A 281781-nucleotide genomic window follows, 5' to 3' on the forward strand; every position below is an offset into this window, starting at 1 on the left:
CTGCGGCCCCTACTCAGTGTTCACTCCAGCCGGCCAATTAAGGCAAGCCGGAGAGAGGGGCCTGACCGACTCTCGGGGGTATGGGACCCAAGGGACGTCACTTCCCATTCAGCTCGCCACAAGCTGCCCTGGGGGCTAATTATTAATATTATTAATTAATCCCAAAAATTAGCATTGCCATTCGTTTTTACGAAAGCGACTGCCATCTAACCTGATCTCCAGACCAGAGGGGAAACTATAGGCAATAGGCTATATTGGATTAGTCCGGTTTCTTTAAGATGTTTTCCTTCACTAGAACTGGAAAGCGACTGGTAAATATAAAATGATATATCGTAGGTACCTACATAAGTTCTGAAAAACGCATTAGTAAGTAAGTACAAGCCGGGGTTAAAACCCGCGTCCTCGCGAGTATTCAAACCAAATCTTAAAAAAAAGAAATCTTAAGTTGTAAGTTCTAGGTAACAGCCGTTTCGTTCTTGATGAAGGTATAACTATAGGATACATACATAAACACAATTAACACAAGATTATTATCCACTTATATATGATCCTACGTATTTATATATTTAATTGTGTAATAAAACTAAGGTGTAATTACACATACGCGGTACTTATCTAGATATATTATCATCTCACGTTAAGGTAGCATAGGGGCTGTCCATAAATTACGTCATCGTTTTTAGACGTTTTTTGACCCCCCCCCCCCTAAAATCATCCAAAAATCATGCTTCGAATGACCCCGTTTCCTCCTACGTCATGCTACCATCATCCGATGGCCAGACCCCCCCCGTAATTTGAAATGACGTAATTTATGAATAGCCCCATATAAGTAGGTACTTGCTTTAGTATTACTTAGTACCTATACCTACTACGTACAGCTTATAAATTTAAAATGTAATAAGATAGGCAGGGTCGCTATAATATATACTTACCGACTCGGATACGGTGATCATTAAACATGTTTTTGAGTTTGTTAAAAACCGCGTATATCTGAGATTTCAGCCTACACGGCACTTCAAACAGGCGACTTGATTGGACAAAGACAGGACGACCAATTTGCAATTAGCAACTAATCAGAAACATTGCATCCATCCTGCCTTGTCTAGTTATGCAAACCATTACGCATGACAAAGTGTAGACTCCACCTCCAGTGTGGAGTCACCTTCGAACTGACTTTACTTTGTTAGTCTATACTCCAGTAGATTTCGCATTGCGAAGAGTTTACGTCGTGTCATGTATACAGGCGCCTGTCTTGACTGTCTTGTAGGTACTTCAATAAGGGCCCCCCCACATCTGGCGTCTTTCGAGCGTCGGCGTCTACAATTCTATGGCCGCTGCTCGACGCAGCGTCGACGCAACTGCGCAGCGACGTCATTTTCCATAGCGCTGACCAGACGCCGACGCTCGAAAGACGCTAGATGTGGGGGAGCCCTATTGAAGTGAAAACTTCTTTAGCAGCGCTGAGCACTTTTTAAGGTGGGGAAAAAATGATAAACTCGATTCAGCGTAACGCGTAACGTAACGCTGACGTCATGTGTCACGGACAATGTTATTCACCAAAGAACTTTAGTCATAACATAACGTATCATAATCAGGTTAATTATTTAAAACTCGACGTTTATATTAAGCAATAAAGCTCAATGTTCTAATCTTGTACGGGCTGAAATACGAAGATCTCACAGTTACATTCTAACTTTATATTACTCAAATATAAATTATAATTCAATAAAGCTACATCTTGATGAAATCGCTAATAAAATTTAACTCTAGTACTGGTGAATAAAACTCAAAATATCATGACCAAATATATTTAGATGCGAGGTCTGCAAGGTTACAATTTCTATTCGAATTTTAAACAATTAACGCTACAAATTTAAGCTCACTGGCCAGCAATTTCGGAACTAAAGTTTTTCAATAGAAAGGAGGATGGGTCAATTATACATAGTGCTGCAGACATTTTGGACTAGTCATTGAGTTTTGACTTCTGTCGGCACTCCCGGAGTGCAACCCGTTGGTTTTTAGGGTTCCGTACCTCAAAAGGAAAAAACGGAACCCTTATAGGATCACTCGTGCGTCTGTCTGTCCGTCCGTCTGTCACAGCCAATTTGCTCCGAAACTACTGGACCAATTAAGTTGAAATTCGGTACACGTATGTAAGTCTGTGACCCAAAGACGAATATGTAACGTCATGTAATGAATTGTAAACGTAAGGGCTACTTTTGGGGGGTAAAAGATAAAATTTAAAAACAAAGTTTTGCAAACTATATCGTGTTACATATCAAACGAAAGAGTTCATTGTGAGAATCTCAAATATATTTTTTTTATAAATTTACGATAAATAGTTTAGAAGTTATTCAAGAAAATAGACAAAAAATGACCATTCCCCCCCCCCCCCTCTATCTCCGAAACTACAGGGTCTAAAATTCTGAAAAAAATACACAAAATAGTCCTTTACCTAAAGATGACAGGAAAACCTATTAGAAATCTACAGTCAAGCGTGAGTCGGATTTAAGAACAAAAATGCGGTTTAGGTTTTTTAGGGACACAGTCGCAATGGTTTAAGTGAAACGTGATGTAGACAGCTATTGTGAAGGCCCTAGGCCGATATCCGCATAAGGCCGAAGGCCCGAAGCATCCCGAAGAGGCCTGCCTTTAGCTTCAAGCATGAGTCGGAATGACGACAAAAAATGCGACTATAGTTAAACCGTAACAAGTCTGCAGCGATTTTGATAGCCCACGCAGTGCAAGTGTCATATTAAACGTCAAACTTCTATGAAATTATGATGTATTAACAACACTTACAATGCGTGGCCTATCAAATCCGCTGCAGACTTTTATTGGTGTGACTATAGGCTGTATCTGGCACACAGCCGCATTGGTACAAGTGTAGTACTGATTGATTAGGTTACTACTGTTACGTGTTTTAAAAAGCACTATACAGGGTGGCCAATAAAATAACTAAGTGTATTCCCGTTGCCAACGTGCAACCCCGAAATTGCGAGGAAAAATTTGGCTGTTTCATACATTTTGGGTGGTTCGTTTTCTATGGAAGGATACATTTTTTTTCTCGATTTCGGGGTTGGTCCCATAGTAAAAGTTGTAAAGCTCAGTATAATCTGAAAACCTCCCCGGCTACGGGAATGCACTTATTTTTTGGCCACCCTGTAGGTATTATCTCTCTGCGGCCTTCGCTTTTAAAACACTTGCGGAAGTTGTAGGAAGCGCGACCCGTCGGACGCTCCGAGCTATTAGCCCTAGGCGGAGCTCGGTCTTCAGTCTTCGTATTTGGACACTTGTACTACTGTTCGACATTTAATCTTCCTATGTAAGCTACTTTGCATAGTTGCAGAGATACCTATAAGCCACCACGCCAGAAAACTTCATGTTACATCTGGTTTGTAATTGACCCAATCGGGTTTTTCAAGACGTTTCACTCACGTCACGTTACATGTACAAAAAAAATTTTTGAAAATTGTGTGATGTACGGAACCCTTGAAACGCGAGTCCGAACTCGCACTTGACCAGTTTTTTTCGTCGTTTACCTCCTCAAACAAGTATGTAATTAGGTATACAAAAATATTTCTTAAATTAAGACCTGTAGTTTTCTTATTGTATATTTATTGCAGTCTTTAAAAAAACAGCAGAAAACATAATGTAGGTAATTAGAGGTAGGTAACTTTTTGAAGGCATAGGCTCACGAGAGCCGGCTGCTATACCGAAAACTAACCGAAACTTTATTATCATATCATTTAGGGAGCGCTAGTACGTCGTGGTGACCGCGAGTCGAAAATGCTCCATCTAATGGGTAGGTAATGATATGTGACTCAATGATAAATCGCTAGATGGCGTGCGGTCATTGTAGCGCAAAATGGGTTAATCCACAGACAATAAATATGTCTTAATGACAGCCCGACAAAGTAGCAATAGTTATTACCTATGTTGCGAACTAAGGTTCCTAAAGCCCCCTCCAGACTATGCGCGTGAATCGCGGGCGAAGCCGCGAATGCGAGTGTGGAGTCGATTTTCGCAGACAGCGAAATCGACTCCACACTCGCGTTCGCGGCTTCGCCCGCGATTCACGCGCATAGTCTGGAGGGGGCTTAACAATTATGTTGTAAGGTACAGTCGCCATCACATATAATATTGGAACGGCCGATAGGTGCTCTCAAATATCTGAACACGCCTTTATTGTCCAGACGTTTAGCTGGTTTGTTAGTGCACGACACCTTGTGACTATGCGCTGAAACTTTGCACAGTTGATTCTTAGCTGGTCATGAGCAGATAGCCAGATACAGACCGGGAGCCGTCGAGAACCACCTCTCATTTAGTTCTAGTTCGACGCTGCCGCGCTTCACTTGGAGCTACATTTCTCTACTACTATACCAATTGGGGCATGTGATATATTATTTTCGGATAAATTAAGGACAAGGAACCTATTTTTAGAACAAAAATGCATTTTCTAACAAAAAAAGAGAATAAAGTAGAAAAGACTAAAAAACGTATTTTAGATTTTTTATAATTACTAATTTTTCAAAAAAAGTGTGGCAGGAATCTGAAAGCAAAAAATATAGTCGTAAAGGTACACTTATTACATTTGTAAAAATATATAGTTTATTATACAAATCTGTTGAGAAATGGGAGACAAAAAATAATATTAAGCGTGGGTCAGAGTGATCTCCTATTAAGGTGGGAAAGTTACTTATAACTTGTTCTAAAATCGTTTATTTTTTTTAGTTTTTCGTAAATAACTCCTAACTCGTAAACGGTAGCCCACAGCAAAAAAACTGAAGGGAGAAAATAAATTAATAGGTCCCCTTTTTTAGTAATTTGTAAATAACTCGTAAACGATGGCCAATAGCAAAAAATGTTTTATTACATGAATAATTTACACGAGTAATTAATTACGCCCAACACTGACAATTATGCACTACATCTGTATGATGTATATATGTCGTCTAGCACTCACAACACATGCCTTATTAAACTTACCGTCAATAAGTCAATTTGTCTAAGGTTGGCCCATAATATTATTTATATTTCATTTATATGTTAGGTTTAGTAAACTAGTCCATTCGGTTTGCCTACATTGCTGCGGTCCAGTTTAACTTAGGTACTCAAACTAATTACAGAATGTCTACAAACCGAACACACTATTCTTAGTAGTTGCGTAGTAAGTATAGACACAGATTAATAAATAGTTACTACGTAAGTATAGACATCTGATATCGATCACAACACCTGGAAAATGAGTAATCTAATTTATCTTTTTGCTTTATTCATTCGCTTCATTTCAGCTTGTCTCTTTCAATTACCTATTTTTTACACGACTGCCCAAAAAAAGAGTGTATTGTTTTTCTTATCGTTTATCATGGAGTATGACAAATCATTACGATAATCGATAACGATTTGTCATACACACGGTAGATAAAACTGCACAAATCGGACTGCACAGATTAATCGCTACGATTTATAGTTACGTGTGTAGCCGGCGCAGATATCGAAAATTGAAATTTCATTATCTGTCAAAATGCCGATGTTCGTCATTCTGATATGACGTAGCAAAGATAATTTATTGTCTTTGGCCGTAGCGTGGCCGATGGATGAGTAGGTAGAGGTAGGCACCTAGTTACCTACTCCTAAGTATAAAGATTCAGTGTAAATGTGGTCTAAGCGCAATTACTTTAGCTAGGCGGTAATTAACTGCAATTAAATTGTCCTAGGCATTTTAAACGTTCAATCTTAGGCGCCATTCATTTATTACGTAGGTGTATTCATTTATTCTTACAAGGGGGTAGGAGGGAGTCTTGATAGGTACCTAGAGTCATAAGTAAGATTACAAAAATGCACAAGTAAAAATTATACTTCGAAAAAGCGCGTGCAACCGTGCGAGCGCCAACAAAGAAAAACCTAAAATTAAACCAAACATGGTTATTGCAAAAAAAACTTTTTTGTACCTACTTTTGCAGGTACAAAATAGTCAAAATAAGTTCCTAAAATTGTTTCTTTGGATTTCAAAATAAAAACAAACCCGATGTATAATATTTTTTCTCCTTACGTAATAATTATTAAACATAATAATGAGGGGTGGGGGTCGGCCTATTTTTATTTTTTCTTACATAAGGGAGGAAGGGGGTCAAAATCTAGCAAAAATCGTCTTACGTAATAAATGAATGGCGCATTATGTAAAGCTACTAATCATAGCATTAGAAAAAAAGATAAACAATCTTGATGTCTTTAATTGAAAAACACGTTTTAAATTAAAGACAGAAGATTTTCGCACTCGTATCGTAATGTACATACTATTCTCACAAATATGTGACGTTCCACGGGAAAAGGTACCTTATGAGGGTTTCTAGTTTCGGAGATATGAAATGTTTTGTAAAGAGGTGAAAAATGCTCAAATTTTTTTTATTGTGTGATCTGAAACCTTAATGCGTAACGTTTGTTTACTTGTTTTTATTTTTGTTATAAGTTAGTTATAAGCCTAGTAATGTCGTCTCAGAGTTTAGTACAAAAGGTACCTTATGGAAAAAAGGTTGAAAATTCCCAAAAAAACTAGTCAATACGGGAAAAGAAGTTTGGTAGAGAACTGTATTAGCATTCCGCAAAACTAATTTGATAATTTCAGTTCTGGTTGGGGCGCCTAGCAAATATTATAACCGTACATCGACCGACATTACAAATCCAAGTAGCCTGCTATTATACCAAAGTTACTCTCGTCAAGTCTTTCTTAACTAGAATAATCTTCATTTGGTTTGGTCGCATGCAATAAATCAGCCATTGGTTTGCTGAAAAATGCCAATACCCGACGCATTACCTTATGGAATATCTGAGGTCATTGAACCTCAATGCCGCTTGTCTTCAATGGCAACCAAAATATATTATTGATAAGAAATAGACGATTTATACCATCTTTACCCCAAAATATTATTAGTTTATCCTAACTGTTCCATCATCATCATGCCTCATCATGTAACTTAACCACAAGGTACCTTTTCATTACATACAAATTATTGGTCTTTTTTAAGATTATTATGACGAAGAACTAATTAAATTTGTGGCAGTTTAATGTAAATTAATATTTTCTATTCATAAAAGATAAACTTCAATGTGATTGATGTTTTGTAGTGATGTATTATGAGATTTATTTCCATAAGGTACCTTTTCGTAAATGTATGGAGCAAATACTGTTATTGTTATGTAAGTTTAAAGTGGCATAAGGGGTTAAATATAGTATTTAGTTGGGGTTTTAGGATTTATTTCATTTGAATGACAGAATTTCTTTCATATGTGCTCAGAAAAATTGATTGTGTGTTACATTAAAAGTAAAAATATTCAATTTTCTGATTTTATATGAAAAAGTTAAAAAATAAATTTTTACCTCTAAATCGGTATTGTTTTTTGCTTAAACTGTCTCTCAGTGTCGTTTTCTAATAGATAAAATTTAAATCTTGAGAGCTCATTGCAATCAATCGTGAAAATGAAATAAAACTTTATTTTCAAGAGATTGGTTAGTATACATATAAATCAGTCGATATCAAAGGTTTATATTTGCATTACAGAACAAGTCGCAACATTTTTTTAATCTCAGATATATAAGGTATTATTATTTGTAGTCAACTATGTAACTTACTTCAGGAACATAGTTTTTTAGGCGGCTAAACTTAAAACTTCTCTATCGTAAAGTTGCTCAATTCACAACATTATTTTCAAAAAATCATATCTCTGTAACTACGCAACTTAGGAGGTTGATCTTTTGTGTTATCGATAGCTTATTTATTGTAGATTACTGGGGTATGCATAACTCCATACCCGCCATAAGGTACCTTTGACCGTGGGACGTCACATATAGCCTATTTTCTCCTAAAAATGGTAGTAACTAGTTGGAAAATTAGTTTATCTAAATTTCGTACTCGTTGATCGCAAATAAGTAATTTCCATTAGAAGGTATTTCTTACCTAAGCCTAAACAAAGTAAAGTATAAGCTTGGTAACTCAGACTCATGATTATTAAGTCATGATATAATGACAGAATCATGATATAATATTTTAGATTGATTGCAATTTACCTAATACCTATGCCTATAGATTAAATTAATACCTAGATAAAAATAGTGCAAATTTTGTGTTGTTCACGTTTATCAGTAAAACTTCTAATTAACTTATCTAACCTTGAGATAATGCTTGGTTTTGATTTAAATCCGTTTAGAATCCGTTAAAGCTAACTTTGCACCAAAGTTTGCAAGCTTTTTTGTTTTGCTTTGTTTTTAGCTTTCTTTAACTTGAATTGAGCAAAGTGATGGAGAGTCATTATTATAGTCATTGCAAATACCATGCTTCGATTTATAATTTATGTATCGATCATTATCTAATAATTTTTTTTGCGTCTGAATTTGTAAGGTAGGTGCCCGAATTTATAGTAGAAATAAAAGAAAGTTCCAAATTCAAAAGCGCAGAAATTGACTTGGGTTTTACGAGGATAGAAAAGTGGTTAGGTACTATTTATAATGTTAGGGAACCGACAACTAACAACCAAGCAAAATAAATAAAATTCAAAAGTCTACACGCAGACTTTCTTACGTCTAAAAAATCTTTATTAAATTTTATCTAATATCTTCACTGACGCAATCGTAAGATCGCAACTAATTCTTATTCTTGTTTCTAACCGGTGCACTTTCATATTATTGTTAGCATATTTTATTAACCTTTTGAACGAACAGAACAACTTTTTCTCTTTTATATTTAAGTAGGTACATATTTACCGAAGTAACTTGAAAGGAAAAAGTATCTCTACCACAAAGGAAAGGCTACCAGAACAATGTATTTTGCTATTCTACTAATTCTTATCCGCTCGTATGAAATATGCTCATAAAATGAGCATCCACCGGTAGTACTATTAGTTATTCTGTGCATCCGCTTAGGTACTTACCTACACATTTTTTCACGTTCCAGACAACGGAATAGGCACAAAATGATTCAATCGTTTAAGGATAATTTCCTTCTCAAGTCCCCCTCGCAAGACAGGGATCAAATGATACAGACATCGAGATAGACAAAACGTGTATTAAAACAGTTATAGTTCGTATTTTTAGCATTAGAAAGAAGGTAAGCGATCTTGACATATATTTTAATAGAAAAACGCTTTTTAAAAATCAGTAATTAGGTATTACTTGTGAAAGCAGAAGAATATAAATGATCGTATTAGATTCATAATTTTTACATATTTGCCGTGACTTATTTTTAAAACGTGTTTTTCAATTAAGAGACACATCAAGTTTGTTTACCTTATTTCTAATCCTAAAAAACCGGGCAAGTGCGAGTCGGACTCGCGCACGAAGGGTTCCGTACCATAATGCAAAAAAAAAACAAAAAAAAAAGCAAAAAATAACGGTCACCCATCCAAGTACTGACCACTCCCGACGTTGCTTAACTTTGGTCAAAAATGACGTTTGTTGTATGGGAGCCCCATTTAAATCTTTATTTTATTCTGTTTTTAGTATTTGTTGTTATAGCGGCAACAGAACTACATCATCTGTGAAAATTTCAACTGTCTAGCTATCACGGTTCGTGAGATACAGCCTGGTGACAGACGGACGGACGGACGGACAGCGAAGTCTTAGTAATAGGGTCCCGTTTTACCCTTTGGGTACGGAACCCTAAAAAACGAACTACAGGTACTTACATGGTACGTTTTATGACGTAAGTAGGTATTCATAAACGCTAATTTACAATATACCTATTCGTATTAATTTTTATTTTATTTGTGGGAAACTCCTGCGTGCTTACAGGTGACCCCATCAACTCTTTCCATAAGTTCAATACGAAATTAAGTATAAAACTAATGTTCTTTTCGGTTATGTTAGATTTTTCTTAAATTTATTAATTTATTTTGCCTCAGAACTATGGCATTTAAATATAAGTCACACCTGATATTTGAGTTTATAATGGACCATAGTTTCCCCATAATCTCAAATATTTGTATGGCTTTTGGACTATAGGTCCTCCATCATCCATTAATTACATCACACGTTTAGGGGGAGGGAGGGGGTCAAGAAAATGTGACATATTGTGACACGGGGGAGGGGGGCGACACAAACTTTGTGACGTCACTTTAACTTCATCAGTAACCGAAAATTTATTTAAATTATTTTATTGTTGTACTTTTTAAATAACAAGTTTTTAAAACGATAATCGTTTTTATTCGTTTAATTTTCTTTCCTAAGCAGTTTTGGGTTACAAAATTACTAATATTTATATCGTCAAAAATATTTTGATAAAATATTAATAATACTTAGGTACTTACTTAATTCGATTTGGCGATTTCGTAGAAAAAATGTGACGTCACACTAGGGGGAAGGGGTTTGCCAAATGTGACCAAGTGTGACAAGGAGGGCGGAGGGGTCAAAAAACCTAGAAATTCGCGTGACGTAATTAATGGATGACCCCTTGGGTGGTTTTACGGTATGATAAAATTAATATTCAGGGGTTACTTGCTTATTTTGCTAAGGTTATTACTATTGTACCTAATTAGATTAGATGCATAAAAAAGTTAAGTATATAGAAGTGCAGACTGCTCCATTTTTTTTCTGAAGGTACCTATTATGTCTCAGCATACTCATGTACTAATTTATGGTTTTAATCTTTGGATGAAACATAGACGTACCTGCCAAAATAAATTCAGAAGTTTTAACGAGGCTGATATTTTATCAAATTATCATAATGAAGTAATGATAAATAAATAATACAAAAACACGATTAATGAGATACAATGTTATTCATCGTTTTTAACACAAAATGAGTACAGACAGTTAGATAATGCTAAATATAAAAATATGCGAGGTACAGCTACGCTATACTTCGTTAATTTTAGCATTAGAAAGAAGGTAAGCAATCGATCTTGAACTGTAAACTTTAAAAAAAAGTCACAGTCAGTTAAAAATAAGTCACAGCATAGTTATTTACGAAACAAGTGCGAAAAAGTCGAGTTGCGAATTGCAAAAAAAACCGGGCAGGTGCGAGTCGGACTCGCGCACGAAGGGTTCCGTACCATAATGAAAAAAAAACAAAAACAAAAAAAAGCAAAAACAAACGGTCACCCATCCAAGTACTGACCCCTCCCGACGTTGCTTAACTTTGGTCAAATATCACGTTTGCTGTAGGGTTTCTGGTTTCTCGACCTTTTTAATTTCTCGAGGCACGGGAATTCTCGACCAAGATTTCTCGAGTTTCTCGAGTATCTCGAGAAATTTAGAAAGCTCCAAAAAACACCATGTTATTTAATTTTCTTTTGCTTTTTTACAAATCCGACTCGTAGGAATCGTAGGTGAGATCAATAATCAAACATATGGTACATTTTTAGTCACCATAAATTGCACTTAATAATCAAAAATACAACAAAAAAAACGGCTACAAATATAATGACCACCAAAAAATACTTTGGTACCCTAAATAAAAAAATCATGCTTACCAAAAAAAAATACTGAACACCAAAAAACTAAACCCTAAAAATATAAAAGTACCACCATTTTAATTACGACTGCACTTCAAATTGTATTCAAATACCAAATATATTGAATGATCACCAAAAATCATTAATGATCACCAAATCTTGAAGACCAAATTAATGCGATATTTTCACCTAAATAAACAACTATGATTACCAAAAAATGTATACATATTACCAAATAAAGTAAACTGATGCCAAAATTACTAGTCCCTCCCGCTCAACCCCCCGTAGCCCGCACCGCATACCTGAACCTAATCTACTTTTCTAGTAGCATTTCGTTATGCTGCTAGAAAAGTAAGTTAAATAGCTATCAGTTAAGTGGGTTAGGTTAGGTTAGCACTGCGACCCTTACAGAAACGAAATGGTACTAGAAAAGTAGGTTAGGTTAAGTTTCAACTTCTACCTATACAGATACGAAATGCTACTATAATAGTGGGTTAGGTTAGGTTTGAACTGCGACCTTTACAGAAACGAAATGCTACTAGAAAAGTGGGTTAGGTTAGGTTTGAACTGCGACCCTTGCAGAAAAGAAATGCTACTAGAAAAGTGGGTTAGGTTAGGTTTGAACTGCGACCCTTACAGAAAAGAAATGTTAATAGAAAAGTGGGTTAGGTTAGGTTTGAACTGTGACCTTTACAGAAACGAAATGCTACTAGAAAAGTGGGTTAGGTTAGGTTTGAACTGCGACCCTTACAGAAAAGAAATGCTACTAGAAAAGTGGGTTAGGTTAGGTTTGAACTGCGATCCTTACAGAAACGAAATGCTACTAGAAAAGTGGGTTAGGTTAGGTTAGAACTGCGAATGTTACAGAAATAAAATGCTACTAGAAAAAGGTGACGAAGTGGATTAATTTATTTAACAGGATAACAATATATTTGCACATTTTTAATTAAAATGTCGTTACAATTATGGTGGTCATTTACTATTTTTGGGTTACAGTGATTATTTTGGAGTCATTTGCTTTAATAGGATAGCAATATTTAAAAATTTGGTTATCATTTTACATTAAAATGGAGTTCTAATTTTGGTGGTCATTTACTATTTTTGGGTTTACAATAATTATGTTGGTGTCATTTTCTTTAATAGGATAGCAAGATGTAAAAATTTGGTTATCATTTCACATTAAAATGGGGTTTGAAATTTGGTAATCATTTACTATTTTTGGGTAAATAATGATTAGTTTGGTGTCATTTCCTTTAAAAGGATAGTAAAATGTAATAAAATTGGTAATCATTTCACATTAAAATGGTGTTATAATTTTGGTGATCATTCATTATTTTAGGGTGGTAAAATAGATTTTTTTGGTATTAAATTTTATTAAATCTGGTGATCAGTTAAATAGCAGCCAAAAAAAACTGTAGGTGCAGGCGTGCGCACCGGCGATGTGTTATGCTATAGTGTATTTCTTTAGGTATTCAACAAAATGTAAACAAACCACAATATGGTATTTTATTAGGCAGCAATATTAAATTTAACTCGATGTGACAAAACTTACAGAAGTATTACTACGTTATAGTAATTACTCGTACTTACTCAACGTAACAATAAAGCTGCTAAAATTGTAATATTTTGCTAATAGGAATATATCGGGATGATTTGATTTATCAATAGTAATCTAGTTTTGTAATACATATTTGTTATTTCACTTATTACATGATCCTATAAGTCGTTACAAATTTTTTAAAGCGTTTTTCAATAAAAAGACACTATTTGAATGTCATGAATCATGATAGTTCAAAAGTTTCAAAACATGAAAATCGGTTAAAGCTAGAACGATAGGGGACGGATCTAGGTAGTTTTTTATTTGGTTGGTAATAAGTGTTTTAAGTTAGTTCCTACCTGAAAATATAAAAAAAGAATATTGTTCATATTTATTTAACTACCTAAAGAAATACATTATAGACACGCCATGTGTTATAACGCGTGTTTTCTTTTTACTTATCACAAGAGATTTATTTCTCGAGTTCTCGAGGCATTGAATATTTTTTTCCCGTCTCGACTTAGGACAAATTTCTCGAGATTTCTCGCCTCGGGAATTCTCGAGCAGAAACCCTAGTTTGTTGTATGGGAATCCCATTTAAATCTTAATTTTATTCTGTTTTTAGTATTTGTTGTTATAGCGGCAACAGAAATACATCATCTGTGAAAATTTCAACTGTCTAGCTATCACGGTTCGTGAGATACAGCCTGGTGACAGACGGACGGACGGACGGACGGACGGACGGACGGACAGCGAAGTCTTAGTAATAGGGTCCCGTTTTACCCTTTGGGTACGGAACCCTAAAAACATGAGTTGCGAATTACCTATTCGCACGTGTATCGTACAACGTTTTATAGTATTAGAGTATTTACACTATTTACAGTACATATGGCCCTTTAACTTTTCGACGTGGTTACGTAGTGTGCTTATTATCGCACCGGCGTCATAATGGAACACCAGATGTACTGTAAAATTATATGTATTGTAATAATTTTAAATAATATACGATCTTTTACCCCGGCTACACACGTTATCTATAAATCGTAGCGATTAATCTAAGATGCAAATTTTCAGCTTCATTTCATCGGATATCAGAAAGTGGTTGAAAAATGGATGGCAAGATTCGAAAAAAAAGTTAGTTACATACGAACATGTCAAGTTAAATAAAAGCTTGTAAAAACGAAGTATAGTTACGCGACTCCTAGTACTATTAGGTAGGTACCTACTTACTTCTTTATATAAAGATAAAAAAATAACTTTTACACTTTGCCCTAGATGCGTACATCCATCCCGCTGATAACATAGGTACGTAGCATCGCCCACACTGTTAACTATATATCGGTGGACCTTATGCCTTTTGTAATAAGGTCCACCGATGTACAGTTATTAATTATTGTAACAGTGTACAAATCAATAAATAAATTGCTTACTGAGATAACATAACCCTATGGCAAGGACATGACAAACAAAGGAGAATTTATAAGTGGAAAACATTCAAGTGGCTACATTCCAGTGGCGGCGCGTCCATAAAAGCCGATTCCCACCGGCTTGCCTATTTTTGGACATTTGAGCGGAGTTGTAAAGGAAATATGTATGTCAAATTAGCCCCGGCTTGCCATGGATATGTTTGACGCGCTGCCACTGCTACATTCACATATCTTAAGGTGATTAAACAGAATAATTCGCAAAATATAATAAATTTGCCGTAAGAATAACGTGACTAGTGAACAACAAATATCATCATTAGTTGTTATTTACATTGTTGTGGATCATACATTTAATTAATAATCATAATCTAATCTGTCTCTATCATCGTATTTACTATCACACATTCTGAGCACGTGGTTGCCATGTTGCCATACTGAAGATCGGAAGAGCTGCAAGACGATTCATGAGAGCTGGCACAAGATTTGTACTAAATTACTAATCTATCAACACTTCCAGTCACGCCAGCTCTTACAAATCAATTTATAGGCATTGTCTTGAAAATTGCCGGTTTCCGCGATATCAATTATGTATTCTTCATTCTGTTTCTAGAGCATGTTGTTTTCCGTTCATTTCTACCTCTTCAGGCTCTTTTACATTTGATTTATGGCCTGCCGGTCCCATTAACGACAGCACCACTGGCAGAAACACTAACCCGTTGAATAAGCCGAAAATTATGACGAGAAGGAAAATTTTGGCAAATGTCTGGAAAGTGTAAGCTTGAGACATACTTAGAAGAGACAAGGAGAGTAAGGTCGCTCCTCCACCTAACAGCACCGCACCGCCTATTGCCGTGATTGTTTTGAAAGCCCTATCGGAGCGAGAGCCGTCAGGAATCGTGAGGAACGTGTGTCCGACGTGCGCTGCATAGTCCACGCACAAACCTATTGCAAGCTCGAGTCCGATACAGCAAACTATGTCCACAGTCATACCCCATCTTTGCATAAAACCTAAAACATTTACTATCGTTAATAGAACACACATGAATATCCAAAAACACATCTGCAGATTTGTTATCAAGACTGCCGTACAAACCATGACGCACAGCAGAGCCAACTCTACGTTCCTCTCGACTTCGACAGCTATGATTTCATCTGTGACCCAATTGGCGAAGACTTTAGACCATACGCTGCGATATCCGTCACCGGAAGATATGGACGCATTCTGAACTAAATCCTTTACTTGATTCATTGCCGGTATGTATTCGTCCGGTCCGTTGAATTTTGTAAATTTAAATGATAGATGAGATGCCTTTATCGTGGTTGCCGATTGACCACACTTAAATGGTTTTGAAAACTTTAAATTCATTTGGTATCTTCCACCGATTGGACTAAATAAGAACTTTGATAAATACAAGTTGAACTGTTCCTCTGAAACGGCGGTGGAGTTGTACACATCTAAATGGAAGTTACTTTGCACATATCCGTGAAAAGGATGGAGCCAAGTAACAACATCCTTAACATACGACTTATTTTCCAAAGATTTCGTTAAATCATGCAAATGCGACAGTTCTTGGCGGTAATCCATTTCTCCGAGGAAAACCATTGCCGTATGTCCTTCTTCCGGGTAATAGTAGTTGTGAGCGTTCAGGTACTGTTTGTAGTCAGAATATTCGGGAATAAACCATTTGGGATCAAACCTCTGTTCCAACTTAAGTATCGCTTCTATGCTAAACCCTGTTACAGCCAATGTAAATATAATGACTATTATTTTACCAGGTGTAGTCAAAACTACGTTTTTATAAAATTTTGCAAATAATTTTTGCATAGTAGTCTTATCCTTAGACAGCGAAACTGGAGATTTGTGGCGATAACAAAATAGGATACCATTTCTGTTCGCTTCTATTCTTTTTATATCCAGGGTAAACACAGCTACGTAGAAAGTAACAGAGTAACAAAAAATGAAAAACACCCCAAACGCCGCGTATATACAGAAAGATTTTAACGATGGTAAAATTGTAATGGCGCCAATCAGTAGGGCGACAATATCAGTGAAGGAAGTGATGACGATGGACACGCCTGCGTGTTTCAGCATCAGCCCCACTTTATAAGGGATGCTCTTTCGCGAGTCAGCTTCAGATAAATTTTCCCAACAGGCTTGCATTACAAACATGTCGTCCACACCTAAACCCATTAGGAGAAATGGAAGAGACGAATGGACGGGACCAAATGAGATACCAATGACGGAACACCAACCAACGGCCGAGATATATGCCATACCTACACACAGTAAACCTACGCTGCCTAAAGTCAACCGTACCTCTAACCAGTTAAATCTAGAAAGTCCAAACTGTATATACATAAACATTAAAAGAATACCAATGAACAGTTTACCAAGTTCTTGTATTATTGCATCTCCACTTACGTCAGCAAAACTTCGCCCAGCTTCATAATACAGTGTAATGTTGCTCAGATCATTTGATAATGTGACCATTAAATCGACATATTTCTGTTCCCACAAACCAAGAGGCACTGTAACCCAGTCTTCAGTCCCTACCAAATTACCCACTTCATTCAAGTCAACTGCAGACATATTGACTTCTGTATACCAAGTCAGTATTATAGACTTGGCTGCAACAATGTCTCCGCTTCCATCACGACTCACACCACCCAACAACTCTGTATAATCAAAATCATGACCCGAAACCGGGTTAGTCTTAACACTATTTACTTTACTAACAATGTCATGTTTACTTGCACCTTTAATTAAATCTAAGTCATTCTGAAACAAGTCCACAATATTGTGCTGCAGACAAGTCACCGGAAAGTTTTCAATAAATCCACAGTAAAAATCTTCACCGATCCAAGATGTTGGATCTGTAAATTCACTATCACTATTGTTTTTGTCTTTTGATAAGCTAGAATTATCATTCACTTGTTTCACAGATTTTGTGTTGAAATTAAAAAAGTTTGTAATGGCTGGGACCTTATAGCACAGTTCATTAATGGAGTAATCAGTGTGATTATATGTAATTCGGAGAGTATTTACTTGTTCTGTGATGTTGTATATGGCTTGTAGTACATCAGGCTGCAGGACATCATCGGCTTCCACCAGCACCCTCTGCAAGCGGAAGGCAGTTCCAAACTGGTTGACGTACCAATATGTGTCACGGTAAAAATCAGATTCAGTTGGAACCCACAATTTCATAGGGTTCTTTTCTATATGGAACTTCATCAACCCAACTCCACTTAGTATCACAAAGGTCCAACTTAATACGATAGTCCGCACTGGATGTCTTCCAATGTGCACTCCGAGGATGAAAAATATTTGTTCCACAAAGTGGACAAATCTTGATGAAACATTCTCCCATAGTTGTTGAGGGGTCTTAATTTTCTCTTTTGATGGCATGCCTTTAATGTAACAGGAAAAATTTCAATTTTTCCAATTTATATTGAGTATATAAAAAAAGGCGGCAATATCCAATTTCAAATTTAGTTTACTTAAAGTAGCCAAAAAGTTATAATGTGATTATTTGGTCTGTCTTGAAAATAATGCATAGTCCGGCATTGCTTTTTCTCGCCCACTGTACAGTTACTGATAAGGGACATCGCCAATACAATGTTATTTTTGTCACTAACACAGTCGCCGCCGCATCCCGTACAATAACATAAATTATCACTTTACTTTAACGGAATAATGAAGACTATCCGTCTACTATCGACCTCTCATGTTTAAAAAGTTCACTTCGTTAGTACTAAAAACTTTAACGAAGTTAATCCGTTGACGAATTAACAGCGCCCGCACTTCTCACTGATCACACAACAATGCAATGAAATGAATGAGCGTATTTCACGACTTTGTATCTGTAATGAATCAACACTGTGGTTTGTGTTCAACTGACTGACAGCAATGACATTGACAGATAAGTGTTTTTTTTTTTAAACAATTATGGCCTGGATGCGAGTCCTTTAAGCCAAACAGATAAGTGACGTTTACATTCGTGTGCGAGCCACGAGCCGAGCCGCGAGAGTAATCGATGAGCTCGTGGCTCATCTCACGGCTTGGCTCGCGCTCGCCTGACTCGCGTGGAGGAGCGGTTTTTTGGGCACGAGTCAAAGCGGCTCCCGATGGGCTCACGCCTCACACGAGACGCGCGCTTGCTGGTTACATTCGCGTTCGGCTGTCATTCGGTTACAAACCTTATACCGTGCCGTTTGTGTTTAAAATTAATGACCGTGACACGAGATGAGCCATGAGGCGAGAGCACAGAAGAAATAATAGTATTACCGTACAGATAGGACACTTCCTACAAACCCGAAGTTTCACAGCGGTTCACGGTAGAATAATGCTATCTCTTTCTAATACAAGGCACTATCCCTTTCGCCTATTTAGGTTTGTCAAAAATCAAGTGATTATCTTATCTGTGGTCGTGCACTCGGAAGTCACGTGGTGCCAACCCTAAAAATTGCTCGGAGCAATGCTGAGCCAAGCGGAGCCGAGTTTGACCCAGTTTGACCGAAGTCAGGAGTGTCTCCTCACTGGCGAGAGCAAGGCCTGTTCACTTCCTAAGAAAGTTATGTCCCCAAATAATTGCGCATGTGTGCGCCTGAAGCTTCTATGTGTGCGTTGGCCTCCGAGAAAAAGTTGCGAGTAATAAAAATAAAAACATTTTTCTACAGCAACATTGCTCCCAACTCTGATTTAAATTATCACGAATTTTATACATAATTAATCATAAAACGGGACTTAAAACGCTTAAAACTTAATTACACGCGATTAAGTTTTATAATGAATATTTGCTTCCAACTGTCTTTATCAATATTCATAAAATATATGGAGGGTAGGTACGTCTACCCACCATAATAAAAAATATATTTGTCAATGACTCTGTCCAACTGCTGTGGTTAAAGTTCATAACGAAAATTTTATTTATTAAATCTTTAAATAATAAATACAACGTAGCGGTACAACCACTTAAGACTGTAAGTCTTTACCTACATAGATTACAGCAATGCACATAGAAAATGTGCTAAATGCGGAGCAACGGCTGTTGAAGCAGCCAGAGTGAAATTTATACAGCTTTAGTGGGTTCAGAAGGAACCGAGTCATAACGTATCTGGAAAGCGTATTAATTAACGGTTACATATCAGAATACCGAAAATCGATTTACCTACTGTTGAATCACCTATGCTCGTTTCACCTATTTTTTTAAATACCTAATGATCAATTAACCTAAGCTCATAACACCTAATGAACGAATTACCTATTGCACGTTTCACCTACAATTGGTCTACCTAAGCTCAGAATACCTATGCTCGATTTACCTAAAGTTGAAACACCTAATACTCGAAATACCTAAAGCTAATATATAGTCCTCCTCATCGTTTTCGATGACGGCGACCCCAGATAAACATCATGGACGCTGTCTAGCGTGAGCCCTTATGTGACTGGCCAGGCCGAACTTGGTCTTAAACACTCTATTGCACGTGTGACAATACAGTTGGCCAGCTTCGTTGAGCGTGTACACGTAGGAGGGCTTAGGTCTCTCTTTCCGTAATTGGCGTTTGGTGTCTAAGCTTTTGAGACGGTTATCCTCAAACATTTTGACACCGTTATGGATGGTAGAACGCCAAGATGACCTTCTTCCAGCAAGCTCCTCCCAATGCTCAGGGTCGATGGCGCAAGCGCTCAGATGCCGTTTGAGCACGTCCTTGTAGCGCAGGTGCTGACCACCGTGCTTCCGCTTACCCACTGCCAACTCAGAGTAGAGGACAGCTTTAGGCAAGCGGTGATCATCCATTCGAAGGACGTGCCCACACCATCTGAGCTGCCGCTGCATTAGTATGGCCTCCGTGCCATACATTCCGGAACGACGCAGGACCTCGGAGTTGGGAACATGGTCCTGCCACTTAATCCTGAGTATAGACCGCAAACACCTCAGGTGGTAAGTGTCTAGTTTCTTTATGTCTGTTTTGTAGAGGCACCATGTCTCTGCTCCATATAAAAGGACAGGAATGATTAGCGCCCTGTAGACGCTAATTTTTGTCTCGAGCTTGAGATCATGGGACCTCCAGACGCGATCTGTGAGTCGTCCGAAATTAGCAGCGGCGTTGGCGATACGTGAAGGTATCTCCGAGGCTAGGGTGTTATCACGCCGGATAGTGCTTCCAAGATATTTAAAGTGTGATACTTCATCTAGAGGTCTCCCATCTAGATTCAGCACCGTTGGGTCAGCCTCACCTCCTCTTGACGGTTGTTTGAGAATTTGAGTCTTGGAAGCACTAATAACGAGACCAAACTGTTGACATGAGCGATGTAGTGCGTCAACGTAGCCTTGGAGATACGCCATGGTGTCGGACATGAGGCATATGTCGTCAGCATAAAGAATCTCCAAAATGGAGATCCTCTGAATCTTGGACTTCGCTCTAAACCTAGAAATGTCAAATACACCCTTTTCAGTTCTGACATTCAGCTGAATTTGGTCACCACAATACTGCAGAGCATCTCTCATGACCACTGAAAAATAAATTGCGAAGAGTGTAGGTGCTAGAACACATCCTTGTTTTACACCACTTGTAATTTGGATCTCCTCGGAGAGTTCGTTTTCGTGCCGAACCTGGGCTTTCATACCAATGTGGAATTGGCGAATCAGGTTGACGAACTTCTTCGGATAGCCAAATTTACAAAGAACGATCCAGAGAGCCTCGCGTGGAACTCTATCAAAAGCCTTTTCCAAATCCACAAAGCACATGTAGAGAGGCCGTACTCGGCATACCTAATGATCGAATTGCCTAAAGTTAATATACCTACTGCACGGATTACCTAAAGTCGGTATACCTAATGATCGAATTACCTAAAGTTAACATACCTAATGAACGAAATACCTAAATTCGATACACCTAATGCACGAAATACCTGAAGTCGATGCACTTAATGAATGAAATATGTACCTAAAATCAAAAATATACCTTTATTGTTTAGCCAAATCATTCAATTGGCTTACTATTTTTTATTATAATATAAGGTATAGTCATTTGCCAGAGTCGAAATAGGTGCGACGACGAGCAAAGCGAGGAGGAGCGTGTTAGGTTAACTGCGACCAAACAGTGCCAAAACCGACTTTTATTGTTGATGTTAACTTACAAAAATTAAGTTTTTGATAAGATAAGATAAGATAACTAATTTTGTATTAGTTTTACAAAATCATTCTACTTAAAAAGTAGCGTTTCAAAAAGTGTATTTTTAAGTTGTTATCCAAACAAACAGTTTCTACTGTAAGGTTGGGAAATCATACGATTTATTGGGTGGAGTTGCCACTTGATCATACGGCAAAATGATATGAATTTTGTACTAGGTATACAGACTTTAGGTATTCCGTGCATTAGGCATATCGACATTAGGTAATTCGTTCAGGAAGTATATCAACTTTAGGTATTTCGTGCGATAGGTTTAACAGTTTTAGGTATTTCGTCCATTAGGTAAATCAAGTTTAGGTACATCGTTCATTAGGTATATCAGCTTTAGGTGTATCGTCCATTAGGTATATCAGCTATAGGTGATTCGTGCATTAGGTATAATAGCTTTAGGCGAAACGTGCAGTAGGTAAAACGTGCATTAGGTATATCGTGCATTAGGTGTTTCGTCCATTAGGTTATTTGAGCTTAGGTATTATAAACTTAGGTTAGTCAATGTTTAGGTAAAATGATCGATAGGTAATTTAAAAATAGGTGAATCAAGCATAGGTGATTCAACATTAGGTAAATCAGTTTTCGGTATTCTGATATGTAACCTAATTAACCGTGAAGAAATGTATGAATGAATACAAGTTAGGAATTTGTGTAAAATGCCGTGTGTAAAGTGTAATAGGTAGGCATGCCTAATGTTATTTGTATAATACTGAAAACTTTGTGAATGCGCTTTATTAATGTCTATTTTTATTAAGTTGTCAGGGTTTAATTTTCAGTGTATATTTCTATATGTAAAACATAATACAATGTTATAAACATAAATATGCCTTTTATTTAAATCAATAGATAATACCACAAACAAGGGGTAATATTTGCATCTTTCATATATTTCGTGATATGAAGATAACAAATTTAATATGTTTATCAACATAATTACTATAGTGCGTCAAGCAAATCTTGTCAGTAGCAATGTAAAGCAAACTAAAGTAGGGCAACACTCAAAGAGTAGTATTGCGCTAAGAAAAGCAGCAATGTACAATGTACATCGAAACAAAACTTTTTTTTCCGCTGAGCGCGCCTTGTCACGTATGTCAATTCAAATTGTCACTCGCGGATTCTCTATTGAAAATGTTTGAAATTGTTATTAATACGTATGGACGGACAATTTAAAAGCGGTGTGTGATGTTGATAAAAATGATTAACTAATTTGAAGATCTCAAAATAAAATTGTAAGTGGACTATGCCGTTAAACAAGAATGTATGAATAAAATTATTGCTTCAGCAGGTAGATGTCATACTGGATTTTCATATTTTATTAGATTTTTCAGTTGGCACTGTAGGCATTGTAGGCACCTTTTAATATATTGGTATTTAATGGTGACACAGCAGAAATATCTCTTGAAATAGAATCGATTCAGACTGTAAACATTGTAAACCATTTGTAAACAAACAAGATGATGGCTGTCATTCGCGATCCACATTCCACAGATAAAACACAGATGACACGCGATTTTCGAATTATTAGAACACAGTGTTGCTAACCCGCGATTTTTCAAATTTGCCGCCGTTTGCTACTGACAAGATTTGCTTGACCCAGTATATATACCTATAATACCAATACCCGCCAGGCTAAACCGGTTGTCAACTTTAGTTCCATTGGTACACATCGAGGGCGCCAGTAGTATAAACGTATAAACGGTTGGGGACATTTTTTTGTATGGAGTTACCGTTCTTCTCCTAGTGAGTATTATATTCTTTGGGCGAGAGCCACGAGAGTGTAATCATCAGCTCGACGAGCTTACGAACTCGAGCCGAGATACAAGACGAGTCGCGAGCCGAGCCATGAGCCGCGAATGTAAACTAGTATAATAAATGTCAGTGTCAGTGCTACTCTGACGTACTGATTATATGCTCTTTGCTACTCTGCGTATTGTGATTTTTGTGGAATACGATAGTTGTTTTAATGCTTAAAAATAAATGTAACTGTTGTTTTATACGAAAAAATACTATTTAGCAACAGTACGGGATTCTTCTGCCCATTTTGGATCATCATGTGGACTACAAAAACATTTTTAACTAAAACTAAACGCGGCAACATTTTGAAGGTAAGGTTATGTTTTCATTTAATAAATTCTGATCTCCTTTTATTTAAACCAGGATTACAGTAAAGTTTGTTTCTAGATTGTGAGGGAGCATTATTTGCGAGACGATTTGCTGTGTGGATCCGAAGCCTGCGTGATTTGTCCGCACAAGGACGATGAAATAGTGTTGGAGTTGAAACCGAAATCTATTTGTGCACTATTCGAAGAACCCCACTACCTGGTCCTCGACACCAACGTGGTGCTGCACCAGATCGACGTCCTGGAGGAGGACGCGCTGACGAACGTGATTGTATTGCAAACAGTGTTGGATGAAGTCAAGCATCAGAATACAGCCATATTTCAAAGACTGCTTGAGATTATAGGCAACAAGAAAAGGAAATTTTATTCGTTTGTAAACGAACATCATAAGTGAGTGACTTGATTTAACTTTAAAAATATACTTTATATCAGTTTTTACTTATTTTGTTTCAATAAAAAATATATTTTTATTCAAAATGTTAATGCACTTCAAGTGTAAATTTTTTTTTTTATTGTGCCTAGTTTCGGGATCACTGTAACATTTATTTGTGTACAAATGGAATTTTGGCAAATAAATTATATTTATATTATGTTTTGATTTGATTTATGATATGTTACAGGCTAATGATGACACCATTATGTTCTTTGTATGTTTTCAGAATTGGATTATTTTTGAGTATGTTGTTACTATACATGTTATTATTGAGACAATAAACAACACCACTAGGTACTCACTGGGTTTATCAAGCTATTTATATGAAAAATATTTTTTATATCCCGAGTTCTATCTTTAACCTTTTAGAAAATAGTTCATCTAAAAAGGGAGTACTTATAATAGATTTGTATTAAATTTTACAGAGACACATATGTAGAAAGAAATCCCGGAGAGAAGCAAAATGACAGGAATGACAGAGCTATCCGGAAAGCAGTCTCTTGGTACGCTTCTCACCTCTCAACCAACAACACTGCTGGCTCATTCCCGCAGGTCGTTCTCCTTACTGATGATGAGAACAACAGGAAGGTAGCTCAGGAGGAAGGGATATTATGCTGTTCTGGTAAGCATAAAGTATTAGATTGTACAATGTGGCATAAAACAACTTTATACAATTATTTAATTCATATATATGAAAAAGAAATTGAAATGCTGGATTATGATTGTGAAAAATTATCATAAAGTCTGTTATACCGGGTGTGGCCTGTAACATGAGCAAATAATTAAAACATAGATTGCACTCCTCAAACGGTGACACTTTTGTTCAACAACTTTTAAAAATTATGAAGTATTTATAGACTACTTTTTTTTTATACAAAATAAGTATTATCTTCAATGGACGCCATCGCCACGCCATTTCATTGTGATCGACTTGTGATTGACGTTGCTTGTCATGCCTTAAACATAACAAAATTCGCAATACATTGCGTCTTAGAATAAACTTTAAAGTGTATTTAAAATCAAACCACAAGTTATTTTTAAAAGTCGCTGAACAAATGTTGGTCAGTATGAGGAGTACAGCCTACAGTTTACATTTTTGCTCATATTACAGGCCACACCCGGTATTGCGATAATCAGACCTGAAATTCTAGCGGGCATCATTGATTGACAAGTAGGGAGTTTCTATATCGATAAATTACATAAGAGCCACTATCTGTCAGTCACAATTAGAACCAATTTAACTATTTTTATGTTGATTTCAGTCAAAGACTACATTGAAAATGTAAACGGTTTTCCCGGACTTGTTGACAAGTTGTCCAAGAACGTGATACCAGAGAGCTGCACTAAGGATGCTTTGTACCCTGCTCACTTAACGTTGGGCCAGATACGCACTGACATCAAGCATGGGAAACTGTACCAGGGTACCTTCCATGCTTCCAGGGATAATTTCTTGGAGGGCACTGCATCTGTCAGCGGATTTGACAGACCGGTAATTATTTGTAATAGATTTTTAATAATTTTATTACATAGTAATTTGTACTTAGATTAAAAAGCTTGCAGAAACCTGAGGAATAATATATCCATTTCAGAATAATGTTTATTTTACAAGCTTTTATTTACTTTCACCTGACCATTGTCTGTAATCAAATTATTGTTGTGTAAGCAAGCAGGCAGTTGTGACAACTGATATTGCCTGTATCCAGTAATCATTAATAGTTATCGTTGACAAGTAGATGTATTGATGTGTTTGTCTAATTTATTTTTAAATTGGTTCACATTTTGTGCTGACACCACATCTTCGGGGAGTTTGTTCCAAGCCCTCACTACTTGCTTGCTCAAAAATCTTGCAAGTTAAATTTGATCCACTTCCCGGTTTCCGATTGAGCTGAAATTTTGCATACATACGTAAGTCGGTATACATATGTAATAAAACAACGAAACCTAATTGTGTTTGGGGTTATTAGAATTGTCTCGATGAGCATTAGTTGCCCGTGAAAAGAAAAGTACAGTCAGCGATAAAATCTTATACCAAAAATGAAATTTTTACCAAAAACTTATTTCAAGTACTGTTTATAACCAAAGTAACCCATAATGTATAATCAATTATACATATTTTTGCACAAGAAATGTATGTAAGAGATGTTGTGGACATGGATAGCACCTTTTCACAGAAAAAATCACGTCCTGTCAGTCAGTTGTCTAAATACTGAATCCCACGTTTGAATAATGCGGTTTTTTACATGTCAGTTGCCATTTAAAATTATAGGTAGGTACGTTATTTATTACGTTATATGAGCTGACTTTTAAAGGCTTTATGGACCTAGTTATTCCATTTTGAATTGATTCTTGTTTAAAAGTTCTAAAACTAGTTTTTTTTTATTAATTTGCTTTCAGATCCTCCTTCAAGGCCACATAGGCATCAACAGGGCTGTTGACGGTGACCTGGTGGCCATAGAAGTGTTTCCTAAAGAGGAATGGCGGAAACCTAGCGATATTGTGCTTGAGGACAAGGTAACATTAATTATTTAGTTATGCTTGTACATAATCATATATTGTATATATATATATATATATATAGTCTTATATATAACCCCGAAAACGCGGAAAAAAAATTGGATGTTTCATACATTTTGCTGGCCTGACGTTGAAATTTCCTATGGGAGAGTCATTTTTTTCCTTTTCGGGGTTGGTCCTATAGTAAAAGTTGCTCAATATGGCCTAACCATTAATGGGTCTCTTTCTTGGCCTTTCGTTCTGATACATACTGTATATTGATTGAGATTTCTTGATGTTATAGGCAGATGACCCCGGAGACCTATTAGAAGAGGAAGCTGTGTTATTGAAGAACGCACAACCGGCGGGCGACGATGAAATAACGCCCACCGGGAAAGTTGTTGGCATTATCAGGAGGAAGTGGAGACAGTACTGTGGAATTCTCATGCCTAGCAAATTCCCGGGTTTGTAACTTTATAATTTTTAATAGACAAAGAAACTGTAAGATGTGTACTTAATATTATATATGCATAAATAACATTGTCTATTATATGTTCGCGCTTAACGCATTCACTGCCAGGTGGCGTGACCTAGGAACTAACTTGTATGACGGTGAACGCACATGTGCGTTTAGGGCAGTGAATGTGTTAAATCTCTGGACCAATTTAGATGAAATTAGGTATGAATATTGTTTGAGATCCAGTTTTGATCACAGAAATCATCAGTTTGCGCAGACAAAGTCCCTAGTTTAATAACGAATTGGGGTCGGGATTCAATAGTGTAAAGTAAAATCATTTATTATAAACACTTTTTGATGTCACTTGCGCTACTTGCGCCTCAACAACGACTCAATTGCTCGATATTTTGAATTGAACTCTATTGCGTATGTAATAAGGGTGACAGCTGATAACTGAAGTGTTAACTTGTTCCCAGGTGCGACGCGTCATCTATTCACGCCGGCGGAGCGTCGCATCCCACGCGTACGGATTGAGACGCGACAGAGCGACGTACTAGCGTCACAGCGGATACTAGTCGCGCTGGACTCCTGGCCGAGGAACAGCCGGTACCCGCTCGGACACTTCGTGCGAGCCCTCGGACCTATCGGTGAGTCTCAGAGGCGCGTCTAGATTATTCGTAGGCAAGCGGTATCTGAGTTGCCCTTCCTTTTCTTCATATGTTTAAAGAAAATAGCCCAAGAGCCTGAATATCAGACATGCCGATGGGAATCGAGTTCTATGGACGCTACGCCACTGGTGAGTCTAGATCTTGCTAGGTGGTCCAGGTAAAGAACGTGCGACAGAGCGACGTGACGTGCCAGCGTCGCAACGGATACTAATCGTGTTCTCCTGGCCGAAGAACAGTCGTTCGGATCCTTCGTAATTGGTAACTCTTGTTACATGTGTGATAAGGTTCGCTTTCGTTTAGCATCGTTGTGATTTTTCTGTGTCATTTCAAGAATGATTGATAAGGCTAGTAATGGACCAGCCGCTCGTAACGGATCACACTGCACTAGTAACTGAGTTAGTGTCTACAAGTGAACTCCGATTTTAGTAAGTCTATAAGGAAAAAAACAAGTTTTTGAAAAGAGTCACACTAATTGATGAACTGAAATATCAGGAGTAGAATCATCCGAAAGAATATTACAAATTAAACTTTTGTGACACATATTTCAAACTGTTTAGACGACAACGGTTTCACTCACTTAAATTTTTACGTGTACTGCACGAAGTTCAGCTGCCGCGAGCACACGAGCCTGAGGAAGGTCCCCCGACGGGCCCGAAACATGTCGCCAATAGCGACTAAATATTCAAGTGAGTGAAACCGTTGTCGTCTTAACAGTCGAAAGAGTATTGTTTGTTGGATATTTATTGCTACAAGCAATTTATTGTTAATGTTACCAGGGGACAAGGATGCAGAGAATGAGGTGCTTCTCTTAGAACACGATGTACCGCACGCGCGCTTCAGTGAAGCTGTTCTCGCCTGCCTACCGCCTACTGACTGGACCATCACGGACGAGGTACAACCATTACAACCACAACAAGCGATAATAGACTCCGGCCACCCTACAACTAACTAAACAACAGCCTACACCGACTTGGCGGTGACAAATGGATATACAGGGCGTCCCAAGACTATGGGACACCAAGGGAAAGTACCTTAAATATCGTAGATAGGAAATTTTACTGAAAGAAGACATTATTTTAAATAAAGCCCTGTATATGCATTTGTACATATTTGTCGCCGTTAAGTATACGAGCGGTATACCTCACTGCATAAAAACTTGGCGTGTTCGGAGTCTACTCGTTTATTGTGGTCGTAATAGTGTGGCTAAAGAACAAAACTCATTTGAATTTAAATATCGTAATGTTGCTTTTTAAAAATTGAAAAAGAAATAGGGAATCTGCCTCGCAGGTCGAATATTAGCTCGAGTATTCTGTTACGATTTTTTTGTATGTTTTTTTAAGTGGCGGTTTATCGAATTGTACACTGACAAAATCGCGGATAAATGCTTGTCATTCATACGTATAAATATTCATCCGTTGACAGGAAGTGAAAAAGCGTGTGGATCTCCGCGGCATCACTATCTGCTCCGTGGATCCGCCCGGCTGCACGGATATCGACGACGCCCTACACGCGCGCTCCGTCCCCGGTCTGACTACCGACGGCCTGCAACGATATGAGGTGAACCTACATCACTTGCATAGGTGGACCATATATTGGGATCTTCATACTAATTTAGTATGAAAACACAATCCATTTCACTTGTTTTCACGTTAACGACTTTTACTTTTTAATATTAGCTGTCAAGCGGACCCCAGGCTCGCATGGGCCGTGGCAAAAATGCCGGGATAGTGCGAGGAACTTTTTAAAATTAGTGCTAGGGGTATTTAACCCTTTTCCGGGCATAGTACGATTTATCGACCACATACGCGTACAAATTAGATTGGACTTCGGGAAATGTGACTTGTCTTCAAATGCATCTTAAAGCTAACTGGAATATATATGGATTTTTTGGGTAGATCATGTAGATTGGTGCGGCCTGGAAAAGGGTTAAAGATAGATTATTTATTTATTGACAGTCATTTATTATACTTGATTTCTTTCATTTATTAAAGATAGATTGTTGTAGTATAAAACCGATTCCAGCGTATTTCACAGTAAAAATGGTATGTTTGTCACACTAATAAATAGCTAACTCTATGGTAGTATTATATATTATATGAACTACAGGTGGGCGTCCACATTGCTGACGTCACCCACTTCGTGAGGCCGAACACGGCGCTGGATAAGGAGGCCGCACTCAGGTCCACCACAGTGTACCTGGTCGATAAAAGAATCGACATGGTTCCAGGTTAGTTGGGAGTTGGGACTTGGGTTTAGTTGAATTATTCCATGTTCTAAATTAATTTAACTGTTTTGTTTTGAAATGTAATGAAACAAGCAAACCAATCAGGTATAAGTATGAATTATCTCAGATGATTTTTTCGAGTTCGGGTGCTAATCCGTTAAACAAAAGCCTTTGTTTCTTTTAAGAGCGGTCTACAGCTCGTGCCAAAGCAACCATGTCGTTTAAAAAGCAACTATAGTTGTCGTAAATAGCTATTAGGGTCATGCATGTGTTAGATTAGTCTTTACGTTTAGGTTACTATTTTTACTTTTTATATCATGTTTTACTTTGTGCTCACATATTATGTCAAATGAATTGCGTGGAATGTTTTATATCTAGTTATAAGTCTAGGATTCATGCTCCTTTCATACGTGCTTAATATTGTACCTATTTATAAGTCTAGGATTCGTGCTCCTTTCATACGTGCTTATAATTAACGAGATTGACAGAAATAAATAAAACTCACTCTGCATATAATGCCCACTAGTTCAGAGATACAAATCGCCCGGCCATTCCTATATAAACCCGCGCCATTTGTAGCATATTGAGAGAACTCAGAGAGCTTAACTCTATCACTTGCCTGAACACTCTCCAGTAAATAAACTCAGATATATGTGTTTTTATTTCACACAACACATATTCCGGTAAATGGAGGTATAGCGGACTTCGAGACAGCACGACGGCCAGCGCGTTCCAGCGGCGATTTTCTACGCTTCACCCAACGAACCCCTCATCACGAAAAGTTACAGTCTACACTCCACAGTTTGGTCCTTTTGAAGCCGGATGAAGATAGAAAAACGTACGCGCTGAGTTTCAAGCGACATAGCTTAATTCAGAATCAAGAAAGAAACACGTACGCGCTGAGTTTCAAGCGACATTGCTTAACTCAGACGGCAAAAAAGAAACAAGTACGCGCTGAGTTTTAAGCGACATTGCTTGACTCAGACGGCAAGACTGAATAAAGAACGCGCTGGGCCTAGAGGTTCGCTTCGGCTCAGACCCAACCCCAATACCTTTCCGTACCCATTTACCGGCTTGCCGGTCGGACCGTGCAGCGTGTAGGTCGTCCTCCGCTCACGTGTCCTGGCAACTTTCGTTGCATGTGTCACATGGTTGATACCCACACACTGCTTTCGAACGTTCTAGGCATTGCACTTTGCCATTGCGGGAGATTCAGTGCCACGAGGGATCCACGCTACGCCTAGGGCCTGACGTTACGCTCGGTAACGGTCAGTCATAGATATAGGCAGGTCAAGTTAGGGACCCCCGCGTGTGTTAAGTGAAGTGAAGTGGTTCCAGCCAGAAAGATGTCCGAAAAGGAAGCAAGGAGCCTACGACCACGCACCAAGGGCCCGCCTGCGCCCGCAGCCAGCATGGACACCCCTACCCCCTCGTCCGGTAAGACTACGTCCGGCGAGACAAATACGTGGAGCAAGGGCACCAGTGGCAACCCGAATACTACCGGTGGAAACGAGTCGGTACACTCGGAAACGTTAGATGCCACGGTAGTAAATCGTAGTAGGTCAGGTACGCTAGTGAATAAAGACGCCGATGCGCCGCCGTCGCCGTCGCGGGCGCCGTCTAATCGCGATTCACATAAAAGTCGCAAATCGGTTAGGGAACGCGATAAACAATTGGCCGTGCTAATGGCCGAGCTCGAGGTTCATAAAGCCCGTCTGGTCGTTGCTAAGACAGAGTCCGACACTGCAAATTTACGGCTGCAGGTTGCGCAACTGAAGGCGCAGTCTGTCGGCAGCAGTGACGCGACCGTCGAAGAACGTACCAGAAGTTGGGTAGAACGACAAGCGAGGTTACAGCACGAGATCGCACAGGAAAACGTTAAAATCCCGCCGCCGAAACAGACCGCGCCACCGCCGCCGCGGGCGGCCGTCGAACGTACTAGCAAACCAACCCCGCGCACTTTAGAGGTACCGCACGGTACCTACGCGCCAATGTACCATAAACCGCCGGAATTACCTGCATTCGGCGGAGATATCTCCGAATGGATATCATTTAGGGCAGAGTTCGAAGATACGTCGCCCATGTTTAGTGCCGTCAATAACGTCAGTCGGATTAGGCGCGCACTTAAGGGCGAAGCTCGGACGGCCGTAAAATCAATAATGTACACGGTTCAGGATCCGTACGAGATAATGGAAGCGTTGGAACGGCAGTTCGGCGACCCTGAGGAGATTGTTCTTACGGAAATTCATAACGTTAAACGCATGCCGCGTTTATCCGAAGACAATTCGAATATAACCTCATTCGCCGCGCATGTAGCGAATGCCGTCGCCACCATTAGATCCTTGCGTCAAGAGAAATACTTGCACGCGCCTGAGCTCGTGAATAAAATCGTGGATAAATTGAATCTGATAGTGCGCTATGAATGGGCCAAATACAGGCAGTCTAACGTAGAATCACCCGGGTTAGTAGCAATTTCCGAGTTTCTAAACGAAATTAGCACTGCGGCCAAGCGCATAAACCGACTTAAGCCGTCCAACCGATCACGGAATGCAGTGAACGCGGTTTCCTCTGCGCGCGAACCCGAAAGATCGAGCCAAGCTCTCTCTAGATCTCGCGACCCCGCGTTCTACCGTGATACGTATGATAGTTCGCGAAATGAACGAAATGCGGTTTCCTCTGTGCGCGAGCCCAGACGATCGAGCCACGCTCTCGCTGGCCCCCGCGCCCCCGCGTCCCTTCGCGACTATAGTTCGGAATCGGAATCAGATTACCACGAGTCATACACACGTGATACGGGAAATAGATCGCGTTCTAATAAATCGATCGTAGCTCAAGTAAAGCACCGCGATGGCAATTTAAAGAAAAAGCCAGCGTCCACCGGAGCTAAGCCCAAGCGACAGATATCGTCTGTCTCTTTCTCGCGCGAAGCGTGCGCCATATGCAACAACGGCAAAGAACACGAAGTTAAGGAGTGTTCGAAATTTCTAGCCGCGACTGTATCTGAGCGCTGGGACTTGGCAAAGGGAGCTAAATTGTGCTTTAGGTGTCTAGGCGCGAATCACCGTAAATTTTTTGGATGTAAATATGTCGCGTGTGGCATGAATCAGTGCGAAGCCGGGCATAATAGGCTATTACACGGTTTAAGCGCGGCCGGGTCCGCGAACGGTAATAGTGCGCCGGCAGCTCGCAAAGCAATACTCAATGTTAAACTGCCGCAGACGTATCTCAAAATCATGCCAGTAGAGGTATCGGGACCGTTAGGTACCGTCCAAACCCTCGCGCTACTCGATGAGGGCGCGGCAATGACGTTGATGTTACATGAAACTGCGGATAGAATCGCACCTCGTGTGCGCGGTGAAACATTAGAGATAGAAGGCATAGGCGGTGTAGTACGGGACCCAGATTCGTATGCGTTACGAGTCGCAATACGGGGTTTTTGTAGCCGACATATGGAATTGATGGAGACTTACACGGTTTGCGATATAGGTTTAGGAGCGCAGGGCGTACCGCGAGACTTGGTAGATAAATGCGATCATTTATCTAAAATCGCGGACGAATTAAGTTACCCCCCCGCAGTACCTACTATCGTGATAGGCCAAGATAACTGGCATCTCATCATTAGTCGGCAAATTATAGACGGTCCGCCCAACCTCCCAGTCGCGAGTTTAACCAGGCTAGGATGGGTTTTGCATGGACCAGACCGTACGCGTCGCGCCGCGGTACAATTTGTTGGGCACGCAAGGCCTAATACCGCGGATGACGAGGCCTTACAATTGATGAAACGGCATTTTGATATAGAGTCATTAGGCGTTTCGCAAAAATTACCTCGGGCCGATCCCGACCAACGTGCGCTAGATTTGTTAGAAGCCACCTGCGAAAAGATACCGGGGGAGCAAAGGTATCGCTCGGGCTTACTTTGGCGGTCAGATGACGAGAAACTCCCCGATAACCGAGAGCAAGCATTGAAACGGCTGTACAGTCTAGAACGAAAGCTAGACCGCGATGCGAAACTTAAGGCCGAATATGCGAAGCATATGAACAACTTGCTCGACAAAGGTTACGCGGAGAAAATGGACTCGCGACCGCCCCCTGAGGCACCCCGGACTTGGTATCTAGCCCACTTCCCAACTTTCCACCCGCAACGCGGGAAAATGCGATTAGTTTGGGACGCGGCCGCCACAGCTTACGGACGTTCGCTCAATAGCGCGCTGTTGGCTGGCCCCGACCTGTTAGAATCACTTTTCGGCGTGCTAGTGCGTTTCCGCGAGGGTAAAATCGCGGTAATAGCGGACGTCAAAGAGATGTTTTTACAGATCGAAATAATTGAGCAAGACCGCGATGCGTTACGTTTCGTTTGGAGGGGAGAGGACCGTACCTCCCAACCGCAAGAATATAGGATGAAGCGGCTAATATTTGGTTCGGCAGCGTCGCCGACAACCGCGCTATACGTCAAAAACGAAAACGCAAAATCGCATAGTAAAGAATTTCCGATCGCAGCGGAAAAAACGATAAAGAATACGTACATGGACGACATGTTGATCGCCCTCGATACGTCTGAAGAGGACGCGAGACGCGTAATAAACGAAGTTTACGAGCTAAATATGCGCGCGTCATTCGAACTTCGCGGGTTCGCATCGAACCATCCTGCGGTAATTGCTGACGTAGTTAATAGCAATCAGGAAACGTCGCTGTTAGGCGCGAACGAGAGCGAGCGTACCTTAGGTTTGAAATGGAATCACAAACGTGACACCTTAGGTTTTAACGTAAACTTTCGTAATACGCCCGAAGACGTACTTAACGGTCAGAAATTACCTACGAAACGACAGGTAACAAGTAGCGCGATGTCGATATTTGATCCGATCGGTTATGTGAGCCCCATATCCGTCTTAGGTAAGGCGTTAATGCAAGAGATATGGAGGACAGGAATCGATTGGGACTCGCCTATACCCGTCTCACTCGCACCCGCGTGGCGATCGTTCATTGATAACGTACAACAATTACGAGACTTGGAAATTCCGCGACACGTGCCCGCATTTAATAGGGAGGCATATATGCATGTTTTTTGCGACGCGAGCGAAAAAATATATGCCGCGGCCGTGTATTTAGTTAGCATCAACCCCGAGGGGACTAGAACCTCCGCGTTAGTGGCCGCTAAGGCCCGCGTTTCGCCTCTCCGGGTAGTTAGCATTCCGAGAATGGAATTACAGAGCTGCGTACTAGCTACTAGATTAGCGGAAACCATCGTCAAGGAGTCAGATTACGTAATAAAGGAAAGGTTTTTTTGGTCTGACTCTAAAACGGCGCTCACGTGGATACGTGCGGACCCACGTAGGTATAAAACGTTCGTAGCACATAGGTTAGCAGAAATCGAGAACACTACCACCCCCGCCAACTGGCGCTGGGTGCCTAGTGCGGCTAACGTGGCGGACGACGCGACCCGCGGAATACCTGCGCAATTTGGAGTGAACCACCGATGGTTCGTAGGGCCCGATTTTATACGTAAATCCAGTGAGCACTGGCCGATCGAAAAAGTGCCTACGCCCGTCGCCGATACGGGCGAGGAACGCGTCAATAAACTTGTATGTTCGGTAGGCGTTGCGGAGAATAGGTTTGAGTACCTGCCGGAGGTCTGTAGGTTCTCAAAATTCGTGCGATTAGTTCGCGCCACCGCTAGTATTCTAGTTGCCGCCGAGGTTTTCAAAGCCGCATTGTTCGCTAAGAAAACAGATACAGAGATTAACAAGGGGCATGTAGATTTAGCCGAGATGTTGCTAATCCGAAGGAGCCAACAGGCTGCATTTCCGGAAGAAATGAAGCTTCTGGAAGCTGGGCGGCCACTCCTGAAGAAATCTCCGCTATACAAAATCGCTGTACAACTTGACAAAAACGGAATCATCGTACTGAACACGAGAATCGATAAAAACACGCACATGCCTGTTTTACATGCGAAAGAAGATTTCGTCAAGTTGTTGATACAGCATTTTCATGCACTCTACAATCACGGCAACCACGCGACCGTCATCAACGAGTTGAAACAAAGGTACTACATTATCGGGCTGCGCGGTAGCATTCGCTACATAACGAATAAATGCCAATGGTGCAGAACCTATAGGGGAATGCCAATCAAAGTTCCCATAGGTGACTTGCCGCCAGAAAGGCTAAAAGCGAATCAGCCGCCGTTTACCGCTGCAGCCGTAGACCTGTTTGGCCCCATGCAGATAACTATAGGCCGCCGCCGCGAGAAAAGGTGGGGTGTACTATACACATGCCTCACGACTCGCGCTGTACATCTGGAGCTTGCCGCCTCACTTTCGGCATCCTCCATGATACTGTCGCTACGCCGAATGATAGCGCGACGCGGCACGCCTACAGTTCTCTATTCAGACAACGCCACCAACTTCTGCGGCGCTGAAAGAGAACTGGCAGAGGCCAAAAACACGCTGCCCGACAGTCTCAAGCCCTTCTTGACTGAGCGAGCCATAAAATGGAAAAAAATTCCACCCGGCAACCCCTCCGCTGGCGGTGCCTGGGAACGGCTCGTAGGCAGCGTTTAAAACGGCATTAAAAGTAGTACTGAAAGAAAGAGCACCCCACGAAGAGGTTCTACATACTTTACTGCTAGAATCAGAGCACATAGTCAATTCCAGACCGCTGACACCAGTGAATCCAGATTTAGACATCGAAGCCTTGACGCCGAACCACTTTTTAATCGGTCGATCAAGTGCTATGTCGCCACTGGGTGTCTTCACAGACGCAACTATGTCGCTCTCCTCGTGGAGAACAGCGCAAACGCTAGCCGACCAATTTTGGAGGCGCTGGCAGCGGGAATACCGACCCAGCCTCCTCCCCAGGCCCGGTGCTCATCAAAACGTGAAGAGACTGCATGAAGGTGACATAGTCATTATTGCGGATAGCTCCATGCCACGAGGAACGTGGCCCAGAGGCGTAATCGCCCAGCTATTTCCTGGCCCAGATGGTCATGTGAGAGTGGCCATTGTTCGCACACGCGCAGGTGACGTCCGCCGCCCAGTTTCCAGACTCATCCTCATTTACTCCGCGCATGAAGACGGTGTTAACACACGTGGGGGAGACTGTCGTAAATAGCTATTAGGGTCATGCATGTGTTAGATTAGTCTTTACGTTTAGGTTACTATTTTTACTTTTTATATCATGTTTTACTTTGTGCTCACATATTATGTCAAATGAATTGCGTGGAATGTTTTATATCTAGTTATAAGTCTAGGATTCATGCTCCTTTCATACGTGCTTAATATTGTACCTATTTATAAGTCTAGGATTCGTGCTCCTTTCATACGTGCTTATAATTAACGAGATTGACAGAAATAAATAAAACTCACTCTGCATATAATGCCCACTAGTTCAGAGATACAAATCGCCCGGCCATTCCTATATAAACCCGCGCCATTTGTAGCATATTGAGAGAACTCAGAGAGCTTAACTCTATCACTTGCCTGAACACTCTCCAGTAAATAAACTCAGATATATGTGTTTTTATTTCACACAACACATATTCCGGTAAATGGAGGTATAGCGGACTTCGAGACAGCACGACGGCCAGCGCGTTCCAGCGGCGATTTTCTACGCTTCACCCAACGAACCCCTCATCACGAAAAGTTACAGTCTACACTCCACAATAGTTATAGTATTAAGGTGTTAATTCATATGACAGCTTGTTCAGAGAACAATTAGGGTGGTCTTGTTTTTTGAGATAACAAAAGCGTGTTATCTCCGAATGGGCTGATTGAAGAATTTGAACCATATAATTAGAATGGTAAATTTGCTTTTTAAATGGATTTGTTCCCGTTACTTACGTCGGGGCTATTAGCAGTAAGCATTGTAATTGTAACCACTGCATAAAGGAAACAATATCTTTTGTTTAACAGATTAGGGCCCGAACCCGAAAAAATCACCTGAGATTATTCATACTATAATGTGTCCGGAGTAATCGATTCATTAATCGTGGATAATCTTCATTATTCAAATCGTGTCTTTATCAAATAATTGTGATGTGATGTCCAACATAGTGTGCAATCAATAGATACAGTGAAGGTCTTTGATTTATTTGTACCTTTTCTTAGGACTTATTTTCGTTGATTAGCGTTTAGTGCGAGTTCATACATTTGCTACTTGCGTTTACTAAAGAGGTCCAGTGACAATAATATGAGATCCCTTGTGGCTTTCAAATTGGATGTACGAGGAGCTGCAAAATTGCATGGACACGTGAATGAAATTAATTCATAAAGTGACCCTGCACTTGTGTAGGGTGACCCATTAGAAAAAGTTTCAAGTTATATCTATAAATCTCGGCATAGGCGTACCCAGCATTTTTTAAAGGGTGGGGCAGAAGTATGGTTACGTGCCTTAATTGTTCCTACAAATTTTTAGCTTCTCGTCAGACCACAGACCAGGGTGGGGCAAGTTGCCCCACTTGCCCCACCGTGCGTACGCCTATGAATCTCGGTTTTTTGTTGCAGATCTACTGAGTTCGAACCTGTGCTCTCTGCGCGGCGGCGAGGAGCGTTTGGCGTTTTCCTGCGTCTGGGAGATCGATGAGAACGCCAACGTCCTCTCCACTAAGTTCCACAAGAGTGTTATCAAGGTGATCACTGATCATTGTTAGACCTTATTACGTTGCAGTAAGGTTTACGAAAAGCCAGAACACATCTTGTCTTCACCGGTACATTCATCATTTTTATAAACATACCCGGATAACACCGGACTGTCGCATAATCCGTTTCACGTCACGGAAAAATCACGATAGATCACGTTGGGGGAGGGGGGTATAAGGAAACCTCACGTGTATTTTTCTACAGTGAACGAAACTAAGAAAAAAAACCTACCACATGAGTAGAGACTTTTTCTCGGTTTCAAAAAGTAGCCGAAAACACCTCGTGCACAACCCCTAATAGTGTACGTTGTATGGCCCGTAGGATGTTTTAGGTTGTTTTCAACAAAACTAATAGAGGAGGTATCTCGACGATGCATTTTGGTTTGGCCCAGAAAATCAGATCTGCGAAAAAAGTGTAAGTTGAGTTATATTTCTGTCTTTTTAGGGTTCCATAATAAAATAAAAATTTAAGTGGTGCTCCCATACATCAAACATGATTTTTGCCGTTTTTTGCGTAACGGTACGGAACCCTTCGTGCGCGAGTCCGACTCGCACTTGGCCGGTTTTTTTAAATACTTTGTTTGTTTCAGTCGTCAGCCGCGATGACGTACGAGGAAGCGCAGCTGGCGATCGACGACGCGAACCGACACGACGCCGTGGCGACGTCGCTACGGATACTCAACGCGCTCGCTAAGAAGCTCAAGAAAAAGCGGATGGACAACGGCGCGCTGCTGCTCGCCTCGCCCGAGATACGCTTCCAGGTCAGTACCCTCCCACTCCACCAAAAACAGAGCCACATGGCGACGGATCGCCAGAGCTGCGGTGGCCTAGAAATCGACCGCGACATGACCACGACCACTCTGTCAAGAGTGCACGACTAAGGGCCAGTTGCACCAACTACATTTGACAGACTGATCAACGTCAGCCGGCGCGCCCCGGCGCTTTACCATGAAACTTTCCATACATAAAAACTTAGCGAACTCTTTAACGATACGAACAGTTTGGTGCAACCGACCCTAAAAAGAAGAAGAAGTCAGTATACTCTAGCTTCTAGACCTTATATGGTTTAGATTTGCAATAAGGTTTACATTTAATTAATAGTGTGGACGATGGTGCCCGGCCAATTGTACTTAAAGGGATAGCATGATTCGTGACCATCCGTTGTCAAACATCAATTTAATTAGATAAGTGGTGAGAATTACGTATAAATACTGTTATTTATTCGTTCAAAAATGACTCAAAATCTCAAACTATACACAGTGTACAATGACGGCCCAATGATTTTGTATAAAATTCTTGAAATATAGTAAATAAGTTCCTGGTGATAGGTAGTTTGCATTTTAGCTCTCTGCGTATAGAGACTAAGGGCTCATTTAGACGATGTGAGAACTCGCATGCGAGTTTCATTACATTGCGCGTTTGATCGGTCAGTTGAATTGGACGTAACAGTCCGCAATGTAACTAAAATCGCATGCGAGTTCACGAGCCGTCTAAATCAGCCGTAATTGTCCTGATTTTCCTTTCCTGAGCTTCAATTCGTTAAATTGGCTGACCGCTCTCGCAGGTGAAAAACTACTACGACAGTAATAATAAACATGAAATTAAAGTCGCAGTCTAGTCAAATATGTTTGAGAGGGTAAAATATATTAGAACATCTCAATCGCTCTAAAAAATGAATAGACGATATCAATACCAGATACTTAATTACTTTAATTGAATTGCAGGTGGATTCAGAAACGCACGACCCAATAGAAGTGCAAGCGAAGAAGATAGTCGACACCAACTCCATGGTAGAAGAGTTCATGTTGCTGGCGAACGTGAGCGTCGCAGAGAAGTTGGCCGCCGAGTTCCCACAGTGTGCACTGCTACGGCGGCATCCTTCGCCGCCACCGGCCAACTTTACATCATTCCTTAAGGCTGCAAGGCAGCAGGTATTAATAATTTAATTGCCCTTTAGTGGACCTTATCTCGTTGCATTAAGGTTGCGATAGTGGTATGCGGTTTTGCTAACGTGAGCGTCGCAGAGAAGTTGGCCGTTGAGTTCCCACAGTGTGCACTGCTACGGCGGCATCCTTCGCCGCCACCGGGCAACTTCACATCATTCCTTAAGGCTGCGAGGCAGCAGGTACCTAGTAATAGCAACTGAAGGGCCCCCCCCACATCTGGCGTCTTTCGAGCGTCGGCGTCTACAATTCTATGGCCGACGTCGACGCAACGTCGACGCAGCGTCGACGCAACTGCGCAGCGACGTCATTTTCCATAGCGCTGGACCGACGCCGATAGACGCCGACGCTCGAAAGACGCCAGATGTGGGGGGGGGCCCGAATTGAACTTTAGTGGACCTTAACTCGTTGCAATAAGGTTGTGATAGTGGTGTGTAGTTTTGCAAACGTGAACGTCGCAGAGAAGTTGGCGGCTGCGAGGCAGCAGGTACTAATAATTTAATTGCCCTTTAGTGGACCTTATCTCGTTGCATTAAGGTTGTGATAGTGGTATGCGGTTTTGCTAACGTGAGCGTCGCAGAGAAGTTGGCCGCCGAGTTCCCACAGTGTGCACTGCTACGGCGGCATCCTTCGCCGCCACCGGCCAACTTCACATCATTCCTTAAGACTGCGAGGCAGCAGGTACTAATAATTTAATTGCCCTTTAGTGGACGTTATCTCGTTGCATTAAGGTTGCGATAGTGGTATGTGGTTTTGCTAACGTGAGCGTCGCAGAGAAGTTGGCCGCCGAGTTCCCACAGTGTGCACTGCTACGGCGGTATCCTTTGCCGCCACCGGGCAACTTCACATCATTCCTTAAGGCTGCGAGGCAGCAGGTACTAATAGCAACTGAATTGAACTTTAGTGGACCTTAACCCGTTGCAATAAGGTTGTGATAGTGGTGTGTAGTTTTGCCAAGTTGAGCGTCGCAGAGAAGTTGGCCGCCGAGTTCCCACAGTGTGCACTGCTACGGCGGCATCCTTCGCCGCCATCGGCCAACTTCACATCATTCCTTAAGGCTGCGAGGCAGCAGGTACCTACTAATAGCAACTGAATTGAACTTTAGTGGACATTAACTCGTTGCAATAAGGTTGTGATAGTGGTATGCGGTTTTGCTAACGTGAGCGTCGCAGAGAAGTTGGCCGCCGAGTTCCCACAGTGTGCACTGCTACATCCTTCGCCGCCACCGGCCAACTTCACATCATTCCTTAAGGCTGCGAGGCAGCAGGGACCTAGTAACAGCAACTGAATTGAACTTTAGGGGACCTTAACTCGTTGCAATAAGGTTGTGATAGTGGTATGCGGTTTTGCTAACGTGAGCGTCGCAGAGAAGTTGGCCGCCGAGTTCCCATAGTGTGCACTGCTACGGCGTCATTTTTCGCCGCCACTGGGCAACTTCACATCATTCCTTAAGGCTGCGAAGCAGCAGGTTTGGTGGAACTTATATATGTACCCTATTTATGCATATTTACTTTTGAACGGCCTCCTAGCCTAGTCGGTAGTGACCCTGCCTAAGAACCAGGAGGTCCCGGGTTCGAATCCTGGTAAGGCCATTTATTTGTGTGTTCATCGCAAATATTTGTTCCTGAGTTATGGATGTTTTCTATGTATGTAAGTATTTGTATATATGTGTATATTATATATATCGTCGTCTAGTACCCACAACACAAGCCTTATTGAGCTTACTGTGGAACTAGGCTGATGTGTGTAAAAATTGTCCTATAATATTTATTTATTATTGCCTGGTTGTCCTCTTTAAGAGAAAAACGCTTGAGGCGCCACGAGCAGGCCTCCAACCCCCACCCATCTGGGGGAGCATACACCTGCCGCGTGTGTGGACAAGGGATCCTCTCCCGCATAGGACTATACAGCCACGAACGCAAGTGTGGTTACCGGGATGCTGCTTAAAACATCTGACACAGATTAAAAGGCCTATTATTATTGTATGCTGATTCCGACATTTTTAAAACAAGGCCTTGCACAAACTTGCTCTAATCCCCTAGGGCTTCGAAATCGACGTAGCAACAAACAAGGCCTTCTCCGCGTCACTGGACGCGGCGCGCATCCCCGACCGGCCTTTCTTCAACACGCTGCTCCGAATCATGGCCACGCGGTGTATGCAGCAGGCCGTCTACTTCTCCAGCGGGTCTCTGGCGCAAGAGGAGTTCTACCATTACGGCTTGGCTTGTCCGATTTACACGCATTTCACGTCGCCCATTCGAAGGTAAGTTTTGAAATATAAGCATTAGTTTAACTCAGCCTCGCTGTGCAGAGGGGGAACGCGGCCAGCGTCCTAGGATAGCAGGCTAATTTAGGGCTAGATCTATGATTTATTTATTTTGTTATTTAATATCTGTTTTAATATTATGAAATAAATGTATATATTTAGTTTATATTCTAATTGTAATAACAGGGAATGAATAGATTACTCGTTTATTTATAGTTTACATTTCAGTAACATGCAATTCAATAATTTAAAAAAATATATTGAAAAACATGTTATGTCACATGTTTCGATCAGTAGATTAAGCGACATCAAAAGGCAGCATAAAATACATTTTCACCTCAGCAGCTCGAACAAGGGTACTTTGCTTCTTAAAAACAGTGAGCAAAATGCGATTTTGCTCACTGTGTCATTTTGTCTCACTCAGTGACCAAAATCGCATTTTGATCACTCACTGAGTCATTTTGTCTCACTCAGTGAGCAAAATCGCATTTTGCTCACTGATTGAGACAAAATGACATTCAAGTGACCTTTATAGTCAAATGTCATTTCAACATGCGGGGTCTAATACAAGTTCGATATACTTGGGTTCCATTATCTCTGTCCCTCTAATAGGTATGTTCTCACTGCTTAGGGTGAAAAATTTTGTGTACTACACGAGATCAAAGTTATTTACATCTCGTGCGCTTTTGAATCCCTTACTACGCTCAAGATTCTAAATTAGATTCACTCGCTACGCTCGTGAATCTATTATAAAATCTTTCGCTTGCACGGGACTCAAAATAAGCACTCGAAGAAATATCAAACTTTGATCTCTTGTTGTACAAATAACTATTCCGCGCAGCTGTACTTTTTGTACGGATCGTTTCTATTCGCGGTGCACGCGCGACATTTATTTTCGCAATTAGGAAGTTTTTGGGGTACAATAGAAACAGTTATTAGAAAAAATTTGTATTTCACGGGAAGTCGAATCGAATGACATCTTCCTAAAATTCATGCGTATTGCTAATTCCAGATACGCTGATGTCATAGTCCACCGTCTGCTAGCGGCCTGCATAGGCGCCGATGTGACACACGCGACCCTTCTCGATACAAAAGAAGCTGGCGCCATATGTGACAACCTCAACTACAGGCACAGACAGGCGCAGTATGCCGGCCGCGCGTCCGTGGCATTGAATACACACGTAAGTGGACCTTATAGCCTTGTCATTATAGCTCATAGTCCATTGGTGACTAGACAACTTGTTTCCGCTATCCACCGACTGCTATAACTCGTTTTTTTAGCTTTAGAAAAACGTGTCTTTTTATCGATAGACGGTTTTTGGACCGTATTGCTTTATCATTTCGTCTCATAGACTATGATACTATCACCATCACATTATTAAAAAAATCATGACTGAAATAAAAAATCATACATACATACTTATAACAATACAAATACAGTCATTCGACGAGGCCGTTTAGACCGGGCAATCGTGCGGGTTACGAGGGGTGGGTTGCGCGCACCCGAGCTGCAGACATCGCCATTGTTAGTAGCTCGGTACTACTTACAGGGCTAGCGTGTCTTATCAATTGTCACATATAATTTTGGGCAGTTGTGTAAAAGCCTGTGACAACCCTACTGTGTTCTTGTGCTGCATTTACGCAAACATCAAAGACGTCGGTCCACTGTTACTTTTTACACTGTGCTTATAACGTATATTTAGAACTATAGTTCGTTTTTTTAGCATTAGAAATAAGGTAAACAATCTTGATGTGTCTTTTTATTGAAAAACACATTTAAAAATAAGCCACGGCAAATATGTAACAATTATGAATCATGTACGATCATTTATATCCTTCTGCTTTCATAAGTAATAGTTACTGATTTTTTAAAAGCGCTTTTCAATTAAAAGACATGTCAAGATCGCTTACCTTCTTTCTAATGCTACAAAAACGAACTATAAATCGATCTCGTTTTCCATAGATCCTGTTCAAGAACCGCGTAGAGACAGAGTCGGCGGTGGTGCTCGCTGTGAAGAGGAACGCGATACAAGTGCTCATCCCCAAGTATGGGCTGGAGGGGCCCATCTACCTTCCCGAGGACAAGTTCACCTACAACGAGGAGGTAAAGAACAATTCACGTGACAGAATTAAAAAACCGGGCAAGTGCGAGTCGGACTTGCGCACGAAGGGTTCCGTACCATAATGCAAAAAAAAGCAAAAAAACTAAAAACGGTCACCCATCCAAGTACTGACCCCGCCCGACGTTGCTTAACTTCGGTCAAAAATCACGTTTGTTGTATGGGAGCCCCACTTAAATCTTTATTTTATTCTGTTTTTAGTATTTGTTGTTATAGTGGCAACAGAAATACATCATCTGTGAAAATTTCAACTGTCTAGCTATCACGGTACGTGAGATACAGCCTGGTGACAGACAGACGGACGGACGGACGGACAGCAGAGTCTTAGTAATAGGGTCCCGTTTTACCCTTTGGGTACGGAACCCTAAAAACTTACGTACATTGATACAGTATAGGGCAGCGGTCGGGGCCGCAAGTGAGGGGTATTTATACTATTTATGATTCTCTCCCACATAATGTTGAAGGATATGTGCGACAGGCTGAGATATGAATATTAAGATTAATGTAAGAAATTCCTCGTTCAGCTCGTACTCAGCGAGCGCTATTCGAAAATATGTTATTTTAATTATACACATTTGAAAATTCCTCAAAATTTATGAGCTGTTATGGCTTTATGTATTCTTTAGTGTTTCTTAAGGTGGTATTCCACCTGTCCAATTTCTTTTTCCAGTCAGTGCGTCTCACTCTCTCATAAAGCAACATGTGAGACGCAATACACATTGGACCAATATATTGGACAGATGGAATACCACCCAGATAGTTTGTTAAACCGCTGATATTTGGAGCTGCCAAAATGCTGTCTCAAATCTCTTGCATGTCTGTTAATTTGTTTGATAGTCCTTGACTAATAATTAAACCGATTCACAGGAGAACATCCAAATCTGCGGCAGCACAACGCTAAAAACATTCGACGAGCTAACAGTCCGCCTGAGCCTCGACAGCACCAACCCTCAACACAGGAAGCTGGCCTTCCAACTAGTCCAGCCCCACATCCCAGGGTTCAGCTACGAGCCACCCGGCGAGGCCATGGACGTAGAGGTTGTGGAAGTTGTGGAAGGGAAGGGGGATAAGAGGAAGGACAGATCGGAACCTAAGAGTAAGAAGAAATCTAAGAGGAAATAATGTATGTATAAATATACGTTTATATAAAGCTTCTGTTTTGTACTTAATTTGAATTCACTCACCTACACACTAACCCATTCATAAACGTCTAGGGCCCACTTGCACCATTCCACTAACCCGGGTTTAACCGATTAAACCTGGAGTTACCAGTACAATTTGACACAGAGTTAATGGTTTAACCGCTTAACCCTGGGTTAGTGGGATGGTGCAAGTGGGCCTTATTTTACAACTATGTCGAACTGAAGGTCAGAAAATATCTGTTCGGCTCTGACGATCGTTTGTCGTGGGCCTAGGAAAGTTGACAAGCCGCTAATAATCGTTTGTCCTTATCCATCATACCTATACATCGGAAAGGGACAATCGATTATTATCTTCTTGTCAAGTTTAGTAACGTTTATGAATAAGGGGTAACACGTTTATGGACTGAGGCTTGAGCGTTTTTGCAGCGTTCTACTTTGAAGGTATGAAACACAAAGTTTACATTTGAAACTTACGCGTAGACAGGCAGATATTTGAATTTGCTCATACCTAGCCATTAATAATGATTACCTAACCTAGGGGTTGACAGTGAAGAGTATTAGTAAAAAATGACTTTTTATTATACTTAGTTGTATTTTAATAGTCGAAATGAAAACATAATAAGGCACCTTGAGTTATAATTCGTAACCAACACATACGAGTTGGATAATTATTGACCTAGTTACACAGTTCCTTAATGTATTCATGTAAATCTCACTAATAATTTACATTCATATTACTTAAAATTAGGTATTTGGTGTAAAAAAAACTTACAAACTAAACCTTGACTTAAATCCGCTGTCATGATCGCTCCCTGGATTACATTCGACTTTATTTTCATGCATAAATATTCGAGGAATATACTAGATAAGTATTTCTATCTCGAATATGACTCCACAAGGAGTTTACCTAGGTTTCTTCGATGCCAACCGAAGAGTTCCTTTGACCTATATGTAGATTAATCGCATATAAATCTATCTAATGATGCGTCGTACGCCTGCGGATAGGCGGCGGGCTGGCCACTTGAGTCGCAGGCGGTCTTAAAGAGCTAGTACTAGAAGAAGCTTCGAGAACAGAATCAGTACTTTCCTCGACTTCTTCCGTTTCCGGGGGCGTCACTATTCGCGGTATGTCCTGCGACTGCGCGGAGATGCGCGCGATTTCGGCGTCGATCTTGGCGACCAGGTGGTCGACGACGGCGGGCCAGCGGCTGGCCGGGATGGTGTGCGAGGGGGACAGCCGCGCGTCCGCCATCACGGACAGCCGGACGGTGTCCGCGTACTGGATCACGGTGAGAGACATGCCTGGAAATATTACAAGTTTAATTGAACCAATTTTTTTAGGGTAGATGTCGCTTGACCCATAATATGGTGGAAAGATTGGCTGGCTATGGATGAGGTCTCGGTGGCTCAGATGGCAGAGCGCTGGAGTGTCGATCTAGAGACCGTGAGTTCAAGTCTCGCCAAGCTTAATAGCATCGTTCGCAGACGTTTCTGCTTGTTAAAAATTAAAAATATTAATTGAACCAACATATGTTTAGCTTGTGGTCGGTAAGTAGAAATAAGTATACCTATCTAAGAGTGATCTAAGATAGAAAATTTGTGCCGTGTTCAGGGAAAAGGGACGTTACACCGGAAGGGAGTCGGAAAGTGATCATTAATGTTGTCTTGAGATCTGTCACAGCGAGGTGCTTTTACTTGTGAACAAATCTTAAGTCCTTATCCTTTGTAATAAATGTAGGGCTAGCCAAAGACGTCTCATAACACAAATATACTGCAGAGTAGTAGTCTTTTATGCTTACGTGACATATTTAGTAGGCAATGAACTTACTAATGTTAGCTTGCGGCGGTCGCCAATACACCACGGCGTCGACAGTGTGTCCCCACAGAGTGGTTCTAGGGCGTGCGTCGACCGGCGCACTAATCTCCGCATAAGACACGGCATATTTCCTCGACAGTAGATTCAAAGTCAGTCGTGCAAGGGGGGAAGGCACGGCGCGGGTGAGGGCGCCGTAGCGCGCCTGCGCCGCCCACGCGCCCGCCAGCGCGCCCTGCCGTTGACATGCCTGTTCGACCACTGACGCTATGCGACGCGGTGTTGCGCCCACGGGGAGGGATAGGCAGATCATTCCTGGAAAAACATATGGTTGCGTTAGGTCTGGTAATGGACAGACGACCTTGTTAAGGTCGCCGGAAGACGCTGGATGCGGGTCGCTTCCAACCGGCACGTATGGAGAGGCCTATGTTCAGCAGTGGATGTCTTATGGCTGAGATGATGATCATGAGGTCTAGTAATATTACATCATAAAAATAAGACAAAGCAGCTGTTTTTTTTTAACTTCAAGCCTTTTCGAGAGCTGGCGTGTCAAAGGTTGAATTGAAAAGTTAGGATGATTATTGATTGCCAAACTGCGATAGCAGACGGCACCCGAAGAAGTTTATATCTAGTGGTAAGTACTCGTATAACCAAGGGATGCCTTATTAAGACGATCGAAGGTCTGAAGAATACTCTACCTAAAAAGGTTTTTATTGTTGTTAGCTGGTACTGTTTACCTGTTTAAAAAATTGGAGCTATAAAAAACTTAAATAGTTTAAGCAACAGACAGGTAAAAACTACTCGGAGCGCTCTTAGTTTGATATCAGGAGCAAACTTGTTTCTCTTTTCCACTCACCTCCCGTTTGCGACTTCTTATACTTCTTCCCGTCTCCCTCGGCAAAAGTGAATAGGAAATCTTCTGGCGCGGCTCGCGCTGTTGCGAGCACCGTATCGGGCGCCCTGTTCTGCGAGAGGTCGAAGAAGGACCGCAGGGCTTCGGTGGCGGCGAAGAGCGCCACGTCGGTGGAGGATACTCCTAGCGCGCGCGCGGCGCGTTCCACGGCTGTCCGGGAGACTGGTCGCGACCAGGCTGCCACCTAAAATAATAATAATGCCATGAGCGCTCTTGAATTTTGCTACGCTTGCGAATGATTTGATCAATTTATTGGTAGTGGTGGTGTTCGCCGCTTTTTATGAACTTGTTTGTATAAAACTGCAAAACTGAGTGTGACTCAGTTTTCTGATTGTCATGCAAGTCTCATTTATGGGCATTTAATTTTGATACCTGCTCACCTTTCTTCCGCACAAATTAACAGTCTGCAGTTGATGCCGTTGGCCATCATCAGCCCCAACAGTATCGCTCCATAGCGTAGCCGGGGCCTTATAGATCTCCGCCATGGTCTGCCACGCCTCTCCCATAGCGCGCAAAGACAGCTGCGCAAGCCCAGCGTACTTCCACGTCAACGTATTGGGGTATATCACTTGACCAGTCTTCTTCAGCTCGTTCAGAGCTCGGATTTCATCGCGGATGCGAATGGGCAGTCTCAGCACAGCGCGAGTCACTGATATGAAGGTTCCAAAAGCACGCCTCGGCCATTTCCGAGGATCTGCGGTTACGAGAGGAGACAGTATGACCTGCAATAGGTAAGTAAATATTAAATTTAGATTTCAATTCCTGCAAACATTTCAAATTCCGTGATTAAAAAATGTAATGTACTCTGCGAAACGTTTATCTATGTAAGCAAAAGTTTAGCGTAAGAACAAGATTCTAGATGTAGCATACTCACCTTTGGTATTGTCAAATTCCGACGTTTGCACTCTCGTTGAACTGCAGCTATAAGCGTTGTAGCAGTTAGAGGCGCAACATTTCTAAACTCATCAGTCGACCTCCTCTTAGTGAGTTCTCTCAAAGCACTGGCGCCAGATATCAATACTAACCCGGCTACGTGGAACGCACCGGGCAACGTTTTGTGGGCGCGTGGACTTTCTACAGGATCGTACTCTGAGATGAATTCGTTCCAAGCGTTGGATAAGTTATCGCTCAGCTTCTCTATCAGTTCTGGTATAGCTGAAGGGGTTGGCATGAGTTTGTTTAAAGGGCTTTGTTGCGTGTATTCGGTGTGTGCGGGCATTCTGCCGGTGGCGTTGAGCGGTTCCACCATAAGCAAGTCGCCGATGTTGAGAGACTTCTTGCCGGAGAGCAGCAGGTGGTGTACGCGGACTAGGATGTGGTACTTGGGCTCTGGTGATGTGGTGGGGATGATTATGTACTGCCACGGTGGCTGTTCGCTTGGGAAGTATTTGGAGACTATTTCGCTGACAAATTCCTGAAAAAAAAACACGATGAGAATTTTCCTTCAGACGTATTCCGAAACTAAACGAGTTGGTAATTATCAAAAGGAAATTCACAAAAAATTTCGTTTGCTTGTCGTCTCTATAGTTGGACCAAGTTTAGGTACATACGTAATTTTGTTTCTCAGCAGTGAACTAAAGGGTAACCCTGTATGTTACTGCCAGTGTCCGACGTTCCCCGATATACGTCACTGGCACAATGCTATACCTACCTACCTACTACCTACCTCCTTGTACCAGGCGTAGTTTCCCCAGCAGCAGCGAACTAACGGGACTAACCTGAATATTACTGTCAGTGACCGGCCTGCCCCGATGCACGCCACTGGCCACAATGATATGGTTCTCCGGCCTGAAGGCCACGTCCTTGTTCCACGCATAGTTTCCCCAACAGGACACCAGCTGGTGCCGTAGCCGTGGAAACGTCAGCTCGCCGTTCTTATCGCGCCGCTCAATCACGTGGTGGCTGAGCTGCTGCTTGATTTTCTCGGCATCTAATGTAGCTGAAAAGAGGAAAAAATGTTTTAAGTAGAGGGCTACAGCTCTGGTAATAAACCTTATGTTAACAGCTAAAGGTGCGTCAAAATCTAGCGAATGCGATGCGAGTGCAAACGCGAGTTTGCTGTAAATTACGCGCTTTAATGCAAACTTTGCATATAATATAGCGTAATAAGGCGCGATCACAGAAGCAAACATGCATGCGCACTTGCGCAGCCGCTAGATCTGGATACACGTACACCTTAAGAATTGACAGATGATTGTGCGGTGGTGTAATACCACTGCAACAACTCCGATAGTTTTAAATATTGATTAGGTATGTAAGGATGAATATGCGCCGAGGGTAGTTACCGTTAACCGTGAGTAGCACGTTGATGATGCCTTGGTTACGGTGTGTGTCGAGGAGAGACCGCACAGTGTCGATGCGGATGAACTCCAGCCCTGGATACCGGCTGGACAGCAGTTTCAGCCATAGGTGCTGGCTGATGCTCACCACTGTAATTACAAAATAACCAGTTAAAATATTTTTTAACAGTCCTTAGTATTGGGTTTGTATTCACGCGCAGCATGCACGGTGAACAAAACGGCAAATCCGTAAAGAGAGAGTTGTGAGTATACCTACATTAGGAAATAGGTATTCCATTATTTGTAACTCCTAATGACTTCTCATTAGTTAAATATCAATTCTTCATCTCACCATGTGGATAGGAGATAGACAGTACGGGCAGTAATGTGTAGGTGTCATCAGCTCCTGTCTCCCGTGTCATCAGCTCTAAGCAGCCTCGCCGCGCCTTCCAAGAGTTCGTCTCACCTACACTTATAGGAGATTGCCAGTGCCGCCCCGGCCAGCCAAAACGCCCAGCACGTGTGGGCCTCCCGCACTAGCAAAGAGCTCAATTCACATATGTAGGAGATAGCCAGCGCAGGCAGAGCCGACACGGCCAGCCAGAACGCAAAGCATGTGTAGGCCTCCTGCACTAGTCATCAAAAGTTCAACTCACATATGTAGGAGATAGCCAGCGCGGGTAGAGCCGACACGGCCACCCAGAACGCAAAGCATGTGTAGGCCTCCTGCACTAGTCATCCAAAGTTCAACTCACATATGTAGGAGATAGTTAGCCAGCGCGGTTAGAGCCGACACGACCACCCAGAACGCAAAGCATGTGTAGGCCTAGGCCTCCTGCACTAGTCATCAAAAGTTCAACTCACATATATAGGAGATAGCCAGCGCGGGTAGAGCCGACACGGCCAGCCAGAACGCGAAGCATGTGTAGGCCTCCTGCACGAGCCGCGCGCGCAGAGACAGCTGCGAGCCCCGCGGCGACGCCATCGCGTCTACTTGTCAAATGGTAATGGTTAGCCCCGTCTATAAATGTAAGTTAATATATGGTAAGATTCTATTTAGAACAACGTATTTAAGTATTATACAGGATTATACCGTGTTGCGGGCAAATGTATAAAATTGGCTAGGTTGGCTTAGGATCTGAATAACCATATATTTAAATTATTAAAGTGTTGGACAGATACCGATGTCGTAAATATTTATAAGTAAATATCTAAGTGAAAGAAAGTTAAGAAAGATTACGTGTAAGTATTTAGTTACTAAGTCGAAATACAAAGTCGGCAATCTATATTTTAACGAAAATACGGATTTGATATGTGCTTGAAGTGAAGTGCATCAAGTTTATATTAACATATCGCTGTTAATTATCTAGTTGGTTGACATGAATACCTTTGAACCGGTAAAGATTTTGATAAGTATCAGACGCTGCATGAGTAATATACACGTCTGAAGTAGACGCTGAAATAAAAAATATCTAAAGGTGCTAAGGTTGCCGTCTATATGTGTGTAGGTTCGATTATTGTAGTAATTTTCATTTCCTAATAGTTATAGTAATTTCAATTAGGGATAAATAGTAATAGCTTGATACCTTTGATAATGAATGTGGGTATATTTTATTTTGCAGCTGTTTTTTGTGTTAATTATAAAATAAAACACGAAAACGAAATAAAGAACGAAAACACATTAAATTTGGCAAATAAAAGAGCGCAGTGGATTGGCTAGGCCCATAACCTAACACACAGTTGTACCTACATTAAAAAAGCTCCTAATATGAGTACAAAAATTATACTTATTTAGCTAAAGTCCCTACAAAGTTTGTTTTTAAACTAAATCTTTTCTTGTATATATTATGAAATCGAGCCAGTGACAACACTGAATCGATACAGTGAGTGAATGTATAGTAAAATATTTAAAAATATAATTTTATCCCCCCACATACCTTTGACGGTAAGTAACTTAGTTGGAAATTGTTTGTTTTATATCACAGAAAATATTAATCGGTACGCACCGCAAGCTGTTTCCCAAACTTGATCAAATGGAAATCCACCTGTGCTAGTGCCGATTTATTGCTACAACGGCAACACTATGTGATGTGATCCTACGCGCGCTCCGAGCGAATCACTTTCACTGCCGAGAGTGAAAGGCCCCCACTTAGGCATATGCTTCTTCGCATATTTATTTTATAAATAATTAGGTGCAAGTTTTTATAAGATGTTGCAGTTGCACACAGAGGACCAATTTGACACGTTCATGACTTGGCCATTTGTTAGATTAGATTTGGCATGACATTGAAGTGATTGAAGGAAATTGCAAAGGGTATGTATGGCAAGACTGGCCAGTAGTTAGGTATGATGTAGGTACGTGGTATGACCAACCAGTCCAACCACAAGATTTCCTGTAAGTACCTATTTGGAAAGATTTCCTGTAAGTACCCTTTGGAAGTCCCTTGCTACAGAAAATCAGTTAACTACTTATCAAAAGCCACCTGGCTTTGCAATAGCAATAAGGAAGAGTTCAGGAGGGTTTCTAGATGAAACATACTACCTATAATATCTCGCAAGCCGCCAGTACGATTGAATCATTCATGTGATGGTGGAATGACTTGCTCGTCTAAACTTAAATTATGATATTTATTGACGACACAAACTGTTTATCATGGTTATAAGTAGGTTAAGTTATCAATAAAAGTAAGATAAGTAGGAAGATTTACGTTATAAAAGAGATGTATCTTGTTATCCACACGAGAAGACAGTTGCAACCAACGTCATCGCTTACGAAGAAAGTGCGTCATTTCTGACTGTCTGAACTGTGAACTTTTGAGTTCGAAACCCTAGTGTTTCCTTGGTGTAAATAATATATATGCTAAGCACAGTTAAAGTATTGTATGCAGTTCATTGTGTTCAAACATGTAGGTATTTGTAGTTATGAACGGAAATGAAAATCGCTAGATCTACTTACCTACATTTACGTAATTGTGTAATTTGAATTTATATGACATGCCCTCTTCTTAACCTCATGCTCTTGCTCTTGTCTGTGTATGATAAGAACGTTGTCCGAATTTCGAGTTATCTTTTTGCATTTTTTTCGAGAACGCCTTTTTATGCTATGTACAACAGAAGTTGTTAAGTCTTCTCTTCGTATACAAAATTAGCGAAATTACTTGTTAGTTTCAGATAAAGAGAAAACCCTTATCTTGGTCGACCTTCTGAGGCAGGGCAGTAACAACTCAAAGACAGACACTCTGTGAAAGATGGCTACTCGTATTGTTGCCAAACGGGCGATATTCCATCAATATAATAATACTTACTACCAGTTACTCGTGAGTAACTTACTCCGTGAGCAGTAACTACATTAGCTATGGCTGTGTATGTTTATATTTTTACTACCGTATCACGTCTAGATACTGTCATCACTTGTACTGTTCGACTTGTTCGAATGACGGCACACTAAAGCGGACGTCCAGTGGTACATCTTGACTCCGCCTATCGGCTCTGACCCGCTGATAGCCCTTATCGGCACTCTCTCATGCCCGTAACAGTTGACAATCGTGAAACAAATAAACAAACAAAATTAAGCTTGGCGGTCAATGTTAGCACACGTTAATTAAAATTTACATTTAGCATCCGGTTGTAGGTACGTTTTTTTTAAATCTGTAGTTGAAAGCATTAGCTGATCTATACTTGCTAAGAGAAGCTATTGATTGTTGCTGAAGCTCGCTTATTGTGAGAGTGAATGAATAGATGATGAATGGAAAACTTGTAATGTGAGTATTTATTGTTATAATTGTATACTTAATTTTTAATGATGTTATAATGTGGTTAAGTTTTTTTAAATTCTATTGATATAATTGTATAACTTGTATAAGTAGTAGCAAGTGTAATTGGTATAAGTATTACTGTAACCGTTCTTGTGATATTAATAATAAATAAATAAATTGTGATTATTCAAACTATATCTTGACATTTCTAGATTAGGTAAGTATAGTCTGTAAGTAATATCCCACCAAAAACATTCTGTAAAAAACTAGCCAAGTCTCGATGGAGCTGCTTGTTTATCTCTAAAAAGTAATGAAATCTAGACAAAGTCGTGCCAAGTCTAAGGTTCCTTACTGCGATTTCTTTATTATTATAGTTAATGTTGTGTGACTTGGCCGTTGAAGGGTACACAAGGGTACAAAACCAGGTGCTCCATGACACCATTGCACCAATCTGTCGCCAGAACCGCTACCCATTGACGATGGAAAATTGCCACTTGGAAAACGTTGATTCAATAACCAGTCAATTGTAGGCTTGATAAAGCTGCGTATTTCAATAATACTTATGTATGGGCGAGCCTGAAACAAACACTTCTTTTTGGTGCAATGGCAGATTGGTGCAATGGTGTCATGGAGCACCTGGTTTTGTACCCTTGTGTACCCTTCAACGGCCAAGTCACACAACATTAACTATAATAATAAAGAAATCGCAGTAAGGAACCTTAGACTTGGCACGACTTTGTCTAGATTTCATTACTTTTTAGAGATAAACAAGCAGCTCCATCGAGACTTGGCTAGTTTTTTACAGAATGTTTTTGGTGGGATTTCACTTCTTTTTGTAGAAACGTGGGCATATTGATTTATTTTATTAGATTTTCTTATTTAACACATTTTTTTTCTTTTTAGGAGTAGTTTTTTTATTTATTACAAATCTTTCTTTTCTTTTTTTCCGGTTCTGATTCTTGTACAGTAGCAACAGTTTTTCGTATTGCCCATTCATTAAATCTAATAATTAAATAATAATCAGTAATCCGTCACTAATCATCATATTAATGACTTGGCAATCGTACATAATACTTTACTCGTACCGTACTCGTAAATATGTGTAATGCTCAAACTGCAATTAGCGCTAGCGTTATGTTCAATTAGAATTATTTTTAATAGGTGACGATGATCCTTTTGTCATTATGCAGCCGTTCGATGGCCAAGTCATTATACGTATTACAAATTAAAGATATCTTATTGATACGGTTTTAACACCCCCTGGCACTGATTAAAATAACCGACTTGGTTTCACATTACATCTCAAAACTTTTTTGTAGTAAAAGCGTTGCGAGACTTGCACCTTTTTACATGTAATGTTTTTGATGGGATCTCATCTCTTTTTGTAGGCAGTCCTTCTTTTCGGGTACTCATACCCATACTATGTATACACATATCATAACTAAACATATCTTCATTCATACTCACATCGTACATCGTAGTGTACCTTTACTTTACCTACTATTTGTAGGAACTGCAACAGTAACTTTGTAATATCATATATTTATATGGGATTACAAACTTACTTATGCAGTTCTTAGATCTTTAAAACGTGACTGATATTGCAATATTTTTAGGTTTTCCCTTTATGTGGCCATTAAACCCTAACTCTGTACCAAATTTCAGCTCTCTGAGTTTACGGGAAGTACTAGTTCTATTCTGATGATCATGAGTGAGTTTCATAAATGCGAAACTTTGCTTTCGCTTAACTTCGGAACTAAATGACCTACAGACTTGAAATTTTGGATTTTAAGTATGTGATTATAGCTTACTGGATGACCAAAATTTCTGCGTTCTGGTCTTATCCAAAGGTTCTCAAATAGGGGCCTGAAAATGCGGCGAAATGGTTCCAGTAAAGGATGGTACGGCAGTGTTTGCTTCGCGCTCGACTTGGCGGGGGCACTACCGTGCCCCCCGATAGTCGGGATCATACAACCGACGATGCGAGATAACGCTTCATAGATACACGCTTGAAAAAATATAGATTATTTATTTTGGTCCGTTGATTTAAAGTAGGTACATTTTAGTCTTATAATTACACACGTGATATTAGCGGGCTTCTTATTATTAATAATTATTGTCTTGCTTTTAACTTCGTAAAGTAGGTTACTTGATTGGGCTCGCTAACAATCAGTTTTCAAGAAATCTTTATACTCCCAACTCTCCTCTGTCTAAACCCTCCTAGGTATCCTTTATAGTGCAAGCGAGTTTCGCCTTACTGGTAATTACTAATTAGTATACTGGTAATGAGGTATTAATACTAGATTGTAATGTAAACTGATGAAATAATTGAACTTTGATCTTAGTGATAATTTGTATGCCTATTTAAATACATTCATTAATGTGAACTCGATATAGGTACTGATGCATTTTGGGATCACGGTGTGTCAAGGATTTTACCTTCAGACGGTCTGCTTCTGATAAATCGACGGCTACGTTAACTTTAATTGCAAAGATTATTAATGAGAATTCCTTTTAGATTCGAGTGCGCTAAACCGGAATGAGGCCATGAGTTTTTAAATAATTATTGTAAATGAAACAGGAATAATTGGAGACAGTTGAAGGAGGTCCACGCCCAAAAACCGGCCATGTATACATTTAAAAAAATGTTTATTGTTTAATTTTTATGTAAATAAATATTACAGGTACTCCGGCACAGCCTCTTTGTAAAAAAGGCGGCACATATTGAGTTGATCTCCCATAGAAAATTTTAATTTCGCGCCTTTTTATACTGAGAAGTTGGATGTGTTTCAGTATATTATTAGGTACCTATGATATATGTATTTACCTAATAGGCTACATTCCTACTAGTCAAATCAGCTTCTTTTTTAGAAATGTCAAAACGATTTGCTAATATGGAATGTATATGAAAACGAATGTAGTGACGTCACGGTAAACTCACCTACTTTTTATATTTTAATCCGATTTATTAAATACAAATTGTGTTTAAAAATAGCTGCTATCTATGTTTCTGTAGTAATTATCTGGTGTTTTATTTCGTGTACGGTTTGAAATAATTTATTTTAAGTACAGGAAACATCCCTATAGGTACACTCTAGTCTATTATTATTTTATCGTCTTTGTCTTAATTTTAACTGTTATCATCTCTATCATGGTTTAGACACTAAAACATTAGTTCATTATCTACTTAGGTAGTTACTAATTTACACTCATTGTCAACCTATCTATAAATAATAGTTTTGACGAATACTTAATAGATACACAGTTAACGTTAACGGTTTATATTTGGCCAACCGGATTTCAATAAGTATGTAATTGGTATATATTAATAACATCTATAATCCCAATTAATTCGGCAGAATAACATTGCAATGGAAATAATACATTTTCATCAATAAAAATATCACCTACCTTTACCTACTTATTTAAGTAAAAACAATATTTTCCAAACTCCATGTTTCTATTTAAAATTCAATTCTCTAAGGCCCTATTTACGACACTAGACACATACTTGTCAAATACCACATAAGATCACAAACTACCCACACACGAACATACTTAAATAAACAAACCTACCTTTTAAATATCCTTTTAATATTTTTGTCCAACGGCGGGTATTTTATTCAAATTTTGAAATTCGAGTTCTGTTATTGTTCCGCGGTCCGTTTCGTCACACGTCGCGCTTGGCGTTGGCTGACCGCTGGCCGGGTTGCTACTGCCGGCCGTCCGAATCGTGATGCCACCGCTGTTATCTAACCTCGACCAACGTTTGCTCGAACGTTGGCTCCAACTCCGAAAGCCACACAATTCACACAAACAAATATCCAAACTAATAGCGGTTCTAATGTAAACATTAATTGTGCGTGTTTGCATGCGGGTGCTTGTTTTATGGATGCAACTTCAAGGTTCATGTAGGAAAATTGTTACTCCTGTAGCTGAAAGTAGGTAGGTATATAGGGTATCTAGGTAATCTTAAATAGAAAATAATATTTAAAATTACTAGCACGCCACACTTTACAGACGCTCATATAAGCTTTTTCTGTTCCAAGTAAAAAACATATTTTAATTAGTTTGAGTACCGTACCTTGATACACCGACTTACAATTTTATTGTTAAATTGCCTGCTAGCTTATTTCACTCGGTTACCGAGGAAAGATGACGGTTTCAGTCAAGTAGGTAACCTCAGCATTTAATATATATTTTTTCCTTGTTTTTAAAATAAATAAATCGAAAATGAACACGCTCATGCTAACATAAAGCATGTCAACTTTATACTGGAATTAAGTAGGAATAAATTTAATGGTTTTGACATCAGCGAACTATTTACGGCCAGTAGGTAAGTACTAGGTACGCACGAGTGAACGGGGAGTCACGCACGATATGAGCAACTACTTGCACTGAAATGCATGGCCACACCGTGCTTGGGCTTCAGGTCAAAGTACTAAGTGTACGTTTACAGGAAAACTTTTGTTCATCATTATAACACGAGTTAACTATGAATATTTTTAATCTGCCCAGACGAGTTATATCTGATTGTTTATATTCCCAGGGCAGGCGAATTGAGCGCTCTAGGTTTAACTGAGGTCTAACGAATGTAGGACCTTGAGATCCGTTGCGTGTTACGTATTGCTAAGCGCAGTTTTACTGGTTTGGCTGGGTGTTCGACTTACTTTTTTCGGTAATCTAGAGGAATATTTCCCTTATTATTCACAACAGTCATAACATATGACTACTCTCTTTTTCACAGGCAATCTAATATAATCTGACATTCGATTACGTAATATAAATAATAAAACTAACCTCGGAGTCACGTTAATCTCGGTGCGGACAGGGTGCGAACAACACTCGAATGTCTTATGGTCAATGGAAACTATTGGGCAAATGTGCATTCTTCTACAATCTGGCATGATTATTTTACGCTTTGATTTTAGATATCGTCTCTAGGCGTTAAACAATTAAGGGCGACCTTACTTACGAGACAATCTTGTTTCCTGTTTGGCAAAAATAATAATATTTAAGCCGTAAGAAACAAAACACTTAGGCAGGTACTCGTACATGAATTTGTTAGCAATTGGTAAATTTTATTTCGGTAATTATATTTTACCAAGTAGCTGGGTACTACGATAATGAAACGCTTGGTGTCTCTCTATCACTTTTCCATATCCATATAGTGGGGGGCTTTAGTGCGACAGTGCCTTTAGTTAATGCTGCTGGATTAAAATTGTTATTTAAAACTGTTTCTGACTAGCAGCTTCTCGTGACTCCGTCCGCGTAGAACTCTTTCATGGCATTTTCTTTTGAATAAAGATTTAGGAAAAAACATTTATAGATCCACACTCTTCCATATTAAATATTTGAATATTTCTATTAATATTATGTACTTGAATATTGCTTTCATATTCAGCATTTTTTACGTGATTAATTGATTATCAAGATGCTCTACTAAATAATTGTTAGTGGTCCAATCTATCCGTAATTAAATACTCAGACATAAACACTGATACTCAGACACACCTTACATGATCGAACGGATTGTCTGCAGGGCAAAGTACTAGCGATAACATGAAAACGTTCGATGTAAAGATATCGTAAATATCAATGTTATTGTACCGATGTCGAGGATGACTCAGTTCCTGGGTAATGACTACGATTTATGTACTTATTGTAATCTGACTGGAGGTTAATGAAATAAAAACCAATACAAAATTAAAACTATTTATTGAAACAATTTCAAAATAATATTTTGTTTTACTAAAGCTAGTGGGCTTAAGACTCACTTAACTAACGTAGGAAAGCACTGAGAACGAATAAGATAAGTAGCCATAAGTACGTTGAGTAACGCGAAGATGTTATTACACTTTAATTATACTAGGTATCAATATAGGATATTTATAATTAGGCTTCGTGGAAGATTAAACAACTTGACTATGTATGGCTAATTACATTAAATTACGTTAACACTGAACAATACAAAATGCTTTAAAATGACTTCCGGATAACACAAATGCCTGGTCTCACTGTTATAAAGATACAAATTACTGTACGGACAAAAACTGGCAACATTGGTTTAGGCAAATGAATGAGATCTGTCATCCGAGTTACCAGAGATTATCTTCTAAATAATAATTTGTAGCTTCATAATATTGGGACCTATAGAGGACATGTTTGTACCTATATGATACCTACTGACGCTACTAAATAACTCTAAGGAGCAAATAAATTATGAAACTTTCAATAATAGTTACAATGGTTAACAGGAAGATATAACGTGGAAACGAATCAAGTTCTTACAGCCACTCTTATCACATATTACAGCTTTATATCTACTAGTTTGTTTACTACCATAGAAAATCTAAGATAACCACTTTATCGCCTGTATACAAATTTGTAAATTAACCCTACAAAATTAGTTCCTGTTGTTTTTGCTAACTGTATGATACAGAGGTCAAATTTTAGCCTTAAAATTAGGAGAATAAAAAAAATATGCTCTATGCAATTGAAAATTACGAAACGAAACATCGACTGTTTACATCTCAGGTCAATACAGTTATTTATACTTCGAATACATCGAGATACATAATTTAATCGAAATGATTACACCGTTATAATTTGGCATCCAATAACTATGCGTTCATATAGTAGCTTATTATTAGCCTCGCGATTGGAATCAATAAATGCGAACAAGCGTTGCCCCAACACCCGTGACACGGACTGATGGCACAATTCCTCCACACACATCTTAGCCAGCCGCGAATTTGTACCTAAATATTTTAAGTATGTGATTCAGTATGTATTTAAGTATCATGCAGTATGGGGAACTTATGTAAAATGGTAATAGATATGTGCTTAAAGCACTGTTGGCAAGTTCATGGGCCTATATTGTACATTTAGGTGCTGTCAAAATAAATCTACAAGTATTTAACGAGATGCACCAGCGTATTGCACAAATATAGGTACACAAAAGGCCCGTTTATTACAGATGATTCAATACTAGTGGATACGACATCAAAATGAGAAATGTAGAATATAAAATCAAAAAACCTACACTTTCATGTACAAACATTGATGATGATGATATTTGAATCCGAAACTGGCTCTCAAGACGAACGGACGCGGTTCAAACAGCGCTCGCTTTGACAGTCTTGGCGGAAAGAAACCTCTGCTCGATAGACCTCCGGGGGATACCACTGATCTTCTTCGGCGAATAACCATTACAGTTGATGGAGGACGGCAGGGACTTGTACCCGCCGTCAGAGCTGTAGTCCGTGTCGGTGGACTGTCCGTTTAAACTAGGACTGTGCCTGTTGCCGTTTACACTCTCCTTGCTGCTGATGCGACCATTATACAGGTCCCCGTACGATGTGTGGTGTTTGATCTCTTCGATCACTGCGTTTTTAAGGAGCAACGGCTCAGCACTGGAATACGCTTGGTTGTGGAAGTTCTCAATGGAACGAGACCTGGTCGAGTACAGGCTCTTGCGTACCGTCTTCTCCCCTACGGAGGAATCCCGCTTGACGTATCGGTTGGAGTCGCTGTTGGCCAAGGCCTGGAGGTACTTGGAGCCGACCCGGCTGTTGGTCTTGAGCTGGACCGCGTCCGCCCGCCGCTCCTCGTCCTTGCGCACACCACACTGGCACTTCACGGTCCCGTTGACTACAGGCCTCTTAATAGTCTTTTGTGCTTCACTGTACACCGGCAGCTTCCTCCCGCTAGCTTGCTCATTCCAACTGAGAAAAATAAATTAATATTAGTGGGTGTAATAACTTGTTTATTTCACCGGTAGATAACAAGTTAAGGTTCGATCGATTTAAAAAGTAGGTAGAAGAGTAGTAAGAGAACATTTTAAGTAAAGCATAATCGGGTTTAGGAGCTTGAAAGATAACAATACTTCTTGCTTATTTACTATTAATCGTATGTAATACAATTTTTCGAAAGTTAATTTAATCTGTAGGTACTTTGAAACAAATCCTAAACATAGGTTGTGCCTTTGAATCTCACCTTTACGTTCTACTGGGCAGCGTGTAACAGAGAGCGATTTCATAATCAAAGTAAATTACAAATTAGTACTAAAAAATAAAAAAAACCAGAAGGACAAATCACACGACTACCTACAATACAAAAATTATGCAACGTTCCTACATTCTGGAAACCACGCTTGTGAAAAATCAAGTGCCAAATCGTGCTGTTAAATCAATCGTTATGTAGCGTTCATACCCTTCAACACATCCAGCACAGGCTTAAAGACAATAATAATCTCATTACGTAATGCTTTAAAATAACTAGTAGTTACAGGCGATATATACATAGGCACAGTATTACTTTGTTATACGATGTCATCGAGACTAACTCTCATGCATCACTTGATGTATTTATAGCAACAATCTTCAATATCCCTATCGGACGTTCTGAAGAGGTCGCCCGGTTGGTAGGCGAGATGCAGCAAGCACAACACATTGACGGAACACAAGAGGCAAACAGCGAGAAAGCAGTCGAGCCACGCTACCTGCTGCGACGGACGAACGCCCCCCAAGTGGAAACTGCACCGGTATCCAAAGACAACATTTGCCCAAAATCCAATTTGAATTAAAAGCAGCATGTGAGGAAATTAGAACATGATAGTATTAAAATCGATGTCGATACAGTAGTACCACTACCAAATGATCAAAACATGGATTTTAACATGTTAGATAGGAGCAATGAAGCTACAATGGCTTGACCTATTGTAGTCTCTCTATAAGTTGGTTGTATTGAAGAAGCCAATTACTAATGTCCAAATAGTGGTAACACTATAATGATTAAGATAGTAAAATCTAGATGAATTAGATGAGGTAGTATTTACAAAAATGAAATAGAGATCAGATGAAAATGCCTGCGAAATATGGAGTGACTATGAGAGTGACTCTACACATCGAAGTGGGTGCAAAGGTCATCTTCATGTTCATATAGTCTCTCAAGGCTAGAATCCATCTAGAGTTCCTGATCTCAGAAGCAAAGTTCTGGGTTTTTGAAACGGTGTTGTGTAATATAATGCTGCTATGTTGTTGACATAATGAGAAATAATAACAAGGGATTATAGGCGGCATGTAAAGGACGGTGAAAAATGAGTGCAGTGTATGTAATATTGACTGCAACGAATTTATCGAAGTGATGATAAACCTAAAACAATAAATAATAAAATATTTAAATACATACAATAGTTATGTTTACGTGAGAAAACTGCTGCTTTTAAAACACGTGTAACAAATATACGTAGATAATAGTGGTGTGTCACAAGGTAGCATCTTAGGCCCGTAACTATTGGTGTAAAATGTGTGTTAACAATATAAATGAAGTCAAATTACCTCACTAAACCGGAATTTTCAGAACTCGTTAGCGCCGAGCTCATCGGCGGCCGCAACTGAAACGAAAACACGCGAATGTTAGATTAAACTCATAATTAATGTAATAAATGAGGTGTGATCCTCAAATACTTCAACGCATTGTTTGTCGAACACCTGACTCATCGTATAATTTTCAAGTTTAGTAAATAATAAGTGTTTCTTCACTCTTGCTCATAATGCGTGGGCACGCAGGTTAAAAAATAAATTAGATTTTTTTATAGTATTTTATGCAACCGTTGTTTAAGAGAGGTCAAAAAAGGCGAGTGGCGTGAGTAACAATTTGAGGCGAAGCCGAAAATTGTTAATAAAGACGCCACGAGTATTTTTTGACTCAGTTAAACAACGTTACCTACATACAATACTTTTTCTACGACGCACTTACTTTGAAATAAAATTGAAAATTTAACAAACCTTTTTAATTCAAGAAGTAGCTAAAATGGAGGGTACGGGCGGGAACAGAATGAATGAATGAATGAAATTAAAAAAAAAACATGTCTATGGTTCATTTATTTGTCAGAGATGACATTTAAAATAAGGTTGGCAACACTGTATTTCATTCAATATTTTTTAAATGGTCATTACACGAAGTATCGTAAAATCGCCAAAAAGATACTTCGTGTATGCACAAATTCTTTTTTGGGGAATAGACTAAAGACTTGTCTTGCCAACTGTAAGGTAGGGTTTTAAGTTTTAAAGGTGTGTGCACGACCCTTTAAATGACAAATAAAAGTAGAAAAAAGTTCTTTATAAAACTTTTTTTATTCACATCATGCAAGTTCAATCGTGGCTGTATGTCACGGATCTCTGCTTTTCATGCCATCATGTCAAACAATATTTATAATTTAACCTTTATATAGTTTAAATCGATTCGTTTTCGTTTAAAAAAATCTTTTATTTCGTTTTTTTTTTTTTTCGCAAACTGACTCTGTAGTGGACTAACTTGAGCAGATGCTCACCCGATCAGTCTGCGTGGCCACGTTGCAGGTGTCGTCGGCGCGCGGTTCGTGCCCCTCCGACATGCGCAGCATCTGCGCCTGCAGCACGCGCACCAGCCGGTCCCGCTCTTCCAGCTGACTCTGTAGTGGACTAACTTGAGCAGAGGCTCACCCGATCAGTCTGCGTGGCCACGTTGCAGGTGTCGTCGGCGCGCGGCTCGTGCTCCGTGATATGTGCAGCATCTGCGCCTGCAGCACGCGCACCAGCCGGTCACGCTCTTCCAGCTGACTCTGTAGTGGACTAACTTGAGCAGAGGCTCACCCGATCAGTCTGCGTGGCCACGTTGCAGGTGTCGTCGGCGCGCGGCTCGTGCCCCTCCGACATGCGCAGCATCTGCGCCTGCAGCACGCGCACCAGCCGGTCGCGCTCTTCCAGCTGACTCTGTAGTGGACTAACTTGAGCAGATGCTCACCCGATCAGTCTGCGTGGCCACGTTGCAGGTGTCGTCGGCGCGCGGCTCGTGCCCCTCCGACATGCGCAGCATCTGCGCCTGCAGCACGCGCACCAGCCGGTCGCGCTCTTCCAGCTGACTCTGTAGTGGACTAACTTGAGCAGATACTCACCCGATCAGTCTGCGTGGCCACGTTGCAGGTGTCGTCGGCGCGCGGCTCGTGCCCCTCCGACATGCGCAGCATCTGCGCCTGCAGCACGCGCACCAGCCGGTCGCGCTCTTCCAGCTGACTCTGCAAATGGCAAGGTTATAAGATGAAAATCCGATTGATTTCAAAAGATTAGTAACATTTTTCGATCTTTGGGAAGACCATTATGCAGTCGAACGTTTATAGAGCGATATTCCCGCGATCACCTGATACATACCTATTTAAAAATAGGTAATTAATACTTCAATCTCATTTCATTATGCTCGATGTTTATCAATAATAATTTCTGGCGCTGTCTGTAAGATAGATGTACTTATAGCTGACCTTGCTTACCGCAATCAAAAAAATTATGTACTCGTAGATAATTAAAGCACTGGTGGCCTAGCGGTGAGAGCGCGCGACTTGCAATCTGGAGGCCGCGGGTTCAAACCCCGGCTCGTACCAATGAGTTTTTCGGAACTTACGTACGAAATATCATTTGATATTTACCAGTCGCTTTTCGGTGAAGGAAAACAGCGTGAGGAAACCGGACTAATCCCAATAAGGCCTAGTTTACCCTCTGGGTTGGAAGGTCAGACGGCAGTCGCTTTCGTAAAAGCTAGTGCCTACGTCTAATCATGGGATTAGTTGTCAAGCGGACCCCAGGCTCTCATGAGCCGTGGCGAAATGCCGGGATAACGCGAGGAAGAAGAGATAATTAAATATGCATGCATGACGAAATCTGCAAAAATCAAAATTTGCACAGAGTACAAAATTTGCATTTTAAGTGAAAAGTTTTCAAGTGTACATTATCCTTGGATTGCAGCTAGCAATTAAGACGAAACAGGAGCTGAGTTTTAAATATTTTAGGAAAATATACCCGTCTCGCTAACGGAAGCGGCACCTAAAAGTACCTAGTGCGATAAGGTAAAGGCGAAAAATCTTGCGTAAAAATCTCAAAAATCGAGGTTTCGTACTCCTCTGTTTCCTCCTCCAAAACTTAACCAATCGTAACCAAATTTGGAAATCTAAATGATTATGAAATTATCTGTGTCGGACCGTTTTGCTTTTTTGGCTAATTGATATCAGTTTTGAATGCCACGCCTCTCATTGCGGCAAAGTCAATTAGGCCATTTTGGCCATTTTTGAAGGGCTTTAGAGCCTTAAAAAACAAAAATATCAAAAAAAGCAAAACGGTCCGACACAGATATTGACAATATTAATCTGTGTTGAAAAAATCATTGCTCTAGCTTCAAAAACCACGGAGGAAAACGAGGAGTACGTTTGTATGGAGAAATGACCACTCCTGTTGGCTCTTAATGGGAGTACATACCTGCAGGTAGAGGATTTGCCGTCGCATCTCGGCGCAAGCGTCCGGGTGCAGCGGCGAGGCGGGGGGCCGGCGCCCGTTGACGCGCGCGGGGCTCTCCGCGCACGCGGCCAGCAACGGGTCGAGAGTTTCGCTCTGTAACGCCATAACACAAAGGTTAGTGGTGGGTTCTAGCCTTTTTATCTCGTCTTCCCATCACCTGCGGGCGCAGCATGGTTTCATTTTTATCGCCTGTCACTATGCGCGTCCCTTCGCACTTACATACTTGTCAAAACGTGACAGGCATGGATGGTGACAAGCGATAAAAATGCGACCGCGCTACGCCGCCTGCGGGCGCAGCACGGTTCCATTTTTATCGACTATCACTATGCGCGTCCCTTTCGCACTAATATACTTGTTAGAACGTGACAGGCATGGTGACAAGGGATAAAAACGCGACCGTGCTACGCCGCCTGCAAGTCAAAATGCTCTCGTTTGTCGCGCATGACATGATAAGAAATTAAAGCAGTGAATAAATATGTCAGGGTAGTCCATATAACTTTCCTTCTTTCCCATGCGAGGCGGTTGCGTGTGCCGCGACCTTGAAAAATATGGAAACTGATGAAACTCTTATAAAACGGCTTTCAATGAAACTAACTTATAAACTTATTAAGGGCTCAACTTTAATCTTGTATCCATGTGAAAACAATAAAAAAAGCAATGCCAAGTATGTAGGTTTATCCTCACACGCACGTTTATTTATTGTGGCGGTATTAGGTTTTTGTTTTAGCGAGATTTGAGTCGCTTTATGTTTGTAGTGCATTGCATGCTGTTATTAAAACTAGTTTATATTATCTAGTGATATGATTAGATAATTTAGATAGATGATATAAAATCGAAGGTTTTTAGTGTCATGTAAATAAAATAGTACCATGTTAATAAATACATATATGAAATATGAAACAGTAGAGCGTCGATCACTGAAGTGACATTAAGAGTCACTAATTAGAACATCATAAATTATGTATGGAAATTAGTCAGCCTTCATTATTTCCTCTTTTCTAAGCCTACCTATGTAAAAAATACCTGTAAAGTGACACTAAACGCCCCAGTGCTGTAAGCTAGTAAAGTAACATGAGCTATAAGATCGGAAAGAAGGAAATTATAAGCAAGTCATCTAAGTTACAGTATGGTGAAAGTTTATGCCGTAAAAAGAAAGGCAGAAGCATTAACAGTGGTATTGAAGACTGGCAGGGCTTCATTTAATACAAATGTTATTGACATTTAATCATATTAATACACAATTCGTAAATCCAAAAATCTGATCAGATCATGGAGCATATCATGACCCCGTTTTTGGCACGATAAAACAAGATAAAGAAAGTTTAAGTTAAGTTTTTATTAAAGTACTCATCTCCTCCATTCAAATAATAATATAAGTATTTTTCGTATACACTGAAATAGGCTTAACAGATTATATATTAAGTATACATATTTTGTATTTAACGAGTCCTCAGCATAAACTGGAAGCAAATCGACTTTTTAATAACATCTTGACATGGCGGGCGACTGATCACTATTTAGAAAATGTTACGATCTCACCAGGGAACTGGCAACACTTATATATGCTGTACAAAATGCATAATCAAAGTTATAGAAAATTTAAGTGACCAGTGACCATAGCGGTGTCATGTTACGAGCTGTCAAAAACAAGGTGGAATTGCGCTCCATTAGGTATTTATTAATTTATTATTGCAAATGGCAGAGGCGCGTTACTTACACTCATCGAATGATGCTCATCCCCCGGCTGCGTGCGGCAAACAAGGCGATGCAACCAAACAGACAAACGTTACAACAAACACGCAAACAAACAAAAATGTGCCAACTAGCATATACATTAGCAAAACATTGATGCCTCGTCCTAAGTGGAGCGATAAACGACAACTGTCACTATCGTGGTGATATGACGCTTCGAGTTGTCGCTTGATCGCGTCAGTTAGGAGTGTTAAGGACAATTAAATAGCGTTCAAATTGACCAAACAGGAATAAGAAGCCTTTATTAGCTAATATAGTTCGTCTTACCTACTGGAGGTTTGACTTATGTTTTTGTAAGAAAGGGATAAAATAGAAATCACTTAACTAATTGAGACTTGTAATATTTTACGAAGATTAATTTGTTTTGTTTTAGTTATCAAAATAAAAAAAGAGTCTCTTAAAGTTAAAAAAACATATTACTATTTGGTCAAATTTACATTAAGAACATAGACGGACTGTTAGAATCAGACTAACTGAAAAAAAAACATTTGTTTTCCAATATACTCTAGCATAAATATGCATAATACTTTGCATTGAAACTGCAGATTGACATCTTATTAGCCTTTAGCAGTTGGTCTATGGCCTTTCTAGTCGAGACAATGTAAGTCCCTGTTATTATATAATATTTTGAGTTCTGGGGAAAATTTGCTTGAGGGTTGCAGGGCATAATATACATTAAGTAAATGATAAAGACATATAATATAACTGTTAGACGTTTATCACGTTCATGACGTTAGACATACTCGTGAGATATTTATGTCAATTACGGCGACTATTTTCGTATGTACCTTTGACTCCTTGAAACATAAAGTAACGGGCAAATAAACACCTTCCTTTCTGAGCCCGCGTGCCCTGCCCTAATACGAACCCGACCTTCCTTTACTTAAGGCAAATGAACTTGTTAAACTGTAAACCGATACCGCGACATACGTATCGGTTGCACAACACTGGTTTACTCCAAACATAGCAAATGCCTTCTATTTTTCCTTTCCTGTAACTTTATACGTTTGTTTTCGCCCCATTCATATCCTTACAAATGGTAGTGCCAACAGAGAACAAAAAAGTAGAAATTTGATAGCAAGCCTCGTGGGGAACGTGGTCTATCTGACATGTTCATTGTTTCATTTTAATTATACATTAGCTGCAAAAACATCTAAGTAATAAAGATCTAAAGAACGCAGTTTCAATTAGGCATTGTGCTATAAAGGCGGATTAGAGTCATTAGCTATCTGAAATTTCCCAAACACTGCTTTACGAGGGAACAATGAGTGTAGATTTGGATCTATGGGACCTATAGAATAAATTGTTGAACCGCACATGGGAAACGTTCTTAAAGGGAGTCACCACACGTATCAACACAGATATCGTTTGAGCTGATCGCTCACACTTAACATAGACACAAATCCACGTTAGACCATTGACTGTAAGTTCTTTCTTCGGCATACATATATGCGCGATTATAGTTGTATGAGTGTCACCAAGTGCGCCTATCAATTGTCAATCAATACGCGTGAAGAGAACTTAATCAAGACACGGTGAGTGGTAACATTTTATGTTGGTTTTGATTCGCTCGTTTCGGAAAACGAAGAAAAAGAGAAAAGATGTTTTGCTTCAATAAAGGTAAAGACGTTATGAAGCGAGCATGACACGAAGTACATTCTATGCTGGATTGCAGCCGCGTGGTCCAAACCGAAGGAGAGACCATTTATGCATCAGCAATTTTTGACTATTTACTTAAAAATATGAAACGCGCGTAGTTGAATGTGGTGATGCCATAATGTTAACTCGCGGCCACACATGATTGGTCGGGAGGTAACGGCAAACGCGTGCTATTAGAGTAGGTACTTAACTAGGGGGAAATTACAAATGAGCGCTACTTCCTACGTGTACGCCCTTACTTGCACACGTCAACATAATAATCATGCTTTCTCGTTATGCATACCAAACACGTAAATGTTACCTCCATGTATTTACACAACAGTAAGGCACAATCAGAACAGTAAATCGCATTTCTACATTGAAACATGTTTCTAATGGAAAGAAAGGTCTGTAAATGCAGTTATTGCGTTTTATTAAACTACCAAGCTATTCAAACTGAAGGATAAGTTTAACAAGTAAGGAAATTGAGTTTAGACTGGTAATGGAAGACCCGATTTTGATTATTATAACTGACGTAAAAAAAGGTGGATGTTCTCAATTATCCGCCATAAAGTAGAGAGTGAGTGTTTAGCTGTGTATTATTTATAATTTTACCTAGGTACTTATTATTTTGTGTTGCGCCGTTAGTTACTCTTGTTACATAGAAGGCCCATTTAAGTCCGGAAGTTAAATGAAAGTACAAGGTTTCGTATAAGCTTTATTCTAACCCAGTAAGTATATACTATGTGGGTTGATATTCGCCTTGAACAATGTCACACAGTCAAATTACACGATTAATGACTTGTATTGTATAGGTAGTTAGATTAGGTGGGTGGATCTAAGTAGGTATTAGGTATTTGGATCAAAAAATTTTTTGCTGTGGCTCTGTGGACATATTAAAATAAATGAACTTTAAAGTCTTAATTTTCTTGCTGGATCCTTTCAGGCATGTTCCAACCTTCTAAAACAAATGCACCCAAATCGTTAAACTTTCGTATTGCCAACAGGAAAATCGCCAGTTTTCCCGAACGTATTTGACCAATTTGCAATTCCTCTTGCTATTTATTTTTTATTGAGATTATTATCTGAGGTTCTAATAGTTTACTTTTTTAATAACAACTTTCTAATAGTAAATTATATGTGTAACCAAAAAATATTATTCTAAAATTTTTCGTTACGATTCATTTCACACTGCTCTGCCGTATGTGATGTGCAACCTACTAAATAATGGCTATTATCCGCTATAAATGTAGATAGTTAATACCTACAAAAAGTAACAAGGAAGCTAATTATTATAGGTTAACAGACAGCTACCTGTAAAACCTTAATAAATGTAATGTGAGCACTGATGAAATCTAAGACTATTTCACATTTAATAAGCTCAATTATAAGGCTGTAAAGTTGCTGATAATTACAAAACTAAATCTTGCAAAGAAAAAAAAACAGTTCTTGCAGTCACTACATGCATGCATTTACAATACCGACCAATATTATCCATATTTCAATATCAGGTGCCATAAAATATGTAAGTATGTACCTAATGTTTATTTGATGAGATCTAGTTAAATAAAGTTGTTCTTGCTATGATATTTCAGTGATATTCTATTGGCCGGCAGTGTAAGTATGCTAGTAACATAAAAAGACATAGGCTAGAGCCTATGTGTGACTAAGGCACTAGATAAGGCAGACATCCTAGGGAAAAAACAAATGCTGGTATTGTGAAAATTAAGGCCATCCCTGACTTAACGGTAAGGAATCAGCACGAAGATTCGAGTTACTAAGGCAAAACTGTGATTTCATAATACGTCGATTTCCTCGTATTTACGCACGATACGCATAAATTCGCCACTTGTGGGCTGAGGGGTGAATGACTCAAAGCCGATAAATGAGTAGGTAATGTGTGCGTGCATATTCGGCTGGTCATGAACTCAGTTTTGTCTCGAGCGACCCTGCCTTTTGACTGGTAACTATACCGATTCCGCACTGCAAAGTCAGAAAATTATCTATAGTCGGAACAAACCAACTCTGCACCGATTTCGTCGCGACAGTGTTAAAGTGCCTTAATAAACGTCTTAAAAAAATTAGGTTTATGCTGACACCTCCGCACTTTTTCAATGCAAAGTTTATAAATGCAGAGTTAGCTTAATCCAGCTTTATGTATAGGAGCACAGGGGTCCTAATGCATTGCACTATACAAGGACCAATCATGCTATACGTGCCTCCTGCAAGACTCGCTTAAGCTGTAGCAGCAGCGTCTTGATGTCCACGACATCCTGGAGCAGAGACGCCGGCGCGGGCGCAGGCGCGGGCGACGCGGTGCCTTCGCTGGCGGCGTCGGACGGCGTCTGCGCGCGCGAGCGCTGCAGAAGACGCGCCGTGCGCACAGGCAGGCTGGCCCTGGGGACAACAATATCAACTTTAGTAAAAGAAGATACTTCCTGTAACTACCTACATTCCTACAATACAATTCAGCAAACGCGTTTAAGGAGGCAGAAGGTTCGGTCATCCAAACATTAAGGATGAGTCACGTTAGACCGGGCCGTGTCTGGGCCGGAGCTTCAGGAGCTTACTCTTCTAATGACAGGACGGGCGATCACATGATGCTTTCCATAGAAAACGATGAGCTGGAATCTCCGGCCCGGACACGGTCGTGTTTAACGTGAGTCGTCTTTTACAGTCAGTCAGTTTCACCAAACCATCTGTCACCGTTAAAACGTGCGCTAAATTGTACCTATTTTAGGGAAAAATTCATAATTAATTGCCGATTGTCATTGACCAGTCTGTCAAATGTGATTTTTGCAACTGACCCTTAGGGTCGGTTAGATTACCTTTAGGTACCTATTCTTCTTGCTTTTAAGTAATTTAAAGCGTGAAATATTACTGATGAACGTCAACTTTCTCTATTGTTAACATTGGATGGTGTAATGTGCCCTTAACTGAGCGTGGTTTATAGCTTGGGCATAAAATTGTAGTTGGGTTAGTAAATACTTCTCTTCCACAACACCGTAACAGCCGTTGGAAAGCTCAATCAATTGTTATACCATATTCTCACGCGGCAAATTCTAAACTCAAACTAGATTTTCCAAAGAAAAAACATATGTGTTTTCATTGGCCGTTATGACTTTTATGCGCGCATCGTCACCCTCAGTCAATCGGATTTTATGAAATCATTCAGACTTCATAAAATCGATACTATTAATCGTAATAAAGAAAAGAATAAAAAAGAAAGTAGTGTAACATAAATTTGTCGATCTCACACCATCCTTATCCATCGTAGGCCACGTCTACGCCTCGGCTAGTCTGTGGCCATGAGTAAGCCCATTCATAATAATAAAAATAAAAAAATTCTTCAAGCAATACTCATCATTAATAACTGTCAAATATACACTATATTAGGTACAGTATATCAGTATAGGTATCGATCTCACACCATCCTTATCCATCGTAGGCCACGTCTACGCCTCGGCTAGTCTGTGGCCATGAGTAAGCCCATTCATAATTTAAAAAAAAATCCTTCCATCAATACTCATCATTAATAACTGTCAAATATACCCTATAATAGGTACAGTCAGCAGCAGAAAGTTACTACAGCGGGCGAGGTGTTCAAAATAACTTTGACACGCTCTAATTCTCTTAACAATAAAGTCGCGTCATATAATTTTGAACACCTGGCACGCTTAGCAACTTCTACTGCTGACTGTACTTAACATTAACTCGTATAACAGATTGCCAATTCCATAAGTCATCGGGGCGGGTGCGACGCGCCCTGTCAAATTAATTAGCGAAAATAGGGCGACACCCTATAGCTGTATCTAATTATATGTCACCTGTAGCCTAACACGCCTCAGTCTATATGTAGAAGCTGATAGTGTTTTGCGATTTGTTTTTGACATAAATAATAGAGACCCACTTCAACAGATTTACACAAAACTTTATCGAGATACCTACATCTAGTAAACCATCCTCTTGAATCACTATAGATATATTTGATGAAAACCGCGTTAAAATCCGTTGTATAGTTCAGAAGATTACAGAAGCGTACAGAGAGACTGAAGGTGCGACTTTGTTTAGCGCAGATTATTTTGAATTTCAATTCCATAGTCACCCAGACAAAATACAAAATATTTTTTTAATCAGTTCATCGGTTAGATAAGCATAGAAACCCATACTATAAAAATATTAGATAGGTACACATATTTATAAATACCCCATCGTCATTGTGCGGTGTGTGTCGGGAGACTCGAGGGTTGAAACTAGGCTGAACATGACAATTCCATTTGATTTTAAATACTATTAAAAGATAGGTATGTCCTTGTAGCCGGACAGCATTTTTAGATGCGTCTTGGAAAGACTACCCTGCTTGCGAAAAGCTAGGTTGTCTCATATAATTGAACGCTATAAGATTGTTGAAAATAAATAATGGAGTAAGTAATCTTGATGAACACAGTTTTTAATTTTGATCAGGAAAAGTAACTAGGGGGACAGTGTCACGAAGGAACCAATGAATAACTAGACGATTAAATAATAAATGGTATAACAACACTATTGGTTATTCTGTGTAACAACTAAGGTGTGAATTATTTAGGCATTTCTAGTTATTTATTAATTTTGTAATGCCATTTAAAGTAAGGAGTTTTTTTTATTTAAATGTGTACTAACAACACTATTTACTCTTAACGTAGCATGGTGAACCCATTAGCAAGTTAGTTAACAGTGTGGAGTGGGCTGTGATACCTAATATTGACCAATTTACTTAATAGTAGGTACTCTACTGCAAATAAAAGGGATCTTTCTTTAAATTTTTTTATCAAAGATTTTTTATCAATAACAATACGTGGTAAAAGTCAGCACCGATTAAAGTAACGAGTGGAGATTAAGTTGTTCAGTAGGTAAATTGACCGGACTTTGATTAATGACTTATCATTTACTCGTATCATAACAAAATAAGGCTAATTATTGAGTTATTTTATTGATAATATTTCTTTTGTTATATTAACTATGTGGGGCCTATCAGAGAGGAAGATGGCACTATGGAAGAAGGAAAAATAGGGAGCTAGAGGAGCTGGTTGCGATGCCTAATATAATTGGCGAGATCAAAGCCACACGACTCCGCTGGCTTGGTCACCTGGAGAGGATGGGGGAGGATCGTGCTGTGAGAAGAGCGTATGTGAGGCACCCGGGCGGAAAACGTCCGTCCGGGCGTCCCAGATACCGCTGGAGTGACGAAGTCCAAAAAGACCTGTCCGCCCTCGGAATACCCAACTGGCGTGAAGTGGCGCAGAATAGGGCAGAATGGCGCTCTCTTGTGTCAGAGGCCAAGATCCTCTTTGGGTCACTGAGCCAATGATGTATGTATGTATGTATATTAACTATGTGTTGATTGACAAATAAAAGACGTATTCAACGTGCACCATTTATTCCGAGACAAAGATCCCTAGCTACCCACATATGGGTTATTATTAATGTACCCTACATATACAACACCTCCACCTTTATTACTAGCCATACACTCCTACAACATATGGTAGATAACTTAACTAGGTACTTAAATATATGTAATCACGAATAAGATAATCGTGAATTAACTTTCACTCCGGTTACACAAAACTGAACCTTGTTTCAGCTACACAAGGCTCGATCATGTGAAAATTAGTTCACTCACTCTGGTTACAACCAAAAACACATATGACATCTTAGCAACTATAGGTAACATATTTATGTAAGTATATAAGAATATAAGCAGTATAGGCAACATAAGTAGCACAGTAGTATAGGTAAGTTACAATAACAACTGTTTCTTTTTTTAAATTCTTAATTTATGAAAAAGTTATACAGAGCTAATTTAACTTAGGTAGTCTTATAGGTACGTCAAAAGTAGTCATCAAAACCGAATCTAACGGGAGGTTTCACAACTCTTTTCGATTGCACGACAGTTGGTACATTAGGTAATGGTGCTTCTGCGATTTCGACATTCCCTGCTGCACCCTTAGCATGAACACTGTTCTTTGGCACCCCGGCCCGGGTCGGCTCGGCCGGCCCCGGAGCTACTGGCAATTGCGCCGCCGAGCCGGTTGACGGCCCCGGGCGCGGCGACATCGAGCCCTCACCGCTATCTAGCTCCGGCTCAGGCACCTCCTCGGGCAACACAAACGAGCTACTGGAACGACGTTTATTATTACACTTTTGTCCATTTCTTTGTTATGCAATACAGGTTGACTGTTTATTGTTGACTTTACTTTAGGAACTGTAATATCTAGCTCGCATAGCCATTGTCGACCTAGTAAATTAGTGCTATCACCCCCTTCTAAAATATACAGATCTAATACTTTTGTAATATTGTTGTGACTGACTTTCACCTCTAAATATCCCCGAAGTTTTACTACAGACTTGTCATAAAACGTAATATTTACGCGACAAGGTTTTATAGGTAAATCATTAAAACATCGCCTATAGGTATCTTCATTAATACAAGATAGCGCTGACCCCGTATCAACCTCCATTAGAAAGGGCTTATTCTGTACTAAAAGTGACATACACACCGGTTTATAGTTTGCCAAGGACATCTGGTACATAGGTTGTTCATCATCGTAATCACCATCACTATCAGCAACAGTCACGCCCGACTGCTCCGAAGTGGTCGTCTCGTCGACTGGCTCCTGCATCCAGTAGGCACCAGTAACCCTGCGCCCGCGCGCGCCGCCTCGTCCGCGCCGCCCGCCGCCGGTCACGCTCGCTCCGCGTGATGTGCGTAAGGGATCCTCCTCCATTTCTTTTCGTCGTCTCAGAGTCGGCTCTTGACCCGTAACATGATTTTCAGGACACATCCTCCGCAAGTGACCCACCCTTTTACATAAACTACAATCATAGTTGCGGAATTTACAGTTTTCCGTTTTATGTTGAGTATCACCACAAGCCATGCATTTAAACATTATGTTTATTTTGTTCATATCGATGGGGGTGGTTGGGTTTTGGTCTACTGCGCTGGCATCCCGCTCGGCCGCCTCCAAAGTGCACGCTAGTGTCACCGCCTTGCCGTAGGTTAATTTATCGTCCTCCGCGAAAAGTCGTTGTCGCGTATTTTCACTTCTTATGCCGCACACTAGCTGGTCACGTAAATTGTCTTCTAAAGTTGTCTTAAAGTCACAATGTAAAGATAACTTTTTAAGTTCTGCCACGTAATCCGCTACTAGTTCGCCCTCCATTTGCCGTCGCTGCCGGAATTTATATCGTTCGGCCAAAATAGAAGGTTTAGGTTGGAGATGTTTTTTAAGTAAGTCGACAGCGTCCGCGTACGTTAATTCTGAGGGCTTCTTCGGACTCGCTAAGGTTGATAATAACTCGTAGGCCTCCTCTCCCATGACCGCAATCAACGTGGCCAACTTAACGGTACTGTCCACTTTGTTTGCAAGGAAGTACATCTCCACTCGCTCGCAATACGCAGTCCAATTGCCACTTTTCATATCAAATTCACGCAACTTTCCCACTGACATTGTTTTAAACTTGATGAAAGACAATTACACTGTCTTTTTCGAATAATTTTTACCTCGATCGCCACTGACAAATAAAAGACGTATTCAACGTGCACCATTTATTCCGAGACAAAGATCCCTAGCTACCCACATATGGGTTATTATTAATGTACCCTACATATACAACAACGTCAACATATACACCATCACTACCATCCATTCAGGCCGAACGGATCACAATCAGCGAGCAGTTTATTCGTAGAGTAGTTTGTTTACCAGCAGTTGAATACAAAAGTACTATGTTTTCTTTAGGATTAGAAAGAACTTGTAAAAAAAAGCGAAACATTGAAGTAAATATAAGTACAGTAAGAAATTAATCATTGTGTTTAGTAAGGACCGCCCCCCGTAATACTAATAGCACATATGTAAATTACCTCATAAATGTCCTCATGCTTAATTTTGCGAAAGATATATCTAATGCTAACAAAAACACTAACTATAGAATAACAAAAACTATAGAATATCGTATTGTAGATATCGTCAGACTCTCGAGTGGATGACAATGCTATGACATTTTTGCAACGGAACGTGTCAGATTGTGTCGCTATTGATACCTATCGCAGTGAATAGGTCGCACTCGCACCTTATACAGAAGAATGCTAAGAATTGACACAATTATCTTTTCAGAGCGGTTGTGGAGGGAATATAAGCAAAACAAATGCATGTCGATGCTATTGGAAAGCCAAAACATCCGGCTACGATGCATTGAGTAATGTTGCGTTTTGCGTTAAGGGTAAACTAAACATCCAGACAATGAAACAATAAGTCCCATTGACACATGCAAATAGCATTGGTAAATAAATAATACCCACCTAACTGGACATTTACTTATTTTGCGGTTAACTGACACAGTTTGCCGATACGTACATAAAACATTTACCTCGTTGGCGACTTCGCCGTAATCCAATTGAGACGTTGTATTCTATTAAGAACTAAGTACTTATATTACATTACGTAGGATTAGGCCCCAGGAAAAGCCTTGATCAATATTTTGGTAAACTTAATTCTTAATGACGAAAACGCATAGAGTGAATCTAAATTGCAGCACACGTTTGCCTCTCGGTTGGCCTTGCATTAGTTAGTTGCTTGGCCGTGTGTGTTTTTGGCCTTTCTGTGCACACGAATTGAAACAATAGTTACATTTATTTGCTTAAGATACTATTGTGTTTGATTCTTTGTTCCAGCCAATATTCGTGGAGCAACGATCCAATAAAGAATACAACCAATAATGCTTTATAACTGGCATTGAATTGCCACAAAAAGTTGTGGAAACATTCTTACCTAAGCGAAATATTGATATCTGATAATACACGCTAGCCTAAGATATCGTTATCATTATGAATGATTCTTAAGTTTGTTATTACAAACCAAACTAGCAATATGGCACAAAACAACAGTTAACATTAACACTAGATGCACTGAACCGTGTCGAATAGTTAATATGGACCTGTATTGCTTGGCGCGCTGGCTGCGGAGGCTCGGGGCCGGGCTGCAGGAGCGCGCCGTGCTGGGCTCGGCCACGTGCAGGTCGGTCTTCAGGCGCCGCGCGCTCGGCGCGGCCGCCACGGGCGATGCGGCCGGACGCATGCCGAGGAGACTTTCACGCCGCGCACGCACGCGGCCGACTGAAGACCGCGCGCGAGCGCTATCGCGCCCGCCACCGCCGACGCAGCTCGCCCGGAAAAATCAGATCTCGTGGCGACGACCCTATCCATTCAGGCCGAACGGATCACAATCAGCGAGCAGTTTTCTTTTTACACTCTGTTTGCAATCAACCCGATTACGCTCCATGATTCCTCGTTATCGGAACCGAGTCATCACGAATCAAAAACGTCCAACTGTCAATTTAGTTTGGCAACAGTGGCACTGGCATGTCGAATGCCGGGCAGGTGTGCCTGAAAGGTAGAACAGAGCGAGCGACAATAATGCCGCGTAGCACGGCGTCACGCTAACTGGGCGCACTGGCTTCACAACACTTTCTTTTGTACGTGATTTTTGTTTATTTTAGGTCGTTTCTCAAAAAGTTGGCACCGCCACCTGTAAATAGGTTTATGTTAGAACTTTTTTTTCGTTATGTACTATTTTTATATATAAAAAATTAATACATATTTAGAGAGACTTTTTACACAGAGGCCTAATACTTTGAAAAAATTTTAATAAATATTGATTACAAAAAAAAATATTGTAACTACGTTTATCCGTTAACCTGCCGTGTCCCAACGCGAGGTACTGATGTTCCGAGCTATGAAAACCACACAAAATATTAACTTAATTTAACGGCATTACCGTATTTTATTAACATATATCCTTAACTTTTAAAGTATTACTATCGCATAACAATATTATACTTATATTTTAAGTTATTCGGCTTCAAAGTTTGTCCAAGGCAATTCTTAACAGTCACCTGGCGCGTCACATTCACGACGATTGTATAACCCCCACCGCACCTTTCCCGTCTCACTCCGCACGAGCTGAAGCCGTCACTCATCAGCTATCACCTGGTAGGACGAAGACGTGGTTATTGTGCTTCGCAAATAAAACACAAACGACAAAGTATCGGAAATTGGAGTTTGTAATGGGTAAGTACTCTTTATCCTGGAGTCGATATCTTGCTAATTATGTAACCTATCGCATTACTATCAAGATATGTAACGTAAACAATAGTTTAGTTTTATATGCCTAAGTATGGAGTTCATCAAGCTAATACATTTTGTGTATTCGCGATATAACTGCCATTTTCCCCATCACCTGCATATCGTCCACCTGGCTAAAACTGCCAGGTGGATGAGATTTTGCGGCAGGTTAATGTCACTGATACCACAACTAATACTCGTAACTATATAATTATATAGCGGTTATATCGCTTTTGTGTGTTAATTTAGGAATAAAAACTATCCTGTCTGTTAAAACTGCATATTATTGAAATTTTTGTACTTTTGTCTTAAGTCTCGTTAACCTGTCCAAAAAAGTCAGGTGAATGATGCAATGGCAGGTGAACGAAGCGTCCTTCACCTGCCATATGACAGGTGATCGATAATTATTTAAAATCCACGTTACATATACTGAAACTAGATTTGTGACGTCCCACGGGAAAAGGTACCTTATGAGGGTTTTTAGTTTAAGACATATATTAAAATGTTTTGTAAAAAGTATAAGTATATGCAGATTAGTCCCGTTCTTGTCAAAACCCAGTTCTGATTATGGGATCTATGAAGAATCGAGGGAACTCCTCAAATCTTAAAGGCATACATATAGTGATTTTTGTGTTTTTATTTACAAATCAAGCATATACATTCACAAAAGTGACATTGGATGAAGTGGAACTGCTGATGAAGATCAGAACGAAACTCTTCAACGACGCATAGTTCACGTTTGGCGATTTGTCCTCTTCGTTATGTTTGTTAAGCAAGATAAGTTTATAAGCTGCATTTTTGTCAATCTCCAGTTCTGATGATGGGATCCATGAGGAATCGAGGGAACTCCTCAAATCTTAAAGGCATACATATAGTGATTTTTGTGTTTTTATTTACAAATCAAGCATATACATTCACAAAAGTGACATTGGATGAAGTGGAACTGCTGATGAAGATCAGAACGGAACTCTTCAACGATGCATAGTTCACGTTTGGCGATTTGTCCTCTTCGTTATGTTTGTTAAGCAAGATAAGTTTATAAGCTGCATTTTTGTCAATCTCGAGTTCTGATGATGGGATCCATGAGGAATCGAGGGAACTCCTCAAACCTTAAAGGCATGCGTATAGTGACTTTTGGATTTACATCAGAAAATCAAGCATTTTCATTAAAAACTGTCGCATTTGATGAAGTGGAACTGCTGATGATGATTAGAACAGAACTCTTCAACGATGCATAGTACACGTTTGGCGATTTAGATTTTGACTTGGATTGGGAAGGGGCTGGGACCCGGACCCAGACTCGGGCCCGGACTCGGACCCGGACTGTGACTCGGACCCGGACCTAGACTCAAACCCGGAGTCGGACCTGGACCTGGATCCCGGCTCTTATCTGAACCTGAACCCGGACCTAACCTGACCTGACCTTGCACCAAACCTGAGTTCCACTAGGTACTGCGAGGGTTCAACATCAGCTCTATCTTGGGTACTGCGCTCCCAAGTGCTCATCAAGACGTGTCGAATGACCAAAACAGCATGTGTCTATGTTGCATCAAACCTGAGTTCCAGTAGGTACTTCGAGGGTTCAGCATCAGCTCTATCTTGGGTACTGCTTTCCCAAGTGCTCATCAAGACGTGTCGAATGACCAAAACAGCGTGTGTCTATGTTGCACCAAACCTGAGTTCCACTAGGTACTGCGAGGGTTCAGCATCAACTCTATCTTAGTAACCACTTTTCCAAGTGTTCATCAAGACGTGTTGGATGACCAAAACAGCGTGTGTCTATGTTGCACCAAACCTGAGTTCCACTAGGTACTGCGAGGGTTCAGCATCGGCTGTATCTTGGGTACTGCCCTCCCAAGTCCTCATCAAGACGTGTCGGATGACCAGAACAGCGTGTGTCTATGTTGCACCAAAACTGAGTTCCACTAGGTACTGCGAGGGTTCAGCATCAGCTCTATCTGGGGTACTGCTCTCTCAAGTGCTCATCAAGACGTGTTGGATGACCAAAACAGTGTGTGTCTATGTTGCACCAAACCTGAGTTCCACTAGGTGCTGCGAGGGTTCAGCATCAGCTCTATCTTGGGTACTGCTCTTCCAAGTGCTCATCAAGACGTGTTGGATGACCAAAACAGCATGTGTCTATGTTGCACCAAACCTGAGTTCCACTAGGTGCTGCGAGGGTTCAGCATCAGCTCTATCTTGGGTACTGCCCTCCCAAGTCCTCATCAAAACGTGTCGAATGACCAAAACAGCGTGTGTCTATGTTGCACCAAACCTGAGTTCCACTAGTTACTGCGAGGGTTCAGCATCAGCTCTATCTTGGGTACTGCTCTTCCAAGTGCTCATCAAGACGTGTTGGATGACCAAAACAGCGTGTGTCTATGTTGCACCAAACCTGAGTTCCACTAGGTGCTGCGAGGGTTCAGCATCAGCTCGATCTTGGGTACTGCCCTCCCAAGTCCTCATCAAAACGTGTCGAATGACCAAAACAGCGTGTGTCTATGTTGCACCAAACCTGAGTTCCACTACGTGCTGCGAGGGTTCAGCATCAGCTGTATCTTGGGTACTGCCCTCCCAAGTCCTCATCAAGACGTGTCGAATGACCAAAACAGCGTGTGTCTATGTTGCACCAAACCTGAGTTCCACTAGGTACTGCGAGGGTTCAGCATCAGCTCTATCTTGGGTACTGCCCTCCCAAGTCCTCATGAAGACGTGTCGAATGACCAAAACAGCGTGTGTCTATGTTGCATCAAACCTGAGTTCCACTAGGTACTGCGATGGTCCAGCATCAGCTCTATCTTGAGTTCTGCTCTCCCAAGTGCTCACCAAGACGAGTTGGATGACCAAAACTGCATGTGCCTATGTTGCACCAAACCTGAGTTCCACTAGGTACTGCCAGGGTGAATAGACAGTAAGATTGAATGTTTACTTATTCACAGAAACTTGTTGTTAAATTGGGAATCGAATCGAAGGTGAGGTGGGTCAGAATCCAAAATTTTAATCATCGTGGTGGACAATAAGGTCCCTTTTTACAGAAGATGACACATTTTTCGATTATTTTTAGAGGGCATTGAAAATGATGTGGTGGACAGGTGGATGACACTCATTACAGGTGAACGATGACAAGAAACCAGGTTAACGGCAACGGACACAGGTTAATGACGCCTCTCGATAACCTGTCAATATTTTCATTGGAATTTGTACTTATTTCTCGATAACCTGCTTCTACTATCGATAACCTGGAGACAAAATATCTTTCACCTGTCCTTGATATCATTAACCTGAATTTCAAACGCCTATATCTCCTAAACTAATTGAAGGAATTGCTTCCCTTCCACATTTTCTAATAGTTAAAGTTGCCTTTTAACGATCCCAATAAAAAAAAATGCGAAAATGCAAAATTTTTGAAAAACGTTAACGTTAACCTGGCGGTGCCAACTTTTTGAGAAACGACCTTTACGCGGTTGCTCACTAGATAAATTCTCTTTCACTTTTCTTGCAGTCCCTCTAATAATAGCACTTGAAGTCGTCACATTATGTTTTCACTCCAAATAATAATTGTCGGTAGTACAAAAAGTGGAACGATGCGAGCGGTGTGGGTCAGTGTCACTGTCTGGCTCGTTTGTTTGTTTGGTGCGAAACGCCGGGCCATATGTCCTTCGTCTGGGTGCAGGGCGCATGCGCTGCACCGCTCAATACCATCCCCCTCGCTCAGCTGATTTATTTTGCGGTGATTCAAGCTTTAAGTAGGCGTCAGGGTTAATTCTATAAATAAGAAACGCCTTGGACTGTTTATCTATAGAATCTCCTCTTATACTCTCGTTTATCTAAACTGAGTCTCAAAACCAAATAGTTTTTAATAAATTCCGATATCACAAAACTGTCATAGTCATAGTCATTCATATCACTCTATCGTAGCAAATCGAATTAAAGTAAAATTGCCAGCTCGGCTCGGTCATCGCCTCTTCTCCAACCACCCTACTGGCCAACTTGGCTAACTGGCCACATCGCGGACTCAATGAGCATAATTTCACTCTATTCTGTTAAGAATTGTTTTATTAAAGGTAGGTTTTATATTTACAGTCATTAATTAGTAGGTAGGTAGGTAGGTAGGTTTTATGGGCACTTTTGCACCGGAAGCGTCTGGGAGCGGCAGCAATGTTTAGTTAGTAACTTGTGTGTGTTTAGTTTGTAAGTATGACTAACTGTATGTATGTTTTGATATAAATAAATTCTAAATTGATTAGTAGGTAAGTATTAAGTACCTATATGTTTGCAGAACATCATTTGCGTGCAATACTGGCATCTAACCGAGCCACGACTTAATTAGCTGAGCCTGCGTGCATAATGTGATTCAACTCGAGACTAAATGCCAGTAATGATCGTGGATGCTGATGAACCCGCCTGTCACGGCAGTGTACACCCAAACCTGAGATTGTTCTTCCCATCTTTTATAGAGTATTCGCCTCATTGGACCCGTCACAAGCCGTAACAACTGTGAGTAATCGGTGTACACACTATACTGGTTTCCACGCGGCGATAACTCTTTTAGGTTATGGGAGTAAAAGGCCAGTGAGGTGAATCCGACCGCGACGTTTGTTCAAAAAACGAAACACTACGGGACAATACCAGAGAATAGATAACAGTTACCTACTACACCTATACGTAATGAAAGTTTATATAATTCGGTGACAAACCCAACAAAAACACGGTACTGCCTCTGTATCTTGCATAGCACTTGCATTGCATAACTCGTGCACATTAGCTACATGCGCCTGGATGCCCTGGACGCACCCAGCCAACGTGCTAATCGTTAACGATCCTCAGCGAACGAAACTGTCACTGTCGCACTAAATATGGAACAGAGGGAACGATTGCCATCTTGGCTACGCACCCTGAGCATCCTAAAAGCGAAACATCGCAAAAAGTTTGGAACTCTTGGCAGTGCTCAGGTGCTCACACTCAATACACTTATTTCTGCAACTACCTTGGCTTTTAAAAACCGGGCAAGTGCGAGTCGGACTCGCGCACGAAGGGTTCCGTACCATAGGTAATGCAAAAAAAAAGCAAAAAAAAGCAAAAAGAAAACGGTCACCCATCCAAGTACTGACCCCTCCCGACGTTGCTTAACTTTGGTAAAAAATCACGTTTGTTGTATGGGAGCCCCATTTAAATCTTTATTTTATTCTGTTTTTAGTATTTGTTGTTATAGCGGCAACAGAAATACATCATCTGTGAAAATTTCAACTGTCTAGCTATCACGGTTCATGAGATACAGCCTGGTGACAGACGGACGGACGGACGGACGGACGGACGGACGGACAGCGAAGTCTTAGTAATAGGGTCCCGTTTTACCCTATGGGTACGGAACCCTAAAAAAACGGATAGAAAGGCTCTGCTACGAAGAGGACTAGCAAATGAGGGTAGCTTTTAGTAGGTAAGTTTTATAAACGACTATTAAATGCAATTCTCGGCTTACCCTTCGGTCGTTTCAAATCCCTGCTGCTATTAAAATACTCAACATTGATGAGAAGTAGCTAATGCGTCGCGACGTAGCGCCTGACCATATTATTCTATTAAATGTTTGCGATACAACGCACGTTGTAGAATAAATGATAAGGAACTTGTTTCTTATGTACTCGTTATGAACAATAATCAAATTATTAATTCAATTTAAAATATGTTTAAAATAACAGTGAAAGGTATACATCGTTTTCAGCGATCTAACCTGGCCCCGTAGACAACATGCCAATCGCTAACGCTCCGTAGCGAACGAAACGCAACTGTCACTATCACACCAATATGGAAGAGTGATAGAGAGACACAAAGCGATTCGATGGCGAAACGATAGCGATTGTCACCTTGGCTAGGGCGGCTGTTAAATACCTCTCGGCGTCGAATGATGGATTGATTAATACCGTTTAATTTTATATGGAGTAGGTAGCTGTCACGTAAAATGTTTGTGGTATTTTTTTTTAATTTAGCACATATATTTATTTAGAAATGTAACATTTACATAGGTAGGTACTTAATAAATAACAATGCGGTATAAACATATTTTATCAGTATTTTTTTAAATTAAGCCCAACAAAAAGACACTTGAAGGAACTGTAATAGCAGATCTAAAGTACGAATATTGACAGTTGCCTGCGACGTGGCCTTCTCTACCTTCTTCTCCGCGTCACGCTTAACATAATCGTGTGCTGGGTAGATCACAGATGGGGTAGATCCAGCAGCGTATAGCTGAATGAAATCAGGACCTACCTATGTACGAGTGGGACTCACATTATATCGGTTTGCCGTGGCTCCTGCAAGGGCCCCCATGAGGCGCACTCGCTGACTGTTGCCCCAGCACGAGGGCTGTGTAAAGGATGTTGTGAAACAATGACAAAACACTCGACTTATCGGGACGCGATCTGACCGTTATTCAGAATATCGACCACTATGCCACTAGAAAACCAGCCTTATTTTGTGTCATTTGAAAAAGCTGGCTGTTACAGATTTTGGGGTCAAGTTACATTGGCAACGGACGAGAAAACGAGAAAACCTTTTTGTGAATAGCACGCCAGTGTTCTGATGAAAATGATTTGAGGTACAATGGGAAAGGAAATTGGTTTTTAGCGCATGGGATGTAGTGTTAATTGTTACTATTTTCTTGGCAGTATTTCTACAACCGCATAAAACAAGTAACCCGCACAATGATTAATAAAAACAACTATTAAAATGCCAAAGGGGCCCAATTACTTAGATATATTTTAATTTTATCTTATTTTATTTAGTATTAGTTTTTAGTTTTAATTTAGTTTTATTTTATAGATAAGTTAGTTTATTTTCATTTTTAATATTTGTATCTACCTTATCAATAAACTTTTAGTACAAAGTAAAACAACTATCAATATTGAATTATTAGTCTGCTGGCCTCATTGCTACTTATTTATTTCACCTCACCTATCTTAAGTTTCTTCTTTGGTAGAACATAAGACGCTTTTAAAAATGTTATCACCTTATATGTACATAATTCAACTATGTTCTCGCAATAAAAAATATTGATTGATTGATTGATTAAGCTAGTAGTATTGTAATTCCAAATAACTTTAAACCAAATAGATCCGATTTGCCTATATTTAGGCTACTTGAAAAACAGACCGAAGGCTCGAATCCATTACGTAATATAATTAGGGTCAATAACATTTTTGAACACATCAATAATTATACTCGTATTTGGTCACACCAGCGTTGTTATTCTCACCGGTGATCTAGAGCTTTGCCTCGAGAGCCGAACCGAGCCGAGAGAACCAGTATACAACAGATATGATCTTAATCTTTTTAATTATTAAAGGTCGACCAGTAATCACCACATTTTCACACCTAGTCGTGTAAAATAAAATAAAATTTTGAAGCCATTAGGCAACGATAAGACAGTACAAAGCGTCTGGCGAGTATTTTCTTTGCGGGAAGTATTTTCATTTAGAAAAAAATCACTCCTAAGGCTAGAAAATATACCCAATCGGCCGAATGGTTGAATGGAGACGATGTAAGTAATGCATTTTTCAAAACTGAAATAAACTGAATATTTCCTGGAAAATAATTTAATTTGTTCAAATACTTCATTGTAATGCATTTCTCGTTTAAATATTATCCAAAAAGTATGTATGCTATAGTTCTGTGCAAAGCTTCGCTCAAAGAGCATATAATCACTACGTTTTAAGAGTCGGCACTCTCGAACAATCCTCGAACCGAATTATGAACGTACATATCCCAACACACCAAATACAGGCTTAAAGATCTCGCATCCAGGCCATGATTGTTAAAAAAAGAAAAACCACACAACCTCTACTACCAACACAAAAAAAACAACGCTAGGGCTCGACACTTCCAGTACCTACTGTTTATCGATATCGATAAATGTGCGATACGTGCTGCTGTATTTACCTACTGTACTACCTATTAATAAAATAAAAGAACATTATACAGGGCGTCCCACGGCGATGCCACATGGAGGGAAAGTACCTTAAATATCATAGATAGCATATTTTGCTGAAAGAAGACTTCATTTTATTTTTAAAACTTAGTAAAGTTGCATTCATACTTTTTTAATTTTTTTTGAAAAAAAATGTAGTATGGAAAAAAATTATCGCGTCATTGGAGGAAAAGTACCTTAATTATTGTAAATGAACATCTTACTGAAAGAAGACATTATTTCGATTTAAAAAAACAAGTTGAATTGCATTTTAAATAATTTCATGGTTAAACCGGGAATCGAACCCGCTACACGAGAAAAATTTGGCAAAAAAATAATTCTCACATTGAAGCCTTTCGATCGGTATGACAAAGCTACAAGGTATTTTTTTTTCTCGTGTAGCGGGTTCGATTCCCGGTTTAACCATGAAATTATTTAAAATGCAATTCAACTTGTTTTTTTAAATCGAAATAATGTCTTCTTTCAGTAAGATGTTCATTTACAATAATTAAGGTACTTTTCCTCCAATGACGCGATAATTTTTTTCCATACATTTTTATCAAAAAAAAATTTAAAAAGTATGAATGCAACTTTACTAAGTTTAAAAAATAAAATGAAGTCTTCTTTCAGCAAAATATGCTATCTATGATATTTAAGGTACTTTCCCTCCATGTGGCATCGCCGTGGGACGCCCTGTATATATATATATAAACAATTTTATTTTACATGATAAAAATAACATAGTTTATTATTCAAGTAGGCATATTACAATATGCTGAATTCGCGCGCATTCTTTTTTAATCTGGTCCCTTTTTATTGAAGGCACTGGATGGAGAATGATTTCCACAAATGAACTTGTTTCCATTCAGCTTTTGAATAGGTAAATAAATACGCCAAATCCTCATTTCCTTTTCCTCAGCTTTGCCCATAATCGACATCTGAAATAAAGAGATTATCGATAAAATTGGTCGTACACTATTCGTGTCATAGGTTACTTAGTTTTTTACTTAAAAATACTTTATTCACAAAATATTTTCGTTTTAATCATGGATTGTACACGACTAAAACTAATTAAATAAGTAACTGTTAACGACTCAAAGTAAAAAATTAAAATATTGCATACAAACATCAGTTTACCGACCTGTTCGGATCAAGTTGGAAATTTGGCCAAAAATGCGTCAGTAGTTAGTCTTCTTACACACCCACTACAAACTTCACATTTCCTTAAAGATTTGGCCCCCATTTAAATAACAGCTAAAGTTATTTTACCAATTACAATAAAAAATAACCACGTATTTCCACGTTCACGACAATTCAAATGACGTTTGACGTTTTACTACCAATCATACCAACCTAAAGAAAAGTAAGTATAATACGTCTATGTTAAAAGCAAGTATGGTATGTGCCACCAAAATGCAACAGCAGTCATTTTAATTCGATAAGATTATTTCTATGCCTCAATGTTGGTAACAAGGGCTTTCATAATTTATCAAAGTATGGGGTGTCGATGGGCTGGCTTCGCTTTACTGTATGCAATATTATTTGCGTTATTTGACACATTGTGACTGACGTATATAGAGATGTAACTAACCCAAATCGATTGTCACAGCAAGCGATTACGATTGGATGGCACGTAGACTGAGGTATCGAATTGTGACGTATAATGAATTTTTATTTGTGATTTAAATAAAGCTAGAATTATATGGTTTTCCCGCAAGGTAAATGCATTTAATACACCGACCGAGTAGGTCGCACCCATCGTCAAAATCTAAACTAACTGGGGATCTATTTTAAAGTTTATTTATGTTATTTCTGTGTCATATTTGTTGTCTGTTAGGTGACGATAAATATATCTGTCGCAGTAAGATAGATATAGCCGTTATATAGTTATAACCCTAGGGATATAATTATATGACGTAACATAGTTATACGAAAGCGATTCATTACTATCTTACTAGGTATATAACTATAATACGGCTTTAGTTTAGTGATATAGTTATATTACTGGATTAAGTTTAGTGAAATAATTGTAAGTAGGAGTGCAGCGGTGCGGCGGAGGTATAGTTATATCCCTAGGGATATAGTTATATGCCGTATAGTACGTAACTACGTATTATAATCATATTCCTAGTAAGATAGTAATTGTAGGTATTAGGAGTGCGGCAGTGCGGCGGAGGTTTAGTTATATCCCTAGGGATATAGTTATATGTCGTATTATAATCATATTCCTAGTAAGATAACTATTATATATATTTTCATGCTGCTCTTTTTAAGGGTTTATAAGGCATTGCGATCGATTCACGAAAGCTGGCGCGAGATTTCACAGAATTTCAATGAAAATAGCTGTCACTCAGTAGAAATCTCGCGCCAGCTTTCGTGAATCGACCTGTAATTTTACGTAATATTGCTAAAAAGTATTATACGGCATATAACTATATCCCTAGGGATATAACTATACCTCCGCCGCACCGCTGCACTCCTACCTACAATTATTTCACTAAACTTAATCCAGTAATATAACTATATCACTAAACTTAATCCAGTAATATAACTATATCACTAAACTAAAGCCGTATTATAGTTATATACCTAGTAAGATAGTAATGAAACGCTTGCATATAACTATGTTACGTCATATAATTATATCCCTAGGGTTATAACTATATAACGGCTTATCCATATCCATATTTACAGTTAATTATCCACCTTTTCCTTACTTTTATTAAAAGAAAAATGAAAAATTCATATCGATTTACTTAGACGACTACCGATTCATAACGATGGTGACCGGCCAACCCTAAAATAAAAAAAAAAGACGTAGAACGTAAACGTTTGCAGTGCAGTTGTTTTCCTTTGTGATTTCGATGTGCAAGACATTTTACGTAGTAAGTATTGCTGTTGTGAGTGACAGACGTCAAATACCGCAAATAATGTTGTATACACTATAGTACCGACTTCGGATCTTTATGTCATCTATACCTACTGCAAAACGTAATTCAAGACCAAAAAAAGTAAGACAATGTTGCCACTGCAATAATTTGTTTGTAAAATAGTAAATTCCTTTTGATAAATAATCACGCCAAGATAATTTATTCATTAGTAATTTTACTCCTACTATTTAAAAAAGTACTTTTATTTACTTATTTGTACATAAATACAAGACGCGCTAGTAAAAAAGTGGCAACATTTCTTACTTTTTTTGGTCTTGAATTACGTTTTGCAGTTTAAGTATTAATAACCAGTCAAGTTCACCCGAAAACTCCAATCGGCCCGGGCTCGCGAGCCAAAGGTAATACATCCCCATGAATGCAGCAGTGTACTCTCCGATAAGGCTTAAGTGGCCTCTTAATTCCAGTCTGCTGGTATGATTCACTATAGCCGGCTAAGTGCCGGTATCAGTTTAAGTTTAAAAATAATTAATGAGCCGTTGTGCTTTTTAAAAATAAAATATTTACCGGTAACTTTCTATGTTCAATTTCCATTCCTTAATGTTAAAATAGCTTTGGCGGAGTACTCTTGCGACCCTTGCAGGGGTATTTAAATTGATAATTTCACTGGTTTATTTTTTATAGGACTTAGTTACATTTTAAACTAACGGAATGATTTTTTTTAGAAAGAGGACACACACAGAGGAAAGATTATAGTATTCTAGGTCCTCCTCCTCCTCCGCCCTCCTCTCGTGTGATTATGAAGAACTGATTGTGATTATGATTACCGACCATATGCGATTTGTTAAAGTGACAGGTTGTTACGGAAGACTTATCACATGTACCTATACTTTCATGAATATAGCAATTATAGCATGCAAACGAGCAGACGAATCGCCTGATTAGTGGCGAATTTACAGTCTTTGGTGCCATACGCTTAGTAAGAACTAGCCGACCATTTGTCAGCACCCATCCAGCCGCCTTTAATAAGTGACTGGCCAAGGCCCAGGTCTACTGGGCCTTAGAGCAAATCCGCCTGATGGTTAGCAATTACAGACGCTCATAGACACCTGCAACATCAGAGGGGTGGCAAGTGCGTCACCGGCCTTATAGTTGGGAGTACGCTCTTATCACGAAGGTGTAAAGGTCGTATAGGTCCGGAAATACCACATCTCTAAACCCAACTCGAAGTGGATTTGTAATATCTACTTATTATTCATCTTATAAACTCGGATATTATGCAACGATTAACTATTACAATTACATAATTATCAGATCATTAATCTGTCATTACACCATACATGTACAAACAAATATCAAATATAAAGTTTATATAATATTCCAGTTTTATACTAATACAAAGCAAGATTCGGAGCATCCGGCCATCCCATTAAATAACGGTCTCTTTGAGCATTCACGTTTTGCTTGAGATATAAAGAATGGCTGCTGTATTGTATTACAATTGATTACTGAGCACAGGGTAGTCGCAAACTTAATCTAACCATTTTAACTGAGAACTTCGTAGCCTTTTAGGCCCACTTGCACCATTCCACTAACCCGGGGTTAACCGGTTAAACCTGGAGTTACCACGGTTACCAGTACAATTTGACACTGGGTTAACGGTTTAACCGCTTAACCCCGGGTTAGTGGGATGGTGCAAGTGGGCCTTATTTTACAACTATGTCGAACTGGAGGTCAGAAATACCTGTTCGGCTCTGACGATCGTTTGTCGGTATAGGCACGCGATGAGAATAATATATTCTTTAGAAGTATTATTCAAAGTTATCCCTTACAAATGCTCCTTTCAACGAACACTGTTTGTTATACGTGTAAGGGCAATGGGGTAATATTTATCAATCTCCTAAGGGGCTATTCATAAATTACGTCATTTCAAATTGGGGGGGGGGGGGTCTGAACATCGGATGACGGTAGCATGAAGTAGGAGGAAATGGGGTCATTTGAAGCATGATTTTTGGATGATTATAGGGGGGGGGGGTCGAAAATCGTCAAAAATCGATGACGTAATTTATGGACAGCCCCTAAGACTTTACGAAGTACATGAAACTTTTTAAACTTTGTCAATAAAAAAATATTTTTTTAGTACCTAAAAGTAGATACATACCAAGTTTATTAAGAAAACATGTTAATACCTATACACTTAAAAGTATTCATGTTATGTAGTAATTACTATTCTGGTTTATAACACATAGCTTTTATTTACGACGGAATTTTATGCACAACTTTCGGCTGTAAAAGGTTTAACGTTTTGACAGTGAAAGCTCATCCCGGTTTCGAAAACGTTACGATGTCGTAAAGCGATATTTAATTCTGTGGTTTACTCGTTTTTGTACGTAACCGCCGACATACTGCACTTAAAAATAAATTCGTTTTCAATTCTAAACGCACGCATTATGGATCGAAAAAAGAAATAGAAAATTTTGAGCACTGCATCGAGGCAGAGTTTCTAGCGATGGAAATACACAATTCAAAAATTATAACAAAAGAAGTGATCAAATATCAAATCTCGTTTTAAACTAATGAATCCAATTTACCAACAAATGGTAGATTCAATAAATGGTATATCCATCAGATCCAATATGGGACCAACAGGAAAAACTATTACGGTTGCCTTTATAGAAAAATCTAAAACAGTACCTAAAATTACCTACCTATTTAGCTAGGGAACAGAAGCAAATGGGATTAACGCTAACATGAAATCTAGATGTAAAGCTACGTCTAGTAGGAAACTGCCAGTGGCTGGTTGTGAAAAATCTCAGCAGGCAAGCCGAAGCGTATTTATGAATAAAAAGCTAATCATCATCATCATCTCAGCCATAAAACGTCCACTGCTGAACATAGGCCTCCCCCTTGGACCTCCATACGTGCCGGATGGGGGTTGAATGCCATAATCGCCACGCTTGGCTGGCGGGTTGGCGATCGCAGTCGAGTACACCGAATTTGAGGAACGCTGCTGCCCGTCCACCGGTGGGTTTGGACGTAGTTTAAGGACATACCCGGGTCCAATAATATAATAACTTAAGACGAAAAATAAATAAAGAGATATTAAAAAGCTAAATCCCAATCCGCATTGGGCTAGCGTGGGGATTATAGCCCAAGCCCTCTCGCGCATGAGAGGAGGCCTGTGCTCAGCAGTGGGACGTATATAGGCTGAAATGATGATGATGATGAAAAAGCTAAATCATCTCAAATAAATAAGACACCCCGCTCACACTCATTAATTAATCTTAAAAATATTCAAAATACGTACCTCTGCGCTTGGCCATTGAATATGGTAACCACCTGCGCCACGATGCCTTTGACGGGTGCCTCCTTCTCCAACATCCCCCCCTTTTCCATCCTCATCACAACGCGATAATTTTCACTGCACTTTTATAACATATTCAGTTCCACGGCACGCCACCACTTTTCTAACACATTCGTTACCAAGTTTATGAGTGCAACGAGTAAGAGCTAATGTTCTACTGGCCCGAGAAATAACGTTTTACCGCAAATACCCGGAAAATTTCAACGAGCATTAATAAAAAGTTTTACTTCCTAACCTCCCCGGGGCGTATAGGAACAGGTTTAAGACTTAATTAATATTAAGCAATTATACACGCGAACAAATACCCCATATTGAAATAGATCAAAAAATTCTTACGACTGTCGGATAGCCATGAAAGAATTCGGCAACATAATAACATGTCAATCATTGCTTTCATTGCCGTTATGGAAGAGTGCATAGCAATCATCTTTTTGGAAATTACAGTAGCCAGATTCAATCATTGAAACCGAACAGGTCCGGTTCGCGTCGATGTACCTATGTCCGATTTGGCCTGAATTACTGATTACTACTCGTTTGCTGATGATATTTCCGCATGTCTTATTTGCATCCTCTTGGTACAAACAACAATAGATAATTGAATTTCCCTTGAGTTTTTATGTAAAGGATTGTATCTTCCTATATGAGTAGAGAATTAGTACATATACCTATATATCTAGCATTTACTTTATGGATATGTTCGATCTTATGCGTTTACCGTTCGGCGGATGATGAATTGGTATATGGTATTGGTATGGTAAAGTAGTGTTTTGTTTCTAATTTAATATAATTTGCTGACGCTTTGAGAAACGAAATGCTACGCTACAAGAAAACAAAAAACTTGCAGCTTTGAACTACTTAAATAAACGAGCAAAAATCCTATTTAGCTTTAAACATTTTGAAAGACATATTATTATTTTTTAAATTTGATTTTCCCCGATTTTTAGTAAATTTGCAAACAGGGGTATATAAACTCTTTGGGTCCGCAACTACCTACTGGTGACAATTGAGTACAATGACCAAGATCATTAGGTACTGCAGCGTGAAAGGAACTGCTTGCAATTCTTGCAAAATAAATGACGTACTTTTTTAACCGCTAAACGTTATGTTCGGTAGACGTTTTTGGGGTCCCGTGAAAAAAAAGATTAAATCCCCTCAGAAAGATTAAATCCCCCCTAAAAGAGATTGAACCTTTAATTAAGTTTTGTACTGTATAAAAAACATTTTTTATCATGTTATTAAAGAATTACCTACTTATTGTATCATTAGGTAATGTTAGGTTTGTATGTATGTAAAGATAATTGTATCATTTTTTTAAAGTACTATGTTATTATTAGTTTGGCTATATTTTTATACATCTTTGATTTTCGTCCAAAGTAAATAGGTACATTATAAGCATTTGATAAAGTTATGATTTTTTTAAATCAAGTTATGGTTTTTTATTTAACATACAGAATTTTTATTACAAGTTAAATTTTTTACTTAATCAAGTGTAAATTAAAACAAAATTAATAAAAAAATGTTTTTTTAGGAAGTTTTTTACTAAGATTGTTGCCATTCAAGAAGAACCATCTTAAATATAGCTTCGGTTCGTACGTAAACAAATCACACTTGACCATTTTTTGTTCCGAAACGGAAAATGCGCAAAAATAAAGTTAATTTAACAGAACATTAGTTACGTAAAGCCAGGTCAAGACACTGCCAATTTGATGTCTTCTTGCTATTGCAAAGCCTTTTATTAGGATGTTACCTAATCCTGATCGTACTTCTCCATAATGTAGCTATGGAAACGGCACTAATGATGAGTTATTTAAGATAATATTTTGATTATTTTTGATATTTCACTCATGCCTGTACTATTTCTACCGCTATGCACGTTAAAAGTTGATTGTCCTTCCTATTCGTACTCTGTGTTTTCGACGTGTTTAATGAAAAATACCGCAACTGGTTTCAACATAATTAACAAATTAAAACTACGTTTTTTTTTTCTCCAGTCACGGGTGGTGTGACACCATTTCTGTTAAAGCAGAAAGAAATTAATGAAACGTGTTGATTGGATAAGTTATATGTACTGTTTATTGATTATTTTACAGGATTTGCGGATTGGCTGGCACGTCCATTATAGGGGTGTTCACTATAGTCGAATCTTTATTCGTAGTCGCATTAACTTTTTAATTACGACCTTTATGTTAAATTTAATGGGTTTTCCAGTATTTGTTTTTGGATCGATAAATAAGCTTGTTTTAACTTTTTTCTTCTTCTTTATGAACTATTATTTTAGGTAGGTTAATTATAATATATGTAGTGAGTAGTTATACTAGTTATGAAATGTTATAGTAAGTTTTTTTTAATAACTCGGCCTATGTGCTCTGCAATGATGCGAATTTAAAAATGTTAACATGTCATACTTATAATATTACTTTTCCATTTATTTACTGACATAACACGTACGTTAATGAAGCATTACGTTACTAATATATAAAGTATTGTTACGGCTTTCTAATGAAATACAAATTCCACCTCTTACGTATCTATCTATAATATTTGCAGCAGTTTGATGAACACATAAAAATACTATTAAACGTGTATGTATGTCTATCTACAGTTACGTAAGCGCTTGCTAATTACCAACTAAGCTCAAAAGAAACGGTAACTTGCAATTAGGCGACTAACTGGGACCAGTTTTTTTGCTACAAGTAAGTATTAAAATATTCACTCGGGTTTATGAAAGCGCAACATAAGGATCTAATTCACTAATTAGTTAATTAACTCACGAGTCTCCGATACTGTTAGAGTCATCATCAATATCACAGACCGACATTTAGGTGGATATTCTGATCTGAAATAGGTACTTATTTAGGTATTACACGCACTCAGATATTACAATAAATACGGTACGCTTAATGTTACATTATTTGCTACACTCACTTTTATTCGGACTTGAACATTTTGTATAACAGAATGAACGAATAATTTGAATACTGTATTTTTAATAACATTAGCATTAGCACTCGGGTCGTTTAGATACCGCACTGCACAGTAAATGCCGAAAGCTAGACCGGTAAAAGCAATTCAATGTTGCCACGGCAACGGAATTTGGACAAACAGTACTAGCACGCACGCTTATAAGATATCGCCCTACTCCATTTTCACAACCACCCCTAAAGTAATAAAAACAGTGCTAAGGGACACCAAGTTAATCTAATATTTAATCAAATCAAATTACAGGTTCTTCCGAAAAAGTGTCCAACAGCACCTTGCAGAGCGAATATTATTTTATTAGTCACTCTCGTCACTGATTGCTATGACAGGCAGGCTATATTTGTATAATAGAAAATAGAAGCTAACAATAAGATCACTTGCTTGCACCCGTATACAAACGATCTAAACAATATACGATTGATTTTACATCGAGCTGATTCAACTGTGCGCATTCATTCGGATCATGTCAATTATTGTCGATGCCGTTCGGTGATTGACAACGATTAACTACGGATGTCATGCGCCACAACACATGATATTTATTGGTGTCGAGCACGAATGATGAACATGAGAATTACGAAGTGTTATGTCATACATTGCAGAGTTCAGTTGCCCAGCATCAATGGCTAACGGTGTTAACATGTGCAGTTATTTTATGATCATGCAAATCTCAATCAGATACATCGGTGCTTTAAAAATGTTGACGCAGCGTTCACGCATCGAAATGTTATAACAAAATCGGCCTATTATACTTCGTTTTTTTTAGCATTAGAAATTAGGTAAACAATCTTGATGTGTCTTTTAATTGAAAAACACATTTTAAAAATAAGTTACGGCAAATACGTAACAATTATGAATCTAATACGATTACTTATATTCTCCTGCTTTCATAAGTAATAGTTATTGATTTTTAAAAAGCGTTTTTCAATTAAAAGACATGCCAAGATCGCTTACCTTCTTTCAAGTTCTTTCTAATGCTAAAAAAAACGAACTATAGTGCGTGTCAGGCTATTCACAATTTTGAATTCGAAGCAAACGTAAAATAAACCAAAGACATACTTATTTAATAAAATAAGCGCTTTATAATTAGTTGGTTAGTTATGCGATAAAAAAGTCTCAAATTATTTTAACTAAGTAAGTAAGTAGGTATGAAATACATATTTTAGCCAAGCTTGAATGTAGTTCGTACCGACTTGTCAATCGATATGAGATTATTTCTGGAGCCGATAGAAGCTGTAGTGGAGAGGTAAATATTTGTCCTGCGATAGCCATTAGGCGTCATATCTAAAAGATAACAGGGTATTGGATTGCTAACGTACGACAACTTACATTCCAATAAATATGACACACAACAAAATGCATTTTATTTTAAGTATTATATATATCTATTTTTTATAATCATAAAGATGTATTGGTTGATAGAATTGCGCCATTTTTGCGATACTTACAATTTAAATTCAATCCGATAGGTACCTGCTGATACCGAATTTAGTAAATCGATCGTACAGTCAGCAGCAGAAGTTGCTAAGCGGGCCAAGTGTTCAAAATGATCTTGACGTGATTTTAGCGTACAAGGCGTAACAGCGTGTCAAGGTAATTTTGAACACCTCGCCCGCTTAGCAACTTCTGCTGCTGACTGTAACTATTGATTGATTTAAATTGAGAATTGGGGAATAAACATATACAATGATTTTAAGTAACAGTAATAAGTGTTATAACTATTTATGTTTAAGAAACGAAAGGAAAAGAAAAGTGTTAATAAGTTTCCCGAAATGTGTGTACCTATGGGGCCAAATTCGACATGTGCAACTGTCAGATTTCGCATCCACGTCAAATCAACAGTTGATTTTATCGCATACTGAGTGTTGATTCCATCAACGGTGGATAATATCATTAGGTACAACCAAAACTCAACTCTAAACTAAGGGTGGTTCGGTTTGGTTTGCTTGTCACCCTAACTGTGGATTGTTAATGTCAAATTTTGACATTGTACGTATTCGAGAACTTATGATTTTTCCCACATCAACGGGAGATCAACACGATACGTCAAACGACGCTTGTCGAATAGGGGTCCTGGCCGCGTAGCCAAGATGCCGATCGCTTATGCTCCGTAGCGATCGAAACGCAACTGTCACTGTCCCACTAATATGGAAGAGTGATAGAGAGACATAATGGTTTTCGTTGTCGAAGCGATAGCGATTGTAACCTTGGCTAGGTCGGCTGCTGTGTCACCGTCTAGCGCTAGTTCTTTATTAGAAATATTTTATCAAATTCAGTCCTTCCGTTTAATTGCGTTGGGACTTTTTAAGATGAATTAACATGAAGTTCCTTATTAAGTTTTTATGTACATAGTTGCACGTGTTGAAACCTAAGTCTTCATGGTCAATACTAGGGTGGTTGACTGTTGCATAATCGCGGTTTGAAACAGCCGGCAGCTCGAGTTACGGATGGATAGGTATTCAATACATAACAATACCTAGTCAATAACGTAATTGGTAGGTATGGTATCAGACTAGCTAATGCTCCACGCTAGGTAATGAAGTATGAATATTTTGCATTTATGTTCGATATGAAGTCCCTTCATAACAATTACTAAGTATTAATGTGCATATTTTGTGATCATAACAAATAAATGTATTTTATCTTATCTTATCTTAAATCATGTTGTAGGTACTGTTTTCTTATGTCTGAATACAATCCATTGAGGATACTGGTTACTTACTGGTGCTGAAATTTTCCAGCCTGAAATTGTTGATTAGAAATGTGAAAAAGTACCTGCCAATAATCATCCTTTTGTTTTTTTTATCCTGATTTTAATGGATGTTACTCTTCAATATAATAAAGTTTTTAACCGACAAAACAGTGTACAGATATAATGCATTGAAAAACTACAAAAAATATATATTGTAGATGTTTTGTCATTTAGAGTAGGTAACTAATTACTTACATATTTATTAAAAAAACTTTTTCTTATAAATTCTCCACCTTCTACCTTACTTTCTTTGAATTTTTTTTACCATCGCAGACAACGATTTTCATATTTAAGTTAGTTGTTATAAATGTTATTAATATTTAAATGATGACGGTGCGGCGGTAGGTCAACATTTTATGTTTGGCAAGCAATTACAGCGTACATATTTATAGAAAGGTGTTAAAAAGTTGTGTTAATAGAAAATGAACATATATGAATAGGTACGATAAATGGTGTTTCAAGCGTACCTACCTATCTAATAAATATTTACAAATAAATTACAACTTCAAACGTGCTTAATCAAAGGAAACATATTGTCATGAAATTGTTATCTTTGCTAGTGCAATTACGACAAACTTTATCTTTGCGCCCTTACATAGAAAGTCAATGACCAGACACTGCAGTCAATTTGAGTAATGATCCTCGTCCTGAATGATAACAAAGTGTCAACTGTTTGTATTGTACCCTGCCCTGCCACAATAAATCATTAGTTTTAAAACGAAAGAACCATATTTGCTGCACGTGCAAAGCTAAAAATAAGTGCAGTTTTTACATTTCATTGAACACGACCGTTCAAGGGACTGTTGCCATTTCCAAGACCAAGGAACGTAGGAGTTGAGAACGTTGATTCTTAGGCAAATGTAAATAAACCACCGTTTTACCCGCTCTACAAGAAGTCTCATTATTATGATTTTAATTATTAGGTACTTAGTTATTGTAATGTTTATGGGCTTTTAAGATGCTGCTTTAGCCAGCAGGTTACCTAAATTTAGAGCCTTAGCTTTTCTTAATCCTTAGTTACAAAGGTATTGTAATGTTACATTATTAAGTAGTTTGCGATTGTTGGCGTTTAAAAGGCCGCCGCTGAAACGGCCGTTCAGAATGACCCAGGATCATTGACATAGATATCTCAGGACTGGCCTTACGGACAATAATAATGAGGCATGACAGGGGCCAGTACAGCGGTGTGACACCGGTACAACGCGATTGGTTGATGAGTTCGCATGACGCGCGCGATTGGTTGACGAGTTCGCATCAAGCGCGCTATTGGTCGCAACTAGTTGCGTTAGACTGCACGATTGGCTGGAATTCGTGCGTCACACCGCTAAACTAGTACCATTTTTAGTGCCCGTAAGGCCAGTCCATAGATATATACGTTAATGCCCAGGATTTGTTTACGCACCGTCTAATTGAATTAACGACCTGCAAGCAGTAATCTCTGCCAAGTTTATTTGTGTCAACAGGATTTCTTCCACTTGGACGATCACAATTACCCTGATATTTTCAAAACAAATGACATCTTACAATCGTGCACTCATAAACATCATAATTTAGAATCACTCCGACTTGTGGTAAACTAGCACTTTTCGATTAGGTACAGTTCGATCAACGACCCGCGATCAGATTTTTTGATTAACAACTCGATCGGTTAGCACGTGTGTCGTGCCGGCGTGCAGTGCGCGTCGTGCTCGTGCCGCGTTCGTTCTCGCGCGCGACCATTGGCAGACTAGCTGCAACCCACCGCACTCGAGATGGACCGCGAAGCCCCATGCCAGAGTTAATCTAATCGCCTAACAAGCCAAAGAGCGTTGAACGTGCAGGCAACCTGTGTAAGTTAACTCTCTGATTACGTTTGGTTAGGGATGTTGAGGCCATAGTTATACTGGTTTGCCTTGATGTTTGAGTTGCCTGCGCTCAGTAAGCATTTGAATGTATCGCCAGCTGCGCCACGCTTTATCTGATTACCTCATGGAGCAAGGACCTTTCGTCACAAAGCTCTCCGTAAAATCCACCTTGAAAATTCGTGCCCGCGCGGCCAAATTATATTGCGTAATGCTTTTTTTATGCAGATGGTTTGAAACCCGATATTTTGCAATTATTGATTAGTTTTCTGAAATCCAATTAGGACTTTGCAACAGTTTAAGCAAAAAAGGGTTTTACTATTGTGGAATACTTTATTAGTGCTTTAATTAAAACTTACCGTACGGCTAAGAAGCGGTATTAGGTATTTTCTTTTTTTTCTTTTGGTGCGGTAGTAAAGTAACTTACATGAGCTCTGTAAAGCATTTTCATTTGGACAGAAGCGATGTGGACTTTTTTAATGAATTCTTTAATATTCGAATAATAAATCAGCAGGGAATTGTGTTAAAAATAGATCTTATAATGACTATGTAATGAACGGACAATAACAAAATGGAATTGCCCCCAACATAGAGATAGACAAGCTAAAGGTAATATCTAAATAATGGCAATTGAGACGTGACGATCCCTGCCAAAACAAAGGCAGCAAACAAGGCAAAGCTTTCGTATATCGTTTACCGCGTTAAAAACCGCCACTGGAAGGTAGCGTGGCTCTACTCTATTGTTGTGGAGCCGCTATTGTCGCACCGTGCGCACATGGAGGTCAAACTAACACCCACAATTAATACCATCGGAACCGAAACGGCTGCCTTTGTTCTAAATACGACACCTTCCATTATAATATAATTGTGCCAACATAACACAACGTAGCTTTACATTGAATTCTTCGATTAAATGCATTCGGCAATTTTACTTTGGTATCCGGCACGCTCATACACGGATATTTTCCGATTGAGCATGGCAATGTAAAAATGAATTTAAATTAAAATAACATTCTTGACCTTAAACTTTACGTTAACATTAACCTTTCCAATTTAAAATGTGCGGACTGTCTCGGTAACTCGGTATAGGTATAATATCGGAAACGTGGCCCTTGAATTCTTTCCATAATTGCAGTAAAATTGGCCCATTTAAAATAATTGCAACTTTTCTTTCCGCATGGCATTTCTTCATCTTGCTATATGACTCGCTGACTATTATGTCCGCTAAATGCTTTAGTCTGGCTGGTCCTATTGAAAATGTTAAATTATCTTTTAAATACTTTAGCCTGAATTATTAGACTCTACTGTCGGCCGCTGTAATTACCGTTTAGAAAGCTTTTGAGGGCTTAAAATGAGTTTTTACTAAGTTAGCTGTACATATAACATCTTATTTTGGTCCAATACTAGTCCAATAATGACAATTGGCACTTATTTGGAAATTAATGGTAAGTGTTTCGTTTTGAATTCGGCCTAATAATTAAGTGAATTGAATTATAATAACACAGTTTGGAGCTTAAAAGCTACTTTTTTTGGATAAACAAACAATCTTTCGCTGCCCACGTACGATTGTTTCTTATCCTGACACCAATCTGGGTTGGCAATTTAAAAAAATCTGACAAGAAAAAAGGACGACGCATTTTAAAAGCAGTAAGCTCTTTCGCGTTGTCACGAAGCGATTGTTTATCGCGAAGCATGACGGCGTAGGAAGTCGTTAACGGGTTCAAACCGAGAAGCGCATAATTGATATAGAGGCCCAGACGGTTAAATTGTGCATGGAACGGCTTGGTGCATTGTTTACAGTTACAGAAGTTGACGAGACCTGATTGCCGGAAAGAGGGATATGCGTGCAATATGGTGGGATCATGACCCGCATTCAGCATTATTTCAGCATAATAAGTTCGTTTCTTAAAAACTACCTACCTAGCTAAAGTACCTACGTACTGTAAATCGAGATTACTTATATACTTAATAGTGTAGGACTATCATTATCAAAAAGTTTTTTGAAAATCGTCGCTCTTTAGCGATAAGGCGTTAAGCTTATTGTGATATTTATATAGGTATACCTAATAGAAGATACAAAATATATCTTTATTATAAGGCCCAACAGGCGGTGCATGAGCTTATAGGTACATTTTACTGTACATACATATATGATCTTTTATCTGTGGTTTGGACCGTAAACAATCAAGTTGATGGAATCTAAAGAAGTGTTCAGGGCTGAATATATGTAAGCTTTTAAACTTGTTGTTGGGCTTGTAGAAGATGTGTCCCAAAATGTAAATAAATGTATAATAAGTACCTAACAATTTATGCCGACTTTTACAAGCGATAATACTTTTATTACACTTTCTCAATTACATTTGGTCTGAGTGCAATGTTGCGTAAGAAATTACTGTTAAAGTTTACTTGAAATTCCCAAAACATTTGCGGTTACGTCAATAACAACTTTCATACAGTCAGCAGTAGAAATTGCTAAGCGGGCGAGGTGTTCAAAATGACCTTGACACGCTCTTATTCTCTTAACAATAACGTCGCGTCAAGATCATTTTAAACACCTCGCCCTCGCTTAGCAACTTCTGCTGCTGACTGTACTATGTTAATTTATTAGTTAATTTTGCACTGAATTAGTTTGTCTGTATACTTAGTAGGTACAATAACGTGAACGTCGCAATCATTTATTGTTCTCCTTTATTTGTTTTTGTGTGAATTCCAATACTAATCAATTGTTTTCTAGTCTAGTTCAAATAGCAATAGCATTACCATGTTGTTTATTGTTTATATTGATTGATATGTATGACAGTGAGTAGCCGTCATCTTAACACACAATCATCATACAATATAAAGGAATTGTTTATGCTTAACTACATACCTATATTCCATAATGGCTAATAACAGGAGTGTGTACTGTCTCTTCCGAAAATCGTTATTTCCAGATTGCGATTTTTACCATTCGCAATTTTTACCATTTTATTTTTTCTCAATAGCTTCTTTTCCCGAAAACATTTCTAACCATTCGCATATTTTCCCATTAATTTTATTTTCCAGTAACTTATTTTCCTAATAGGTTTTCTAACCATTCGCATAATTTGGATATGTACCTATTCTTATTATAACATACGAAACACTAACTAAAAAAACTGGTCAAGTGCGAGTCGGACTCGCCTTTCAAGGGTTCCGTACATCACATAATTTTCAACATTTTTTTGTACGTGAAACGTCTTGAAAAACCCAAATGGGTCAATCAAAAACCAGATGTAACATGAAGTTTTCTGGCGTGGTGGCTTATATCTTTACATCTCTGAAGATTAAATGCCGAACAATAGTACAAGTGTCCAAATGCGTAGAGCTGAAAACAGTGAAAACTCGAGCGTCCGACGGGTCGCGCTTCCTACAACTTCCGAAAGTGTTTTAAAAGCGAAGGCCGAAGAGAGATAATACCTACAGGATGGCCAAAAATAAAAAAGTATTTCCGTAGCCAGGGAGGTTTTGGGATTATACTGAGCAACTTTTAGTATGGGACCAACCCCGAAATCGCGTAAAAAGTAGTATCCTCCCATAGAAAACGGACCAGCCTAAATGTATAAAACAGCCAAATTTTTCCTCGCGATTTCAGGGTTGCCGGTTGGCAACGGGAATACACTTAGTTTATTTTTTAGCCACCCTGTATACCTAGTGTTTTTTAAAACACGTAACAATAATAACCTAATCAATCAGTACAGTCAGCAACAGAAGTTGCTAAGCGGGTGAGTGGTTTAAAATGATCTGGACGCTACATTATAGTTAAGACAATAAGAGCATGTCAAGGTAATTTTGAACACCTCGCCCGCTTAGCAACTTCTGCTGTTGACTGTACTACAAGTACCATTGCGGCTATGTGCCAGTTACAGCCTAGTCGCATTTTTTGTCTTCAGTCCGACTCACGCTTGAAGTTAAAGGAACGCCACTTTGGGACGCTTCGGGCCTTCGGCCTTATGCAGATATCGGCCTATGGCCTTCGCAATAGCTGTCTACATCACGTTTCACTTAAACCATTGCGGCTGTGTCCCTAAAAAAACGTTAACCGCATTTATGTTCTTAAATCCGACTCACGCTTGACTCTAGATTTCTAATAGGTTTTCCTGTCATCTTTAGGTAAAGGAATATTTTGTGTATTTTTTTCAGAATTTTAGACCCAGTAGTTTCGGAGATAGAGGGGGGGGAATGGTCATTTTTTGTCTATTTTCTTGAATAACTTCTAAAATTTTTATCCTAAATTTATAACAAAAATATATTTGAGATTCTCAAAATGAGCTCTTTCGTTTGACATGTAACACGATATAGTTTTCAAAACTTTGTTTTTTAATTTTATCGTTTACCCCCCAAAAGTAGCCCCTATGTTTAAAATTCATTTGTTGACGTTACATATCCGTCTTTGGGTCACAGACTTACATATGTGTACCAAATTTCAACTTAATTGGTCCGGTAGTTTCGGAGCAAATTGGCTGTGACAGACGGACAGACGGACAGACAGACGCACGAGTGATCCTATAAGGGTTCCGTTTTTTCCTTTTGAGGTACGGAACCCTAAAAATAACTTCTTTTTGTAAATCAATATCGTACAATAAAATAAGTCGGTTCTGGTGCACTGTTTTGCTCGCAGTTCACCTAACACACTCCTCCTCGCTTCGCTCGTCGTCGCACTTATCTATTTTCTGTCTTCCGTGATTGTAAACAAATTAAATATAGTGGGAAATTATGCGAATTGTTAGAAAACCTATTAGAAAATTAAGCTATTGGAAAATTAAAATAATGGGAAAAACGATTTTCGGACGAGACAGCTAGTACACACTCATACGTAAGTGCATATGTACATAGACGTAAAAGTATTAAGTATGGCTTAATCATCTGCACGATCAGTTTATTTATTGCATCGCTTTGTAAGTGATTACAAGAGTGAGTTTATACAAACAATTATAGGCTAATAATGACCAATATACGAGTATCTCTAAATGTTTCATAACATTGCTCTGTCATCCTTGTACTGTAAGCTTTACCTTTTAATTTCCTAAGAGTTCAGCTAGAAACAATGTACTTTTAATGCACTATTTTGTTTTGTTACCAAAAGCAAATATTCAATGACTGTTTCTTGTATATGTGTTTCTGTGTTAACTCCGAAATATCACACGTAATACTCACCCGATGTTAGACAGGCTGGTGCTGCTGGCCGTGAGCGAGTCCGTGGTGCTCTTGCACTGCGCCATGGCGGCCAGCTGTCGGTCCAGGAAGTTGTTCTGCTCGAGCAGCTGACTCCACTGGCGCACGGCGGTCTTGGACGAGGAGAGCTCCTGGCTAATTACCTATATAGCCAATGTAATTATACTACACTCACCCGATGTTAGACAGGCTGGTGTTGCTGGCCGTGAGCGACTCCGTGGTGCTCTTGCCCTGCGCCATGGCGGCCAGCTGTCGGTCCAGGAAGTTGTTCTGCTCGAGCAGCTGACTCCACTGGCGCACGGCGGTCTTGGACGAGGAGAGCTCCTGGCGGAGCTGACGCTCATCCAGCGAGTTGAGCCCGCTGCGTAGAGAGCTGTCTAGCCTGGTGGGTATAAGGATACGGTTAGATTCAGTCATCTACGTGTACCTACTGTGAAAGTATGGCGAATAGAAAAGGCAAAAGTCATTTACGTATATCTCAGGACTGGCCTTACGGGCAATAAAATAGGTGCATGTATGGGGCCAATACATCGCTACAATACGCTTTAGACTTCACTGTTTGCTTGAATTCGTGAGTGAGACGGCTGATTTTTATTACCATTTGTACCGTACCTATATAAGGCCCATCCTTAGAGATACCTATACCTACGATAGTACGTCAGTGGCAAAAGTGTAATTTTGTTCGATTTACAATTTGGTTTCATTTGCTCGAATCGTTATGAGTTTTTTTAGACCAAACTAGTGTCCTAAGATACATTAGCTTTTCCTGGAAAAACTTGCTTTAAATACCTTGCTTGATACTAGTTCGGGCCGAAAACCCGAATTTCCCTTTCTTAATATTGCAATATTTATACCAGATCTCGTCCATATATCGTCCAAATGGGTAATTAAAGGACGACATAAATTAACCGTTTATGAGGTGCTGATAAATATAAGGAAGAGCTGTGTTAATTGGCGGAAACGAGCTTCCTTGTTTCCGCCATTAAGAAGCGGCATCTGTCGTGTCGTGAAGTAAAATGGAGCCACCACTTCAAAGACAACACGCGAGGAAAAATTTTTACTGTCTCCGAAGTTAATATAAATTAATGGCTTTTATGTTTATATACGCGTCTACGTTACATTAAAATAAACAAATAAAATGCAATAATACACAATGATTAAATACATTAAAGTTATCTTCCATCTACGTTACATACTTTTCTATAGAATATTTTTATTCATTATCATTCAAATTTGAATCACCATCACCAGATGAAATTATACATTAGAAATGGTGGTATAGTGGTAGAAAACCCGGATTTACCTAACATTTAAGTATTATCTATAGCCATGTAGTATTTTAATAGGACAACTAGCATTCTATGGTCACTGGTTCGTAACGACATTACATTGACATTTTATAATGTCAACATCTCCCACTGATATCCATTTCTAGACAGTCATCCCACGGATTTCTACTTAATGACTCTATTTTGAACAAGGTCGCAGTTGCAATATTTGTTTGGACGTATTATAATTGAAATTATAAAATTAAGTTCTCGTTTAAGTTATCATTCTACAGTTTCCGCACGAACTCTCATTCGCCCGCTGTTTCGAAGCCCGGTCACTATTATTTTTCAAACAGGATGGGACTGGTGTCATCTCAATACAATTTTGTAACCGCATAATTCGTAAGGTTATAAAATGTATGATGATGCATCTGTTACCAATGCTGTTTTTGACAAATACGTTAGTAAACAATAATGCAGGCGTTATTCATAAAATCGCTAGGCCTCGATTAGCAATTAATCGTTTGTTTTATTCTGTAATTTTGAAGTATGTATTTGCAAGAAAGGGATAAAACATAAATTAACTAATTGAGGCTTGTGATTCTTGTATAATACCTTTCGATGTAATCGTCGACGCTCTGCAGGCTGGTGACGGATCGCGCGAGGTCATTGTCCATCATCAGGTCATCGGAGGCCAGGCTGGATAACGTGTCCAGAGAAGGTGTCCGTTCTGCGCCGCCATTCCGCAGCCCGTTTACTAATTAAAAAATAATATCATACCAAACATTACGGGAATTATATTGTCTTTTCAAGATATTTTAAGATCCATAGGCAAAGAAATCTGTAAGTACATAAGTATAACTTATCGAGAAGTATTTTTATACTGAATGACCTAGGCAAGATCTCGTGCATATTTCGTCTAGTAGGGTATAAATATGAAATAAATATAATTTGCCTACCTTTACGATTTCTTTGGGCTAACGGACTAGCGGGGATGCGTTCCCTGGACCTCCTCAGCTGTTTGCTGTTCTCAGATTCCTGCTTGCTTGGTGGGCTCCCCTCGTTGTTTTCTGTAAAAACGATTTATAATCACAATTTTGCAATCAGCGACCAATACACCATCCTGAGGTAAGTAAGATTTATTTGATAAACGTCCTAATTTCTCACTGGTTATAATACCAATAGTTGTGGTCATGTCTATCATATCAAGGAATTAAGACAAAAGGGGACGACCGCTTTACCATACAAACGTAATCCTCATTTTGCTCCCTGGATATATTGACATTTTATGGAAAATATTTTTACATCTGGTCGAAGAAATCCGAACCGTCCGAAAGCGATAAGGACCTCAAGATGTAGATAGGCGTGCCCGGTGACTACGATTCGTATCGACAAGTTACAGGGGACTCTTGTTACTTACTCCTGAACAGCAGGGCTGGCTGCTCGGCGATCTCGTCGTCGAAGAAATCCCGGCCGTCCGAGAGCGACAGGGACCCTGAGGCGTGCGTGGGTGTGCCCGGTGACTCTGGCGACACTTTCTTGCTGTCCTCGCCGTTCCGCGTCTCTAGATACTCACTCCTGAACAGCAGGGCTGGCTGGTCGGCGATCTCGTCGTCGAAGAAATCCCGGCCGTCCGAGAGCGACAGGGACCCTGAGGCGTGCGTGGGCGTGCCCGGTGACTCTGGCGACACTTTCTTGCTGTCCTCGCCGTTCCGCGTCTCTAGATACTCACTCCTGAACAGCAGGGGCTGGCTGGTCGGCGATCTCGTCGTCGAAGAAATCCCGGCCGTCTGAGAGCGACAGGGACCCTGAGGCGTGCGTGGGCGTGCCCGGTGACTCTGGCGACACTTTCTTGCTGTCCTCGCCGTTCCGCGTCTCTAGATACTCACTCCTGAACAGCAGGGCTGGCTGGTCGGCGATCTCGTCGTCGAAGAAATCCCGGCCGTCCGAGAGCGACAGGGACCCTGAGGCGTGCGTGGGCGTGCCCGGTGACTCTGGCGACACTTTCTTGCTGTCCTCGCCGTTCCGCGTCTCTAGATACTCACTCCTGAACAGCAGGGCTGGCTGGTCGGCGATCTCGTCGTCGAAGAAATCCCGGCCGTCCGAGAGCGACAGGGACCCTGAGGCGTGCGTGGGCGTGCCCGGTGACTCTGGCGACACGTTCTTGCTGTCCTCGCCGTTCCGCGTCTCTTCGCTGGTGAAAAATAAGAAAATTAAAGTAACAATTTATAACGGAGATATCATCATCAGACATCAAAAGGCTTCGGACGTAAATGCCTAAGGATGATACATAATATGTGGAATTTGGACTCCTAAGAGAGAAATTTTAAGCTTTTGTATAAGAAACACCAATGTTTTGGATTTTTTAACTAGTGTTTTGGGGGCAGCGGGTGAGCGGGGCGCGCCGCTTTCACGTATGAAACGCTCACGCCCCGCCCGGAAAACGAGCCTGTGTGACGGAACCTTTAATCTAACATTCAAGTTTTTTACTAACTTGACCAACCTTAAATCAATATTTCCGACTAGGTTCAGTGTTTTACACTACGCCTTTCAAAAACACGCCAGACTTTGAATTACATTGATGTTTAAGGAACTAGAAGACTTACACAACTTCATTGGCAGTCTGCAACAGTTCCCCATCCACACCATCCTCATCAGCAGGTTCCGGCGACTTGGTCTTAGTATTAGCGGTCTGATACGCCGACGAGATCGACGGCGGGTCTCTCTCAACCACCAGCTCGTTCACCGAGTCGCTAGTACTGGTGGAAGAGATGAGGCTGTCCGCTGGAGAGGTCTCGTCGTCCAATAGGCTCTGGGTGGAAATCTCTAGAGCTGATATGTCGAATTTGGAGTCTTCTAAAGTGAGCGTTAGGTGGTGGTCAGCGCTTTGGTTTGTGCAAGTGCTTGTTGTGCTGTAATTGGAGCTTGTCATTGAACCTGTAAACAAAATTATTATGTATAGCTAGTTAGGCCAAGCAATAAAAAGGTATAGAGGGAAATGCTTGGAACACAATTTTTGACTCCGTAACTTGGACTAGTTAGGAGGTGAACTTATCAAAAGTCCCCGGTCGTAGCCTTTGAGCTGGGGGGAGAGGGGGTAAGAAGTCCCATTTTTTGGTTTCTAACTTAATTATATCTTGGAAACTTTGCGTCTTAGCGACATGACTATTTAGAGAAACCGAAAAGTTTTCGGGATATTCTCTCTTCAAAGTTTATAGGGGGCTCTTAATTTTATCTTGACTTGTAAATCAGTACAATAATATGGCGATGACTTATTTATATATTTATTTATTGTTCCATAAAAAAATTGTACAGCATTACAGTGAAAACTAGGGCACAATACAAATGGATAAATAAAAGTATAAATAACAGGAACATATCATAATTATTAATAATTTCAAGTGACATCCAGAGTTTCACAATACAACTGACATGTACGACATATGCCCAGGGGCCAAATTCGACACGTACAACTGTCAGATTTCGCATCCATGTCAAATCAACAGTTGATTTTATTGCATACTGAGTGTTGATTCCATCAACGGTGGATAATATCATTTGGTACAACCAAAACCATCCAAAACTCAACTCTAAACTAAGGGTGGTTCGGTTTGGTTTGCTTGTCACCCTAACTGTGGATTGTTAATGTCAAATTTTGACATTGTACGTATTCGAGGACTTATGATTTTTCCCCCATCAACGGGAGATCAACACGATACGTCAAACGTCGCTTGTCGAATACCAACCCTGGGCAGTTGCAAAAATATCACTTTCTGGTGCCCATTACAGAAGCCAGTTCGAAAGTCTTAGTACTCGCACGGCACGGCCGGAGACCGGAGAGTTTATGTATGGCAATGAAAATATAAATATCAATATAAAATAAAACTCATCGCGCAGATGGTTTTTAGGGTTCCGTACCCAAAGGGTAAAACGGGACCCTATTACTAAGACTTCGCTGTCCGTCCGTCCGTCCGTCTGTCACCAGGCTGTATCTCACGAACCGTGATAGCTAGACAGTTGAAATTTTCACAGATGATGTATTTTTGTTGCCGCTATAACAACAAATACTAAAAACAGAATAAAATAAAGATTTAAATGGGGCTCCCATACAGCAAACGTGATTTTTGACCAAAGTTAAGCAACGTCGGGAGTGGTCAGTACTTGGATGGGTGACCGTTTTTTTTTTGCTTTTTTTTGTTTCTATTTTTTTGCATTGTGGTACGGAACCCTTCGTGCGCGAGTCCGACTCGCACTTGCCCGGTTTTTTAACGACTCAAACGTTGGCAGTGGAAAAATTTTGGTTCATAAAACGCCGCATTTAATCTGGTACAACGGCTAATATATGTACATAATATGTAGAGCTATTACTTATATTATTCCTTTATTTATCTTGGGTCTTATATCAGTATTAAATATGTATTAAGTATTGATAACTTATTAATGCCAATATTTCTCTGTGTGATTAGATATTTATTAAGGGGGTCCCCCACGCCAATGACCTTCGATCTGAATCCCTTAGTTTTCTAATGTTTTTTGTAGCTAGCTTATCATATTAACAGCAACGGCTTTAAGCAATATAGTATCCCATATTTACTTTAAAGTTCATTGTCTTCGAGATATTTGGCATCAAAGTTGAACAATTTTAGGCTAAAAAACTGGTTTTCTGGCCATAACTTTTGTGTTAATTAGTTTTAAATTAAAACCTTGGACACGATTTTCGAGACTTCAAAGACGAACCCAAATATGTGGATTTCGTACATGTAAGATCCTACACTGCAAACTAGATACGAAAAAAGTGTTTTTTAAGACTATGTTTAAAAAATTCATAAAAAAATAAGTATTAATTTTTTTCAAAATACGGTGGACAAAACCGGAGATAAAAGATTGAAGAACCGATAACCGTTTGCCTTATAATTGTATCTGTAGTGCAAAAAAAGAAGATACGATTCAAAACTTGTCAAAAATCGTTGAAAACGTCGGGTAGCCCCCTTATGGAAAAATATTAAAACCAATTTCAAAACTGCTTTCCTGATTACATTTTGATTACTTGATCGGGTTGGGTGGGTGCTACTTGTTTGTTGGTTAAGGTTACATTCAAATAGAAGCGTTGACGCAGATACTTATTGTCACCATCAACTCCCTTGATAAATCGCTGCCGCATTGCTGTCGCATTTAGAACATAGAAGCTAGAACGTCCAATCTGTCACTCATTTATCAAGGAGATTTGAAGGAGAGACATTGGCATCGCTCGTCGTCCATGGTATAATAATATACTCCGCCTGGTACTCTCTTCCCGTCTTTTCGTGGTCACGTGACTGACACAAGCCTACGTCATCATGTGACAGCGCTATATGATAATATGCGACAGCGCTATATAAAGTGGCAATGTTATTGTGACGTAGGCTTGTGTCACTCTGGGAAGGGAAGACCATGTTTTATTAGACTATGCTCACGTCCATAGTTTGCAGCTAACACTATAACAGCAATGCTTCTGCATCCGACATCCGAATTTGACCTTTAAGAGTATGCTCGTGTAATCGTTTACTCGCTCGTGTAATCTTTTACAGTAATTACTTAGGTAATGTTTCATACGACCTTTTGCTGCAATTTATCATAATTTTACTATTATTAAGTATGTTTATCAAAACTGATGGATTTTTAAATAATCAAATTCATCATAGTCATTAATTTTTATTGTAACTTCAATCGTAGCAACATCACCATGTTTCAAAAATTAAATATGTATGTGTTTATAACTTTATTTTACTCTTATAACAACATTATAATGGCAGAACAATATTTTAACATTCTAAGCTATAAAAATTGTACCGATCCAGACTTGCCTTATGTGGATAATTTGCCTTTCATTGTAAACGTCGAACTATATAACAACAGCAACGGTTACAACATGGGAAGAGGAAATGTAACAGTCAAAGAAGATTTGAAAGCAGAAGGCAAGAGCGGCACTTGACGATTTGGCCTCGAAATAGGAAACCAAATCATTTGGAAATACAGAATGAGAAATTTGAGATGCAATAACTTCATCGGAAAGAAGTTGTTTAGTCTCTATCGGATTAAACACCAGAAAAACTGCGACGTTAAGAAAGGATTCTACAGCTTTAATAATGTAAATTACTCATATTTACTATTTAATGAGGTTAAAGGTATGGAGCTATTGACTTGTGGTAAAGCGGCGATCTGGATGGATATCCGAACTAAAACACACACTCTTGGCTGCTGGATCATTCGTTACTCACTTGGCGTTTGTACGAAAAACAAACGGGAATAAGATTTTTTGTTGTTAATGTGTTACCTACAATAAAAGGTTATTCGATCGTTTGTGTATTTCTATAAAAAAAAAACAACAGGACAAGTGCAGGTCGGACTTGCCCACTAAGGGTTCCATACATTTTTTTTTACAAATTTATGTATTTCAAGTTTTTCCCTGTACCTGTAGTAAGTATAAGACGATATATTATTACTTGCCAAGCTTCAGAGCCAACGATAGTAGGTAGTAGTAGAACAACGGAAAGTATTCTATTACATAATTTTGATTCTCTAGCGAGAGTGTCGAACTACACGTTTTTTGCGGCATAAACGGCTGTGTCTTTTTTTTATGTTAACTTAGAAGTTTGATTATTTCACAGCTTCAAGAAACTGTAGACCTCAGTAAAACTATGGTTTTACTTTTACCTCGATACCTCCACGCGCTCCCGAGATCACCCATACTTTATTGACAGACATACGCACGAACGGACAACGAAGTGATCCTATAAGAGTTCCGTTTTTTCGTTTTGAGGTATGTACGGAAGCCTCAAAATGATTATAATTTAACTTTCTCATTCCACGCCGAAAATAATTGATGCTGTAGTTGGGTCAATTTCTGAACACGATTTTTTTTCTGTCCGTGATGAAAATCGCGGGTTAGCATCAAATAATACTTACCATTTTTTTTTTACATAAAGAAGCCACACTTTCACACCGGGTTCCGTATGAATTCACTGATTAATTGGTTTTTAGAGTACACTTAAAAATACCTAAAGGCTCAAATTACTACTCCCGTGCCCTGTCCGGAATCTACTTTTGAGCATAATGAAAAATCCTACGAAAAATTCTACATTAGTATCACTAATTTAGTGTCAAATACTTAAACTAGATGATATTTACTATCACTGAGCACATACACTATTAACTTCATTGTGGTAAATAACTCGTGATCGAAGTTTAAATTTTGTCCGAGCGCGCGAGTAAAATTTCGTCGGCAAAACTCAAAGGGCTGTCACAGCCGACGTCTGTATCTGAACCGCCTCGTGTCCCGCCTCACCTGTACTGGCAGTATTCGGCTAATTCTCAAATCAAGCGGATATACGTCAAGCCGCGGCGTGTTCGAGCAAATCGCATAAATATTTCGGAATCCGGGTGGGCGACAATTTTTTTCTAATTTCGATGCCCCTTATAAATTTTATTTCCCACATAGCTTTTCAAAAATAATTGTCATATTTAGGAGCCCTTTATGTATCTTTATGTAAGCGATAACATAACAGTTTGGTTAAACACGATTTAAATTTTTGGCGAATTTTTTTATTACGAATTCTAATTTCCGTGCCCTAATTCCCATAGAATATTTACCTAAAACAGCTGATTAAGTGGCACGGGAATTAGAAAGTATTACATTTATTGTCAACAAATTTTTAATTGGGGGCACTGTAAGTTAATTGGCAATGTTTACGTCATATTATTATTACATATATATATATTGGCATTGAATATATATTATATGTAATAATAATATAACGTATACCTTTCTATTTTATATTTAAGGAAATCTCAGAGAATGCACAAAAATCTATGAACGGTTTTTTAGTATAAGTACTATAGTACATACTTACAGGGTGGACCCGAATAACCCGGGCAATTTTAATACGTAAGGTAAGATGGGGTAAGACGACACTAGGGTAAGACTATCACTTGTATGGAATCCTCGTACTGTTAGTCTTGCGCCACCTTACCTTATTCAATTATCATATTAAAATATTATATAAACATAAAACTATTTTTGGAATTATTACATATTATAATACCCGTACCAAAGGTTACATGAAACAAAATGAATCAAATTTACAATGGTTTTATTTTGTAAATTTGACAGCTGACAGCGTAAGCCGTATAAAGTTTAAATATCTGGGATACCGAGCTTTGCTCGGAAAACATATACCTACCTAAAAACTCAAAAATGCGCGTTTTCCCAGAGACACCTAGCTAGATCGATTTTTCATCCCAGAAAACGCCCATATATGATCAAATTTCATCGAAATCGTTAGAGCTGTTTCCGAGATCCCCGAAATATATACAAGAATTGCTCGTTTAATAGATTAGTTGTTATAAATTAGCTTTTCTAATAGGTACAAGAAAAATTAAATATATCCTATTCTTACTATATTATAAATGCGAAAGTATCTCTGTCTGTCTGTCTGTTATCTCGTCACGCTTAAGCCGCTGAAACAATATCATCTTGATAATACATATTTGGCATGGAGATAGTTTGAGGCCTGAAGAAGGACAAAGGATCTGGGGGCACGGCTGTGCCACCGCCAAGTCGAGCAAAACAAAGTGGCACGGCCGTACCATCAAATCTCAATAACATTCTATCTAAATAACATTTAATTTGAGCATGTAGTCTAAGAATTAATACACTTTAAAATCCCTTAGTTTTGTCACTGGCACAATCACTCTCAATCAATATTATTTTAAGGTACTTCTAGCATACCCACAAGTTCCAAATTTGAAACGTAATTAGGTTTTAGCTTTTTAAGACAATAAAAATCTAATAATACTCCAATATTAGTCACGTTCTAAAGATAACTGCATAATTAAGTTTGTAATCCTATAGAAATATATGCGATAACAACGTTACCTTTTAGTTCTTACAATTAGTAGGGAAAGTAAAGGTACACTACGATAGACGATGTGAGTATGAATAAAGATAGTAGATAGTGAGTATTATGATATGTGTATACATAGTATCAGTATGTTATGGGTATGTTTACCCGAAAAGAAGGACAGCCTACAAAAAGAGATGGGATCATTCCAATTCATGTAAAAAGATGCAAATCTCGCAACGCAGTTCTTCTACTCTACTACAAAAAAGTTTTGGGATGTAATGTGAAACCAAGTCGGTTATTTTAGTCAGTGCCAGGGGGTATTTTGTAAGCAAGTTTTTTTTATGAAGATTATGATATTTTTGAGAAATTACTTAACCAACCTACACTTTGAAGATTTTCCCGCAGGGCAGGGACACCCCGTATACCTATATGTAAAGTAAGGCGGGGTAAGACTAACTTAGTTTATTTTGATCGGGGCAAGACTAACAGTATGAGGAATCCATACAAGTGATAGTCTTACCCCGATGATAGTCTTACCCCACCTTACCTCATATGTGTTCAAACAATTTTTTGGGTTATTAATTTATGAAGGCAGCATATTCGATTTCTTCAGATTAACTTACACAATAACTTCTCCTCACTGTGCCCCTATTTATTTCTTAGTATCATTTGCTATAAGACCATATACCAGATCATACACCTTGTACCTATCTACATGCAGATACATAATGACACTTTTTGATGAATAGTTTTGTATGTAAAGGCGGACAAGTTTACGAAACTACTCAAAGTATTGTTTTGAAATATGTACATTTTACTAAGAAAGAGAGATTAGTTGCCATTAAGATAAAGGAAAGGATTAGTCAAATACGTAGTTTTTAGTGTAACATACTTTCGTAGATTTGTCGTTCGAAACTAAAATTAAAGAAGGTAAATATGTCCGATGCCACTTCAGTATGGTTGCAGTATATTATTGCAGATTAAAATATACATAAATAATAGTTTTAAGTACCAAAATAAGTTAAGAAAACAATTCCCGTGCCGTGTTCTAATTTCCGTCCTAGTAAAATCTAATTTCCATGGACACACTAATTCCCGTGCCCTGACCAAAATTTTAAATTTAATTAACTTTTATAGTTTTATGAATATTTTTATCCCATAAGAAAATTAATATTTATTATATTTTTTATCAAATTCTCAGCATATTTTTTTTTGTGTAATGTTGGTATTTCAAAATTCCATGGAAATTAGACAAAAATGCTCGTTTGGTGAAATTGACCCAGTTAGTGAATGGATCCTGAACTAACCCATCATGGTCCCGCGCAGCGAGTCGTGCTGGCTCAGTGTCAGCGACTTCATGAGCAGTGGATGCGGCACGGGCGGGTCGTCGATCACGATGGTCTTCTTTGGTGGATCGTCGACTTTCGGGAGATCGCCGAGCTTGGACTTGTCATCTTCGCAGCTCGACACGCTCAGCGCGATGGACACGTCGTCCTGAGATCTGAAAGAACATACGAATTATTTATTGGCACTCTTATTGCGATGTCATAATTTCTTTATACTCTTATACATACAATAATACAATAAAGTGTTTACTACTACTACTACTACATACTTATACGCTTCACACTAGTATGATGAGCTTGTCTCCTTCCTCGATACCAAGTATTATCCATTGATCTGCTGCTGTATGAATTATGTATTGTTTTTCACAAACTTCTGGTGCTGGATCTTACGTCAAGTGTTATTTCATTTATACATCTCTAATTAGTCTTTAGATAGACTGCAGGTTCAGCTCAATGCTTTGCAGCTGTCAATTTAAACTTCTGTTATCGACTAACCTGGTAGCCATAGCTTCACCGGCGGCATGGCTCTGCCAAGCGCTGCTGTTGCCGAAGTGACTCTCCTCACTCTTGCATGACGGGCTCGATTCCTTGCTCGATACAGTCGTCGGGGACACCACGCCGCTTGACGATTTGATGAATGAGTTCTGGAATATCAATAACGAGCTTCAATTCAGATTCTATAAGCAACATCAAAGAAATTATATATAATCAAATTAGTCAAACCAATTTGTCAGTCAGTAACAGGAAAACTATACTCATCCTCTTCTTTTGGGTGCTATAATCAAATATGTATAATATCAAATCATTTACATAATTAACAAAGAATACGGGGCCAAGAATTGAGCCTTGCGGTACTTCTTTCGGTATCTTAGTGAAGCTAGATCTGTGTATGTCCTCGTCTATTACTTTTATTTCTACAAACTGTCTCCTATTAGACAAATATGACTTGAACAAGTTTAAGACTTGTCTCCTGATTCCGTGCAATTCTAGCTTTTCAAGCTTTTGAATCAATATATATGATCTATAGCGTCAAAAGCCGCTTTTAAATCGAGGAAGACTTTATAGTCTCAACAGTTTGGTATAGGTTACCTGCTTGTTCAATCTTTCAGGCTGAGCTTTATCCAACACAAACTTCTCTTCATTCTTATAATCCACGGTTTGTATCCGGCTTGGCCTAGTCCTGGTCCGATACCGTTCCAGGGTCGACATGGGGGACTGGCGCGAGCTGTCTGCTACGGGCGATGGCTTGGGCACCACGGGGGAGGGCACGGTGTAGGGGGGAGGGGACGGGGCTTGGTAGATGGGGGAGAGATCTTCATCGAACGTGCTGGGAAGTTTGGGAAGGGGGATCACAGTGTGGCCGGTTATTACTGCGTCATCTGAAACAAGGCATTCAAATTAGGGAATGTACACGGGCGAGGCGGAGGGGTCGCCGCGCACCCGGCGCCGCCCGCGCAACCTGGAGATGGTGATGCGAGGCGCGCACAGCTTCCACCTGCGCGAGCTGCAGGACGACCTCGACATCATGGGTCAGTGAGCCCTTACTATAAGGAGTTGTTCACGTTGTCATGGTATAAGCTCGGCCGTGTCGTATTGGACTCGTGAGTATTGGACTGAATTTGTATGGTGAGAACCGGAAATTCTTGGTTCCAGGACTGATTTTACATATAATAAAGCTTGTACTGGGAGGACACTCTAATTTACATAAAGGTGGCCACTGACGAGCCTTCCCACAGTCCAAATAGCGTGGCTGCAATCCAAAATCAGTCCGTGAATGTCAAAAACGTACAATGTTTAATATTAGGATGCCGTCCATTTGGATGAATCCATTGTAACGGCATCCATTTGGGAGGCTCGTCAGTGGCCTGCTTAAGTATACTTACCTCACTTCAAGTATCGACAATGATATATATATACCTAAAGATCTTCACATATATGCACTTAAATAATTACATTGTCTTGTCATGTGTTGACTTCTACGACAATTAGATATAATTTAATAATTTTTATAACTAAAAGTAGTAGTCGAGTAAAAATGCGATTGGAGTCAGTGTCGCACTGGAATGTTCAAATGTCGAAGTCGAGATTTGAGAGCTGTTAGTGGTCTTGGTCTTCGTTTAACATCGTACCCTGCAGCATCATATGTTAGCATCAGCGTGAACAACTCCTTATAGCAAGGGCTCACTGACCCATGATGTCGAGGTCGTCCTGCAGCTCGCGCAGGTGGAAGCTGTGCGCGCCTCGCATCACCATCTCCAGGTTGCGCGGGCGGCGCCGGGTGCGCGGCGACCCCTCCGCCTCGCCCGTGTACACACCCGAGTCCGACGACACGGCCGAGCTTATACCATGACAACGTGAACAACTCCTTATAGCAAGGGCTCACTGACCCATGATGTTGAGGTCGTCCTGCAGCTCGCGCAGGTGGAAGCTGTGCGCGCCTCGCATCACCATCTCCAGGTTGCGCGGGCGGCGCCGGGTGCGCGGCGACCCCTCCGCCTCGCCCGTGTACACGCCCGAGTCCGACGACACGGCCGAGCTAGCACCATGACAACGTGAACAACTCCTTATAGCAAGCGCTCACTGACCCATGATGTCGAGGTCGTCCTGCAGCTCGCGCAGGTGGAAGCTGTGCGCGCCTCGCATCACCATCTCCAGGTTGCGCGGGCGGCGCCGGGTGCGCGGCGACCCCTCGGCCTCGCCCATGTACACGCCCGAGTCCGACGACACGGCCGAGCTAGCACCATGACAACGTGAACAACTCCTTATAGCAAGCGCTCACTGACCCATGATGTCGAGGTCGTCCTGCAGCTCGCGCAGGTGGAAGCTGTGCGCGCCTCGCATCACCATCTCCAGGTTGCGCGGGCGGCGCCGGGTGCGCGGCGACCCCTCCGCCTTGCCCATGTACACGCCCGAGTCCGACGACACGGCCGAGCTAGCACCACGACAACGTGAACAACTCCTTATAGCAAGCGCTCACTGACCCATGATGTCGAGGTCATCCTGCAGCTCGCGCAGGTGGAAGCTGTGCGCGCCTCGCATCACCATCTCCAGGTTGCGCGGGCGGCGCCGGGTGCGCGGCGACCCCTCCGCCTCGCCCGTGTACACGCCCGAGTCCGACGACACGGCCGAGCTAGCACCTGAATACCATTTCTTTCCATTAGGATGGTATTTCACTAGAAATAGAAGCTATAAGCTATTGGTTAGGGAAGGGGAATGCTCCCGGTACTGGTTTTTTATACAAATACAGTACCGGAACCGGGAATTCCCGGTTCTCGCCATACAAACTCAGTACCGGCAGCATTCCCTAGTTAGGGAAGGTTAGCTTAGAATTTATAATATTTGATTTAAAATTAAAGGGCTAAAAAATAATTATAAAACGCAACTGATCAGTATAACTCTCTTCGGCAGTAGAGAATGTTGAATAAGTATAATTCCACCTGGATAAAATATGATAGAAAAACGTTCGCTTAGCCAATGACATCGAGGCCAGACGGTTTTGTGGAATACCACCGAAAAGATAGCACAAACAGAATCTTAGTCGTCAAGGTTTATTGCCTGAAAAGTGGGACGGTTGTCAAGTACCTACTTATATTCAGATTCTGCTGTCTCTCTTTGAAAATCAGCCACAATTTTTTACTCGAACAAAATTCACTATTACAGTTACATATTAACTGTACAGCCACCAGCAATAATATGTTACTCTTCGAAGGTCGCAAAAATATGTGATACGCTCTTATTTGTAAAGCCATAAGAGCGTGTCACATATTTTTTTGGCCTTCGAAAAGTAACATATTATTGCAGGTGACTGTACACGCATGTACCTCCTACCCGTTTAGGAAAAATGCGCTCACAGAAGTAGAGCCTCTGGTTGTAACTAGATGGCTACTTTTTTTTATTCAGATTAGGTACCTGCACATGTAATATTCATATTGTTTAGATAATATAAATTACAATACCTATCTACACAAAATAATCACATTATGTTAATTTGCTGTATTTAATCATGTTTTAATCGTGCACAACAAAGAATATTATTAAAATTATTACGTAATAATAATTAAATAAATATCGCAACAGTATTACCTTCCCTCCATCCTTCCACGGAAGCAGCGGCTTTTCTATTATTATTCACGACCTGAAAAAGAAAATTCAAATCAAACCCACTTCACTAAACTTCCACTTCACTTAACTGAACCTATACCATGTTACGTTTTTAATTACACAGTTTACAATTCACATATAAATGGCAAAATTAATTATTTATTTAATTAACAAAAGTAAATAAATATTGACCATTGCGACGTGTCATCCAGAGAGCATAGTTCTGAATGAACCCTCGCGCCCTATTCGACACTATGCCCTGTCTGACCTGTGTCGAAATGACCGCTCACTTTAGACATGTTGGTTAACAGGTTCAAAAATAACTGAAAAACTATTCCTACACGCTCATACTACTGGCAACGTATCCGACGATAAATCTACTCACGTATATCTGATGTTATTTCCAATTCTTGTAAATATTGTTTCCAGAAAATTAAACCAGACGTGCATATAGAAAGCCGTCGTGTTACGGTCTAAAACAAATGAGAAATGGTTGCGTAACACTCATGAATTTAAGTTTTAATTGGATTCGTTACAAAATGTGTAATGTACAAGGCAACAGTAATCACAACTCATTTTAGATTGCATCTAGGTATGTAAAGTAGTTACAGTTATAATTGAAAATCTGAACTACCTATGATACCTATCTGCCTGGAGTTTTTTATTTCGATAACCAACGACTAACATTCATTTAAAAATTGTATCTTAAGTTAATTAATCAATACTTATACGAAATAGTTATTTACGATACAAGTGCGAAATCTTTTTCGCACTCCCTTCGGTCGTGTTTTAATTTATCGCCACTCGTTTCGAGTTACCTATTCGCACGTGTATCGTACAACGTTTTACAATACATATGGCACTTTAAACTTTTGACATACTTACGCACGAAAAGTGCTATTTTACGCACTAGGGCGGGAAAATAGGACCATATGTACTGTAAAATGTATTTTGAGTTCAATTAAAACTCTGTGTATCTAATATCGTAATAACTATCTCCGGGTCTTAAATCTCATGTGTATCCCGCTGATGCACTCTGCAACGGTGATATTTTCAGCAGTCGCCGACTCGCTACACAAATAGATGACTGATGACCCACTTCCTAGACCAACCTAAATACTACGTTGTCCAAACTAAAATACGGTTCATTTTCGTTTGTACTGTTAAGTGTCGCGCAACACCAGAAATTCTTTTGTGCGAAGTAAACAAGTAGATGGGCCATTAAAAGAGGGAAGTGTATAAAAATTTATAGCAAGCCAGTGGCTGAAGTAATGGTCGTGTGTATGGACCTACCACGAAGATGCCGTCGTAAACTGAAGCTAAATTGTCTTCGAAATGGCCGAAATAGGTTTTGAAATCAGAAGACTTTTTTTCATACTTAAATATGTCACCAAACTTACGATACGCAGTGAAGGAATATATAAACCACTGAAAACGCAATGAATTTACCTTGTTAAGAAACTTAATTTACTTATACCTAGTACAAATGTTATTTTATTTCTAAGTGGACAACGACTTGTGGCTTCTTCGGGTCTAGGTTGATTTTTCCTGATTTCACATGATAATTTAGACAGTTCAGTATGAACCCTGCGCCAGCTCTTATAAATCAACCTACACCTACTTCTTGTTGCATATGCTTGCCTACTTACTCGTAGTATACGGATTTATATATTCATTAAAATTCCCAAGGGTGCCTTTTTATCTGTTAAATTAATTAAAACACAAAACAAACAACAATACTTGCTTGAATGCAAAATGGCGCAAACAAGTCATTAAATTAATATTAAACTAATGGTTAATTACCTACACTTGCTTCTTACGCGTTGCTGTTTTCGCCATTAAAATATCTTACGGTCTTAGTAATTTAGTATCAAGATCATTGCACCTAACCACTTAGGGGTACCGAGATCAGTGTGGCAATAAGTTTGTGGCGATACCATTCGGTTTACTTACTTGTTTAGCATTCTTGGTATTGTCGATGTGCTTGACAGCAGGATACTGCGGGCGCGGCAGCTGGTTGGTTTGCAGGGTGTACTTCCCCGCCAGCTTGTCGCAGGGAGTCTGGGAGCGCGTGGCGGAAGGCGCTCTTGGACATTCGAACCGCGTCTGTTTGGGACGACCTTCCTGCAAAAAGAGTTATACAAACATGCAATAAATCAGCGGTATTAATTAACCTACTTACTAGCCTATATAAAAAAACCGGACAAGTGCGAGTCGGACTCGCCCACCGAGGGTTCCGTACTTATTAGTATTTGTTGTTATAGCGGCAACAGAAATATATACATCATCTGTGAAAATTTCAACTGTCTAGCTATCACGGTTCCTGAGATACAGCCTGGTGACAGACGGACGGACGCACAGCGGAGTCTTAGTAATAGGGTCCCGTTTTACCCTTTGAGTACGGAACTCTAAAAAGGAGGCAGTCTATACTTCCCAGGAGATTATGTAATGAAACAAACTACGGTACCAATTACCATCGCATAATCTGTGTCATCTGTGTCAGATGTTTTAAGCAGCACCCCGGTTACGGTCGACACTTGCGTTCGTGGCTGTAAAGCCCTATTACGAGAGAGGATCCCTCGGCCACAAACGTAGCAGGCGGGCGGGGGATGGAGGCCTGCTCGTAGCGGCTCATGCGTTTGTCTTTTAACGAGAAAAACCAGAACCATCGCATAAGTACTACATTAACTGACAATTTGCAAACTTTATTACAACGACATAAGACTGGAAAGAAATGGGCACTTGGGCAGTCGACTGTTATTGTGAGAAACTAGAACGCATTCTCCATTTATTTATTCTTTAGAAAAAGCTATATCCCGCTATATTTTACGTATCTGGTTACAATTATGAAAATACACTATTTGTTTTATGTTTATTACACGATCATGACTGGCTCGATTCCCAGTTGCTGTGAATTATCGATCGAACAAAGCGAAATCTTTAGGTCAACTTGTTGCTTTATAGAGGTGAAAAAAAACATACAAGAAAAAAAGATTGCAGGAAACTGGATCCATACGAGCGTTTCATTTATTGTGCCCTTTTTGCCACTTTTGTGTTATTGCTACTCAGAATCACGTCGAGCTCTTTCGATCCTTATGGGATAAAAAAAAATCCCAGAGATTTTTTCCTATTGTGTTACCATTTTCCCATACACTTTGTATGGCGGTAACGAAAAGGAAACTTTCAAAAATGTATGGAAATTTTAGGACACTTTTTTTCTATTATAAGGATGAAAAGAGCTCGCTAGAAATAACACAAAAGTGGCAAAAAAGGTCGCATTATACAAAATGGCAAAAAAATTAAGAAACGCTCATACGAGATAATCTCTTAGAGCATGTATTTTAAAAATATGAACATACCTGCACAGGATACTGCTGCGTCTGATAGGTGAGGATAACGGTTTGCTTGGTGACCATCTTGGGCTGGCCACCGGCTCCCACTATGGTGGTCACCCCGCTCGTAGTCACTTGCGATAGGGGTGGGTAATTTGTACTTTTCTTATCTGCGGATATACAAACTCATGCTTTAGTACAGAATAAATAATAGTACTAGGTACAGAAGTCTCATGCACTCTCTAACAAAACTCGTTACGATCAGGACAGATATTGCCGCTAGGTGGCGACAGCGCCACGCGCGGCTTATGGCTAGCCACCAAAATTGGTATGAAACGGATGTACTTGTAGCTACCGGTTGCAAAGCGACGAAATCGCGGAATGAGCCACGCCTGGCTTTAGTAAAATTCGTTTACATTGATAATTGTTACTTTGAATCAAGAGTAGTTCCACCCTACAAATAAGTTACATTCCTTCTTTAATAATGGATGACTTTTTATAGTAACTCGATAACATCGAGGTCAATTCTAAGACCTTGCTTTCGTTTTTAAAATAATTTAATGAATAAGCAAAGTGTAAGTAGACCTCATTTGGTCCAAATAAGTACACAAAAGTAAGTAAGTAGCTAAATATTATTTAAATAACAGTAGAAACGGGGATGACTTAACTCAAACTGATATTCAATAAGCAATAACATTTCAAAGTACTTATGTGAAATATGTGACCTTTCCCAATACAAGCGGAAATGTCAATCGCATACTCTCTATCTAGATTGATATATTAATTGCTCGAGATACTGCTGCATTTTTCTGTGCTTATCTCTCTTTTCATTAATTCATTATTTCACGTTAGATCAGATTTCTTACAGTCTTAAGTCTTTCAATTCCAAGTCTTTCAGTTGGCCTTGTACCCTTGGTGTATTTTTAAGAAATTCGGTAACATTTATTATTTTACGAACATTTTAGTACTAACTATAGATAGATAAGGTGTTCAAAGTAAATATACTCCGCGAGAGACTGTAAGGTATTTATTTTTTAAGTCGATGTTTAAATTATTGCTGTTTCACAGAATAGGTACTTCGAGGTCTAATCAACCAAAACGTATGAACTTTTTTGGCGGGGTTGGTGGTGGAAAAGTCTCACTAGAGAACAATAGAAAATTGCGGTGGTCTCTTAGCCTACTATAAGTTTAAAGGCCGAAAGTTACACTGGCAAGTTGCCGCGCCCCTCATATCGCTCTAAACCTTTGCGCCGGGGCTTATAGCTCATGGCTAAGAGCAATTCTATCTGAAAGCCTTTTTGCTATCGAGGCGGACGACCTATTTTCTGGCACGTGCATGGTTAGTTCCATATATCCCACATATACAGCGTCATATATCCCTTTCCGTTATAAGTACCTACGCTCCATTATTAACAATAGAAATATATTTTTTATATATTTTTAAAGTAGTTAATAGTAATGAGTTTCAGCCTGGGCCCCTATTCGACATGTACAACTGTCAGATTTCGCGCCCACTTCAATTCAACAGTTGAATGAATCGCATGTTCATCAAGTGCGGATAATATCCTTTGGTACAATCAACAAATATCAACTTTGTTTTATTACTACTTTAAGGTTTATAATGGTTTGGTCTGGTTGTCACCTAACTGTGGAGTGCTAATGTCAAAATTTGACACAGGATTGTTCAGTTCAGATAGTTCATTCAACGGAAGTTCAACACGAGACTTCAAACGTCGCTTGTCGAATAAGGCCCCTTACCCCAAAAAATCTGTAATCACTGAATATTTATATTGGTTTTAGAAATAACTGGTTAAACAACGTTTACTAGGTATGAGGTAAGCCTCGAACACACGAAATAATGGACGAACCTATTATACCTACATATTTCGAAATCGGGCCAAAATTAAAAACTGGCATTTTTTCTACGTGATTTTGGAGTTTGTCCCACACTAAAAATATTATAATCTGTATTCGCCTAATGACCACGGGTTGAAAGAACAGTTTATAGTTTTATCCTCTAGCCGCCCAGAGACCTATAAAATGGCACAGGACCATTCTAATTTGAATCTTTGTTTTGAAAATTAAATTTTTCTTGGCAAGGTTTGACGTCTGGGCGGCTAGAGGATATATGGGGCCTCCCACGTACTTACCAAGTGCATTGTTGTTGATGGATTCCTTGTGCGTCACGAAGGCCGGCTCGGCGGTAGGACCGACGTCGCCGACGCGCGCCGTCTTGCACGGCTGCTGCCGCAAACCGAACCTAGCAATCAGACAGTCCGTGTCAATCAGACAGTCCGTGTCAATTATACAGTCTGGCTAGTGAAAGTTGAACCTGAACATTAATAGCATCAACTACCCTTATTTCTTTCTTTCTCGCACTCGGCCAATTTAAACATTTAACTTCTTCTTTACGAGTACTCTTAACTTTGTCTTGTTTTTTGTTATGTTTTTGTTATATTTTATGGCGGTAGGCCTCTACACATTTGTTATCTTTCAGTTCAGTTATATTTATTTTATCCTATATGTGTTGTCAATTCAATTTTCTCCTTATTAGTTTACGTGACGTTAGTCATACTTTATAGTGACTCGTTTATTAGTTAATTCAAAATCGTTATTTTTATGTAAATTTATCTTTATTTAAAAGTTTCTTAGGTCTGTACCTAAAGCAATTTTTAATTTAGATGTCTATAGAAATATCCTGGTTTCAACATAGACATAAACGTTCCTAAAAGTTACGGCTCATTAACTAAGTGGATCAAACTAAGCCGTATTTAACACTAAACTGTATTCGGTAGTGTGAATAATAATAATAAGCTTCGGGGCGTCACACCTGCTTTGTAAACAAAAGTTAAGTTAATTATAGACTGCGGCAATGTTAGCTAAAACCCGGCGGCGCCGTTTAACATTGTTTTAACGCATGACATGATATCGTTTTTTGTCATAGTCGTCATTTATTATCATTAAACTGAGTTTAATTACCTGTAAGAAAGTGTTAAGGTTCGAAAAGTAATGCTATTTCAATCGAGACCTACCAAGAGAATCTAGTGTTGCAGGTAATACTATTTCTATTTCCTATCCAATTCCTCATTTAGCCGCCGAAAGACATTCTTATCGTAATGTTGCTACACTGAGAACGGCAATGGCAGCGATGTATACGTAAAGAACGCCTACGATAATGCCGCAGGCAATATCGTAGGAACATCTTTTATGCTTTTGTCTTAGGCATTTACTGTTTATATTACAGCTCGTATACTTATCAATTTATTGAAATAGGGAATTGAGAATAGCACGAGGATAGTATAAAATAATAGGTCTCTGATAAATGAGACATTATGTGGATCCATAAGAGATACTTTATAAATTATTTACAAACGCTTAATCATAAATCATGAAGGCGATTAGTCATGCATGCTAACTTCTCTAGACTATACATAAAGTCTGAGACTTATTTTTACTATTAGGGCATTTTGACCTAAGATGACATTCAGATAACGCCTAGAGCAGTGTGTCCAATAGATTATACTGCTCTTTGGAGCAGGGTTATTTTGCAGCATTGTTTCTGCTTCGACGTTGCTGGTACAGCGTTACAGTAGCAAGAAATTCGTATGTCCCTGTCAATTTCCGCCCGCCCGTAGGAACTCCTTCCGATTGTAACCTAATTAGGGAATCATCCGACAGTTTTTGACATTCGGAATTACCCGAGTAAACCCTATGTGTTTGTTTACATCGATCGATAGTTAATGAATGTACCTGTTGCTCCGTAGTGGCTGGCCGGCGGTCTCCTTGCGGGGCCGCGCGAGGGGTGTCGAGCGCCCGGACAACACTTCCTCAGCCCGCAGGTCCTCCGTGGAACCTGCTGAAATGACGTCCATTAGCTAAGTTAACAAGCGGTGTACCTAATGTGACCTTCCACGGGAAAAGGTACCTTATGGCGGCTGGCGCTTACGTCACATAGCACCGCATTAGTATTGGAGCGGCGTTAATAATAGCGTAAGCGCCAACCGCCATAAGGTGTACCTTTACCCGTGGGATGTCAAATATAGGTAACTATCTTTTTAGTCGGATAACAATAGTTTTTAGTAAACGCTTATAGATATTTAAACATACATGTATCTACCTACCCCAAGAAAAAAACACGTGACAATCATTCACATTTGTCGTTCTATAGGTACCTATATATTTTTACTTTTCGATTGTGGTTGGTCGTAAACGATTGTCATTTTGTCTACGGCCCCTGTTAAAAATAAGAAAGGATTTATCAATTAGGATCTATCAGCATTAAATTAATAGACTTTAAGGAACTGTCCTTACAAAATGTATTTAGTACTTGGAAGATCATGTTACGCAAAAACGTCGTCAGTGCCAGATCGTAAGTACAGGCTCGTATTTACTTAAAGTTGAGGAAAGCCAAGTTTAAATACTTTACATCCTATGTTATTCAAATCCATTAGCAATTCCACTTTGCGTTGTGTGTCCTTTTGTTATAGCTCCTCTACACGATGGGCCAGCGCCGGCCACTCCAAGGGACGCAGCCATGCGGTAGAATGAGATAGCAATATCACTTGCTCCCTCTAACGCATATATGCGGCCCTTGGAGTGGCCGGCGTTGGCCCATCGTGTAGAGGAGCCATTATAGGTACATACTCGTATTAGCGCATTTATCGCGGTAGGTATATATACAGTCACCTGCAATAATATGTTACACAACGAAGGCTGCAAAAATATCTGACACAATCTTATTTGTAGAGCCATAAGGGTGTGTCACATATTTTTGCGGCCTTCATAGAGTAACATATTTATGCAGGTGACTGTAGGTACATACCTTACCGGTCCGGTATTCAACAATCGAATATGCGTTATTAGTATGTATTTTATTGCCTTTTTTGAAATGCATGAAAGATTCAAAAGATATCTAGTAGGTACTATGAGTTATTGCTTTACGGTTAAGAAACAATACACAATGTAAGATAAAAATGGCCCTATTAAACTTTTAATGAAACATTCCAATCCAAGGTATATTTTAATGTGAATTTGTGAGATATACTTACATACCTGAGTATAATTAGTGCTAGCTTGTCTAGCTTACCGATGTGCTAAATAGTTGGAAAAGATCTCAGAGATTTCAGGAAAACTTACAGGAAATAAAGGAAATTTTCATTTTGGAAATGGATAGTGGATCTAAGTTCATCATAATTTTCGACTATGGGTTATTTTCCGGTCATATGGGTACCTAATACGGCCTCTGTACCAAGCTGCGAATTTTTCAGCCCCCGATGTTAACAGACGTCCAGTTTGAATATTGTTGGGTGCTGGGTACCTTTGAAACCGTTACGACTCCACTCACTTCACGACTACTGGTCTTGTCGTTATCTACACTCGCATCAGTACCTCACACTGTGCCTCACACTTTTCAACCCTGCCCACAGAATAAATAATAGTACTATATGTACAGAAGATTCACTCTCTAACAAAACGCGTCTGTTACGATTAGGACAGATAGGACCGCTAGGTGGCAACAGCGCCACGCGCGTCTTACGCTACGTCTTACGTAGGCGAACAACGCGCGAACGCGGCGCGGCGCGGCGCGGCGAAAGCGGCCGCCGCCGCGCCGCGCCGCGCCGCGCCGCCTGACATTCGCGTGCAAATCGCGCCGCACCGCGTTCGCAACGAGATCGCTTACGTAGGACACTTCTATGGGCATCAAAGGATTGATTTCGCCGCGCCGCGCCGCGCCGCGTTCGCGCGTTGTTCGCCTACGTAAGACGTAGCGTTATGGCTAGCCACCAAAATTGGTGTGAGAGGGATGTACTTGTAGCGCCTGTGTACCTGTTGCAAAGCGACGAAATCGCGGAGTGAGCCACGCCTGCCCTGACTAAAACTGTTGGAGAGATCATACCTCCATTTCCATTCTTGTCCTGCGCCTTCTTGCGCCTAGCGTTGTCGTCGGCGCGAGATGTGCTGGCAGGCCGCCTCCGAAACCCGAACGACGTGGCTACCCCACGGCTCAGCTTCCCGTTGCCGTTGCCTACGCTCTTATCGCGCTTCTTCGCACCCTTGGACTCTGAGTGACCCTGTGGAAGAAAAATAAACGAGTATAGTTTTTATTCGAGTACTTACGGTGATCGGAGGTTTCATTTAGTCTGGGTGTGTATGGTGACGGAAGTTCATCATAATGAAACTTTCGTTAATGATGAACGCTCCTGACCGGTGATTTGCAACGGAAAACCGAAAATGCGGCAATGGTTAGTGTATTAAACCAAAATAGCGGAAATAAGCCCTCAACATTTGCTGTAGAATCTAAAACCTAATAATTAATTAATATCCAACCGCTAGCGTTAGCTTGTAGGTATATACCTGATATATACATTTCCTTTTCCTGTTTAAGTACTACTTTTTGATCGAAGTAGGCGAAGTAGCTCTGAGTTTCCGTGATAAAAAGTACATGCCGTCATAGAATGAAGATCTAGATTAGATCGCCAGCCAATTATGTATTTACGACATTCTCTACAGATATAATCATGGCATTAAGTGCGCCTTTTGTTACTTTTGTACATTAAGTTTTTGCAATAAAGTTTAAATAAATAAATAAGACTAGATCACTAAAACCATCTTCGCATTAAGTACCTACCAAATAACAATAATAATTTGAGTAATTTTATTTTCCATAGCGTTCTAAAGTATGCCGTGAGATAATAAAACCCTTGCGTGTCGCCAGCCATTTGGACTTTCTTTCGGTTTCGGTTTTCCGTCGGTCAAGGTTAGGTTAGGACTTAGCATGTTATTACCATCACTTTTCTAGCATTTTGCTACATCTGAAATACTTCACATAGAACCTTTACACCAATTTCACCCATAGAAGAGAAACACAGCTTACATTATAATGTTTTATTTGTTTGAGGCGAACACATGGCAAGTGATGTGAATACCCGTCCTAAGCCTATTTGGATCGTCAACATAACATTGGAACTAAAATTACTAAACAAAATATTGTTTTTTAGGTGACATTGAACTAGCCTTAAAATTAAGTAACAATGTAGGTAAATAAATTCACGTTATAAGTAGCGTCATTATGTAGTCATATGGTTGTTCGTGTTTATTTGATTCGGTAGGCTTAATTTTTTTTTTTTTTTTATTGCTAATAAACAAAAAACACTTAAAACTATTACAAAACTTCGCCAAACTGCGAAACAGTTTGTTGGCGAATGAAATACACCCAATTATACCTAAATGTTTATACCTTCATGCTTAATACTATGCTAATTACTAAACTAAATATGACTAACTTGCATTAGCGTAACTATTTAATAACAGACTTCTAATTTTTTTCTTAAATATTGTTTTTGTTGAAAAATTTTGCTCGGGGGGTATGACATTAAAAATACGCGGTATTAGGTACTGCCTTGTTCTTCGGCCGTAATAATTGGAGGCTTGTGGCTCGACATATCGTTTTCGTGTAGATTCTCTTAGACTTCTGTTGTATATTTTTACTATCTTAAATTTAGGACACATATACTGTTCGACAGCTAACAGATATTTAAGTTTTTCGTGAACAGGTAATATGTTACAGCTCTGAAAAAGTTGGTTATAGTGCTTGTTACATTTTTCTTTAGTTTTCTTATCTACTAATATCTTAACAAGTCTAAGTTGTAAGTTAAGGATCTTATCAAGTTGAGTTTTAAATGTGCGACCGTATGCCACTAATCCATAACTTATCACAGAATCTGCTAATGCGTGGTACAGTGTAAATAGAACCGCCTTATTTACTATAGGTTTTAAATTGATAAATTTGCATAATATAGACCTTAACTTTTTACACACCGACTCCACATGGAGGTTCCAGTTAAAACAACTATCGACATTTAAACCCAAGTACTTATAGTTAGTGACCATTTCAAGGCGACTGCACTTACACGACACCATGTCATTGTGCAAACATTCATATGTGTGCCCTACTATTCCGAATTGTTCACAGGGAATTTTGAGGTACGGAGACTTTATCAACATACACTTGGTCTTTGCTACATTCAGTATAATACCGTTATCGTGTGCCCACCTCAGAATGTTGTTAAAGTCTGCCTGCAGCCTGTCCCGCATGAGCGCGACGTCCCGGTCGGCGTACACCAGGCACGTGTCGTCCGCGTACATGTAGGTGGAGCAGTGCTCCACGACGTTGCTAATGCTGTTCACGTGCATGATGTACCCGACCGGGCCGTACACTGACCCAGTCGGTACGCCGTATTTTATATTGGCTTCTTCTCCCGTTTCATCTATTATCTTCGTGCGAAGCGACCGGTTATGTAAGTAGCTCTGAAACCACAGACTAATTGGACCACAGATGCCGCACTCTTGACATTTTTCGAATTGAACGACTATTTGAATAAATACTACGATCTAGGTATGACTAAAGTCAGAGAAGAATAACCTTAACTGTTGTATCAAATACCTATGCAGAATCTTATAAAGTGGACTCCAAGGCACTGGTCCCACCGCGAGCTAGTAAGCTATGAGCTATCGGCTATAAACACGAACAAAAGATAAGCACTCCCGTGTAAATAAAAGAGACACGGCGATATTTATAGTTACTCGCCCAGCGGTGAGCTATAAATATCGCCGTGTCTCTTTTATTTACACGGGAGTGCTTATCTTTTGTTCGTGTTTATAGCCGATAGTTCATAGCTTACTAGCTCGCGGTGGGACCAGTGCCCAATGATTTAAAAAATTGTAACAGTCCACTCCAGTCCAGAGTGGCCTATTTAACTGACCATCTCAACAAGAGGTTGTTTTCTCTCTGTAGGTATGCATGGGTCATAATTATGTCAGTCACCTGCATAAAACTATACCTATAGAGTATAGGTTCATATTCATCGCAATGTTCGCAATCTTGCCTATTATTTATTTGCCTCTTGATATGTCACTCTTTAGCACGAGGGGACACGTGCAGAGCTGCTCAGAGGGAGGTAGCTCCTGCGAACGCGAGTAACATTTTGTCCCCTACTCTACCGAGACTATGCCAAAGTCCTTACTTAACCTTATAAGGAACAGGCGGATGGCCAAGCTAAACAATAGCTTTGTCGATGACGCCATTCTATAAGTACTCATACAGTAGGTATTTGTCCTTCTGCTGTGTGTCAACTGTAATTATCATCAAGCTATGACATGACTGTATACATGATATTTAAAGAGACGATTTGATCTAGACCTTGGGTATCAATCACGGATACGCCCATTGGGTTCAATGGTGCAGATAGTGTTACTACTATAGCCATAAGCATAATTAATACCAAATGGTACAATATACACAGTAGTCTCGAGAGCGAGGCATACGATAGACATATGTACTTAGGTACTTCTACATAAATACACAGTGGTTGCTGAAGAACTACCTACATAATTAGGTAATATAAAAATTATGTAGATAATGTCGAAAAATTCTGAATTATAAATTTAAAAAAAAATATTAAGTCTGCCTCAATAACACGGCATTGTATACTAAACAATAGCAGTAATTAACCTCCTTAGACATAGGAATATTAAGTACTTAAGTACTATATTACCTTCATCCTAATGAGCCTAGGTAACCTATACAAGAATCATCAAGTCTAACATATCTCAACATGCAATCTAGACGACTGTAATGACTTTAACATAGATTTTCAGATAAATTGTTTCAGCAACATGAAGGTTACCTATTCTTTTAGTTTCATAGCAAGCTTTTATCATGCAGTATCTGAATAGGTATTTGGCCTTCTTTACAACCTACTTACAAGTAATTCAGTAAATGAAAACTTAGTAGTAATTATCCTGGGGGAAATACGACCGTATTTAAAATTCAACCCCAAACCCCTTATGGAAGCCCCTCGGTTGTTAGATATTAATACGCAATTTTACCCCCGTTATCATGTCGCGCGGTGTGAAATATTCATGTCTATTTAATGTCAGTGATATGTCAGGGGCTCTTTTTCCAAACGCGCTTACAGCTGTATTGGGATTAGATTTGTCGGTACCTACTGTACTGCGTCTTTTCTTGAGGACATTTACGGCAAAAAAATGCTGTATACCTACTATTTGTAGGTACCTACTCCCTACATGTCATTGCCGTCTTTTTGGTCCAATACAATGAAATTACGTTAGACTTCAGTTCATTACAGACATCGGTCAGGTGAAACTAAATAAAAGCTTGTAATTAAGCAAAAAAATACGTCGCGAAATAAACTATGAATGAAGTTACATCTAAATGTAATCTTTCAGTCAGATCTATGTCATCCCATGAATGTATGTATGAGTAAAAACACGCAATGGACAGGCTGTGAAGCGATTCTATGTTAATGATGTTGCAAGTCTCACCATACATACATAATGGTGAGTATCATCTTATAACAAATTCTCACCAAGAGTATTCTCAATGATCATTTAAAAGCATTGTAACAAGTTGTTGGACTGTGTTTTTAATATCTTAAAAACATTATTTGCAAACAATAACTATTCCAAAATCATGCCTATCATGAGATAACTAACTTAGATTTCGTTATAGGCTATCTAGAGTTTTACCATCATATTTGTGGTATTATCTATGAAAAGGGACCTTATTGTCGATGGCGCTTACGACAAAGACTTCGATGAATAAAATACGTAGTAGGTTGAAATTGGACATTCTGGCCCATTTCGGTTCGCTCGGTCCCAATTTAGCAATTCAGATTTTGTGAATACTGGAACATTAAATTTAGCTGTCTATCCACTGCGCAGGTCAATTTATGTTATGTGACGCTGATGAACTGGTCAGTCATGTTGTGTTTGAAAACAAATCGGGTTCAAAGGTCCCTTTTTATAGTTTTTTATAAATAACTCGTAAACCGTGGCCTGTAGCAAAAAATGTTCTTATACATAAGTAATCTACATAAAATTCTCTACATTAAATATTCTATACACTTTTTCGCTAGGATCAATATTTAAAAAAATATTTAAGGGAGAAAGTTAATTACTAATATTTTTAATTGTTAATATTTATATTATAAAAATATTTTACATAAGTAATCTACATAAAGTTTTCTTCATTAAATATTGTATACAGTTTTTCACTAGGATCAATATTTAAAGGAGAAAGTAAATCAATTGTTAATATTTTTTGTAAATAACTCGTAAATGATGGCTTGTACAAAAAAATCTTATACATAAGTAATCTACATAAAATTTACTACATTAAATATTCTATATACTTTTTTGCTAGGATCAATATTTAAAAAAATATTTAAGGGAAAATGTAAATGGAGAAGTGCACTGAGTTGGCCGTTTTATCCCAGGCGATGCCGCTTGGCACGATTGTTCCTTGGATCATACTTTATTGATATAATGTCTTAAGGATATTAACTCTTTGCTTCCACCCAAAAAGGGAGAGGGGAAATGCGATTCCGGCGGTACAATGCGGTCTGTTTGTACCTACCTGTAGCTGTCAGGTCAAGTTTGGTATCATTTTCGTATAAACCAAGGACAAGGAATTCATTTTGAAATAATCGTTTTACTTTTTCATACCCATAAATACTCAAATACCTATTTCAAATACATTGAAAAAGTGTCACTTTAAACTAGTCGATCATACATTCGCACGGCGGTAGTAGATCCCATACAAATGGGACTATGGCCAAGGTTAAAGAAAACACCAGGCAAGTGCGAGTCGGACTCGCGTACGAAGGGTTCCGTACCATAATGTAAAAAAAAAAGCAAAAGCAACCTTCTTTTGTTTCTAACAGCAGCCGCGGCCCACGATTACTCGTACGCGCCCCGGCCGCTGGGGCCCGGCGGGTTGGTCAACGATACCTCGTAACTCATGAGGCCCTGGTACTTGCTCCTTTCTAAATTAAATTTTTAGACAATTTTTTCTCAATTTTGGTCACTTCACCGTAGCTTATAGATATTTCATTGCAAGTTTGAGAAATGCACTATACAAATATCGGCGAGAAACGGTGTTTTCGGTGTATATCTACATGACCTACAACCCTTCGTTTCCAGGCCTATATAGTAATGTACTATGTATTACGATACATTACGTTTTACAGTACATATGGCCCTTTAAATTTTTGACGTAGTTATCTAGTTTGTTATTATTATCATCACCCAATGTGCTTATTATATCCGGGTGTCGTAATGTAGCACCTGATGTACTGTTAACAGTTTTTCACTATTACGTCTATGACATTTATTCATAAAGGCTGTTTGTTTACAGAGAGCCTACCTCGATACGCGAAAATTTAAATTTTGTTATTTGTTCAAATATGAAAGAGTGATAAAGAGGCAGGTAACAAATATTGTAGTGTTTCGGGCTAAGCGCTCAGTTTGTGGTAGTGGTGCTTATTTAAATTAAATTAGCTAACCCAAGAGTTCCCATTACATTGTCATTGACCTTCACTTGCTCAGATTTTTTCCTCTATATACATTTGCCACCAAATATAAAGTTTATAGGTCATCTGGAAGTGGGTCCCTTTTATAAAAAAACTTCCGTGAGACACTGACATATTTATTTATTATTATTATTACAACAAAACAAATTGCACCTTATAGTTAATGCCAAAGCGGCACAAATTGGAACACATTAACATCATAATGCATTAACACTATAAAGCAATAACACAATATACAGCTAAAACACAGGTATTCATTATGGCATGGTACTCTTAGGCATCTCTCTTTCTAATATCCTCTTGCATTCCATTGTCAATTTGTCACTCGCCCCATCGCAATCACAAAATCGCACTGTGGCTGCGACTTGAGCAGGGAATTGAGTAGCGCGTGCGTGCGCGTGACCGGCGCCTGCGCATGCGCCTGCGTGCGCGCTCGGCCTCCCGCTAGCAGCGTATAAAGTATAAAAAGGCGCACGCAGACTTCGACACAGAATAATTAATAGTACTACCGTACATAAAGGAAACTTCCTACAAAAACGAAGTTTGACAGCGGTTCAGGGTCGAATGATGCTGTCTCTTTCTAATATATGGCACTATCTGTTTCGGCTATTTAGGGTTGTCAAAAATCAAGTGATTATCTTATCTGTGGTTGTACACGCAAAAGGAAGTCAAGTGGTGCCAACCCTAATAATTGCTCGGAGCAATTCTAAGCCAAGCGGAGCCGAGTTTGACCGAAGTCAAGATTTCGCACCCCTGACTTCGACAAGTTTTATACTATCAATTTTATTTCTAAAATTGCCAATTAAAATTTGGATAAAGAGAGTGACCTTTGTAACTGTAAGGAGTTATTCCCAAGTTGACCCTGTAAGAATAAGGTAGGGTACATGTAGGCAATCAAATAATTATATATATTTTAAAAGAAGTATTGAGTACAATGACACCAACATCTATAATTTTTAAGTAATGACATTTGATTAATGACTTTAAAAATTTCTGGAAGCAAACTATTAAATTGAGACCGAGGGCGGGCCTCCCTGTGAGTGTAGAGGGTGTTAGCGAGCATAAGGAGATAGCTGATTTGTTTCAGAAGCATTTCAAGGTTGAGTCTCCCTTGGGGCCCTGCGGGGGCCCACCTCCAACGAGGTGTGTGCCTTCGGGGCCTCTGGTGAGAATTACAGCTAAGGAGGTGGCATCGGTGGTGAAGAACATGACACGAGGGAAGTCGCCAGGACACCACTCCCTTAGCATTGAGCACCTGCAGCATGCAGGGGTACACTTACCTAGAGTACTCGCCATGTTCTTCAGCTTCTGTGTCAGCCATACTTATATACCGAGCGACATGATGAGAACCGAACCGTGGTAGTACCAATTATTAAAAACCGTACAGGAGACACCTCGGACATTAAAAATTATAGCCCCATTTCGTTGGCTACGATTGTAGCAAAGGTGTTGGACAGTGTGCTTGACAAACAGTTGGAAAAACACACGGTGCTTTATGACGCACAATTTGGATTTCGGCCGGGCTTATCCACCGAGACGGCAGTCCTTTGTCTTAAGCACACTGTCCGATACTACTCAGACAGGAAAAAACCAGTTTTGGCGTGTTTTTTTGATCTCTCGAAAGCCTTCGATCTGGTGTCCTATAACAGACTTTGGCAAAAACTGTACGAGGAGACGTCTTTACCCGGGGAATTGGTGGAATTGTTCAGGTTTTGGTACGGCCACCAAACCAATGTCATTAAGTGGGCGGGTTCGCTATCCGATGAGTATAGGTTGGATTGCGGGGTCAGGCAGGGGGGCTTGCGTCACCCAGACTCTTCAGCCTATATGTCAATCGGCTGATCGAGGAGCTTAGCAACACTATGGTCGGATGTTCAATAGATGGAACGTTCGTAAATAACATCAGTTACGCGGACGACATGGTGTTGCTAAGCCCATCGATCGACGCCCTTAGGACGCTAGTAGGTGTTTGTGAGCGGTATGCGGAGGCCCCGGGTCTCAAGTACAATGTCTCTAAAATCGAGCTGCTAGTTTTCAGAGGAAGAATAGTCCAATTAAACGACCAAATGTTACCTCCAGTGAGACTGAATGACACTCCTCTTAAAGTAGTAAGAGAATTTAAGTACTTGGGACACTGGGTAACCGCATCGCTAAAAGATGACGTAGATGGGAAAGGGAGCGTAGGGTGCTGACAGTAAGAAGTAATATGTTGATTCGTAGGTTCGCAAGGTGCACTAGCAATAAAATCACCCTTTTTAAGGCGTACTGCCAGTCATTTTACACCTGCAGCATATGGATCAACTATACTCAAAAAACTTACAGCGCCCTACGCGTCCAATATAATAACGCTTTTAGGATGCTGTTGGGGCTGCCGCGCTATTGCAGCGCTAGCGGTATGTTCGCGGAGACGCGCACCGACGGCTTCCACGCCATCATGCGCAAGCGGGTGGCGTCGCTGGTGCGGCGCGTACGCGGCAGCGCCAACAGTCTCCTAGCCACTGTAGCAGACAGGATAGATGGCGCTTTCTGGGAGTACTGGAGTAGCCTACATGTCTATTAAATCTATTTAAAATACATAACATAGGTAGTCACTAACATAGGTTAAGAGTAATAATAAGCTACTAATATATTACGGAAATTTAATTTCTGATATAAATAATTTAATTTAATTTAATTAAGCGGTTCAATAATTCAAATGAATTCACAAAAAGGCTAAAATGTTATTTATTAAACAGACCTTATTACTCCTTGCAGGAATATTTAGTAGTCAATTTATGTTAAAATGTCCTATAATATTTATTTATGTATTGAGTATAATTTACTTTCTCCCTTAAATATTGAAGGTAGCGAAAAAGTTTATAGAATGTTTCATGTAGAAAATTGTATGTAGATTACTTATGTATCAGTACATTTTTTGCTACAGGCTACCGTTTACGAGTTATTAAAAAAAAACAATAAAAAGGGACCTTTAAACTCGATGACTGATCAGTTCATCAGCGTTACATAACATAAATTGACCTCCACAATGGATAGACAAGAAAATTGAATGTTCCAGTATTCACAGAAACTTAATTGCTAAATTGGGACCGAGCGAACCGAAATGAGCCAGAATGTTCAATTTAAACCTACTACGTATTTTATTCATCGAAGTTATAGTCGTAAGCGCCATCGACAATAAGGTCCCTTTTCATAGATAATACCACATTTAAGCGTCTAAGAACAAAATGATTTTGGTAGGTCGAATACTGAATAAGTACATATTTTTAGGGTTCCGTACCCAAAGGGTAAAACGGGACCCTATTACTAAGACTTCGCTGTCCGTCCGTCCGTCCGTCTGTCACCAGGCTGTATCTCACGAACCGTGATAGCTAGACAGTTGAAATTTTCACAGATGATGTATTTCTGTTGCCGCTATAACAACAAATACTAAAAATAGAATAAAATAAAGATTTAAGTGGGGCTCCCATACAGCAAACGTGATTTTTGACCAAAATTAAGCAACATCGGGCGTGGTCAGTACTTGGATGGGTGACCGTTTTTTTGCCTTTTTTTGCATTATGGTACGGAACCCTTCGTGCGCGTCCGACTCGCACTTGCCCGGTTTTTAGTATAGGCAGTATTACTACCTAGTTACGCCTTACGTCTCATTATAGTCATTATTCATTTCATAATCATGATTTTTGTTTGCTCTGAACCTTCACTGTGCACTGCGATGTGCGTTCTTCCGTGATTTATATGAGAATTAAGCATAATTTATGTATTTAAAATGTCTTAATGGTTCTGTTTTTTCCTCCATCAAAAGAACATTAATGTTATTTAGACGTATTGTACAAAGGGCGTCTTAAAATTCTTCAAAGATGCTTTAAAAATCTTCTCTTAGTCTGACATAAACGAATATCTGAAATGGCAGGATTATAATCTCCAAACTTATGAAGCATCATCATTATATTACCATATCAGAGACACTTGAATGGGTACTAAACTTTCGACTCTTAATAAGTTTAAAGTAACATCTTAATTGATTTTCTCACGATAGGCTCAGCGTTTTGACACTGAACACAATGGAACTCATGGCGTCCAATAGCTTTTTTAATATTACAGATAAATTATCGTAAGCAGTATATTAACAATCAAAAATAATCAGTATAGGGTGTATGTGAATATATTGTTTATTAGCCAAGACAGTATTATCGCTAGTAACAATACTTAATAGCTCATCAGGATATTGTAGCAAAATGGCTATGATGTAGGTACATGTACGTACTTACGTTGTTGCAAGAGCGAGAATAAGCAGTGAGAGAAATGTCAAATTAAAAGGACAGATCGTTGCAGCTCGAGTATAATTGTATACTAGATTTTCTGCCAGATCTGCTAAATAGTCTGCCAGATTTTCATCTTTTTTATTATTTGGTTAGACGCATATACCTAAACGAGTACATACACAATGAAACAAGCAAGGAATAAGCACAGCTAAGCGTTTAAAATGTAAGTTTACCTAAAATTTTAAATTCTAATTGAACCAACCAAACTTCCTTAGAAATTCAGTAGGTACACAAATATATAAGTTAAAGTACTGTTTATTGTTTCCACTATAGTATGTATAATCAATGATATAAAATGCCGTCATTGTCGATCGAAGTTAGCACAAAACAAACGCTCCAAACGAAATTAGATTTGTACCAAGTTGTAAAACGCTCACTCAATTTGTCAGCTCTTTTATAAATCGTGACTCTCCAACCAAAAAGAGCACGATGCGAATCACGGTTACTAACAACGCCAATATTTATTGTGATTCAATGAAGGCGATTTGCTAATGAAATAAGTTTCAATAAAGATATTGCGGTCACGTAACACAAAGCGTCTATAGTTTTATTTATTTCTGTTTTCGGTTGACCAAATACGGCTTAGCCCTTATAACTTGGTCGAAAATGAATACCAATTCGACATGGCTACTCCTGATTTGACAAGCGAGTGAGCGCGCACGAAATCAATTCATATCAGTCAAATGCAATTTTTAAACGAATCTGTGTAGTTATATAGCAAGGCTCACCTAGCAATTGTTTTCGCCTAAAATCAATATTATTGTTTGTGTCAGGGTTATTGCACTTTGGGTGCCGCCAGCCGGAGTTATAGCTTTATTATGCTGCATTTTTAAAGCAATCGCCAATCCGAATCCAAAGACGCGCTAGACAGGAAATTATATAACTTTATTTTTTGTCACTAAACTATCTCCTGATTGAGTTAAACCTTTAAAAAATCTGTCAGGTATTACGAAGCTTTAACTGATAAAATTTTCAGTTAGCTTTGCAGTAGGTAAAATTACACCCCAATAACATTTACTCAACCATTCAACGCATTTAAGTACCGACTCCTACTTCTATGTATAGGTTTCACAAACATCACGTTGACACTTTTATAAGTTATTTGACCGGTATATCAAATTATCAATCAGACACATAGTACCAGAAAACAAGATAAACATTACCTTGATATAATCGGAGAATAAAATTATAGTTATTGGTTCTCCTGAAACTACTTTTTACAGCCTGCCGTTCGCACTCTAGTATTAAATTATAGTAACGCTTTTCCAGCAGAACACCTCAGGCACCTGTAGTGCTATAAGTTAAGTCAGAAATTATGTGATTATGATCGCCTTGCTGCACGTTGTGTGCATGCAATGCAGACCACAAACCGCAGCCGCGACCGGCATCCGGGGGTGCCGAGTACACGCCCGCTAAACACAGGTTAGATTAGATAATTTTTTTAAAGCCGGTAATACACTGTCCTTCCTAGTTTGTATAGAAGTATTGATGTCTTTATTTTGCAAAATTGGAAGGACAGTTATATCTCCTATATTTATATAAAGATATTTTACCATCCTGAATCCTATTTAGGTACAGCCTGCGGAATATTTAGAGGCCAGAGAAAATTGGCTCCATTTTGTGTGCCTAGGTGCCTACACAACAAAGAAATACATACTTATATAAAAGTTAAGCATTTGAAAATAGGGAGTCTACTTTTGAGTTGATGTAGTAGTCAAATAGAACAATACGTGCATGAAATGGTTTTCTACACACGAACCAGGTGTAACATTTTGTTTAGAATTATAAAGTGATCGAAATGGTTTCCAATACAGAACTAGGGTTTCTGGTTTCTCGACCTTTTTAATTTCTCGAGACACGGGAATTCTCGACCAAGATTTCTCGAGTTTCTCGAGTATCTCGAGAAATTTTGAAAGCTCCTAAAAACGCCATGTTATTTCATTTTTTTTTGCTTTTTTACAAATCAGACTCGTAGGAATCGTAGGTGAGATCAATAATCAAACATATGGTACATTTTTAGTCACCATAAATTGCACTTTTTAATCAAAAATACAACAGCAAAAAAAACTATAGGTGCAGGCGTGCGCACCGGCGATGTGTTATGCTATAGTGTATTTCTTTAGGTATTCAACAAAATGTAAACAAACCACAATATGGTATTTTATTAGGCAGCAATATTCAAGTCAATAAAAACTCGTGACAAAACTTACAAAAGTTTTACTATTATCAATTACTCGTACTTACTCAACGTAACAGTAAAGCTGCTAAAATTGTTAATAGGAATATATCGGGATGATTTGATTTATCAATAGTAATTTAGTTTTGTAATATATGTTATTACACTTATTACATGATCCTATAATTCGTTACAAAATCTTATAAAGCGTTTTTCAATAAAAAGACACTACATGAATGCCATGAATCATGATAGTTCAAAAGTTTCAAAATATGAAAATCGGTTAAAGCTAGAACGATAGGGGACGGATCAAGGTAGTTTTTTGTTTGGTTGGTAATAAATGTTTTAAGTTCCTGCCTGGAAATGTAAAAAAAAACCGGCCAAGTGCGAGTCGGACTCGCGTTCCAAGGGTTCCGTACATTACCTACACAATTGTTAACAATGTATTTTTTTATGAGAAACGTGAGTGAAACGTCTTAAAAAATCCGTAGGGGTCGGATCAAAAACTAAGTAATTAAGTCCGACTCACGCTTGACTGTAGATTTCTAATAGGTTTTCCTGTTATCTATAGGTATAGGCCTATTTTATGTATTTTTTTCAAAAATGTATACCCAGTAGTTTCGGAGATAAAGTGGGGGAGGGAATGGTCATTTTTGGCCTATTTTCTTGAATTACTTCTAAACTGTTTATATACGAAAATTATAAAAAATATATATTTGAGATCCTTACAATCAGCTCTTTTTTTGATATTTAAGACGATATAGTTTGAACATCTTTATTTATGAATTTTCTCATTTACCCCCAAAAGTGGCCCCCATGTTTAAAATTTATGTGTTTACGTTGCATGTCCGTCTTTGGGTAACAAAATTACATATATGTACCAAATATCAACTTAATTGGTCTGGACCATCTAGTTCCGGAGAAAATCGGCTGTGACAGACGGACAGACAGACAGACAGACGCATGAGTGATCCTATAAGGGTTCCGTTTTTTTCCTTTTGAGGTACGGAACCCTAAAAAACATTGTTCATATTTATTTAACTACCTAAAGAAATACATTATAGACATGTTATACGGCTATACGCGTGTTTTCTTTTTACTTATCACAAGAGATTTATTTCTCGAGTTCTCGAGGCATTGAATATTTTTTTCCCGTCTCGACTTAGGACAAATTTCTCGAGATTTCTCGCCTCGAGAATTCTCGAGCAGAAACCCTATACAGAACAGGTATGAAAATGGCTGTTAGCAAGACAAAATCATTAGTTTAAATACTTATTCCTCCAAACCTGTAAAATAAAATAAAGCGCTCATCGGGTATGAATAGAATTTTATGAAACCCTGGCCAGGTGCACTATAAAGTAGCTACGTCACGGTTGAGCCTGCAGGCACCGTGTACCGTCTCGGCCAGTTGCGTGTGTAGGTGTTACTCAACTATAAGATTAGATGATAACAAATAATGGATGACTTGCATGTGTTGTTTGGAGCAAGTTTTGTTTCAATATTTTGATTTAACTCGAAACAATTCGTTGCGTAATAAAATAAAATACGCATGCCGCCGTTCAATTTAAGCATTATTGTTTTTAGTAAAATATAGGTAGTTATACAATGTAGAGTCTTCTATCCCTAAAATCCATTTTTAAACCAAATCTAAATATTCTTCTTTGCTCGTAGGTAAGTTTTAGGGTGGGTAAGTATCTATGTATTTCGTTGTTATTGTCTAAATCAGCATTGCAATTTCTGTGTTGTTTTAATTGGATCTATGTTGGAGCATTGCGCTGCAGTAAAACCAATTAAAAACTGCCGTCGTACAAAAGAATTGGATGAAATAAAACCAACATTTAAATTGGATGTAACCGAGCCTTAATTTATGGGCAAGAGTTGCCAAAATATTACACCATCGGTTTTTGTATTGCTGGCATACACACAACTCCCCAGTAAATTTTAATTCTTCAGTCACATTGTTGGGAGAAAACTTGGTTTGAACTTGTAAAACCTTCTTAATAGTTGACTAAGCTTATTCTCGTAATTTTCGTTAGTAAAATAATTAGAAGTATGTTTTTATGATTCTGGAAAAAGTTATAAAATAAAGGAATTTCGTAACAAACTGAACCATCATCATCATGGTTATGAGAAATGCTCTACCGCGAGTCCTACTCGCACATATTATCATGATTATCCCACCGTCAAACACGCGTATTCGGGAAACGAGATAATCACAAGATCTAGAGACGATTATAGAGATCAACTAGATTTACATTAGATATCGACTAGATGTGACATGGATATCTAAGTCATAACTTGTCGAAATCGTTCAAGAGGACCTCCAGAATCGCGGAAACGTCAAATTTGACATACGAGTATCTATCTTACAAATATCTTTAAATTATCCATATCGTAACTTGTTGAGGTCTAGTAGAGATATAATTCATTTTCAGAATCGAGCCGAAAGAGTTCCCTTCCGAGCAGTGACCGAGCACCCTCTATAACGACTAAAGATGCCTTACGTCATTCTAGATCGTAGCGGGCGTGGTAAATTGGTGCTGTTAGCGATTCGCAGGCGATGTAAAATAAATTGTTCCCGATGTACCGTTTAAACGGCCTGGCGAAGCTCTGGAATGGACTGTACCGTAACGTCGAACCGACAATAACGACGACGTGGACCGTCGTTGATCTGTCGCAATTAGTTGTGAACATGAGACATGTCGTGTAGAGCCAGCTTCTATCGAGATACGCTGAAAGTTGTACGCCTGCGCTTAAAATTGCTTAAAAACTTCAGAGTCTTTTGAATAGTAAGTGACTCGAAATCGTGCCTTAGGTACCTACCTGGGTGCTTAGCTAAGGCCCTCTGTAGTAGGTACTACTGGCAAGAATTAGTTAGTACTTACTCTATCTTACTCTGTATAATTAAAAGTTTAATTAATGGAATACGATCACTTCGGTACTCAATGTATGCATGTGACCGGCTATTATGTACCGGGTACCTATAGGTATTTTAATTTTAATGGTCATACTGATGTGTTTATGAGTATTGTTTAGAAATTTCAGCCTAGTAGATCGATGGATAGGTACTTGCTCATATTTCCAGTTAGCGTATGGTAAATTACCAGGAAAATTAAGGATTTAAATCTCTGCATTGAAAAAGCAACAATCAACCAAATAATGTATAGGTATTCCAAAATCCCTAAGCCCTAATCAGACTCCAGCAATGAGACGACTTGAACTGAATAGATGGGTAGATTTATAGGATCAATAAATTACCTTTGTACAAAGATCGGTAAGCAATTAATTACCCGTTAATTCAAAGGCAATAGAAAGTTAATTTCTCTTCTATTATATTGCGTAGGCAAGTACTTACGATAAAGTAATAAATTGTATTACTAAGGAGCATATCGTGCCGGGGCCATTCATCAGAGGGCCTACCGCGAACCACGTTCGACGTGTTGCCTCTCTGTCGCACTTGTAAATTCGTACGTAAATGTGACAGCAAGGCAACACATCGGACGTGGTTCGCGGTAGGCCCTCAGGTACGCCGGCAAGCTAGGATCGGTCCGTTTAAAGTGCATCGATTCCCTTTAGATGATAATTTTATAATAGCTAACACTAGGTAGATATAAACTTTATTGCCAAACATATCATGAGAAATGAGATCAGAATAGTAAAGTTTTTGGAAAGAGAGAAGAATTTTGGAATCTTCAGCTTGCTCAGGTATCTACACGGTGTAACATGATGAAACCGAATAATTTTAACCACGCATTTCTGAGGTCAAAAGAAGTAAAAAATGTAATATGAGCTTAGGTCAATTTCGCCAAAAAAAAAATTTTTTTTTGTTTTGTTGTTTCAATTTTTTGAATGTATTTGTACATAAAAATAAAGGTTATTAGTAAACTTGTCACTTAAAATTGATTTTGAAATTTTTTTTTCTAGAGAACCTGCTTTTTGCAAAGTGTTACTTGTCACTTTTTGACATCTATCAATAAGAATATTTAGACTACGTCCCATAGCAGCAACATCACCATCAAAAAGGCCTTTTACACTATGTAACAATAAAAACTTGTTTTTTTTTTAATTAATAATATCTCTGAAACTAGGCGAATTTCAAAAAAGTTTATAGGAAATTTTTGTCTCTAAATATGATCAGGAATACGCTGTTAAAATTATTCGGTTTACTCATGTTACACCGTGTATATTAGCACGAGGAGACGTAGACGTAGTAATTACTTAAGTAGGAACGTGAAAATGAAAGTTGTATGATATAACAGTGTTAACCTAGGCAGGCACATGCAGAATATGTGCTAGAAAACTGATTAACATCCAAATGAGCGTAGGTACTTCGTCTTAGACCAGCCTATAAAATCGAGGATGAAATACCTTTCTACTTAATATTTAAGATGTGTTAAGTACATGAAAGTTTTCTCGCCCTTAATACATTTATGACGTTTTCTACTGTTAGAAAATACATAAATAGAAAGTAAATCGTAAAAATCGTTGGAAATGGTAACAAGTCACATATTTAAACAAGAAAAACATCACTATTTACTTGCATGTCTGTACGATCTGGAAAAGTACATCTATAGGTACAGTCAAGGAATTTAAATTCCGACCCATTTCGTACTTTGTCACAGTGACAATCAATATGAAAGCCGCTAGAGACCTCATACGGTTGTCACTGTGACAAAGTACGAAATGGGTCGGAATTTAAATTCCTTGACTGTACATAAATTAATTCTGAATATAATACATTTTTCGTTGAGATAAAATGTTGCATTTTTGTAGGTGACTCTATTCTAGGTACCTTACGACATTCCCATCACGGTTATAAGTATATAATAGGATTTTAGCCCAGCGATAAAAAGTTATAATGATCGCATTAGTTCAGGAAATATAATATTTCCTCAATTTTATTACTCCCAAGTGCATGAAACTGAACTAGAAACATTCATACAATACTTCAGCAATGCGGAAGAAACTGCATAGTTTCACCCGAGTAGAGATTGTGTTGTACCTTTATTGCTCCGCACCGTATTATGTTATGCAGGTAGTGGATTAGATTTTTAATTACCTACACTTCCGTCATCCCGCAGGTTCATTATGAGCTTTTGTTCTCTAGCGGCCTTTTCCAGTCATGTCCATACCGCAGTGTAATATACCTACTAACAAACTGATCATTCGTGAGTTCGTGACGCTATCTTCTCAACGTCTGTGCTTTCTGTCTTTGATTTGTCGTTTTAACCAGTCTTACAAGACTCCATTTTAATGGGTGTTTGATATAGTTAGAGATAGAGATAATACCATACTTAGATGTATTAATGCAATCGCTTTATTTTAACCATCTGAAAAATATTTTGCTATATTTAAGTACGTTTCGTTGAAGTTCAATCGCAAAGTTTTTCAGAAATAATCGGTGCTCCTGATAATATCCAAATGCATCTGTCGACAATTACTTAGACAGTACTGCCAGCAGACATTTAATTTACCCTAGCTAACCTTTAAAATACCTATTAATAAATCGTTCCATTTTGAATATTGGTGCTTAAAGCTTTGTAAGCTTTAGCAAGACTAAATATCAGTAAATTGATCGTGTTTAGGTGTGAAGAGTTAATTGCACCTCACGTCTTACAATACTGTAGACCGGTACTGTGATTTGTTTGACTCTGAAGCTTATAGTATAATTACATGGTGTTAGAAACATAACCTTAATTTTGTAGGTAAGTAGATACCCATAATTTAAGTGTTCATAAAAACAAACGCGGCAATTAACTGCATCGGGTCAAACTCGGACTCCGATCACTCAAATCAATGGAGTAACATCAACTTGAAAATATAAAATATCTCATGCAATTGCTTTTGACATTAGTTTTGTAGATTTTTAATAGATATAAAATAATTATGTTTACTTACTCGTAATACAGGGCGTCCCAAGACTATGGGACATCAAGGGAAAGTACCTACCTTAAATATCGTAGATAGGATATTTTGTTAAAAGAAGACATTATTTTAATTTAAAAAACAATTTAAACTGAATTCATTTAAATAATTACATGGTTGAACCGGAAATCGAACCCGCTACACAAGAAAAAAAATTACAGGTAGCTTTATTAATTTAATAAAGCTACAGGTAGCTTTATTAATTTATCATACCGATCGAAAGGCTTCATCATAAGGATTCTTTTTTGCTAAAGAACATAGTGTCAGAAATAAAAGGAAGACCAATGAATTTTAACATTCGATGTGTTTAGCGAAATCGAAATCAATGGAACATTTTCATAATGTCTCTGTGTAGAGCTTCTAATTTTTGACCTTACTACTGGTTCTGTTCTCTGATCTTGCCTCCGCTCTGCATTAGACTGGAATAACATCATCATAGGGCGCTTGTTTCTCACAATTCGAAAGGTCCCATTCTACAGGCACTGGTCCCACCGCGAGCTAGTAAGCTATGAGCTATCGGCTACAAACACGAACAAAAGATAAGCACTCCCGTGTAAATAAAAGAGACACGGCGATATTTATAGCTCACCGCTGGGCGAGTAACTATAAATATCGCCGTGTCTCTTTTATTTACACGGGAGTGCTTATCTTTTGTTCGTGTTTATAGCCGATAGCTCATAGCTTACTAGCTCGCGGTGGGACCAGTGCCACACTCTGCTACTATCGGTAGTACCGCAGACCTTGACTAGTAAGAGTAAGTTCACGACATTTCGGTTGAAGTCTTCAATTACAGTGATATTTACTAACGCAACTTTTTTAATTTGTGAGGTTGTTGTACTGCAATGTTACTTCCCATCCCATGGGGCAAAACTTACAGATTTTGATCATCAGAAAAATTTGTATAATGTAAATTTATTTCTAAAAATAATGCAATTAAGAGTCGTACCTACAGTCAACTATCAAATAGATAATTGAAGATATCAAACAGCCAATTGAAGTGGCGAAATAAATATTTATCTCAACACACTTTTGTTACCATTATCCATAATTAAATGCTGACTGTACCGTGTTCATTGGTCAAGTCCGTCTAACTAAGCTAACGTTGAGATTGTCGTGTCAAAGTGTTATAACGTTTTTCAAATTATGACAGATTAAGAGTTATGGTAATATTCCATTTCTGACCGCAGCTGCACGACTGGTACTGAACGCGTCGCTGTTATTGTCAATTTCCATAGTAAAATGAACAGTATTGCAGCTGTCGTTGGAAATGGACTGTCACCTTTAGATTGGTCCGACTCTATCTACTTACAACGCGTGAGTTTTACAACACAATAAGCTGAATAGATAGTGTAATAACAGTCTCATACAATTGTTGGAAGCTAAAGCAATTATTTTTGTATTACCAAGGCTGCCATTGCCAATTACAAGCCTCTTCAATCCTACATTTCGTAATTCTTCACGTGTGCTCTATGAACTTGAGACGTCGATGCTGAACGGTCGAATTCGGGGGCAATAGCATCACCAGAGATGAGTTAATAGTACCTACACACTATTTGAAGATGTCAACTATACAATAATTTTATTATGTACGAGTATATAATGCGTCTCTGTTGAGCACGCAGCGTCGTAGTTTAGCAAGGTAGACGGTTGACTATCTAGCAACAGCTAGAATGATACTCGTCTAGATACGAGATACTACTAGATTAGCTGTGAGTAGTCTTCAAAATAAGAATAAACAATAAATAACAATGGGAATGTAATATTTATTGATGTTTAACGATAAAGAGCGCATCGTTTAAAAAAAGTGCACAGTCAGTTTTTATTTTTGTCTCGTCTATGGCATTACTAATGATTCCCATTCACCTCACCAATCGGTTCTCATGCTCAATTACTCATAAACGGCACGACGGTTTTGTTCTGCCGCTCCAGTTGCTGTACTGTCGATTGCACAAGTGACGATGTGATGACATGCAGGCTTACGGTACTTCGTAAGATTTATCAGAACGAATAAGTTGCTATTAAATATCTGAACGCGGAGGAAACGCGAATAATCAATGAGAATTCACTCTTGCAGCCGCGCAACCCATTCACTAACTTTTTGGATTAAGTATTTACCTACCAATATTTAATCCAAAAAGTTTTCAAAACTTACTTGTTACACAAACTTATATCTGTGTAACACTAATTTCCCTAATAAATACGAGAAAATACCTACGCTTCTAAATTCTCAGTTCATCATATTCAGAAAAAAAACCTTAATTCCCTTCCACGCATTTAGTTCTATAATTAGGTCTGTACCTATATTAAGTACCTGTACCTATTAAAGGTTATAGAAGTAATTTCATTCCATACCGCTCATCCGTTCCGTTTGTTATAAACCTGCTCATCAAGACGTCAAGTGATATAGCCTGATATAGCACTTAACTGTACGAACAATAACCCAGAGGTCGGTCCCACAAAAAAGACGGTATTGTTCGAATCGGACTCGTGGGTGCGCTGTGACATGATGGAGATTAATATTCCACCTTGCGATCGTAGCTTTCACTCACAGATCACCTCAATTACAAGATGGAGCATGTAAGACATGTCGCGGTCGCTACAAAGGCGTTCCCAATCCCATGGCCGGCCCGCTCCGAGGCAGCTTATTTCAGTTGCGCCTACTGTTGCGCCATCTGAATTTCAAAATTGTGATACTTCCACATGAAAAATGATCGGAAACCTCTCATATTTGTGTATCTTCTCTCTTCTTTCCATCCTGTTACCCCTGCTGGGGTATAAGGCTCGAATCTTTTTCTTCCATTGACTCCGGTCCTGGGCAGCTTGGGTAGCCTCAGCCTCCTCCCACCCCATCCCCGATACACCAAGCTCTTGCTCCACAGAACGGCGCCAAGTAGATTTGTTGCGACCATGTTTCCGTTCTTATTTCATATTTGTGTATGGGAAACGAAATTGTCCATTTCCAAAATTAAAGTTTTCTTTGTTCCCTGTGAAATTTGCCTGAAATTTCCGAGGACTTTTTGTATAATTTCCGAAACTTCCGCATCGGTAGTTGCGACATTGTACGATAATTACTATTTCAATTTAGCCAGTAAACAAACGACTAAACATCTATCTCGCCACGGCATCGGCACGGTGCTGTAATAATTTTAAGCAACCATTTCACATACTTACGTTACGCACAATACTTTACGTAACCCCTAATTAATATAGCTTCTGGATTATGTAGCATGGAGAGTAATTAATTCTTTCTCAGTTAAATTTAACCGTATTGCAATCTACTTTTGTAACTATGTAAGTAGTTTGCGATACCGCAGTTTCATTATCGTGCTATTAAAATAATCGTTTAACGAGAGTGTTTGAAAGTGATATGCTCCTCAGTAGTGGCATTACTAATAAAAAATGTCATTTACCGATATTTAACGTTCAAACTGTTCAAAGTAGTTTTCTCGCAATTTTTGTTTACTTATCTACTATGCGCTAATAACCTATAATGTGTATTTTTTACCAGATTTTTCTCGTAAAATACATATTATGTAGAAGGTATAATAGGCAACTTGTTTTTATACAACATTGTGGTGACTTATAAGCATGTTGTATTAAGCTAAGACAATATATAGTTTTAGGAACACAACATTGTTCCGTGCCTTTTTCCGCAAGTCATGACCACGTGCCGGTAAGCCTATACAATAGTACCTATAGGTACATAAATGTACCTATTAATATTACTTACAAGTACGAGTGCACATATTCTTGGATAAACGCACTTAGTGTGCTGATTAAAAATATTCGCAATAAGGAAGAACAGAATACCTTGAATTTTGTTTGATGACATTGACTTATGCAATGCGAATGTTGGTGTCCATTTTGTCAACCTACACTTTTTACAAGTTTGGTCATTTCATGAAAGCGATACAATCGCCGTTCATTCGTTCAATGCTGTTCTCCATTGTTTGGTACAGACCATATGACCCTGCGGCTGAGGAGATTAATGAAGATTAATCAAGTTTAACGATGCCGGATGCTGGTTGACGAGTAGAATTATGACGATTGCTCTCAGAGACTATTATTATCCACTTGTGTATACATATATATATAATTGTATCAATTAACAATTTAAAAAACACTGGCAAAAAATATGTCATTTGCTTTCCATTTTATACGCAAACGAGATTTCTCTGGAAAGTTTTTCGCTTGTAACAATAGGATATTAGACTATAAAAATCAATGACGACGAAATGCAGTTTCACGTACCATATCGCACTGCGCGTCAGTATCGTCGTCATAGAAGATGTCTGTACAGTCGTCCATCCTGCGGCTTGACTTCACTGCTCCGCCAGGCGCCGCGGCCCCTCGCCAGCCCGCTGGGCCACCTGCATCCGAGCAGTCCAAGCACACACAGATACCACCACCACAACCACAAAATGCTATAACAACGAATTCGCGAAATTCGGGAGAATCCGATGAGTCACGCGATCAGACTGCCGAGATGCAACACTCCAACCTCGCGGCGGTATACCGTGTGGGTGTCCTTAACAAGACGCGACCAGCCGCGTAGTCAGATTGAATGGCTTAGACTTTGATAATGAATTTTTTGTAGATCGCGGATGAGTGCAGCCAGGTTTTCCAGACGGTGTTTTTGTGATGTACTGCGTAGAATGCCGAGGCCGGGGGCGCGCGCACCACAGGGGTGCATTGATCGCACTTCCACTGCGCATGTGCCCGTGAATTTCTCGACGGTTTTGACATTTGCTACGCCGACGCAACCGAACCTTTTATTTGGTCTATTAGTATAGCACCGGCGCTGCTGTGTAGGTGATTGTTTGCATTACAATTCTTTGAAAGTAATCATACTTGTTTGCTACAACAATGCCTTGCTTCGCAAACAAGTAGTTTCTATTACCTTCGCATTTGTAACCGCATTATACAATTTTTATCTTGTAGAGAATTCTATTATATTCCACGTCTCACGCTCTTTCTGTTTAAAAGTAAAACGCTTTTGTGTAGGTACTCGTTATGCATCTGATAACTTTTTTTAATAAATAAATTAATGATTAAGATCTGCTGGGGTATATAAAAAGTATGTGAATGCTGCTGCGCCCTGTATGGGAAGTTTCTCTGGCCATGAATAGAACCCTGTTTAACTGGGTTCACTTTTATTCTCTAGCCAGTTGGCAGCCTGAGGAACTTGGTCATTATAGATAATCATACTAGTACATACTTATTAAAATAAGTATATACTTACAGAATCCAATACTAGTTAGGTATCCTCTATCGTGGAAATGAAATGTGAATAAGCTCGAACATGCCAGTAAAGTTGTGCGTGGTCGCAATCTCGAGAGAATTTATTTGATTAAGTATTTACTCACATAATACTTAACATTAATAGCTAATATCCTGTTCAAGCTCATCATTAACCAGCCAATCATTAGCCAGCCTTAGAGTCGTCGAGATCGGATCGAGGGCTGAGTCCAGACACCCGACATCCAATGATATTTTACTTTTACATCTAAAGGGGCCTATCGGTATCGGCCTGTCAGTTGTTCGGAACTGTCAAAATATTGACATAACTGACAGGCCGATACCGTCCGGCAGACTGTTAATCAGTGGGCCCCTTAATACCGATGACATTCGTCGGATATCCATAAGTACATCGGCAAATTGAAGCACAATATAACTTTAACAAAGGACCGAGTAGGTACTCGTACCGAGGTGGACAGTGCCCATACAACCATTTCCAGTCGCCGTTACGACGCGGTGTAGACACATCTTGTGTCGACACCGTCTGTTTCGGTCACAATTCCAGTCGCAGAGTCGTCGCCGTGTCGACACAGTTACCAGAAATGGGGAAGGGTCGACACATGACACAAAGTGACATAAAGTGTGGTCGCCGTGTGCACACATTGTTACTAGTTTGCGACTACTTTATGCCAAAATCATTCGTTCATTCGTTCATTTTGTTCCTGTCAAATGGAAACTGTCAGATGGAAAAATAGTTAAATAAAAATAAGTGACATTAATACGCCATCTCTAAAACGGATTACAAGACGTAATTATATATTGTTTGCATTTATATTACAATAGGACTTAAATTATTATGGGGAATTAAACTGCTCGAGTGATTTGATAAACTAAGTGTAATATAATCAACGCGCCACCAAATTGTTTTAGTTTAGCCGGAAATTAAATTGTTTACTTCTCAGTGCCTGTGTTCATAAATATATTATTTGATGCATTTTTAGTACTTCGATGCGTATACTATACTTAAATAACAGAAATAACGCTTTACATACTACGAAACTTGTTAAATATGATGTATAAATATGGTTTAAGGCTGAGAAATATTGCAGTCACAAAGTAGTCGCAAATGTTTCGACTTTGTGTCGACTCTGTGTAGACACATGACACGCGCTGTCAAAAGTAATAACAAAGTTACTGGATTTGCAAAATGGCTCCTTGTTTTCATTTGTTTTCAGATATTCTCAAAGTGTAAAAATGCCGTGGTCAGAGATGGGACTTAATAGATTAACTGTTTATTCGACTAATTAATGGAATAAAAAAAGTTAATCCTCAAATTTTAATCACGATTAGTTTAGTCGACCTAACATAGATTGAAATTGAATTAATCTGAACATTAATCGAATAAATCATCGATTAAATCTCGGTTGGATATTGACAGGGGGCCATTTTTGTACGTAAAAATAATAGAAATGTCTTGCATGCAGATGGTAGCCAAACACTTTGTCATAAAAGTCGAAATGGGTGTCGATTTATAGGTTTTAGGGAGTGCCGATTTCGAAAATGATGACCATTTTAGAATCCAAAATGGCGGCCATGCACTGTGTCATAAAAGTCGTCATGGATGTCGTTTTATACGTTTTAGGGGGCCCCAATTTTGAAAATGATGACCATTTTGGAATCCAAAATGGCGGCCATGCACTATGCCATAAAAGTCGTCATGGGTGTCGTTTTATAGGTTTTAGGAGGCGCAGATTTCAAAAATGATGACCATTTTGGATTCCAAGATAGCGGCCATGCACTATGTCATAAAAGTCGTCATGGATGTCGTTTTATAGGTTTTAGGGGGCCCCGATTTCGAAAATGATGACCATTTTGAAATCCAAAATGGCGGCCATGCACTATGTCATAAAAGTGGTCATGGGTGTCGTTTTATAGGTTTTGGGGGGCACAGATTTAGAAAATGATGACCATTTTGGATTTCGAAATGGTGGCCATGCACTATGTCATAAAAGTCGTCATGGGTGTCGTTTTATAGGTTTTAGGGGGCGCAGATTTCGAAAACGATGACCATTTTGGATTCCAAGATGGCGGCCATGCACTATGTCATAAAAGTCGTCATGGTTGTCGTTTTATAGGTTTTAGGGGGCCCCGCTTTCGAAAATGATGACCATTTTGGAATCCAGAATGGCGGCCATGCACTATGTCATAAAAGTCGTCATGGGTGTCGTTTTATAGGTTTTGGGGGGCGCAGATTTCGAAAATGATAACCATTATCGATTCCAAAATGGCGGCCATGCACTATGTCATAAAAGTCGTCATGGATGTCGTTTTATGGGTTTTAGGGGGCCCCGATTTAGAAAATGATGACCATTTTGTAATCCAGAATGGCGGCCATGCACTATGTCATAAAAGTCTTCATGGGTGTCGTTTTATAGGTTTTGGGGGGCGCAGATTTCGAAAATGATGACCATTTTGGAATCCAAAATGGCGGCCATGCACTATGTCATAAAAGTTGTCATGGATGTCGTTTTGTAGGTTTTAGGGGACGCAGATTTCGAAAATGATGGCCATTTTGGAATCCAAAATGGCGGCCATGCACTATGTCAATGGGTGTCGTTTTATAGGTTTTAGGGGGCCCTGATTTCGAAAATGATGACCATTTTGGAATCCAAAATGGCAGCCATGCAGTATGTCATAAAAGTCGTCATGGCTGTCGTTTTGTTGGTCATGGTCATCATTTACTCACGGCTTATATGACAAAGTGCACGGCAGACATCTTGGAATCCAAAATGGTCGTCATTTTCGAACTCTGCACTCCCTAAAACCTATAAAACGATATCCATGACGACTTTTATGAGAAAGTGCACGGCACACATCTTGGATTCCAAACTGGTCATCATTTTCGAAATCGGCACTTCCTAAAACCTATAAAACGATATTCATGACGACTTTTATGACAAAATACGTAGCCGCCATCTTGGATTATAAAATGATCATCGTTTTCGAATTCTGCACTCCCTAAAACCTATAAATCGACATCCGTGACGACGCAAGTTATCTTTATTTTCAGATCTAACAAATTGCTACAGAATACAAAGGACAAAAAAAGAAGCGAGGAGGTAATGAAACAAGCAAAAATACAGATGATTCCTCGACGCAATTGGATGCTTCTTAAATTGTGTCCAGATTTTTTTGTCATAAAAGTTTTTATTTTTCACATATTACTCTCACAAGTTCCGTGACATTTCGACCTTGTAATTTTTTAAGTAAATGTTTTTGTTTATCTATGAGGATCTCACTAGAATAACATAATCAAGGTATGTTTAAATATTTGATGATTGAAATAGTAACGCAAAAAAATATATATATATATTTGTGTCTTATATTCCTGCCGAAGACTTTTATTTTTCCTTTTCCTTCTACACAAGTTTGGTCAAGTAATAAGAATTTAGGGCTCTCAATTTTATTTTGACTTCTACAACAGTAAAGCTACGAGGCCATGTTTGGTATCGTTTTCGTATAAATGCGCAGTACCAAATTTAGTTATGGTATCACATTGACACCATTCCAAAGTAAAAACATATAAACTTACTTTCTTTTAAACTCCTCTTCACGCTTAAACTGCTGAACAGTTTTAATTTAAATTTAGTACACATATATTTTGAGTCCCGAGACAGGACATAATAAGTTATCTCAAAAATCATCCTTTGAAGGTGTGAAATGAGGTGTAGAGGGGAATTCAGAATTGACTTCTTGAAGTTAATACTGTTTAAGTTTAGGTTGGAAGTCATGTTTTTTTATCATTTTTAACTAAATCAAAGATGTCGACCATCCCAAATTTAATGTAAATCGGTTCAGCGGTTATTGATTTCCCGTACAAATTTCCACGCCACTTTTCACACCTTCAAAAGATGATTTTGGTTATAAGATCTATCCTATGTCCTGTTCCGGGACGCAAACTATTTCTATACCAAATTTCAACCAAATCGGTTCAGCGGTTAAGCGTCAAGAGGAGTTTAAAAAAAACCGGCCAAGTGCGAGTCGGACTCGCGTATTAAGGGTTCCGTACATTAAGTCCGACTCGCGCTTGACTGCACATTTCTAATAGGTTTTCCTGTCATCTATAGGTAAAGAACTATTTTGTGTATTCAGACGCACGAGTGATCCCATAAGAATTCCGTTTTTGCTTTTGAGGTACGAAACCCTAAAAAGATTTTTTTAATTTTGTGGAATGGTGTCAATGTGATACCTTAAATGGATTCAGCAACCCAGATTTATACGAAAACGATACCATACACGGCCTAGCACCTTCACTGATGTAATATATCAAGATAACATTGAGAGCCCTAAATAAACTTTCAAGAGCGGATATCTCAAAAACTATTCAACATATCGAAAAAATTGACTGAAGAAACTTGTAACAAATTAAATTAACTTTCATTTTGTATAAGTGGCCATGTCGCTAAGATGCATAGTTTCCGAGATATAATCGAAAAACCGGAAAATGGGACCTTCAAAGCCCCCTCTCTCCCCCCCGCTCAAGGGCTACGGCCGAGGACTTTTGATATGTTCACCTCCTAACTTGTCCAAACCAAGTTAAGGAGTCAAAAATTGTGTTCCGAGCATTTCTCTACAACTTTATTGAGCATTCGTTGCCTGACCTAGTAGCGTATTGCATTTCTTTAAAAACTTTTCTGTAAAAGGTTGACGGGTGTTGGGTGTTTATATGGTTTTGGTCGATTTTTAGGGTTCCGTACCCAAAGGGTAAAACGGGACCCTATTACTAAGACTTCGCTGTCCGTCCGTCCGTCCGTCCGTCTGTCACCAGGCTGTATCTCACGAACCGTGATAGCTAGACAGTTGAAATTTTCACAGATGATGTATTTCTGTTGCCGTTATAACAACAAATACTAAAAACAGAATAAAATAAAGATTTAAATGGGGCTCCCATACAACAAACGTGATTTTTTACCAAAGTTAAGCAACGTCGGGAGTGGTCAGTACTTGGATGGGTGACCGCTTTTTTTTTGCTTTTTTTTTTTTTTTGCATTATGGTACGGAACCCTTCGTGCGCGAGTCCGACTCGCACTTGCCCGGTTTTTATCATTCGCATCGCCCATGATGACTTACTAGAATTACAAGCACACGAGACACTAATAGTAGTTTGACAAACCTTGGTTTTCAAGAGGTATTTTATATTGACATTTGCTGTCACAAATTTGCTGTCAGATTTAGTCGCAAACCGCACGCAAAGTGCACACAAATGTGTCGACACCTTGTTACGGAAAAGTGTACACACGGCGACGACACTTTGTTTCGAAACAATTCTAGACACATTGTGTGGACTCTGTTACGACACATCTGACATTTAGTTACCACTTTGATGATTCTGCGACTGGAATGGTTATATGGGTGGACTCTTTGGGCATGTAGAATAGTGGTGGCACAATCAAATAAGTAGACCTTAAGTCGGACAATACTAACTTTGCATCTCACAATATTACAGGGTTCTATAATATGTTTAAACTATCTTGAAAATCTAACATAGAACCCTGTAATATTGGGCCAGCGAAATTATGGAACTGTTATCAAATTTCTATGAAAATATGACGTTTATAATGACACCCCCGCAATTCGTTCTATTGAAGTCTGTGCATAGTTAGCTTACGGACTACGGACGGACTCTATCGTCCGATGTCGCCGATAGCAGACGAATTCAGTATTGTCATGGTTATGTTAGGGACATTTGTCATGTCGTCGGATAATGTAAAATGTGTTGCATTTTATACACTTACTCTGAACTCCGATGTAAGTCTCCGACATAACGGTATCGGGTAACGTGATAGAGCTTTTATCGATTAAGCAATATCTCTATCCGTCATTTCATGCCTTAATCTCAACCAATCTCAACGCTCTATATTTTATATTTACAAACCTTAATTGGTGCACTTTCAGACAAGTTGTCAAAACGTTAGACGACAGGTGCAAAGTTGAACGTTGAACTATGTCAAGGCACTCGGGACTCGGGCGTTTACTTGGCTAGGCAGGTTGTTTCCCGCTTTAACCTTTTAATCTCGGCGGGCACGTTTATAGTAAAACTTAGTACTATTACTCCATTCTTATCCAAGCCAACTTTAAACATAGACTAACCCCCTTATTCATAAACAGCCGATTATAATCGTTTGTCCCTTTCCAACGTATTGGTATGATGGAAAGGGACAAACGATTATTATCGGCTTGTCAACTTTAGTAAACGTTTATGAATGTTCGCGATGCAAATACTATCTCATTAACAGCGTCAATGAATGTGTAAGAGCTGAGAGAGGTGCGGGGAGCCGGGGGATGCACCTATGCATTTCCGAACAAACCCGAGTTGGTTCCGAATTAGATTCTGCGCCAGCCGCACGTCTCTTGCGCTCATTTTTTATATGTGTACCTACTTTCCGTTTTTAAATTCGATTAATATAGTTTTGTGCATTTTTCGGACTTTCACTTGGTGTTTTAACTCCCAGCCGTTACAAAAGCTGGTCTTCGAGCCGGATCGTGAATGTTCCATACGCCTAAAATAAAGATGTCAAATGTTTCAAATGTTAAAACACGGAGTGTTGCTAAGCGGGAACAGTTGCAATTGGAGGGTACCGCCAACAAAGAAGCGACCCGTACCGATATGCCGCAGGATACCGAAGCTAAAGAAGAACAAAATGAACCTTCAACATCACAGAAACGGATATTGGATACGACATCAGTGATCGCGAGTACCGTCAAGACAGAAAAGACTCGCAAATCTGAGCGCGCCGTTAGTGTGCCGAAAACAAAGCGATCTTCTGTATCTTCTGTAGAAGCGCGCAGAAAGAAGCTGGAGTTAGAAGCGGCGGAACAGAAAGCACGAATTAGGATGGAGTTAATTGACAAGCGGTTGGAAGCCGAGATAGCGGAATTAAATAACGATTACAGTCCACATTCATCGGAGGCCGAAAGTTTAGTTTCTAATCGCAGTGAGGTTGCTAAATGGGTGGAGCGAAGTCAGCAAGAATTGGAGTCACGGCCAGTCACTGAACGGAACGAGGGTCCCCAGGGGCCAGGCTTGCCGTGCCCGCCAGCGTTACAGAACGACGCTAGCACCGACGGTCCAATTCACCAGCTCGCTAACGTACTAAAAGATTTCCTCTCAACTAGCATCACTGAAAAACAAAACTCCAAGCTTCTAAGCCGTATCAGTACACCCAAGGATCTACCACTATTCACTGGTGATGCAATGGAATGGCTACAGTTCAAGATGGCATATGAAGAATCAACTCGATTGTGTCAATTTAGTGATTCCGAGAACTTGTGGCGTCTACGAAAATGTCTCCGTGGCGCAGCTAAAGATGCAGTCCAGGCGTTACTCATCACGGCTACTTCTCCCGACGTACTTATGTCTACGCTCGAGCTGCAGTTCGGCAACCCAGATACTATCTTGTCGCGTATAAGACAAGAAATAAAAAAATTAAATTCAGTGGCTCCAGAATACCATAAAGACATTCTCATGTTTTCAAATAAAATTAAAAATTATGTTGCCGCTGTACTCGCACTTAACCGTGAAAACCACCTCGAAGACTCGAGTCTAATCACAGTTGTGTTATCTAAACTGCCTACTATTCTTTTGTCTAAATGGGCGGACTACCGGTACTCACACAACACGGCAAGTACCACGACTAGACTCGATCAACTATCGGATTTTCTCAACGAAGAAGCTATTAAAATATCAAAGTGCAGTGTTACGTTAATTAATGCTCCAAAGGACAATTTTAAACGTAAATACACGGACAATAATATCAACACTAAAACTATACTACTACAAAGTGAACAAAGTTATACTAAGTGTCGTTATTGTCACGGATCTAATCACAATCTCACAGACTGTAAGAAATTTAAGAAATCATTAAGAAAAGATCGCTGGAGCTATGTGAAACGGTCTGGACTCTGTTACAAGTGCCTATTACGTCATCACGATAAACAGCTGTGCCCGGCGCCGGTATGCGATATTGATAACTGCGGCGAAGCGCATCACCGCTTATTACATTTTGTTCCGAATAATCGTGGGACATCAAGCAGCAACCCCGTCGTAGAGGAGCCGCCCGAGACTGAAAATACGGAAACTCAAGTCGTTACTCATGTTGACTGTACCTCCGAAAGTGTTGTGTTAATAAAAGTCGTGCCAATAAATGTACACGGATCTAATGGAACAATTATAAACACGACCGCGGTTCTTGATGACGGTACTAGTGTGTCGATGATAACAGCTGGTCTGGCCGCCCGGGCCGGCCTGCAGGGACGTCGCAAGTACCTGCGCGCGCGCGGTGCATGGCACAATGCTGAGTTAGCGTGCGAATCGGAGCAGATTGATAACATTACGTTGTCCAATACTTATGACAAAAAACTGTTTACGTTGAGTGCGCGCAGTGTGAATGAACTTGATTTACCTAAACAAAATATGAACTTAGTTAATTGTGAAAAGTTCGCGCATGTGCAGAAGTATAAAAAATATTTCAGTAACGGACAATATAAAAAACCTGAAATACTAATCGGCCAAGATAATTATCATTTGATATTTCCATTAGAAGTCATAGGTGGAAGTACATACGACGAGCCTTATGTGACTCGTACTCCGCTGGGCTACTGTGTACACGGCAGGGTTCCCACTGGTGTGACGTCATCACACCGCGCACTGTTTACAACCCTGCATTTAACTACTTATGACGACGACGCTGACGTCACCGAGAACAACCGGTTGCTTAATGATCTACACGAGGAGGTTCGCCGTAACTTTACAGTGGATTCTATGGGAATTTCTACTAAACCGCGGCTGAATAGCGAAGATGAACGCGCTCGTGAACTGCTGGAGCAAACTTCTACTCTCGTTGACGGCAAATGGCACGTCGGCTTACCCTGGAAAGACGTGAACTTTGCTCTGCCCGACTCATTTCCCCTTGCGATGTCACGCTTAAGAAACGTCGAACAAAAGATGTCAAAGAATAGCGCATTCAAACAGAGATATATGGAACGTTTTCAACACTTATTCGAAAATGATTATGCGCACGAATTACTCGACACTCAAGTTACGCCAAAAACTTGGTACTTAGGACATTTTGGAGTAGACAATCCAAATAAGTCAAAACTTCGTCTTGTTTTTGACGGGGCAGCTACTACGAACGGATTTTGTCTAAACGACTATTTACTAAAAGGACCCGACCTACTCATGTCTCTCTTCGGTATAATGCTCAGATTCCGCGAGCACCCTATCGCCATATCTGGTGACATAAAGGACATGTTTCTACGCATAAAAATAAGACCCGAAGATCAGAATGCTTTTCGATTCTTATACAGAAAAGAACCCGAAGAACCCGTGAGAACGTATGTGATGTCGTCCTTAGTATTTGGAGCCTGCTGTTCGCCATTTATTGCTCAATTTGTCAAAAACAAGAACGCTCAACGCTACGAGTCATCATATCCATCAGCCACGGAAGCTATATATAAGCAACATTACATGGATGACTGGATTGACAGCGTGCCAGATGAAGAGACCGCTATCAAGTTGATACGCGAGGTAAAAATGATTCATAAACGAGGAAACTCTGACACCTAACCACTTTCTTGTGGGTACCTCATCTAATCTACCACACATTGGAGTCTTTGACGGATCAGAGTTTTTTCTACGAAAACAATGGCGCATAGCTCAGCTCCTTGCTGACCAATACTGGAAGCGTTGGGTGAGAGAGGTTCTGCCTGACCTGGTGCCGCGAAAGAAATGGCAAGCAGAGCAGAGGCCATTGCAAGTTGGAGACCTCGTGCTCATTGTAGAGCCAGACGGGCCTCGCAATGTGTGGCCCAGGGGCATAATACAAGAAGTTATACCTGGAAAAGACGGGCGGATCCGAATGGTGAGGATTAAGACCAGAACGGGAATACTTACCAGATCTGCCACACGCGTCGCTCACCTTCCGATAGGGGATGAGTGCTGCTAGTGCAGCACTAGGGGGGGGTATGTTCGCGATGCAAATACTATCTCATTAACAGCGTCAATGAATGTGTAAGAGCTGAGAGAGGTGCGGGGAGCCGGGGGATGCACCTATGCATTTCCGAACAAACCCGAGTTGGTTCCGAATTAGATTCTGCGCCAGCCGCACGTCTCTTGCGCTCATTTTTTATATGTGTACCTACTTTCCGTTTTTAAATTCGATTAATATAGTTTTGTGCATTTTTCGGACTTTCACTTGGTGTTTTAACTCCCAGCCGTTACAATGAATAAGAGGCTAACAGTACGTAACTGAACGAAAAGCAATTACTCAAACTCGTTAATATTTAGGTCATACTGAGCTGAGAAACTTTTACTATGAGACCAACCCCGTAAACGCGGAAAAAAATTGGATGTTTCATACATTTTGCTGGTCTGATGTTGAAATTTCCTACTATAATACATACTCAAAAATCTCAGAAATGTTAAATTTGTTACAACATAATAACATTTACGGTCAAACGGAAGTTTTTTTCCCGAGTTCATTGACTTTGCCATTACATTGATAACAGGTTAGGGTGGGAAAATCGCGTTTCCTGCTCTTGTGCGGCATGTGAGAACTTACGCGATTATAAAAACATGTGTGCAACTGTGCAAGAAGTGATTTAAACATTTTAAACCAATTGACGCGCAGGATACGAGAGCGATGAGATTGGCGAGATGATAATGATATGTTGCCTGATGACGTTTCGCAAGAAAATATTTTGCTAGAGCAAAAGGTAATATTATTGCAATGCTAGTGAACTATAATAATATTGAAGGAACACAGGAAATGAACTGCAGCTTAGAAGAAAAAAAAACGTAATAAACGTACTTACAAAAGTATTTACGGTTAGATATATTCGGAAAATGTGAATGACTGAATACTTATTCAGTCATTCACATTTTAATAATAAAGAATATTGACTCTTTTATACAAATTTACTTCGCGTACAATACGAGTCTAATAATGGGGGGGAAATAAAATTGCAATTTTTTTGTTAGGCAAACCAGACGTACCTAGTTATGATGAAAACTAGTATTTTATGCATATCTTCTATAATAACCACAGTGAGGGAACTTACAAAAACTGAAAATTACGCTTCTCATTTTGCGCACGCTCTTTAGATTATTGATACGTTGCCAAATAGGTTTTTTGTTTCGTATGCAGTCTCCCACTAGCACCTATTTTGTTCTACCTATTTAGATTGTGGCATTGGTATAGCATTTATCATTCCTCAGATTCCCTGCAGGTACCTTTTGAAGGTATAATTTCTTAAAACTTAGCTCCAAATCATGTAGAAAACGTAAAAAGTTCAAAGCATTGAAATGTAACGCTTGGTTACTTGTTTATGGCAGGCGTGGCTCACTCTGCGATTTCGTCGCTTTGCTACAGGTGGCTAAAAGTCCATCCGTTCGACCCCAATTTTGGGGTTTGCCATAAGCCGCGCGTGGCGCTGTCGCCACCTAGCGGCCATATCTGTGCTGATCGTGACAGACGCGTTTTGTTAGAGAGTGAGTCTTCTGTACCTAGTACTATTATTTATTCTGTGTTTATGGTTAGATGCTTTGTAGAATGCTGGTAACTAGGTAGGTACCTATCAGATAACTATGAGAAGTACTTTTTAAAATCGCAAGTTAAAAGCAATTATTTTTCCTTTAAATTTTACATCTCGACATGCGTAGGTACAATAAACAAAGAGTAATAATGATAATGACACACCGGAGGATCGTAGGTTTGCGAAAGATGAAGTTGCATCAGTGCAATGACATGCAGTCGGCTGCGACTCTAATCGCTGCAATTTCCGACCGGCACATTGTCCGCAAACAATATAAGGAGGCCGATTCTAGTTAACTATTTCGTACGATTTAATTTCATTTTTATACGAGCTTGAGTTGTGTCATAAGGCACCTCACGCGCACCAATAAGTGAGAGCGAGATGTCTTATCCTCCTTAGGCCCATGGTCCTACCTATAGTAGGTACTTATTCAGTTCGATGAAATTTACACCATATTGCAAAACACACACAATTGAACAAAATTGCATTTCTTTTGTGTCGTTAAATTTTCAAACAAATAAAATGAACTATATTCCCTGCACTATAGGTTTAAATTTCAGTTGCAAACGTAGGTCTTAGGAGGTTTATGATACGCCTCACGGTCGTATCAAAACAAGATGAAAATCTTATCAAATTGTGAAAACATAATTGGCTTCGGGTGCCTTTCTATAAAAACAACCTGAATCCTCTCAACCGTGTAATATACGAGTGCTAAATCAACACACACTTCCAAAAAACGCCTATAATTTAAATGTTATCGATTGTTAATAGCATTTCATGTACGTGTAGATTTAACAAAATTAGTCTTTAATATTAACAGGTCAAGAGCCTCTATAATATGAAGATAACTTGTTCATTCATGTAATAACTTGCGATTACTTAACAGTAAGGTTTCATTTACTCGTATGCCGTGAAATTAGTAGGTACATGGTTAAAGGCCGTTACCGAATTTTTCAATACAATACTATTTAATTATTTATTGACAACTTGAAGTTCAAAACTAAACTCCACATCAAATTGCTGTATTACTATTAGGACATTATTATTCCCCCAATTAGCGTGAGAGTAGCTTAAATATAAACAATAGTTTAATCAGGTCATAAAAAACACATTTGCTAGCATTTTAGAAGTAGGTAAGTTACCTACGGTTGATTATTATAACAGGCATCAGGTATAATATTCTAACTACACACCTTAATTTAAGTCTGCGATCAAAACGATTTTTTTTGTTTCAAATAGCATCACCACATAATATATCATTAACATTCATTACCATCTAAAATGGAGGTGGGATAAAAGATAATGTGCTTTTTCAAATGTTTATGTCGTGATAATGAAAAGCGCATGCACATCATTTGCACATTTACACGGGGTCATATACTAGGGTTCGAATGGGACTAACCGGTGAATGATAATTTGTAAATGACGCTCTTCTCGATTCCATATGATGAAAGAGGGACACGACACAAAAGTTGGATCGTCCTTAAATTAATCCACACTCAGAAGGTTACTTATTTTTGCGCAAAAAAATCCATTTACCATGCTGTACTTATGTACTGTATTTAAACTTAAAACTAGGGATGTACCGACTAGTCGCCGACTAGTCGGGAAAGCCGGCTATCCGGCCACATTTGTAGTCGGCGATTAGTCGGCGACTAGTCGGCAAAAATGGCCGATTAGTCGGCACTTTATTAGTGAAAGAAAAACAGAAAAAAAAGAAATCAACCGTCAATATTTGCCATATGTTCTATGTTTATTTTACTAAAATAACTATTCAGGGTGCATTGGCCGTTTGATCGTTATCATATGTTGGTGGGATGGTGTTTTCCTCCTCCGATTTTTGAATTTCGACCGCTAGATTTCGTGTATTTCGTTCAATAATATGTCCACTACTATGTAGGCATTCAAATTCTACGAATAGAATTGAAAACGAGTGGTTAATACCACTCGATTCCAAATTTCTATCGCTCGTATTTAAAAAATTAGCATTTCGCCGTTTTCCACCGATTTTCGAGAAACGAAGTCGAGCAATCGAAATTCAAAAATCGCTTCCCTGGTCGACCTCAACTGATTCTCGTCTAATTTCATGTGCAAGTTCGATGGTATTTTTTTATTATTATTATTCTGTTTTTGTTTTTTTTTTATGGTGAAGCCAGGAGGAACTAATAATGTTATTGCAAAATTTAGAGACTTAGTCAGGGCACGTTGCTCGTAAAGACGCTGACCACAGGGGATAGGTTCTTTACTGGCGACTACGTACGGGAAATAGAGCCTTGGAAATACCTCCTACAAGCTGTACTGACGGTCTGCTCAGGATCGCAAAATAAAAGAACTAAAAACAGAAATTGAACGAGGATTCTTATGATAGGTCTTTGAACCTGTAGAGAACACCTTTTACCCAAGCTAAATTATGATGAATAGCGCAACAAAAGGAGCAAAGTTATTGTTTTTCACCTGATCTTATACGAAACTAATGATCTGGCCGACTAGCCGACTAGTCGGCCGACTAATCGGCCATTCGAGCGCCGATTAGTCGGCTAGTCGGCTAGTCGGCCAAATCAATAGTCGGTACATCACTACTTAAAACATCTGTAATACCATGGATTGGACGAATAAATAATTATGATATTTATGATTACCTTTAATTCACAATCTTCTAATTTTAGAGTTTTTCCGAAAACTTGATGCCCGGCCATTATTATATTGAGTCACGAAAAAAAGCAAACTACCTCACGCCCTACGAATTTACCCATTTCAAAATTTAAAGATCATGGTAAAGTGTCATTCTATGGCACTTGCTAACTACCTATGTAAACAAAAGTCACTAGTAAATTCATAATTCAGAGTCAGTTTCAATATGGCGATTTGTTTACATAGTTAGCAAGTTCCATAGAATGACACTTTATGTGTTGTAATTTTGACAGTCGCCTCCCTCCACAACTCCCCATTGACATCGGCAGCCTGTCAGCCGTATTCGAACAATGAGATACGTCAAATACTAGATATTGAAACGATATGGATCGTATATGTCAATGTTCAAATGCGGCTGTCAGCTGTATTCGAACAATGAGATACGTCAAATACTAGATATTTAAACGATATGGATCGTATATGTCAATGTTCAAATGCGGCTGTCAGCTGTATTCGAACAATGAGATACGTCAAACACTAGATATTGAAACGATATGGATTAGATATGTCAGTGTCAAACAAGTGTCAAAATTGACATTTCTTCAAACAAAAACGTCACTTTTGACACTTGTTTGACACTGACATATCTAATCCATATCGTTTCAATATCTAGTATTTGACGTATCTCATTGTTCGAATACAGCTGTATGTCCTTCTACAAACACAAATGTTATTTATTCCAGCGAGGGTATTAGATGCAGTTGTCGGCAGCCGCAGATGGCGGTCATTCCCCTGCTTCCTGCTCGACCGCATTCCTGCCCTGCGTGCGTACAAAACTCCCGAGGGATTCCAATGCCATTATGCTGCATTGTGCTGTTACTTAACGCCTGATTTAATTAATGTGGTAATTGTGGAGAGGTTTGCTAAATGAACATACCTACCATTACCGACAAGTCACAAACCCGACTAACTATACCAGTGTGTGTTGCTTGTGAAAATTATCTCGGTTACCTACTACTTGTAACCCAAACTTAATTAAAATGTAATTCCGTTGAATAATGTTCCTCAAGCGTTAGATGTCTAGAAATTATTATTTTATATTAGCTTTCATACACCATAATTTCACTCGAGTTGTGTAATTTTCACTTGATTACTATTCAAATACTGTAGGTAATCAGAATAACTATTAATACTTATACATATTTAGCACTTATATCATCGTCATTGTAAACTTATGTCATTGCCGGTTGCTTTTTATATGCCACCACAAATGTCAAATCAACAATCAATTGAATAGAGTATAAGTGAAATCATTGAACAGATTTTCTTCCATTGATGTAAGTGTCCGTTTGTTAAAACGTCGTTAGCCGTAGGCCGTAGGTACGGTCGAGTACACAACCATCTTTACAAGTCAACGCTCTGAAAATAGATTTACACGACCTTATTGTCAGGCCGCGTAGCCAAGATGCAAATCGCTCACGCTCTGTAGCGATCGAAACGCAACTGTCACTGTCGTGCTAATATGGAAGAGTGATAGAGAGACATAATGCTTTTCGTTGTCGAAGCGATAGCGATTGTAACCTTGGCTAGGCCGGCAGTGTCTTGTCTTAGACCTTAGAGGCGTGCTTACCGCGTGTAAATATATTTTTGGAACGTTAGCTTGTAAAAATATTTGTGAACTCGACTGTACAAGATTGCGGTCACGATAAACTCTATGATTCAATATTTATTTAAGCTATCGATTTTCGATCTTTTACGTGTACGTAACGAATGTTTCCAAATATTTTGAAGGTATCTTTTGTTCAAGAACTATTTCCCAGCGTTCATCCGGTGCGGTAATGGCCTGAAATTTTCAATTTATTGGATCGGATTTTTCGACATTCTAAATCTCATTTGTTTACGTTAAGGTGGTTCGCTTTTCATACAAAATTCAATCAAAGCTCATTAAGTAACTACACACTATTAGTACACAAATATTTTCGCATTTATCTTCTTTCGAATATTCGTTTGCGCGAAATTAACAGGAAAACAATGTTTCATACAGAAATCATGCAAAAATCATAGTTAACTTTTCATCAATTTTACGTATGTGTGTGTCACAAATGTCGTGTACAGATACATTTGCGACGTTGCCATTCCATTTCCGACGTTGCCGGGCTGACCACGGCTCGAATTTGGAGTGCCGTCATGTTTAGTGCAATTTTGTTGACACTGATATTTGACAGGTAGTTAATTGACCTAAGCGAGAAGTTCGTCAGCTTAGCTAAGAACTATCATGGCGTGTTATGCAAACAGTCGCTTTTTTACTTGCAAACGGAAGATTCCCGGTTCGATCCCCAGTCATTGTATGCTGGAACATAACTTTTTGTATTTTTGTTACACCTAAATTTCGTATTGTTTTTTTATTTTTATTTAATTTTTCTTATTATCATAAATCGATTATTAAGTATGGGCTACACGTATTGTTTTATTTTTACAAAGATAATTAGTAATTATACTCTACCTAATCTCTCTGATTTTTACAATCAGGACATCTTCACTGCAATAAAAACCGGGCAAGTGCGAGTCGGACTCGCGCACGAAAGGTTCCGTGCCATAATGCAAAAAAAAAAAAACAAAAAAAAGCAAAAAAAAACGGTCACCCATCCAAGTACTGACCACTCCCGACGTTGCTTAACTTTGGTCAAAAATCACGTTTGTTGTATGGGAGCCCCATTCAAATCTTTATTTTATTCTGTTTTTAGTATTTGTTGTTATAGCGGCAACAGAAATACATCATCTGTGAAAATTTCAACTGTCTATTACGGACTATTACGGTTCGTGAGATACAGCCTGGTGACAGACGGACGGACGGACGGACGGACGGACGGACGGACGGACGGACAGCGAAGTCTTAGTAATAGGGTCCCGTTTTACCCTTTGGGTACGGAACCCTAAAAAGTAGTGTATAAAATTTCCTGTGGTTAAAAATAATGGATTTTGTCTATGAATGAAAAACACAATTATTACTATAGTTTGTTTTTTTTAGCATTAGAAATAAGGTAAACAATCTTGACGTGTCTTTTAATTGAAAAACACATTTTAAAAATTAGTTACGGCAAATATGTAACAATTATAAATCTAATACGATCATTTATATTCTTCTGCTTTCATAAGTAATCGTTTTTGATTTTTAAAAAACCTGATAACACTGAGTATGTGGGGGAAGCGCTGCTGGCCTAGCCGAAAGCAATTCGGAGGTCACGGGTTCTAACCCCGGTTCGTACCAATGATTTTTCGAACATTTGTACGAAATAGCATTTGATACCTACCTATTTACACCCCGATACCTATTTTTCGGTGAAAGAAAACAATGTGAGGAAACCGGACTAATCCAAATAAGTTTACTCTCTGGGTTGGAAGGTCAGGGCAGTCGCTTTCGTAAAAACTAGTGCGCATGCCAATTCTGGGATTAGTTGCCAAGCGGAGATTGAATATCTGGGAGACCGACCAAAGCTTAGAAAACATAAAAACTCAAAAATGCGCGTTTTCTCATAGACCTAGCTAAGAGATCAAACCCCTTATAGCAAATTTCATCGAAATCGTTAGAGCCGTTTCTGATACCATCCAAATATGTATATAAATAAATAATTATATATATAATAATTGCTCGTTTAAAGGTAAGATAACACAAAGGAGAAACGAAAAGAAATTACCTACTCGCACCAGTCTTGAACCCCAATCCTCTTGCACGTATTTCCACGAACATACCGTTACGCTATTGCAACATACTTACGTTGTGTGAAATTGTCTACTACAAGGATCACGGAAACACTGTTTGCATGTGTGAGTAATAGTAGGAAAAAGCGTGACAGCAACACTCCGTCGAATTAAAAAGGTGGTTTTTGCACAATGAAGTATTCAATGTTTATTCTAATAGTTCAATATTTACTTAAAAAGTGCGCGAAACATACTTTTAAGTATACAAATACCAAGACCATTTCACAAAAAAATAAAATCTGAAATTTTGCAAAAGTGGTGCCATCTAGCGAGAGTTAAGTTTTGAGTAACCTAGGCGAACCACCTTAATATTGTTACCGAATACAGTCAAGCCTATACCTAATATATACGCTTTATTGTGTCTTAAATATTCTTATCTGATAAGGTTTAAAATAATTATTTTTGCTAGCTGTACATAAATCGAATAAGCCTTGGTAATACATCGCCAAAAAGTGATGCCGTTCGCAAGTATATGCAATTTACATGTAGAGTGCTACTTAATTTTCTGGTGAAGGGTTATTCCAAGATCTGACACATAGAGTGGGGAAATATTCAAGATGAAGACATGTTGATAGGCTTGTGATGTTACTGTGATACTAGTACGAAACGGAAATCATTTATTTACAAACAATATATATACAGTGGTACAACTAAACGAAATTAATAACTAGCTTAAATCTAAAATAGGCCCCTGAGGCATTGTACCAAGGATGCTGGCGGCATTTCCCCGCTGTATCGCAATACTGATACGTTGTGCGAGGTAGCCGCCAGCCCTTCGGTCACCAGTTACGTCAACCAGACGCAGAGTCAATTTTGTCATAGTCGATTTTAGTTTAATTTTCATCATCATCATCATAGGCCTTTTCGTCTATAGCAGACGATTTATGGTGTAACACCGGAGAAATACCGTTTAATCTTATACTTACATAAAATAGTGGCATCTTGGTCTAAAATAGTCTAGAAATTATATACTCGAGAATTTCTAGGATGAAATCCATTGCTTGTTAAGTACTATTAGTATTAACATAATATATCTTCGTACCATCGTAAATTGATGGCCTAAAAGTTAAGCTCATAAATATGAATAGAACCGAAAGTCGAAGTCTCGAAGGCAGCTCTTAACAAAGAGCTTTCTCGAACCCTAATATCTGGCGTTAGAAGGTTGAACGCTGGTACAGTCGCTATCAGATATATCGGAGCAGCCAAGGTGTTCACAAATATCTGAACACGCCTCTATTGTCAGGGCATTAGAGTGCGCGTTCAGATATTGTGAACACCTTGGCCGCTCCGATATATCTGATGGCGACTGTACATCAAACTCAATATTATGAATATTAGAAATAGTTATTATTGTTATTACATATACTTACCTAAGAGAACACTGCATGAGCACAGATATTCAGACAATTCAGGTCAACCTATTATTAGTAACGACCGTTCATAGAACTTTATGTTTCAGATTTGAGCACTTATTCTTAATGATTGTAAAGCTAAATTAGCTCAGGCTTTCCTTACAATATTTTTGACGCGCCGCCACTGCTACTATCATATAATCATATTGTTATGAAAGAACATATTTTCCTAAGTAAACTTCTAAGGAATGTAATTACCTACCCATACGAAAGAACAACAATGGAATTAGGTAATATAATGTGAACCCGAAGATTCACAAGTTAACGCATTGTTTTTCATAATTAAACGCTGTATGGGCAATTAAGTGCCGTGGGTGGATTGTCAAGACATGTGTTGCGCAAGAGCAGAATACACGGTTATGTTTAGGGAAATTGATCTAAGAAGTGTTGTATCCTGTGGTAAATAAATGTGAAACCTGTAAATTCAACAAAACCTTTTAGCATGAAAAGTGTCACTGCATGTATGTTATGTACAAATAATTCCACAAATGTTAGAGACTACACAAACTAAAACTATTCACTCTTTTAACGATTTGATTTAACAAGAAAACACGGTACAATTTCTTTTCATTTAGAATGTAGATTCAGTAAGTAGGTATCTACCAGATATCTACGACTGTAAGTAGATACTTCTTTTCAAAATTGCCAGTTGATTTTATCTTTATGCTGCCATTAGGGAAATCAGACATTTATCCTTTAACCTTTAAAATAAAATCCCAAGAAAATTCAAAGGTCGATCAAAAAGCGGAACGTAAACACTGACGGTCTGTTTGCAATCACGATTCTCGCTTTAGCGAGTTTAATCTAACTCGTTGGGATCACGGCTATCGTCATTAGAGGCAGATTTACCGGCATTCGGAGCTAATCTTGAGGGATAGTGGTGAAAGGGCTCTCGAAAGTTACACTGGCATAACCCCTGCGCCCTGGGCGAGCATTTGAGTCTAATCGCTTCGTAATAGACATGTGAATCTCGAATCACTTGTAATGAATACTTATATTGCGAATTGGAAGTACATTTTTTGGAAAGGCACGATGAAAAGTATGTCACCAGAAACAAATGGATTTCCTCCCTAAAAAAAGTTTTTGAGCTCTGATTGAAATGTAAAGAAACAGGGCAATTTTACGTAACCCAACACCAACGCGAACCCCAGAAGGTGTAGGAACCTTATTAAAATCATACCTATTTGATAATTTGGACAGCTTAGGTAAACTTTACATACAGTATTTCATCGAACCGAAGTTAGACTTCAGGACGTGCCAAAAATAGCCATCTGAAAACTCTCCCTATAATGTAATTAATATAATAAGTTTTATGTTAATTTGTCATTTTCTCATGATGAAATAAAACTATTTAGCTTGAGTTTGAATATATTTAGTTTACATACAAGCAGAGATACGATTACCTAACGGTTTCCCGAAAACCTCACACGGTATAATCAAATTGCAGCGAATTCTATGGAAGCGGGAAATTCTATGGAAGTAAAACGCAAGTCAATACCTTCCCACAATTCTCTCGGGGCCCTTGCATTGAATCTGAATAGGCGATTATTACCGATTTATAATCTAGTAATTACATGAGAACTATGTAGGTGTAACGAGAACAATTTATTTATCTCTGATTTATGTACTTATCGCTTTCGTAAAAATTGCCTACGCCAGATCTTAGAATTACTTAGTTGCCAAGCGGACCCCACGCTCCCCTGAGCCGTGGCTAAGAATGCCGGGATAACAGGAGACTGAACTTATAAATTTAAAATTCAGATTGAGTGAGTCTGGCGAGCCAGCATAATAGAAATTAATTGTAGGTACCTCACATACCTAATCCTAATGGAAATTTCAACTCGATACCTCCACGTGTTCCCGAGGTAAAGAGTCTTGCAAGACAGACAGACGGACGCCGGACGGACGGACAACAAAGTGATCCTATAAGGGTTTCGATTTTTCCTTTTGAGAAAAAGAGTTAAAAAAACCGGGCAAGTGCGAATCGGACTCGCGCACGAAGGGTTCCGTACCATAATGCAAAAAAAAAAAAAAAAGCAAAAAAAAACGGTCACCCATCCAAGTACTGACCCCGCCCGACGTTGCTTAACTTTGGTCAAAAATCACGTTTGTTGTATGGGAGCCCCATTTAAATCTTTATTTTATTCTGTTTTTGCTATTTGTTGTTATAGCGGCAACAGAAATACATCATCTGTGAAAATTTCAACTGTCTAGCTATCACGGTTCGTGAGATACAGCCTGGTGACAGACGGACGGACGGACGGACGGACGGACGGACAGCGAAGTCTTAGTAATAGGGTCCCGTTTTACCCTTTGGGTACGGAACCCTAAAAAATGTCCACTAACCTCTGAATCCACTGCATGATCCATGTTAATTATTTATTCTGGGCTCAGGAATATCTCTCTCGCTGTGGTGTTCATCTCTCGCTGTTGTGTTCATGCATCCGCATCATATTAATAGCGATAATAATAACCGATTATTATCTTGTGTCGATTTGACAGCGATTGGTTTCAGACTGACATGACAATTAGATAATCGACGCCAGCCTTTATGTACCTTTTTCTCGCAAGCGTCAATCATTTGTGCTTTTTCTACCCTTTCTCTATATCGCATTCACTGCCAGGGGGCGTGGCCTAGGAACAAACCTGTATGACGGTGAACGCCTCGGGTGAACGCACATGTGCGTCGGGGGCAGTGAATGTGATATAGTGCGTAACTCTGCCCAAAAACAACAATGGAGAATGCCGAGAGTGCCTTAGGTCACCTGAGGTGGATTGTCCAAAAAAGTTGATATTAAACGAAATAAAAAACATCACTATTGTAAATGATAATTTTGATTGATCCTGATTAATTAAGAGGTCTGAAAAAAAAATCTGGGGACCTTACACAAATAAACTAAGCAAAGCTTGTACTATGGCTGCTAGGCGACGATATACATACTTATACATATAGATAAATACATATTTATATATATAAATAGAAAACACCCATGACTCAGGAACAAATATTTGTGTTCATCACACAAATAAATGCCATTACCGGGATTCGAACCCAGGACCGTCGGCTTCACAGGAAGGCTTGGAAGGATGCTTCCAAGCATCCACTAGGCCAAAACCATGATAAAACTCTTCATCAAACACAGGTAGCTGTCTTATTTTTGGCATAGCTATGTACCTAATCCGAAATCTGATACCGTCTATTGCAGAAAAGCCGCTTTCAAAGTTCCCGGAACAAACATAGTTTGACCTACGTTTAATATATGCAGGAGTACTTATACTGTACTGTAGGACGTTTAGTATTCACCCAAGCTTTCACCTTAATCAAGGAAGATGATCTTGCAGATGCTTTACGAGCTAGTTGTACGAGTAAGTAGGTACCTATTACTAATACGTGTTTAGAACTGAAAAGGCGGAACCACATCGAATCTCAGTGACGCACAAGTCGGTTTTTACTTCAGGTACGTATCAACAGAATGTGCTGCCATTTCATTAGTGGAACTGAGTAACTTTTAGTTTAACCTTTTTATGATCAAATGCCATGTTATTTTGGTCTCGTTATGTCACGTGACTGAATGAAGTATTATCATAATGCTTATGTAGGCCAGTCGGTTTCTATCTTAACGTGTACCTAAGGATGCAGATCGAATTTTTAGTCGTCTTTAATTTGCATTTTTTCGAAAACGATTTTGCTGCCCTATACAGCACAACCGAGGTTTAAACCCACTATAAGTGCCGTTGACTTTACTTCTTCGCTTAAAGGTGACATTCGGATGTCAACTACAGCACAGCTGCATTCTGTAACGACATTATTGTGCGTTAATGCCGCAATTGTACCTGACAATTTTCTTTAAAAAAAGTGAATTCGGTGTCGGCGGGCTACCCTTACCTACTGCAATTCTTCTGTCACTTTATCTAGAAAATTTACAGATACAGCGGCGGCATCAACGTCCCCGCATCCCCGCAGTAATACAGCCACAGTTGACAACCGAACGTCACCTTTAGTAGGCTGGCAAAAAGCTGTATCTCGATAGAACAATCGACATATAATTTAATGCCACGAGGGAAGGCGGAAACAAAATTGCAACGTAGGCAGGTTTTTGCTCAAAACAATGCGAGACACGAAGAGGCAGTGTCTCATCAAGGCATTTAGATTCGAGTGAAAGTCATCAAAATGTTTCCTGTTGTTAACTAATTCAAATATTCATTCTAGTTTTGTATCGATATTAATATTAATTTCTTTAGTCCAATTCTAGTTAATACCTATTATAATGTCGGCTGTTCGCTAGTCGCCTAGAATCCTCAGTCAGTCCGGAGTCACTAATCTTCATCTTCACATTTCATTCCTGACCAGAAATTATCTATTAAACTCCTTGACTATTGGCGCACTAGAAAAGTGTAGGTACTTACTAACTATAACATGGTACACCATTGACCATGTGAAAAGGCACAAAGTGCTACAATATCTACTTGTTTTTGTGTACTTACAGATATTATACGTCTCTAAGTGGTTATAAAATGGGAAGGATTTGGTATTTGAAATTGTATTTTTTTATTAAGCTTACTTACGTGCCTTTGGCTTACACAAGCCAATTAAAATGTTTGAGTTTAAACCTTAATAGGCGCTTAGTCTCATGTGAAGATTGAATAAAAATACGCTGAAATTTATGTAGTTTGACGCGACTAAGCATGAGTGCACCAAGTAGTTCGTTTAGTAAAGATTTACCACTGTCGTACTCAACTGACCAGCCGAGCCGTAGGACAAATGATAGTAAATGACATCACGACCGCACGATTGCCCCAGCTCGTGAGTCTGGACGTCATCCGGAGAAAATGGTATCTATAAATCCTCCCATAGAACTATCCCTTTCAATATGTAAGAAGAACGAAAGAGACCGTTAACGAAGAACGTCGTGAGCACTGGAAGCTCTACAATTGACACAAGCCAGTAAATAGCACGTAGTCTCGATAAAATTATTGTTTGTCTTCAAGCTAACGGTGTTAAAGCACTGCTGGTGGTTGGTTTATTGCAACAGAAGAAATACTAAGTACACTGTTGTGAGCAGCGATTGAGTATTTGTGCCAGTTTAATCTGTTCTGAGTATACTTGTAACGGCTATAAACCACCATATACCTACTCGTAAGTGTAATAATCATTTTACTTAAATCAAAGTCTCTACAGAGTGGCTATTAATTGCTTCCTTATTCATGTCATTTAGTATAATGTCGCATAAGAAACCACGTCGGTGCTGAATAAGACAAAACCAGGTTTTGCGTTCCTCTTATTTCGGAACAACTTCCAGTATCGCTTATTCGGAGATTACATAAAAGACTACTTCCATTTTGGGACTTCGCCGTATGATTTGACAGTTTTGACACACACTTGATTATTACGAAAAAGAACTTTATCGATAACAGGAAAGTAGTCTTGCAAAAGGCTTTTGCATCGTGGTCTAAACTAATTCCACAAATTGTAAGGTGTATTCGTGACCGCATTTAGAGACTCAAATTTTATAAAAAGTTTCCTGAAATTGATCTTGTATTAGAGATAGCTGTAAGTAATGAGTGTAATGACATTTCTTGTGAAAATTTCTTTCTGTAATAACTTAGTGAAAAACGCCTTTTTGGCTGCAACGCTGCTTGGTCGCTGCCAATACTTACAAGACTTTGATTTTAAAGTTTTAAAGAAAACCTTTTTTTGTCGAATTATTTGGTCCTTCATACTTTACAACCTAAGCGCTCGTCATCTTACCTTCTACATTCGTACAACCATAGAGTAGTACAGTTGCCATCAGATATATCGGAGCGGCCAAGGTGCTCACAAATATCTGAACACGCCTCTATTGTCAGGGAGTTAGAGCGCGTGCTCAGATATTGTGAAAACCTTAGCCGCTCCGATATATCTGATGGCGACTGTACCTCAGAGCCTTTCAGTACACAATGAACGATGTTACCGATGCGAAACTTTCCCTCCCATAATGGATCAATTTACCTTTGTATCCATGTAGGCTATGTAGGTTTGTTTAAAATAAGATCTATACGTATTTTACTTTCACACGGAATGTAACAAGAGACATCGGTCAATACGCGAATGATTTGATTGCGGTCGATATGCATCGGTGCATTGGAGTTCAGGTTACACATTAAAAAAAAAGTTAAGAGAAATTAAGAATCACCTGACACAGTTTTTGAAAGTCCTTCGTAATAAGCATTTCATTTACATAACCAAATTAATGAAATAGAATTTCACTATTTTAATCAGATCTCGCGTGTTATCTGCGTTTAGAGGCAATGTATTAGGTATACTGATATTACTGATGTAGTGCATATATAATCATTTACCATCGTATTTTCACTGAAACGCACGAATATGTTATGCTATTTCAGTCAGTCTCAGTACAAAAAGAACTCAGGTTAATTGGAGTAGCATGATAAATACCTACGAACGTATCCGACAAAATACGATGGCAATGGATTAGGCACTCCATCTGTACTCTGGCAACCCACAGGCGTGAAATTCAAAATTAGTACGGGAGATCGATCTTTCGCACCAACATTTTCCAAACTTGCCGCCTTTTCCTACTGGCAAAGCTGACTTGCCAGAGTATACGAGTATCTACCTATATAGTTTCATCCAATTCTTAATGTAAAGTGAGATTGGTTATCTTAAAAACTTAATTAAATATTTGGATGTCACCACAGTCTTGATATTGATACTTAGGTACCTTACGCGGCTTACGCCTTATAGCCTTACTTGAGCTCTTCAGATATCAACAAGCCGCCAATATCTTAAATGTGAAATCTTCAAGTATATGTATGTACCTATACCTATACCCATATATGTATATAACTATAGTAATTCAACGCGCATACAGTATATATGCCAATACTTATACTTATGACCATTGCAGACTATTTAGGTGTAGTCGCAGCAAGCTGTGTAAGCGTCAATCGCGATTATTACGATTCCCAGACACGAACCACATCACACATAAAGGAAGGACCTAGTGGAAATAATGTCTCATTCGAAAGGTGATACGCGCGAAGAACCACATAAAAACTCGCGTTTATTGCGCCATAGAGTTTCTTGTGCATTCCATTTGCATTAATGTGTAACATAATGAATAATTAAGCTAGAAACATTGTAAAGTAGAAATTCACTTAACGATGAATTAACTAATATATCTTAGCTTCGTACCTACCTATTGTAAGAAGTATCTCAGCTTTAAGTATTTCCTAAGTAAATATTCAGACTTATGTAACATAGCTAAACGGGAAAAAAGAAAACTTTATTTAAATACCAATTTGTAGGACAGGTAGACTGGATCAATAATGCGTTAGAGCTATTTTTAAGCATTCTTACTCAATGAAAAAATTACCTACTTACAGCTCTTTTCACAAATTAGCCACTACGTTTACACGGAGCATCGAATCGGAAAGTCTGAGTCCATGACACGATGGTGAAAACGTAATTACGATGTTATACCATCACTTGTCACGGATAATTATTTGTAATGGTCACCCGACCCTGAATGGGGATAAACTTTACGTGTCTTCGAAAGTTTTGTTACATTACTTTCATTTCGAGTCAGGGAGTCAGCGCCCTTTTATCTCTTGTAGCGTTTACGGTTAGGGCCCATGACATGTCGTAGTCGCGTAGTGAATACTTTTCTCAAGGCGTCGCAAGCTTGGCATAAGCCTGCCGATTGGGGTGCGGGTAGCGAAGCCAGATCTATATGTCGGGACTTCAGAGTTCGTGTAGCGACCAATATAAAGATTTACCGACTGACTGACTCTACCTCTTGGTTCCAGCAAGTTCCTATATACAATTGATAATCTTAATGTAAATCATAAATTGTCTGCAATAGGCGAAAAGGCCTATGATGAGAAGTGAGAAAAACGGTGCTACCATTCTATTCACACAATTTTCAGACCGTCTAAGCAAGCAAAGCTGAACCAGCATTAGTGGGGCCTTCAATCACGCATATTTCTTCCGCACAAGAGAGCGTTTAGATTGCTGGAGGCGAGTTAAAAGTCGGGACCACAATGTTTTATGGATAGATAGCATGGTCAGTGCCCCCCATTGTCCGACCACTGTGTTATACTAAAGCAGTTAATTGAAGCCCAGGCACGAGGGATATCGCATTGAGCCATCTGATGCAGGCCGTACTTCCATTGTTTACGTGTTAAAAGTTCTCGGGCGCCAGTGTAACATGACTTAGAGATCCGTAACAAGTACTCAGAGAGCGCTCTACTGGTTCATCTAAATGTGATTCGTCCGAACTCGGCAAGTCACAGGAATGACTGCTCAGAGCCTCCATTCATCCCGAGTCACGCCTCGCGGCTTTGGAAATAGATGAATGCCTGTTTTTGTAATTACCTCCGAGCACGGAGATATGATCGGATTTGAAATGCTTCGATGAAGCGTCATGTTTATGATAAAATGGAAGCTCTGTTCTGTTGTTATTACTTTAAGATCTTTGTCTGCATGCAATCTTCGCTGAGTTATAATTCTGTCTGTATTGTCTATCATTAAACCCTGCTAATATTGTGGTTAATTTGCATTGTTTTAGCTTAACTTGATGGATCTTTATGGCAGAATATTGTAGCTGAACGAATGATCCAATTACGTATATTTATGTATTACTCGTAATAAAAACCCTGTAGATCATGAGTAAAATGACTGTTTACTTAGGCCGTTCAAGGAGCTAGACTAAATCAGTTCACATCAGTTTATTTAATTTAGAAAACGCATAATTTTCGAAAGAGTTAGGCATGATATTGAGATAGAAATCACGTAATATCTGGCGAAACGTTACGCCGATTGTCCGGCGAGGTTATCGAACTGGAATATATTAATGTTAATGCCCAACACCCGGAATACGGATACTGCTTCTGTCTGGACTTTTAAACGAGAGTTCAAAAGTTGAACAATAATAATAAAAAATAAGTTCAAAAACTAAAACCCGACTACTGCAAATCGCGCTCTAAAAAGTATGAATAGTGGTAATCCCATTATAGGAGCTGTAAAACTGCATACCTCCTATGATGGGACAATTTACATAATGATGCTTGCCATGCCATAATTTCATGTTTAAACAATACAGAAGTAAAATGTAGTTACGAAATATGTCAACCAGGAGGTATGCTCGGACTTCGGATAAATTAATATCGTTTTTCCAAACTTTCATTTAACTTGCCCTGTTACTCGTAGTTATATAGTGTGGGTCAAATCTTGGTAGCTGAATTTGAGCCACTTTCCGATTTCCAATTGAGTTGAAATTTTGTATTCGTAATTAAGTATGCAAATCGGATGATAATGCAATATTATGATAACATGGACCTGCCGGCCTAGCCAAGGTTACAATCGCTATCGCTTCGACAACGAAACGCTTTGTGTCTCTCTATCACTCTTCCATATTAGTGCGACAGTGACAGTTGCGTTTCGATCGCTACGGAGCGTAAGCGATCGGCATCTTGGCTACGCGGCCAGATCTTATGACCTATTTCAATATTTTATACTGATAGAGCAATGCCCAGCAAACATTTTAAGTATTTTTTCCTAGGCTCGAAGAAGATTTTACCAATTTAAGTGAAAATTACGTCCTAAGTCACCAATTATTTTACGTATTGTACACTTTTACTTCCAAGTCAAAATATAGGGATAATAAAACGTAAATTTCACTTCATAAATACACCATGAAGTCAGGGCTTAGGGGTTGAAAATAAGGCAAAATATTAGGTAAAATTAACCTTAAACCCTGACCAATAGGTCAAATCTACTAATAAGGTATTTTAGGTGTATTTGCGACGTAATTATTACTTATACGGGGACTATGAAGTCACGGACTTAATGGTTGAAAATAAGTCGTATTACTAGGTAAAATTAACTTCGTACCCTGACCAATAGGTCAAATATACTAATAAGGCCTTTTAGGTGTATATGCGACGTAATTATTTCTTATACGGAGACCATGAAGTCAGGGACTTAATGGTTGAAAATCTGTCGAAATATTAGGTAATATTAACTTCGAACCCTGACCAATAGGTCAAATGTACTAATAAGGCATTTTAGGTGTATATGCGACGTAATTATTTCTTATACGGGGACCATGAAGTCAGGGACTTAATGGTGGAAAATAAGGCGAAATATAAGGTAAAATTAACTGCAAAGGCTGACCAATAGGTCAAATGTACTAATAAGACATTTTAGGTGTATTTGCGACGTAATTATTTCTTATACGGAGACCTTTAGGTCGTCGATTTTATGTCGATTTAGCTACTAATTTTAGGTAAATGTTACTTAAAATAGATACCAAATTGCGACCATATAGTTAAAATCACTTGTAAAGTACTATCAATACCATAAGGTTGTGCCGCCATTTTCTTTCATTATAACGAGATGCTAAATATGAAATTGCATAATTTAAGTTGTTATATCTTGAATGGTGCCATCGCACGGTACTTCATTGTGCTAATATTCAAAATAAAACAATATTTTTGATCAAATCAATACACTCACACACACAAATATTCAATTACAACACTCAATTACAAGCAAATATATGCATTTTGATTTTATAAAATGTTGAAAACTTAAATATTTCAAAAGCCCATCGATAGTTTTGTATGTAAACCTAACATACTGCACGAAAAAAATTTCTGTGCACTAGATTTCATCGTTCTTCATCAGCGTAATCGGCCTAAATTATTTTACATGACTTAGTGGCCGCCATTATCATTGCACAACTTAAAGTTGTTTTCTTGTTAGACATTTTGTTTCTTTGAGTGAAAAGAATATATAAGCGTAATGTTTGTGTCTCTTTTTCTCTTCATCGCGTCTCATCTAAATATTGCCTCGCAGAGTAATTATATGGATAAAAATATGTCGCCATCACGTCTAAAGGTGGTAAAGAATACCAAATTAGTACATTTTCACTACGCGGCACGTCGTGGCGACGTCGAATCCACGTCGGAAACATGACCTAGTGTTGACCTAATGGTTGTAATCACTAATTTACCGTCAATAAATACGTCGCCGGCACGTGCGTTTTTTCCCCATTTATGTCGACTCGACGTGCCCACGACGTCGATTCGACGTGCCTCATTTTGGTCTCCTAAATTGTGCGACCTAAAATAGGTGCCTTTTTCGGAATATCGACCAAAAATGTTTGCTGGGTGTCCATTGACTGGAGAAAAAAAGCATAGTTTTAATTTGTTAAGTATGTGGAAACTCATTGCAGTATCTTTGATACAACACGCCTGAAACATGAAAGACGTAGGTATAGGACATTCATCTTTTAACACTCTAAGCGGTAGACCATTTACATGTATTAGGGAAATATCACAAATACTCCAAATTTCCTCTTAAATGTCCCATGACTGGTGCTGTTACTATATAAAGCAATGCTGCCAAAAACATCTAACCTTATCAAGCTATTTTATTGGTACCTATTCGTAATTTGAGCAAACATTTCATATTAAGAAATAAAAACCTTTAAAATAGGAATAAATCTTCAAAAAATTTTAAAGCATCTAAATCCCATAATAATTAAGGAGTTCGAGTTCCCTAAATTCCTCAAGCCATCATCATTATCAGATCTTTTAATGTTCCTTAAAAACCTTACTTACTCGCTAATCGCTTAACGAACTTAAACTTGTAAATCTTGAAATACACGTCGTTGAACTCATCAATAGAACTGGATTTTGGCAAAAAATTGACCAATCTGGAGCTATGTAGGTTCAGAAATGACGGAGTTCTGAAGTAACAAACGTAGTCGTACAAAAATACGGTCAAATTGATAATGTATGAAACTCTCTGTTAACTAAATTTGTTTTTATAGTATTAAAAGGATTCATGCTTTAATTTAATGCATCGACAGTAGTGATGTCTTCAAGCATAATCGTAGGCGTCAGGCGTCTGATGAGCAAGCCAGAGCAGGTTTAGTAAGCTATCCAGTTTTTTCCAAGCGATGTAGAATGAATCATTCAAATACCGTAAAAAAGGCAACGCAACGGAAATCAGGTTTTATTATTCATTGATATAGTTACTTTATGTAAAGGTATAATAAATCAGACGAAACATTCGAACTACCCAGGTTCGACTACACATAATTAAGAAAGTAGGTATAGGACGTTAATATTATGGATGGTAGCTCTGATGAAGTTGTATCGCAGGGTCCTGTAACGAAATTTTTCCAAGCACCACCAATAGACATAAGAGGAGAAAAATTAGGTACTTAACTAAGGCATTGCAACCCCGATACAAATATGATGTGGTCTCGGCTTCCATTTTAAATGCTCTTTTAGTACCCCAGAAGTGAAGATAAATAGTTAAGTAAAAAGATACTTCCATCCCCTTGCCGAGTAGGTAATAACCAGTAGTAACCACTGATGCTACAGCCTAGGTGTTCAACATACTAACCAGAGGATATTACCCAGCTTTCATTCATTAGGACACAATGTCTCTGAATCTTATGCTTGAAACTTTAAATCTTAGATAACTTTAGGTACCCTCAAATTAAAAAAGATTGTAGCACTTCGCAGCTTAGTAATAGATAGATATGTAAGCCTTATAAACATGTAGTTCCGTATGTTTCCACTTCCCTGGTAGCCAAAAGCTTACGCACAACACCGGATTTTTTTCCAAGAGCCTAGATTGTGTCCCACTGCTGGGCAAAGGCCTTCCCTTTCTTCCGCCACTCATCACATCCGTGTATCCCGCCAGTCGCTACAAAATGACTTTAGAACTTTAGAGCGTCTCAAAATCTCCGTTTCGGACTGCCTCTGCCAACAATACCAACCACCACATACCAGAATAAATTGAGAAGCATACCTTCCAAGCTTGCCGGTACCCGCTGATGCTGCTTGCGAGACTCTCGGCGTCATAGTGCCGCGAGAACGAGAAAGGGCCCGGATGACTCCGGGACACGCATTGCCCCATATGCCCACTTGCCCTCACAAGCACCGACACCGAACTAGTCACATCACTTCACTGTTTGTATGTTTGGGACACTGGTTTAAAATGAACCTGTCACAAACAACATTTTTTTACAATGACCAAAATATTTTTGGCATGAAAATAACTACATGAATTAAAACGGATTTATTTTATCTCACATTCATTATTTAAAAGAGAGTATTTAATCTATTATCCGTCTGGGTATGCAGCAAACCAACTGCATAAATAAATCGGTAGGACTTTACATATATGAAAAAATGTAAATAGTAACAGTCATTCAAGACTGATGAGGTCATTTTGTGACAATGAAACAGTTGGTATTTAGATCATATTGATATGGACCTATATTGAATCTAATTTACAAGGCCATTGAAAAGCTTTGGCGCGCTTTTATTTAACGACTTCAAGTGATGATTATGCGTTTGATTAATGACATAATAATGTAGATACTGGTTCCGAAGACTATCTTCAAGCGCACGCAAGTTTGTTTGACAACAAAAGCGTTCTCCCGGGAAGATAAATATAGGTACCGGAAATCTATTTTCTACTAAAAACAATAATTTATTTCTGCTGAATAAAATAGAGAAAAATGGAAAAGCTTCCTCAAAAAAGAAATTAAAAAGCAGTCTTGTTATTGTGTAAATAAATACCTATTAAAGTCATTCAGTAATAACAATTGAATTGATTTGAATTATAATAATAAATAATAAATAATAATAAAATCATTTTATTTCGGATATAAATCCATAGTTGTTAGTTACAAACATTTAAAAATTAACTTATAAAATAGTGTTAGTAGAATTACAATGTAATCTTAACCTAAGTACTTAACTACTTATTCACTACAGTGTGGAGTTTTGACCACTGCTGCAGCAGGGGGGAGTCCCACCTATCCAACAACGCTATCATATCCACTATAATTATATCCACATGTAATGAATATCGCACTCGTCCTTTAGAGATCACATGGAACAATGAGCTTCGACCGTGTCGATACGCAGAGGCGCCTTGAGCGCGCTGCGCCCGGCGTGCGACTGCCTGCGCCGGCGCACAGCCTGGCGTAGCCTCCAACAACCAACATACTGACCAACCAACACCTCTCACCATCTCTCACTAACGTCAGTACCCTGACAAAGACAGCATTGCGGATCCGGCTCGAAGGACCATAACTGTATGTTTACGCACCATGCGCATCCTAATAAGATACGTAATGCGCCCGAAAGTGAATCGTTATTAAAAATATTAAGTCTCACTGTCACGTGCTATTAATATATTATGACTATCGTAGATATGATTTCCTATTCCCGCGGTAATATTGAAAGACTGTTGACGTAGACCTATGATGACGTCAGCGCGTACAAACTTATCTAAGTATATCCACGGGATTTCCGGCATTGTCATTTTAGGAAAATTAAGAACGGAAGACGATTGGGCAACACGTGTGAGGGCACGTGCGTGAGGGCTGAGGGGGAGGTGTCACTGATGGACTTTAAGGTAAACATAGTCAACTGGGCACTTACATTTCCATCTACCCTCGAGACTACAAAGTACAACTCTCGCACTCAACTCTGGACGGTCGGATATAAAATCGGCGTGAAGTTAGCAGCCTAAAGTTATCTGCCTATGATAACCCGACCAAATAAAGAAGTCTCGTTTTATAAATTAAACAAAACAGTAAAATATACGGTTTCAAGGTCAGGGACAAACTTAAAAAGCAAATAATGATTTTTCTGATGTCCTGGCTAAATGTGTGAAATAAAATAGGAAAAATATTGCAACAATTACATAGGCAGCTAACTTCACAAAATGCAGCCTTACAAATACGATCAATTTTCTACATGAAGCTGTCTAGATTACACTTTGTGTTTGGTACCATTAGAACCGCCTTGTAACCAGTTATAAACGAGGTAAGTTTCATAAACTTTCAAAGAAAACTACTAGCCCAAACTGACTGAAAATACATATCTGCCTAAGTAAAAATGACAATTTTCTGAAATTTCCACATGAAGGTGTCTAGATTACACTTTGTGTTTAGTACCATTAGAACCGCCTTGTTACCAGTTATAAACGAGGTAAGTTTCATAAACTTTCAAAGAAAACTACTAGCCCAAACTGACTGAAAATACATATCTGCCTAAGTAAAAATGTCAATTTTCTGGAATTTCGACATGAAGGTGTCTAGATTACACTTTGTGTTTAGTACAATTAGAACCGCCTTCTTACCAGTTATAAACGAAGTAAGTTTCATAAACTTTCAAAGAAAACTACTAGCCCAAACTGACTGAAAATACATATCTGCCTAAGTAAAGATGATAATTTTCTGTAATTTCCACATGAAGGTGTCTAGATTACACTTTGTGTTTAGTACAATTAGAACCGCCTTCTTACCAGTTATAAACGAAGTAAGTTTCATAAACTTTCAAAGAAAACTACTAGCCCAAACTGACTGAAAATACATATCTGCCTAAGTAAAGATGATAATTTTCTGGAATTTCCACATGAAGGTGTCTAGATTACACTTTGTGTTTAGTACAATTAAAACCGCCTTCTTACCAGTTATAAACGAGGTAAGTTTCATAAACTTTCAAAGAAGACTACTAGCCCAAACTGACTGAAAATACATATCTGCCTAAGTAAAAATGTCAATTTTCTGGAATTTCGACATGAAGGTGTCTAGATTACACTTTGTGTTTAGTACAATTAGAACCGCCTTCTTACCAGTTATAAACGAGGTAAGTTTCATAAACTTTCAAAGAAAACTACTAGCCCAAACTGACTGAAAATACATATCTGCCTAAGTAAAAATGAAAATTTTCTGGAATTTCCACATGAAGGTGTCTAGATTACACTTTTTAGTTAGTACCATTAGAACCGCCTTGTTACCAGTTATAAACGAGGTAAGTTTCATAAACTTTCAAAGAAAACTACTAGCCCAAACTGACTGAAAATACATATCTGCCTAAGTAAAAATGAAAATTTTCTGGAATTTCCACATGAAGGTGTCTAGATTACACTTTGTGTTTAAAACAATTAGAACCACCTTCTTACCAGCTATAAACGAGGTAAGTTTCATAAACTTTCAAAGAAAACTACTAGCCCAAACTGACTGAACATACATATCTGCCTAAGTAAAGATGACAATTTTCTGGAATTTCCACATGAAGCTGTCTAGATTACACTTTGTAGTTATTACCATTAGAACCGCCTTGTTACTAGTTATAAACGAAGTAAGTTTCATAAACTTTCAAAGAAAACTACTAGCCCAAACTGACTGAAAATACATATCTGCCTAAGTAAAAATGACAATTTTCTGAAATTGCCACATGAAGGTGTCTAGATTACACTTTGTAGTTAAAACCATTAGAACCGCCTTGTTATCAGTTATAAACGAGGTAAGTTTCATAAACTTTCAAAGAAAACTACTAGCCCAAACTGACTGAAAATACATATCTTCCTAAGTAAAAATGAAAATTTTCTGGAATTTCCACATGAAGGTGTCTAGATTACACTTTGTGTTTAGTACAATTAGAACCGCCTTCTTACCAGTTATAAACGAGGTAAGTTTCATAAACTTTCAAAGAAAACTACTAGCCCAAACTGACTGAATATACATATCTGCCTAAGTAAAGATGACAATTTTCTGGAATTTCGACATGAAGGTGTCTAGATTACACTTTGTGTTTATAACAATTAGAACCGCCTTCTTACCAGTTATAAACGAGGTAAATTTCATAAACTTTCAAAGAAAACTACTAGCCCAAACTGACTGAAAATACATATCTGCCTAAGTAAAAATGATAATTTTCTGGAATTTCCACATGAAGATGTCTAGATTACACTTTGTGTTTAGTACAATTAGAACCGCCTTCTTACAGGTTATAAACGAGGTAAGTTTCATAAACTTTCAAAGAAAACTACTAGCCCAAACTGACTGAAAATACATATCTGCCTAAGTAAAAATGAAAATTTTCTGGAATTTCCACATGAAGGTGTCTAGATTACACTTTGTGGTTAGTACCATTAGAACCGCCTTGTTACTAGTTATAAACGAAGTAAGTTTCATAAACTTTCAAAGAAAACTACTAGCCCAAACTGACTGAAAATACATATCAGCCTAAGTAAAAATGAAAATTTTCTGGAATTTCCACATGAAGGTGTCTAGATTTCACTTTGTGTTTAGTACAATTAGAACCGCCTTCTTACCAGCTATAAACGAGGTAAGTTTCATAAACTTTCAAAGAAAACTACTAGCCCAAACTGACTGAACATACATATCTGCCTAAGTAAAGATGAAAATTTTCTGGAATTTCCACATGAAGCTGTCTAGATTACACTTTGTAGTTATTACCATTAGAACCGCCTTGTTACTAGTTATAAACGAGGTAAGTTTCATAAACTTTCAAAGACAACTACTAGCCCAAACTGACTGAAAATACATATCTGCCTAAGTAAAAATGAAAATTTTCTGGAATGTCCACATGAAGCTGTCTAGATTACACTTTGTAGTTATTACTATTAGAACCGCCTTGTTACCAGTTATAAACAAAGTAAGTTTCATAAACTTTCAAAGAAAACTACTAGCCCAAACTGACTGAAAATACATATCTGCCTAAGTAAAGATGACAATTTTCTGGAATTTCCACATGAAGCTGTCTAGATTACACTTTGTAGTTAAAATCATTAGAACCGCCTTGTTACCAGTTATAAACGAAGTAAGTTTCATAAACTTTCAAAGAAAACTACTAGCCCAAACTGACTGAAAATACATATCTGCCTAAGTAAAAATGTCAATTTTCTGGAATTTCGACATGAAGGTGTCTAGATTACACTTTGTGTTTAGTACAATTAGAACCGCCTTCTTACCAGCTATAAACGAGGTAAGTTTCATAAACTTTCAAAGAAAACTACTAGCCCAAACTGACTGAATATACATATCTGCTTAAGTAAAGATGACAATTTTCTGGAATTTCCACATGAAGCCGTCTAGATTACACTTTGTAGTTATTACCATTAGAACCGCCTTGTTACTAGTTATAAACGAAGTAAGTTTCATAAACTTTCAAAGAAAACTACTAGCCCAAACTGACTGAAAATACATATCTGCCTAAGTAAAAATGACAATTTTCTGAAATTGCCACATGAAGGTGTCTAGATTACACTTTGTAGTTAAAACCATTAGAACCGCCTTCTTACCAGTTATAAACGAGGTAAGTTTCATAAACTTTCAAAGAAAACTACTAGCCCAAACTGACTGAAAATACATATCTTCCTAAGTAAAAATGAAAATTTTCTGGAATTATACATGAAGGTGTCTAGATTACACTTTGTGTTTAGTACAATTAGAACCGCCTTCCTACCAGTTATAAACGAGGTAAGTTTCATAAACTTTCAAAGAAAACTACTAGCCCAAACTGACTGAATATACATATCTGCCTAAAAAAAGATGACAATTTTCTGGAATTTCGACATGAAGGTGTCTAGATTACACTTTGTGTTTAGTACAATTAGAACCACCTTCTTACCAGTTATAAACGAGGTAAGTTTAATAAACTTTCAAAGAAAACTACTAGCCCAAACTGACTGAATATACATATCTGCCTAAGTAAAGATGCCAATTTTCTGGAATTTCGACATGAAGGTGTCTAGATTACACTTTGTGTTTAGTACAATTAGAACCGCCTTCTTACCAGTTATAAACGAGGTAAGTTTCATAAACTTTCAAAGAAAACTACTAGCCCAAACTGACTGAAAATACATATCTGCCTAAGTAAAAATGATAATTTTCTGGAATTTCCACATGAAGATGTCTAGATTACACTTTTTAGTTAGAACCATTAGAACCGTCTTGTTACTAGTTATAAACGAAGTAAGTTTCATAAACTTTCAAAGAAAACTGCTAGCCCAAACTGACTGAAAATACATATCTTCCTAAGTAAAAATGACAATTTTCTGGAATTTCCACATGAAGGTGTCTAGATTACACTTTGTGTTTAGTACAATTAGAACCGCCTTCCTACCAGTTATAAACGAAGTAAGTTTCATAAACTTTCAAAGAAAACTACTAGCCCAAACTGACTGAAAATACATATCTGCCTAAGTAAAAATGTAAATTTTCTGGAATTTCCACATGAAGGTGTCTAGATTACACTTTGTAGTTAGTACCATTAGAACCGCCTTGTTACCAGTTATAAACGAGGTAAGTTTCATAAACTTTCAAAGAAAACTACTTGCCCAAACTGACTGAAAAACATATCAGCCTAAGTAAAAATGAAAATTTTCTGGAATTTCCACATGAAGCTGTCTAGATTACACTTTGTAGTTATTACCATTAGAACCGTCTTGTTACTAGTTATAAACGAAGTAAGTTTCATAAACTTTCAAAGAAAACTACTAGCCCAAACTGACTGAAAATACATATCTGCCTAAGTAAAAATGACAATTTTCTGAAATTGCCACATGAAGGTGTCTAGATTACACTTTGTAGTTAAAACTATTAGAACCGCCTTGTTATCAGTTATAAACGAGGTAAGTTTCATAAACTTTCAAAGAAAACTACTAGCCCAAACTGACTGAAAATACATATCTTCCTAAGTAAAAATGACAATTTTCTGGAATTTCCACATGAAGGAGTCTAGATTACACTTTGTGTTTAGTACAATTAGAACCGCTTTCTTACCAGTTATAAACGAAGTAAGTTTCATAAACTTTCAAAGAAAACTACTAGCCCAAACTGACTGAAAATACATATCTGCCTAAGTAAAAATGTCAATTTTCTGGAATTTCCACATGAAGGTGTCTAGATTACACTTTGTAGTTAGTACCATTAGAACCGCCTTGTTACCAGTTATAAACGAGGTAAGTTTCATAAACTTTCAAAGAAAACTACTTGCCCAAACTGACTGAAAAACATATCAGCCTAAGTAAAAATGAAAATTTTCTGGAATTTCCACATGAAGCTGTCTAGATTACACTTTGTAGTTAGTACCTTTAGAACCGCCTTGTTACCAGTTATAAACGAGGTAAGTTTCATAAACTTTGAAAGAAAACTACTAGCCCAAACTGACTGAAAAAACATATCTGCCTAAGTAAAAATAAAAATTTTCTGGAATGTCGATATGAAGCTGTCTAGATTACACTTTGTAGTTAGTACCATTAGAACCACCTTGTTACTAGTTATAAACGAGGTAAGTTTCATAAACTTTCAAAGAAAACTACTAGCCCAAACTGACTGAAAATACATATCTTCCTAAGTAAAAATGAAAATTTTCTGGAATTATACATGAAGGTGTCTAGATTACACTTTGTGTTTAGTACAATTAGAACCGCCTTCCTACCAGTTATAAACGAGGTAAGTTTCATAAACTTTCAAAGAAAACTACTAGCCCAAACTGACTGAATATACATATCTGCCTAAAAAAAGATGACAATTTTCTGGAATTTCGACATGAAGGTGTCTAGATTACACTTTGTGTTTAGTACAATTAGAACCACCTTCTTACCAGTTATAAACGAGGTAAGTTTAATAAACTTTCAAAGAAAACTACTAGCCCAAACTGACTGAATATACATATCTGCCTAAGTAAAGATGCCAATTTTCTGGAATTTCGACATGAAGGTGTCTAGATTACACTTTGTAGTTAAAACCATTAGAACCGGTAGGAAGGCGGTTCTAATTGTACTAAACACAAAGTGTAATCTAGACACCTTCATGTATAATTCCAGAAAATTTTCATTTTTACTTAGGAAGATATGTATTTTCAGTCAGTTTGGGCTAGTAGTTTTCTTTGAAAGTTTATGAAACTTACCTCGTTTATAACTGGTAAGAAGGCGGTTCTAATGGTTTTAACTACAAAGTGTAATCTAGACACCTTCATGTGGCAATTTCAGAAAATTGTCATTTTTACTTAGGCAGATATGTATTTTCAGTCAGTTTGGGCTAGTAGTTTTCTTTGAAAGTTTATGAAAGAAGTAAGTTTCATAAACTTTCAAAGAAAACTACTAGCCCAAACTGACTGAAAATACATATCTGCCTAAGTAAAGATGACAACTTTCTGGGATTTACACATGAAGGTGTCTAGATTACACTTTGTAGTTAAAACTATTAGAACCGCCTTGTTATCAGTTATAAACGAGGTAAGTTTCATAAACTTTCAAAGAAAACTACTAGCCCAAACTGACGGAAAATACATATCTTCCTAAGTAAAAATGACAATTTTCTGGAATTTCCACATGAAGGAGTCTAGATTACACTTTGTGTTTAGTACAATTAGAACCGCCTTCTTACCAGTTATAAACGAAGTAAGTTTCATAAACTTTCAAAGAAAACTACTAGCCCAAACTGACTGAAAATACATATCTGCCTAAGTAAAAATGTCAATTTTCTGGAATTTCCACATGAAGGTGTCTAGATTACACTTTGTAGTTAGTACCATTAGAACCGCCTTGTTACCAGTTATAAACGAGGTAAGTTTCATAAACTTTCAAAGAAAACTACTTGCCCAAACTGACTGAAAAACATATCAGCCTAAGTAAAAATGAAAATTTTCTGGAATTTCCACATGAAGGAGTCTAGATTACACTTTGTGTTTAGTACAATTAGAACCGCCTTCTTACCAGTTATAAACGAAGTAAGTTTCATAAACTTTCAAAGAAAACTACTAGCCCAAACTGACTGAAAATACATATCTGCCTAAGTAAAAATGACAATTTTCTGGAATTTCCACATGAAGGTGTCTAGATTACACTTTGTAGTTAGTACTATTAGAACCGCCTTGTTACCAGTTATAAACGAGGTAAGTTTCATAAACTTTCAAAGAAAACAACTTGCCCAAACTGACTGAAAAACATATCAGCCTAAGTAAAAATGAAAATTTTCTGGAATTTCCACATGAAGCTGTCTAGATTACACTTTGTAGTTATTACCATTAGAACCGTCTTGTAACTAGTTATAAACGAAGTAAGTTTCATAAACTTTCAAAGAAAACTACTAGCCCAAACTGACTGAAAATACATATCTGCCTAAGTAAAAATGAAAATTTTCTGGAATTTCCACATGAAGCTGTCTAGATTACACTTTGTAGTTAGTACCATTAGAACCACCTTGTTACTAGTTATAAACGAAGTAAGTTTCATAAACTTTCAAAGAAAACTACTAGCCCAAACTGACTGAAAATACATATCTGCCTAAGTAAAGATGACAACTTTCTGGGATTTACACATGAAGGTGTCTAGATTACACTTTGTAGTTAAAACTATTAGAACCGCCTTGTTATCAGTTATAAACGAGGTAAGTTTCATAAACTTTCAAAGAAAACTACTAGCCCAAACTGACGGAAAATACATATCTTCCTAAGTAAAAATGACAATTTTCTGGAATTTCCACATGAAGGAGTCTAGATTACACTTTGTGTTTAGTACAATTAGAACCGCCTTCTTACCAGTTATAAACGAAGTAAGTTTCATAAACTTTCAAAGAAAACTACTAGCCCAAACTGACTGAAAATACATATCTGCCTAAGTAAAAATGTCAATTTTCTGGAATTTCCACATGAAGGTGTCTAGATTACACTTTGTAGTTAGTACCATTAGAACCGCCTTGTTACCAGTTATAAACGAGGTAAGTTTCATAAACTTTCAAAGAAAACTACTTGCCCAAACTGACTGAAAAACATATCAGCCTAAGTAAAAATGAAAATTTTCTGGAATTTCCACATGAAGCTGTCTAGATTACACTTTGTAGTTAGTACCTTTAGAACCGCCTTGTTACCAGTTATAAACGAGGTAAGTTTCATAAACTTTGAAAGAAAACTACTAGCCCAAACTGACTGAAAAAACATATCTGCCTAAGTAAAAATAAAAATTTTCTGGAATGTCGATATGAAGCTGTCTAGATTACACTTTGTAGTTAGTACCATTAGAACCACCTTGTTACTAGTTATAAACGAAGTAAGTTTCATAAACTTTCAAAGAAAACTACTAGCCCAAACTGACTGAAAATACATATCTGCCTAAGTAAAGATGACAACTTTCTGGGATTTCCACATGAAGGTGTCTAGATTACACTTTGTGTTTAGTACAATTAGAACCGCCTTCTTACCAATTATAAACCAAGTAAGTTTCATAAACTTTCAAAGAAAAATACTAGCCCAAACTGACTGAAAATACATATCTGCCTAAGTAAAAATGACAATTTTCTGGAATTTCCACATGAAGCTGTCTAGATTACACTTTGTAGTTAGTACCTTTAGAACTGCCTTGTTACCAGTTATAAACGAGGTAAGTTTCATAAACTTTGAAAGAAAACTACTAGCCCAAACTGACTGAAACAAACATATCTGCCTAAGTAAAAATGAAAATTTTCTGGAATGTCCATATGAAGCTGTCTAGATTACACTTTGTAGTTAGTACCATTAGAACCGCCTTGTTACCAGTTATAAACGAGGTAAGTTTCATAAACTTTCAAAGAAAACTACTAGCCCAAACTGACTGAAAATACATATCTGCCTAAGTAAAAATGTCAATTTTCTGGAATTTCCACATGAAGCTGTCTAGATTACACTTTGTAGTTAGTACCTTTAGAACTGCCTTGTTACCAGTTATAAACGAGGTAAGTTTCATAAACTTTGAAAGAAAACTACTAGCCCAAACTGACTGAAACAAACATATCTGCCTAAGTAAAAATGAAAATTTTCTGGAATGTCCATATGAAGCTGTCTAGATTACACTTTGTAGTTAGTACCATTAGAACCGCCTTGTTACTAGTTATAAACGAAGTAAGTTTCATAAACTTTCAAAGAAAACTACTAGCCCAAACTGACTGAAAATTAGAGATGTAACGGATAGTTGTTAGGCCGGATACTGGATACCGGATATTCGGCCTAAACATCGGCCGGATATCCGGTATCCGGCCGCCGAATATTCGGCCAGCGGAAGTATACATACATTTCGTTTTTTCAGGTGCGCATTCTGCAGGTTTGACCTGTTTCCTAGTAAACGTTCGCGCGGACTCATTTCTAGGTACGAAATGAGTGCCCGTGCAAGTCAGTGCAATAATTAAATTGTTGTAAAATAATAAACAGGTACGAATATGACCGAATTTGACCGTGTCTGTTTCCTAAATCCAATTGGTTTACTCCGAAATCAAGCAATGTTACTATCCGGTATCCGGCCGGATAGTAGCTCACTATCCGGTATCCGGCCGAATAGTAAAATAATGGCCGGATAGGCCGGATACCGGATAGTAACCGGATATCCGGTGCATCTCTACTGAAAATACATATCTGCCTAAGTAAAGATGACAATTTTCTGGAATTTCCACATGAAGCTGTCTAGATTACACTTTGTAGTTATTACCATTAGAACCGCCTTGTTACCAGTTATAAACAAAGTAAGTTTCATAAACTTTCAAAGAAAACTACTAGCCCAAACTGACTGAAAATACATATCTGCCTAAGTAAAAATGACAATTTTCTGGAATTTCCACATGAAGGTGTCTAGATTACACTTTGTGGTTAGTACCATTAGAACCGCCTTGTTACTAGTTATAAACGAAGTAAGTTTCATAAACTTTCAAAGAAAACTACTAGCCCAAACTGACTGAAAATACATATCTGCCTAAGTAAAAATGAAAACTTTCTGGAATTTCCACATGAAGGTGTCTAGATTACACTTTGTATTTAAAACAATTAGAACCGCCTTTTTACCAGTCATAAACGAGGTAAGTTTCATAAACTTTCAAAGAAAACTACTAGCCCAAACTGACTGAAAATACATATCTGCCTAAGTAAAAATGAAAATTTTCTGGAATTTCCACATGAAGGTGTCTAGATTACACTTTGTGGTTAGTACCTTTAGAACCGCCTTGTTACCAGTTATAAACGAGGTAAGTTTCATAAACTTTCAAAGAAAACTACTAGCCCAAACTGACTGAAAATACATATCTGCCTAAGTAAAAATGAAAATTTTCTGGAATTTCCACATGAAGGTGTCTAGATTACACTTTGTATTTAAAACAATTAGAACCGCCTTTTTACCAGTCATAAACGAGGTAAGTTTCATAAACTTTCAAAGAAAACTACTAGCCCAAACTGACTGAAAAAACATATCTGCCTAAGTAAAAATGAAAATTTTCTGGAATTTCCACATGAAGCTGTCTAGATTACACTTTGTAGTTAGTACCTTTAGAACCGCCTTGTTACCAGTTATAAACGAGGTAAGTTTCATAAACTTTCAAAGAAAACTACTAGCCCAAACTGACTGAAAATACATATCTGCCTAAGTAAAGATGACAACTTTCTGGGATTTCCACATGAAGGTGTCTAGATTACACTTTGTGTTTAGTACAATTAGAACCGCCTTCTTACCAGTTATAAACCAAGTAAGTTTCATAAACTTTCAAAGAAAAATACTAGCCCAAACTGACTGAAAATACATATCTGCCTAAGTAAAGATGATAATTTTCTGGGATTTCCACATGAAGGTGTCTAGATTACACTTTGTGTTTAGTACAATTAGAACCGCCTTCTTACCAGTTATAAACGAAGTAAGTTTCATAAACTTTCAAAGAAAACTACTAGCCCAAACTGACTGAAAATACATATCTGCCTAAGTAAAAATGATAATTTTCTGAAATTTCCACATGAAGGTGTCTAGATTACACTTTTTAGTTAGTACCATTAGAACCGCCTTGTTACCAGTTATAAACGAGGTAAGTTTCATAAACTTTCAAAGAAAACTACTAGCCCAAACTGACTGAAAATACATATCTGCCTAAGTAAAAATGAAAATTTTCTGAAATTTCCACATGAAGGTATCTAGATTACACATTTTAGTTAGTACCATTAAAACCGCCTTGTTACCAGTTATAAACGAGGTAAGTTTCATAAACTTTCAAAGAAAACTACTAGCCCAAACTGACTGAAAATACATATCTGCCTAAGTAAAAATGTCAATTTTCTGGAATTTCCACATGAAGCTGTCTAGATTACACTTTGTAGTTAGTACCTTTAGAACTGCCTTGTTACCAGTTATAAACGAGGTAAGTTTCATAAACTTTGAAAGAAAACTACTAGCCCAAACTGACTGAAACAAACATATCTGCCTAAGTAAAAATGAAAATTTTCTGGAATGTCCATATGAAGCTGTCTAGATTACACTTTGTAGTTAGTACCATTAGAACCGCCTTGTTACTAGTTATAAACGAAGTAAGTTTCATAAACTTTCAAAGAAAACTACTAGCCCAAACTGACTGAAAATTAGAGATGTAACGGATAGTTGTTAGGCCGGATACTGGATACCGGATATTCGGCCTAAACATCGGCCGGATATCCGGTATCCGGCCGCCGAATATTCGGCCAGCGGAAGTATACATACATTTCGGTTTTTCAGTTGCGCATTCTGCAGGTTTGACCTGTTTCCTAGTAAACGTTCGCGCGGACTCATTTCTAGGTACGAAATGAGTGCCCGTGCAAGTCAGTGCAATGATTAAATTGTTGTAAAATAATAAACAGGTACGAATATGACCGAATTTGACCGTGTCTGTTTCCTAAATCCAATTGGTTTACTCCGAAATCAAGCAATGTTACTATCCGGTATCCGGCCGGATAGTAGCTCACTATCCGGTATCCGGCCGAATAGTAAAATAATGGCCGGATAGGCCGGATACCGGAGTGTAACCGGATATCCGGTGCATCTCTACTGAAAATACATATCTGCCTAAGTAAAGATGACAATTTTCTGGAATTTCCACATGAAGCTGTCTAGATTACACTTTGTAGTTATTACCATTAGAACCGCCTTGTTACCAGTTATAAACAAAGTAAGTTTCATAAACTTTCAAAGAAAACTACTAGCCCAAACTGACTGAAAATACATATCTGCCTAAGTAAAAATGACAATTTTCTGAAATTTCCACATGAAGGTGTCTAGATTACACTTTGTAGTTAGTACCATTAGAACCGCCTTGTTACCAGTTATAAACGAGGTAAGTTTCATAAACTTTCAAAGAAAACTACTGGCCCAAACTGACTGAAAATACATATCTGCCTAAGTAAAGATGACAATTTTCTGGAATTTCCACATGAAGCTGTCTAGATTACACTTTGTAGTTATTACCATTAGAACCGCCTTGTTACCAGTTATAAACGAAGTAAGTTTCATAAACTTTCAAAGAAAACTACTAGCCCAAACTGACTGAAAATACATATCTGCCTAAGTAAAAATGACAATTTTCTGAAATTTCCACATGAAGGTGTCTAGATTACACTTTTTAGTTAGTACCATTAGAACCGCCTTGTTACCAGTTATAAACGAGGTAAGTTTCATAAACTTTCAAAGAAAACTACTAGCCCAAACTGACTGAAAATACATATCTGCCTAAGTAAAAATGTCAATTTTCTGGAATTTCGACATGAAGGTGTCTAGATTACACTTTGTGTTTAGTACCATTAGAACCGTCTTCTTACCAGTTATAAACGAGGTAAGTTTCATAAACTTTCAAAGAAAACTACTAGCCCAAACTGACTAAAAATACATATCTGCCTAAGTAAAAATGAAAATTTTCTGGAATTTCCACATGAAGGTGTCTAGATTACACTTTGTATTTAGTACAATTAGAACCGCCTTTTTACCAGTCATAAACGAGGTAAGTTTCATAAACTTTCAAAGAAAACTACTAGCCCATACTGACTGAAAATACATATCTGCCTAAGTAAAAATGACAATTTTCTGGAATTTCCACATGAAGGTGTCTAGATTACACTTTGTGTTTAGTACCATTAGAACCGCCTTGTTACCAGTTATAAACGAGGTAAGTTTCATAAACTTTCAAAGAAAACTACTAGCCCAAACTGACTGAAAATACATATCTGCCTAAGTAAAAATGACAATTTTCTGAAATTGCCACATGAATGTGTCTAGATTACACTTTGTAGTTAAAACCATTAGAACCGCCTTGTTATCAGTTATAAACGAGGTAAGTTTCATAAACTTTCAAAGAAAACTACTAGCCCAAACTGACTGAAAATACATATCTGCCTAAGTAAAAATGACAATTTTTTGGAATTTCCACATGAAGGTGTCTAGATTTGCCGCTATATCAACAAATACTAAAAACAGAATAAAATAAAGATTTAAGTGGGGCTTCCATACAACAAACGTGATTTTTGATCGAAGGTAAGCAACGTCGGGCGGGGTCAGTACTTGGATGGGTGACCGTTTTTTTTGCCTTTTTTTGCATTATGGTACGGAACCCTTCGTGCGCGAGTCCGATTTGCCCGGTTTTTTTACAGTGTCGTCAGTTGGTCGTCAGTGTCCACCCAGCGGGTTGGTGGTTTTTATTAAAGCCCGACGCAAAAAAGATGTTATAGGGTCGCTCTATAGATATAGTACTAGCGACCCGCCCCGGCTTCGCACGGGTTCACAAAACCTTAACAAATTATACACCTAAACCTTCCTCAAGAATCACTCTATTGATAGGTGAAAACTGCATGAAAATCCTTTCAATATTTATTGCGTTTATCGCGAACATAAAAATACACAAACAGACAGACGCGGCGGGGGATTTTGTTTTATAAGGTTTAGTTATAGTTACATACGAGTAGTATTTCACAGTTTCCTTTAACATAGAGGGCTATTGCCAAAGTAAATTTTGTAGTCACGTACAATTACTGCCATCTACACATTTTTTAATATGTACGTCATAAATCGTAATCCGCAATTTTATTGTTACTTTTGCTGTTACGGAACCCTTCATGGGCGAGTCCGACTCGCATTTGGCCACTTTTTAGGGTTCCGTAGCTAAATAGCAAAAAAACGGAACCCTTATAGATTCGTCATGTCTGTCTGTCTGTCTGTCTGTCTGTCTGTCCGTATGTCACAGCCACTTTTTTCCGAAACTATAAGCACTATACTGTTGAAACTTGGTTAGTAGATGTATTCTGTGAACCGCATTAAGATATTCATACAAAAATAGAAAAAAATAGTAAATTTTTAGGGTTCCCCATACATAGAACTGAACCTCAAAAATTTTTTTTTCATCAAACCCATACGTGTGGGGTATCTATGGATAGGTCTTCAAAAATGATATTGAGGTTTCTAATATCATTTTCTTCTAAACTGAATAGTTTGCGCGAGAGACATTTCCAAAGTGGTAAAATGTGTGTCCCCCCCCCTGTAACTTCTAAACTAAGAGAATGATAAAACTAAAAAAAATATATGATGTACATTACCATGCAAACTTCCACCGAAAATTGGTTTGAACAAGATTTGGTAAGTAGTTTTTTTTTAATACGTCATAAACCGTAAACCGCAATTTTAATGTTACTTGCTGTTACGGAACCCTTCATGGGCGAGTCCGACTCGCACTTGGCCGCTTTTTTTAAATGTGTTCCCACAGTTCTACGCTGATTGCAGTTAACTTCGTTATTGGTACCTATAGGAAGTAGTCGCACATTCGAATTATCAGCGCTAGAAGCCGACCTATCCAAGTTTAAAATACTTCTTGGAAGTTTGTGTGATGGCGGCGACACATCACAAGTTTTCAACGGAGTCACAATATGTGAACCAGATGTATTATTTGAAGGACAGGAGCCACTGTCGCATATTTTCGCATCGGGACTCTGAATATCTATGTTTACACCTGAAACTGAGTTATTGCTGCCCACTTCAGTTTCAGATTGTTTTTCTTCCGGGGTATTGAACGAAATCGTTCCGTGAAATTCATCTACCGGGCTATAAAGGATGACTCACGTTAGACCGGGCCGTGTCCGGACCGGAGCTTCCGGAGCATCGTTTTCTATGGAAAGCATCACGTGATCGCCTGTCATGTCATAGAAAAGTAAGCTCCGGAAGCTCCGGCCCGCACACGGACCGGTCTAATGTGAGTCATGCTTAAGTTGGTGAATTCGTGCGCTGGAAACAGCTTTCGAAAGTTTTCATTTCTTCGCTTTTAACATTTTCGCATTCCACGGGTCCATTTGCCAGCCAATCAGGATACCTTTGGATTAGGGTTTTCCACAAATTGTATAACTTTATACGGTTTTTAAAGTTATTGTAAATTTTAAACTATTCCCATAACAGCAAATATTGTCCTGATTCGTTGTCTCTCAGTGAACATGGATTACCCGTGATGTGCATAATCTGCAGTGCACGTTTGAAATGACATACAAATTTTCCCTCTACGCTTCATACCTAATCGAATTCTATACGCAGAAAGAAAAAAACCGACAAGAATGAAAAATCTGGCCAATGGATAAATTATAAAACTAAACAAAACAAAAACAATAAGTACCTAAAAGTCCAAACACCAATGAAATAAATATTAACGTTATAAAAATACATCTATTCTTTACCCAAGTATTAGGGTTCCTAGTTGACTACGGAACCCTAAAAAGCAATGAAACAAGAAGAAGATAAGTTCTAGATATTATATCTATCCTATTCCTATCTTTTAATTAATCTAAACGACAAGAAACAAAAATCCAAAAACCAGTGAGATAAATAATTACTTAATATAAAAAAGGATAAACCTATTCTATAAGAAAAATGTATAACGTCGTACTAAATTGTACCTATATTAAGGATGGTATACGGGTAAGAAAGCACAAAACTTCTCATATTTACGTAAGTGCACTGTTTTAAAAACCCTCAGCTTTGAAATTGTACACAAAGCGGCTACTTTAAGCCGTCTAGTCTAGATGGCGCTAGCGATCTAGATCTAGATCCACAAATGTTCAATACTACAATACGTATGTACAGTTTGAACTGTTGTAATTTCAATTTTCATGATTTTTATTTCAAATGCTCAAAAACATTTTTTTTACGACTCAAATTGTTATTTTTAAAGTACCGAATGTAGTATTACTCGAGACTTCAAACTTAACTCGCTAGATGGCGATACAACGTAGCACATTTCCATTGTAGATCTCGCTAACGTTTGTTTCCCTGAAATACTACTTAGACGATACTTTAAAATTCATCATTTGCTTTGGATTACATTGTATGACTCGGCGAAATAATTGTTCTTAATCTTGAATCTTCTCTTGAAACTTATTGTCCTTTTCTTAATACTGGTTTTACATAATTATTGTTCTCGTTGGCGTAGCTTTGTGTTAATTTAAATTTTAAGTTTTATTTCGATTAGTTTAATAATTGGGTACATTTCCGATTATAACGTAGTTCGGTATTAGTAATTTGTGTATTATATTTAGTATATTGGTTACGTTAGCAATAGGTAGTAGTCGTTAAGGTTTTTATAATAAGGCTCAGTGAGTAATTTGTGTATTATATTTAGTATATCGGTTAAGTTAGCAATAGGTAGTAGTTGTTAGGGTTTTTATAATAAGGCTCAGTGAGTAATTTGTGTATTATATTTAGTATATCGGTTAAGTTAGCAATAGGTAGTAGTTGTTAGGGTTTTTATAATAAGGCTCAGTGAGTAAAATTAATTATAGTTAGTTTCGTTAGCGTGGTTTAAAATACGTTGGTAGATTTGTTTCATATTATTGAATCGAAATAGTACTTAGCATTAGATATAATTATAAAATAGGTTTATCGTTATTATATCAAGTAATTATTTATCTCGTTGGTTTCTAGATTTTTGGTTCTTGTCGGTTAATATAGGTAGGATTGGTATATTATGTAGGGATAGGATTGTTAAAATATCTATAGGGATAATCTTCTTACTGCTTTTTGGATTTTTAAGAAATTATTCGTGTCATTGGTTTTGTAAATTTTTGTGTCCTGTTGCATAAAATAGGTTTATTTTAAAGTTATTATTTCGTTCATTTTTGTCTGGATTTTTGTTTCTCACTTAGGTATTATACTTGGGCACCTATAGAATAGGTTTTATTATTTTTAAGTTTTTGTTCTTTCATTGGTGTTTGAATTTTTGTTTCATATTGTTTTTTTTGGTTTGTTTATACCTACTTACTTAGGTAGCATACTTGGGTAACTGTAGAATAGGTTTTATTATTAAGTTTTTGTTCTTTCATTGGTGTTTGAATTTTTGTTTCATATTGTTTTTTTGGTTTGTTTATACCTACTTACTTAGGTAGCATACTTGGCTAACTGTAGAATAGGTTTTATTATTAAGTTTTTGTTCTTTCATTGGTGTTTGAATTTTTGTTTCATATTGTTTTTTTGGTTTGTTTATACCTACTTACTTAGGTAGCATACTTGGGTAACTGTAGAATAGGTTTTATTATTAAGTTTTTGTTTCTTTCATTGGTGTTTCGATTTTTATTTCTTATTGTTTTTTTTTTGGTTTAGTTTAATTTAAATAGTATACCTATTTACTTAGGTAAAGAATAAGTTTAATTTTATTGTTTTTTCCATTGGCCAGATAGGTATATCATTCTTGTTGTCGGTTTTTTCTTTCTGCGTTTAGAATTCAAGTAGGACAGGTATGAAGCGTAGAGGAAAAATATCGTTATGTCATTTCAAACGTGCTCTGCAGATGATGCACATCACGTGTACTAAACCAGGTTCACCGAGAGACACGGAATCAGGGCCATATTTGCTGTTATGCAAATATTTTAAAATTTGTAATAACTTTAAAAATCGAATAAAATTGTACAATTTGTGGAAAAACCTAGTACTAAAGCATCCTGATTGGCTGGCAAACGTACCAGTAGAATACGAAAATGACAAAAGCGAAGAAATGGAAACTTTCGAAAACTGTTTTAAGCGGACGAGTTCACCAACATATAGCCCGGTAGATGAATTCCATGGAACGGTTTCGTTCAATACCCCGGAAGAAAAACATTCTGAAACTGAAGTGGGCAGCAATAACTCAGTTTCAGGTGTAAACATAGATATTCAGAGTCCCGTAGCGAACATATGCGACAGTGGCTCCTGTCCTTCAAATAATACATCTGGTTCACATATTGTGACTCCGTTGAAAACTTGTGATGTGTCGCCGCCATCACACAAACTTCCAAGAAGTATTTTAAACTTGGATAGGTCGGCTTCTAGCGCTGATAATTCGAATGTGCGACTACTTCCTATAGGTACCAATAACGAACCTAGCTTAACAAGATGCAAAGCTTTTAGTATAAAGGAGGGAAGTGCTGCAATCAGCATAGAACTGTGGGAGGACATTATGAAAAACGGAAAGTTGGTGACTCAAACTTATCCTTATGTTTTTAGGAAATTAATTGAATCTAATATAAATAACACTTGTCAAATAATTTTTAAGTATGTAAAATATTTAAAAAATAAAAAAATCATGGTAAAAGCCCAGTGCAATCATAGAAATTGCAAAAAATTTAAAATTTACATAGAACATGACAGTAGAACTTTGACGTTATTCAGTGAAACAATACATTTTTGTCACAGTCAAAATGTAACAATGCATGTAAGAGGTGTAGAGAGGATGCTAGTGCAAAACAAAATTCTTACAAATAAGCCGCTCAATTATAAAAAAAATGAACTGTTAAAATTAAACAAAAATATACTGGACAAGACTCACAGCTTACAAAGTGTTAAATCAGATAGCACATTAAGGAAGATAAGGTCGGAGGCACTGGCAAAAAACGACAGGGACAAAAACGACATACTGGATTTAATTGCGTACCAGGGGGAACACAAAAATTTCATTCAAGAAGTGTCGTTCCCCCTTAACATTAAAATATTTAGCCCAGAACAGATAAGAAGCCTGAAACATGAACGCCCTACAATTTTACATTTAGATGCCACCGGTAGCGTTGCAAGGGACGTAAAGGGAAATAAAAAAGCCTCTAAAAGGATTCTCTTATACACCGGAATAATTCAGTTAAAGGCAACTCAGAGGTTATTCCCAGTATGTCACATGGTTTCCGCAGTTCATGATACAAATAGTATATTTTTATATGTATATTGACGACCGGTCTGGCCTAGTGGGTAGTGACCCTGCCTGCGAAGCCGATGGTCCTGGGTTCGAATCCCAGTAAGGGCATTTATTTGTATGATGATACAGATATTTGTTCCTGAGTCATGGGTGTTTTCTATGTATTTAAGTATGTATTTGTATATTATATATATCGTTGTCTGAGTACCCACAACACAAGCCTTCTTGAGCTTACTGTGGGACTTAGTCAATCTGTGTAAGAATGTCCTAAAAATATTTATTATTTATTTATTTATTATTTATTTAAAATGCTCAATGATTTCAAAATATTTTGCATGAAAGAACACTGCTGGCCCGCTTTTTCTGGAGTGGTAACTGATTTTAGCTTTGCACTGGTAAATGCCTCGTGCCTGTCTTTTAATCAGAGAGCTCTGTTGGAGTATTTAAATTATTCTTATTTATATTTGACAGAGAAAGGAAGCGATTTCGAACTCATACCATTATATTTATGCGTTGCGCACCTAATGAAGTGCATATGTACCGATGTAAATTGACATTTTTACTTAGGCAGATATGTATTTTCAGTCAGTTTGGGCTAGTAGTTTTCTTTGAAAGTTTATGAAACTTACCTCGTTTATAACTGGTAACAAGGCGGTTCTAATGGTACTAACTAAAAAGTGTAATCTAGACACCTTCATGTGGAAATTTCAGAAAATTATCATTTTTACTTAGGCAGATATGTATTTTCAGTCAGTTTGGGCTAGTAGTTTTCTTTGAAAGTTTATGAAACTTACTTCGTTTATAACTAGTAACAAGGCGGTTCTAATGGTACTAACCACAAAGTGTAATCTAGACACCTTCATGTGGAAATTCCAGAAAATTGTCATTTTTACTTAGGCAGATATGTATTTTCAGTCAGTTTGGGCTAGTAGTTTTCTTTGAAAGTTTATGAAACTTACCTCGTTTATAACTGGTAACAAGGCGGTTCTAATGGATCTAACTACAAAGTGTAATCTAGACACCTTCATGTGGAAATTCCAGAAAATTATCATTTTTACTTAGGCAGATATGTATTTTCAGTCAATTTGGGCTAGTAGTTTTCTTTGAAAGTTTATGAAACTTACCTCGTTTATAACTGGTAACAAGGCGGTTCTAATGGTACTAACTACAAAGTGTAATCTAGACACCTTCATGTGGAAATTTCAGAAAATTGTCATTTTTACTTAGGCAGATATGTATTTTCAGTCAGTTTGGGCTAGTAGTTTTCTTTGAATGTTTATGAAACTTACCTCGTTTATAACTGGTAACAAGGCGGTTCTAATGGTACTAACTACAAAGTGTAATCTAGACACCTTCATGTGGAAATTTCAGAAAATTCATATATTTACTTAGACAGATATGTATTTTCAGTCAGTTTGGGCTAGTAGTTTTCTTTGAAAGTTTATGAAACTTACCTCCTTTATAACTGGTAACAAGGCGGTTCTAATTGTTCTAAACACAAAGTGTAATCTAGACAGCTTCATGTGGAAATTCCAGAAAATTGTCATCTTTACTTAGGCAGATATGTATTTTCAGTCAGTTTGGGCTAGTAGTTTTCTTTGAAAGTTTATGAAACTTACCTCGTTTATAACTGGTAACAAGGCGGTTCTAATGGATCTAACTACAAAGTGTAATCTAGACACCTTCATGTGGAAATTCCAGAAAATTATCATTTTTACTTAGGCAGATATGTATTTTCAGTCAATTTGGGCTAGTAGTTTTCTTTGAAAGTTTATGAAACTTACCTCGTTTATAACTGGTAACAAGGCGGTTCTAATGGTACTAACTACAAAGTGTAATCTAGACACCTTCATGTGGAAATTTCAGAAAATTGATATTTTTACTTAGGCAGATATGTATTTTCAGTCAGTTTGGGCAAGTAGTTTTCTTTGAAAGTTTATGAAACTTACCTCCTTTATAACTGGTAACAAGGCGGTTCTAATTGTTCTAAACACAAAGTGTAATCTAGACACCTTCATGTGGAAATTCCAGAAAATTGTCATCTTTACTTAGGCAGATATGAATTTTCAGTCAGTTTGGGCTAGTAGTTTTCTTTGAAAGTTTATGAAACTTACCTCGTTTATAACTGGTAAGAAGGCGGTTCTAATGGTACTAAACACAAAGTGTAATCTAGACACCTTCATGTGGAAATTCCAGAAAATTGTCATTTTTACTTAGGCAGATATGTATTTTCAGTCAGTTTGGGCTAGTAGTTTTCTTTAAAAGTTTATGAAACTTACTTCGTTTATAACTAGTAACAAGGCGGTTCTATTTTCAGTCAGTTTGGGCAAGTAGTTTTCTTTGAAAGTTTATGAAACTTACCTCCTTTATAACTGGTAACAAGGCGGTTCTAATTGTTCTAAACACAAAGTGTAATCTAGACACCTTCATGTGGAAATTCCAGAAAATTGTCATCTTTACTTAGGCAGATATGAATTTTCAGTCAGTTTGGGCTAGTAGTTTTCTTTGAAAGTTTATGAAACTTACCTCGTTTATAACTGGTAAGAAGGCGGTTCTAATGGTACTAAACACAAAGTGTAATCTAGACACCTTCATGTGGAAATTCCAGAAAATTGTCATTTTTACTTAGGCAGATATGTATTTTCAGTCAGTTTGGGCTAGTAGTTTTCTTTAAAAGTTTATGAAACTTACTTCGTTTATAACTAGTAACAAGGCGGTTCTAATGGTACTAATCACAAAGTGTAATCTAGACACCTTCATGTGGAAATTCCAGAAAATTATCATTTTTACTTAGGCAGATATGTATTTTCAGTCAGTTTGGGCTAGTAGTTTTCTTTGAAAGTTTATGAAACTTACCTCGTTTATAACTGGTAACAAGGCGGTTCTAATGGTACTAACTACAAAGTGTAATCTAGACACCTTCATGTGGAAATTTCAGAAAATTTATATTTTTACTTAGGCAGATATGTATTTTCAGTCAGTTTGGGCTAGTAGTTTTCTTTGAAAGTTTATGAAACTTACCTCCTTTATAACTGGTGATAAGGCGGTTCTAATTGTTCTAAACACAAAGTGTAATCTAGACAGCTTTATGTGGAAATTCCAGAAAATTGTCATCTTTACTTAGGCAGATATGTATTTTCAGTCAGTTTGGGCTAGTAGTTTTCTTTGAAAGTTTATTAAACTTACCTCGTTTATAACTGGTAAGAAGACGGTTCTAATGGTACTAAACACAAAGTGTAATCTAGACACCTTCTTGTCGAAATTCCAGAAAATTGACATTTTTACTTAGGCAGATATGTATTTTCAGTCAGTTTGGGCTAGTAGTTTTCTTTGACAGTTTATGAAACTTACCTCGTTTATAACTGGTAAGAAGGCAGTTCTAATGGTACTAAACACAAAGTGTAATCTAGACACCTTCATGTCGAAATTGCAGAAAATTGACATTTTTACTTAGGCAGATATGTATTTTCAGTCAGTTTGGGCTAGTAGTTTTCTTTGAAAGTTTATGAAACTTACCTCGTTTATAACTGGTAACAAGGCGGTTCTAATGGTACTAACTAAAAAGTGTAATCTAGACACCTTCATGTGGAAATTTCAGAAAATTATCATTTTTACTTAGGCAGATATGTATTTTCAGTCAGTTTGGGCTAGTAGTTTTCTTTGAAAGTTTATGAAACTTACTTCGTTTATAACTAGTAACAAGGCGGTTCTAATGGTACTAACCACAAAGTGTAATCTAGACACCTTCATGTGGAAATTCCAGTAAATTGTCATTTTTACTTAGGTAGATATGTATTTTCAGTCAGTTTGGGCTAGTAGTTTTCTTTGAAAGTTTATGAAACTTACCTCGTTTATAACTGGTAACAAGGCGGTTCTAATGGATCTAACTACAAAGTGTAATCTAGACACCTTCATGTGGAAATTCCAGAAAATTATCATTTTTACTTAGGCAGATATGTATTTTCAGTCAATTTGGGCTAGTAGTTTTCTTTGAAAGTTTATGAAACTTACCTCGTTTATAACTGGTAACAAGGCGGTTCTAATGGTACTAACTACAAAGTGTAATCTAGACACCTTCATGTGGAAATTTCAGAAAATTGTCATTTTTACTTAGGCAGATATGTATTTTCAGTCAGTTTGGGCTAGTAGTTTTCTTTGAATGTTTATGAAACTTACCTCGTTTATAACTGGTAACAAGGCGGTTCTAATGGTACTAACTACAAAGTGTAATCTAGACACCTTCATGTGGAAATTTCAGAAAATTCATATATTTACTTAGACAGATATGTATTTTCAGTCAGTTTGGGCTAGTAGTTTTCTTTGAAAGTTTATGAAACTTACCTCCTTTATAACTGGTAACAAGGCGGTTCTAATTGTTCTAAACACAAAGTGTAATCTAGACAGCTTCATGTGGAAATTCCAGAAAATTGTCATCTTTACTTAGGCAGATATGTATTTTCAGTCAGTTTGGGCTAGTAGTTTTCTTTGAAAGTTTATGAAACTTACCTCGTTTATAACTGGTAACAAGGCGGTTCTAATGGATCTAACTACAAAGTGTAATCTAGACACCTTCATGTGGAAATTCCAGAAAATTATCATTTTTACTTAGGCAGATATGTATTTTCAGTCAATTTGGGCTAGTAGTTTTCTTTGAAAGTTTATGAAACTTACCTCGTTTATAACTGGTAACAAGGCGGTTCTAATGATACTAACTACAAAGTGTAATCTAGACACCTTCATGTGGAAATTTCAGAAAATTGTCATTTTTACTTAGGCAGATATGTATTTTCAGTCAGTTTGGGCTAGTAGTTTTCTTTGAAAGTTTATGAAACTTACTTCGTTTATAACTAGTAACAAGGCGGTTCTAATGGTACTAACCACAAAGTGTAATCTAGACACCTTCATGTGGAAATTCCAGAAAATTGTCATTTTTACTTAGGCAGATATGTATTTTCAGTCAGTTTGGGCTAGTAGTTTTCTTTGAAAGTTTATGAAACTTACCTCATTTATAACTGGTAACAAGGCGGTTCTAATGGATCTAACTACAAAGTGTAATCTAGACACCTTCATGTGGAAATTCCAGAAAATTATCATTTTTACTTAGGCAGATATGTATTTTCAGTCAATTTGGGCTAGTAGTTTTCTTTGAAAGTTTATGAAACTTACCTCGTTTATAACTGGTAACAAGGCGGTTCTAATGGTACTAACTACAAAGTGTAATCTAGACACCTTCATGTGGAAATTTCAGAAAATTGTCATTTTTACTTAGGCAGATATGTATTTTCAGTCAGTTTGGGCTAGTAGTTTTCTTTGAAAGTTTATGAAACTTACCTCGTTTATAACTGGTAAGAAGACGGTTCTAATGGTACTAAACACAAAGTGTAATCTAGACACCTTCTTGTCGAAATTCCAGAAAATTGACATTTTTACTTAGGCAGATATGTATTTTCAGTCAGTTTGGGCTAGTAGTTTTCTTTGAAAGTTTATGAAACTTACCTCGTTTATAACTGGTAAGAAGGCAGTTCTAATGGTACTAAACACAAAGTGTAATCTAGACACCTTCATGTCGAAATTCCAGAAAATTTACATTTTTACTTAGGCAGATATGTATTTTCAGTCAGTTTGGGCTAGTAGTTTTCTTTGAAAGTTTATGAAACTTACCTCGTTTATAACTGGTAAGAAGGCGGTTCTAATGGTACTAAATACAAAGTGTAATCTAGACACCTTCATGTGGAAATTCCAGAAAATTGTCATTTTTACTTAGGCAGATATGTATTTTCAGTCAGTTTCGGCTAGTAGTTTTCTTTGAAAGTTTATGAAACTTACTTCGTTTATAACTAGTAACAAGGCGGTTCTAATGGTACTAATCACAAAGTGTAATCTAGACACCTTCATGTGGAAATTCCAGAAAATTATCATTTTTACTTAGGCAGAATATGTATTTTCAGTCAGTTTGGGCTAGTAGTTTTCTTTGAAAGTTTATGAAACTTACTTCGTTTATAACTGGTAACAAGGCGGTTCTAATGGTAATAACTACAAAGTGTAATCTAGACAGCTTCATGTGGAAATTCCAGAAAATTGTCATCTTTACTTAGGCAGATATGTATTTTAAGTCAGTTTGGGCTAGTAGTTTTCTTTGAAAGTTTATGAAACTTACTTCGTTTATAACTAGTAACAAGGCGGTTCTAATGGTACTAACCACAAAGTGTAATCTAGGCACCTTCATGAAATTCCAGAAAATTGCCATTTTTACTTAGGCAGATATGTATTTTCAGTCAGTTTGGGCTAGAAGTTTTCTTTGAAAGTTTATGAAACTTACCTCGTTTATAACTGGTAACAAGGCGGTTCTAATGGTACTAACTACAAAGTGTAATCTAGACACCTTCATGTGGAAATTTCAGAAAATTGTCATTTTTACTTAGGCAGATATGTATTTTCAGTCAGTTTGGGCTAGTAGTTTTCTTTGAAAGTTTATGAAACTTACCTCGTTTATAACTGGTAAGAAGACGGTTCTAATGGTACTAAACACAAAGTGTAATCTAGACACCTTCTTGTCGAAATTCCAGAAAATTGACATTTTTACTTAGGCAGATATGTATTTTCAGTCAGTTTGGGCTAGTAGTTTTCTTTGAAAGTTTATGAAACTTACCTCGTTTATAACTGGTAAGAAGGCAGTTCTAATGGTACTAAACACAAAGTGTAATCTAGACACCTTCATGTCGAAATTCCAGAAAATTTACATTTTTACTTAGGCAGATATGTATTTTCAGTCAGTTTGGGCTAGTAGTTTTCTTTGAAAGTTTATGAAACTTACCTCGTTTATAACTGGTAAGAAGGCGGTTCTAATGGTACTAAATACAAAGTGTAATCTAGACACCTTCATGTGGAAATTCCAGAAAATTGTCATTTTTACTTAGGCAGATATGTATTTTCAGTCAGTTTCGGCTAGTAGTTTTCTTTGAAAGTTTATGAAACTTACTTCGTTTATAACTAGTAACAAGGCGGTTCTAATGGTACTAATCACAAAGTGTAATCTAGACACCTTCATGTGGAAATTCCAGAAAATTATCATTTTTACTTAGGCAGAATATGTATTTTCAGTCAGTTTGGGCTAGTAGTTTTCTTTGAAAGTTTATGAAACTTACTTCGTTTATAACTGGTAACAAGGCGGTTCTAATGGTAATAACTACAAAGTGTAATCTAGACAGCTTCATGTGGAAATTCCAGAAAATTGTCATCTTTACTTAGGCAGATATGTATTTTAAGTCAGTTTGGGCTAGTAGTTTTCTTTGAAAGTTTATGAAACTTACTTCGTTTATAACTAGTAACAAGGCGGTTCTAATGGTACTAACCACAAAGTGTAATCTAGGCACCTTCATGAAATTCCAGAAAATTGCCATTTTTACTTAGGCAGATATGTATTTTCAGTCAGTTTGGGCTAGAAGTTTTCTTTGAAAGTTTATGAAACTTACCTCGTTTATAACTGGTAACAAGGCGGTTCTAATGGTACTAACTACAAAGTGTAATCTAGACACCTTCATGTGGAAATTTCAGAAAATTGTCATTTTTACTTAGGCAGATATGTATTTTCAGTCAGTTTGGGCTAGTAGTTTTCTTTGAAAGTTTATGAAACTTACCTCGTTTATAACTAGTAAGAAGACGGTTCTAATGGTACTAAACACAAAGTGTAATCTAGACACCTTCATCTCGAAATTCCAGAAAATTGACATTTTTACTTAGGCAGATATGTATTTTCAGTCAGTTTGGGCTAGAAGTTTTCTTTGAAAGTGTATGAAACTTACCTCGTTTATAACTGGTAACAAGGCGGTTCTAATGGTACTAACTGCAAAGTGTAATCTAGACACCTTCATGTGGAAATTTCAGAAAATTATCATTTTTACTTAGGCAGATATGTATTTTCAGTCAGTTTGGGCCAGTAGTTTTCTTTGAAAGTTTATGAAACTTACTTCGTTTATAACTGGTAACAAGGTGGTTCTAATGGTAATAACTACAAAGTGTAATCTAGACAGCTTCATGTGGAAATTCCAGAAAATTGTCATCTTTACTTAGGCAGATATGTATTTTCAGTCAGTTTGGGCTAGTAGTTTTCTTTGAAAGTTTATGATACTTACTTCGTTTATAACCAGTAACAAGGCGGTTCTAATGGTACTAACCACAAAGTGTAATCTAGACACCTTCATGTGGAAATTCCAGAAAATTATCATTTTTACTTAGGCAGATATGTATTTTCAGTCAGTTTGGGCTAGTAGTTTTCTTTGAAAGTTTATGAAACTTACTTCGTTTATAACTGGTAACAAGGCGGTTCTAATGGTAATAACTACAAAGTGTAATCTAGACAGCTTCATGTGGAAATTCCAGAAAATTGTCATCTTTACTTAGGCAGATATGTATTTTCAGTCAGTTTGGGCTAGTAGTTTTCTTTGAAAGTTTATGAAACTTACTTCGTTTATAACTAGTAACAAGGCGGTTCTAATGGTACTAACCGCAAAGTGTAATCTAGACACCTTCATGTGGAAATTCCAGAAAATTGACATTTTTACTTAGGCAGATATGTATTTTCAGTCAGTTTGGGCTAGTAGTTTTCTTTGAAAGTTTATGAAACTTACCTCGTTTATAACTAGTAACAAGGCGGTTCTAATGGTACTAACTAAAAAGTGTAATCTAGACACCTTCATGTGGAAATTCCAGAAAATTATCATTTTTACTTAGGCAGATATGTATTTTCAGTCAGTTTGGGCTAGTAGTTTTCTTTGAAAGTTTATGAAACTTACCTCGTTTATAACTGGTAACAAGGCGGTTCTAATGGTACTAAACACAAAGTGTAATCTAGACACCTTCATGTGGAAATTCCAGAAAATTGTCATTTTTACTTAGGCAGATATGTATTTTCAGTCAGTTTGGGCTAGTAGTTTTCTTTGAAAGTTTATGAAACTTACCTCGTTTATGACTGGTAAAAAGGCGGTTCTAATTGTACTAAATACAAAGTGTAATCTAGACACCTTCATGTGGAAATTCCAGAAAATTTTCATTTTTACTTAGGCAGATATGTATTTTCAGTCAGTTTGGGCTAGTAGTTTTCTTTGAAAGTTTATGAAACTTACCTCGTTTATAACTGGTAAGAAGACGGTTCTAATGGTACTAAACACAAAGTGTAATCTAGACACCTTCATGTGGAAATTCCAGAAAATTTTCATTTTTACTTAGGCAGATATGTATTTTCAGTCAGTTTGGGCTAGTAGTTTTCTTTGAAAGTTTATGAAACTTACTTCGTTTATAACTAGTAACAAGGCGGTTCTAATGGTACTAACCACAAAGTGTAATCTAGACACCTTCATGTGGAAATTCCAGAAAATTGTCATTTTTACTTAGGCAGATATGTATTTTCAGTCAGTTTGGGCTAGTAGTTTTCTTTGAAAGTTTATGAAACTTACCTCGTTTATAACTGGTAACAAGGCGGTTCTAATGGTACTAACTAAAAAGTGTAATCTAGACACCTTCATGTGGAAATTCCAGAAAATTATCATTTTTACTTAGGCAGATATGTATTTTCAGTCAGTTTGGGCTAGTAGTTTTCTTTGAAAGTTTATGAAACTTACCTCGTTTATAACTGGTAACAAGGCGGTTCTAATGGTACTAACTACAAAGTGTAATCTAGACACCTTCATGTGGAAATTCCAGAAAATTATCATTTTTACTTAGGCAGATATGTCTCTTCAGTCAGTTTGGGCTAGTAATTTTCTTTGAAAGTTTATGAAACTTACTTCGTTTATGACTGGTAACAAGGCAGTTCTAATGGTAATAACTACAAAGTGTAATCTAGACAGCTTCATGTGGAAATTCCAGAAAATTGACATTTTTACTTGGGCAGATATGTTTTTTCAGTCAGTTTGGGCTAGTAGTTTTCTTTGAAAGTTTATGAAACTTACCTCCTTTATAACTGGTGATAAGGCGGTTCTATTTGTTCTAAACACAAAGTGTAATCTAGACAGCTTCATGTGGAAATTCCAGAAAATTGTCATCTTTACTTAGGCAGATATGTATTTTCAGTCAGTTTGGGCTAGTAGTTTTCTTTGAAAGTTTATGAAACTTACCTCGTTTATAACTGGTAAGAAGGCGGTTCTAATTGTACTAAATACAAAGTGTAATCTAGACACCTTCATGTGGAAATTCCAGAAAATTGTCATTTTTACTTAGGCAGATATGTATTTTCAGTCAGTTTGGGCTAGTATTTTTCTTTGAAAGTTTATGAAACTTACTTGGTTTATAATTGGTAAGAAGGCGGTTCTAATTGTACTAAACACAAAGTGTAATCTAGACACCTTCATGTGGAAATCCCAGAAAGTTGTCATCTTTACTTAGGCAGATATGTATTTTCAGTCAGTTTGGGCTAGTAGTTTTCTTTGAAAGTTTATGAAACTTACCTCGTTTATAACTGGAAACAAGGCGGTTCTAATGGTACTAACTACAAAGTGTAATCTAGACAGCTTCATGTGGAAATTGGTTCGTATTTGTAAGGATGTCATTTTGTGAAGTTAGCTGCCTATGTTATTGTTGCAATATTTTCACATTTTATCTCACACATTTGGCTAGGACATCAGAAAAGTCATTATTTGCTTATTGAAGTTTATCCTTGACCTTGAAATGGTATATTTTACTGTTTTGTATAATTCATAAATCTCGACTTCTTTATTTGGCCGGGTTATCTTAGGCAGCTTACTTTAGGCTGCTAACTTCACACTCGTGGATATAAAGGCAAACCAGAGGCAGAGAATCCTGTTATGATGATTATTTTGTTGAATAATTTAATATATATTGGAATAATCAATAATCATTCGACATAAAAATTAGCCATTCGCGAATGATTTGATAATTCTCAATCGTTATTCGTCTTTCAAATAAATGCCCATCTCTGGTAGGTATACCTACAATACAATACAATACAATACATATCCTCTTTATTGCACAACCTCAGAATATTAATGTGCAGCTATAGAAACACACATAATACATGAAGTCAGAGGTAAACAACAGGTGGTATTATCGCTAAAGAGCGATCTCTTCCAAACAACCTAATTATTTATAGGCTTTTTATTTTAAGTTTATTTAGTTTAGAGATAGTTTGTATTATTATTTGTAAGCTAATTTAATGTTTTATATTTACTTATTAGGGGCTTCAGGTACCTAGTGGAGAAATGAAACTCACATTAAGTCTGTCAAGCCAATTAAATTTCGTCAGTAGAAAAAAGCGTCAAATTCAGAAAATTTGACATTCACGCCTTTTTCTACTGACAAAGTTGTTTGAGTTGTTCGGGATTACCCGAGTCCCGAGGAAGCGAAAAAGGAACCTATAAGAATAATCTACTTAAGAATCTTGAGCGTAGCGGGAGCTTCTGTTCAAAAGCACGAAGTGCAAAAAAACTTGGGTCACGTGTGGCACAAACAATTTTTCACGTCAGCATCACCTTTAGAATCTTTAGATATTTCACCCATATCAACCCATACTCGTACCCACCCATCCATCAGACGCAGACGCTGAAAGATATAAATCCTTATTCATCACTTTTTCACTCATCTTTTCTTAAGGTATTTTACTATTAGGTTTAGTTAGCTTAGCACAATAAACACAAAAACAAAACTATGGAAATAACCAGAAATAACGAACTCAAACTTCAATTTGACAGTTTAATTGAAAACTTTTGAAACGTTGGGAATAGCTGATTTTTTTAACAGTTATGGCCTGGACGGAATTGCTGATATTATTTGATTTGACCAATGTCTTCCTACTAAAGTTCTAAATAAAAAATATTATATATTATAGATCCTAGTGAGTATTATATTCTTTGTTATAGATGGTCCAGCAAATCTTGTCAGTAGAAAAAGGCGCGAAATAAAAGTTTTATATGAGACGATATCCCTTCGCGCCTACAATTTTCAAATTTGCCGCCTTTTTCTACTGACAGGATCTGACATCAACATATAAAGAACTTTAGCCCCCATTCACACGACAGCTTTTTCAACGCGCTTTAAAAAGGCGCTTGAAACTGTCCGCACTCTAAATTCGATTTAACGACCAAGGCTTAAAGTCGAAAATCCAACAACGCTGCATAAAAAGCGTCACCGCTGTCGTGTGAATACATACATGGTCTTGGTCAAGCAGATCTTGTCAGTAGAAAAAGGCGGCAAATTTGAAAAATGTAGACGCGAAGGGATAGCGTCTCATAGAAAATTTAATTTTCACGCCTTTTTCTACTGACAAGATTTGCTTGACCATCTATATCCATTTGTGTCATTCAAACGCTTTTTTAAAGCGCGTTGAAAAAGCTGCCGTGCGTACGGGGCCTTAGGTAGTTATGATTTTTAATGAGAGACTTACGCCAAGCGCGCACCACGATTTTAATTTTTGCGACACGATTTTAGAATCGCGCTGTAATTTATCGCAGAAAATTCAGTGCGCGCACTGCGATGAAAAAGTCGACGATTTGTTCATTCTCGACATGGATGTCGTACCAGTCGCTTGTCGTGAAACGATATGCAATCGCTGTATGACTGAGTATTTATACCACAAAGGTGATCTCCTTCTATTTCTATAATTAAACGGTCAACATCTAGCGTCTCTTATCTTGTAACTCCATTGGAGAAGCAGGTTCCGATATGTTGACGCTTGGAGAGCGAAATGCCGACTGAGGTCCGGGGTGCGATTTTATTATCGCAGTGCGCGCGGGGCCATACAACTCCGTATGCTGCAATTCACTTTGCGACAATCGCGTCGCGAGCAGTCGCGGAAAAATGTGACAAATCACAATTTTAAAATCGCTGCGATTTTTTTGTCGCATATGCGCGCACTGCCATATAAACACATACGTTACATTTCTGCGACTAAATTTTCGCGCGACAAAAAGTCGTGGTGCGCGCTTGGCCATAGACTTGACTTAGACGCACTGACATTGGACAGGTGGAATACCACCCTTATCTGCAATTCTACACTATGACGCCGTTAAATGTCAAAACCAATTGTCAATGTCAACCATCCAACATAAACGAAATTAAAATAAACAAATCTAAAAGCGTTAGTTATACTGCGGCGCATATTCTTGTAATTTCTCAATTTTCTCCTTTCTTCTTCTATTTATGTCTGGAATGATAACGCGGGCAACAGTAAGAGCTTTCTCAACGGAGGCGTTACGTGTTGTCAACAATGTTGCTATGCAACAGTTCACCGTAACACTCAAGAACGGTAAGTAAAACAATGATTTTACTTAAGTTTTTATACTTTTTATAGTTTTACATTATATTGCATTGCTATTTATACTTAATATTTCAGAAAATGCGGTGTTAGGCTATCGGCTAGTAGGAAAACATATAACTTTCGATCATACAGACGTTCCACCGGTGTTTCAAGGTAAAGGCGTGGGGAAACTGCTAGCTAAGGTTCGTATAGACATTCAAATTACTAGTTATTATTAGATAATACCTAATTATTGTGTTTAAACCGTCGCGGAAAACACTGTATACCATTTCTTTCAGTTAATGCAATATTTAGTATCAAATATTAGGTTTGCAAGCTTATGAGCCTAGGTTACAAAAAGCTCTAATCTATATTAACTCACATTTATAGACGGGTCATTTCGACACAGGTTTCACTGGTTACCGGTTACTGGTGGTGGGTTGTGTTCAAAACGCGAAAGTTTTAAACATTATATTGCAAAGCTGTAATCTATTGTAAGGTGGTTGTGTATGATGATGTGCTTCCTCAAGAATGATCTACTTAATCTAATTAAATTCATATTTAACACACACACACACACACAGTTCACCGTTTCATAATTGTGTACTTTTTGGATAATTTTAACAATGTCACAGGCACAGAATTTTGTTATCATCATATCAACCAGAATATATTTCATAAAGGTCTTCCGCAACGAAACCTAAAGCAACCAGTTATGTGCTGTGCTTATCCAACATTAAAAAAAATAAGAGTACAAATTCTACCTTATAAATACTTAAGCCATTCTTTGTAAGCTTGGCATAGGAATATTTTAACAGTATTATTATTGTTTTTTTTTCAGTATGCATTTGATCACGCTCAAAGTAACAAACTGGATGTAACATGCAGGTGTCACTTTCTGGCCAAATATTATGAGAAGAATGCGTCAAAATATAAAGGCCTGAAAGTTAAAATGGACTTAGAATAAAAAAAAACTAAACATGGAGGCAGCATGGCATAGATGTAATATTAATTATTATTTAAGAGAAAAATGTTATGGAAAAGCTAAAACTATTGCCAAACTGGCATCATCCCAGTACCCTGATATAATAGAGTATCCGTTTTATCATGGCTTAGCTCAGATACTTGAAGGACAGATCCAAAAAGGAATTAATGAATTAACTCCATTACAGTCTGACAAAGATATACAATTGGCGGTTGTTATTGCTCTAATTTATGGTCATAAACTTGCTAGTTCTGTTGAAAGAGATGCCTTATATGGTCTTGAATCCAAACTGAAAGAGGAAAGGAAGCAAGCAACTGCAACATCATACTATTACTCAGGCTTGTTTCTTTCTTTAGCCGGAAAATATGAGAAGGCCTCTGAATATATTAACAAATGTCTGAAAAAAGACTCAAACAACATAAATGCCATTATTCTAAAGAGTTGGAATGATATGTATATGTATATTGGTGACATGCAGGGAGCAATTTTGGATTGCTTAGAGCTGGCTCTCAGCAAGAGTGACCGCAATGTAGAGGCTTTGCTCGGTTTAGCCAAATTTAAATACTTTGCTAAAGACCATGAAGCATCTAATCTCACTTTGGACAGATTGATTGTCAGCAGCCCTGGACAAGTAGTGCCATTGATTGAAAAGTTAAAAAACGAATTTGCAATGCAGAAGTGGGAGCCAGTGTATGACACTATTGACAGAATTTTTCACTTGGAATGTGATAATATTGTGGCATTGAGAATCCGGATTTATATTGCTTTATGCAAAAATTCAGACTACATTGAAGCTGCTGATCAATTAAATAAGTTTTATGGAGTGTTGGAGAATGAAGAGACATATAATGGCTTTCAATTTTACAAAACAACTCAAATATTTTCAAGGGCCTGCGGCAGATCAAGTGCAGTCCTCTCTCAAGTTTACAGATTTGCACAATATGCTTCAGAAATGTATTCAAACAATGTGGATTATTTAAGTGAGGTGGGATACCAATGTGTCCTTCAAGGAAAGCATAAAGATGCTTTGAGCTTTTTTAAGGCGGCCAGTAAAATCGACAGTAACTCTATTACCGCATTATGTGGGCTGACCCTTTGCCAGATGTATGAAAATGGGCCTACTGAACAAATCTCACAACAAATAGAGTTATTGTTTGAAATGCAAGGCTCAAAAAAGGTGCCAATTTTATATTTACTTTCAGCGCAGTTGAATTTGAAAAACTCATCAACTGCTGTGGCTTTGCTTAACACTGCTTTTGAAGCTAAAATCTCTTCAGCTAACAAATATCCTTTTGGATTGACATATGTAAAGGATCTTGATCCCGATTTCTTGCTTGAACTGTACAAAGAGTACAAGAAACATTTGCCAAAGAAACCATTTGTGATTGTTGGTTACTTGTTATATTCGCAAGAGAGCAGTCCTTTAGTTTCAAACTGCTTGAATATTCTGGAGACAGCGTGCAAAGCTTGCCCTGGCTTGATTACGGGCTTATACGAACTTGCCAAGTTAAAGTTTCTGTTTGGTTATTCAAATGAAGCACAGAAGTTGGCTCTACAAGTTGGTGAACTTGATAATACACATGCGGGCAGTCAAGTGCTGTTGGCTCAAATTTACATTCAACAACAAGCCTTTACTAAAGCGGCTCAAGCTTTAGAGTTGTGTTTAAGCTACAATTTCAAAGTCCGAGACAGTGCTATATACCATTTCTTGAATGGAGTGATTTTGAAAAGCGCTAACCAGCTTCAAGATGCTTTATCGAGTTTCAACACAAGCTTGCAGATAACCACTAGCAAAACCAGTAATGCCAGTCGCCAATTTGAATCAGATTTGAACATCATCGACAAGGCCACTTTGTATTTACAAATTATAGAAATACAAACATCTTTGGGGCAGTTAGCTGAAGCTGGGAAAACTATGCAGGTAACATTTATATTCATTTAAGTTTTGGAAAAAAAAACAATTTATGACTATTTAAAAAATAGATGTGACGTCAATAACGATTTCTAATTAAATCTGTATGCCAGCAACCCGCCAAAACGTAAATAATAACATTGTATTTTTTTTGTAGGAAGCGATTCAAGAATTTTCTTATACCTCAGAAGAAAGTCGCCTCCTTATAGCTCGTGCAGACCTGGCTCTAAAGAAAGGTGACGTAGACGGGGCTATTGACATCCTAAACGAAATAAAACCAGGCCAGCCGTATTACTTCCAGGCCCATAGCAAAATGGCCCATATATATCTTCAAGAGAAGAAAGACCGGGCTATGTTCACGACTTGTTTTAAAGAGGTAGTCAGCAATCACCCTATGGCTGATGCCCATACTATGATGGGCGATGTTTATATGTCAATTCATGGTAAGCTATACAAATAATTCCAAAATACTTTAGTTTTGATATTTTACTAGTGTTATCCACAACACATATTTATTTTGTAGGAAGTGTAAAATAAACCTTATATTGTGCGTAGTCCATATTAATAACAGCACAGGGGATTGACTTTGGGGACTTCTGGAGGTCTGGGATTGCTTTGTAGTTTTGAGTTATTATTTTTATTATAAATAAATATAGGTAGGTACCTAAATACATAGTAACTAAATGCAAATTCATATTGGGCTTACAGTATTACAAGTACAAGCAAACACTTTCTTTTTCTATCTCATTTAGCTCGCACCGCACCTTTGCAATCAGTGACGTCTATAAAGTTTGTATTTGTAAAGTTGTTGGGTAGGGACAAGTTAACTCGCGCGAGTCCGTATTTTGAGAGTCGAGCAAGACACGAGGAAGCTTTAATATAAAGTGGGAGAGTCTTCATAATGTCTCTTATATTAATAAACCAAAATATTACTTTGCTAATCCGCGAAAAGATAACGTGCTAGTCAATCAGTGCTAAGCTAAGTAGTCCTCTTGTATTGTACATATGCTTATAAATGGATGTACTTCAGAGCCAATCCAAGCAGTGGAGTCATACGAGGCGGCCCTCCAGAGTAACCCGAAGGACGTGAATTTGGTCCGTAAGCTTGGCGAGGCGCTGGTGAAGACGCATCGGTACGACGCCGCCGCGCAGCATTATGAGGCAAACATTAAACTGCTTAATGATGATACACTCAGATTTGAGTATCTTGAGCTTCTTGTCAAGGTATGCTTTTATGCTTTTGACATGATCTTATCACAGATATTGTATGTTTAACTCCGTATAAGATAAATAAAGTCTAAGAAAAAAAACGTGCCTCCGGAAATTATTAATTATAACACATATCAGTGAGAGAACAAGGATCAAAGTCAAATGGCTTTCTAAAAGTTTTAATCCTGTGTCGAAAGATGGCAGTAAATTTACTGTGACTACAAAATTTATACTAAATTCTCTTTGATATTATTAAGTACTGTTAAGTCCTACTGAAGTCAGAAATCTCGAGGTTATGAGAGGTGTGCATATTTTGTTTTGTACCGTAATATGATATTTTCCTTTCAGTTAAAACAATATGACAAAGTGGACTCGGTGATATCCGCCGACCTGAACGAAATGTACAACAAGGGTAAAGACATCCCGACTTTGAAGCGGCGAGTCAATCTCCTCCTCCTACAAGCCAAGAGCCGTGAGCTCAAGAACCCGACCGCCGGGAACACGCATCTGATTCTCACTGAGGCGAGGGACTTGCAGGTAGGGTCAATTGCTTTTTAGGGTTCCCTATAGTCAGCAAGATATCTTTATCCCGTTAAGCTCGGTTTTCCTAGGATAGCGGTGCCGTCCTTAGAGAGCATTTAATAACTGAAGTCGCCTTTAAGAGCTTACCCCATTGCCGAAAAACTTGCACAGTTGTGCAAACTTTTGTGTGGACTGACGTGGCTATTTGCACGTTACGTACAAATCATGAAGAAATAGCGATACATTTGACGTCCCCTCCCCTGCAAAAATCGGCAGACTGTTTCGTAATGACAGCTGTTTGCGGGCGACCACTTCGGTGGTCATCTTCGAGGCTGGTTTTACCCCTTTTAAATTCGTTGAACCATCTAAAAACTGTTGCCTGTGAAGGAGCAGAATCTCCTAACGCTGACTGCAATCGTTGCAAACACAATTGTTCAGATAAACCAAATTTAAAATCATAAAATGTCATAGCACGCAAATGTTCGCGGTTAAGCTCCATCGTTTCAAAGAAAAAACGCGGGATCCGTTTTGGAAAAATGACTGTAAGGCAGCGCCCCCACTGCGGTTCGTAAAAAGCGGTTTTTTCGTCAGTTCGGCTCAGAGAGCGGAGCAGTGAGGTGTGTGTTGTGCGCTGCATTATGTCGTCGGAGTCCGAAAGTTCGTTGCCGGTCGAAAGTGAAGCGTTGCCGGTAGACAACAAACACAATAAAATATCCCTTCAAATATCTTTGATCTGTTAGAGGATGCACCCAGTACTTATGTTGGCGAAGACGTTTTCTATTTTTTTTATTTCTTAAAACTAAGGCCACAACACATACTGCTCTGAGGAAATCCATTGTCATACTGAACGTGAAAACCGCGGAAACGCAACCGCAGTGCGAGTTCCTCCGCGGTTCGGCGTTTTCGGCCAGACCGCAACCGCAAGAAAAAAACCGCAGTAAGCCTCATATTCATTTTTTAAATTAGAGCGAATCGGCAACTTGTGTTCTATTTTTAAATAAATTTGCTTTTTAAAAACATATAATTCAGGTGCGTTCCATTTTCGAATTTCGAGCATCTCAAAACTTATCGAGTGACCTACGTATCCTAGAAAACCGTAGCTTTAATCCCGTTTTTATGATTTTTGCTAAATACTTTTTTGTTACAGGCAGCTATAGTGAAAAGGATAGAGATAGACTCGCGAGGGGACCTGCAAGAAGAGCGGCGGCAGTTGTCTCACATTTTCTGCTGCTTGGCGAAAGTCAAGTCAACGAAGGAGCCGGCAGTGGCCGCCAACCTGTACTCTGAGGCTCTTATACAGGCCCCGAGAGACCCTAACACGTTGCTGGCGCTGGCCAAGTTGTTCGCACAAGTGAGTACCATAGGTCTAGAATGTACAAGAGTCATCGTCATCATCATATCAGCCAGAGGATGTACACTGCTGGACATAGGCCTCCCCCTAAGAGTGCCACAATGACCAGTCTTGCGTCACCCGCATCCAGCGGACTCCCGCGACCTTCACAGGTCATCAGTCCACCTTGTGGAGGGTTACGCACGCTGCGCCTTCCGGTACGTGGTCGCCACTCCACCCCAACGGCCATCGGTTCTACGTGCAATGTGCCCAACCCATTAAGTACAAGAGTGCCTGTCAAATATTAAAACTGCGACCAAAATCGGAATGATGTCAAATGTCATTGTCAATATGTGATTTCGTAAATGATTTGCCTTTGTAACGGTGTATCCACAGATATAAAACCATCCACCGTACAGTCACCTGCAATAATATGTTACTCTTCAAAGGCCGCAAAATGTGTCACGCTCTTATGGCTCTACAAATAAGATCGTGTCAGATATTTTTGCAGCCTTCGTTGTGTAACATATTATTGCAGGTGACTGTGCCTCCTGATTCTACCTTTTCGTGTAAGGTTTTCTTTTGTAATAGAGGTTAAATAAATAATATGAAGGCACGTTTGTTTTTAGATGAACAATCCAGAGAAGTGTGAGCAAACGTGCGCCATTCTGTTGAACACTGACCCGAACAACGAATCTGCTGCGGTTATGATGGCCGATCTAGCTTTTCGAAAAGTAAGTAACATAAAAGTCGTGTGTGTTATTGTAGGGTCTATTTCACGCGGATTTGGCCAATCTTGGTATTAGCCTAATGTCGTATCTAAAATCATGTTTTATAAAAATAAATAAACCTTTTTCTTTACCCGAATTTCACTATTAGATAACCAAAAGGATTCCATGCTTATACGGACCGGACTTCTATGTATATGTTGAATATGAAGAGAGTTATGTAATGTCTTCAAATTATCACTTCTGTGGGTTGATTTTTACTAAAAGTTTCCTTATCGTTAGGTGGATCTAGAAACTGCCCAACGCCACCTGACTCAGATTCTCTCAGTGAAACCGATGAGCTGGGAGGCACTAGCACAACTCATAGAAGTACAGTGGCGGCGCGGCAAGCTCGCCGACGCGGAGCCAGCGTTAGACGCGGCCAAGCTGGAGCTCGGAGACGGGGACGACCCAGGTACGGAACATATAGATGCTATCAGTGGCCGATGAACTGGGAGACACTAGCACAACTCATAGAAGTGCAGTGGCGGCGCGGCAAGCTCGCCGACGCGGAGGCAGCGTTAGACGCGGCCAAGCTGGAGCTCGGAGACGGCGACGACCCAGGTGCGGAACATATAGATGCTATCAGTGGCCGATGAGCTGGGAGGCACTAGCACAACTCATAGTGCAGTGGCGGCGCGGCAAGCTCGCCGACGCGGAGCCAGCGTTAGACGCGGCCAAGCTGGAGCTCGGAGACGGGGACGACCCAGGTACGGAACATATAGATGCTATCAGTGGCCGATGAACTGGGAGACACTAGCACAACTCATAGAACTGCAGTGGCGGCGCGGCAAGCTCGCCGACGCGGAGCCAGCGTTAGACGCGGCCAAGCTGGAGCTCGGAGACGGCGACGACCCAGGTGCGGAACATATAGATGCTATCAGTGGCCGATGAGCTGGGAGGCACTAGCACAACTCATAGTGCAGTGGCGGCGCGGCAAGCTCGCCGACGCGGAGCCAGCGTTAGACGTGGCCAAGCTGGAGCTCGGAGACGGGGGCGACCCGGGTGCGGAACATATAGATGCTATCAGTGGCCGATGAACTGGGAGACACTAGCACAACTCATAGAAGAGCAGTGGCGGCGCGGCAAGCTCGCCGACGCGGAGCCAGCGTTAGACGCGGCCAAGCTGGAGCTCGGAGACGGGGACGACCCAGGTACGGAACATATAGATGCTATCAGTGGCCGATGAACTGGGAGACACTAGCACAACTCATAGAAGTGCAGTGGCGGCGCGGCAAGCTCGCCGACGCGGAGCCAGCGTTAGACGCGGCCAAGCTGGAGCTCGGAGACGGCGACGACCCAGGTGCGGAACATATAGATGCTATCAGTGGCCGATGAGCTGGGAGGCACTAGCACAACTCATAGTGCAGTGGCGGCGCGGCAAGCTCGCCGACGCGGAGCCAGCGTTAGACGTGGCCAAGCTGGAGCTCGGAGACGGGGACGACCCGGGTGCGGAACATATAGATGCTATCAGTGGCCGATGAACTGGGAGACACTAGCACAACTCATAGAAGAGCAGTGGCGGCGCGGCAAGCTCGCCGACGCGGAGCCAGCGTTAGACGCGGCCAAGCTGGAGCTCGGAGACGGGGACGACCCAGGTACGGAACATATAGATGCTTTCAGTGGCCGATGAACTGGGAGACACTAGCACAACTCATAGAAGTGCAGTGGCGGCGCGGCAAGCTCGCCGACGCGGAGCCAGCGTTAGACGCGGCCAAGCTGGAGCTCGGAGACGGAGTCGATCCATTCCGGGTACTTATTTCATGGGACACTACTAATTGTATCATATCAGCACTGTCAGCAACATTCACAGGCAGAAAAGTGGATTTTGCTGCCTTTCTTCTGGCTTTTCTATATGAGTAAATTATCACTCGTTACCAGGCTACCAGTACTGCAGCGGCGTGATGTCCGTGTACGCCGGGCGGGCGAACGCGGCGCTCCGGCAGCTGAACCAGGCGCGGCGCGGCCCGCGCTGGGGGCACGCGGCGGCGCGGCGCATGGTGCTGCTGTGCCTGGCGCAGCACGCGCCCGCCCCGCACGACGCCGGCAACGAGGAGTGAGTACCTGTGCCACGGTTACATGCTGGCAACGTCGCAACACAGCTGAACCAGGAGAGATACATTTACTGTAAATACTGCTCCACTTGTTCGACAGAATTCACAAAATGAACAAATCGACTCACTCCATTCATGTGTTAAATGAGTGGACGGGCTTGTAGGGTGACCAGCGGGGCGTAGGCCGCGGCGTTAATGTTAAACGTATGTATATCTCAGTGCCCGGTACTCAAATCCCATCGAGGACACCACGCTCATACCACCGAATGCGCCGCTGGATGCTCGCTACTGGGGCCACACACTTACTATTTGTGTAGCGATTGAAATATAAAAAAAAAATATGCCACGAGTAGCTAGCTTAACTCCACTTTCTTATATTTCGTTATCTTTCCCAGCGATACAAGAATGCTAGCGCTCAAAACGGCCGAAAAACTGCTAGCGGAAGTAGCGCCCGGAGACCGTAAAGCCTTGCAAGCGCTAATCCAGCTCGCTACGAGACAGAAGAGCATGGCAGAGCGCGTGCTGCAAGACCTGCTGCCTGCCATCACCGACGACGCCGGGCAGGATGACCCGTACCTCATACTGGCTATCGCTAACGCGTAAGTTTTTAAACAGGTGTTAAATCTTAGGTCCATGATGCCTTACGAGTAGATGTCCTTGTTGCTTGAGATTATATGCTTAGTTATGTATTTTTTTTAATTTCTTACTACGTTGTTTTTACCTACCTTTTTATTTGATTAATATTGTGTTTAATGAACCTCCAGGTCTGTTTGTATCACCTCTCAGTTTCTGTGCATTGTGTACAACATATGTAATATGATTATTATGACTGTTTGTGTTCTCAATAAATAAAAAAAATTTCGTAACGGATCGGATAGGCTGGAAATCTGGGATCCGGAATCATGTGCTCCACTAGGAGGTCGCGACCCTCAGCACTGAGGAGGACGAAGCAAGGAGGGAGGAGGTTGTTAAATCATAACGTTTGAAGTTAAACTTCATAACTAGGTGTTTTAAAACTGCGATTTTTTCTACTTTCAAAGGTTTCAAAAAAAAATATTTAGAATTTTTTGTACTGGAAAAATTTGCGAAATCCTCAAAAAAAAATCGTGTATCGTAGTGTACATTACGGAGCCTTAATATACTTATTAAAACCCAAAATTATATTTTAAAACTATTTAATTGACGATGAACGTCTTACATGTTCTATGTGAAAAAGTGCAAGGGACGGGTAGATATATAAAATTATTAATATCCGTGCTGTAAGCGCCTGTTGAATGTTGAAGGCAAACAATCATCGTTTCACAGCAATCGCAGACTAGCTTCAAGAGTCTGAACATCTCGAAAATCTAAATTTATTTATTTATTTTTATTTATTTATTTAAGAAACAAACAGTCTTTCATAGTTATATATAACACTGGAACCTTTCTTAAAACTAGACTTACAGTTTCCTTAATGAGAATATTTGAACATCATGTTTATTAAGTAGTTTCTACACAGTAAAACAGAGCTATTTTTGCGTGCAAAAACAAAACACAAAAAAGAAAAAAGATGAAAATAAAAATAAGAGTATTATAGCAACCTTATGGTATTGTTACCAATTTTTACTAGCTGAAATCTTGAAAAGGTTTTGTTATTTATTAATAAAGAAATTATAAAAAGCAATAACATCTAATACTGAGATTATTTCTTTATAGCGCCAATCTTGGGTTATTAATTATTACACTGCATAGATAGTGTTTTAAATCTATTAAGTTTCTCACAGAAAATATCAAGGCTCAAAAATTTCTCGTTGTACAACCTGCACGCCCTTCTAACATAACTATTTTTTGCGTAAGCAGTCCGACTACGGGGGATGTAAAAGAGGGGTTTTTTCCTGCAAGCACGTTCACAACGTCGAGGGACTCTGAAGGAAAGAGAATGTAATAAAAACGGAGCATCAATAATATTATTAATAATTTTATAAATGTAACTTTTCTATCAGTTTTGTCTACATACACAGTAGCAGTTTAATCCCTCCAAGCCAAACACTTTGATTCCAGTTACAATATCGTGAAACAACCAACGAGAGCCAAGAACATCTTAAAGCGGACTATATCGTCCATACCTTGGACACCGGAGAAGGCTGATGGTTTAGAGAGGTATGCCTTATCTACATAAACTTATTAGTCGTTACATAGAGCCGCTACATTATCGTCTATTTAATTTCTTTAATGTTATAACATGAACATTGACAGGCCAAACTGCCAAAACTATTATTATAATATTGAAAACTTTCGCGTTATGAACACATATTAATTCACATTTATAGACCGGTCTATCGCGAATTTATTTTATTACTTTTTTTTTTTTTTTTTTTTATTTACCGATGTTTCGACACAGGTTTCACTGGTCGTGGTCGCGGCTAACCACGACTAGTGAAACCTGTGTCGAAACGTGGGTGTAATGCGAGTTAATATGCCAAAACCATCGTTGCGCCCATCCAAAAAGTATTCGGGTACGAGGTCTCTAACGTGTTCAAAATTATAATTATTAGATGCTGGTTGGAAGTTGCCGACGGCCAAGTGAGCTCCGGACGGGTGGACGCCGCGAAAGAACTGCTGACTAAGGTCCTCAACCATAACAACTCGTGCTCCGCCGCTTATCAACTCTTAGGTACGTTTGTAATCGTGAAATTTTTCGAAAAATATTGCTGCTTAGCTGCTGGGTGGTATTCCACCCGTCCAATATGCACTACGATTCACTCTCTCACTAAGCAAGATGTAAAATGCATTATGCAAATACAGAAATTGGACAGGTGGAATACTACCCTTATACTCTAAGCTTCTTTTGAAAATTATACTCCTTACCTCTTAACACACTAAATTTTTCACACTTTACAGGTTATATAGCTGAAAAGGAACAGAACTACAAAAGCGCCGCCCAAAACTACGATAACGCGTGGTCATTCGGAGGCAAGAGCGATCTCTCCGTCGGCTACAAACTCGCCCATGCATATCTGAAGCTTAAGAAGTACCCCGAGTGCATCGTAGTCTGTCGACACATACTAAAGACACATCCCGACTATCCCAAGCTTAAGAAAGAGATATTGGAGAAAGCTAAAACTAATTTAAGAACATAGGATCCGTAGGGTTTAACTTTGCTCTTAAACTACGACAACGCATGGTCTTTCGGAAGCTAGAGCGATTTCTTCGTCGGCTACAAACTCGCCCACGCATATCTGAAGCTTAAGAAGTACCCCGAGTGCATCGTAGTCTGTCGACACATACTAAAGACACATCCCGACTATCCCAAGCTTAAGAAAGAGATATTGGAGAAAGCTAAAACTAATTTAAGAACATAGGATCCGTAGGGTTTAACTTTGCTCTTAAACTACGACAACGCATGGTCTTTCGGAAGCTAGAGCGATTTCTTCGTCGGCTACAAACTCGCCCACGCATATCTGAAGCTTAAGAAGTACCCCGAGTGCATCGTAGTCTGTCGACACATACTAAAGACACATCCCGACTATCCCAAGCTTAAGAAAGATATATTGGAGAAAGCTAAAACTAATTTAAGAACATAGGATCCGTAGGGTTTAACTTTGCTCTTAAACTACGACAACGCATGGTCTTTCGGAAGCTAGAGCGATTTCTTCGTCGGCTACAAACTCGCCCACGCATATCTGAAGCTTAAGAAGTACCCCGAGTGCATCGTAGTCTGTCGACACATACTAAAGACACATCCCGACTATCCCAAGCTTAAGAAAGAGATATTGGAGAAAGCTAAAACTAATTTAAGAACATAGGATCCGTAGGGTTTAACTTTGCTCTTAAACTACGACAACGCATGGTCTTTCGGAAGCTAGAGCGATTTCTTCGTCGGCTACAAACTCGCCCACGCATATCTGAAGCTTAAGAAGTACCCCGAGTGCATCGTAGTCTGTCGACACATACTAAAGACACATCCCGACTATCCCAAGCTTAAGAAAGAGATATTGGAGAAAGCTAAAACTAATTTAAGAACATAGGATCCGTAGGGTTTAACTTTGCTCTTAAACTACGACAACGCATGGTCTTTCGGAAGCTAGAGCGATTTCTTCGTCGGCTACAAACTCGCCCACGCATATCTGAAGCTTAAGAAGTACCCCGAGTGCATCGTAGTCTGTCGACACATACTAAAGACACATCCCGACTATCCCAAGCTTAAGAAAGAGATATTGGAGAAAGCTAAAACTAATTTAAGAACATAGGATCCGTAGGGTTTAACTTTGCTCTTAAACTACGACAACGCATGGTCTTTCGGAAGCTAGAGCGATTTCTTCGTCGGCTACAAACTCGCCCACGCATATCTGAAGCTTAAGAAGTACCCCGAGTGCATCGTAGTCTGTCGACACATACTAAAGACACATCCCGACTATCCCAAGCTTAAGAAAGAGATATTGGAGAAAGCTAAAACTAATTTAAGAACATAGGATCCGTAGGGTTTAACTTTGCTCTTAAACTACGACAACGCATGGTCTTTCGGAAGCTAGAGCGATTTCTTCGTCGGCTACAAACTCGCCCACGCATATCTGAAGCTTAAGAAGTACCCCGAGTGCATCGTAGTCTGTCGACACATACTAAAGACACATCCCGACTATCCCAAGCTTAAGAAAGAGATATTGGAGAAAGCTAAAACTAATTTAAGAACATAGGATCCGTAGGGTTTAACTTTGCTCTTAAACTACGACAACGCATGGTCTTTCGGAGGCAAGAGCGATCTCTCCGTCGGCTACAAACTCGCCCACGCATATCTGAAGCTTAAGAAGTACCCCGAGTGCATCGTAGTCTGTCGGCACATACTAAAGACGCATCCCGACTATCCCAAGCTCAAAAAGGAGATATTGGAGAAAGCTAAAACTAATTTAAGAACATAGGATGCGTAGGGTTTAACTTTGCTCTTAATTTACGACAAAGCACGGTCCTTCGGAAGCTAGAGCGATCTCTCCGTTGGCTACAACTACAAACTACCCCAAGCTTAAGAAAGAGTTATTGGAGAAGGCTAAAACTAATTTAAGAACATAAACATACATTTTGGTCGTGTGCAAATGGTCGTGGCTTTGATAGTAGCGTTCGTCGTCTGATCTCCCAACCCCTAGGGTGGAGGAATTCTATATGCACCTGATTTACGACATAGAATAAGAGCCAGTTGAAAAACTGATTAACGTAAGACGATTACAAGACACAGGTGGAAACTACCACGTGGATTTGGACCTGCCATATCATACATTTATTTATTCGGCTACAAGTTCGCTGATTTTGGTCTTTGTATGCTTTTATCAAGGTCATAAATATCCGTCCTTTTCTACTAAATGTATAAAATACAGAAGGTGCTTGTAAATAAATGAAAAAAGTTGTTTAAAAATACTTTAACTCCTGCATAATAATAATATGTTGTATGGCGACGTTCATGTGAAGCTTTGTTATTTTGGCACTGAAATTCACTGAATTGTTTTAATTTGACTAAGTAGTACTTAACTTAAAATGTGTTAGTATTTAGGTAAAAGAGCACAATAAAACGAATATTTTAAAACATGCATAAATATTTAATTAATCAAACTGTTTTGTGACCTTGCTACACAAATATTAGTCAAAATACTGTTGCGATTTAAACACTAAAACAGGGGTACCCAACCTTTTTTCCTTCTGCTGATAAATCATATTATCATAGTAAAATGCAATTGAAAATGTTTTTGTTTTCTGGCATTGTATACGCCTCAGTGGTTGGGGACCCCTGCACTAAAGTAACGATTAGTGGAATTATTCCTCGTCGTCGGCAGCGTCGAGGATCGTCTTGAAGCAGAAGGGCTGGAAGATGTAGCCCAGACCAGAGTAGAACTTGCTCATGAACTCCACCCTGAAATACATCAGTTTATAAGTAACTTTAATTTTTAACAAGCGGAAACATCTGCGAACGGTGCTATCAAGCTTAGAATAAATTTAAAAGTGTAAAAAATCTAAATATACAAAAAAATCCGTGAGTTCAAGTCTCAACCAAAGACAGTAATTTTTCCACTTTAAAATTTATTCTAAGTTTATAAGTAGTCTATTTTTATAAAAGACAGACAGAGTTACCAATGACATAGTAGGTATGCATTTTGTCAAATGATTTTTGTGCCTGAGACACTAAGCTTTTAACAAAAGTCATTGTTTCTTTTATGCGAGCGGTTTAACTCCCGTATTAGCCACGTGCCAAAGCAGAATTGTCCTTTAAAAATCGTCCTACATTACCAAAACATGTTAACTCGTGTGAGCTGTTACATGGATTTGAATCTTAATACTATCGCGATACAGTTGCTTTTTAAACGAAGCTTTGCCAACGGGAGCCGACCGCTGACACAAAAAAAATAAAGACTTGTTTAAAAGATTAGGGTATTTGTCTACATGACGGGTACAGAAAACTAGCCCTTACGACTAAGTATTAAAGTTGAATTACCAGTGCAAACGCAGTGTATGCAAGAAGGCAGAGAGTCCCTCCATCATGACGAGGATAGCCAGCGTGAAGAGCGCCCAGAAACAGAACGCCACGTACAGCTTAATGGCCCCGATGTAGCTGTGGTCCTTCAGGCCCATGGTTAATACCATGCTCCATAGTACTTCAGACAGCTCTGAGAAAATAAAGGTATATTTTATTAGTCAATTTCAATCATTCATAAGTTCATGAGGGGTCAACTTTGATATATATTTATGACATATTTTGACTTAATCTTGAGAGAGAGAAAACTTGCGCGACGTGGTCAGGCGTGGCTCACTCCGCGATTTCGTCGCTTTGCTACAGGTAGCTAAAAGTACATCCGTTCCACCCCAATTTTGGGGAAAGCCATAAGCCGCGCGTGGCGCTGTCGCCACCTAGCGGCCATATCTGTGCTGATCGTAACAGACGTATTTTGTTAGAAACTGAGTCTGCTGTACCTAGTACTATTATTTATTCTGTGACATGGTCATGTCATCTAGAAAGGAGGATCGCTACTACCTTCTTAATCCATCAGCCTGTACGATTAGCGGCGGATTAGCCCGATCTAATTTGACTTGTTTTTTCTTCAATACCTAAAGGATAAGTTACTTAACCCCCTTTTAAATGAGGCAAACCGGTGGGAACTCACACCCACGTCCAGCCACTGGTCTCTACTTAAATTACCTATGAACTGTTAAATTAGATATAATTTCCGGAAACTATTTGCGGGATCTTCTCTGCTGGGAAGATTGCAAAAAGTCTCACGCGATGATTAGTAGCCGCGCATTGAGAATAACTAGTGGAGATAAAAAACCAAACCAATAAAATCCAAAGGAGTCACGATCTGTGACACAGATATTGACAATATTAATCTGTGTTGAAAAAATCATTGCTCTAGCTTCAAAAACCACAGAGGAAAACGAGGAGTACGTTTGTATGGAGGAATGACCACTCCTGTTGACTCTTAAATTTAGATGACAACTCACCAGCGTGAGCGAGCGAGAGCGCCCACAGTCGCAGATACGAGGCGGTGTGGGAGATGGTGCTGAGCACGTATTCAATAGTGTGGATGCCCTGGTGGATCATGATCTCGCTGAAGGGATCGTCCTCGTGGTCGTGGCGAACCAATAAAATCCAAAGGAGTCACGATCTGTAAGGTTAAATGTAGAAGAGCGAACTCACCAGCGTGAGCGAGCGAGAGCGCCCACAGTCGCAGATACGAGGCGGTGTGGGAGATGGTGCTGAGCACGTATTCGATAGTGTGGATGCCCTGGTGGATCATGATCTCGCTGAAGGGCTCGTCCTCGTGGTCGTGGCCGGCCGCGGGCTTGGGGGCCGGCTTCGGCTCGCCCTCGCCGATCTCGGTCTGTTCCTGCATTTCGATGCCGGCGTTAACGCTGCCGTTTGAGTTTTCAGGCTGGAAAAACAAAAAGTTGACCCTTTAGTCCGTAGCGGCAACATACTTACCAACAAAAACGCATCTCTACTATAACAATTACGGTTCGAAATCGAATGATTAGAAAGGAATGTCAAATGGTTAAAGAGTTAATATACACCGTGTTTTTATTGAATTCCGTTAACTTCGGGGTATGATTAAGAACGTTTAAGAGAACTAAATGGCATAGTTAATTTAAAAAAAAAAATTTTTTTTTTTGCTTTTTTTAAAACAAAAAAATAATTTAAAAAAGTAATTAAATGTAGCATATAGCGTTGTTGTAACACAGGCATTACATTTAACTCAACCAAACAATTGAAATCTGTGACATATCAATGTCATTTCGAACATCTATCGACCGAGATTGTACTTAACGACGAACTTGTAACCGTCAGAAAGAAAATGCGCACATATCATTGTCAGTTAAGTATTAGAACAGTTACAGCCGAATTTAAACTGTTGTGAGACATACTAACATGACGCGCGAGTGACTAAAAACAAGTGAGTAAAAACGTAAAATTATTCAAGACATTTATAGCAGCGGTCGGCAACCTTTTAGCACCCAAGGGCCACATAGCAGTTAACGAAGTGGACGCGGGCCGCACTTTGTTAATATTTATGACTTTATTAGACATTAACATTTGTCAATATTACATACAATATAGCCAGGGAGGCTCGCGGGCCGCAAATGTGAGGTTCGCGGGCCGCTGGTTGCCGACCCCTGATTTATAGCATCAAGGTCACATACCTTGGCGGCATGCTTCTTCTTGCCGGCCGCCAGCAGGTACAGGGGCTTCCCGAGCAGCATGACCGGGATACAGCAGAGCGCCACCAGCACGAACGTGCGCTGGATGGTGCCCTGCCCCTCGAACATGAACTCCTTGCACGGCGCCTCCGGCTCCGCGCTCGAGAACAGCATCATGTTGATGAACAGAATCAGCACTGAAGGCGCGCAGCCTTGGCGGAACGCGGGATCTGAAACAAATATTCATAAGCATTAGTTACATTACATAACTGTGAAACTCTAATCCTAAAGTTCGTTTTTTTTAGCATTAGAAAGAACTTTGAAGAAGGTAAGCGATTTTGGCATGTCTTTCAATTGAAAAACGCTTATTAAAAATCAGTAACTATCATTTATGAAAGCAGAAGAATATAAATGATCGTATTAGATTCATAATTGTTACATATTTGCCGTAACTTATTTTTAAAATGTGTTTTTCAATTAAAAGACACATCAAGATTGTTTACCTTATTTCTAATGCTAAAAAAAACGAACTATAGGATTTTTAGGAATGTATAAATCAGTTGCTTTTCGGATATTTTCAATAGTTCCTATTATAATAACGGATCTAGAGATGAGTCCAGTCTTTCTAAAGTAAGGCTAGAAGCTAAGTTGGCACCGATTTCGACAGCACAGACTGTGCTTGCGTCATAATTTCATAGAAGTTTGAAGTTTAAAATAACACTTGCACCGTCTTTCTATCAAAATCGCTGCCAACTTATATTGGTCTAACTATATGAAGTATGAACTTTTCTTCTTTCCAATAAGTTCGAAATTATAAATATTTTACGCATTGATTCTGCAATGCTAATGTGTGCGTGTTAAAACTCAGATTTAACCCTCACTGAAAACCAGTAGTTTAGTTAAAACTCAGACTGACTAGAATTTCTTTGAAATAGTGTATAGTTACACAGAACTCCCAACTGTCCTTACGTAGACCTTATCTCGTCGTAATAAGGTTTATTTTCAAATCGATTGACCATCGACAATGACTATTGTTATACCTTCGTTGAAAGTGCTGTAAGCGAGCCACTTGTAGAACATCATGAACACCATGTACGCGAACAGAAGGCACAGGAAAATGATCTGGGGCAGGAACTCCAGAACGATGCTGTAGCGGCGCTTGAAGAAGCTGCAAGAAAAAAAACAATGTTATTTGTGATTCACATTAACGGAAAGTAGAGTTGAAGGAATTTGAACCTTCTATACAAGAGTTACATTTGATATTTATACGAACAGCCTTTACGTGACGGCGCGTTGTTGTAAATCGAAAGTGTCGATATTCTGAATATGATCTGGATCAGAGAAATGTATGAGAAGAATATAGGCCTGCGGGCGCAGCGTAGTTCCTGTTTTATCGTCTGTCACTATACCCGTCACTTTCGCACTTACTAGTTAGACAGGCATGGTGATAAGCGATAGAAATGCGACCGTGCTACTGCCGCTGGTTAAATATTCTACTGCTGTAACACACGCTGTAAATACACATACTAGGAAAATGTATCTGTAAAATACGAGTTAGGTACCATCATTATTTTTTCTCTTGAAATAAGTTGAGATACAATGTACTCAACATGTAATGACTTACTTGTAATTGACGACGCTCATGCAGACACCGAAGATCATGTGAATGACGCCGAAGATGATGGACAGTTTCATTTTGTACGAGTTCAGGAAGATGATTTTGTTGTCAGCAGTCTTAAAAAAATATTTTTGTTAATGTTATTCATTAAGACAACCATCTCCTACAATTTTATATGATCGGTTGATCATGATCACCTAGAATTTTTGCACGAGTAACGGCAGAAAGTCTTTCCTTCATTATTTGCTAGTACTTATTTAATGTACATAAGTGGCTACTCCACAATGATGTAAAGCACATTGTGCCACACGGAGTTTCAGTCTGATTTTGAAGTAAACTAGTCTTAAATTAACCCTTCAATGCCAAAATATAAATATGATTTAAATTTTTCAACTAACTATAGTTCGTTTTTTTATCATTAGAAAAAGACCACGTGATCTTGGCGAGTCTTTTAATTGTAAAACGCTTTTTAAAAATCAGTAGGTAACTATTACTTATGAAAACAAAAGAATATAAATAGTCGGTATATGATTCATAATTGTTACATATTTGCCGTGATTTTTCAAAAGTGTTTTTCTAATGCTAAAAAAACGAACTATAATCTTTTGTTTATAATTACCTGCCAGATAGGATCGATACCGATGAAATACGGCTGGTCGACATAAGAATCCTTAGGGTCCAGCTGAAGAGCTTGATTCGCTTGCATATACGGATCGTCGTACGGAATCTTCCACGCCGAGCCGAAAATGTTCATCGATTTCGAGAATATATCGTTATACACCAGCCCAGTATACATAGAGAAGCAGCCCATGAAGAGAATGATGTAGCGACCGGCGAAGAAGATGTTCCAGATTTCGTTCTTAGATTTTTTGGCGCCGAGGGGGACTTCCTTGATGACCATCCAGGCGCCGAACATGGCCATGATGGCGCCGTGCCCGAGGTCGCCGAACATCACGGCGAATAGGAAGGGGAAAGTGATGATCGTGTATAGCGCTGGGGACAAAAATAACATAATATATTATTAAGCCAACTCGCATACAATTTTAGTTACATTGCGGACTGTTGGTTTCGTTTAATTCAACCGACCGATCAAAACCCGCAATGTAATGAAACTCGCATGCGAGTTCTCGCGTCGTCTAAATGAGCCCTAAGTATATACATCAGGTGCGAGCATATCATCTTCAGATTCAACATTTTTCTTTCGTAAAAGCTATCCTGTATCAATTATTTGTATAAGGTTGTCGAGTGAACACTCCTTTAGCGAGCCGTATCGTAAGCCAAGACAACACTAAGAAAATGGTGTATTCCCATTTGTCCCCGCTGGGAACAGGTGGGAATAGTTGCTGCATACAAATCATTCCCATTTGTCCATGAGGCGATACAGCAAGAAAATAACTTTTACGTACCAGGGTTGCATTCTCTGTAGGAGGCGACACCATAGGCATCGATGAGGGTCTGGAAGCCGCGCGTGAACCGGTTAGTGCGGTTGAACGTCGGCGGCTCCTCATCCGCCTCGATGCAGTTCAGGAACGAAGGGATCGAACTGCCGCAGGCATTCTGGGGATTTAAGACTTTATGTTATAGTGGTAAAGTTTAAATTACATTACAGTTTATTAGGTTAGGTAAGTCTCACAAAAGATTTAAATAAAAATATGCAAATGTGTTACAACATGCGGGTGCGATTGATCTTAATGCGCAAAATGACGCACAAGTGCACTTTTCATTAATACTGTTCTGGCAAATAAAACTTTATTTATATACAAATAGAGTGCATTATCGATCCGTCGACGCCTTGTCACCGATAAGGCATTTTTTGGTGACATCCATGGGAACAAGTAGAGCGTGTAGCAAATACAACCTTATTCAGAAACAAATAGAGTGCATTACCGATCCGTCTGCCAACGCCTTCTGCACGTTGGGCAAGTCAGCGATGGGCACCCATCATTCCCCGATAAGGCATTTCTTGTTGACGTCCATGTGGAGCAAGTAGAGCGTATAGCAAATACAACCTTATTCATAAACAAATAGAGTTCATTACCGATCCGTCAGCCAACGCCTTCTGCACGTTGGGCAAGTCAGCGATGGGCACCCATCATTCCCCGATAAGGCATTTCTTGGTGACGTCCATGTGGAGCAAGTAGAGCGTATAGCAAATACAACCTTATTCATAAACAAATAGAGTTCATTACCGATCCGTCAGCCAACGCCTTCTGCACGTTGGGCAAGTCAGCGGTGGGCACCCAGCATTCCCCGATGAGGCATTTCTTGGTGACGTCCATGTTGAAAAGGTTGAGTGTGTGGTAGATGGCCTTCATCTTGCGAACCATGATGGTCCAGCTGGCCAGCTCCTTGGCCACACTGGCTAACACGCGCTGTCTGTGGTCGCGGGTCTGGTTGAGGACCTGTAGATAACGAGATTAGTGATGAATTAGAATAATGTGTGAAGTGCGTCTGGTGGGGGGAAAGTACGGACGACAACGACCATGCGAGACGAAAATGTGTGTGAGATGAAAACTTCTTAAGCAACAACTTCGTATTATTTATTTGACAGCTGTCAATTATCAGATACCTACTTAATATGTACATACTCGACAGAACAGCGCTACAGACCGTATTGCTAACAGACTACTGGTATAAAAAACAAAATATAAATATAATAAACTGACCTCGTAGACTAAAGAGACATATTAGCAATAGGTAAAATTAATATAAGAGCATTTTTATTAATCTATCTAATACCTTTAAACGAGCAACTCTTCTATAGTTATTTTTATATTTCGGGGGTCACGGAAACGGCTCTAACGATTTCGATGAAATTGACTATATGGGGGTTTTCGGGGGCGCTAAATCGATCTAGCCAGGTCTTATCTCTGGGAAAACGTGCATTTTTGATTTTTTATGTGTTTTCCGAGCGAAGCTCGGTCTTCCAGATATTAAATAAGACAGCATACTGTAGATAAATTAAAATCTCTGCTTGAACAATGTGTTACCATGTTGAGGTCCTCCAGCCGGGTCCTGACGCCCTTGACCATGTCCTGCCGCTCGCCGTTGGAGGGCGGGCACGGGTACAGCGACGCGTGGAAGCCGGTGCACACCTTCTTGATGCGCGACTTCAGCTGCTCGCCTTGGAAGAACGCCACGAACACCGTCTTGTAGATCTCGTTGCCCTGAGAAGAGATTTGGATATTAAGGGTTCCCCTAGATATGTCGACGCGGAATCGGCAAAATACGATAGGAAAAAGCTTTATGTCCGCGCAATAAGAGCGAAAAAGTCGTCGTTTGGCTCGGCTCGCGACGGCCGACGACGCCGGACGCGTCGACCGGTTTTTCGCTCTTATTGCGCGGACATAAAGCTTTTTCCTATCGGCTTTTGCCGAATGCGCGTCGATATATTTGGGGAGACCCTTACATGGTATAGTAATATACTCCGCCTGGTACTCTCTCCCCGTCTTTTCGTGGTCACGTGGCTGATACAAGCCTACGTCATCATGCGATAGCGCTATATGATAATATGCGATAGGGCTATATAAAGTGACAATGTTATTGTGACGTAGGCTTGTGTCACTCTGGGAAGAGAAGACCATGTTTTATTAGACTATTGATATTAAGAATGCTATTATGAATTCATTGCTTTGCTTTAAAGATTGCGCAGGGACATGATTGCCTTTCATATCGACCACCGAAGACTGGGGGAGGCTCGCAGAATAACGGACAAAGTGGTTCGCCGCACTCGCTGACAAGGGACAAAAACGACGACACGGCGTTCCAGTACCGTTTTCCGCATACCCTCTTGTCAGGCCTGCGGTAGACCATGTCGGTCTCGCATCAGTCAATTCAGGCACCAAAAACGGTGTCGCTTCGGTGTTACACCGTAAATTATGAATTCAATCAAAGCACCTACTACCTACCCACGTCAAAATCACGTCCTTTAAGGGGCCGGTGTTTTCATCCTTGTCTTATTTAGGTATAGCTAAATACTCGTAGCATAGACCTTGAACATTAATTTTGTAACGATACGTGTAGATATTACAATGTCGCAATAAGGCTTTATTGCCTCTTTGGACAAGTGTGACATAGGATATAGGTATAAGATACTTAAAGGGTCCTTCAAAAGTTTGTCCTGCTACCACGCCTTGATATACGTCACGATCCGCCTTGCATTATAACAAACCGACCACAAACGCTTTAGGGATTATAAAACTTGATAGTTACAGTATTGGGGTCCTCCAAAGGTTTTTCCAGCTCACCTCGCCTTAGGATCACATTGCCGCACGAGATACGCCACAACATGCGCTCGAAGGCAGGGTAACGCTTTAGGATTTAAGGTACCTAACCTACTTCAGGGGTAGTTATAGTATTCGGATTGCCTCGCGTTGTACCAAACCGACTGAAAACGCTTTAGGCATTACAATATTTGAAGGATACTAAGGGCCACTTGCACCTATCCACTAACCCGGGGTTAAGCGGTTAAACCGTTAACCCAGTGTCAAATTGTACTGGTAACCATGGTAACGCCAGGTTTAACCGGTTAACCCCGGGTTAGTGGAATGGTGCAACTGGGCCTAAGGATAGTTACAGTATTGGGGTCCTCCAAAGGTTTGTCCAGCTCAGCGCGGCGCAGGAAGACGTTGCCGCGCGAGATGCGCCACAGCATGCGCTCGAAGGCGGGCACGCGCTCGCGCTGCACAACGCCTGCCACGAACCCGAGACGCCCGCGGTTTGCCGCCTGCTGGGCCGACTCGTCCGACATCAGGGACCTGGGTAAACACACGTTTTATTTTATTTGTTAGGAAAACTTACAGCTAGAGCATAGTCTAATAAAACATGGTCTTCTCTTCCCAGAGTAATACAAGCCTACGTCACAATATCATGGCCGCCATATATAGCGCTATCGCATATTATCATATAGTGCTGTCGCATGATGACGTAGGCTTGTGTCAGTCAGGTGACCTAGAAAAGACAGGAAGAGAGTACCAGGCGGAGTATATTATTATACCATGAGCTAGAGTAACAAGTTAGGTAATAAACCGGTTAAGTGCGAGTCGGACTCGCGTTCCAAGGGTTCCGTACATAAGTCCGACTCACGCTTGACTACACATTTCTAATAGGTTTTTCTGTCATCTATAGGTAAAGAACTATTTTTTCAAAATTTTAGGCCCAGAGAAAGGGGGGGGGGGAATGGTCGGAGAGACAGACGCACGAGTGATCCTATAAGGGTTCCGTTTTTTTCCTTTTTAGGTACGAAACCCTAAAAATAACATAGTAACAGTAAGCCAATTACAAGTTTCCACAAGTAGAAACTGCGTAAAGTACATAAAAATCAAAAAAATTATGGCACACACATGGAAAATGGTTTTACAAAAATAAAAACTCTCGCGTTTTGTACACATATTTAACTCAGCTGAAACGTCGGAATTAAAGGTAAAAATAATGAAATTATATCGCGGTAGACCCGTTTGTGTAATTAAATATGTGGTTTTACGCATGTCATGATAAATTATCCTTGCGTGTTTAAAACCCAGCTCGACTCGTAGCGATTGGTTTGTTGGAATTTATGTACAAAATTATCATTTAATATTTTTCAATAAGGCCTGGTTTCCTTCAGAGTTGAAAGGGTCAGTCGTATTTAAGCTGTTGTGAGACATACTAACATTGAATAATTTGAACGCTGCTCGCACTGTTAGTGCTTGAGAAAGGAGACCTTGGCTCTCCGAAACATGTCGCGCGAGTGACTAAAAAAAGTGCGTCTAAACCGTAAAATTATTCAAAGGGTCAGTCGTATTTGAGAAAACTAGGCTTGCGCCAATTCTTGTCAATGCTGTTAAAATAGCATCGTGATGTCGCCATGATGTTGGTGGTAAATCATTTTTAACGTTTGAGGGAAAATGCGTGATCTGTAAGGGGCAGTACTGGGTATGTAGTTATTGGCTTGGAATGGCAATGTTTTACATTTTCGACCGCAAGCTGGGACGGACACGGTCCTTAAATAGTTATAGGTATCTACCTAATGCATTTCGCGTTATTAATATGGGTTTTAACCACTTACCTGATTTCATAAAGTGATCTGCAAAATTAATTATAAATAATCAGGTAACGATATAATTGACCTTTCCTCTTGGATCCTAATACCTACCTACTTATAAAGTTGTAATAAATAAGTGTTAATAAAACTCAATTTCTTAAGTTTTCAGTTCGGTTTGATTGTATTATCCAGCTGGATTGAATTTAGATCTTTTTGTAATATACACGGCTAGTGCGACGCCATTGCTTTTTCTTGAACTTGGCTTGACACGCTGCCACAGAATATAGATCAATAGATAATAGTACTAACAAAATTCTCATACTATCAAAACTGGTGATTTACATCTAATCACGTTATTCCTATGTAACGCACAATTCGCATGACGCGTTCTCTTTCCCACGCATTAGTTAGGTTAAATCACAGCTTAGGTAAGTTCGTTAGCGACTGTCACCAGTGCTGAGTCGAGCTCGCCCGAGCAAAATTGAAATATAGTTGGTCAAGCAGATCTTGTCAGTAGAAAAAGGCGACAAATTTGAAAAATGTAGGCGCGAAGGGATATCGTGTCATAAAAGATTTGAATTTCGCGCCTTTTTCTACTGATAAGATTTCCTTGACCATCTATACCACTGACGTTGCCTAGATACATGGTTGCCAAACCATGATCCTTTGACATTTCTAAATCTGATCTTCTAATTCTTCCAAATATAACTATGTATTTACTTCAAAAGTTTGCCGACCTCTGTTGAATGTTAATCATGAAATTCGTCATCTTACTTGGTCAAGGAGTCCATTCCGATTTCCTCTTGCGCGAGGAAGAACGCCTCAGTCTTTTCCAAAACGTGACGCAGCTCGGTTAGTTCCAAGTAATTCTGCTTCAGGTTGACTGCGTTGTGAGACAGCTCCAGGATTTCATTTTCTGTCTTCTCCAAATGTGCCTGAAATAAAAGAAATTGATTTTAATGTAAAGGGTCAATCCATTAGGTAGCGAGGGATTACCCTAGTCAGAGGATCTAGTCCCTATGGCTATTCAGGAATAGTTATTTACAGTACATATGGTCCTATTTTCCCGCACTAGTGCGTAAAATAGCACTTTTCGTGCGATGTCAAAAGTTTAAAGGGCCATATGTGCTGTAAAACGTTGTACGATACACGTGCGAATAGGTAATTCGTAACTCGTGTCGATTTAAAACACTCCCTTCGGTCGTGTTTTAATGTATCGCCACTCGTTTCGAATTTCCTATTTTTCGCACTTGTATCGTAAATAACTATTACGATACAAGTGCTGAAAAGAGGAAATTCGAAACGAGTGGCGATCAATTAAAATACGACCGAAGAGTGTTTTGAATCGAAGCGAGTTACGAATTACCTATTCGCACGTGTATCATACAACGTTTTACAGTACATATGGGCCTTTAAACATTGTATATACGCACGGAAAGTTCTCTTTCTCGCACTAGTGCGGGAAAGTAGCACCATATGTAGGTACTGTACCTTATCGAGATTACGAGATATGACCGCTAGAAAAGGGGGTGAATTGATGAATAACTCACCCCTGCTCTAAATTGATTCACCACCTAACTAACTGCGTCTTTAGAGAAAGGTACTTTTATACAGTCTCATAGCTTGAGATACATCTTTTGATATAGGTTGGTTTGTATAATCGATTCATTTCAAAATACGAGTATGCGTCGTATACGGTCTGTTTAAAATACATCTTCAAACTAATTTTGTTTCTTTGCTGATAACAACTTTACTTTTGTTTTATTACTGCCTATGACATGATTCACATGATGGCAATTCGTTCCGCTCGCGCTTCAGTTTTTTACAAGAATTTATTTTACCAGCAACAAAATAACTATTGTGTTAGAATATTAACACGAGTTTTATCACTTTGGTCGCCTTATCGCTTGCGTATATTTTAACATTTACAACGGCGTAGGTACCGAGCGTGAAACTAAATATTTACCTATTGGTATAAATATTATACACGTGACTGAATAAAACAACAACAGTCATAAAAATATAATATATATTAAGGGTCGGTTGCACCAAACTGTTACGAACGTTAAAGAGTTCGCTAAATTTTTATGTATGGAAAGTTTCACAGTAAAGCGCCGGGGCGCGCCGGCTGACGTTGATCAGTCTGTCAAATGTGGTTGGTGCAACTGGCCCTTAGTGCCAGTGGTTTTTAACGATACGAACAGTTTGGTGCAACCGATCCTTAATCAACTGAGTGCATTGTGATGACCACTAACGCACTTAATACAAAAGCGTTGCAGTTCGAAAATCAAACTGAATACAATACCGTTCTACCTAATAGCAGAAGCAGTTATAAAGTTGACCTAAAATTTTTTTATTAAGCTATGAGCTTCATCACATATGTTCCTTGAGTCATTCTAAGCATTTCAAGCCTGGGAGGCAATAAGAAATGTGTGTCTACTCGGATTTGGAATGGATTCAAACTTTCAACCCCTTTTTAACCCTGTTAGGGTATGAATTTTACAAAACGCTGAAATTACTTTTCCTGTCTTTTAATAATATCCCCAAATACAAAGATTCAAGTCCCGCGTTCGAAAATTTTTTTGATATCCACACAAACTTTCAACCCCTTTTTCACCACCTTAGGGGATGAATTTTCAAAAACGCTGAAATTAGTTTTCTTTTATTTTAATAATATATCGTTTTACGAAGTTTCAAATTCCTAGCTTAAAATAAAACTTCAACCCCATACAAACTTTCATCCCCTTTTTAACCCCCTTAGGGGTTGAATTTCTCAAAATCGCTTCTTATCTCTTGTACACTTTATAAATGTAATCTAGTGTGCAAATTTCAACTTTCTATCTTTTGTAGTTTCGGCTCCGCGTAGCAAAAATCTCCAACCAAATTTTTCACCTTATTACGTTTTTCTTGTAAAATTACTATGAAACTGAAAAAAACAAATATCAGCAATGAATTCTACGTCTTTGGTTTATACGAAAATGATACCAAACTTGCCCTAGTACCCACCAGGATCAGAATAGATTTTTTTTAAAGATGACGGGTGGCGGCCGTCTTTGTACCCCACCCTCCCCCCCACTCCAGGCTAGAAATGCTTAGAATTACTCAAATATCAGATGTGATGAAGCTCATAGCTTAATAAAAAATTTTTGGGTCATGTATGGCAGCGTTACATAACTGATTCCAGTATAACGCATTACAGCGTTTCAAATAAGGGGTGAGGCCTTGCATCAAATACCGGACAGCTGTTTTTTTACATGTTAACAATGACAAAATGTTCTTGTTAATTTCACGTTCCTGACCTCGAAAGTCTACCGGGTCAAAAGATCCAGTAACTTAGGGTAGCTGTATCTCAAGTCCTATAGTAGTAGACCTAAGTAGGGTAGACAAAATCGGATTCATTTGGAAGCAAAATTAGTCTGTTTAAAACTTTCCTTGTGATTTTTGCCTTAACATAAATCTTTAGTTAGTTAGTCAATTAAGTTCGCTAAGGTCGCTTGCACATGTTCTATTACTTGCATATATACATACATGGACCTTGTTTTCCATTTAAAACGACATTACCATTGCTTACATTCCATAATGCTTACCGCAGTTAAGTTACGGTTGAACTCACCTCCAAGTCGATGATCTCCCTAGGATTGGGCGCGCGCGGGGCCTCCTTGACGTCGGGGACGAGTACTCCGTCCTTGTGAACTTCAGTATCGATGTAGCGCATTCCATAATGCACCTTACCGCAGTTAAGTTACGGTTGAACTCACCTCCAAGTCGATGATCTCCCTAGGATTGGGCGCGCGCGGGGCCTCCTTGACGTCGGGGACGTGTACTCCGTTCTTGTGAACTTCAGTATCGATGTAGCGCATTCCATAATGCACCTTACCGCAGTTAAGTTACGGTTGAACTCACCTCCAAGTCGATGATCTCCCTAGGATTGGGCGCGCGCGGGGCCTCCTTGACGTCGGGGACGTGTACTCCGTTCTTGTGAACTTCAGTCTCGATGTAGCGCATTCCATAATGCACCTTACCGCAGTTAAGTTACGGTTGAACTCACCTCCAAGTCGATGATCTCCCTAGGATTGGGCGCGCGCGGGGCCTCCTTGACGTCGGGGACGTGTACTCCGTCCTTGTGAACTTCAGTCTCGATGTAGCGCATTCCAAAATGCACCTTACCGCAGTTAAGTTACGGTTGAACTCACCTCCAAGTCGATGATCTCCCTAGGATTGGGCGCGCGCGGGGCCTCCTTGACGTCGGGGACGTGTACTCCGTCCTTGTGAACTTCAGTCTCGATGTAGCGCATTCCAAAATGCACCTTACCGCAGTTAAGTTACGGTTGAACTCACCTCCAAGTCGATGATCTCCCTAGGATTGGGCGCGCGCGGGGCCTCCTTGACGTCGGGGACGTGTACTCCGTCTTTGTGAACTTCAGTCTCGATGTAGCGCAGTTTGCGCTCCATCTCGTCACATCGGCGGACCTCATTGACGAATTTGCGTTGGAACGCATTCACGTCGGGGTTTAGCTGTGGAAGAAAAAATTGTTGATTATCGATGCACTCAAAAGAACTGCTTAAAACAGAGAAACAAGATGTCGGGGCCAAATTGCTATATCTACATGTTCGACAAAGGTAAAAAAGTGTGTATAATTCAGTCTAGCGAGTAAGGTAAGGCTTATGGTGTTTTAGGGAGTGCCCCTGGATGGGAAGGTCGGTGAAGGAGTGAGGGAGTCACACCTTCAATGGCTTAAGATCTGACTTACATATAAAATACTGTGACAGAACGACGAAGTATATCTAAGACTAAATACATTTTTAAATAGTTTTTGTTACAAAACAAAAGTCACATTCTAAAAATAAACGTCTCATAACTTATATTACATGCTGTAGACCAGCCAAGCCCGCCATACCCACTTAATGGGCCAAACAAAGTCTTCTAGTTAGATTGGTCACGCACAACACATTACGTGTTTAACTCTTATTCTCTACCCATATCCGCCGGCCGCGTTCTAAAGCCACAAATTGCCATAAGTGGGCCTTGCGTGCTATCAAGTATACCTCTACCTTTGTCAATAAAAGTCGATTTGTCAAGCAAAATGGTAGGGAGATACAATTTTTTATTAGGAATGGTTGTCCGTCATCGTCATCGCTCATCTCCGTGAATTACGATGACTCCATAGACTTCGGACTTTGTAACTATAAGTAATCATCAGTGGACGTTCCTTATAAGCTGCCAGATTTTGCTTTACGAAAAATGAGCGAAGGCACAGCACGGCGACACATGCATGTGAGCTATAACTATTACTTAAAAAAATCAAAATCAATTTTACGTGTAATAGCGTCTTCAGAATAGGCATGATGGAGTCATGCGCCGCTGTGGGCAGAATAGTATAATCGCATTTGTGCCTACTTAAACCTTTCGCGGGTCTAGCATTTGCTATAGTTACGTAGCAATAATGAACTGTCACTGTGTCGCGAAACTGTTTTAAGTTGACTTCCTTAAGTCGCGGAAGTGACAATTTTGAAATATTAAGGAAGTCAACCTAGCAAGTTTATGACTTACAAGCTTCTACAAAGATTACGTTTTCTAAATATAATGCAGACATTTATGACATTAGCGCAACTATGTGATCTTAAACAAATTGCCGATACCTACGGTGTCGCAATTGGTACAAGGAAATCTAATAATACGTGGATTATTATGTGTAAAATATTACGAAACCCACCCGTCTGATCAAATCGGGCGAGTCAAGAGCAGGGAACCGGTCTACGGCACGACTAACCTTAGGTACCCATCGTACAAACCATAGAATACAAACGAATGAACTTTTACGCTAACATACGTCGTTTTCGTTCTGCTGTGGGTCCAGACATCGGTTGAATACCACTCGGGAAAATAAAAGAGAAACGGCGATCGCATGACATAATCGTGTTTCGGGCGAAGACAGAAATCAAGGTCTGGAGGCGAATTCGACTTGTCTCGATGACAGCCCGTGACACGGAGACCTAGTTTAGTAAAATATTAGACTGCTGCTGTTCGAAAGCGCTCTGAAAGCTCGTAATATGATACCTACATCGTGGTCTGAGATAGGTATTTAATAAAAAAAATATTGTGAACGATAATATTTTAAAACTTAGGTATTTTGACTATTTTATGATACAAAAAAAAAACAGCCAGCTGACAAAGACTAATGTCATAATAAAGTAGGTGTGTAGGGTAGGTAGGTTAATCCTCCATTGTGAGTAGGTAAGTAGGATATAAATGATATAATAAATAGCATTGTACATACTTAAATAACCTAATCGCTAACAATATGAAAACGAATAAAAGCTGATAGCACAAATATAGTATTTCAACAGACCATTGTGCAAGCTTTGAAACTACATATTGTTACTAAAGTATGCATATGGTGTTTTATAGGTAACCGAGCGTTCAATTATACAAACAATTCTGCAAATTATGTTTACTATTCGAACGAAGAAATACGTGAGCATTGTACTAAACTAAGGTCAAACCGCAGGAGCACATTGCAACATATGAATGAGACCTCAGTGCTACTATCACCTCTTGACGATTTGAGGCGAACGTTCGCCTCATATGAACAAGAGGGCCTATCGTGGACCACGTTCGAAGTGTTGCCTCTCTGTCGCACTTGTAAATTTGTACGTAAGTGTGACATCCCGGCAACACGACGGACGTGGTTCGCGGTAGGCTACTGCAGGCATATTAAATGGTCCTGCTTATTTTGCACGCCACCGCTTATTAAAACGTGTCAGAAAACGACATTTAATAACGCTGATATCGCAAACTTTGTGGCAATTTTGTTACAGAGTTGTTGAATTAGAAAAACCGGTATATTTACCTAAGTAAACATTTTTAAACGAATCATCCGTGTGTAGTATCCATATTAACCGTACTACTACTGATTTTAAACGTATGAATGATGTCAGAAGCTCCATTTTACATGATCATGTGACAGAGGATACATTTTAATGTGATGGATACATATACATATATACCTATCTGCCATAGGTAATTAGGTACATTATACCTAGTATGACTAATTCGTCACTTAATTTGTTCCAGTTGAATTGGGTCCCTGTGTGAGACAATGCAAAAGGTATTTTAACATTTTTACTAGGACCAGCATATATTTAGGTACTCTTGGAGTATTCGCTTGTGCTCGGCACGCAAAGCGAATTACATTTCAGGTCTCGGCGGCCCGGCCTCGAACAAGACAGACTGGATAGCCTTTGATTTAGCATGCGTGGTTCACTGATCACATATGATATAACGATGAATGAAATTGAAATCGTTTCTAATCTCGATCATGCCAAATCTGTTGCAGTGAATGATGCATGTCGTATTCAGGACACTTTTTACAATAAAAGTCATTATAATGGTGTTTAACTAAGGTATAGTTCGTTTTTTTAGCAGTAAGTAGATAAAGACTACGCTATCTTGGCGTGTCTTTTAATTGAAAAAAGGCTTTTTAAAAATCAGTAACTATTACATACATGGAAGCAAAAGAATGTAAATAATCGTATATGATTCATATTTGTTCCATATTTGCCTTGACTTATTTTTCAAAAGTGTTTTTCAATAAAAAGACACGTCAAGATTGTTTACCTTTTTTCTAACGGTAAAAAAAACGAACTGTAGAAAGGGCTCATGCGCATGCGAGTTTCATTGCATTGCGGGTTTTGATCGGTCGGTTGAATTGGACGTAACCAATAGTCCGCTATGTAACTAAAATCGCATGCGAGTTCGCGCGCCGTCTGAATCAGCCCTTAAGGATAGTTACCTATGGTTTATGGGCTTTATGGCTAACGCAACTTCACTAGGTAATGTTATAAATTAATTAAGTTATAAAATAATGGTTTTGCGGCACATTAACGGTGATGATTTTACATGTAGGATACTCACATCTCTAAACTGCACAGTGCCGGCTTCCCCCAGCTCTGAGACCGAGGTGTACGCCGCCTCGGGCTGTATGAAGAGCTGGCAGAGCGCCATCTCCTCGCTCCGGAACATAGCCCCCATGTTGGCCGCTTATGTTCCTGATTCTGCAAACAAATACTAAAGTTACTTAGTTTCAGTGAAAGTAAAGAATGAAATAAATAAATAAATAAAATACATTTATTTACGTCAACCAACCAGTTAAATTATACATAGGCACATGGACGTTAAAAACCGGACAAGTGCTAGCCGGACTCGCCCACCGAGGGTTCCGTACTTTTTAGTATTTGTTGTTATAGCGGCAACAGAAATACATCATCTGTGAAAATTTCAACTGTCTAGCTATCACGGTTCGTGAGATACAGCCTGGTGACAGACGGACGGACGGACAGCGGAGTCATAGTAATAGGGTCCCGTTTTACCCTTTGGGTACGGAACCCTAAAAAGGCCCCCACTCAGCGTAATGCTGATTTTCAGTGGGGACCTAACCTTCCGTATTGTTGTCTGGTTGCTACCTAATTCACGATTGTTTTTATAGTTTTAACTGTTTTTCTCGGTAGGTCAGACGGTTTGAAACTGGTTATTCTGTTAAAAGGAACTAGGTAAAGGCTCCATACTTAGTCTAGAACTTTCTGGCAAAATGACATGGCCCGTTATGTAGAGTCAGCATGCATACAAATATGTCGGCATGCAAGGGTGCTAAGCTAATTGTTTTGCTGTGTGTACATAATGTTAGCTTTCCTACGCCCTAGGATAAGTACCTCGATCTACTTATTGAATATCTTGATAAGTTATCGCCAAGACAAATGTAGGTACGGCACAGTTTACAGATGTGTCATTTAATGCTATATCAAGTATGTACAGTCGCCATCGGAGCGGCTAAGGCGCTCACAAATATCTGAACACGCTTCTATTGTCAGGGCGTGTTTAGATATTGTGAACACCTTGACCGCTCCGATATATCTGATGGCGACTGTAGGTACATACTCTATCTACAAACATGGGTAAATACACCATTAATTTTAGATATTTTTTGCTTGGTTCAACTGTTATTTATACTAAGTTTCAGATAGTCTCGATGGCTCTGGATCTAAAAGTGCCTACAACATTGGTATCACTGGTTTAATGCGGTCGCGATCAAATTATGCATACAATAACTAATTTGACACCTGTGCACTTGTACAGTCGCCATCAGATATATCGGAGCAGCCAAGGTGTTCACAAATATCTGAACACGCCTCTATTGACAGGGCGTTAGAGTGCGCGTTCAGATATTGTGAGCACCTTGGCCGCTCCGATATATCTGATGGCGACAGTACAGATGCGTTTTCAGCGTTACAAATTACAATGTACGAGTAGGCAATTAAAATAACAATTTGTGTTCGGGGCCACTTCCGAACGAAACGGGGACAGCTTTAATAAATAATAAGTGTATCAAGTGCTAATGTATTGCAGAAGGTTGACTTTCATTGCTACACTTGTCGAGTTGTTATCATTGAGTTGCATGTGTTCATTCCATTTGAAACTAGGTAAAGGTGACAAGTGGGATTACTTATCACATATTGTCTTATTTGTTTCTTGAAATGCATTTCCCATTAGAGTGGCTATAAAATTCTATAGGTACCTACCTACTAACTACAGTAGGTATCTGATATTGATGATATCATGGGGGCAAGCAGGTCCTTATGTAGGTAAGCGAAGTGAATTCATCTTACTTACTTTTCAGTTGGACGGTTTCACTTTTATGGACGCCACATTGAAGTCTTTAAGGGGTTCATCTTAGAAATTGGATGATACCTAACGAAGCAAATTGTCTACACCAATTTCACACCAGTATTTTTAACGAATTAGTCTCGAGTTAGTGAAGACTGTGGGCGCCGAGCGTGACCAATAATCGACACGATAACTCGCGCGTAACTCGAAAAAATCGCATAGCAAGATTTTTTTACAAACTCATCTAGTAGAGACAAAAATAATCCGTAAGATAGTTATCGAAATTGTCATCACAGATTACGTTGACGTTCTCATTCAGTGAAGCAGGAATTAAATTCGCGGTCAGCCATCACAAGGCCAGCGGTTTTTATCGTTCAAACGCACTCGGCCGTTACATTTTTTAGCAACAATCTCCAATTTAGCATGAATAAACTACAATTTGGAACAATAGGACGTCTTAGACTAGGGAAAGATACATTTCAGAAACATTCCCGGTAGTTTGGTTCCTTTAGCTACGCGTTGAATTGAAGTCTAGTGCTCGTAATCAAGGCTGAGATATTTCATTTTGCGATCGTAAATCATTTTTATTGAAGTCGCATACCGTACTTGATTAAACTACGTCTACCAGCACAATTAAAATGGATTAATAAAATAATATAAACTTCATTCAATTTAAAAATACTGATTTAGTGATTTGAATTGGAGTGTTGTGGTAGACATAACGTCTGGTTTACGATCTTAGAATCTTGCCAAGTCGTTTTTCATGCGGTCAACATCAAACAGAAATGGCTGTTTAGAACAATCATGCAAGTCGTTAATACCATCTGCTTGTTTATATCAATTGCAGAAAAAACTAGCACGTACTACGAGTTTGTAATACATTATTACATTAAATACATACATACCTGCCTGCGTGTTGGGCACCCTCCCGAGGGCACCAAATTTTGATAGGTATTTTTAATTTTTAGTTTTAGTTATTTTAATTGTAGTTAGTTTTAGTTTTATATTCCTATTTATGTCTTTTAGTAATTTATGTAATTTAATATTTTGTCAGTGCAATAAAGATTGTTTTTTACCATATACTGCCTTCTGACATCAAACAAGATAATATCGAAAATAATGAATATCTACAGAGTGGGATAAAGTTATTATAATTACGGTATCAACTGTTAAAAGTAACATGGACTAACTCGACTATAAAAATACCTACTTGAAAGATACTACCTAAAACATTTTCGTATGCTAGTAACTGATGACGATGACATTTTAAGTACTTATATTAATATGACTAACGAATTATTATTTATGAATAATGGTCTGGTAACGTAAAATAAAGGTAAAGTTCGAGTATGTTTCACACAGATACAGTCCACAGTTACTATTAGTTATTCTGTGCCCAGCTTAAAACATACTAAACAATTTCTGCATAAAACGTCCATAACTCCATAATTCCATATATGCGATGCCGAATAAGTACTGCATATTTTCGTAAACAGTGAAATATTTCATAGTTTGACTTTTTACTAGCCAAAAAAAAACTGGAATTTGGTAATTTTCAGTTTAATTTTCACCCGCAAGTTCTATTTCCATAAAACTACTACATATATTTAATAACAAGTGACTGATTTGATTTCTGTCATAGATACAGAGAAAAACCAGCTCTGCTCATCTCACATTTACATAAATAAAAAATCAATGAAATAAACTGAGACAAGGTTGTTTTAAAGACAATAGCACTAATTACGTTAACCATGATACTAACAACCGATGCCTACTTATCATAATAATAGTCGGCAAAGATTTTTGTACAGTCAGCAGCAGAAGTTGCTAAGCGGACGAGGGATTCAAAATGAAGTACCTTGACACGCCCTTATTCTCTTAACAATAAAGTCGCGTCAAGATCATTTTGAACACCTCGCCCGCTTAGCAACTTCTGCTGCTGACTGTACCGACACGGGACGTTTGCTTTCATGTTTATGAGTAAGAAGCGACCGGTAGCTTAGTTTCGCGTAACAACATGTTAATTAGCATAATTTATGTACTTAAAATATGCTAGATTTGTTTACATTGACTGACTAATATTAGCTTAAGTACCTAACTACTCATAAAAAAACCTGGCAAGTGCGAGTAGGACTCGCGCACGAAGGGTTCCGTACCATAATGCAAAAAAACAGCAAAAAAATAAACGGTCACCCATCTAAGTACTGACCCCTCCCGACGTTGCTTAACTTCGGTCAAAAATCTCGTTTGTTGTATGGGAGCCCCACTTAAATCTTTATTTTATTCTGTTTTTAGTATTTGTTGTTATAGCGGCAACAGAAATACATCATGTGAAAATTTCAACTGCCTAGCTATCACGGTTCGTGAGATACAGCCTGGTGACAGACGGACGGACGGACGAACGAACAGCGGACTCTTAGTAATAGGGTCCCGTTTTTACCCTTTGGGTACGGAACCCTAAAAAGTCTATAGTAAATATATAGAACTCCTGCAATGGGTTGGCGAAATAATAAGTAGGTACCTATTGTCCTTTGCAGACATACACAATATACCTATAACATATTCTTTATCACAGATTGAACACCGTGTTTGTGTGTGTGTGTGTTGAGAAAAACACTCGTAACATATTTGAAATCTACATATGCTATGCTAATTTATACTATAGGTATAGAATAAGTTAAGGAGTTAATGACCTTATCGCCACTTGCACCATCCCACTAACCCGGGGTAAGCGGTTTTAAACCGTTAACCCAGTGGCAAATTGTACTGGAACCTAACCATGGTAACTCGAGGTTTAGCCGGTTAACCCCGCGATATTAGTGGAGTGGCGCTAAAGGGTACTATAGGTAATATATTAAATTAGGTATCGTCTTGGGTCGTCCCATTCGTTTTTCGTCAAGTTCTTAAATTAGTCCTATTCTGCTTTCGTCACTCATTCTACATTGAAAGCCACCGACGATTGTAACGAATGTAGAATGAGTGACGAAAGCAGAATAGGACTAATTTAAGAACTTGACGAAAAGCGAATGGGACGACCCAAGACGATACCTTAAATTATTAATGCCTACTGGGACTGCTGTAGACATAACACTATGAAATATGAATTAATTTAGCTCCATGCGATAGGCAGACGTCCTAATAATCCTAATTATAACGGTGCAAGGATCGCTACCTAATCTGATGAAAATCTAGCATTCCGATGTAAATATAACGATTCAGCGAAACGAGTTCAAGGTATCTGATGTCAGAGCATGTGAAATGGCAAACGAGACAAGTAAGGGCGATGAAGGCCACATATGCTGTCGCGTTATTCACCACGCTCATGGTACGTGAGCATTCGCTTCAAGTATACCAGAGTAAGAGCGATTTCGATTCGGGCGACGGTAATTCACAGCGACCCCAGAGGGCCTACCGCGAACCACGTTCGACGTGTTGCCTCTCTGTCGCACTTGTAAATTCGTACGTAAGTGTGACAGGGGGGTAACACGACGAATGTGTTTCGCGGTAGAACCTCAGGCCCCGTAGACAAAAGCCAATCGCTAACGCTCTGTAGCGAACGAAACGAAACTGACACTGCCCCACTAATATGGAAGAGTGATAGAGAGACACAAAGCGATTCGATGGCGAAGCGATAGCGATTGTCACTTGCTAAAATTTATAACTTATCCGTTAAATATTTAAATCTCAGTTCACACATGCTAAAAGAGTATTTTGCAGTTCGTCGAAATATATGATAATTTGTTGTGTACTATCAACAGATAGTAAAAAAAATCCAAAGCAAAAATGTGATTATCCGTGGAGTTCGTTGTGCCCTCCTTTTTGATTTATTTTACTACTATTCTACTATAATGGAAGCAACGAAAACTGCTCCTGCAACTGCATAGTGGTCTGACTTTTCGCGACAAACATCATACGAATCGCTCCATGGTTTACTTGCGTTCCTATTCCCATCGGATCAACTTACCTGCGGCACGTTTAACCCCGCTCTCCCCTACTGTGTTTTAGTCGAGGCAGTCGCTAGGGTTTAAAGCCGCGTAAAACTCATGGTGAGGGTACTGATGGTCACATTTTTATTAGAAACTTAATACTAGGCCGCTTTCACACTTTGTATTACTAGTTTGTACATAGGTACCTACGAGTAGCCCTTAGGACTAAATCAAAACTGACCTAAACTCCGGCAAATTTTGCTTTCGCGACAGGATAGAAGTATTTTAAAACTGTTCGAAAATCTAACCTTTTTAGGGTTCCGTACCCAAAGGGTAAAAACGGGACCCTATTACTAAGACTCCGCTGTCCGTTCGTCCGTCCGTCTGTCACCAGGCTGTATCTCATGAACCGTGATAGCTAGGCAGTTGAAATTTTGACAGATGATGTATTTCTGTTGCCGCTATAACAACGAATACTAATCATAACCCTCCTTTTGCGTTGTCGCAGTCGGGTAAAAAGTACGCAACCCTCGGTGGGCGAGTCCGACTTACATTTGTCCGGTTTTTTAATTTCATCATAGAGATCGTTCCAACCCATTGATAGAACAATATTAACTACGTAGGTTCGCAGCGGCCGCTACGCTGGTTCCTTGATACGAACGCTAGCCGTGATTAATAATGAGGACAAAAGCTACTGTATATACCTACTCACATATCCACGTAATCTCAAAGGCCACAGCACCGATATCCGACCGGAACTTATCACATTTCCTACAACCTGACCTTTGGTCGAACATTCGAGATCCGTGAGAAGCCCGCGCTGTTTTAATCACAACCAGCGGCAACTTTGTCAATATTGTTGGTCGTTAATTTTATTTGGCAGACTACGTTTGCTGGAATTAGCATAAACTCAATGATGTCGTCACCTTCTTGCGTGTATGTGCGGATGATTGTATACCTAATCTACTTAAAAGCTGTAATTCATCCATAATGTGGATAGTTAACATCCTTAATGTCTGTCCTAGTCTGCCTCTATTTAAAATAAGGCAATATACATAGTTATATGTAGGTACTGTTGTGGCTAGGTCAGTGTTGGCCGAAAGTTAATGCGAATTGAAAATTTTGGCCATTAACCACAATAAATTGAACCTTAAACCGTAACGGACGATTACAGTTTACGATTCAATTTATAATGGTTAACTTTCGGCCAACACTGCTAGGTATATATTTATGGACCCTATTTCGGCTACAACCACAACTAAATTACACACACATAGGGCACATACAATAAAAAAAAATGTTGGGCAGAGGGTATGAAAAGAGTATTACGTGTGGACAAGTAAAAATTACAGATAAAACAAATGTAGAAAACTACCGAGAAAATACTTGCAGATAGCTTTTGCCACGGAAACAGTAGTTTGCTAGTTACTTTATCATAACATCATTCATTACCTATCTTATTAATTTTCTACTTGGCACAAACGTTCGTGACTGTTGTGATTCTTACGACAGACATTTCGTCGTTAAAGGACAAGCAATTAAGACTATTTCTTGCAAACTTGGCAATCCTTGTGCTAGATGCCTACACTACATAAGGCGTTACATTAATGGGGTTGTATTTACAAGGAGATAACTAAGTACTGCAAACTTGACAGTACTCTTTTAGTGCTAAAGTGGAATAGGATTGCTTAAAGCGTGGTACACCCAGACCGCTTAAGTAAACTATAATCGTGTAACCATTTAGAAAGCAAGAATTAATCTTCTGCAGCTACAGGTAAAAAATATTCAATCAAAAGTAGTTTACAGTAAGTATACGTAGTTATAATAATTATCTATATACAAAATGCTTTCACTTTATATATGTACAGAGAAAAACTTCAAGTCCTTCAAAATTCTAGTAGATAGCTAGACAGAAAGATAGTCCCGTAATAGTTATTTGTTTTACAAGGGGGCAAAGTTGTTGTTTAACCGCTCGTGCTAATATTGTTACCCTAGCAACTTTTGAAAAGTTGAAAGATTACTTTGCACCACATGTGGATAAAATGCAACTTTCTCATCAATTTTTGAACAATCAAGAGAGCCTTTACCAGCCGGTCCACTGAAAATAATTAATTATCACCTAATCAATACCTATATTTTCAACACAACCTTGTATTGTAGCCTACACCAGCACGCCACACATCAAGGTGTAACGTAAGCTATTTCCCTACTACGAAATTTTCTGATATAAACAATAGGAATAGATGAGGTAAACTGTAATGTAAATTTAGTAGCCAGATCTCCAGCTTCCGCCGAAAGCAGGTCTGTTATTCTCATATCTTTTCGGACGCTGACAAACGTTCAACTAAACAAAAACAGTGCGTATTATAGGTACTTCATGACCCAAAACATTTCATGGTGAATGAATGAATGATTTATTCACTTGAATACCTACATACCTATACAGCGCATGCACTTATACACTATAAGTATTTTGCCATTTGGCATGTGAAACTTGGAAATGGTATAGGTACATAATATATAAATATTTAATAAATAACAAATTTTATAATAATTATTTTGTCATTTTTCATAATATATGCATAGCTAGAGGCCCTAGCTAGTTTTACACACAGATACCTACAAATTAAATATTGGTTACATGTATAATGGATAATATGAGTTCCAGTTAGCTCTTAACTTGGAATTTTGGGGCTATCAAACAGAATGCCAGCTATACGGGTTTAGGCGAAATGCATTGGCCGTCTCAACCGCTTTTGACACAGGATGCAGTGGCCATTGATGACGAAACCCCAAAAAGTCCTGTCTACGAGAAACAAGTTTTTTTAAGCCCTTGGGATCGCTTTAGAAATAGTCTGCCTTAGAATAGCTCCATGAGTTAAAACGTGAGCGATAAAAATGATATTTTTTAGACGTATATAATTTTGTTAACACTCTATAAATTTACTTATTTAATATCTGAAACTAAAACATCCGGAACGACATGTGCCAACGGTTAACCGGTGTTTATTTACTGAAACCTAAATGCGGTTCTCCAATAATTTTAAACTATTGGTATTAAATTAGAATCGTATTGGTTTACGTACGCTTCCGCTAAAAGGCTTGCTACACGGTCGCCGACAAGCCTTCTAACTGTCTGACCTTGGTCTGTCCTTGGACAATTTTGGTCAAATTTTGTTGGTAACAACTGTCTACACGGTCCGGGACCGGCCAAGGCCACGCGGTCTGGGGGCTTGTCGGCGACCGTGTAGCAAGCCTTTAACACGAAAACCAAATGTGTGCGAGCATGACTTAAAGTGACATTCCATTTCCAACTGCAGCTGCAATACTGTTCATTTTACTATGGAAACGTCGCTGTCATTGTCAATTTCCATAGTAAAATGAACAGTATTGCAGCTGCAGTTGGAAATGGAATGTCACTCTTAAAGTGACATTCCTATGGAAATTGACAATGACAGCGACGTTTCCATAGTAAAATGAACAGTATTGCAGCTGCAGTTGGAAATGGAATGTCACTCTTACAATCCACCACACATTTGCAACTTTACTTAACCGCAAGAAATGCATCATTTATATTATTTACGGATACGGATTATAAGATTAGGTACATTTTAATTAAACGACTTCTGAATGTTGATTGGCTCAATTTATTCAGAAGCAATATGTCATCTAGATTAAGTCTAGCGTCTCTTAGGCTACTTAGTGCCTCTTAGAGCCACTTGAATCATTCACTAACCCGGGGTTAACCCAGTTTAACCTGGAGTTACTATGGTTACCAGTACAATTTGACACTGTGTTATCAGTTTAGCCGGTTAACTCCGGGTTAGTTGGGTTGGTTAAAGTGGCGCTTACATTACTTAGGTACCTACTAACATCTTTTTAGGGTTCCGTACCCAAAGGGTAAAACGGGACCCTATTACTAAGACTTCGCTGTCCGTCCGTCCGTCTGTCACCAGGCTGTATCTCACGAACCGTGATTAGACAGTTGAAATTTTCACAGATGATGTATTTCTGTTGCCGCTATAACAACAAATACTAAAAAAAAACAGAATAAAATGAAGATTTAAATGGGGCTCCCATACAACAAACGTGATTTTTAACCAAAGTTAAGCAACGTCGGGAGTGGTCAGTACTTGGATGGGTGACCGTTTTTTTTTTGTTTTTTTTTTTTTTGCATTATGGTACGGAACCCTTCGTGCGCGAGTCCGACTCGCACTTGCCCGGTTTTTTTTGCGTTTGGGAAGTATCCTGTCTAAAACAAATAGTATGCACGTAAATTGTAGATCGGTTTGATCAGGGCCTAAACCCTTTTTATATCAAATGAGTGCGTAGTCTATCTCAAACCGGTTCATATATTAACTTCTAGAAATGGTGTATTATTTCTCCTGGTTAATAATAGCTGGCGGCGCATTACATGGCGTACGTTCCGCTGAGTTTATTACGCCGTCCTATCCCATACTTAATTCGAACGATAGCATCACTAACAGCAACACTCTTAGCTGATCATCTGTAGACCTTATGTATTTGTAAAAAGGTTTACAAATTATCAGTGACATTGTGGACGATGGTACAGTCAGTATCATCTTTACCATAAGGGCACAAGGGGCCCGTGCCCAGGGCACCCATCCTCAGGGGGCCCCGAAGGACAAACAGCAACAGTATATCTGATTACCGCATAATAAATAGGTCATAGTAGAAAAAATTAGCTTAGTAGTAGTAGTAGTAGTAGTAATCACAGTATTGTACACAAGACAGATTTACAAAAATAAATTACAGTAATGGAAGTACAAAGGTTTAATTCACTTTCTTTACTTTCCAAAAGGGCCCCAAATTCTTATGTGCCCCGGGCCCCAGCATAGTTTAAGACGGCCCCGAGTACAGTATGGGCACCATCGCATTAACCACCATCAATGTCCATTGCCCTATTTGACGTTACGTAACCATGTGACTAAAGGATACAGTTTAAATGGCTTTAACGGGTAATTTGAATCAACAATTATGAAAGCGCATACTCTAATTATGTTGCGGACGCATCCATATTTTATGGAAACGTAGCTGAATTATTTTGCTGACACATCCGCTTTTTGAATGAATTGTGACATGAATAGTTATTGTTAGGGGTACCTAATCTTGTTTCTATCTAAGTGTGTAAAAAAACGGACAAGTGTGAGTGGGACTCGCCCACCAAGGGTTCCGAACTTTTTAGTAAGTATATGTTGTTATAGCGGCAACTGTTATACATCTTCTGTGAAAATTTCAACTGTCTAGCTCATGAGATACAGCTTGGCGACGGAAAGGCAGACGAACAGACGGACAGTGGAGCCTTACTAATAGGGTCCCGGTTTTACCCTTTGGATACGAAACCATAAAAACAATCAAAACTGGAATTTAAAAATAACGTTTGTGATATTCTACTTCTATGTAGATAAGTGCAGGGCGTATTAGGTACCTATTACCATTCAGTAAAATCCGATTTATTTCTAATCTATCGAAATTTTATCTGAATATCAAAGAGTCGCGCTCTAATACATTTGGCAGTAAGAGAGTGCCTGCTCAGCCAATACTTTTTCGATTTATTAATAAATATTTCCTGCCTTTATTTGAAAGGACTTTATTTGAATGCAGTGGTGGCCGAGTGGATATGACGTCTGACTTTCAATCCGGAGGTCGCGGGTTCAAATCCTGGCTCTTACCAATGAGTTTTTCGGAACTTATGTACGAAATATCATTTGATATTTACCACTAGCTTTTCGGTGAAGGAAAACATCGTGAGGAAACCTGCATACGTCTGCGAAGAAATTCATAGGTGTATGTGAAGTCCCCAAATCCGCATTGGGCTAGCGTGGGGACTATAGCCAAAGCCCTCTCGCGCATGAGAGGAGGCCTGTGCTCAGCAGTGGGACGTAAATAGGCTGAAATGATGATGATGATGATGATTTGAAAGGACAGCTCTGCACGAATATGTGTGTCGTTCTTGTCTACGCAACAGCGTGATAAAACGGTGTCCATCCCTTTCTATCCCGCGGTGTTAAAAAAGCGACAGTTATTTTATCACGTGGATAAAACCATCCACAATACGCCTGCTGCACTAACTGGAAAAACACCTTTTTTTCTTATCTCCTTTATCATAAAACTACAGATTATTTTAAGAGTCTCTTCAAGTATGTTGGTAATGATGTTCGTGGGGATAATTAAAGGGTTATAAAGTCAGTTTAGGTGATGTTCTGGCGGTTTATACAGTGATTTTATTGCTGTCTGAACTGATCATTGACTGAGAGATTCATAATATAGATAGACGGTGGCTAAAAAATAACTGTATTCCCGTTGCCAAGGAGGTTTCAGGATTATACTAAACAACTTTTACTACGGGACCAACCCCGGGAATGCAGTTATTTTTTAGTCACCTGTATAACTAGGTTGTGTGCAAGTTGCGGACAGCTTTAAAAAGGTAGTAATTTTTTAAAGATATTTTCAGGAAAATTTCACAGGAAACTTTCAGGAAATGGAAAATTACGATTCCCTACTAAAATATGAGAATTTCCCGAATATTTGATGTGGAAAATTCGCAAACTTAACCGGTTTATTTCGACGTCACATCAGTATTCTATTAGTGAATTGTAAGCCTCTTCACTCAAACAAAACCAACGTTAAAATTCATTTGAAGCGCGATTATAAACAGAAGTATTTATCTCAGATTTACCTAGAATAATGGTATAAAGATGCCCACTGTGTATAACAAGAACTTCCATTGAAGTTGAATAAAACAGTGATAAAAAAATGTCGTTAAACAGTGATAAGACTGGGTATCTCGTTTGAACAAGACCATGGTTGCTTAACTGAATAACTCTCTGAACGCAAACAATGTTCTAGTGTTCTGTTTGGATGATGATAAAAATGGTTACTGGGAGAAGTTACTTTTGCCGACTGTACTCTTTATTCTACAAATCTACACCTACAGTAACAATCAACACCAATAACTATTCAAAACAAAATGAATGTTGCGGTTTTTTGAAACCACTTGAACCTGAGCTAGTTAAATCGTCGGATGACAAGCAAAAGTCACTAACTAAAACCATTGAAATTAATGGACAATAAACCGTGTTTCATGTGTAATAAAGTGCATTGTTACTTTAAATTTTTGATAGTACTTAGTAACTTTAGCTTGTCACCCGACGAAATGCTAAATGCAGTTTGATATTTGCTAAAAGTATTGCCACTTAATGAAAATCTCACACTGAAGCTGCCAATATATCCATGGGCTCCATGGCAGGGTAAAGTGTCCGATTTTAAGGTCAACCCGTAGGTGAATGTTACCCGTCGGAAAATATAGTATTAAATAGGTAACCTATAGTGGGTATCCTAACTACCTATCTAGTGCAATTTCTACAAAAGGTATATTTCTACTTGCTGATAACGGAAAAGCGAAGCCCATGTGGACCAAACAAAGATGGCTGAATAATCCACTCATATAGGATGGTATTCCATCTGTAGAATATCTTGGTCCAATGTGTATTTGCATCTCACATCTTGCTTAATGAGAGAGTGAGACGCAATGCACATCGGACAAAGAAATTGGACAGGTGGAATACCACCCTAAGTTGGAGTAACTCCAAACAACCGAGCATAAACTGCATTACGCGCGTAAACTTGATTTACAGTGCATGCTAAACAGGCTAATTATGTTGCGATTCGTTTTGGTGTCAATTAAATTTAACCAACCGAGAATAAACCTCCTAAACTTTATCATCTAATCTCAGATTACGTTTTGCTTACTCATGGCCACAGACTAGCCGAGGAGTTTACGTCAAGAGGAGAGCCCAAGTAGCACAGATAGCTCTATAACTACTCACTTTTAGTTCTATTTAACGCTCTGTGCGTATTAAGACTCTTATAAGAGCACACTCGTGGTCCTACAGCTGTATAATAGATCTCAGTGATATTTATATAGCTTAGGGCTGATTAAACGCTGCATTACGGCTCTGAAAACTACCATTAATACGCAAAGAGTGATATAAAGGTATATTTGCTACGACTTTATACAGCTTCAAGGGTTATCAAATGCTTTAACCGTTATAAGGTCTGTTTAGTGGATAAAATTACGCCATGTGCTGTATAAGGAGGTAATTGTGGACTTTTATTACGTTGACTTATTAAGGGAGCACAAGTGAACTATTATGAAGCTAATAGACGTATAATGGAACACATGTGGCACATAATACAGCTTGTCGCATAACATGTTTACCGCTAAGCAACTTTTATTACGCTGACTTTTAAGGGAGTACGAGTGAACTATTATGAAGCCAATAGACGTATAATGGAACATACGTGGCGCATAATACAGCTTATAGCTGAACATGTTTACTGCTAAGCAGCTTTTATTATTCTGACTTTTTAAGGAAGCACGAATGAACTATTATGAAGCCAATAGACGTATAATGAAACACATGGGGCGCATAATACAGCTTATCGCTGAACATGTTTACCGCTAAGCAGCTTTTATTACGCTGACCTTTAAGGGAGCACGAGTGAACTAATATGAAGCCAATAGACGTATAAATGGAACACATGTGGCGCATAATACAGCTTATAGCTGAACATGTTTACCGCTAAGCAGCTTTTATTTCACTGACTTATTATAAGGGAGAACGAGTGAACTATTATGAAACCAATAGAAGTATAATCGAACACATGTGGCGCATAATACGGCTTAGCGCTGAACATGTTTACCGCTAAGCAGCCTATTATACTACCATTGAGACTGTCTGCATAGCGGCTGTTTAAACGTTCACAAGATGCCTTATAACTGTTTAGAGGTTCACTAGTGTATCGAAATAACGACTTGGACTTTATAGTGGTTCACTTAAGTATCTTTATCAGATATATAACAGTCTTATGCTGCATATTAGAATTTTAATGGTTCACGTTGCTTTTTAACATTGATCGCCATTTTATTGTAGATAACCTACAAAATTGAAATTACTTTTCCAACTTTTAAGGGTAACAAAAAGGTTTTGTGCATGAGTTCTTAACCTAAATCATTAGTTTAGTACTTCCTATAACGTATTATTAACTTTTTATCTCATAATTCTGCCCAAACCACTGAAATAGTTTTTACACATAGCTTATTTATATCATTAAATTAAATAAATACTGATTATATTCGTGGCGCACTGAAATTTTCTTAGATAATGTATATATATAATGTCAATAAACTTGCATTCCCAAACATCTTTCTCGCGTAAATATATAAAAGATCATGTATTAACATTCAACTAAACACTTTAACAAAATGACTTATGGCGTCGTTGCGCTTAACGTTTTTACTTCAATATAAATATGTTCACCTCTGCGTTCATCGTCAGTGTCACTATACTAAATAATAGCTGCTTTTTAAGGCAGAGGTGTAAAAGTATGTTATTAATTATCTTTTATTCAGCCCAACGTCAATCTTTCCCGGTATTAGGGTGCACATGTGACATATTAGCTGAATAAAGGGTAACTGGTGGTCTCTTACCCAGTCAATATACACCTCTTATAACTCCTGTTGCCACTTATAATTCCGTTAAATTGCTGCTACAGCGCTCTTAAGTAGCTATGTGAACTTAAGGCTGCCTAATTTGTGCCCATTTAAGAGTAATAAAAGCTGAAAAGACGCTTATACAGCTCTTATGCAGCTTTTTTATTTCAGCTTCAAGCGTAAGCGGAGAGTGAACGTAGCCTAAGTACATATGTACAAAATGAGGGTTGCCACTGTAACCAGATTAAGTAACATTTTTAGATTTGCCCATTCACGATTGCCTTATTGAGAACCAATTAGATGAACCGCGAATCCACCCCCGTGGTAAACATCATTCTACATACTCTTATTCTCTGCCGACGGATAGTTTTAACATAGCGAAACTTTCCACATTCTGTAATTTTGGTATAGGCTATGATATGAGATTTCCCATTTTATTAACGGAAACTTTTTTCACATTTGTAAAATTTTCCAGACTTTTCTGAGGACTTTTCCAACTTTTAAGAAACTTTCCTATAGATAGTCATTATCATTTCCCTTCACATTGGATAAATCTAATGTCTCCTCTACACGATGGGCCAGCGCCGGCCACTCCAAGGGACGCATTTATACGTTAGAGGGAGCAAGTGATATTGCTATCTCATTCTACCGCATGGCAGCGTCCCTTGGAGTGGCCGGCGCTGGCCCATTATGTAGAGGAGCCATAATATATAATTGTTCAATCCTAGGGTTCCTTTTTAACGCCAAATTTCATTAAATTGGTTAAGTACTTTAGCAGTTAAAGGTTTTTCACAACTGCTAAGGGCTTTCACTTCGCCCTTAAAGTTAAATGTAATATGATGTTTACCATGGTTGTAGTCGATCGAGCGTGGCGGCTGGCGGGTCAGTGAGACGTCACGGGCCCACTTAACTATGCACCCCTCTATTATGAGGAAGCCTACAAAAAACTATTACATATGGTGTGTTGTAAAGCTTATAACATTACGTAATATAATTATGTAGTAAAAGCCTGCGTATTCTATAAAATAATTATGTGGCTTCGATAAGTGAACCTAGTGTTTCATTAAAACGCATATAGATATATTATGTTACTTGAATAGCAAACGCTGTTTGATAACAGATGGGCCATAGGCTTATTAGCCATCATCGCGTGAGGTCTTATAAGTTTACAGCCAAAAAAACAAATCTCGTAGAGTGTAAATCTAGTTAAACCTGTTTGAATTAAAAATAAATTAGGCGATATAGGTACCTAGTAGATGTTAAACTAAATATAATAAGATGTAGGCACAAGCGATACTCGTTGCCGATATATGAATCACTTTTAAAACAATAATGAAAGTATTGTTTATAAAACACACATCATAGTTATTCACATTCGGCCGTGACTTATAGTTATGATCTTTCTTTGATGAGGCGATTAATTTAAACTAAAGTTAGACACCCAAAACACGAACTTTACAAGCGAACAAAAAGTCAACAAACAAAATTCCGATCGTAAATTAAACAGAAATGCATTTAAATTTTTATTATACGCCGCTATCTAAGCGATCAAATTATAGTTTACTTACGGCGAGTCAAATTCAATCTTATTGCACTTATAACTAGGTATAATTTGTTTTGGAACGCACCGTTACAGATTCGGAGGGACACACGAGTGGCGCGGTGGTCGCGCGGTAACTGAGAGCGAACGGCAATGTTGGTGCTGAGCATGTGACCGCCAGTCCCATCATGTGTGACGCTTTTCACGTGTTAATACGAAATTATTAAAGAAAGCTACGAAATTGTATATACTTTTTATTGTTATAATTGTTGTATGCTTCAGTCCGTTGTTCTTGAATTTTTGGGGACATTCCACATTATCCTTTATACTGAAATGAAACTAGCGGCAGTGGAAAATACTTATCGGTTGCGGTGGAGTTTTTAATTGATGCAAAATATCACCTGTTTCCCATAAAGCTGGGTAGTTAGTATACAGGATTCTTAATTGAAAAAAAATGTTTTAAAGAAGCCTATTTAACCAAGGTTTTTAAACAAGTCACGAGTGCGCCACGGTTCAAATTTAAATTATATTATCGCTATATAAAAAAAAATAAACGCCGTTTTAACGATCGTTTTGTATGCCGATCAAAAATTTGAAATCAAACTCAATAAAGAGTTCGTAATTTGTCCTTACTTTGGTGTAAAGTTGTAGTAACATATTAACCGGTTTTTGTTGTTGTTATAATTCGCATAATTACGTACTTACCGTGATTTATTTAAAACTCAACTAGCACGTATAATAAAAATCACTTTACAAAGGAGAATAAAAAAGGAAACTCACCAATAAAACGATCCTCGACTGCGAACAGTAGCGCGGCAGTTTTCTCTGATAAGGAAATCGAGCTATCTCGTGATCGTGCCGCGCAGTTGGCAGCACTGGCCGGCCGCGCAGCCTCCGGCGCGCGCGCATCATCGCTTCTTCCGTGCACATGCTCGTGTAGATATCGAGGGCCGCGGGGAATGGAAACCGGAGACATACACCAGATACACCTTGGTCCTGTACTTCAGAATTATTAAATTTAAAATTTAGAATCTTAAATATAAATATCCAAGACACCATAACTATTGTCCGTTATACCTCTAACGATAAAACTCCAAACTAAACGTGACGTTTTCTACCAAAAGGTATATTGTCGGTGATCAATAAGGTTGATTTCTAATTAAGCCTATATGGAAATAGCGGCTTATTGACAACCGACAGTACCCTTTTGGTAGAAAATGGCATACCTAAATATGCTCATATTATAAAATATATTTTTTAATACAGTTGCTCAAAAAGTGCTACTTTACGTAGCTGTTTAGCGTGCGGAAAGTTGGTTATCTCGAACTAGTGCTTTTTACTTTTCCAATTTTTTTAAATTTATATTTGTTCCAATTCACGACTACTTATTGATGAGTGTTAATATTATTTTCCTTTAAACGTCGTAATCAGCATAAAAACCTACCGTTAATGTAAGAATACGAAAAATATTACATATTTCATATTTAATTACTTACCTCTTCGTCATTATAACACGTTTATTTTTTAATATTCAATATTGAAAATTCCGTTCTTAATAAGTTGACTGAATGGAACGGAATAGCTGTCAAACGCCCATAGATATAATATACTTAAAGACGACGTCTAACCGAGCTGTCACTGTTACCACTTTTGTTTAGTGTACGATTAACAATGTTTTTCTTATTTTTTCGCAACTGTATTAAAAAACGTCGTTCGATACACGTGCGGAAATGTCATTCTTCACTCGTCCCGAGTCTTGCCACTCGCCTGCGGCTCGTGGCAAGATATCTCGGTACTCGTGAAGTAATGACATACCTTCCGCACTAGCATCGAAATGTACTATTTTTTAACGGGGTACTCAAGTATTATGTCGAATACGTCGAGCGCTCAGTAAAGGCCAGTCGTTGCTCCGAGAAGAAGATTCTCTAAAATTGGGTCGAAACATGTCGAGCGTTTATTCGACGCAGTAATCCGTTTAAAATAATTTTGATTATCCGATTGCTCGATTAAAACCCAATTAACCTGCTTTTGTACAAAAATTACACATCGGTCGAAAAAAAACCGGGGCAATTGTACCTTCATTTTACTTACAAGCAAGCATCTGGATGCAGGTATCTGGGACATAAAAAACAAGATTTAGTAGGTTGGATTCATTTTTCTGATGAACTGTGTGGTAATGATATGTCAATGACTTAGATTTTATCATTGTAATTGCAAAAGCCTCTTGGCAATGTTGTAGCAATGTCATGCATTATTCATAGTTAATAATTGTCATTAAAGTGGCAGAGGACGCAATAAAATGATGTATTTTTCAACTGAATATATTGTTTTTATTTGCAACGGTAACTAACAGTACAAAGTGTGGTGGGAATCATTAGTTGTAGGTAGACAACAGAAACTAAAAATAGGTATGTGTAAGATAAGAATGATTGAAATTATATAATGCTATAGTTTTGCCAAAAAAATCCATGTAAATATCAACCTTACTGTCTATGCAAGAAGATTCAAATTGGTAAGTTAATTTGGAAACTATGGTAACCTCGATCATTTTTACGAGTACAATCAGTAAGTACCTATACGTATTTTAAGTAGAGAAAACACTTCAAAATTTAAGTGCGGAAAATTATAACAAATGTACAATTAAAATATCTGTGTTTTGTATATGTGTTTTCAACTGCTAAATCGCTAAACATTAAGAGCCAACGGGAGTGGTCATTCCTCCATACAAACGTAGTCCTCGTTTTCCTCCGTGGTTTTTGAAGCTAGAGTAATGATTTTTTCAACACAGATTAATATTGTCAATATCTGTGTCGGACCGTTTTGCTTTTTTTGATATTTTTGTTTTTTAAGGCGCTAGAGTCCTTCAAAAATGGCCAAAATGGCCTAATTGACTATGCCGCAATGAGAGGCGTGGTATTCAAAACTGATATCAATTAGCCAAAAAAGCAAAACGGTCCGACACAGATAATTTCATAATCATTCAGATTTCCAAATTTGGTTACGATTGGTTAAGATTTGGAGGAGGAAAAAGAGGACTACGAAACCTCGATTTTTGTCATTTTTACGCAGGATTTTTCGCCTCAGCTGCAGTTGTCCCTATCGCACTAATTTTAGGGGCGGGTTCAAGTTTCTAAATACATACACAGACAGAAAAGTGATGGGCAATAGTCGACATGTAATATCGATAATCTAGTGATGTGAGAAGTTATCGATAAACCATAACAAAGTCGCGATTTGCCTCTTAGTAGGCGAAGTTAGTGAAGTAAGTAATACCTATTGCACTTTTGCCTCAGGGGAAACCGTTTAACACTATTATTTCTTGGTTCATACAAAGCTGAGTAGACGCACTTTTATTTAATAATAATTTTTGATTTCATATCTGTGGTAATAAACGCTTTGAATACATTTTTCTAAACATCATTCCGAATCCAATGAGGTATCACACCTTTGAACTTGTACTATACTGTTGTCCCAAATTGGGGTTTCGTATTTATTCCGACCAAAATCAGGAGCTCCTCAAACATAGGTACCTAAATGTATCCAAATCTGACTCAAAAATAATAATCGGCTGAGAGCATGTCGGGCCATGCTTAGTGTAGAGTTTCGTAGTTACCGTTCTGTCAAAATAGGCCAAACCGGGGCGATAAGTCAGTATTATACGTTTACAAGGGAGTACAGAGCGTTTTACGTATTTTTAGATTTTTACTAAGAACAGAAGATTTTTTGCAATAACTCAAAACCGACTGGAGTCCGGTCATATTCGCTATATAGTTTTCATTGAAAGTAGTTATTAAGCTTTTGTTGATTTTTTTCATGATTTTGGACCATGGTTCAAAAATTAGAGGGTGGTGGGGATATTTTTTTTTCTTTCGGAGCGATTATTTCCGAAAATGTATAAATTTATCAAAAAATGTTTTAAGGAGACCTTTATTCGTTTTGAAACACCTATCCAGGGGTACCCCACACTATTGGGACTAAGCAAATAAAAAAAAATACCTTTGAGTTCAATTGGCGTAAAGGACATTTTAGCGAAAATGAGTTATATATACAGATTTAATACCTGGGCCCAGTTTTATAAAGTTACAAGTTACAGGTTACAAGAGTACAGGCTACAGGCACCTGTAATGCACTGTGAACGGCTACAGGTGTTTTATAAATACATATAAATAATTACAGTTGTAAAGAACCACGGTCAATCTCGATTACATGTGAAATCTACAGGTGTGAAGGACATCACTATTTAAAAAAAACGTGTGTCAGAGATACTCGGTTCTCTACTAAATTATGTTTTTGTTTGCTGTAAAATATTAATTACTGGAAAAATGGCCATAAATGAAGGAAAAATCGAGTGGTTGAGAGCGGCGTTCCATGCCAAGGATATACTTTTTGGGCCGTTTTCAGATTCAGATTAAGTTAGATTTAATGAAATATTTACGTTATAAGTAAATAACATGTATGTACTCTTTCACATTCTTACATTAAAATGTATCGTTTCGGTAGCGGCTCAAAGATAAATACGGTGTGTATCGAAATTTATGAATAGTACACTTTACCATAATGTGAATGCACTATACTTAAATAAAGAGACGAATGCTAATAAATCAACGACAAATATCGGCAATAATCCCTTTCCATTTCCTAGTAGATAAAATAAAACGAATCGTCAATAAAATCAATATCAAACATATTGTCACTTTATTTCCTATTTACTATATATTTCAGATAAATTAACAAAAACTGATAAGGTCAGTGCATGGAAAAGTATGCATGCCCTGGCACAATCGTTGGCGTTGGTGCTTAACAATAAAGAGTAAAGTTTAAAATCTCTCAGAAAACGAGTCTACAAGTAACTACTGTTGTGCTGTTACAGGACTCAAGACGTATGTAAGTTTTTGTTAGAAGTGTACCAATCTACACTTGTAATTTACAATATTTTTATAAAACGCTTGTTCGATTATGAGTTTAAAACTATAAAACTCCCGTATTTTCGTCTATGGTTGAGCTACAGGCACTTGTACCTGTAACCTGTAAAATTGTAACACAGTACTTTTATAAAACGCAAATTGTAAAAAACGGAGCAAGTGTTGCCAGTAAACGCCTGTAAACTTGTAACTTGTAACTTTATAAAACTGGGCCCTGGCTTAACAACCTCAAAGCTGTACTCTGATTGCCTAATCATGCATGCCATACGATTAAATAAATATACAGTTATGTTCAGAATTCCAAGCGCTTTTGTTCTGTATAGTTAAAATTTCGATATCTCGTAAAAAGTTGCCTTTACGACCCAATTTTTACACTATGAGCTTGCAAAAACAGCTTAGCTCAAGGGGCGTAAATGACCAGTTATTTTTTCTTTTTTTTTGTAATTCAATTATGTTGTAAAGGACTAACAATACTAACATGTTCTTTGTCGTCATTTAGCCCTTCATTTGTCATGATAATTTTTCATATCGTGTGGTCAAGATGGTCGTAAAGGACATTATTTGACTATTGAAATTATTTTACTTGCCCTTTACGACCCGTCCTAAAAATGATTTTACCTTAAGTATACGAGGCGAACAAATTGTAAAGGACTTTTCTAACTTTTGTGTCGTTTAAACTCCAAATTGCAAACAAATAACATGGACGTAGCAGTATGTAGACTATCAAAAAAGTCGTTTTCTGGGACCTTTATTACTATAATGTTTGCCGTCAAATTTGAAAGCATTTACGCAAGAGTTCATGCACGTAAAGGTCTATGAAGCTAAATTGATAAATAGTTTTATGGGTCCTTATTACCAAAATATAACGTTTGCCCTTCAAATTAGAAAACTCAGCTCAGTGTTTTTCCGCAACTATTACTGTGTTTCTCGCAGTGGAATCTCTTATAGTCTTGCGACAATAACATATGTACTAGCCTGTGCATAGTACACTCTGAACCTTTCCGACTCGCATTTCTTGTTGATTAGGAGAACGAAACAGGTACAAAATATAAAATTCTTTATTTCATAAAAAACTGTACATATAATTTGAGGGATGGTGTCTCCCGGTAAGCAATATACCTATGCCTGTGTTGGGAGGCACCGCTCTTCCGTTATTATTGAAATCTAACTAATACTAAGACGATATAAATATTAGTAATTTTATAACCCAAAACTGCTTAGGAAAGAAAATTAAACGAATAAAAAGGATTATCGTTTTAAAAACTTGTTATTTAAATGTACAGCGAATAAAATAAATTAAATAAATTTTCGGTTACTGATGAAGTTAAAGTGACGTCACAAAGTTTGTGTCTCCCCCCTCCGCCATGTCACAATATGTCACATTTTCTTGACCCCCTCCCTCCCCCTAAACGTGTGATGTAATTAATGGATGACCCCTTAGGGTAAATGTTTAGGATTTTATTGATTTTATTATATATGAAAGCGGATTTTGTGTTCAATTGTGAGTTCGCAAAGGTTGTTCTAGTATGAGAAGATCTCGCTACATTAATTAAAGTTCGTTTTATGTTATAATTAGGATTGTAGGTAAGGTACTGTATCAGCGATTGCCCATTGCCTCGCTCCTGACTATTTATTACCCGTGCGCGGTGGAAGTTGTTTTTTGTGAGTAATTTAATTATTTGTGTCATTGGTTGAGCTCGGCTACAATAACTAGTTGAAATAAAGAACAATGCTTCGTTTCAAACACACTCACAAAGTTTGGAACGTATTTGGACGAAGTGGTATGTAATACTTAATGACCGAATCGGTTATAATTAATTCGTTTACTTATTTGTTTCATAATATGTACAGAAGATATTTTTAAGTGATTGAAATTAAAATTTATTGCAGCTACAGTTAACAGGGATGAAATAACACAGAAATTACTACTAATAAATACTACTAATAAATAGGAATAAAAAAACGATTAAATATCTTATTGTTTCGTATTTTGAAATAAGACATCTTGAAAAATTGAAAATATAGAATTATAGTCTTTTATTCACTAAGGACGTTCCAAATGCTTGATATGCTAATTCTTATCATCGTTAGCTGATCTTATACTTTCCTTGTTATGACTAAAGGCTGTCATTTTATGATTAAAGGCGGCTAGTGTTAAGCACTGGGACATTTAATTTACCTTCATTCCCGAATATTAGCTACTTTGTGAGCAAGTAATTATTTTGTATTAGCACAATATTTTTAACCAATTATTTTTAGTAAATAATTGGTTCAAAATATTGTGCTTTCTTTATTATTACTATATTATTAAAAAAATATTAATAAAAACTGTACCTAATCGGGTTATACCTAGCATCATTAACTACCGTTTGATACATTTTTAAGCTTCGTTATAAACTATGCTGAAAACAGTTAACATGTGTAGGTACCGTGGCTGGTAACTAATACACCCCGAATTTGGAATAAAATAGTCTCAGAATGTCACTTACAACCCTACTAAACAAGATACACTAGGTATATTATCAAAAAACGCAGCATGGGTGTAAAGGACATTCATAGTGTTTTTGACCAATTCTATAGGACATTAACTTCTTCCGTTTTTAATTTATACATATGATTGCTAATTCAGTTAAAGAGACTAACATTTTGAGTACTTTTTTAATACACATCAAAAATATAGCTCCATAAACAACAAAAATAAATCAACATTAAAAAAAATCTCTGTCTCCTGAAAATAGCATTTTGTCCTTTACGCCAATTGAACCCAAAGGTATCGAATATTGTATGGGAGGTCTCAGGTCTGCAATTCTTTTTTAATAGTTTTTATTTTACCGTTCCGTCGCAATGCGTGATTCATGTATCCATGCCAATAAGTTGCCAACTTGCAGCTTTTTAGCACTTACGATCACGAAGCAAAGCCCCGGATCGGACAGACAGGCAGACAGACGAACATGGCGAAACAATAAGGGTTTCTTTGGTGACTACGCAACCCTAAATATCGGACCACTAATAAAACAGTTATTAAGATTTTAATTTGATTGCAGGTTGTAGACGGATATTGAATTCAGTTAGGTACCTAAAGCCAAGAAGTTAAATCACAATAACAGGGAATATGATTCGGTCAAATTGTGTTCTAATGTATGGGGAAGACAAACAAATTATAGCCAGCATTCAATGAATGTAGTACGATACCTTGGGGTATGGTGCTTTACGCACACTATGTGTCCCGACCCCTAAAATAAAAATAAAACTGCCAACCGGGACTTATTTCATGCTAAAAGGGGTGGGGGGGATTGCGTCAGGGGGAGGGGGTAGGACGCTAGTGTGCGTAAAGCACCATACCCTAGCTATCATACTACATTCATAAAATACTGGCTATAGTTAGTTTTTCAAAAAACACAATTTGACCGAATCAAATAAGTAAACGCTTAGTGGCGGTAGCGAGCTAACGAGTTACCACCGAAGAATAAGTTTGTACTATAAGAAAAGAACTAGGTGTAGCAAAGCTATACCGGGCCGACCGCTTCGCGAGGCCCGTGAAGGCAAATGACGTGTGCGTCTGTGTGCGCGCACCACACACACAGGGATAGTCCTTCACTATGCAGCGCCGCCCCCGTCAGCGCGATGGCGATATTCACCTCAAAATCTCAAAACTGAGATCGGGCTGACGTCCTGTTTCGTCTTAAATGCAAAAATATAGGTACCTAACAATAAACACAAAATAATCTAAAAAAATAATAATAATATAAAAACACAAAATATACATTAAGTCAACGGCTTAGCTCACTCGATTTTAAGCGCTAAAATATTTGAGCCAATACCTACGGAAATAAATAAATCTTTGATTTACAATTATACATTTGATGTACCTACATAAAGGACCTACCTACATAAAGGAAAGTACCTACTTAAAGGAGAACTGTTCAGTTCCGATTTTACCTCATTTGTAAATTCCTCCTTTTAGGAAGTTTTATTTTTGGTTGATTTTTTTAACACTATAACTAAGAATGAATTACTACTATAAGTAAGTACG

At 38.7% G+C, this 281781-nt stretch overlaps 7 protein-coding genes across 13 annotated transcripts; 2 read left to right on the top strand and 5 right to left on the bottom strand.

The window, feature by feature from the left end:
• Positions 1-10753: 10753 nt before the first annotated feature.
• LOC134664487 (protein patched homolog 1-like) lies at positions 10754-18283 on the bottom strand. The gene is made up of 2 exons (XM_063521161.1): positions 13557-18283; positions 10754-11152 (listed from the first exon to the last, which is right to left on the bottom strand). The coding sequence occupies exon 1, from the start codon at positions 17816-17818 to the stop codon at positions 15008-15010; it is 2811 nt and encodes a 936-aa protein (XP_063377231.1). The 5' UTR covers positions 17819-18283; the 3' UTR covers positions 10754-11152; positions 13557-15007.
• A 5233-nt stretch (positions 18284-23516) lies between these two features.
• Positions 23517-46101, top strand: LOC134664488 (exosome complex exonuclease RRP44). The gene is made up of 17 exons (XM_063521162.1): positions 23517-23702; positions 23779-24107; positions 24576-24772; positions 25413-25639; positions 26545-26661; positions 26948-27107; positions 27577-27747; positions 28545-28660; positions 29191-29325; positions 29875-29995; positions 38488-38612; positions 39212-39382; positions 40346-40552; positions 42607-42827; positions 43843-44011; positions 44794-44934; positions 45818-46101. The coding sequence occupies exons 1-17, from the start codon at positions 23649-23651 to the stop codon at positions 46070-46072; spliced, it is 2916 nt and encodes a 971-aa protein (XP_063377232.1). The 5' UTR covers positions 23517-23648; the 3' UTR covers positions 46073-46101.
• Positions 46102-46701: 600 nt separating this feature from the next.
• LOC134664490 (uncharacterized) lies at positions 46702-58573 on the bottom strand. Of its 2 annotated transcripts, none has more exons than XM_063521164.1 (9): positions 58429-58573; positions 51962-52087; positions 51100-51247; positions 50537-50753; positions 49693-50232; positions 49199-49540; positions 48762-49002; positions 47921-48220; positions 46702-47394 (listed from the first exon to the last, which is right to left on the bottom strand). In XM_063521164.1, exons 2-9 carry the CDS (start codon positions 52080-52082, stop codon positions 47069-47071), a joined length of 2235 nt encoding a protein of 744 aa, XP_063377234.1. In that variant the 5' UTR covers positions 52083-52087; positions 58429-58573; the 3' UTR covers positions 46702-47068. The 2 variants fall into 2 exon arrangements, with proteins under 2 accessions (XP_063377234.1, XP_063377233.1); XM_063521163.1 differs by having other exon boundaries at positions 58425-58475.
• A 1980-nt stretch (positions 58574-60553) lies between these two features.
• On the bottom strand, positions 60554-65712 carry LOC134664733 (uncharacterized). The gene is made up of 4 exons (XM_063521480.1): positions 65641-65712; positions 65490-65609; positions 64194-64249; positions 60554-62579 (listed from the first exon to the last, which is right to left on the bottom strand). Exons 1-4 carry the CDS (start codon positions 65710-65712, stop codon positions 61970-61972), a joined length of 858 nt encoding a protein of 285 aa, XP_063377550.1. The 3' UTR covers positions 60554-61969.
• A 7045-nt stretch (positions 65713-72757) lies between these two features.
• LOC134664734 (uncharacterized) lies at positions 72758-190100 on the bottom strand. Its single transcript, XM_063521481.1, has 23 exons — positions 189972-190100; positions 188916-189110; positions 132533-132707; positions 130387-130489; positions 128787-128896; positions 126664-126806; positions 125258-125428; positions 123287-123338; positions 122181-122376; positions 121983-122135; positions 121785-121937; positions 121587-121739; positions 121393-121541; positions 120293-120582; positions 119699-119847; positions 119165-119358; positions 111582-111912; positions 110783-111169; positions 110552-110727; positions 109935-110045; positions 109591-109732; positions 107883-108089; positions 72758-72965 (listed from the first exon to the last, which is right to left on the bottom strand). Exons 2-23 carry the CDS (start codon positions 189021-189023, stop codon positions 72773-72775), a joined length of 3846 nt encoding a protein of 1281 aa, XP_063377551.1. The 5' UTR covers positions 189024-189110; positions 189972-190100; the 3' UTR covers positions 72758-72772.
• A 32789-nt stretch (positions 190101-222889) lies between these two features.
• LOC134664493 (tetratricopeptide repeat protein 21B-like) lies at positions 222890-237612 on the top strand. The gene is made up of 14 exons (XM_063521169.1): positions 222890-223120; positions 223208-223314; positions 223953-226017; positions 226166-226451; positions 227039-227232; positions 227566-227754; positions 228887-229090; positions 229699-229803; positions 230080-230251; positions 231718-231892; positions 232286-232489; positions 233931-234029; positions 234425-234543; positions 234771-237612. The coding sequence occupies exons 3-14, from the start codon at positions 224092-224094 to the stop codon at positions 235007-235009; spliced, it is 3912 nt and encodes a 1303-aa protein (XP_063377239.1). The 5' UTR covers positions 222890-223120; positions 223208-223314; positions 223953-224091; the 3' UTR covers positions 235010-237612.
• LOC134664491 (V-type proton ATPase 116 kDa subunit a 1) lies at positions 237434-273741 on the bottom strand. Of its 6 annotated transcripts, none has more exons than XM_063521166.1 (15): positions 272855-272990; positions 256098-256237; positions 252521-252697; positions 248957-249117; positions 246737-246917; positions 245151-245327; positions 244350-244562; positions 243567-243717; positions 242780-243153; positions 242167-242276; positions 241583-241710; positions 240546-240772; positions 239545-239779; positions 238345-238516; positions 237434-237765 (listed from the first exon to the last, which is right to left on the bottom strand). In XM_063521166.1, exons 2-15 carry the CDS (start codon positions 256212-256214, stop codon positions 237669-237671), a joined length of 2520 nt encoding a protein of 839 aa, XP_063377236.1. In that variant the 5' UTR covers positions 256215-256237; positions 272855-272990; the 3' UTR covers positions 237434-237668. The 6 variants fall into 6 exon arrangements, 1 of the variants encoding a protein (XP_063377236.1); XR_010098255.1 differs by lacking the exons at positions 237434-237765; positions 272855-272990 and adding exons at positions 248207-248224; positions 273607-273741 and having other exon boundaries at positions 238377-238516; positions 239349-239779; XR_010098254.1 differs by lacking the exon at positions 237434-237765 and adding an exon at positions 248207-248224 and having other exon boundaries at positions 238377-238516; positions 239349-239779.
• Between the last annotated feature and the right edge of the window lie 8040 nt (positions 273742-281781).

Source organism: Cydia fagiglandana, chromosome 5, assembly GCF_963556715.1.
Source record: "Cydia fagiglandana chromosome 5, ilCydFagi1.1, whole genome shotgun sequence".
NCBI classification, from domain to species: Eukaryota; Metazoa; Arthropoda; class Insecta; order Lepidoptera; family Tortricidae; genus Cydia; species Cydia fagiglandana.

Coding starts and splice junctions, on each gene's coding strand:
- LOC134664488 (XM_063521162.1), top strand. CDS start 23,649: ATGTGGACTACAAAAACATTTTTAACTAAAACTAAACGCGGCAACATT. Junction 24,773..25,412: donor AGGGATATTATGCTGTTCTG/GTAAGCATAAAG, acceptor TGTTGATTTCAG/TCAAAGACTACATTGAAAAT. Junction 28,661..29,190: donor ACTGGACCATCACGGACGAG/GTACAACCATTA, acceptor ATCCGTTGACAG/GAAGTGAAAAAGCGTGTGGA.
- LOC134664733 (XM_063521480.1), bottom strand. CDS start 65,712: ATGCTGCGCATGTCGGAGGGGCACGAGCCGCGCGCCGACGACACCTGC. Junction 65,610..65,640: donor TGGCCACGCAGACTGATCGG/GTGAGCATCTGC, acceptor AGTCCACTACAG/AGTCAGCTGGAAGAGCGCGA. Junction 64,250..65,489: donor TGGCCACGCAGACTGATCGG/GTGAGCCTCTGC, acceptor TTTTCGTTTCAG/TTGCGGCCGCCGATGAGCTC.
- LOC134664490 (XM_063521164.1), bottom strand. CDS start 52,082: ATGGCGTCGCCGCGGGGCTCGCAGCTGTCTCTGCGCGCGCGGCTCGTG. Junction 50,233..50,536: donor TCACTGACAGTAATATTCAG/GTTAGTCCCGTT, acceptor TTTTTTTTTCAG/GAATTTGTCAGCGAAATAGT. Junction 49,003..49,198: donor TTAATTTGTGCGGAAGAAAG/GTGAGCAGGTAT, acceptor TTATTATTTTAG/GTGGCAGCCTGGTCGCGACC.
- LOC134664487 (XM_063521161.1), bottom strand. CDS start 17,818: ATGCCATCAAAAGAGAAAATTAAGACCCCTCAACAACTATGGGAGAAT.
- LOC134664734 (XM_063521481.1), bottom strand. CDS start 189,023: ATGGGGCAATGCGTGTCCCGGAGTCATCCGGGCCCTTTCTCGTTCTCG. Junction 121,938..121,982: donor GACCTCGACATCATGGGTCA/GTGAGCGCTTGC, acceptor TCATGGTGCTAG/CTCGGCCGTGTCGTCGGACT. Junction 121,542..121,586: donor GACCTCAACATCATGGGTCA/GTGAGCCCTTGC, acceptor TCATGGTATAAG/CTCGGCCGTGTCGTCGGACT.
- LOC134664491 (XM_063521166.1), bottom strand. CDS start 256,214: ATGGGGGCTATGTTCCGGAGCGAGGAGATGGCGCTCTGCCAGCTCTTC. Junction 243,154..243,566: donor CTACAGAGAATGCAACCCTG/GTACGTAAAAGT, acceptor TTTTGTCCCCAG/CGCTATACACGATCATCACT. Junction 242,277..242,779: donor GTATCGATCCTATCTGGCAG/GTAATTATAAAC, acceptor TATTTTTTTAAG/ACTGCTGACAACAAAATCAT.
- LOC134664493 (XM_063521169.1), top strand. CDS start 224,092: ATGGAGGCAGCATGGCATAGATGTAATATTAATTATTATTTAAGAGAA. Junction 232,490..233,930: donor ATACTGGCTATCGCTAACGC/GTAAGTTTTTAA, acceptor CTTTGATTCCAG/TTACAATATCGTGAAACAAC. Junction 234,544..234,770: donor CGCCGCTTATCAACTCTTAG/GTACGTTTGTAA, acceptor CACACTTTACAG/GTTATATAGCTGAAAAGGAA.